The following is a 258,261-nucleotide window of genomic DNA, read 5'->3' as shown; positions in this document are numbered from 1 at the left end:
ATTAGCTCTGGTACTGCTCATACTTGTCCTCCGTTCTTCCGCATTAGCATGTTGGGCACCTTCAGACCTGCAGGGCTCGTCCTCTGCTATCATTCTCATAGATCTCTGGTCACTTTTATCCATAAGGTTTTCCTGGAACTTTAATGGAGTGGGTTGCCATTTCCTTCTCCAGTGGACCATATTTAGTCTGACCTCTCTGCCATGACCTGTCCATCTCGAGTAACTCCACATGGTATAGCTCATAGTGTCACTGAGATACACAAGCCCCCTCACCATGACATAGTAATGGTCCATGAGGAGGTAAAATGGTTAGCCACAGGGAAATCCCGCTTTTGGCGGGTGGAGCAAAGGTGCTCGACAAAGCAGATCCCCCAGTCTATGTTGGGTCTTACCAATGTAGAGGAGTCTGCTTTGGGAGCACCGGATACAGTAGATGACACCAACAAACTGGCCAGTGAAATATTGCCTTATCTGAAAGGACATTTGGAGTCTTGAATGGAGGTGAGAGAAGAGGTGAACAGGCAGGTGTAGCACTTCTTCCACTTGCAGGGAGGGAGATTAGTGGGGAGGGATGAATGGACAAGGGAGTCACAGAGGGAGCGATCACTGCAGAAAGCAGAGAGTGGAGGAAGGTGTATTAATAGAGATGGTCACTTAACACCTTCCCTGAACTCATCGTGAGGATTTCAATGAAGACCAATTAACATAACATTCACCTATGGTTTTCCCCTATACAGTTACTGAAAGAAAATCCAATTCTGATGAAGGGTCCGAAACGTCAACTGTTCACTCTTCTCCATAGATGCTGCCTGGCCTGTTGGGTTCCTCCAGCATTTTGTGTGTGTTGCTGTGGATTTTCAGCATCTGCAGATTTTCTTGTGTTTGTGTCCCATTCTCACTGACTGATTTCGATGGCCTTAATGTGTCAATGGAAATTAAACTGGAAACAGTTCTTTTTTTTATTTTGAAGACTAGTTCTCATCTAATTGTTTAGAGTATTCCATGACTCCTGAAACCCTACCAGTATGATTGGTAAGTTTTCAGATGATAGTGAGGTGTGTCACGTTAGTTGACAGCATAATATTGATCAGCTGGTGAGTTGGGCAGAGCAATGGCAGATGAAGTTTAATCCTGAGAAGTGTGAGATGACGCATTTTTGGAGGCCTCATCACACTTCAAGACCCTTCAACAATCAGGCTTATGAACCAGCATGGATAACTTCAGTCGTCTGAATACTGAACTGATTCCACAACTTATGGACTCACTTACAAGGACTCTACAACACATCTTCTCAGTGCTATTTATTAACTTATTTATATGTTATTATTTTGTTTTTCATTTTACATTTGCATTATTTAAAAAGGGAGCTCCGAGAGCGTTAATCCATTGTACAGGGTCTATCAGCGGCTATAACCAGAGCACCAATCGTGAGTTAAGTAGCAGGGAAGGGTCAGGCATAAAAGGGAGACCCTGCCTAGCGGAGCGGTCATCAAAGGAGCGGTCATCGACAGAGTGATCTGAGGCAGAGTGGTAGGGCTTTGGCTCATTCGGGCTTCGGCGATAATGGGTTGAGGCGAGGTAAGTTACCTGTGAGGAATAGAAACAGGAAGTATGTCTGTGAGGCCGGTGTTCTGTGCTGGGTGTTAGATGTGGGATGTCTGGGAGACTCCCAGCCTTCTGGACAGCCACATCTGCACCAGGTGTGTCGAGCTGCAGCTCCTTAGAGACCAGGTTAGGGAACTGGAGATGCAGCTCAATGACCTTTGTCTGGTCAGGGAAAGTGAGGAGATGATAGAGAGGAGCCAAAGGCAAGTAGTCACACCAGGGCCTCTGGAGACAGATAAGTGGGTAACAGTCAGGAGAAGGAAGGACAAGAGTCAGATACTAGAGAGTACCCCTGTGGCTGTCCCCCTTAACAATAAGTACTCCTGCTTGAGTACTGTTGGGGGGGGGGGGAAACGACCTACTTGGGGGAAGCAACAGTGGCCGTGCCTCTGGCACAGAGTCTGGCCCTGTGGCTCAGAAGGGTAGGGAAAGGAAGAGGATGGCTGTAGTGATAGGGGACTCTATGGTTAGGGGGTCAGACAGGAGATTCTGAGGATGCGGGAAAGAAACTCAGATGGTAGTTTGCCTCCCAGGTGCCAGGGTCCAGGATGCTTCTGATTGTGTCCATGATATCCTGAAGTGGGAAGGTGAACAGCCAGAGGTCGTGGTACATATTGGTAACAACGACGTAGGTAGGAAAAGGGAGGAGGTCCTGAATACAAACTACAAGGAGTTAGGAAGGAAGTTGAGAAGCAGGATCTCAAAGGTAGTAATCTCAGGATTACTGGCTGAGCCACGCGACAGTGAGTATAGGAATAGAGTGAGGTGGAGGATAAATGTGTGGCTGAGGGATTGGAGCAGGGGGCTGGGATTCAGGTTTCTGGATCATTGGGACCAATTTTAGGGCAGGTGTGACCTGTACAAAAAGGACAGGGTGCACTTGAATCTGAGGGGTGCCAATATTCTGGGAGGTCTGCTAAGGCTATTGCGGAAAGTTTAAACTAGAATTGCTGGGGGGTGGGAACCGATCTGAAGAGACGGAGGAACAAGCAGTTGGCTCATATAAAGAGAAAGATTGGAGACAGTGTGTGAGAGAGAATAGGGGCAGGTGATAGAGAAGGAATACACTCAGACTGATGGTTTGAGATGTGTCTATTTTAATGCAAGAAGCATCATGAAAAAAGTGGATGAGCTGAGAGTTTGGATCAGTACTTGGAGCTATGATGTTGTGGCCATTACAGAGACTTGGATGGCTCAGGGGCAGGAATGGCTACTTAGAGTGCCAGGCTTTAGATGTTTCAGAAAGAACAGGGAGGAAGGCAAAAGAGGTGGGGGTGTGGCACTGCTGGTCAGAGATAGTGTCACAGCTGCAGAAAAGGAGGAAGTCATGGAGGGATTGTCAATGGAGTCTCTGTGGGTGGAAGTTAGAAACAGGAAGGGGTCAATAACTGTACTGGGTGTTTTTTATAGACCACCCAATAGTAACAGGGACATCGAGGAGCAGATAGGGAGACAGATTCTGGAAAGGTGTAATAATAACAGGGTTGTCGTGGTGGGAGATTTTAATTTCCTAAATATTGATTGGCATCTCCCTAGAGCAAGGGGTTTAGATGGGGTGGAGTTTGTTAGGTGTGTTCAGGAAGGTTTCCTGACACAATATGTAGATAAGCCTACAAGAGGAGAGGCTGTACTTGATCTGGTATTGGGAAATGAACCTGGTCAGGTGTCAGGTCTCTCAGTGGGAGAGCATTTTGGAGATAGTGATCATAATTCTATCTCCTTTACCATAGCATTGGAGAGAGATAGGAACAGACAAGTTAGGAAAGTGTTTAATTGGAGTAAGGGGAAATATGAAGCTATCAGGCAGGAACTTGGAAGCATAAATTGGGAACAGATTTCTCAGGGAAATGTATGGCAGAAATGTGGCAAATGTTCAGGGGATATTTGCGTGGCATTCCGCATAGGTACACTCCAATGAGATGGGAAGGATGGTAGGGTACAGGAACCATGGTGTACAAAGGCTGTTGAAAATCTTGTCAAGAAGAAAAGAAAAGCTTATGAAAGGTTCAAAAAACTAGGTAATGATAGAGGTCTAGAAGATTATAAGGTGAACAGGAAGGAGTTTAAGAATGAAATTAGGAGAGCCAGAAGGGGCCATGAGAAGGCCTTGGGGAGCAGGATTAAAGAAAACCCCAAGGCATTCTACAAGTACGTGAAGAGCAAGAGGATAAGGTGTAAGACAATAGGACAAATCAAGTGTGACAGTGGAAAAGTCTGTATGGAACTGGAGAAGATAGCAGAGGTACTTAATGAATACTTTGCTTCGGCATTCACTACAGAAAAGGATCTTGGTGATTGTAGGGATGACTTACAGCGGATTGAAAAGCTTGAGCATATAGACATTAAGAAAGAGGATGTGCTGGAGCTTATGGAAAGCATCAAGTTGGATAAGTCACCAGGACCGGACGAGATATACCCCAGGCTACTTGGGAGGCAAGAGAGGAGATTGCTGAGCCTCTGGCAATGATCATTGCATCATCAATGAGGACGGGAGAGGTTCTGGAGGATTGGAGGGTTGCGGATGTTGTTCCCTTATTCAAGAAAGGGAGTAGAAATAGCCCAGGAAATTATAGACCAGTGAGTCTTACTTCAGTGGTTGGTAAGTTGATGGAAAAGATCCTGAGAGGTAGGATCTATGAGCATTTGGAGAGGCATAATATGATTAGGAGTAGTCAGCATGGCTTTGTCAAAGGCAAGTCATGCCTTACGAGCCTGATTGAATTTTTTGAGGATGTGACTAAACACATTGATGATGGTAGAGCAGTAGATGTAGTGTATATGGATTTCAGCAAGGCATTTGATAAGGTACCCCATGCCAGGCTTATTGAGAAAGTAAGGAGGCATGGGATCCAAGGGGACATTGCTTTGTGGATCCAGAACTGGCTTGCCTGCAGAAGGCAAAGTGTGGTTGTAGACGGATCATATTCTGCATGGAGGTCGGTGTGCCTCAGGGATCTGTTCTGGGACCCCTTCTCTTCATGATTTTTATAAATGACCTGGATGAGGAAGTGGAAGGATGGGTTAGTAAATTTGCTGATAACACAAAGGTTGGGGGTGTTGTGGATAGTGTGGAGGGCTGTCAGAAGTTACAACGGGACATCGATAGGATGCAAAACTGGGCTGAGAAGTGGCAGATGGAGTTCAACCCAGATAAGTGTGAGGTGGTTCATTTTGGTAGGTCAAATATGATGGCAGAATATAGTATTAATAGTAAGACTCTTGGCAGTGTGGAGGATCAGAGGGATCTTGGGGTCCGAGTCCACAGGACACTCAAAACTGCTGTGCAGGTTGACTGTGTGGTTAAGAAGGCATATGGTACACTGGCCTTCATCAATCATGGGACTGAGTTTCAGAGCCAAGAGGTAATGTTACAGCTATATAGGACCCTGGTCAGACCCCGCTTGGAGTACTGTGCTCAGTTCTGGTCACCTCACTACAGGAAGGATGTGGAAACTACAGAAAGGGTGCAGAGGAGATTTACAAGGATGTTGGCTGGATTAGGGAGCATGCCTTATGAGAATAGGTTGAGTGAACTTGGCCTTTTCTCCTTGGAACAGCGGAGGATGAGAGGTGACCTGATAGAGGCGTATAAGATGATGAGAGGCATTTATTGTGAGGATAGTCAGAGGCTTTTTCCCAAGGTTGAAATGGCTAGCACGAGAGAGCACAGTTTTAAGGTGCTTGGAAGTAGGTACAGAGGAGATGTCAGGGGTAAGTTTTTTACGCAGAGAGTGGTGAGTGCGTGGAATGGGCTGTTGGTAACAGTGGTGGAGGTGGAGACGATAGAGTCTTTTAAGAGACTTTTGGATCAGTACATGGAGCTCAGAAAAATAGTGAGCTATGGGTAACACACATAAAAGTTGCTGGTGAACGCAGCAGGCCAGGCAGCATCTCTAGGAAGAGGGACAGTCAACGTTTCAGGCCGAGACCCTTCGTCAGGACTAACTGAAGGAAGAGTTAGTAAGAGATTTGAAAATGGGAGGGGGAGGGGGAGATCCGAAATGATAGGAGAAGACGGGGGTGGGGAGGGATGGAGCCAAGAGCTGGACAGGTGATTGGCAAAAGGGATATGAGAGGATCATGGGACAGGAGGCCCAGGGAGAAGGAAAAGGGTAGGGGGGAAAAACCCAGAGGATGGGCAAGGGGTATAGTCAGAGGGACAGAGGGAGTAAAAGGAGAGTGAGAGAGAAAAAGCCGACGGAGGATGAAATAACAAGCAGGTCCATTACAAATGGCTAAGAATGTGTCCCGAAGGTGTGGAAGGGTCTGGGATAGGGACGCCAAGTAGCTCCTCATGGCGGAGAGGGTCACCTTCAGAGCTTGACGGGAGAAGCGGCGAGAGGCAGAGTCAATAAAATGTGAGTACCTGGGATCCTCAGAAGGTCCAAATTGAGAGGCTCGGAAACGAATCCTAAAGCCAACTGGAGCAAGTTGACGACGGAGGCACGTTCCAAGAAAGGGTATATGACTGTGATAGCGAGTCTGAGTCAAAATGTGGTCGAAAAGTTGAAGAGCCGAAGAAATTACAGATGGGGAGCAGTGAGAGATGGTTTCCCTGAACTCCAGTCGAAGAGAAGATTTAAACTTCTTCAGTGTAGGCATCACCGGAAGAGGCTTCACAGTAGTGAATTTAAAAATGCAAACACAAGGAAATCTGCAGATGCTGGAACTTCAAGCAACACACATTAAAGTTGCTGGTGAACGCAGCAGGCTATGGGTAACCCGAGGTAATTTCTAAAATAAGTACATGTTCGGCACAACATTGCGGGCCGACGGGCCTGTATTGTGCTGTAGGTTTTCTATGTTTCTATAATTGGTTGCTTGCCCATCTTTGTCGTGTGTGGTTTTTCATTGACCATGTTGTGTTGTTTTTGTGTTTGCTGTGAATGCCCGCAAGAAGATAAACCTCAGGTTAGTACAGTGTATGGAGGCATATATGTACTTTGATAGTGAAGTTACTTTGAACTTTGAACGCTATGAATGGTGGAACCCCAGGGAGTGCACAAACCCAAACTTCCCCGTAGGTGGCAGCACAGGTTCTCATATGATATGAACCAGATGCTTGCCTTTGTTAACCAGGGCATGGAATATTAAAACAGGGAGGTACTGGAACAACTCTAAAACACATTGGTGAGACCACAGCTGGAGTACTTTGCACAGTTCTAGTTGCAGCACTACAGGAAAGATGTAGTAGAGCTACTAGGACTTGATGAGAGGATGCAAAGGAGATTTACTTGCACAAGAGATTCTGCAGATGCTGGAAATCCAGAGCAATACACACAAAATGCTGGACTCAGCATGCCAGGCAGCATCAATGGAGAGGAATAAACAGTCGATGTTTCAGCCCAAGACCCTTCATCAGGACTCTTTGATTCCAGCATCTGCAACCTCTTGTGTTCCAGATTTATTCAACTGGCTGGGCTTTTCTTCCTTTGGAACCCAGAAGGCTAAGGAAGGACCTGACCAGAATTATGAGGGGCATAGATAGGCAGCTGCTGAAAACTTTTCTCCATAACCAGAGGACAGGGTTTGAGGGGATTCACCAAAGAGTGGTTGGAATTGGGATCGTACTGCCTCAGGGGGTGGTGGAGCCAGAGACTCTCACTACACTTTAGTATCTGGACCACCACTTGAGTCACCAAGGGACAGTAGGCTATGGACCAAATGCTGGTGAATGGGATCGACGTAGATGGACACTTGATGGTCAGCATGGACAGAGTGGGCTGAAGGGCCTGTTCCTTTGCAGAGTGAATCTATGAGGGGTTAAGTAATCAGTCCTAATCAACAAGCTCCAAAACCTAGGCCTCTGTACCTTCTTCTGCAACTGGATCTTTAGCCTCCTCACCAGGAGACCACAGTCAGTGCAGATCGGAAGTAACACCTCCTCCTCTCCTACAATCAACACTGGTGCATCTCAAGGATGTGCACTTAGCCCACTGCTCTACTCTCTCGCTCTACATCCATGATTGTGTGGCTAGGCACAGCTCAAATGACTTCTACAAATTTGCTGACGGCACGACTACTGTTAGCAGAATTTTAGATGGTGACGAGGAGGCGTACAGGAGCAAGATAGATCAGCTGGTTGAGTGGTGTTGAAACAGCTTTGCACTCAACGTCAGTAAGACTGAGGAATTGACTGTGGACTTTGGGAAAGGGAAGTTGAAGGAACAGACCAGTCCTCACCAAGGGATCAGCAGTGAAGACGGTGAGCCGTTTCAAGTCCCTCGATGTCAACATCTCTGAAGATCTATCCTGGGCCCAACATATTGATGCAATTACAAAGAAGGCACAGCAGTGACTATTTTTCTTTAGGAGTTTGAGGAGAATTGGTATGTTACCAAAGACACTCACAAATTTCTACAGATGTACTGTGGAGAGCATTCTAACTGGTTGTATTACTGTCTGGTATGGAGGGGCCACTGCACAGGATTGGAAAAAGCTGCAGAAAGTTGTAAACTCAGCCAGCTCCATCGTAGGCACCATCCTCCCCAGCATCCAGAACACCTTCAAAAGGCAATGCCTCAAAAAGGCAGCATCCATTATTAAGGACCCCCATCACCTGTGCAAGCCCTTTTCTCATTGCTACCTTCAATGAGGTACAGGAGCCTGAAGACACACACTCAATAATTTCTTCAGCTTCTTCCCCTCCACCATCAGATTTCTGAATGGACAATGAATCCATGTACACTATCTCAATATTATTTTTTTTGCTCTCTTTTTGCACTACTTATATTTAATTCATATATATATATATAATTGTAATTTATAGTTTTTATCATAATGTATTGCAACGTACCGCTTCCGCAAAACAGCATATTTCATGACATATGCCAGTGATAGGTAGGGTTTAGAGATTTTAAAACACCAATGGGGAATTGGTATAGGAGATGAGACCAGGGACGGATCAGACATGATGATATTGAACAGTGGGACAGGCTTGGGAGGCCAAGTAGCCCACTCCTTTAAATCAGAAAAGAAAAAAAAAGATTTGCTTTATTTGTCACGTATTCATCGAAACATACAGTAAAATGTGTAGTTTGATTCAAATCAAATCAGTGAGGATTGTGCTGGGCAGCCTGCAAGTGTCACCACACTTCCGATGCCAACAGAGCATGCCCACCACTCTCTAACCCTAACTGTACGTCTTTGGAGTGTGGGAGGAAACCAGAGCACCTGGAGGAAACCCACATTGTGACGGGGAGAATGTACAAACTCCTTACAGGTAATAGTGGGAATTGAACCTTGACCTTATAGTTGACGCTGTAATAGTGTTACAGCATTTGCTACGCTACCATGTCATCCTAGCTCCTATTTTCTTGTGCTCTTACTTTTGAAATGGTGACAGACTGTAAAGTGCTAGTCTTCCTTGCACACCGGACACTGAAGGCTAGCACACAGGTTCAGCAAGCTATCAGAAAGTTGGTCTTTACTGTAAGAGGATTTCAGTACAAGAGTAGAGAAGCTATTTCAAACTCCTGAAATACTGTACCTGCCTGAGAAAGAATATACTTGTGAAGGTTAGCCAGACTCATTCTTGTGAAGGGCTTGTCTGTTCTATGTAGAGAAGCAGAGGAGATTGGGTTGCTAGTCTGTCACGTTTAGACAGATGAGCAGTGATCTTATTGAAATGCACCAAGTTTTTTCTGGGTCTGACAGGGTAGATATGGGGTTGATGCCTCGCGAGGATAGTGTGCCTAAAGCCAAGGATACTTGTCTCAAACTAAGAGGTGGGTCACTCAGGATAGAGATGGGAATATAGTGAATCTGTGGATTACTCTCCCAAGAGGGCTGGGAGACTCATTAGCTGAGTGTGTTCAAGGCAGAAATCAATTGATTTTTAGATGTTAAGTGAATCGAAGGATATGTGGCTACTGCAGGAAATGGTGCTGAGGTAAAACTTCAGCTGTGGTCTTACTGAATGGCAGCTTGCCCTAGGGCCGAGTGGCCTTCCATGTGAAACTGCTTGCTCCTTCTGTCCCTGCGTTATGTCAATGCCATGTTACTTCATAGAACATAGACCGTTCCAGCACAGTACAGGCCCTTCGGTCCACCTTGTAACCTACTCGAAGATCAATCTAACCCTTCCCTCCCAAATAGCTTTCCATTTTTCTATCATCCATGTGTCTATCTAAGAGTCTCTAAATGCCCCTAATGTATCTGTCTCTACCACCACCCCCACAGGCAGCATATGCCATGCTCCCACCACTCTCTGTGTAGAGACCTTACCTCTGATATTCCCCCTATACTTTCTTCCAGTCACCTTAAAGTTATGTCCCCCTGTATTTCTGCCCTGGGTTAAAGACTCTGTCTCTCCCCTCGATCTGTGCTTCTTATCATCTTGTACATCTCTATCAAGTCACCTCTCACCCTCCTTCACCGTAATTCAACACTCTCCAACATTGCTCACTCTGCCTCCGATGCACCAGTTTTCAACTAAATATTTCAGTCAGAATTATTTCTCCTGAAATCAGTCCCTAAAAGATTCTTTACTGAAGGACACCATTTAGTTAAGGGGAGACTTGTTTGCTCCCCAAATTCCATCATTTCATGAGAGGCCAACATATATCTTCTCATCACCATCCCACCTTTTGAACTTCAGCCCAGTTACGGTGACTTTTTCTTCCTCGTTTGCCCCGATTCCTTGCTAATCTCCCCCAGGATGGAAGCCAGTTCTTTACTTGATGCCAAGCAGGTCAAGGTTTCGAGCCCCTCAAACAAACCCCCCCCCACTTAACCTTTGGTACTTCAAGAGCAGTCCCAGCCTCTCCAATCTAAGATCCCTCAGGTCAGGTTCAATACACTCAATGTGACCCCTGTTATAGAACACAGGGACAGACCCGTGGGCCCGCCATGTCTGTGCCCAGTGAGAGAGTGTCCAACCGTTCAGCATTTCCTGAGGAAGCTCACGACGTACTGTTCCTGTGGGGCACTCCCTGTCCCACCAATAGCAGCTGCTGCTCTCTTGCAGTTGGGACATAATCTCTTTCTGCCTCTGTCCCCAACCTTCTCCATCACCTTCCTTCGCTTCTCCAGCTCCTTACTGTCCTTCTTCTTCAGCCCTTTACCTTTTCCACCTATCACTTCCCAGCTTCTCCCTTCCTCCCCTCCCCCACCCACCTTCCCCGTCACTCGGCTTCGCCTATCTTCTCGCTCGCACTCCTTCCCTTCCCCCTACCTTCTTATTCTGGCCTCTCCCCCTTCCTTTCCTGTCCTGAAGAAGGGTCCCAGCCCAAAACGTCGACTGTTTATTCATTTCCACGGATGCCGCCTGAGCTGCTGAGTTCCTCCAGCATTTTGTGTGTGTTACTTTGTTACTGGTCTGGCTGATTCCCATCACCTCTTCATCCATTCCTGACCAGATCCTCGTGCCTGTGTCACTTGGCCCCTTCTGCAGGCTCTCCTACGACCTGCCCCATGTCTTCAGATAGTGCTCTGCTCCGTCAGTCTGGCCTCAAATCTCTGGGGTGGTGCTTGAACCTCTGGACTTGCTATTGCCTAACCATTCTAAACTGGCTCATACCTTCTTGTCATCGGGTGGAAATGTTGACAGGAAATGGAAAACATCACCACATCATCATCAACTGACGCCTACATGTTGCTGAGAATCTGGACAGATGGAGGAATGACTCACCAGTCCAAGTCAGAAGAAGTGTGTGAATTCATCCAATAGTCCTGTGCAACACCGAAAAGAGGAATCACAACAGGGAATGGTACCCCTAGCAACCTCGGAGGGATTATTAAAGGGAGAGAGGGGTGGAGAGCCAGGGAGGTTTCAAGGTATCAGGCCTCAGGTGTTGACCAACAGGCTGGAGTGAGAGGAGTGGATATCCTTCAGGGGAGGGGGGAGCTGACGGTGGGTGTGGGGTGCTTGCAAGCACAGGTGAGAATGCTGAAGTGCCAGGTCCTGGCAGCTCTGCTCGAGAAGCAAGAGGGAGGCCTTTCGTCAGAGCATCTGTGATGGGAGCACTGTCAAACCAAATTGTTGCTGAATCCACAGCTGATGTAGTGAGCACAGGGTTCCTGAGGGAGAAGGGGCAGTTTTGTCACAATCCCTGTGACGGATGGAAAAGGACCAGCAGAAATGGAACACCTCTGGAGTCTGGTTTACTACAAATTAAGACAATATTTATTACTACTACGAATTAATATCATTAAACCGGATAATACAATACAGGTTATAAACTATTATATATTGAGTTGACGTTCAAGTTATTCAGGGAGTTATTCCACAGATGCAGAAGTGTCCACACCTTGTCTGTGGGAGCCTCAAAGTCAAAGTAAATTTATTATCAAAGTATGTATAGGTCATCACATACTACCTTGAGATTCATTTTCTTGTAGGCATTTACAGGAAAATAAAGAACTACAAAAAATTTATGAAAACCTATACATAGACAAAGACTGACAAACAACCAATGTGCAAAGAACACAAATTGTGCAAATGAAAAAAAAATAATAAGGAGAACATCGATCGCAGAGTCTTTGAAAGTGAGTCTGAAGTTTGTGGAATCAGTTCAGAGTTGAGGTGAATGAAGTTATCCTCGCTGGTTCAGGAACATGATAGCTGTAGGATAATAACTGTTCCTGAACCTGGTGGTGTGGGACCTAAGGCTTCTGTACCTCCTTCCTGATGGCAGCAACGAGAAGGGAGCACGGCCTGGATGGTGGGGGGTCCTTGGAGAAGGATGCTGTTTTCTTGTGGCAGTGCTCCTTGTAGATGTGGTCTTTTTTTAATTATTTTTAGTGATACAGCTCGGAGTAGGCCCTTCTGACCCTTCGAGCCACACCATCCCAGCAACCCCTGACAAACCCAATCAACTCTAACCTAATCACGAGACAATTTACAGTGACCAATTAACCTGTGCAGCGTGTCTTTGGACTGTGGGAGGAAACCAGAGGACTGGGAGAAAACCCACGCATTCCACAGGGAGGACACACAGAGACTGCTTACAGAATGGCGTCAGAATTGAACTCCAAACTCCCGAACGCCCCGAGCTGTAATAGCACCACGCTAACCACTACGCTACCATGGCAACCATGGTGGGGAGAGTGATGCCTGTGACAGACTGGGATGTGTCTGCCACTTTTTGTAGACTTCTCCCATTCCTGGGCATTAGTGTTTCCATACCAGACCATGATACAACCAGTCAGGATACTCTCCACTGTGCATCTATAGAAGTTTGTCAAAGTTTTAGATGGCATGTCAAATTTGCACAGACCTCTAAGAAAGTAGAGGCGCTGTCATGCCTTCTTTGTGACAGGGAGTTCAAGTTCAAGTTTATTGTCATTTGTCATTAACGTTCCCCCAGTCGAAGGTGCACCACACAGCACTTATAACTCACACACAACCCACAAAGTAATATTACTGCAAATAAATTAACAGGTAATAAAGTATAGTCCAAAACATTTACATTTAGCATAAGGTGCATTTACAACACAAGTTAAAGTAAACAGTGTAACACTACTGGCATTTCATGCATGGTGAGACCTAGGTGGTGGCAGGGAGTTCAGTAGTCTCATGGCCTGGGGAAGAAGCTGTTTCCCATCCTGGCAGTCCTTGTCCTAATGCTGAAGTACCTCCTGCCTGATGGTAGGGGTCAAAGAGACTGTTTGATGGATGGGAGGGATCCTCAACAACGCTAAGGGCCCTGCTTATGCAGAGCACCTGATAAATACCTCTGATGGCTGGAAGAGAGACCTCGATGATCCTCTTGGCAGTCCTCACAATCCTTGCGATCAGACGCCTTGCAATTCCCATACCAGACGATAATGGAGCTGGTCAGGAAGGCTAGGATCCTGCCAGAATAATCCAGCCATGTTCTACCAACTGGTGACAACCCTGTTCATGGGTTCAATGTCTATTTAGAAATCGGATGGCAGAGTGGAAGAGACTGTTCCTGAATGGCTGAGTGTGTGCCTTCAGGGTTTCTGTACCTCCTACCTGATGGTAACAGTGAGAAGAGGGCTTGTCCTGGGTGATGGGGGTCCTTAATAATGGACGTCACCTTTCTGAGGCACCACTCCTTGGAGATGTCGTAGATACTACAGAGGCTGGTACCCAAGATGGAGCCGACTTTACAACTTTCTGTAGCTTCTTTCGGTCCTGTGCAGCGGCCACCACCTCCCCATACCAGACAGTGATACAGCCTCTCAGGTTATGTCCTGGCCTGAAAGTTAACACACCAACCAACCCAATGCCATTCAGCTCACTGTGAGACTCACTCGGCTGGGACTGCATTCCAGCCAAACAAGACGACGAATAGGGGTGAATAAAACGATAAGAGGCATAGATGAAGTGAACAGCCAGAGATGTTTTCCCAGAGCAGAAATGACTGATACAAGGGGGCATCATTTTAAGGTGAGTGGAGGAAAGTATAGGGGGGATATCAGAGGTAAGTTTTCTACTCAGAGAATGGTGAGTATGTGGAACACCCTGCCAGGGGTGTTGGTAAAGACAAATGGTCCCTCCAAAACAAACGTAATGTCCAGGAGACTGGGGATGGGTGGGAACAGTATGAGGGGAACGGCTGGCATGGGACAACATGTGAGCACCAGTACGCTCACTGAGCCCTTCCAGGTCCTGTCTCTGTACCCGGCATGTTGACAATGTCACCACTGAAGGATTTATCTGAAAGGGTTACTTTGCAAAGTTGCTGAAGGCCATATTTAGTAATTCATTCACAGGACGGGAGACTGCAGAGAAGTGGAAGCATTCAGGGTGACTCATCGTGTACTGTGTCAGGCAACTGAACATTGCCAATAAACAGAGTGTTTTCTGAACAAGCCTCCCTGGGGTACTTATTGCCATAATGCCTTGGCAAGCACATAAGTTAACCCCTCAATACCATGATAGACAGATGCCCGCCCAGACCACATCCTGCAGGGTCTCATCAATAAAACAGAAATGAGTGTTGGTCAACCATGGCTTTGACTGATATGCAACACTAGTGGTGGGCTCAGAAAGTAGCACGATGAGACAGAGGTCGCCTGCGTCAGGAAACCTTCCTGTACCGGCGTCCACAAGATGACAACATAACCTGCTGATTCATATTAAACAATATAGTCATCTCGGATAACGTCTCCAAAGTGTTCATCATATTGTACAAGGAGAAAGAGTTTAATGTAGATCCAGGATTCCCTAGACAGGCCTTCAGTTATATCTCATGATTTTGAAGAAAAATTTCCAAGCCCCAAAACAATAAAATAAAAACCACACTAATATATGCAAACAATTTATTTTACACTATGTTAGAGAGGAAACTAATATATATTAATATAATATAACCTCAGGAGACATTCTATCTACTGATATATTTTATAAACCCACTGATTCTCAGAGTTATCTGGACTATATTGCTTCCCACCCTGCTACTTGTAAAAATGCCAACCCTTCCTCTCAGTTTCTCCGAATCCACCACATCTGCTCTTAGTATGAAGCTTTTCATTCTAGAACTAAGGAGATGTCCTCTTTCAAAGAAAGGAGTTTCCCTTCCTCCACCATCAACAATGCCCTCAACCGCATCGCTTCCCTTTCGTGCATGGTTGCCCTCACCCCATACTCACGCCGCCACACCAGAGATAGGGTCCGCCAGAAAAAGTGGGCTTTCCTGGTAGCCACCCATTTCAATTCCACTTCCCATTCCCATTCCAACATGGCCTCCTCTACTGTCACGATGAGGCCACACTCAGGTTGGACGAGCAACACCTTATATTTCATTTAGGTAGTCTCCAACCTGATGGTATGAACATCGATTTCTCGAACCTCCAGTAATGGCAACTTCCCCCCCAACTTCATCATTCCCATTCCTGTTTCCCTCTCTCACCCTATCTCCTTACCTGCCCATCACCTCCCTCTGGTGCTCCTCCCCCTTCCCCTTCTTCCATGGTTTTGCCTCCTATCAGATTTCCTCTTCTCCAGCCCTTTATCTCTTTCACCTATCAGCTTCCCAGCTCTTTACTTCACCTCTCCCCCTCTCCCGGTTTCACCTGTCACCTACCACCTTTACTCCTTTCTCCCCTCCTCCCACCAAAGTTCAAAGTAATATATATTATCAGAGTACATTTATGTCACCGCATACAATCCTGAGATTCTTTTTCTGCGGGCAAATCTACAGAACAGTAACTGTTAACTGTAAACAAACAGTGCAAATGCAGATATAAATAAATAGCAAAAATAATGAACATGAAATAACAAGATAAAAGAGTCTTTAAATGAGTGCAGTTATCCCCTTTTGTTCAAGAGCCTGATGGTTGAGGGGTAGTAACTGGTGTTGAACCTGGTGGTGTGGGTCCTGAGTCACCTGTACCTTCTACCTAAAGGCAACAGCAAGAAAAGAGCAAGGCCTGGGTGGTGAGGTTCTTTGATAATGGATGCTGCATCGTTTCATGTAGATGTGCTCAATGGTTGGAGGGTTTTACCTGTGATGTACTGGGCTGAATCCATTACCTTTTGTAGGATTTTCCACTCAAAGGTATTGGTGTTCCCATACCAGGCCGTAATGCATCCAGTTAGCACACTTTCCACCACACATCTGTAGATGTTTTCCAAGGTTTTTGATGACATGCCAAACCTCCACAGACTCTCGAGGAAGTAGAGGCGCTGTCGTGCTTACTTCGCAATAATATTTATATGATGGGTCCAGTCCAGGACAGTCCTCTGAGATGGTGACACCCAGGAAATTAAAGCTACAGACCCTCTCCACCTCTGATCCTCTGGTTTCCCTCCCCTGAAGTCCACAATCAGTTCCTTGGTCTTATTGACATTGAGTGAGAAGTTGTTGATATCACACCACTCAGCCAAGTTTTCAATCTCCCTCCTGTATGCTGATTCATCACCACCTTTGATACGGCCCACAACAGTGGTGTCACCAGCAAATTTGTATGGTGTCAGCCACACAGTCATAGGTGTAAAATGAGTAGAGCAGGGGACTAAGCACACATCCTTGTGGTGCTCCTGTGCTGATGGAGATCGTGGAGGAAATGTTTCTGCCAATCCAAGCTGACTGAGGTCTGCAAGTGAGGAAATCAAGGATCCAATTGCACAAGGATGGATTGAGGCCCAGGTCTTGGAGTTTGCTGATTAGTTTTGAGGGGATGACGATGTTAGCTGCTGAGCTGTAATCGATAAAGGGTATCCTGATGTTTGCATCTTTGCTGTCCAGATGTTCCAGATGTTCTTACTCTGACTTCTCATCATTTTCTCCAGTCCTGATGAAGGATCTCAGCCCGAAATGTCAACTGTTTACTCTTCTCCACAAATGCTCCCTGGCCTGCTGAGTTCCTCCAGCTTTTGTGTGTGTGTTACCTCCCATAACATACGTTGAGTAATTTTTGACCTATACCGTAATATCTGTCATTCATGAGTGCCCAGAACTGAGGAGGCAGTTGTAATGCATTGAGCAGAATAGTTTGTTGTGTGGGCCTGCTCTGAAGTGCCACAGCACTGGCTTACCAGGGGTTAACTGGTGGGGGAAGGGAAGTAAAGGTGCCTGCAAGCTAATGAGTAGTACGCGTCCCTGTCTCCCTCTCTGTGCTCATATTACAAGGTTACCACCCTTATGGTTCAGACGAGTTGATTGTCATATGCACCAGGCTGCAATGAAATTCCTTGCTGGTCTGAACCTCACAAAGTAAACAGTTCACATGGTGATAATAAACACAACAGTCAACCAGACTGCTGGGTCAGAGTCACAAACAGGCCGGACGGTTAACAGCAGCAGATTGCCTTCTCCTCAAGGACATCAGTAATCCATATCATTTTGTTTGGGGCATAATTTTAAGGTGATTGGAGGAAAACATAGGGGGGAACGTCAGAGGTGAGTTTTTTACACAGAGACTGGCGGGTGCGTGGAACGCGCTGCCAAGGGTGCAGCTGGTCAGGAAGGCTAGGATCCTGCCAGAATAATCCATCTATGCCGTACCAACTGGTGACAGCCCTGTCCTTTGAGAAGCTGTAGGATGAACAGGAGGGAAGGGTTCGCAGGTGGACGGATTTAAACGCCTTGCTGAAGGAGGCCCTTTGGCTGGGCAGTAGATGCAGGTGGTGAAGGCTGATACATTTGGGGCATTTAAGAAGCTGTTAGGTAGGTACATGGATGATAGAAAAATGGAGGTCAATGTAGAAGGAAGGTTTAGATTGATCTTGGAGTAGGTTAAAAGATCAACATAGCATTGTGGGCCAAAGGGCCATAGTGTTCCATGTTCTATTCTGTGCTTTTTTTTCCAGAGGACTTCAATCATTGCAAGAAGTCATTTGTTGGCGAGGCAGTGCGAGGTTTAAAAGGAGCTTAAGGCCTGTCAGAACTTTTTGGCAGGCTGCAATCATAACGATATCTTAGGCACTCGTAAGCGGAGCAGCCATTGATGGAGTGGGTCAGTGCTAGAGTGGTGAGAGAAGGCGCAGGCTTGAACTTAAGTTTGAAAAGTTAGAGATATAACAAGTGTAGGCAGCAGAATGCGCCTCCTGCCAGTTTCCTTGTTGACTGTATCTGTGGGAAGTGTATCTTCAGCTCCTGACTGACAAGGTCAAGGAACTGGAGCTGGAACTGGATGCCCTCAGGATCATCTGGGAGGCCGAAAGACTCATAGATGAGTCTTTTACTGATGTGGTCACACCCAGAGTGCAGGCTTCAAATAGTAGTTTTGGTGACCAACAGGAGAGGTAAGGGGAGTAAACAGTCAGTGCAGGGTTCCCTGTGGCCGTTCCCCTCAGCAACAAGTAAACCCTTTTGGATACTGCTGAAGGGGAGGGGAATGACCTGTCAGATGCAGCAGGCCAGTAGCACTGTGGCTGGCTCTGAGGCTCAACAGGGATGTATAAAGTTAGACCGAGAGATGGTGATAGGAGATTCAATGGTTAGGGGGATGGACAAGAAGTTCCATGGTCGCGAAAGAGACGCCAGGATGGTGTATTGCTTCTCGGGTGCTGTGGTCAGGATGTCTCAGAATGGCTGCAGAAGATTCTCAAGAGGGAGGGTGAGCACCCAGAGGTCACGGTGCACATGGGCACCAATGATATGGTAGAAAGGGTTAAAAGAGGTTCTGCCCAGTGAGTGTAGGGAAGTAGGGAAGAGGCTGAAGAGCAGGACCTCCAAGGGAGTAACCACGTGCTAATCTGGGCAGGAATAGGATGATAGTACACATGAATGAGTAGCTGAGGAATTGGTGCAGGGGCATTGGGATCTCTTCTGGGGAAGGTATGACCTGTACAAAAAGGACAAGTTACACCTGAACCCGAGGAGAACCAATAGCCTTGCAGGCAGGTCTGCTGGAGCTGTTGGGGAGGGCTTAAAGTAATTTGGCAGGGGGATATGAACTGGAGTGATGAGGCTGAGGTTGGAGCAGGTATTCAAAGTGATGCAGTGTGTAGTAAGACTGTGAGGATGGACAGACAGATGACAGGGCAAAATTGCAGTCAGTGGGATGAGTTGAAGTGTAATATGGGGGCAAAAGGGTGATGAATACAGGACTGAGGGTGTTATATTTCAATGCACACCGTATACAGAATAAGGCAGGTGATGAACAGTAGCCAGGATGTGGGCTACAAATTACAATGGTAGATAGGAAAGGCATGTAAAAAGGGTAATGTTACAATAGTCGGCGGGGGGTGTGATTTCAATATGCCAGTAGATTAGGAAAATCAGATTGGTACTGGATCCCAAGAGCGAGAATCTGTAGAATATCTAACAGATGGCTTTTTAGAGCAGTTGTTTGTTGAGCCCAGTAGGAAAAGGACAATTCTGGGTTGGTTGTTGGGTAATGAACCAGATTTGATATGGGAGCTTAAGGTAAAGGAACCCTTAGAAGACAATGATCATAATATGATAGAATTTGCCCCGCAGTTGGAGAGGGAGAAGATAAAGTCTCCTTCATGGACGTAGGGGTCTTGTCTCACTCTTGTTCTTCCAACGTGGGATGTCCAATGATTAAATGCCAACCGTTTTACTCTCCACTGTGATCCTGACTGTTGTTTACATACCGCCAAAGGCAGATGCCAAGCTAGCACTTGATGTATTGAGTGTCATGATTAACAAACAAGAAACAGCCTATCCTGACACCTTTCACATCCTTGCTGGGGTCTACAATCAGGCTCGCATGAAGAAATCTGGCTAATTATCATCAGCACGTCTCCTGCAGCACCAAAGTACTGGACCACTGTTACACCTCCATCAAGAATACCTACAATTCCATCCCTCGACACCATTTTGGGAAATCTGACCACCTGGCTGTCCTCCTCCTCCCTGCATACGGGCAGAGACTGCAGAGCAAGGCATCAGCGGTAAGGATAACAAAGAGGTAACCACAGGAGTCAGAGGACAGGCTATGGGGTTGCTTTGAGCCTGTGAACTGCAGCATGTTCAAGGACTTGAATGAATGTGCTGTGGTAGCCACAGACTTCATAAAGATACTCTTGAACAAGTGAGTGCCCACAATATCATTCATAGACTTTCCCCGCCAGAAGCCCTGGATAAACCAAGAGATCCACAAATTGCTGAAGGTTTGATCAGTGCATTCAGGTCTGGCAGCCAAGGAAAGTACAAGAGGTCCAGGTACGATCTCTGGAAAGCCATCTCACGTGCAAAGTGCCAATTCCAGCACAAAGTTGGATCACAGAAGGGTGTTCGACAGCTGGGGCAGGGCTTGAATGCTATCCCCTCCTACAAAGTAAAGCCAAGCGGCATAGGTGACAACAAAGTTTTGCTCCCAGATGAACTCGATGCCCAGGAATGGAAAGGCTACAGAAAGTGGTGGATACAGCCCAGTCCATCACAGGCACCATTGAATACATTTACAAGGAGTGAGGGCGCAAGATTGCAGTATCTATCATCCAGGCCATGCTCTCTTCTCACTACTACCACTGGGCAGGAGGTACAGGAGCCTTAGGTCCCACATCACCATGGTCAGGAACTGTTATTACCCCTCAGCCATGAAACTCCTGAACTGGAGTGGAGGACCTCACGCCTGAACCCTGAACTGATTCCACAATCCTTGGATATGATTTTATGACCTACGGACTCACTTTCCAGCATGCTTTCATTATTTATTTTTATTTGAACAGTTTGTCTTCTTTTGCACATTGGCTGTTTATCACTCTATGCATAGTTTTCTAAATAAACTCTATTTACAAAAAACTCTGCAGAGGATGTTGGTGGAGGGCCATGTTTGTGATTGGTAGCCAGTGACTAGTGGTGTGCCACAGGGATTGGTGCTGGGACTCTTGCTGTTTGTTGTATACATGTGAAGATCAGTAAATTTTTAAATAACACCAAAATTGATGATTTTCAGAACAAAGTCGATGAATTGGCAAGATTGGCAGTGATACACTGCGGGAGGCGGAAGTTAATCCTGAAAATGAGAGGTGATGCCTTTTGGCAAGAGTAGGAAGGATGGATTGAACGGTAGGGCTCTAGCGAGTGCTAAGGAACAGAAGGACCTCGGTATACAAGACCAGGGATGGCTGACGGTGGCAGTACGTTGATAGGTGCTGGAGAAGGTATGTGGGTGCTACCTTCATTTGACAGGATATCAAGGTAGGGACATTGTAGAACACTGGTCAGACCACAGCTGGAGTACTGTGTACAGTTCTGGTCTTCACACTATAGGAAGGATGTGACTGCACTGGAGAGGATGCAGAGGAGATTCACCAAGCTGTTGCCTGGGATGGAGTCTTTCAGTTATGAGGAGGGACTGGAGAGGCTGGGTCTGTTCTCCCTGGAGCAGAAGAGGCAGGAAGGGTTCATGTTTTAAGGGGTATACATAGGGTAGATGGTGTCAGGGGTGTCTAAGGCCAGAGAGGGTGAGATGATAAGAGTTTTAGAGGGATTCTGAGGAAGAATTTTTTTTCTCCCAGTTGGGGCGAGGGGGAATTTGAAGTCTGAAACTGTCTGCCTGAGGCATGACATTTAGTAAATATTAAGATGAGCACCTGAATCACCAGGGCAGAGAAAGCTGTGGGTTGAGTGTTGGTAAATAGGGTAAGTGTTGATCAGCATTTGATGGTCAGCATGGATGTGACAGGTCGAAGGGCCTATTTCTGTGCTGTGTGACCCAATGACATACACTTCCATGTTCTTCAGTCCCAGATTTGAATTGGCCTTGACCTGTGGATGAGGGGCCAACTCTGCTGAGTGAGTTCTTCACCCTTTCTTTAAGCTGTGATGGCTCTAGATTTGCCCATAAGAGGAAACATCCTCTCCACACCCACCCTTTGGTTCCCGGGCTAGAAGCCCAACCTGTCTGACCTTTCCTCAGGAGGAAACCTATCTAATCCATGTATCAGTCTCCTGCACTTTATCGGAACTGCTGCCAACATCCTTCCTTAAATAAGTGGATCAGCAGTGTACACAGTATTCTGGCTGTGGGATCGCTAATTTTATTTTGCAATGCAGCGCAGAATAGACCCTTCTGGCCCCTTGAGAATGGCGCCAGAATTGAACTCCTAACTCCAGAATGCCCCGAGCTGTAATAGCATCGCACTAACCGTTAGGCGACTTTGGCCTTTGCCGTGCATAGTTCAAGCACTTTCTTCTTGTGCATTTAATTCCCTTCGGAATAAACACCATTCAGTGAGAAAGCAAAGTCTGCAGATGCTGGAAATCTAAGATGAAAACAGAGAATGCTGGAAGCATTACTGGGAACCAAAATGTCATCTCAGTTTCTCTCTTCATAGATGCTGTCTGACCTACCGAGTACTTTTGGTCATTTCTGTTGTTAGGTGTTTTCCTGTTCACTTGCTACTTGCATTCCAGCTGTTTGCAAATCTATCAGACACCAGGACCCTAGGTCACAGCTCCGCCGTCTCTCACCATTTGTATAACATGCTCTTCTTTCCTGGTTAACGGACAAGCTCACATTTCCCCACATTTGCTGCGTCTTGCTCCATTCAGTTGACCTGTCTATCTCCCTTATAATTTTGTCACCATTACTTCTCTTGTGTCATTAGCAGATTTAGTGACTACATCTTTGATGTCTTTATCCTTCGTACATGGCATCGTCAGGGGTGGCACACTGGTGCAGCAGGCAAAGACCCAGGTTTAATTCCAATCTCTGGATGTGTGGAGTTTGCACATTCTCCCTGTGACCACTTGGGTACCACCCTCCCCTACGTCCCAGTGACGTATGAGTTGGTGGGTTAATTGGCTGATGCAAATAATCCCCAGCGAGTGGATGAGGGTTAGCTTCTGGGGAGAGTTGTTTGGGAATGTGGGGAGAATGAAATGGGATCAGTGTAAATGGGTGGTTGATGGCCAGCATGGACTCAGATGGCTGAAGGGCCTGTTTCTGTGCTGTATCTATTTATGACTTAAAGTCATTGTTATAAACTGTATCCAGGAAAGGCCCAGCATTTATTACATCCTGCAACAGCAAGTTATATCGTGCCAACCAGAAAAATTTGCTTTGTGTTAGCAAACCTTCTATGCTCTCTCAGATGTGAACTCCTTCCTACACCATGAGGATTTATTTCCTGCAATAATCTTTGATATGTCACCTCATCAAATGCATTCTGGAAGTACATCTACAGGGTCCTCTTTATACACAGCACATCTTACTGCTTTAAGGAGCTCCAATAAATTGGTCAGCACACACAAAGATCAAATTGATCTTTCTGTGTGTTGACTAATTTAAGACCAATTGAAGATACTCTAAGATCAATCTAACCCTTCTCTCCCACATAACCCTCCATTTTTCTTTCATCCATGTGATTATCGAAGAGCTTCTTAAATGTCCCTAATGTATGTAAAGTTCAAAGCTCAAAGTAAATTTTATTATCAAAGTACGTATACGTCCCTATATACAACCCCGAGATTAATTTTCTTGTCGGCAGACTCAACAAATCTATAGAATAATAACCATTACAGAATCAATGAAAGACCGCCCAACAAGGGTGTTCAAGCAGAGTGCAGAAGACAACAAACTGTGTAAATACAAAAAGAGAAAATAATAATAATAAATAAATAAGCAATAAATATCAAAAACATGAGATGAAGAGTCCTTGAAAGTGAGTCCATAGGTTGTGGCAAGGATAGGGCAAGTGAAGTTGAGTGAAGTTATCCTCTTTGGTTCAAGAACCTGATGGTTGAGTTGTAATAACGGCTCCTGAACCTGGTGGTGTGAGTCCTGGGGCTCCTGTGCATTCTTCCCGACAGCAGCAGTGAGAAGAGAACATGACCTGGGTGGTGGAATTAAAAGGAGCGTATTGTGCTGCCAGTTTGACTGCTCTCCCTTATAGGCGACTTAGACTTCCTCAGATCCTCAGGTATGCTGCTGGAGGGGAAAGGCCAGGTTGGGTAAGGAAATCCCTCAATTATTGCAATAGTGTACCAGTCTAGGGGCCCACACCATTTTATGGAATGCAATAGAACAGAACTGAAAGCATAAGAGAATGAATGTGAGAATGAAAAGGCATTGAATTGTTTATTCTTGTAAATATTTTTATTATGTTTATTTTGATCATAAAAAAAGATGCTGAGAAATGTTACCTCAAGCAGCATTTTACATCTGGCACTTGAATATGAATCATACAAACACTGGATTCCTAATCTTCTTATGGGGTCAAGCCCAAGTCAAACATGAGTGTAAAGGGCGGTTATCAGTTCGTCAGCTCTGTCCTCTCCACTGTCTGAGGCAGTTTCTCCACTATAGTCATCACTCTGTTTCAACTTCCCACAGTCTCGATATTTTTCTTCATTTTTTCCCCTTCATTGTGTTGAAATCCTGACTCATCACATTGTTCCTTAATTAACTGCATCCTGTCTCCTGAGTCAGGGAGCTTTGGGTTTCAACTCTCACTGGGAGCTTGAGCAGATGCAGAGGGTGCTGCATGAGACTCAACTCCGAAAGCTCTGCCCCAGACCTCGAGTGAACAGAACAGTACAGGCCTTTCTGGCCACGATGCTGTGCCAACCTTTTAATCTCCTCCAAGATCAATCTAACCCTTTCTTCCAACGTTTTTCTATTATCCATGTGACTATTTGAGTTTCTTAAATGCCCCAATGCCTCTACCACCATCCCTGGCAGGGCACTCCATGCACCCACCCCTCTGTGTTTAAAGTACTTATCTCTGATATCCCCCATATATTTTCCTCCAGTCGCCTTAAAATTATGCCTCTACATATCAGCCATTTCCACCCTGGGAAAAGGTCTCTGGCTCTCCACTTGATCTATGCCTCTTATCACCTTGTACACCTCTATCAAGTCACCTCTCATCCTCCGTCGCTCCAAAGAGAAAAGCCTTAACTTGTTCAAACTGTCCTCATAAGACCTGCTCCCCAATTCAGACAGCATCCTGGTAAATCTCCTCTGTACTCTCTCTAAAGCTTTTACACCCTTCGTATAATGAGGCGACCAGAACTGAAAACAATATTGCAAGTGTGGTCTAACTACGATTTTATAGAGCTGCAACACTATCTCATGGTTCTTGAACTCAATCCCTCGATTAATGAAAGCCAACACACCATACATCTTCTTAACCATTTTATCAATCTTGTGGGTCCTTGTGGCGTCAAGATCCTTCTGTTTGGCCACACTGCCAGGAAGCTTTCCATTAAACATGTAGTCTGCCTTCAGATTTGACCATTCAAAGTGAATCATTTCACACTTTTCCAGATTGAATTCCATCTGCCACTTCTCAGCCCAGCTCTGCATCCTGTTTATGTCCCACTGTAACCTACGACAACCTTTCACACTGTCCGCACAAAGGATTTCATGCAACTATTTAAAAGAAGATTAAGGAATTCTCCCTGCCAGCCTCTCAGTGTTTATCACTAACATGGGGTCAATCAGGGTTCAAGTACACAAGAATGCAAGAAAATCAGAGCAGAAATAGATTACTCAGCCCCTGAAATGTGTATCACCAACCAATATGATCAGCCCCAGGCCTCATCTCCTCCTTTGCCCCAGTTCCATATAACCTTCAGTCCTCTGATCTTTCAAACATTGGAAGTCAAAGACAGCATAAAAGCAAAAGAGAAAGCATATAATAGAGCAAAAATAAGTGGGCTGGAAGAGGATTGGAAAGCTTTTAAACACCAACAGAAGGCAACTTATAAAGCCATAAAAACAAAAAAGTGATATGTGAAGGTAATCTACCCAACAGAGGATGCCAAATGTTTTTATCAGATATATAAAGAGTAAAGAGAGGCAAGACTGGATATCAGACCACTGGAAAATGATGCTGGAGAGGTGGTTGTAGGGGACAAAGAAATAGCGGACAAACTATTTTTTCACATCAGTTGTTGTCCACCCGTTTGGGTGTGGTCTTTCATTTATTCTATTGTGTTTCTTGTATTTACTATGGTTGCCCACAAGAAAATAAATCTCAGGGTTGTATATGATGACATAGATGTACTTTGATATTAAATTTACTTTGAATTTTGAATTTAATAAGTATCTTGCATCAGACTTCACTATGGAAGACACCAGCAGTTTACCAGGAATTTGAGAGTGTCAGGGGAAGAAGTTGCTATTACTAGGGAGAAGGTGCTTGGGAAGCTGAAAGGTCTGAAGGTAGATAAATCACCTGGACCAGATCACCTACACCCCAGGTTCTGAAGGAGGTGGCTGAAGAGATTGTGGAGGCATTAGTAATGATCTTTCAATAATCACTAGATTCTGGAATGATTCCTGAGGACTGGAAAATTGCAAATGTCACTTCACCTTTAAGAAGGGAGGGAGGTAGAAGAAAGGAAATTATAGGCCAGTTAGCCTGACTTCAGTGGCTGGCAAGATGTTAGTGTCCGTTATTAAGGATGAGGTTTTGGGCTACTTGGGGGCACATGATAAAATAGGCCAAAGTCAGTATGGATTCTTTAAGGACAAATCTTGCCTGACAAATCCCTTGAAATCTTTGAGGAAATAACAGGCAAGATAGACAAAGGAGAGTCAGTGGATGCTGTGTATTTGGATTTTCAGAAGGCCTTTGACAAGGTGCCGCGCATGAGGCTGCTTAACAAGCTAAGAGCCCATGGTACTACAGGGAAGATATTACCATGGATAGAGCATTGGCTGACAGGCTGGAGGCTAAGGTGGGAATAAAGTGAGCCTCTTCTGGTTGGCTGCTGGTGTCTAGCGGTGTTGTGCAGAGGTCTGTGTTGGGACCGATTCTTTTCATTGGTAATGATTTGGATGATGGAATTGATGGCTTTGTGGCCATGATTGCAGGCGATATGATGAGAGGTGTTGAAGAAGCAGGGAGACTGCAGAAGGATTTATACAGATTAGGAGAATGGGTAAAGAAGTGGCAGATGGAATATAGTGTAGGGAAGTATATGGTCATGCACTTTAGTGGAAGGAATAAAGGCATAAACTATTTTCTATATGGGCAAGACATTTTGCACCTCAGATTTTTGAATTTACTCCCTATTTAGAAAATAGTCTATGCTTTTGCTCCTTCTACCAAATATAGAACATAGTTTTATGTTCCATATTCTGCCTGCATGTAGATAATAGCGTCTGTTTGGCTTCCTCTCCCCAACCCGCATGACCTTACACTTCCACTTGCTATGTCTTCACCCGCTCATCCAAGCTTTGTACATCCTGTTGTGGAAGCCAGACGTTTTCATCACAACTTGCCCTCCCATCTCCTCTCGTGTCATCAGCAAACCTGTATATCTTTCACTCTGCCCCCTCCTCCGAGACATCCATAAATGATAAATTACAGATAGCCAGGAACTGTGATCTGGGACATTCCTTCACTGATGTCATTCCGGCTTGAAAAAGACCCTAACGTTCCAACTCTGCTTACTGTGTGATAACCGGCCTTTAGTTCACGCTGGTACAGGCTCCAGTGCCTCCTATACCATGAGCTCTTACCGTGAGTGCCAGATATGTATGTGGCTCTTTTCATAAAACAAAATCGATTTGGTATGATTAATAACTTTTATTTTATTTTACTTAGAGATACAGCACAGTAACAGGATCTTCCGGACCACGAGCCCCCACTGCCCAATTACACCCATGTGACCAATTGAGCCACTAACTTGTATGTCTTCGGAATGCAGAAGGAAACTGGGCAGGAATGCAGAGGAAACCCACACAGTCAGGGGAAGAGCAGGGGAACAGCAGGAATTGAATCTGCGTCACTAGCACAGTGGTAGCCACCTAACCACCACAATTACATTAAGCTGCTCAAAATGACGAACAATTTCTTCCTTAATTATAGAGTCCAGTACCTTACCAACCACAAATGCTAAGCCTACAGTTTCCTGCTTCACCTTCCTCCCTTCTTGAATACTGGGATCACATCTGCAGTGATCTGATCTACTGGTACCTAACTAGAACTCAGTGAGCAGTAAAATCTCACCCAATGGCTCTGCTGTCCCTGAGGTTGCCTCTCAGGTAGAGGTTATGGGGTCCTGGCGACACTGCTGCATTGCGATCCTTTAGCTTGACCAACACCTTGCCCTTGAGGTATTGCAGGCCACACCTCTGCCTCCTAGAAGCCTCAGAATTCCTACACAACATAATGGAGGGTGATGCGGAAAGTTCCTCAGCAGTCTAGACAGAGCACTGCAGAAATGCCTGATACACCACGAAGAAGACGACGGTCTCTCATTGGTACTTGGCCAAAGATGATATCATCTCATCAGGGGATGTTAGAAGAAAGCACTGACATCACAAACCACTGGATTCTAATAGATCTGAAGAGTCCCCAAACTAATCCCACTGCCCCGTTCTCTCCCCACAGCCCTGCATCAGTCCCCAAACTAATCCCACTGCCCCGTTCTCTCCCCACAGCCCTGCATCAGTCCCCAAACTAATCCCACTGCCCCGTTCTCTCCCCACAGCCCTGCGTCAGTCCCCAAACTAATCCCACTGCCCCACTCTCTCCCCACAGCCCTGCGTCAGTCCCCAAACTAATCCCACTGCCCCATTCTCTCTCCACAGTCCTGCATCAGTCCCCAAACTAATCCCACTGCCCCGTTCTCTCCCCACAGCCCTGCGTCAGTCCCCAAACTAATCCCACTGCCCCACTCTCTCCCCACAGCCCTGCATCAGTCCCCAAACTAATCCCACTGCCCCGTTCTCTCCCCACAGCCCTGCGTCAGTCCCCAAACTAATCCCACTGCCCCACTCTCCCCACAGCCCTGCGTCAGTCCCCAAACTAATCCCACTGCCCCACTCTCTCCCAACAGCCCTGCGTCAGTCCCCAAACTAATCCCACTGCCCCGTTCTCTCCCCACAGCCCTGCATCAGTCCCCAAACTAATCCCACTGCCCCACTCTCTCCCCACAGCCCTGCATCAGTCCCCAAACTAATCCCACTGCCCCGTTCTCTCCCCACAGCCCTGCGTCAGTCCCCAAACTAATCCCACTGCCCCATTCTCTCCCCACAGCCCTGCATCAGTCCCCAAACTAATCCCACTGCCCCGTTCTCTCCCCACAGCCCTGCGTCAGTCCCCAAACTAATCCCACTGCCCCACTCTCTCCCCACAGCCCTGCATCAGTCCCCAAACTAATCCCACTGCCCCGTTCTCTCCCCACAGCCCTGCGTCAGTCCCCAAACTAATCCCACTGCCCCACTCTCTCCCAACAGCCCTGCATCAGTCCCCAAACTAATCCCACTGCCCCGTTCTCTCCCCACAGCCCTGTGTCAGTCCCCAAACTAATCCCACTGTCCCACTCTCTCCCCACAGCCCTGTGTCTATCCCCAAACTAATCCCACTGCCCCGTTCTCTCCCCACGGCCCTGTGTCTATCCCCAAACTAATCCCACTGCCCCATTCTCTCCCCACAGCCCTGTGTCAGTCCCCAAACTAATCCCACTGCCCCACTCTCTCCCCACAGCCCTGTGTCTATCCCCAAACTAATCCCACTGCCCCACTCTCTCCCCACGGTCCTGCGTCAGTCCCCAAACTAATCCCACTGCCCCGTTCTCTCTCCACGGCCCTGTGTCAATCCCCAAACTAATCCCACTGTCCCGCTCTCTCCCAACAGCCCTCTATCAGTCCCCAAACTAATCCCACTGCCCCACTCTCTCCCTACAGTCCTGTGTCAGTCCCCAAACTAATCCCACTGCCCCGTTCTCTCCCCACGGCCCTGCGTCAGTCCCCAAACTAATCCCACTGCCCCGTTCTCTCTCCATGGCCCTGGGTCAGTCCCCAAACTAATCCCACTGTCCCGTTCTCTCTCCATGGCCCTGTGTCAATCCCTAAACTAATCCCACTGTCCCGCTCTCTCCCAACAGCCCTCTATCAGTCCCCAAGCTAATCCCACTGCCGCACTCTCTCCCCATAGCTCCATGTCAGTCCAAACTAATCCCACTGCCCCACTCTCTCCCCACAGTCCTGTGTCAGTCCCCAAACTAATCCCACTGCCCCACTCTCTCCCCACAGCCCTGCGTCAGTCCCCAAACTAAACCCACTGGCTTGCACTCTTCCCACAGCCCTGTGTCAGTCCCCAAACTAATCCCACTGTCCCGCTCTCTTCCCCACAGCCCTGTGTCAGTCCCCAAACTAATCCCACTGCCCCGTTCTCTCCCCACGGCCCTGCGTCAGTCCCCAAACTAATCCCACTGCCCCGTTCTCTCCCCACGGTCCTGCGTCAGTCCCCAAACTAATCCCACTGCCCCGTTCTCTCTCCACGGCCCTGTGTCAATCCCTAAACTAATCCCACTGCCCCGCTCTCTCCCAACAGCCCTCTATCAGTCCCCAAACTAATCCCACTGCCGCACTCTCTCCCCATAGCTCCGTGTCAGTCCAAACTAATCCCACTGCCCCACTCTCTCCCCACAGCCCCGTGTCAGTCCCCAAACTAATCCCACTGCCCCGTTCTCTCCCCACAGCCCTGCATCAGTCCCCAAACTAATCCCACTGCCCCACTCTCTCCCCACAGCCCTGCGTCAGTCCCCAAACTAATCCCACTGTCCCACTCTCTCCCCACAGCCCTGCATCAGTCCCCAAACTAATCCCACTGCCCCGTTCTCTCCCCACGGCCCTGCGTCAGTCCCCAAACTAATCCCACTGCCCCGTTCTCTCTCCATGGCCCTGTGTCAATCCCTAAACTAATCCCACTGCCCCGCTCTCTCCCCACAGCCCTCTATCAGTCCCCAAACTAATCCCACTGCCGCACTCTCTCCCCATAGCTCCGTGTCAGTCCAAACTAATCCCACTGCCCCGCTCTCTCCCCACAGCACCATGTCAGTCCCCAAACTAATCTCACCGTCCTGTGTCAGTCCCCAAACTCATTCCACTGTCCCACACTCTCAGTACAACCTTGTATCAGTCCCAAAACTAATGCCACCGCCCTGCTCTCTCCCCACAGCACTGTCAGTCCCCAAACTAATCCCACTGCCCGGCTCCCCCCACAGTCCCATGTCAGTCCCCAAACTAATCCCTCTGCCCTGTGTCAGTCCCCAAACTACTCCCACGGCCCCGCTCCCTCCCCACAGTCCCATGTCAGTCCCCAATTAATCCCACTGCCCTGCTCTCTCCCACAGCCCTGTGTCAGTCCCCAAACTAAAAAAGGAACCTATTCACTTCCCAAAATCTTGTGTCAGTGCACAGACTAATTTCAACGTCCTATTCTCTCCCCTCAGTCCCCAAATTAATCCGACTACCCCACCCTCTCCCCACAGCCCCACATCGATCCCACTGGTCCCCTCTCTGCAAACAGTACTGTGTTAATCTAAAACCAATCCTACTGCCCCTTCCTCCCAGCCCTGTGTCAGTCCCCAAACAAATCCCAATATCTCGCCCTATCCTCACACCCTGTGTCAGTCCACTATCTAATCCAGTGCCTCGCTCTCTCCCTACTGCCCAGTGTCAGACCTAAACCAATCGCAGTGACCCACTTTTTCTGCAGTCTGTCCCAAACTTATCCCCAGAGCCCTGTGTCAGTCCCTCAACTTATCAAAGTAGCCCACACTCTCCGCACAGCCCCGTGACAGTTCTCAAAAGAATCACATTGCCCCATCCTCTCCCCACTGACCCATGTCAATCTCCATACCAATCCCATTGCCACAATCTCTCCCCACAAGCCCTTACCAATCCCAAACCAAAACCACTGACCCTGTCTCTGTTTGGGCACTGCCCTCCCCAAAGTCCCATGTCAGTTCCCAAACATAACTTATTGACCCGCTCTCTCCCCACAGCCCTGAGTCAGTCCCTAAACTAATCCCACTGCCCTGGTCTCCCCACAGCCCTGTGTCAGTCGCCAAACAAATCCCACTGCCCCGCTCCCTTTCCAAAGTCCTATATCAATTCGAAACCAGTGACATCACAAACCATTAGTTCCCATACGCCTGTATCAATCTTCAATTAATCCTACCACCTGTGTCAGTCCCCAAACTAATCCTAATGTCCCATTCTCTCCCCACTGTCCTGTATCAGTCCCAAACAAATCCCACTGCCCCACTCTCCCCACCTCACCACGTCATTCTTCACACTGAACATATTGCCCCGCTCTCTGCCCACAGTCCCATATAAATCTAAAACCAATCCCACTGTCCTGCCTACCCCACAGCCACGTGCCAGACTACAAACTAATCCTGTGTGAATTCCAAACTAATTCCACTGACCTGTACTCTCCCCACAGACCTGTATCAATCCAAAACCACACACATCACAAACCACTGACATCATTCCCACAGCCCTGTATCAATCTCCAAATAATCTTACTGCCCTGCTCTCTCCCACTGTCCTTTATCAGCCCCCAAACTAATCCCACTGTCCCACTCTCTCTCTACAGTTCTATGTCAGTCCCCAAACTAATCCCACTGGCCCACTCTCTCCCCACAGCCCTGAGTCAGTCCAAAACCTAATCCCACTGCCCGGCTCCCTCCCCACAACCCCGAGTCAGTCCCCAAACTAATCCCACTGCCCGGCTCCCTCCCCACAACCCCGAGTCAGTCCCCAAACTAATCCCACTGCCCGGCTCCCTCCCCACAACCCCGAGTCAGTCCCCAAACTAATCCCACTGTCTCGCTCTCTCCCCACAGCCCTGTGTCAGTCCCCAAACTAATCCCACTGTCCCGCATTTCCCCCACTGCCCTGCATCAATTCCAATTTAATCCCACTGTCCTGCCCTATCCCCACAGCCCTGTGTCAATCCCCACACTAATCCCACTGTCTTGATCTCTCCCCCTAGCCCCACATCAGCCTTTAAACTAACCGCACTACCCTGCTCGTTCCCCGCAACGCTGTATCAGTCTCCAAACCAATGCCACTTCCCCGCCCTGTCCTCTAAATCCATTGTCAGTCCCGAAATTAATCTCACTGCCTCACTCTCTCCCTTCAGCCCAGTAGCAGTCACAAACTAATCCCATTGCCCTGCTCTCTCCCCACAGCCCTGCAACAATCTTCCAAAATGTTTGTGTCTGCTTCTTTAAAATCAATTTTCTGTGGCAAAGCATTCTAACCTTCTTTTCATTCTTTGAGTGTTGCTTTAAATCATAAATCCACATGACCATCTAACTCCCATGGGATCAGCCCTACCATTTCTAAACGCCAAGAGAAATAATTTGTGGAATTGCTTGTTGGGAAGTTCAAAGAACTGAACCTTCCCTTTCCTTCTTTTATCCCAACTGATTCATTTGTGATAGGATTTGCTCTTACTCCACATTAGCAGCTTCCTGTGTTATTTCGTTTCTACAGATTACTTGATCTGTAAATATGTCTGTCCCATTGTTTGATCCTCTGGGTCTCCAGCTCTCTTAAATATAGGTTGGTCTCCATGATAAATCAACAGGAACAATGCTCCTCTAAAGTTCTGCCTCATTTTACCTCCTTTGCCTAGTTGTGTTGCAACAATACATCCTCCATCAATCTCACCCTGAAGATCAAAGTTCAAAGTAAATTTATTACCAAAGTACATAGGGCACTACAGTAGTGTGACACTATTACAGCTTGGGCCGTTCAGGAGTTTGGAGCTAAATTCTGATGCCGTTCTGTAAGGAGTCTCTATAGGTACTCCCTGTGGAATGCGTGGGTTTTTTCAGGGTGCTCTGGTTTCCCCCCACATTCCAAGGATGTGCTGGGCAGGTTAATTGGTCATTGTAGATTGTCCCATGATTAGATGAGGATTAATCAGGAGGTGCTGAGATGGTGTGGCTTAAAGGGCCAGAAGGGCCTACTCCACACCGTAAGTGTGTGTCACAGTCCGGTCCGTGAAGTCCGCATTCCGGTTTACGGTCCGGTCCATCGATCTGTATTCCAGGTTTTCCAGTTTTCCCTTGTCCTGCTGTGTGCCTTAATTGAGGCACATGATGCTGATCTTGGGCTGGCTACATAAACATCGCCTGGGTTCAGCTTCAGTTGCTGGACTGTTCTCTTCCCTTCACCTTCCTCTTCCTCCTCCTCCTGAAGCCTTGGCCTGAAGATGTGCCTGCAACCTCGCCTGTGTCCTTCCCTGTATCGCTGTCAAGTTCTACTGCCGGAGCAAGAACGGAGCCTTGCTGTGCCTAGATAAGGAACTGTCTTTTGTTGTTTGGAACTGTCTCCTTGTGTCTTTGCCTTCACTAGGTAGGTCCAGCCATTTGCCACTACCTTCTGTTGGGAACTGTCTGTGTCCACGCCTTTGCTAGGTAGGTCCGGCCGTTTGCCGCTATCTAGTGTTGAGAACTGTCTCATCACGTTCAGCATTCTGTGTATGAGCCCTGGCCCTACGCCCTGTTCCCAAGGAGGGGTCCCGGCTCTGTGTTCCATGTTCCTGTCTCTCAAGTCCAAGGCTCCGTGTTCCCGTGCTTGAGACCAAGGCTCTGTGTTCTGTGTTCCTGTCGTCTGAGTGAAGTCCCTGAATATGATTTGAACAGAGTCAGGGTAGGCTGTTTCTTGTTTGCTGATGGCGGCACTCAGTGCCATGAGTGCCTGCTTAACATTGGCCTTTGGCGGTATGTAAACTGAAGTTCAGATCGCAGAGAACTCAGTTGGTATGTAGAACAATCAGCACTTAATCATCAGATGTTCCAGGTCGGAGGAACAAGACGTGATAAGACTGCTGCGTCCGAGCACAACAAAGAGTTTATCATGAAACACAGACTTCCCACCTTTTGCTTTTTCCATCGAGAAGCAGCCCTCGGGTCTTACCCAGAGTGAGCCATGTCTCCGTGAAACAGAGAACACAGCAATTCCTCATTTCGCTCCGATACAGCAATCTTGCCCTTAGGTCCTCAGTCTTGTTCTCCAGCAACTGTACATTTGCCAACAAGATGCTGGGCAGAGGAAGTTTCATGCCCTGGTGCCTTAATCAAGGAGGGAGGGGAAGATGGCGGCACGACGCAGCATGCACGGCCGTTCCGAATGATATCAATATGTGTAACTAGGGGACCGTGCACAATCCAGATTTGATGGGGACAGCCGTAAAAGCGCAGAGGAACACCTGGAGCAACTTCTGAAATGCCTGCTTCGCTGCCGCTGCTACTGTGTGATCGAGAATCTCCGGAGACATAGTCCCCAAATCCTCGGCTTTGCATATTGCCTGTTGCCGGGGCTGGGGTCGAAACGCTCGGCAGAGATGGTGCTCGGTGCATCGGTGTCGGGAGGTGGTCGGAGGCTTGGAGTTTTTCGGACGGACTCGGAGTCGGACTGTGGTCGGATGCTTCCGGGATGCTGCATTGGCAAGTTGGCGGCACTGGGGATTTACCGTCTGCGTGAGATGATGGGACTTTGAGAGACTCTGAAACTTTTACTGTGCCATGGTCTGTTCTTACCAAATTACAGTATTGCTTTGCACTGTTGTAACTATATGTTATAATTATGTGGTTTTTGTTAGTTTTTAAGTCGGTTTGTCATGTGTTTTCGTGATATCATTCTGGAAAAACATTTTTATCATTTCTTAATGCATGCATTACTAAATGACAATAAAAGAGGACTGCGTGTCCTCATAATCATAATCATAATCTGGCTTGGAGTCCTCCCCTCCTCCCTCTCTTTTCCCTTTGTCCGCCTAAAGGTGTCGTACCTGCAGGTTTGTGATTACGGCTGTCAATTTCTTCAGAGGATCGTGAAATCACTTGTTCATTAAAATGGTTCAAAAGTACATGAGGTAAAGGGAAATAACAGGGTACAGAATGCAGTGACAGCAGATCAGAAGTATATTTAGATTTGTAAGCACATTGCCGTGTTTCACTAGTGCCATTTAGTCAATCAAGGCTTCAGCGAGTGGGATTCATTGAACTCCACATCTGAAGCAGACCCCAGGTCAGCGTCAAGCAGCAAAGGTCACTTTCAATGTCAGCAGAACGTTAGTTCACTTCAAACAGAGAACAGTACAGCACAGAGATCAAGTGGCCAACTAAACTAATCGCCTCTGCCTACACAATGTCCATATCCTTCCATTTTCCTCCCGTTCATGTGCCTATCGAAACCCTCTTTAAAGTTGCCCAATGTATCTACCTCTGCCACCATCCAAGGCAGCAAAAAAAAATCTTGTCCTCACATCCCCTTCTCTCTTACCCATTCTCACCTGAAGTGCACGACCTCTGGTATTAGACATTCCAATCCTGGGGAAAAGATATTGTCTGTCTACTCTACATATACCTCTCATAATCATATAAACCTCTATCACGTTTCTCCTCAACCTCTGCCACTCCAGAGAAAACAATGCAAGTTTGTCCAACTTCTCATGATAGCTCATGCCCTCTAATCCAAGCAGTGTCCTAGGAAACCTCTTCTGCACCCTCTCCAAGACCTCAATATCCTTCCTGGAATGGGGTGACCAGAACTGCATGCGATACTCCAGATGCGGAGCCTCAGTGATTACCCAGTGCTTTCGGTGTAGCCTCCTTTACATCACTGAGACAGGATGAGAACTCGGGGACCACTTTGCTGAGCACCCTTGCTCTGTCCGCCACAAAAGGTGGGCTTTCCTGGTGGTGACCCATCTTAATTCTACTTCCCATTCCCATTCCAGCATGTTGGACCGTGGCCTCCTCTACTGCCACAATGAGATCACTCTCAGGTTGGAGGAACAAATCTTCGTATTCCATTTGCGTAGCCTCCAACCTGGTGGCCTGTCCACCGTTGACCATTTCAGTGTTCTCTTCCACTGAACCACAATACTCCCCTCATCCCTTTAGCTTCTTTTGTTTCAATTCAAGACCAAACTTTCACATTTTAACTCCATTATCTTCATTTTCAAGGTAAAATTCTGTCACATTTTGGTCATTCTTCCGCCAAGAGGCCCTTTTAACAACAAAATTATTAGTCGATTGCACAAGTCCAAAACTAGCCTTGACTCTGGTTGGGTACTCAGGATATTATTCTAGGAAACCATCTTGTTTGCAGTCCATGAACTCTTCTTCCAGTTTATCACCTCTGCCTGTTGGCTAAAGAATCTCCTTGACCACTGTGTTACCGTCTCATTAGGATGCACAAAATTCTTGTGCAACTTTGACATGGGAGGTGCAGGCATGACGACTTCCCCCTGGCTGGCGTCTCCAGAGCCGGGGGTCATAATCACAGCACAAGAGCTCAGCCAGTTAAGACAGAGGTGAGGAGAAATCCTCTCATCTGGGAGGGCTGCGGAGGTTGAGTTGCCGAGTATGCTCGATGATGCTGGATAATGGTTGCTGTGGCCGGGGAATTGGCAGGGGTGGTGCTGGAGATCGTGTGTGGAAGTAGAGCTGAGGTAAACGATTGGCCCTGATCTCATTGGCTGGTGCAGGGGTGACGAGGTCCAAAGAGACTATTTCTGCTTCTAATCCATAAATTCTCATTTCTGAATACCATTCACTGTTTGAGAGACCACTGGGTCTAGGAGCGACTGTGGAGTACTCATCCTTCCCTCTTGAGGCTGATGGCAGGGATTTCACTACATGTGTACAGCAAGCCTGAGCAGGTGGCAGGAAATGACACAAGGTAAGGGAAGACTCTTTTCTGTACTGACAGATCCACGTGTTGGGACTGTGAGAATGATGAGGCGGCAGCCGCTCATTGAGGCTTCAGCCCGCAAACGCCCTGTTCTTCAATTATCATAATCAAGTCCCCGGCAGGAAGCAGATGGTGATGTGTGTGTTGCATTCTGAGCTGGAAGAGGACGGCTGAAGAAATGAGGGGAGGAAGGCCGGTAGGGAGCAGCTCTCAGCGACAGAGGGGCTTGGGCAAACTAAGGTGGCTTCAAAGGTCCCAACAAGCAAGGGGGCAAAGTCTTCAGATTCACCCAGCTTAGCTGGTGCTTGATTGGCACCGAGAGCCCCGTACCTGAAGGGGAAAGTGAATTAGTCTGGGGTGCTCGGCTTCCTGCATGGACTTTTCCAGCTGCTGAGTTAGAGTGCCAGGCCTGGAGCGGCGCAGGAGCCCCAAGAGTTTGTGTTCAGCGGGAAGCCCATGGACGACCAGGAATACAGCGAGGCACACAGTGGCTGGGTGGGCTCATGGATGAATTCCACCCTCCGAGCAAAACCAGCTGTCTGGTCACAGAAGCGGGGGCATAGAACAAAGAGCAATGACAACAGACCACAGGAGGCCATTCTGCCCCACCTGTTCCTGGAGACAGCATCTCTGAAGATCAAATCTGGGCCCAACATATTGGTGCAATTATGAAGAAGGCACACAAGTGGCTGTACCTCATTAGGAGTTTGAGGAGATTTGGTTTGTTTCCAAAGACTCTAGCAGATTCCTACATTGGCACTATGCAGAGCGTTCGAACTGGTTGCATTACTGTCTGGTGTGGAGAAGATACTGCACAGGATCAGAAAATGCTGTGAAGGGCTGTAAACTCAACCAACTGCATCATGGGCACTAACCTCCCCAGCATTGAGGACACCTTCAAAAGGCGATGTCCCATAAAGGCAGCATCCATTATTAAGGACCCCAACCACCCAGGACATGCCCTCTTCTCATTACTACCATCAGCAAGGAGGTATAGGAACCTGAAGATTCACACTCAACACTTCAGGAACAGTTTCTTCTCCTCTGCCATCAGATTTCTGGATGGACAATAAACCCATGAACACTACCTCTCTATTTTTGCTCCCATTTTATACAATTTATTTTATAAAATTTATTTATTCTAATTTATAGTATATTTTATGTATTGTTGTGTATTGGGGACAAGCTCTCCTCCACAATCACTCTGAGCACCGGTGCCCCACAAGGCTGTGTACTCAGCCCCCTGCTGTACTCACTGTACACCCATGATTGTGTAGCCAAGTTTCCATCATACTCAATATATAAGTTTGCTGATGACACAACAATTGTAGGCCGTATCTCGGGTAATGATGAGTTTGAGTACAGAGAGGAAATTAAGGACCTGGTGGCATGGTGCGAAGACAATAACCTATCCCTCAACGTCAGCAAGACGAAGGAATTGGTTGTTGATTTCAGAAGGAGTAGCGGACCGCACGACCCAATTTACATCAGTGGTGTGCAAGTGGAACAAGTCAAAAGCTTTAAGTTCCTCGGGGTCAATATCACAAATGACCTGACTTGGTCCAACCAAGCAGAATCCACTGCCAAGAAGGCACAACAGCGCCTTTACTTCCTGAGAAAACTAAAGAAATTTGGCCTGTCCCCTAAAACCCTCACTAATTTTTATATATGCATCGTAGAAAGCATTCTTCTAGGGTGCATCACAACCTGGTATGGAAGTTGTCCTGTCCAAGACCGAAAGAAGCTGCAGAAGATCGTGAACACGGCGCAGCACATCACACAAACCAATCTTCCGTCCTTGGGCTCACTTTACACCACACGCTGTCGGAGCAGTGCTGCCAGGATAACCAAGGACACGACCCACCCAGCCTACACACTTTTCGTCCCTTTTCCCTCCGGGAGAAGGCTCAGGAGCTTGAAGACTCATACGTCCAGATTCCGGAACAGCTTCTTTCCAACTGTGATAAGACTGCTGAACGGATCCTGACCCGGATCTGGGCCGTACCCTCCAAATATCCGGACCTGCCTCTCGGCTTTTTTGCACTACCTTACTTTCCATTTTTCTACTGTCTATTTATGATTTACAATTTCAATTTTTAATATTTACTATCGATTTGTAATCCAAGCAGTGGGAAGCGCAGAATCAAATATCGCTGTGATGATTGTACGTTCTAGTATCAATTGTTTGGCGACAATAAAGTATAAAGTAATGCTACAGTGATGCTGTAATTTCCTTTGGGATTGATAAAGTATCTGTCTGCCTGCACCCAGACAATATCCCTCCAAACGTCTCCAACTAATGTACGTACCTATTCAAACTTCTCTCAAATGTTATAATTGAACCTGCATCTATTACTTCCATTAGCAGCTTATTCCACACTCTCACCACCCTTGGAGTGAAGAATTTTCCCCTCAGATTCCCCTTAAATATCTCACCCTTCACCTTAAACCTATGACCTCTAGCTCCAGCCTCACCCAATACGAGGGGAGAAAGCCTGCAAGCATCCACCCTATCCAGATTTCTCACCATTTTGAATACCTCTATAAGACCTCCCCTTATTCTCCTACACTCCAGAGAATGAAGTCCTAACCCATTCAACCTTCCCCGATAACTCAGGTCCTCAAGTCCTAGCAGCACCCTTGTAAATTTTCTCTGTACTCTCAACCTTACTGACAATTTTCTTGTAGGTAGGTGACCAGAACTGCACAAATACTCCAAATTAGGCCTCACCAATGTCTTATACAACTTCAATGTAACATCCCATTGCCTGTATTCAATGCTCTGATTTGTGAAGGTCAATGTGCCAAAAGTTCCCTTTACGAACCTATTTGCCCAATGACACCACTTTGAAGGAATTGTGGGTCTGAATTCCCAGATCCCTCTGTTTTACCACACTCCTCAGTGCCTTAACGCTCACTGTGTAAGACCTACCCTGGTTTGTCCTCCCAAAGTGCAACACCTCGCACTTGTCTGCATTAAATTCTATCTGCCATTTCTCAACCCATTTCCTCAGCTGGTCAAAATCCTGCTGCAAACATAACCACATCTCCCCTGTCACATCCTTCCAGGGCCTTAAATGTTTCAGTAAGATCGACCACCATTCCTCTAAATCCCAAAGAATAAAGATTTAGTTTCTTCTGCAGCTGGTGATCGGACAACCTTCTTTTTCATCCCAGGAATTAGCCAGGTGAGCATCCTTACAACTGCCTCCAATGCAAAATGCTCCTCACTGCCCCTACACCGCTCGTCTTGGTGTCATCCTCAAATTTGCTGAGCCAGTTAACCACATTTTCATTACGTATATTATTAATATTGATGACGTACAACAATGGACCCTGCATTTCCTTCTTAAATGAAGGCTAGACAGTATTCAGGTATAATCTCACCAAAGGTAACAATTCAAAACTCCAAACTTCTTGTAATAAAAACCAAGATGCCTCTTGCCCTCCTCACCCCTGCCTGTGAACTCTTTGCGATTCTTGCATGGGAACTTCAGGTGCAATCTGGACTTGACTTATCTGGAACCTCTCTCCATTTTGATAATCTTCCTTTTGATTCTTTTGATCAAAGTGCACGACACTGCTGATCAATGGCAAATCGTAATGGGGGCTGAAGTGAGGGAGCTGATGCCAGAGTGAAATGGACTGATCGACCGATGCCCTGTGGACACCATGAGAGACAGCACAAAGGCTGTTGCTGGGTAATCCAGTGTGGGGTCTCCAGCTGTCTTGGAGATAATGTTGGGGTAGTGTGTGGTGTTTCACCACAGATTGACAAGGGGCCTGACACTGATCGAGTATCGTGTTGTGTGTGGTACCTCACCAGATGTCGACGAGGTGCCTGACACTGACCAAGTGTCATGTAGTGTCTGGTGTTTCACCAGAGATCAACAAGGGACCTGGCACTGACCAAGTGTGGTGTTGTGTGTGGTGTTTCACCAGGGGTCGACCAAGTCCCTGACACTGACCAAGTATGGGGTAGTATGTGGTGTTTCACCAGAGATCGACAAGGTGCCTGACACTAACCAAGTGTCGTGTAGTCTGGTGTTTCACCAGAAGTTGACAGACTGTCTGACGCTGACTGAGTGTAGTGTGTGGTATCTCACCAGAGGTCGACGAGATGCCTGAAACTGACCGAGTGTGGGGTAGTGTGGAGTACCTCACCAGAGATCGACGAGGTGCCTGACACTGACCGAGTGTTTTGTTGAGTGTGGTGTATCACCAGAGATTGACAAAGGGCCTGACACTGACCGAGTGTGGTGCAGTCTGTGGTGTTTCACCAGTGATCGACGAGGTACCTGACACTGACTCCTGATGACTGACAGTACCCCTGAACCCTCCAAATCTGAGTCAACCACCGAGTAGGGGATCCCTGTGGGACGGGAGCCAGTGCAGACATTGCTCATCTGATCTGCTGGAACCTCTTCCTCCTTGTACGATTTCTTCTGGAACGTCTGGCCACTGTTTCGTGGAGGACCTGCCATAACCCCTGGGGAGTAGGGGCTCTGAGCCTGCTTAGCTCAGTTGCTGGAGGCTCTATTAGCCCATCCCTCTGTCTGATTGCGGGGGCGATATGCCCTCAGTCTGCCACTCCCCCTGTGTCGAGATCACTGCTGTGAAGGTCACGGCAGGATTCAGCACTGGGCCAGTGCAGGTGCAGAGCTCCCAGAGTGTTGGTGGCCGCTGGGGTCTGGGCGAATCGGGCAGTGGGAAACGGAGGGGTGGGCGGTGTGAGGCACCCTCACCACAGAGAGTGGTTGTCGTTATGACCAGGAACCAGCTCTCCCACAAGCACATGGAATGCTCCTCTGCACAACACCAGCATCGTACAGAGAAACTTCCGGAACACCATCCTTTATTTTTCTTGCAATGGGAAGGGGAGTTGTGGGGGCTGGTGGGCTTCAGACGGTGAGGTGAGCTTTGAGAGGAGAGTTGGGTTGGCTGAGCTGAGGTATGTCCTTGTGGCTGCAACTTGGGAGGATAGAGTGTGTGGGGAGACTGCGGACCCGACAGCGTACGGTCTGTGTGTCCGGATGTGGGCTGCGTTCAGCAGGTCGGGTGGGTCGGACATGCTCCCTGTGAGAGGCCGTGGGGCTGTTCTCTCTCCTCCTTTTCCTTCGGCTATGTTGTGCTGCTACCTTTTGGATGAGTGCTCCCTGGCGCAAAACACCAGAGGGTGCGGCCCTCACTGACGCAGAGTGATCACGGCAGTCTTATTTTTAGAAAGGTATATTTTCATTGAACGTGTTTAATCCATGTACAACTTTAGCAAAAATCAAAAAAAAGTTACAGACACAACTACACCCACAGTGAAAAGCAAGGAACGTGTGCAGGACAGAGCAGGGTGCAAGGCATCGTGTTTCACATAGAGCCGGAGAAGTCTGCTGGCATCCAAGGCAGTGAATGCTGTGTGGGGCTCAGCCGAGGAACAGCATGGCTTCCTCTTCAAAACCCCTCAAACTGGCTGCAAAGTCCTCCACCCACATTTTCTCTGACCAACCCACCCTCCCATCCCCTTCAGCAGTGGCACCTTCTGAAACAAAACAGGGACCACACTCCACTCCCAAACAACACCCCCCCACCCTCCCACCAAACCTCTCCAAGGAGTCGGCAAATTCATCTCCGACCGCAGGGTCTTGGGAGACAGAACTGGGTACCAGAGGAGAGGGAGCAGGGCTCTCTCTCTCGCTCGCTCTCTCTCTTTCTCTGGCCGGATGTCTATACGAGCACCATTACTGATTGACAACAGGGCGCCTGTCGAGGGAATCTTCAAACCTTGGCCACGAGAGGAGAGGAGCACCAATGAACGTGCAGAGGGCGGAGCAGTTCCAGAATCCCCCCACCCACGGGCCAGGTGTAGACAAGTCATGCTCCAGTTGCCCTGGCCTGGCCTTTGGCACAGAGCCCTTGAAATCGGGCTTCCCACCCTCCCTCCCACCACCCGTCCCGGAAAAAGATTCACCCTGGTCAATGCTGGTTCTGTAGATCACAGGTAAATATAAAATATATTGCACTCTGAGAACAGCTTGAAAAATTTACATCCAAACCCATCCCAACTCGGCGTCCTCACCGAGGGAGCTTGAAAGAACGTTTAAAATCACAATCAGTGCTTTTGAATAATTTCCTTAAATAACATTTGCAGAAAATGCACAGCAGCTCCTGGGTGCTCCTTTTCCTGAACTGCTCCTTCTTTGACCTGGAGCACAGAGGAGTGCTGCCGTGTCCCCATGGTATGGAGCAGTGCAGCGGGTCCTCTCAGTCGTCTCTCCCACGTCTGGGCCATATCGAACCTTAAGCCTCCGATGCGGCCTGTGGTTTGAGCTGCGCCTTTTCCATTGCTGTCCCGTACGGCAGTTCGGATCGTTTGAAGAAGTTGAGCTGTAACACACAGATGGGCGCGCGGGGTTTAGTGAGCAAAATCGTGAGAGGCACAGTGCGCAGTGACAAAAGGTTCTGCTAACACAAGGGGGCCATAACTTTAAGGAGATTGGAGGAAAGTATAGGGGGATGTGTTTTTTTTCCACACAGGTGTCACAGAGTGGATTTCTTCTGGGGTAGATGATTTGTTTACACTTAAATGACTTTGGCCACCAGACTTTAACTGTTTGACAAAGGACTGTGGATTGAGTCCACCACAACGGGCTTCCTAAAAGGTGTGAATACCAGATACTTCTGGTGCCTGATGCTGTAGTTTTGAAGACAGTATTATCTATACATTATAAATATTAATTGTCTTCTATGTAAGCACGTAATATGCCAAATAAATGTATTGTGGATTGATCTAAAGGACCAACCCAGACATGTTGACGTCGGGAGGAAAGGATGAAGTCAGAAGGTGTGATGTTTTGTATGTAGCTTCAAAAGGAAGCATTGTCTATGCGTTGTCTATAACTTTTAAGTAGCGATTGCCTTTGTGTTTAGCATATAAATATCGAGCCCACATTGGGCTAGCAGACCTTTCTGCGGAAAGCGTCTCCGTCCATATGATACCTGCTGTACCTTGTTGTGTCGAATAAAGAAGCTGCTTTGTATCTACCAGTGACTCTGTCTCTCTGGTAATTTCATCCACGCTACAACATTCTGGGACGTGTTTTTTTTTCACACAGAGATGTGAGAGTGTGAGGATCACCCTGGCTGTGATGGTGGTAGAGGCAGATGCATCACGGGCATTTAAGAAACTCTTAGATAGACACATGATAGAAAAACGGAGGGCTATGTAGGATGGAGGGGTTAGATTTATTTTAGAGTAGGTTGAAATTACTGCACAGCATTATGGCCTGAAGGAGCTGTACTGAGCTGTAGTGCTCTATGCTCTATGCAGCAGTTAGAGAGTCACAGAGAGTGAGGCAGAAAGACTTGGCAACTTTTGCATCTCTCTCAGAATATCCTAAAGTACTTTTGCCGTACACACTGTCAGCCAATGTGACTGGGGGTGGTCAAGACACTGCAACAGAACAGCCTCTAAATCCAACCAGATCCAAGCTTTGTCTGAAAGAAAGAACCACTCTGTCGGCAGTCTTTGGGAAGGTCAGACAGTCCCACCCTCAGTCTGTGATGTGGGACTTAGTCTACTGGCGAGAGGCAGGAGTGAGGGAGGGGCTGAGAGGAGAGTGGAGGGAAAACCAAGATCCAGAGTGAGACGGAGAGAAACACAGTGGTACAGACAGCACACAGAAAGCAGGCCTTTCACAGAGGTTGGGTAAGATTGGAACTAGAGGTGATGGGTTAAGGGTGAAAGGTGAATTATTTAAGAGGAACCTGAGGAGGAACGTCTTCACTCAGAGGGTGGTGAGAACATGGAATGAGCTGATGGCAGAAGTGGTGGATGTGGGTTCAGTTGTAACATTTAAGAGAAAGTTGGATAGGTGCATGGATGACAGGGGTGGGCCAATGGGAATAGGCAGAATAATAGTGTAGCATGAACTAGACAGGCTGAAGGACTTGTTTTTGTTCTATGACTCGGAGTGGACAAGGAAGAGGTACAAGGAAGGGGAGTTAAAGAAAGAATACAGTAGAGGGGATAGTCCTGTGTAACATCGAGCCAACACGCCTTGGGTCTCTCTCTCTTCCCCCACCTAAATCTGGCCTCTACGCTGGAGTCACGATTGAAGGCTGCATTCTTCAGAATAGGGTGAATATTGAATGAGTTTGCAGATAAAATAGGAAACTTACTTTGTATAGGATCAGGATGAGAAGAGCCAACAGGAGCAGGCCTATCAACACAGCCAGGATGATAGTCCAGAGGGGCGCAGAGGACGAGCTCTCAGACTTGGACCACACCACGTAGGTGGACAGCTGGAAAGGAGAGTCAGAGGTATCATCCAAGCTGTACTTCAAGCCAACTACCTCACCTTTGGGCCAGCGTTCACCACTCACACACATCCCCAGAACACCCCCTCTCCCACCAGTGCTCAGAACATCCTCTTGCCTCTGCTCCCAGACTCTCAGTGGTCAGAGTGGAACAGGACGTCACCCAGGCCGGACAGGGTCACTGCGCCCCCACCTGCTTTCGGCCGTGAAACCTTCTCCCAACTTCAGGACCACCCCACTCTTTGCAAGCAATCAATTTTTAATCCCTGGCCTTGTTCCCTCCCTCCATACTGTTCCCACGTATTGTCATTGGAACGTCACAAACTTGGAATGTGGAATGAACTGGGTGGGCATGATGAGCAGGTCTTCATAATGGCAGGGGCACTGCCAGATCATAGGTGGGGCAGGTGGTGGGACTAATACGGGGAGCTTTTGATGGCTCTGGGCCTGTACTCACTGGAGTTTAGAAGAATGGTAGGGGGGGGTCTCATTGAAATCTATCGAATATTGGAAGGCCTAGAGAGAGTGGGTGTGGAGAGGATGGTTCCTATAGTAGGATACTCTAGGACCAGAGGGCACAGCCTCCGAATAGAAGGGCGCCCCTTAGAACAGAGATCAGGAGGAATTTCTTTAGCCAGAGGGCGGTGAATCTGTGGAATTCATTGCCACAGACGGCTATGGAGGCCATGTCATTGGGTATATTGAAAGCGGAAGTTGATAGGTTCTGTATTAGTAAGGACATCAAAGGTTACGGGGAAAAGGCAGGAGAATGGGATTGACAGGGATAATAAATCAGCTATGATGGAATGGTGAAGCAGACTTGACTAATTCTGCTCTTGTCTCAAATGGTCCTATGGCTGAAGGAGTTGGTGGGGGGGAGGGAACAAAGATGGGTGAATTGGAGGACTGGGGAGAGGGTAGAAGGGGGAACAAAAATAGGAGGATGAGACGATCGGAAGGAAAAGATAGGGGAGAGGAAAGGAGAAAAAAATGGGGGTTTTTACCTAAAATTGGAAAATTCTATATTCCTGCTGTCGAGTGTTGCACTACCAAGACAGAGTAACAGGTGATGCTCCTCCAGTCTGCATTGGGCTTCTTCACCTTCCTGTGCTGATGCCCAGCAGCTGCCCTCACTGGCTGCTATCCCCTGGGACAGGCCAGAGGAACCAGTGCCTGCTCCACACGGCTGTGGGGTGGGGGTGGGCAGGGAGCATCACTAGGAGGCCCAGGGCATGCAGACGGACATCTTACCTGTATGGACCCTTTCGGGTAGACAGCAGGGAGAATGCGATAGGGCATGCTGTGCACCTGGAACGACGCGTTGCAGTGGAGAGAATACGGGTGGTTTTCCATCTGAAACACATAACGGGAGAAGTGGCGACTCGAGGTGGCACACACGTGCACGGATATACACACGCCTACAGGCACTTGTACACCACACACAGATAAGACAGACTCAGGCACGGACACAGTCACATGCACACACACCCACAGAGCCAGACAGTTGACGGCGAGCAGATTACCTGGAGGAAGGTGTGTGCCCACACGTGGGAGCGGATCTGTAGCACCACGTTCCCCCCTCTCTCTACCAGGCCAACCTTGCAGCTCAGCGTCAGGCACTCCACCTGCTGGCAGCTCTGCGAAGAGAATAAGGTGCAAGGTGCTGAATGCCGCCCACAGCAACTGCCCCATTAGCGCCCTACACTCTGCGCGTGTTTTTGCTCGTCGCAGTGGGCTACACCTCCCACCCATGGGACAGGAGGGAATGCCCTGTCCCATCCCAGCACAAAGCATGGCTCCATTCCTGTTTTGCCCTCTTGGGAGCCTTCTCTCTCAGCTCATGGGTGCCTGAGGCACACTGGATGCCTAGCCCCCATTTCCTGTGCCCATCAGCCACTGGCATTCCCTCAGCTTGGCACTGGCAGAGGCCTCATCAGTACGAACAGAGGAAGCAAGGGGCCACCCATTCCTTAAATGTCAGCTGCCCTGTGACTCTGAGGACTGACGCCCCAATCAGCAAAAGATCGTCCGAGCAGTCAAATATGAGGGTTTTCAACTGGCACACCAACAATGGTGTGAGTTTGAGAAATGCTGCTGGAAGGGGTGGAGGACACTTAATGTGGTGGTAGTTGTGGGGGGAGTGGTCTTTACAGTGTGGGAGATGTGGGCAGGGAGTAGAGGGAGGGTGTAAGTACCCATTCTGCAGAATGAGGTCCACATTATAGAATGGGACATGGCTTCATAAACGAGTCAAGGCAGCCCAAGGCAGTGGGTGTCATTCGATGGCTCTGGCCCTGAACTCTCTGGAGTTTAGAAGAATGAGGGAGGACCTCATGGAAACCAATTGAATTTGAAAGGTCTAGATACAGTGAATGTGGAGAGGATGTTTCCAGGCCAGGACCAGAAGGCACAGTCTCAGAATACAAGGATGTCCATTTAGAACATAGTCCACTTAGGAGGAATTTCTTTAAGCAGAGGGTGGTGGATCTGTGGAATTCATTGCCACAGGTGACTGCGGAGGCTAAGTCATTGAGTATATTTAAAATGGAGGTTGACAGGTTCTTGATTAGTTGGGGTGGCAAAGGTACAGGGAGAAGGCAGGAGAATGGGGTTGAGAGGGGTAATAAATCAGCCTTGATGCAATGTTAGTATTCATTTCAAGAGGACTGGTATATTAAAGAAAGGATGTAATGCTGAGGCTTTATAAGGCACTGGTCAGACCGTACCTGGAGTATTGTGAGCAGTTTTGGGCCCTTACCCAAGAAAAGATGTACTGGCGTTAGAGAGGGCCCAGAGGTTGTACGGGGTTGAGTGGGATCCGAGATCCGTCACAATGGAATGGTGGAGCAGACTCAATGGGCTGAATGGCCTAATTCTGCTCCTTTGTCTTATGGTTCATGAGAATTATCCCAGGAATGGAAGAGTTAACGTATGAGAAGCATTTGATTGCTCTGGGCCCCGGGAAAGGAGCTGCTCAAATCAATGCCAAAGGAGGGCGGGCCATAGAGGAGAATGGAAGCATTGCAGCTTTTGCTTGGTTTCTCGTCTCTATGGGTGAGCAACGGGAACTTTTCATAGCTCATCAGTGTGTGATGCTTCCTCTGGCAGCCTGGGCAAGGACAGACTCGAGCCCCTCATTGGCAGTTCCAGATGGACTCACACTTGAGAGAATTTGACTGCCTCCATTGGAGGTAAAATTGAAGTTAATGCAAGTTCAACACTTCCTGCGTCACATGCGAGTGCTCGCTTCACAAAGCTGCGATCTCCTCAGAGGCCCCTGCCTCACTCAGCAGCTCTATGGGAAGATCTTTCTCCAGGAGAGGCTCCATTTTGCCTTGACCCGCCACGGGATGACGTGGACTTTCTCCAAACCTTTTATAACCAAACTTGACCATACTCTTCTTCCATTACCGCTGTGCACATAGAGTACCGAGATCTTCTTTCAAAATCTTCTCAAGGGTAAGTTTGCAAGCTTCCTCCTCTCTAGCCACAAAACTGGGCAATAAGACGTTGTATGAAATCTTCAGGACTGAATAGAGCATTTGACTGAGATCTTTCTAGGCCAGTAAATGTACTCAGCTCCTCTTTTAACTGGATGCTCACTAACATTTGTCGCAACATGGTGTGTGTTGGGGGGGAGGGGGAATCATTTCAGGATGCTTGCCTGGACTGCAAACAAAAATTCTCTGTCCATCGTTATTTTGAATCCCAGTCCTCTAACCGCTTTAAGAATTATTCTGCTGAGAAGCTATCTGATCCGTTCCATCCCACAGAAGTGCTAGAGAGAATTTTCCACAGTCCACTTAAGCGTAACCTCTCAACATTTGTAGATGCAGATGTCAAAGAGGGAAACACAAGCAGAGAACATCATAAAGATCACTGTGTCGTAACAAAAGCATCTTGGACTTTGGACAGTGTGGTAACTGGGCCAGCCAGTGGCAAGTGCAGTTTAGTGTCGGTAAATGTAGAAGAGACAGGGAAGCAGACTCACAAAGCCCACTCCCCACAAAGATTTGGAGGCCAGAAGTAGAAAGGGAAAAAGCTGTGGGACAATAATCCAACCTTATAACCCTTGGACACAGGCTTAGCTGTAGTAGAAGATGAGAAACAATGTGTATTCGCAGACGCTGAGATGGATCTACAGAGGAACTCAGAGGCTCATTGGAGTGCCGTGCACAGTCTGCTCGCCTGTGAAGAATAGTGAAGGTGACATCAATTCTAGTCAGCACCAATCTGATGCAGAATAAGGCAAGGAGCCTTACCATTCTCACAAAGTGCACATGATGCAGAATCTTGAATCTGACGGTTGAAGGAATGGTTTCTCTGGAGCGAGAGTGAAGGCACTCTGCGCTCAGAGAAACGTACTGTAAATGCCGGCTGCCCAGTCCTGCCCCAGCCCCACTCTGCTAGGATTGCTGCAACACTAACTTACAGGATGTACTAAGTTTTACTGCCACCATTCCTGGCCTGGTCACAGACAGAGGTGGCCCAGAGACTGGGAATGATGGCATTACTGACTGGTCACAGTCAGCGTTACAGCTGAGCAGTACTGGAGCTGGAGTGGTGGCAGCAGCAGCAGAGTGGGGCCCGCAGGGGCAGAGGGCAGCCGGCATTTACAGTACTCTCTCCAACTCTGGGAGTCACTGGGTTTTGCTTCAGCAAGACCACCAAGATTCCGCCAGATTTCAATTTCTTGGACTATTGCTTGCTTTTGCTGCTGCTTTGTTGCTATTGGTTAGTTTGATGCTGCTGGTTGTCCCCTATTGGCTGGCTTGATGCTGCTGGTTGGCTACTATTGGTTGGTTTGCTGCTGTTGGTTGTTTATAATTGGTTGGTTTGCTACTGCTGGTTGGATACTATTGGTTGGCTTGCTGCTGCTGGTTGGCTTGCTGCTGCTGCTGCTTGGCTACTATTGGCTGGCCTGCTGCTACGGTTTCACTGCCATTGGTTGGAATGCTGCTGCTGGTTGACCGTTATTGGCTGCTGCTGCCGCTGCCGCCTCTGACTTGTTGGCTTCTTTTGGTTAGTTGCTGCTTACTTTTACTCACTGGCCGTCAGCTCCCTGTCCCCCATGCTGCAGTTGGTTGCTCCAGCCCTCTGCTCCAGGGTCTTCCATCTCCTCATCAGATCAGGTACTGTAAGGACTATTAATATTTCTGTTTAGCCAAAAATCATACTGTTTACAGACAACAACAATCTCACAGTTCTTCCCAGTCATGGTCAAAGCGTCGTCCTTCTCTGTTTGCAGACTCAGAGTTATACAGCAGGGAAACAGGCCACATGGCCCACAACATCAATACTGACCAATGGGAACCCGTCTGTACTAACCTCATCTCTCAGCACTTGGCCTGTAGCCGGCTGAGACAAGTGTTCACCTGAACACTGATTAAACGCTCTCTGTGACGCTGTCACCAGTGGTGTATTCCAGAGTCTCACCACTCTCTGACTGGAAAAAAACTCCCCCTCTTAATCTCTGCCCCCTCACCCAAAATCTGTGTCCTCTAGTTTTATTCACCTCTGATACAGGGAACAGTTTACAAGTTCACTCCCCTATTTACCTCAGTTTTGTCTCCTCTTAATCCCCTCTGTCCAGGGAGGAGAGACCCAGCCTCTCCATAGGGCAGTGCCCCACTCTCCAGTCTCTCCACATAACCGAACCACTTCATCCTGTTAATGCAGAGGAGTGAGATTCCTGGGCGGTAGGCAAGAGGTAAACCAGTTCACCTCAGTGTGAAGCAACTTTTTCTGCGGGTTCTCACACCCCCAACTGCCAGAGTGGAATTATGCAAATACAGAGCAGGTTAACAGGACAGCTATCCAGTCCAGCTGGTGGGCCCACACAGAAAAAGGCCCTTTGGCCCATCGTGTCCATGATGGCCATCACAGCAAACCCCATTTGTCAGCATTTGGTCCGTACCCCTCTCTGTCTTGGTGATTCAAGTGCTGGGCAACACACTTCTTCAATGCTGTGAACCTCCACCATCCCCTCAGGCAGTGTGGTCCAGATTTCAACACCCCCCAACTTCCTTCCTCAGATCACCTTTGCCATGAGATAAAGTTTCTCACCATCTGCTCTCTCTATCCCTGACATCCTGTCCTCCTCCGCTACAGGGAAAACAAACCCAGTCCCTTCTCATAACTGAAATCCTCCATCCTGGGAAACATCCTGGAGAATCTCCTCTGCACCCTCTCCAGTGCAGCCACATCTTCCTATAGTGTGGTGACCACAACTACACAGTCCTCCAGCTGTGGTCTGGCCAGTGTTTTGTAAAATTCTATCATGAATACTGAACTCTTAAAATCAGTGCCCTGACTAATAAAGGACAGTAAGCCATGTGCCTTCTTCATCACCCTGTCTACCTGTCCTATTATCTTCAGGAGCTTTTGGGCTTGTACACAAAGATCCCTCTGTTTCTCAATCATTCACAGTGTATGTCCTACATTGTTCGTCCTCCCAAAATGCATCAACCTTGCACATACCAGGACTAAACTCTAAGTGCCATTACTCTGCCCATTTTACTCTGCAGCCTCAGACTAACCTCCTCACTTCAGCTACACGCGTCACTTTACAGGCCATCTGCAAAATTACTAATCACAGCTTCAACATTAACAACCAAGTCATTAACATAAGGGAGCCAGCACCAATTCCTGTGGTACACCACTGACTATCGGCCTCCAATCACACACAGAAAAAAAACAACCGAACAACCTCCACCACCACTATCTGCCTCCGACCATCAACCCGATACTAGATCCAATTTACTACTTGTCTTGGCTGTAACCTTCTGGACCAGTCTTCTCTTTGATTTTCTTCATTCCACATACAAGATCTGTAAATACAGATAAGGCTAACCAGGACAATGCTTGACCCCAGCTTACTGGGGTGGGAAGAAAGCCTGAGGCAGCTAAATGGAAGCAAGGACTGCTGTGAAGTATGGGTGGTGAGCACAGCTCCACAGGTCATGTTTGGGGAACTTCACACTTGCTCGATCAGAATCTTTAAGGAGAAGCTAAACAAATCTCTACTGGAAAGGACATTGAGGGCTTGAGCTCCATTACTGACCCTCAGACAAATGACATTCATGGAAAAAGACTGGGGCAAAGAACAAGCTGCTGGAGGAACGCATGGGGTTGAGCAGAAATCTGTGGAAAGGGAGACACACAATTGACATTTTGGGCTCAGGCCAAGTGTCTCTCCACTAACAGGAACATTTTTATTTTGTGCTCATTGTTCATGGGGGTGTGGATATCAGAGCTGAGAACCTTGCTAGGCTATTTCAGGGAGTTAAGAGCAGGCCACACTACTGAGGTGCTGGGTCACAAACGGGCCTGGCTGGGTTAGGATACCACTGGGTTTTTGGGACAGTCACCGTTGCTCCCTTGAGCTTCGTGGAACCACAATGCAGTCCAGTGTTGGCACAACCTGAAATAACATCTGCGAGTATGCGGAAACAGCCCTGTTCTCAGACTAGAAACACGGAAGCCGCACTTCTTCAGCCACTGCAAGTCAACGGCTCTGTGAGGAAGTCAGGCTGGACATTTGTTCTATGTACAGAGGAAGTTTCAAGGTGAATTTGTGGCAGTTTCCAGAAACAAGGATTTGTTAATCATTCCCAGAGGTCAGAAGTTAACAATGATGTGAAGGAAATGCAGGCAGTAAATGAGGTGGGGGGAGGGGCGACTGTCAGGTGGGACACAACCCAGAGGGGTGCAGGTGCAAAGCACTGTGGGTACTTTGTTTGCAATCTGTAGTGTGGGGGGAGGCACTTTCCTTACTAAGTGACAAGCCGAGGAGAACCTGTTGCTCGTATGCTCAAAATTCCATAAGCAACCAAAGATTTCAAAAGAAATTCTTTAGATCTGTGCAGAGTCAATTTTACAAGTTTTAATTTTTGTGGTTGACAGGGGAAAATCAACTGCCAGCATTAATAAGCTTGCTAGAGGTGATCAGGCACAGGAATTCTAGCTGCCACCCCCTCTCTTTCCCTCCACCCCCCCCCCCACCCAGGGGTCATTGGGCATTGACGGGGAGCAGGTATCCTGGCCGATTTTACCCCCCCCCCACACCCACTCTCTAACCCAGCACTGCTGAGGTCACTGTTGTTACAGTCATGGACAGCTCTCTTGGCGCTGATGAGGTGTGTACAAAGAAATTAGGCCTCAGTACCACAGGGAAGATGCTTCCATAAGCAAGAAAATCAGGCAACCCTGTGAAGACTCTGTGGCATTGGCTGCTCAGCTGGAGAGCGGGTTCAGTCAGGGAAACGACTGCCCTCTCTGGGCAAAGCATGTTGAGATAGCCAAGCCTGCAAGCAGGTAATGTTCCAGCTTTAAAAAACACCGGTCGGACCACAGCTGGAGAACTGTGTGTGGTTCTGGCCACCACACCATAGGAAGATGTGACTGCACTGGAGAGGGTGCAGAGGAGATTCACCCGTGTTGGAGTGTCTCAGTTGTTACACAGGCCGGGTCTGTTCTCCCCTGGACCAGAGGATGTTGATGGGGATTCTGATAGAGGGCTACAAAATTATGTGGGATAGTCAGTGAGAAACTTTATCTCAAAGCAGAGGTGCCTAAAACTAGGGGACATGGGATTGGGGTAAGGGAGCTCAAGGTTCAGAGGGGATCTGAGGGGATGTGGGTTGGAATCTGGAACACACTGCCTAAGAAGGTGGTGGGGGCTGAGACTCTCTCAATGTTTAATAAGTACTTGGACCACACTTGAATCACCAAAGCAAAGGAAGGTCAACAAATGGGAGAGCCACTCTCACACGGCTGACTACAGGGGTAACCTGGAGCCCACACTGTGATCCATTGTCAGTGTCCCGCTCCCCTCCATCCTTCTCCCCAGAGTTTTAAATGCTCTCCCTCCACTTCCATTCCCACCCCACCACTTGTTCATTCGCAGGGTGTGAAACAAGGGCAGAGAGCTACACTGCATCCACCTTCCAATGACTCACCAGGTTCTCCAGCTCCTTCAATTGCTCCGTCACCTCTCGACGCTGAATGGAATGCTGGACCTTCTCAGAGGGCATGCTCAGTGCCAAGGCCGTCTCTGTTGGAGGGTTCTGCAGCTGCACAGCACGGGAGAAGCACATGGGCCATGAGATCAACAAGATTGAAAGAGTACAGAGAAAATTTACAAGCATGTTGGCCTTCCATTTGGCCTTGGATCACCAAGACAACAGCAATCCCTACGTCAGGCTGCTGTTCATTGACTGCAGCTCAGTGTTTAACACCATTATACCCTCAGTACTAACCAACAAGCTCCAAAACCCTGGGCCTCCGTACCTCCCTCTACAACTGGATCCTTGGCAACCCCTCGGGAGACCAGACTCAATCATATTTCATTTGGAGTTTGAGGAGATTTGGTATCTCACCAAAGACACTTGCAAGTATCTACAGATGTACTGTGGAGAGCATTCTAACTGGTTGCATCAGTCTCTGGTGTGGAGGGGCCACTGCACAGGATCAGAAAAGGCTGCAGAGAGTTGTAAACTCAGCCAGCTCCATCATGGGCACTGGCCTCCCCAGCAAGCGCACACTCGGTGTTTCAGGAACAGCTTCTTCCCCTCCGCCATCAGATTTCTTAATGGACAATGAACCCCTGTACACTACCTCACTAACACGAGGAAATCTGCAGATGCTGGAATTTCAAGCAACACACACAAAATGCTGGTGAACACAGCAGGCCAGGAAGCAACTATAGGAAGAGGTACAGTCGACATTTCAGGCCAAGACCCTTTGTCAGGACTAACAACTATCCTGATGAAGGGTCTCAGCCCGAAACGTCGACTGTACCTCTTCCTAGGGATGCTGCCGGGCCTGCTGCGTTCACCAGCAACTTTGATGTGTGTTGCTTACACTACCTCACTAGTTTTTTTGTCTCTTATTGCACTATTTAATTTTAATTTTTATATCTATTTATTATTGTAATATTTAGTTTTTATTATTATGTACTGCATTGTACTGCTGCCACAAAACAACACATTTCATGACATATGTCAGTGAAATTGTGACAGTGAAACCTGAGTTACAGGGAAAGATTAAATAGGCTAGGATTTTATTCCCTGGAGTGTAGGAGAATGAGAGGAGATTTGATAAAGGTGCACAAAATTATGAGGGATACAGATAAGGTAAATAAAAGCAGGCTTCTTCCACTGAGGTTGGGTGAGGCTAGAACGAGGGGTCATTGGTTAAGGGTGAAAGGTGAAATGTTAAGGGGATCTTCTTCACTCAGTGTGGAATGAAATGCCAGCAGAAGTGGCGGATGTGGGTCAATTTTGAATACGTACATGGATGGGAGGGGAATGAAGGGCTTTGGTCTGAGTGCAGGTCAATGGGACAAACATCAAAGAGCAGTGAGCCTCCCTGCCATCAGCCTGGTACAAAATGACCCACTGAACTGAATTTTCAGAGCACAGAGGGAGTAGGCCATAGATCTACCCCCTCTCCAGGACACGCCCTGTTCTCAGGAAGGAGGTACAGGAGCCTGAAGACACACACTCACTGTTTCAGGAAGTTTCTTCCCCTCCACTATCAATGAACCCATGAACACTACCTCAATATTTTGCTCTCTTTTTGAACTATTTATTTATTTTTATACATAATTCTGATTTTAATTGATAGTAATTTTTTGCACTGTGCTGCTTCATTTTATGACGTATGTCAGTGATAATAGACCTGATTCCAGTTCCAATACAAACCGGCAGGTGAACGGGCACCAGGTACTTCCCTCCCACACCCACACACATGGACAGTTCCCCAACTCCAGGGCAGGCCACCGGCCTCCAGGCCTCATCCATCGGGCTTCGACTATCAAGTTTCCGATTGATCTTCGGTATCAACCCCCAGACTAGCTGATGACAGCACCCCGAGCTCTAAGACCAGCCTTTGTGCCAGCTCATGCCTCCTGCTCACATGGATTTCTGATCCTGGGAACCACCAACCTGGGGAAGCCCGACATCCACCGATGCCCTTCGTCGCTTCGAGTACGGAGTGGAGGAGCAATGCCCAGATGACAGGCCTTTGAGCACAGAGCAGAGGCTAAACTGTGGATGTCTTTTGTCACCTGTCCATGTCGTTGGACTTTGAACAGAGAGCAGAGAACTGACAACTAACTCCTCTACATCCCTGTCCCTAAACCCTAATCTGACTTCTGTTCTGGCACAGAGCAGATGGTCTTACCGTCAGCTTGAGGGGGTTCAGCGGGCTGCTGGCTGTACAGTTCAGGGGGGCTCCCGTGGATTTGTAGTCAACGATGTAGAGCAGACGGTCATCCTGGAACTTCACTGGGCAGCTGACATATAAGAGAGTGTGGCTGATGGAGCTGGGACCATTGTTGGAAAGCTAAAAAAACACAGGTGCAGAGTTGGAATTAGAGGCAAACAGACTGACAGTACAGCAGAATGAAGGACAGGGACCACTGAAACGGTGACATGCAGTCCAGACTAGACACAGAATGAATCTCCCTCCACACCGTCCCATCACACACTCCCAGGGTCAGACACAGAATGAATCTCCCTCCACACTGTCCCATCACACAGTCCCAGGGTCAGACACAGAGTGAATCTCCCTCCACACCGACCCATCACACACTCCCAGGGTCAGACACAGAGTGAATCTCCCTCCACACCGTCCTATTACCCACTCCCAGGGTCAGACACAGAGTGAATCTCCCTCCACACCGTCCCATCACCCACTCACAGGGTCAGACACAGAGTGAATCTCCCTCCACACCGTCCCATCACCCACTCCCAGGGTCAGACACAGAGTGAATCTCCCTCCACACAGACCCATCACACACTCCCAGGGTCAGACACAGAGTGAAGCTCCCTCCACACCGTCCCATCACCCACTCCCAGGGTCAGACACAGAGTGAATCTCCCTCCACACCGTCCCATCACACACTCCCGGGGTCAGACACAGAGTGAATCTCCCTCCACACCGTCCCATCACACACTCCCAGGGTCAGACACAGAGTGAATCTCCCTCCACACTGTCCCATCACACACTCCCAGGGTCAGACACAGAGTGAAGCTCCCTCCACACCGTCCCATCACCCACTCCCAGGGTCAGACACAGAGTGAATCTCCCTCCACAGCATCCCATCACACACTCCCAGGGTCAGAAACAGAGTGAATCTCCTCCACACCATCCCATCACACACTCCCAGGATCAGACACAGAGTGAATCTCCCTCCACACTGTCCCATCACACACTCCCAGGGTCAGACACAGAGTGAAGCTCCCTCCACACCGTCCCATCACCCACTACCAGGGTCAGACACAGAGTGAATCTCCCTCTACAATGTCCCATCACACACTCCCGGGGTCAGACACAGAGAGCAGCTGTGCTGACTGAGCTGGGAGAAATCGAGGCAAAACTACTGGATAAGGTTCGTGGAATACTTTGGAGGTGGCTCTAAAAGTCTCTTGGACAACTGAGTGAGTGACGGCGCTGGTGTGGAAACTCGGTGTGGAGTTTTACTGCCGGTTTGGGCTGGGTTTGTTGGCGGCTGCTAACTGCGTAGCTCCCAGCTGCGGCCGCTGGCAACTCGCCAGGAAGCCTTTTCGCTCCAAAACCGGAAGCAAACGCCGTCGTTCCCCCCCATTGACATCGGGGCAACGTTCCTCCTCCATTGTTTTCCTGATTTTCATCCGGTGTCGGAGCCGGAGCATCTGAAAGGACGTTTCGACCTCTCCCGGCCTGGGTTTCTGCAAGTCCAACGGAGCCTTTCCTGGCGCCGAACCAGCGAGAACTGTCGACTGCAAACTTTCCCGGCCAGTTATTCGACTCGTTCCAGGACTTCTAACCGGCACCACTGTAAAATTCGCAGACTGGAAACAGCGCCAGCATGCCGGACCGGTCTCCAGGGAGTCGCGGGCCTTCGGGGAGTTACGCAAGGGCGGCTGCCTCCCCGGCCTCGGACAACGCCCTTTTTCGGTCGGTGAAGGTGGAACGCGGGGTGAAATGTATTTTGCCCCCGGGAATGACACTAGAAAAGTGTGCGGAGGCCATGGAGGACCTGGTGGGGAAAGACAGCATTTTGGCCACCGAAAAGGAGTTCGGAAAGGCGGTGTTCTATCTGGCGAATGAAGAGCTAGTGCACCGGGCCCTAAGCAGGGGAGTCACGGTAGACAACATCTTTTTACCTATGGAGCTGGTGACGGCCCCCACGCAACGTATCGTGCTTGGGCATGTTAAGCCTTTCATTCCGAATGAGGACCTGCTTCCCCCACTGGCCTGTTTAGGGCAAGTAAGGTCGGAGATCACTGCCATCCGACACAAATTTAAGAGGCGCACCCTCCGCACCGTAATCTCTTTCTGGCGTCAGGTATTCATGCAGCTGGAAAGGGAGGACGATGTTGAGGGCCGGTTTACTGTCCGGCACGAGGGAGTGGATTATCCGGTGTACTGGAGCTCCGAGCGCCCGCGGTGCCATGCGTGCAGGGAGGTGGGGCACTTTCGGAGGGACTGTCCTACCACCCGGAACCCGAGGGAGCCCTTTTCGGGCACCAGTGCCCCAGCTACCTCTGCCCCTGATCCTACTCCTGCGCGTGCGTCTGCGCCTGCATCTGACCCTGCCCCCGCCCCTCACCCTGCTCCTACCCCTGTCCCTACTCCTATGGTTGGGTCGGTCCCTGCTCCTCTCCCTGTGGTTCAGGTGGGGGACGGGGTGGAGTCTGTGCGGAGTAAGAAGGCAAAGGGGAAATCCAAACACAGTAAGAAGCGGGCCTCTGAGGCCGCAGGGCTCACGCCCATTTCACCTGAACTGGAGCGTGGGGCTCGGGGAGGTGCGCAAGCAGACGGGGTGATGGAAACAGAAAGCGCCGCCCCATCGATGAAGCCTGCACCTGTGTGCTCCTCCGGGGTGAAGAGGAGAAGGGAACGTTCCCGCAAGAGGGCAGGGGATGTAGATGCGGGGGAGTCCCAGGAAGGGGTGGGAATCCGGGTAGGGGTTGGTTCTAAACCTGAGTCCCCAGATGTAGCCACCAGTCCTGGGGTAGCTGGTGTGGTTGTGCAGAAAGCTTGTGATAGCCCTGTTTGCACAAATGAGGCAGCCCTGGAGGCCTCCACCTAGGACCTACAAGTCAGCGCCTCTCTGGAGGCCAGTGTACCGAATAATGTAAGAGGAGACGAGACAAAGCTCTCTCATTCTCAGCACCAGGCTGCTTGTGAATCCCTTGGACCAAAGGTGCCAGGTTCCCCTCTATGCCTGCCTCCTGGGGAGGGCGATTTTCTGTGCACGTCGACCCCAGCAATTAATGACTTGCAGGGAGTCCCTGGGGATTGCCCCTCCACTGTCACAAATGTGGATGAGGCTGATGCGACGGTGGAGCGGGCAGGTAAGAGCGAGGTGCCCGCTGCACGGTATGGGTCACAAGCGCAGCCATCTATTGGAACATGCGGGGAGGCCGATGGGGATTCTGTCTGCAGTGACGGGTTGGAGGGGGACTCTTTCGATAGTGAAATAATGGACATCCTCACCCCTCCTGAGAAGTCCCCATTGATACCTGTAGAGGAAATTAAGCATTTCATTCTCACCTCTGAGGGTGCCAAGCACCGGCCTCAACTAGCCTCGCTACGCTGGCCCAGCATGCCGCGGCTGGTGAGGTCCCTGCGAGTCATCCTTGGACGAAAGGGAAAGGGAAAGAGGAATGCGGTGGCGGGAAACGACAGACGGCAACTAAAATCTTTCCTAGATGACCTAGTAAGGGACATTAGAGGGAGAAGCAGCCTCGCTCCTACGGGGGATGGTGGGTCACAGGGTGTCGCTGGTACAGCTCGAGCCCGGAAGGCAAAAAGTAACCTTGCTTTCTTTCGGGACAGTGTGGTGGAGGGCGCCTCCGCTCTCACCGAAATGGGCACAGCTGCTGAGACCTAGTGTGCTCCCGCCATGAAGCTTACCATAGCTAGTCTCAACGTAAACGGCAGCAGGGGTCCTCTTCGCAGGCATAACAATCTCTCAGTCCTCAGGGATGGGCGGTATACGGTGAGTTTCCTGCAGGAAACCCATACCATCCCTGGGGACGAGTCTGCTTGGCTCCTGGAGTGGCGGGGCGGGGTCTACATGAGCCACCTCAGCTCCATTTCTAGCGGGGTGGCGATCCTGCTGGCCCCGACCTTCCAGCCAGTAATTGAAAGAGTCCAGGACGTTGTGCCCGGCCGTCTGCTCCACCTGGTTGTGCGCCTGGATGGCGTACCATTGCATTTTATCAATGTGTATGCTCCCAAGCGCGGTGTGATGCAGACGCGCCTATTCTGCCAGCTGTCCACCCTGCTGAGCTCCATCAATCCTGGGGATTGCGTCATCCTCGGGGGAGATTTCAATTGTACCCTCGAGGCGGAGGACCGTTCGGGCCTCCAACGCGACCCAGCATCGGCAAAAAAGTTAAAGGAGCTAGTCGGCTCCTTTGACTTGGTGGACAGCTGGCGGAATCTTCACCCCAACTCTAGTGCTTTCTCAAGAAGGTCTAGAGAGGGAGGTTCCAGGATAGACCGCATTTACATCTCTCGGGCCTACGTCTCCCGCGTGTCAGCGTCCTCCATGCAGCCGGTGTCGTGCTCGGATCATCACCTTGTGTGGATGGAATTTATTCCACTACACCCTCGGGTGGGATCCGGGTATTGGCATTTTAACAACCGGCTGCTGGAGGACAGCCGATTCCGGGATTCGTTCTGGGTCTCCTGGAAGGAGAGGTGGAGAGAGTTCTGCTCCCTACGGCTGTGGTGGGATGTGGGTAAAGCCCACATCCGGTTTTTATGTCGGGAGTACACTAGGGGGTCGACAAAGAGGTGGGGCTCTGAGGTTGAGCGGCTTGAGAGAGCGTTGCTTGACCTGGAGTCCCGCCTCGGTCCGACCTCTGGAGACCAGCAGCTGTGGCAGGAATACCAGGAGAAGAAGGACGCACTAAGGAACCTGCAGCTTCAGCAGTCCCGAGGTGCGTACGTGAGGTCACGGATCCAAATGCTGCAGGATTTGGACTGTGGCTCACCCTTCTTCTACTCGTTGGAGAGGTGGCGGGGAGTTCAAAAGCAGCTAGTGGAGCTGCTGGCTGCTGATGGCTCCTCCATCATGGACCCTGATGGAATTAACAACGAAGCCTGTTCATTCTATCGGTCCTTATTCTCGCCTGATCTGTCAAATGCGGAGGCGTGTAGTGAGGTCTGGAAGGATTTGCCTAAGGTCAGTCCAGAGGACGCAGTGCGTCTGGCCGCTCCCCTTGTCCTAGGGGAGAGCCTAGCCACGGGAGAAATGCCCCTCTCATGGCGAAGACCTGTTGTGGTCCTACTGCCCAAGAAGGGAGACCTCCGCCTGCTAAAGAACTGGCGGCCGGTCTCCCTCTTGTGCGCGGACTACAAGATCTTCGTCCGGGCAATGGCCAACCGTCTGGGTTCGGTAATTGGACAGGTGGTCCATCCTGACCAATCTTACACAGTCCCGGGGCGCTCCATCCAGGACAATGTCCACTTAGTACGGGACCTGATCCACCTACTCCAGGAGACTGGGACCCCGGCAACGTTTCTTTCTCTTGACCAGGAGAAGGCGTTTGACCGGGTGGACCACAGTTTCCTGGTGGGCACCCTGCAGGCTTTTGGGCTCGGACCACACTTTGTGGCCCGAGCTCGGCTCCTGTACTCTGCCGCAGACTGCCTAGTTAAGATTAACGGATCATTGACAGGACCTATTCCCTTCCGAAGAGGAGTGCGTCAGGGGTGCCCCATGTCCGGTCAACTGTATGCAATCTGTGTCGAGCCATTCCTCGGCCTTCTTCGGAGAAGGCTGACAGGTCTGGTTCTGCGCGAACCGGACATGGAGGTCGTCCTCTCGGCCTACGCCGATGATGTACTCCTCATGATGACAGACCCCTGTGACCTGCGGAGGATGCGCAAGTGCCAAGGTGTTTTCTCGGCGGCATCCTCCGCGAGGATCAACTGGGCGAAATGTTCCGGACTCTTAGTAGGCCAGTGGCAGGTGGACTCCCTGTCGGAGGAGATGAGAGCTTTTGAGTGGAGCACCAGACGTCTTCTCTATCTGGGAGTCTACCTGAATCCTTCTGGGGAGACCTGGCTGGCGAACTGGCAGGACCTGGAGACAAAGGTCATGGCCCGGCTAGGGCGCTGGTCAGGCCTTCTCAGGGTGCTTTCCTATCGAGGCAGGGTGGTGGTTATAAACCAGCTGGTGGCCTCCATGTTGTGGTACCGGATGGTCACCTTGGCCCCCCTGCCCCTTTTGTCGCGAGAATGCAGAGGAAGCTAGTGGACTTCTTCTGGGGAAACAGGAAGCACTGGGTCTCTGCAGCGGTTCTGAGTCTCCCAGAAGGAGAGGGCGGACAGTCGCTGGTGTGTGTACGCACGCGACTGGCGGCTCTCCGCCTCAGGGCTCTGCAGAGATTCCTGTACGCCGAGCACCCTCCCAGGTGGCACGTGTTGGCGACTTTCTTCCTCCGGAGGGGCTGCTGTCTTGCCGAAGATATGCAGCTACCACCGGCGGGCATCAGCCGTGCTGCTTTGCGGAGTCTGCCCGGCTTCTATCAGGACCTACTGAGAGTCTGGAACATGGTTGCCTCAGGCCGGGAATCCCCTCCTCTGGCAGAGGGCGGGGTCCTGGCCGACCCTTGCCCTGTCTCAACGGATGTCAGTGCGGCTCAGGTGTGTGGATCGACTCAAGCTGAGCTGCTCGTTGGGCCCAGGCCCCGCAGCCTTGTCCGAGAGACGAATCCACACAACTTGAGCCGTCTTTCATCGACACCCACAATCCCATTCAGGGATGCAGGCAGGAGGTACCTTTATGGGCTGCTGCTCCACACCCTCCACTTCCTAGCATTTGTCCACCGTCCCGACACGCCATGGCGGTCGGTCTTTCCACCTGGAGGTGAGGGGGGTCCCCAATGGAAGTCCCTCTACAAGGGAGTCCTTCCCATGCGCCTTGGGGAACTCGGCTGGAGGGTGCTGCATAAAGCGGTGCCCTGCAATAAGTTCTTTAGTTTGTACACGGATCTCCCAGCCGCGTGTCACTTCTGCAGGCTGGAGGAGACTGTGTACCATATGTACGTGGAGTGTGTGAGGCTGCAGTCCCTTTTTGCGTATTTGCGTGGGCTGCTTCTCGCCTTCTGGTTGCATTTCAGTCCCACCCTATTCATATATGGTCATCCAGTAAGGAGGGGGGCACAGAGGGATGAGGATGTCCTTGTCAACTTGCTCCTGGGGCTGGCGAAAATAGCCATCCGTGGCTCCTGGAAAAGGGTGGCAGGAGGTTCTTCCCGGGCGGACTGCCTGGCTATGTTTACGGAGTATGTTCGTGCCCGGGTGAACATTGAAAAGGAATACGCACAGTCCACGGCGACCGTAGAGATGTTCCGGGACCGTTGGGCTCCGCGGGGTGTAAATGCCATCATTGATGAGGATGGCAATACACTGGTTTAACATGTATTGTCTGTTTGTAGTGTAGTAAATATGTTAGTCACTGGTTTTGTAAATATTGTATAGCACCGACATTTGTAATAAAGAATTTTGTATTAAATAAAATAAAAAAAGGGTCAGACACAGAGTGAATCTCCCTCCACACTGTCCCATCACACACTCCCGGGGTCAGACACAGAATGAATCTCCCTCCACACCGTCCCATCACACACTCCCAGGGTCAGACACAGAGTGAATCTCCCTCCACACTGTCCCATCACCCACCCCCAGGGTCAGACACAGAGTGAATCTCCCTCCACACTGTCCCATCACACACTCCTGGGGTCAGACACAGAGAGGAGCTGTGCTGACTGAGCTGGGAGAAATCGAGGCAAAACTACTGGATAAAGTTCGTGGAATACTTTGGAGGTGGCTCTAAAAGTCTCTTGGACAACTGAGTGAGTGACGGCGCTGGTGTGGAAACTCGGTGTGGAGTTTTACTGCCGGTTTCGGCTGGGTTTGTTGGCGGCTGCTAACTGCGTAGCTCCCAGCTGCGGCCGCTGGCAACTCGCCAGGAAGCCGGTTCGCTCCAAAACCGGAGGCAAACGCCATCGTTCCCCCCCACTGACATCGGGGCAACGTTCCTCCTCCATTGTTTTCCTGATTTTCGTCCGGTGTTGGTGCCGGAGCATCTGGAAGGACGTTTCGGCCTCTCCCGGCCTGGGTCTCTGCAAGTCCGACGGAGCCTTTCCTGGCGTCGAGCCAGCGAGGAACTGTCGACTGCAAACTTTCCCGGCCAGTTATTCGACTCGTTCCAGGACTTCTAACCGGCACCGCTGTAGGATTCTCGGACTGGAAAGAGCGCCAGCAAGCCGGACCGGTCTCCAGGGATTCGCGGGCCTTCGGGGAGTTACGCAAGGGCGGCTGCCTCCCCGGCCTCAGACAGGTATTCAGGCAGCTGGAAAGGGAGGACGATGTTGAGGGCCGGTTTACTGTCTGGCACGAGGGAGTGGATTATCCGGTGTACTGGAGCTCCGAGCGCCCGCAGTGCCATGCGTGCAGGGGGGTGGGGCACTTTCGGAGGGACTGTCCTGCCGCCCGGAACCCGAGGGACCCCATTTCGGGCACCAGTGCCCCAGCTACCTCTGCCCCTGATCCTACTCCTGCACGTGCATCTGCGCCTGCATCTGACCCTGCCCCCGCCCGTGATCCTGCCCCAGCCCCTCACCCTGCCCCTACCCCTACCCCTACGGTTGGGTCGGTCCCTGCTCCTCTCCCTGTGGTTCAGGTGGGGGACGGGGTGGAGTCTGTGCGGAGTAAGAAGGCAAAGGGGAAATCCAAACACAGTAAGAAGCGGGCCTTTGAGGCTGCAGAGCTCACGCCCATTTCGCCTGAAGTGGAGCGTGGGGCTCAGGGAGGTGGGCAAGCAGACGGGGTGATGGAAACAGAAAGCGCCGCCCCATCGGTGAAGCCTGCACCTGTGTGCTCCTCCGGTGTGAAGAGGAGAAGGGAACGTTCCTGCAAGCGGGCAGGGGATGTAGATGCAGGGGAGTCCCAGGAAGGGGTGGGAATCCGGGTAGGGGTTGGTTCTAAACCTGAGTCCCCAGGTGTAGCCACCAGTCCTGGGGTAGATGGTGTGGTTGTGCAAAAAGCTTGTGATAGCCCTGTTTGCACAAATGAGGCAGCCCTGGAGGCCTCCACCTAGGACCTACAAGTCAGCGCCTCTCTGGAGGCCAGTGTACCGAATAATGTAAGAGGAGACGAGACAAAGCTCTCTCATTCTCAGCACCAGGCTGCTTGTGAATCCCTTGGACCAAAGGTGCCGGGTTCCCCTCTATGCCTGCCCCCTGGGGAGGGCGTTTTTCTGTGCACGTCGACCCCAGCAATTAATGACTTGCAGGGAGTCCCTGGGGATTGTCCCTCCACTGTCGCAAATGTGGATGAGGCTGATGCGACGGTGGAGCGAGCAGGTAAGAGCGAGGTGCCCGCTGCGCGGTTTGGGTCACAAGCGCAGCCATCTATTGGAACATGCAGGGAGGCCGATGGGGATTCTGTCTGCAGTGACGGGTTGGAGGGGGACTCTTTCAATAGTGAAATAATGGACATCCTCACCCCTCCTGAGAAGTCCCCATTGATACCTGTAGAGGAAATTAAGCATTTTATTCTCACCTCTGAGGGTGCCAAGCACCGGCCTCAACTAGCCTCGCTACGCTGGCCCAGCATGCCGAGGCTGGTGAGGTCCCTGCGAGTCATCCTCGGACGAAAGGGAAAGGGAAAGAGGAATGCGGTGGCGGGAAACGACAGACGGCAATTAAAATCTTTCCTAGATGACCTAGTAAGGGACATTAGAGGGAGAAGCAGCCTCGCTCCTACGGGGGATGGTGGGTCACAGGGTGTCGCTGGTACCGCTCGAGCCCATAAGGCAAAAAGTAACCTTGCTTTCTTTCCGGACAGTGTGGTGGAGGGCGCCTCCGCTCTCACCGAAATGGGCACAGCTGCTGAGACCTAGTGTGCTCCCGCCATGAAACTTACCATAGCTAGTCTCAATGTAAACGGCAGCAGGGGTCCTCTTCGCAGGCATAACAATCTCTCAGCCCTCAGGGATGGGCGGTATACGGTGAGTTTCCTGCAGGAAACCCATACCATCCCTGGGGACGAGTCTGCTTGGCTCCTGGAGTGGCGGGGCGGGGTCTACATGAGCCACCTCAGCTCCATTTCTAGCGGGATGGCGATCCTGTTGGCCCCGACCTTCCAGCCAGTAATTGAAAGAGTCCAGGACGTTGTGCCCGGCCGTCTGCTCCACCTGGTTGTGCGCCTGGATGGCGTACCATTGCATTTTATCAATGTGTATGCTCCCAGGCGCGGTGTGATGCAGACGCGCCTATTCTGCCAGCTGTCCACCCTGCTGAGCTCCATCGATCCTGGGGATTGCGTCATCCTCAGGGGAGATTTCAATCGTACCCTCGAGGCGGAGGACCGTTCGGGCCTCCAACGCGACCCAGCATCAGCAAAAAAGTTAAAGGAGCTAGTTGGCTCCTTTGACTTGGTGGACAGCTGGCGGAATCTTCACCCCAACTCTAGCGCCTTCTCGAGAAGGTCTAGAGAGGGGGTTTCCAGGATAGACCGCATTTACATCTCTCGGGCCTACGTCTCCCGCGTGTCGGCGTCCTCCATGCGGCCGGTGTCGTGCTCGGATCATCACCTTGTGTGGATGGAATTTATTCCACTACACCCTCGGGTGGGATCCGGGTATTGGCATTTTAACAACCGGCTGCTGGAGGACAGCCGATTCCGGGATTCGTTCCGAGCTTTCTGGGTCTCCTGGAAGGAGAGGCGGAGAGAGTTCTGCTCCCTACGGCTATGGTGGGATGTGGGCAAAGCCCACATCCGGTTTTTATGTCGGGAGTACACTAGAGGGTCGACAAAGAGGCGGAGCTCTGAGGTTGAGCGGCTTGAGAGAGCGTTGCTTGACCTGGAGTCCCGCCTCGGTCCGACCGCTGGAGACCAGCAGCTGTGGCAAGAATACCAGGAGAAGAAGGACGCACTAAGGAACCTGCAGCTTCAGCAGTCCCGAGGTACGTACGTGAGGTCACGGATCCAAATGCTGCAGGATTTGGACCGTGGCTCACCCTTCTTCTACTCGTTGGAAAGGTGGCGGGGAGTTCAAAAGCAGCTAGTGGAGCTGCTGGCTGCCGATGGCTCCTCCATCACGGACCCTGATGGAATTAACAACGAGGTCCGTTCATTCTATCGGTCCTTATTCTCGCCTGATCCGTCAAATGTGGAGGCGTGTAGTGAGGTCTGGAAGGATTTGCCTAAGGTCAGCCCAGAGGACGCAGTGCGTCTGGATGCCCCCCTGACTCGGGAGGAGCTGTCCACTGCCCTTTGGCAACTCTGGAGGGGCAAGTCCCCTGGTTTGGATGGACTGAGTGTTGAGTTTTATCAGGCTTTTTGGGATGTCCTGGGGGATGATTACAGCCTTGTCCTAGGGGAGAGCCTAGCCACTGGAGAAATGCCCTTCTCATGGCGAAGAGCTGTTGTGGTCCTACTGCCCAAGAAGGGAGACCTCCGCCTGCTAAAGAACTGGCGGCCGGTCTCCCTCTTGTGCGCGGACTACAAGATCTTCGCCCGGGCAATGGCCAACCGTCTGGGTTCGGTAATTGGACAGGTGGTCCATCCTGACCAATCTTACACAGTCCCGGGCCGCTCCATCCAGGACAATGTCCACCTAGTACGGGACCCGATCCACCTACTCCAGGAGACTGGGACCCCGGCAGCGTTTCTTTCTCTTGACCAGGAGAAGGCTTTTGACCGGGTGGACCACAGTTTCCTGGTGGGCACCCTGCAGGCTTTTGGGCTCGGACCACACTTTGTGGCCCGAGTTCGGCTCCTGTACTCTGCCGCAGAGTGCCTAGTTAAGATTAACGGATCATTGACAGGACCTATCCACTTCCGAAGAGGAGTGCGTCAAGGGTGCCCCATGTCTGGTCAACTGTATGCGATCTGTGTCGAGCCATTCCTCGGCCTTCTTCGGCGAAGGCTGACAGGTCTGGTTCTGCGCGAACCGGACATGGGGGTCGTCCTCTCGGCCTACGCCGATGACGTACTCCTCATGATGACAGACCCCTGTGACCTGCGGAGGATGCGCGAGTGCCAAGGTGTTTTCTCGGCGGCATCCTCCGCCAGGATCAACTGGGCGAAATGTTCCGGACTCTTAGTAGGCCAGTGGCAGGTGGACTCCCTGCCGGAGGAGATGAGAGCTTTTGAATGGAGCACCAGACGTCTTCTCTATCTGGGAGTCTACCTGAGTCCTTCTGGGGAGACCTGGCTGGCGAACTGGCAGGACCTGGAGACAAAGGTCATGGCCCGGCTAGGGCGCTGGTCAGGCCTTCTCAGGGTGCTTTCCTATCGAGGCAGGGTGGTGGTTATAAACCAGCTGGTGGCCTCCATGTTGTGGTACCGGATGGTCACCTTGGCCCCCCCCTGCCCCTTTTGTCGCAAGAATGCAGAGGAAGCTAGTGGACTTCTTCTGGGGAAACAGGAAGCACTGGGTCTCTGCAGCGGTTCTGAGTCTCCCAGAAGGAGAGGGCGGACAGTCGCTGGTGTGTGTACGCACACGACTGGCGGCTCTCCGCCTCAGGACGCTGCAGAGATTCCTGTACACCGAGCACCCTCCCAGGTGGCACGTGTTGGCGACTTCCTTCCTCCGGAGGGGCTGCTGTCTTGCCGAAGATATGCAGCTACCACCGGCGGGTGTTAGCCGTGCTGCTTTGCAGAGGCTGCCCGGCTTCTATCAGGACCTACTGAGAGTCTGGAACATGGTTGCCTCAGGCCGGGAATCCCCTCCTCTGGCAGAGGGCGGGGTCCTGGCCGACCCTCACCCTGCCTCAACGGATGTCAGTGCGGCTCAGGTGTGTGGAACGACTTGGGCTGAGCTGCTCGTCGGGCCCAGGCCCCGCAGCCTTGCCCGAGAGACGAATCCACACAACTTGAGCCGTCTTTCATCAACACCCACAATCCCATTCAGGGATGCAGGCAGGAGGTACCTTTATGGGCTGCTGCTCCACACCCTCCACTTCCTAGCATTTGTCCACCGTCCCGACACGCCATGGCGGTCGGTCTTTCCACCTGGAGGTGAGGGGGGTCCCCAATGGAAGTCCCTCTACAAGGGAGTCCTTCCCATGCGCCTTGGGGATCTCGGCTAGAGGGTGCTGCATAAAGCGGTGCCCTGCAATAAGTTCTTTAGTTTGTACACGGATCTCCCAGCCGCGTGTCACTTCTGCGGGCTGGAGGAGACCGTGTACCATATGTACGTGGAGTGTGTGAGGCTGCAGCCCCTTTTCGCGTATTTGCGTGGGCTGCTTCTCGCCTTCTGGTTGCACTTCAGTGCCACCCTATTCATATATGGTCATCCAGTAAGGAGGGGGGCACAGAGGCATGAGGATGTCCTTGTCAACTTGCTCCTGGGGCTGGCGAAAATTGCCATCCGTGGCTCCTGGAAAAGGGTGGCAGGAGGTTCTCCCCGGGCGGACTGCCTGGCTATGTTTAGGGGGTACGTTCGAGCCCGGGTGAACATTGAAAAGGAATACGCACAGTCCACGGCGACCGTAGAGATGTTCCCGGACCGTTGGGCTCCGCGGGGTGTAAATGCCATCATTGATGAGGATGGCAATATATTGGTTTAACATGTATTGTCTGTTTGTAGTGTAGTAAATGTGTTAGTCACTGGTTTTGTAAATATTGTATAGCACCGACATTTGTAATAAAGAATTTTGTAAAAAAAAAGGGTCAGACAGAGTGAATCTCCCTCCACATCGTCCCATCACACACTCCCAGGGTCAGACACAGACTGAATCTCCCTCCACACTGTCCCATCACACACTCCCAGGGTCAGACACAGAGTGAATCTTCCTCCACACTGTCCCATCACACACTCCCAGGGTCAGACACAGAGTGAATCTTCCTCCACACTGTCCCATCACACACTCCCAGGGTCAGACACAGAGTGAATCTCCCTCCACACCATCCCATCACTTACTCCCAGGGTCAGACACAGAGTGAATCTTCCTCCACACTGTCCCATCACACACTCCCAGGGTCAGACACAGAGTGAATCTCCCTCCTCACCATCACATCACACACTCCCAGGGTCAGACACAGAGTGAATCTCCCTCCACACTGTCCCGTCTCTCAGTTCCAGGGTCACTGCCTAATACACATTGCCCCTTAAAAACAGGGTTGGTAGTGAAAAGTTTGTTGCTGAAGAGAGCTCTGCCTGTGGTGTTCTGTACACTGGATGTGTAGGTGTAGCCTGCTCACAACACCCCTATTGTTTGCGCGAGACAGCTGTTTTCTCAGCCAGCAAAGGCTGTTCTTCAGGTGAACACAATATATGGGGATTTAATCTAAGGAGTTGATGGGAAGCTTCTGAGTTTTGGGTATCAAAATAGCCACAGAGCTGTGTATTACAGAGCAGCTTCCAGATTAATGAGGCCTGTGTACACACCAGACTGGGGTAATGCATACAACGTGGTCCAAACTGCACGTTCAGTACACCTAATCCCGAATGTCTGTCTGAGCGGAGTTTGCACGTTCTCCAGTGACGGTATATGTTTCCCAAGGGTGCTCTGGTTTTTTCGCCTTCCCAATTACATGGGCTAATTGGCCGCTGTAAATTGTCCCCTAGTGACTGGGCAAGGGTGAAATCTGGGGAGGGGGTGCGGTGGAGGTGGGAGAAGAGCTGGGGGAATGAAACACTGGATTAATACAGGATGGTATTACTGTAGGATGAGTGTGATCACTGTTCGATGGTCAGCAGGGATCCAGTGAGTGGGCCAAGGGGCCTGTTTCCATCTCTCTCTCTCTCTCTCTCTCTCACACATACACACACACAAACCTCAAAGATGTGTTTGACTTGCGGCCCAACATCCTCTTCATTGATTGGCTTCTTTTTGGGCTTCCAGTTTTCAATGGGGAAGTTAATCTTTTCCTCAATGGAGACCCTGGCCACGAGAGAAAAGTGGGGCAGTTAAGGACAAGAGACAATAGACAATAGGTGCAGGAGTAGGCCATTCAGCCCTTTGAGCCAGCACCACCATTCACTGTGATCATGGCTGATCATCCACAATCAGTATCCAGTTCCTGCCTTATCCCCATAACCTTTGATTCCGCTATCTTTAAGAGCTCTATCCATCTCTTTCTTGAAAGCATCCAGAGACTTGGCCTCCACAGCCTTCTGGGGCAGAGCATTCCATACATCCACCACTCCCTGGGTGAAAAAGTTTTTCCTCAACTCCGTTCTAAATGGCCTACCCCTTATTCTTAAACTGTGGCCTCTGGTTCTGGACTCACCTATCAGCGGGAACATGTTTCCTGCCTGCAGCGTGTCTAATCCCTTAATAATCTTATATGTTTCAATAAGATCCCCTCTCAGCCTTCTAAGTTCCAGAGTATACAAGCCCAGTCGCTCCAATCTTTCAACATATGACAGTCCCAGCATCCGAAGGAGGTGTCAGTGGTGTGGTTGCACAGGCAATGTCCTAGCCCTCAGCCAATGACACCTGGCAATCAAGCCAAGCGATCAGCTGGTGCCTAACAGCGCAGAAAGCTGCACGCTATCCTGCACCCAGCCCCTCCTGATTGCATCCAGTGGCACAGCGTGGCCCAACTTCTCCACAGCCAGACCTGCCTTGGCATCGGATGCTCCTTCACTGCACTAAGGAACAGCTCAGCCTGGGTGAACATTCTGCACGCCACGTGCAGAACCCACCCTTCCTCGGGCTCACCAAAAAGCCGGGCTTTGCAAAGATTCAGGCTGAAGAGGTGAAGCTTACCCTCTGATGTTGACTTGAGCCAATACCTCCACGTCCAGCCTGTAGGCAACAACTTCACTTCTTGAATTGTTCAAGTTCTTACTGAAAATAGAATGAAACAAAATCAGAGGGACAGCCTGAATGATTGCAGGGTGTGGGGGGGGGTGTTGTCTGGTGATATGAGCCATACGGTCAGGGGAAAGGTTGGATGTGCCTCAGTGAACCCACTGCTCTGGTATTGCCATGGCAATCATTTGCTGAACTCATTGACTTGTTGGACCAGCTCACCATGTGGTCCTGGTTCGGCTGGGTCCCCCATTCCCTCTCCCAGAGACCCTCGATAAAGCTGGCAAGTCTCCATGACAACTGACCCTGACATTGGCCCACAGCCAATCAGATTTAATATTGAAAGGACACTCACAACTGTGCGGCCAGACACTGCTTTAACTCCATCTACAAGTTTGCAGATGATCCCACTGCAGTGGGCCGCATCCCAAATATGATGATTCAGAGCACAGGAGGGAGGATAGAGAGTCTACCGACATGTTGTCATGACAACAACCTCTCCCCCAATGTCAGCGAAACAAATGAGCTGGTCATTGACTTAAGAAAAATGCTTCTGTCTACATTTACGGTGTTAAGGACAAGAGGGTTGAGAACTTCAAGTTCCTAAGTGTGAACATCACCCTTGTCCAACCTGTCCTGGTCCAACCACACAGACAAAATGGCCAAGAAAGCTTACCAACACTTCTACTTCCTCAGAAGGCTGAAGCAATTTGGCGTGTCCCTGTCGACTCTTACCGATTTTTATCAACACACCATAAAAAGCACTTAATCCAGGTGCATAATGGCTTGTATAGCAACTGCTCTGCCTATGACGGCAGAAAACCGCAGAGAGTTGTGGACACAGCTCAGCCCATCACAGAAACCAGTATCCACCCCATGGACTCTGTCTACACTTCTCACTGTCTCAGTAAAGCAGGCAATATCATCAAAGACCCACCCACACCGGACATTCTCTCTTCTCCCCTCTCCCATTGGGCAGAAGATACAAAAGCCTAAAGGCACATACCACTAGATCAAGGACAGTTTCTACCCTACCATTATCAGACTCTTGTACAATAAGAAGGGACAGCTCACCTCATTGACACTTTGTCTATCTGCACTGCACTTTATTCTGCATCAAGTCTGTGCTGACCATCAACCACCCATCTGTCCCAATCCCATTTTATTCTCCCCAGATTCTACCCCACACTTCTGCACCAGGGATAATTTACAGTGGCCAACTAACCCACCGATCCGCACAGTTTTGGGATGTGTGAGGAAACTGCAGCACCCCCATTCACAGGGTGAACGTGCATTCTCCACACAGACAGTGCCCAAGGCCACCGTGGAACTGGGGTCTCAAGAGCTGTGTTGCCATACAAGGCCCAGGCATTTCCTCCTGAACTAACTACACCATAGGGCTGGAGAAGGTGAGAATAGGCAGGAGGTCCATGCAAGTTTCCTTGGTGGCTTCACCATTAACATCGGGCGGTCTCCCCCTTCAACGTGACCCTGGGCATACCTGCGGATCTGGAGCTCAAACTCGATGAACTTCTTGTCATCGCGCAGCTGGTGAACGGTGAAGCGGAGGCCCCCTGAGAGCTGAGGGAGAGATACGTTTAGACCAGCGACAGTACCCCCTCCTCTCCCTGCGATCCATCCTCAACAGGAGTGCTGACACATCACAGTGACCCACATCCCTCTCCCAGAGGGGAAGGAAGGAATGGCTTAACATTCAACTTTAACCTCCCAAACTCAGTCCTACTCTTGGATTTGGGGAAGAGCCAGCTTTTCCAGCTCTCTGAGCAGTGGGATTGCTCTGTAATGAGGTAAATGGCTGTCAGCAGCCTGTGGCCTGTATGGATTCCAGACAAGTCTGGCAGAGTCCCACCTTTCCACCTCATCCGTACCATCCCAAGCCCTTTCCCATGAAATCGTTAGTCCAACCCCATGAGCAGAAACTCTGCTTGCTGCCCCCTCTACCTCTGTCCCACCATTCCTGTTCACCTCCTCACATCCAGTACACACCGCATCCCCTCACCCACTCCCACCTCCCTGCCCCCTCTCTCCACTCCCAATGCACATTCGTGGACAAATCCCTCAGCCTCTCACCCCATCCGCCTCACCCAGCCATTGCGCCACACTTACATTGGTCCCAGGCTTCATGGGGTTTCCCAGGATACACACCACAGTCTGGTTGTCACAGGTACAGCTCAGCATGGCCAGACCCTGCAGGCGGACAGGCAGAAGGTTAGGTGATGCCAGGCTGGAAGCCCAGGTATAGACTGAATTATTCTCGGGTTGTAGCAACAGCATCATGGTGTCTGGGAGGAGAGTAGGCAAGATCACCAGGCCCTGACAGACGCATAGGACTGAACAAGGAGAGTAAGAGATGGATGTGTGAAAATAAAATGAAGAGCAGATCACACAATCCCAGGGTCAGACACAGAGTGAAGCTCCCTCCACACCATCGCATCACACACTCCCAGGGTCAGACACAGAGTGAATCTCCATCCACACCATCCCATCACACACTCCCAGGGTCAGACACAGAGTGAATCTCCATCCACACCATCCCATCACACATTCCCGGGGTCAGACAGAGTGAATCTCACTCCACACTGCCCATCACACACTCCCAGGGTCAGACACAGAGTGAATCTACCTCCACACCGTCCCATCACACACTCCCAGGGTCAGACACAGAGCGAATCTCCCTCCACACTGTCCCATCACACACTCCCAGGGTCAGACACAGAGTGAATCTCCCTCAACACTATACCATCACACACTCCCAGGGTCAGACACAGACTGAATCTCCCTCCACACTGTCCCATCACACACTCCTGGGGTCAGACACAGAGTGAAGCTCCCTCCACACTGTCCCATCACACACTCCTGGGGTCAGACACAGAGTGAATCTCCCTCCACACTGTCCCATCACACACTCCCAGTGTCAGACACAGAGTGAATCTCCCTCCACACTGTCCCATCACACACTCCCAGGGTCAGACACAGAGTGAATCTCCCTCCACACCATGCCATCACACACTCCCAGGGTCAGACACAGAGTGAATCTACCTCCACACCATGCCATCACACACTCCCAGGGTCAGACACAGAGTGAAGCTCCATACTTACTTCGTCCCGTACTATTCCACTGAAGTGTGCTTCAGGAGGCAGGAATACGTACAGCTCGGCCTCATACGCCCCTCCTTCACCCTGATTCCTCGCCTCAAAATTCAGTGTCAGTGGATTTTCATCACCAAGATAGACAGTTTTACGATCCCTGCAAGGAAGCATAGCATTACGTTGAGCCGGGTGGGACAAACCATCACAGCACTTTGCCTGCAGACACCTGGAACTCACGGCCAGACATTACACCAGAAGGCTGCTTGTAAAATGAGGTCACTGTTGTAACGTAAGCAAACCCAACAGTCAATTGGGTCCACAAGGAGCAGGAGCAGTGGAAACCGCTTTATGATTTCTGTGGGATTACAAGAAGGGCATGCTGCCCTTATTTGTATCGTACAACCTTTACCATCCCCCGGCTCAGTAATTATACCTGCAGGCCCCTCCAGGGTAGAGAGTTCCAGAGGCTCAATACTCTCTCAAGAAGTTTCAACATACCTCACATTTAAACGACTGCCCTAATCATGTCCTCTCATTCGAAGCCCAATGGAACTATCTCCCGGATGACACAAAGGTTGGGAGTGTTGTGGATCGTCTGGAGGGTTGTCAGAGGTTACAGCGGGACATCGATAGGATGCAGAACTGGGCTGAGAAGTGGCAGATGGAGTTCAACCCAGATAAGTGTGAAGTGGTTCATTTTGGTAGGTCAAATTTGAAGACAGGATATAATATTAATGGTAAGACTCTTGGCAGTGTGAAGGATCAGCGAGATCTTGGGGTCTGTATTGATTAGACATTCAAAGCAGCTGCGCAGGTTGACAGAGTTGTTAAGAAAGCGTATGGTGTGTTGGCATTCATTAACCTTTGGACTGAGTTCAAGAGCCAAGAGGTAATGTTACAGCTATACAAGACCTTGGTCAGACACCACTTGGAGTACTGTGCTCAGTTCTGGTCACCTCACTACGGGAAGGATGTGGATACTATAGAGAGAGTGCAGAGGAGATTTACAAGGATGTTGCCTGGATAGGTTGAGTGAACTTGGCCTTTTAAGACCCTCTTAGGTAGGTACACGGTGCTTAGTGAAATAGAGGGCTATGTGGTAGGGTAATTCTAGGCAGATTCTGGAGTAGGCTACACGGTCGGCACAACATTGTGGGCTGAAGGGCCTGTAATGTGCTGTAGATTTCTAAGTTCTATGTCCAGGTCACCTCAGCATCTTACACGTTTCAATAAGGTCACCCCTCATTCTGCCAAACCCCAAAGAATACAGATCTAATTCCTTTAGTCACTCATGAGAGGGCAACTCAATCACCACTCTGTAGGAAGGGTGTGACTGCACTGGAGAGGGTGCAGACGAGATTCACCAGGATGTTGCCCGGGATGGAGTGTTTCTGTTATGAGGAGGGACTGGAGTGGCTGGGCCTGTTCCTCCTGAAGCCTGACAGAGGAGTACAAAATTATGAGGGGGTACTTAGGGCAGACAGTGAGAAACCTGTTGCCAGTGACTACCATTGGGGAGCCTAAAGATCCACACCCAATGATTTAAGAACAACTTCTTCCCCTCCACCATCTAAGTTTTGAACCGTTCACAAACCCACGGTTCATTATTCCTCGTTTGCATGATTTACTTTATTACTTTCATATGTCTCAGACTGTACTGCTGCCACAAATTCAGTGGTAATAACCCTGATACTAATGCAGTGTGATAAAGACAAATAGGCATAGGTTTAAGGTGAGAGCAGGAGGTTCTGTGGGAATCTCGGGGGGGGGTGGGTAGGGATCAGCAAAGCACTGCCTGCAGGAGGAGGGGGGTTGTGGTGGTAGGGACTCTCACGTTTAAGAGGCATCTAGGTGAGCAGACCCACACAGTCCGGGAGTGTGCTGGCGTAGCCTGCAAGTGTCACCACACTTCCAGTATCAAGAGTTCCTTAACCCTAACCCCTACGTCTTTGGAATGTGGGAGGAAACTGGGGCACCCGGAGAAAACCCACATGATGACGGGGAGAATGTACAAACTCTTTAGAGGAGACAGCAGTAGGAATAGAACCCCAATCAGTGATCACTGGTGCTGTACAGCGATTGTGTTATCCACTACGCTACCAGGTACATTCTATGCTGTATTACTCTATAAAGCCTTGTAAAATTCCTATTCCACTGATCTACAACTAGCCCATGTCACATTGTATGCTCTGGTCTTTGATTTAATATTTCTCTTGGCTTCCTTTATTAATCATGGATGGTTCCTCTTTCCCCTGTGGTCTGATCAATCTCTGCTCAGTGTTATGAAGCAGCTGTTTAAATACCTGCCGTTGTTTCTCCACTGACCTACCAACCCCGTCGACTGCAGACACCGGCGTGGGGGCACTGCTTCAGAACCCTAGGTATCCACCCTCAAACACCGTCCTGAGCTCTACCATGCTGGGATCACTGTCTCATTTTTCAGAAAGGTTCACTGTGCTTGCCAACTTTTCATTCCTCTGGCCATGTCTGCACAGAACGCATTCGCCTTGTAAAAGATTTGCTTACCCCTGTACGGAGAGGTGCAGGTCTGGAACACAGATGTTGTCCTCCCCACAGTCGAGCTGAATCTGGGCCTGATTAAAATCCACAAAAGAAAGGCATTATTTGGTGTGTTGAAGGAGTGAAAACTCTGCCCAGTTCCTGCTCCATTTGGGACAGGTTTCAGATAAAGCAGAGGCTCCCCATCCACTGGGCTGGGCACTGTCCAGGACACCATCGGACAGGGGATGAGCCAGAACAGGATGCTGGGAGAATGCTGGAAACACTCAGCAGGTCAGGTAGTGCTTGTGGAGATAGAGGGAGACAGAGAGAGATTTATAAATAGGGAGAGAGGGAGAGGAGAGGGAGATAGAGATGCAGAAGGTTCAGAAGGAATTGGGTAGAAGAGGACTGCAGTCGTGATAGAGGATTCAATAGTTAGGGGAACAGACAGGTGATTCTGTGGACGTGAAAGAGACTCTCAGAAGGTATGTTGCCTCCCAGGTGCCAGGGTCAGGAATGTCTCAGATTGGTTCCACAGCATTCTAAAGGGGGAGAGTGAGTAGCCAGAATTCATGGTAACATATTAGAACCAATGACTTAAGTCAGAAAAAGGATGAGGTTCTGAAGAAATAATGTAGGGAGCTAGGTAGAAATCTGAAAAGCAGGACCTCAAAAGGTAGTGATCTCTGGATCGCTGCCTGTGCTACGCAACAGTGACGGTAAGAATAGGATGATTTGGCAGATGAATGTGTGGCTGAGGAATTGGTGTAGGGGAAAGGGTTTCAGATTTCTAGATCACTGGGATTTCTTCTGGGGAAGGTATGACCTAGTTTGGCAGGGGGATGGTAGCCAGAGCGATGGGTCAGAGGATGGGGTTGTTGGTGGACAGGTAGATGTAGTGTGTAGAGAGACTGAGGAAGGAGAGGCAGTTGACAGAGTAAAATTGCAGTCAGTAGGATGGGTTGAAGTGTGTCTATTTAATGCAAGAAGTATCTGGAACAAGGGAACAAGGGATCTGGTACACGGAACTATGACATTGTGGCCATTATGGAGACGTGGCTGTCGCAAGGGCAGGAATAGCTGCTCGATGTTCCGGGGTTTAGAATGTTTCAAAAAATGCAGGGAGGGATGTGAAAGAGGTGGGGCATTGTTAATCAGGAATAGTATCATAGCTGTAGAAAGGGAGGATGTCATGAAGGGATTGTCCACTGGGTCAGTGTGAGTGGAAGTCAGAAACAGGAAGGGGGCTATCACTCTGTTGGGAGTATTCTATAGACCCTTCCCCCCCAATAGCAAGAGACCCTGAGGAACAGATCAGGGGGCAGATTTTGGGAAGGTGCAAAAAGAAGCACTTGCGTGGGGTTCTAGATAGGTCTGGCCCATTAAGACAGGGAAAGGATGGTAGGGTGAAGAAACCATGAGAGATGGAACATCTAGTCAAGAGGAAGAAAGAAGCTTACTTAAGGTTTAGGAAGAAAGGATCAGGCAGGACTCTAGAGAGTTACATGGCATTCAGGAAAGAGCAGAAGAATAGACAGAAGAGCTAGAAGGGGATGAGAAGTCCTTGGCAAGTAGGATTAAGGAAAAACCCAAGGTGTTCTATCTCCACCATGAACTGTTCCAAGCCTGGCTGCAAAAGGCAGATGGTTGGGCATGGGACTAGCAACCTCATCCTGTAAAAACCCAGTGTTACAGAAACACCAGCAGAAGTTCGAAAGACCTCATCCCTGAGAGAGGAAAGATACACCAAGAGAAAGGGCTATACCTGGAGACGCGTGAAAGTCCGGCCTAGGACAGAGGACTCTGGCGAGCTATTGTCAGCAGCCTCTGCCCCAGCAGGGGTGATGGGGCTTAACTTCACCCTAACCAAGTTGTCCTACACATATGTGAAGAACTGAGGGATGACTAGAGTAAGGGTAGGACTGATCAGGGATAGAAGAACAAACGTGCCTGGAGTCAGAGGAGGTAACTAATGAACACTTTGCTTCAGGTTTCAGCAGTGAGAGGGATTTTCACGTTTGTGAGGACAGTGTAAGACAGGCTGATATGCTGGAACATGTCAACATTAAGAGAAAGGATGTGCTGGAACTCTTGAGAAAAACGAGAATCCCCGAGGCCAGACAGGATATACCCCAGGAGACTACAGGAAGTGAGGGAAGAGATTGCTGCACATTGGGCAATGACCTTTGCATCCTCACTGACCACAGGAGTAGTGCCTGATGACTGGAAGATGGCAAATGTTATTCCTTTGTTCAAGAAAAGGAGCAGGGATAATCCTGGGAAGTATGGACCAGTGAGTGTTACTTCAGTGGTGGGCAAACTAATGGAGATGATTCTTAGAGTACGAGCATTTGGAGAAGTACAGTCTGATTAAGGAGAGTCAGCACGGCTTTGTGAGGGGCAGGTCATGTCTCATGAGCCTGACTGAATTCTTTGAGGGTGTGACAAAGCACATTGATGAAGGTAGAGCAGTGGATGTGGTGTATATGGATTTTAGTCAGATGTTTGATGAGGTCCCCCATGGTTCATTCAGAAAATCAGGAGGCTTGGGATCCAGGGAAACTTAGCTGTGTGGATTCAGAATTGGCTCTCCCACAGAAGGCAGAGGGTGGTTGTAGATGGAGTGTATTCTGCCTGGAGGATCGTGACCAGTGGTGTTCTGCAGGGATCTGTTCTGGGATCTTGGCCCTTTCTGATTTTAATAAATGACTTGGATGAGGAAGTAGAAGGGTGGAGTAGTAAGTCTGCAAATGGTGTTGTGGATAGTGTAGATTATAATGGGACATTTTCAGAATGCAGAGCTGGGCTGAGAAAAGGTAGATGGAGTTCAACCCAGAAAACTATTAAGTTATTCACTTTGGAAGGTTGAATTTGAAGGCAGAATACAGGATTAATGACAGGATTCTTAGCAGTGTGGAGAAACAGAGGGATCTTGGCATCCACATCCGTAGATCCCTCAAAGATGCCATACAAATTGATAGGGTGTGTTGGCCTTCATTAGACCGATCGAGGTCCAGAGCTGCTATGTAATGTAGACCATAAGACAAAGGAGCAGAAGTCGGCCATTTAGCCCATCGAGTCTGCTCCGCCATTTTATCATGAGCTGATCCATTCTCCCATTTAGTCCCACTCCCCCACCTTCTCACCATAACCTTTGATGCCCTGGCTACTCAGATACCTATCAATCTCTGCCTTAAATACACCCAATGACTTGGCCTCCACTGCTGCCCATGGCAACAAATTCCATAGATTCACCACCCTCTGACTAAAAAAATTTCTTCGCATTTCTGTACTGAATGGGCGCTCTTCAATCCTGAAGTCATGTCCTCTCGTACTAGACTCCCCTATCATGGGAAACAACTTTGCCACATCCACTCTGTCCATGCCTTTCAACATTCGAAATGTTTCTATGAGGTCTCCCCTCATTCTTCTGAACTCCAAGGAATACAGTCCAAGAGCGGACAAACGTTCCTCATATGTTAACCCTCTCATTCCCGGAATCATTCTAGTGAATCTTCTCTGTACCCTCTCCAACGTCAGCACATCCTTTCTTAAATAAGGAGACCAAAACTGCCCACAGTACTCCAAGTGAGGTCTGACCAGCGCCTTATAGAGCCTCAACATCACATCCCTGCTCCTATACTCTATTCCTCTAGAAATGAATGCCAACATTGCATTCGCCTTCTTCACTACTGACTCAACCCGGAGGTTAACTTTAAGGGTATCCTGTACGAGGACTCCCAAGTCCCGTTGCATCTCAGAACTTTGAATTCTCTCCCTATTTAAATAATAGTCTGCCCGTTTATTTTTTCTGCCAAAGTGCATAACCATACACTTTCCAACATTGTACTTCATTTGCCACTTCTCTGCCCATTCTTCCAACCTATCCAAGTCTCTCTGCAGACTCTTCGTTTCCTCAGCACTACCGGCCCCTCCACCTATCTTCATATCGTCAGCAAACTTAGCCACAAAGCCATCTATTCCATAATCCAGATCATTGATGTACAATGTAAAAAGAAGCCGCCCCAACACTGATCCCTGTGGAACATCACTGGTAACCGGCAGCCAACCAGAATAGGATCCCTTTATTCCCACTCTCTGTTTCCTGCCAATCAGCCAACGCTCTATCCACGTATGTAACTTTCCCGTAATTCCATGGGTTCTTGTCTTGTTAAGTAGCCTCATGTGTGGCACTTTGTCAAAGGCCTTCTGAAAATCCAAATATACAACATCCACTGCATCTCCCTTGTCTTGCCTACTGGTAATTTCCTCAAAAAATTGTAATAGGTTTGTCAGGCAGGATTTTCCTTTAAGGAAACCATGCTGAGTTCTGCCTATCTTGTCATATGCCTCCAGGTACTCTGTAACCTCATCCTTGACAATCGACTCCAACAACTTCCCAACCACCGATGTCAAGCTAACAGGTCTATAATTTCCTTCTTGCTTTCTTGCCCCCTTCTTAAATAGCGGAGTGACATTTGCAATCTTCCAGTCCTCCGGAACTCTGCCAGAATCTATTGGCTTTTGAAAGATCATCGCTAATGCCTCCGCAATCTCCACAGCTACTTCCTTCAGAACACGCGGGTGCATTCCATCTGGTCCAGGAGATTTATCTACCTTTAGACTATTCAGCTTCCTGAGTACCTTCTCTGTCGTAATTGTGACTGCGCACACTTCTCTTCCCTACCACCCTTGAGTGTCCAGTATACTGCTGATGTCTTCCTCAGTGAAGACTGATGCAAAATACTCGTTCAGTTCCTCTGCCATCTCCTTATCTCCCATTACAATTTCTCCAGCATCATTTTCTATCGGTCCTATATCTACTCTCACCTGTCTTTTACTCTTTATATACTTGAAAAAGCTTTTAGTATCCTCTTTGATATTATTTGCTAGCTTCCTTTCATAGTTAATCTTTTCCCTCTTAATGACCTCCTTGGTTTCCTTTTGTAAGGTTTTAAAAACCTCCCAATCCTCTATCTTCCCATTAATTTTTGCTTCCTTGTATGCCCTCTCCTTTGCTTTAACTTTGGCTTTGACTTCTCTTGTCAACCACGGTTGCATCCTTTTTCCACTTGAAAATTTATTCTTTCTTGGAATATACCTGTCTTGCACCTTCCTCACTTCTCGCATAAACTCCAGCCACTGCTGCTCTGCCGTCCTTCCCGCCAGTGTCCTTTTCCAGTCAACTTTGGCCAGTTCCTCTCTCATGCCACTGTAATTTCCTTTACTCCACTGAAATACCGACACATCAGATTTCGGCTTCTCTTTTTCAAATGTCACAGTGAACTCAATCATGTTATGATCACTGCCTCCGAAGGGTTCCTTCACCTCAATCTCTCTAATCACCTCCGGTTCATTACACAATACCCAATCCAGTACAACCGATCCCCTAGTGGGCTCAACAACAAGCTGTTCTAAAAAGCCATCTCGCAGACATTCTACAAATTCTCTCTCTTGAGATCCAGTGCCGACCTGATTTTCCCAATCCACTTGCGTGTTTAAAATCCCCCACAATTATCATAACACTGCCCTTCTGACAAGCCTTTTCTATTTCCAGCTGTAATTTGTAGTCCACATCCTTGCAGCTGTTTGGAGGCCTATAAATAACTGCCATCAGGGTCCTTTTACCCCTGCTATTTCTTAGCTCAACCCATAAAGATTCTGCACCTTCTGATCCTATATCACCTCTTTCTAATGATTTAATATCATTTCTTACCAATAAAGCCACGCCTCCCCCTCTGCCTACCTTCCTATCCTTCCGATACACCGTGTATCCTTGGACGTTCAGCTCCTAGAGATATGCATCCTTTAGCCAGGTCTCAGTGATGGCCACAATATCATACCTGCTGTAATGTAGTTACAGTTCTCTCAGCTTTGGGGGCTTTTTCACACCTGGAGTTAAGAGGGTCCAGGACAGGTTCTCTGAGATAGTGACACCCAGGAACTTAAAGTCCTCTTCCCCTTTTTACACCTTGCCCTGCTGTGTGTGACCTTAGTTCTTTCTCATTATAGGAAGAATGTGGAAGCTTTAGAGACGGTGCAGAGGAAATTCAACAGGATGCTTCCTGGATTGGAGAAAATGTCTTATGAGGATAGATTGAGCAAGTTCAGGCTCTTTGGAGCGAAGGAGGATGAGAGGTGACTTTATAGAGTACAAGATGATAAGAGACATAGATTGAGTTGATAGCCAGAGACTCTTTCCCCTAGAGTCGAAGTGACTAATACAAGGGGGCATAATTTTAAGGTGATTGGAGGAAAGTATAGGGGGTATGTCAGAGGTGAGATTTTTTAAAACACAGAGAGTGGTAGGTGCATGGAATGCTCTGTGAGAGGTGGTGGTAGAGGCAGATACATTAGGGACATTTTAGAGGGAAGATGATAGATATGGAGGATAGAATACTGAAGGGCTATGTCAGAATCAGAATCAGAATCAGGTTTATTATCACCAGCATGTGACGAGAAATTTGTTAACTTAGCAGCAACGGTAGTTCAAAAAATAATAATAAATAATAAATAACAAGTAAATCAATTACATCTATTGAATAGATTATTAAAAATGTGCAAAAACAGAAATACTGTATATTTAAAAAAAAGTGAGGTAGTGTCCAAAGCTTCAATGTCCATTTAGGAATCGGATGGCAGAGGGGAAGAAGCTGTTCCTGAATTGCTGAGGGAAGGGTTAGATTGATCTTTGAGTAGGTTAATAGGTCGGCACAACATCGTGGGCAGAGGGATCTGTACTGTGCTGTAGTGTTCTATGTTCACCCTTGTGACTTGTTGCTTTAATAATACTCATAACAGATGGTGCCAAGATGACAGAGGATGGCTGAACCTCACTTTAAACTCAGCATAATCCCATTCACCCAAACTTCATTGAGAGGGAAGGACATACCTTTTGTACCAGGTAGTCACTTGTCGAGTAGCTGAGGATTGGCTGCAGCCCGTGGTCATCAGTGGGGTTCCTGGGATCCAGACTGAAGTTCAGTCCTATGTGTATCAGTGAGAGTTTATCTCGAAATTTATGTTCTTCCTGCCAATGAACAACAGCTTATAAATTTCACTGGTGAGAAATTCAAGTTCATCTTCAACTTCAAAGCTGGAAATAGTCATGAACTCTTAGCCATTCAGCAAGGAAACAGGCCCTTCGGCCCACTGAGTCCATGCTGACCATCAACCACCCATTTACACTGACCCCACTTTATTCTCCCCACGTTCCTGTCAAATCCCTCCCCGATTCTACCCCTCACCCACACGCCATTATAGCAGCCAATCAACCCTCCAACCCACAGGCCATTGGCATGTGGGAGGAAACTGGAGCACCTGGGGAAAGCCGACATGGCTACAGGGAAAACGTGCAAACTCCATATGGGCAGCACCAGAGGCCGGGCTCGAACCCAGGTCTCTGCAACGGCGAGGACTCCCCACCGCTCTGAAATCAGAATGCGGTCACCAAAGTGATGCAGAATCCTGGTGAAATTTATCTATCAGACCCAATGTGAGCAGGTCCTGAGCTTGTAACAAGTTGCCCAGGGATCCAGTCAGATCAGTGCTGAGGGGTGTGGGCACCAGAGGGAGTGCCTGCTTCTGCAGCATTGACAGAGGCCACTCAAATCACCACACCACAAGCAGATGACCAAAAGGTTTTGAATCAAAATAAAGAAACTCTTAAGAATTTCAGACCAAGTAAGGGCTACTGCCAGGGTATCATGGACGCAGAGTTGGAATTAGAACAGACCATCATTCGGATTAACAGGAATAGACCAGCAAGGCTCCCGTGCCTGTTGCTGTTGCAGGAACCACGACCATGAGTGAGTGTGGAGCAGAAACCAGCACTTACAAGGAGATAGACCTTCAGGTCTCGGCAGATCTCTGCCTGCCCATTGATGATGGTGATGTTGTCCTGATACCAAGGCTCCTGGGAATGGAGAAACAGCACTCGCTTTATGGCACCCTTCTGCTTCAGTTTGTCCAATTGCAACTCCACCTTAAAACCTGCAGAATGAAAACCAACAATCAGAGATGGTGTTCGAGTGAAAGGAGGGAAGTGAAGAAAGGGGGTAGAGGGGGGGTTGGAGGAGGGGGGAAGACGGGGTGGAGGAGGAAGGAGGGGTAGGAGGGGTAGGAGGAGTGGGAGCAGAGGGGGAAGGAGGGAGAGGGTGAGAGAAGGAGTGAAAAGAGGGGAGACTGGAGGGAGAGTGGTGGGGGAGAGGGGGACAGAGTGGGGGGAGAGAGTGCAGGGTAGGGACAGAGGAATGCATAAGGTATGGTAAAGAATGCAGGTAACTGGGTAGGCCGGATGTGAGAGTACAGGGAGTGCAGGGCAGGGTGAGAAGCTGTTGTGGAGACAGGGAAGGATGAGGTGAGAAGTGGGGAAGATATAAGATATTGGAGAAGAATTTGTGGACTGTGTCAGAGATTGCTTCTCGGGTCAGAATGTTACAGAACCTACCCAGTGACAGACTATTTTAGATTTTGGTTATTTATAATGAGGATGGGCTAATATGAGATCTTGCGGTTAAATATTCCCAAGGAAGGAATGATCACAACCTGATAGAATACCAGATAAAGTTTGAAGATCAACACCACAGGACCAAACCCAGAGTGTCTCCAACTTAAATAAAGACAATTGTAATGTCATGAAGGTGGAACTGTTTAAGGTGGACTGAAAAAATAAGCTCAGAGACGGGTTAGTGAATGAACAGTGGCGGATATTCACACAGCTGCTCCATAACACTCAGCAGGAATTTATCCGAATTAGACAGAGGGATTCCACGACAGAGAGGCACCATCTGTGGTTAACATTAGACTTGGCCTCCTTTGTTAAATTGAAAAGCAGGCATATAGAGTGGCAAGGACTGGTGGGAAACCAGAGGATGGGAACACTTTAAGATCCAGCAGCAAATGACTAGAAATTCATAAGGGAGAAAATTCATTTTCAGAGAAAAATCACATGTAACATCAAAATAAAGAGTAAGATTGTCTGTGGACACACAAATAAGAAGAAGACAGCTAAGGTAGGTGAGGGAACTCTGGAAAATGAGACTGGTAAATTAATAACAGGAACGAAAGAAATGGGAGATATGTTAAATCAATATTTGCGCTGGCCTTCACTGTGCAGGACACTGCAAATATCCACAAGATAACAGATGAGCTCATTTCAAATAACAGGGAGGAACCTGTAGAAATCCCAACACAAGAGATGAAGTATTGGAGAAACTCGAGGGATAAAGGCAGACAAGTCGCCAGGACCTAATGGACTGCACCCGAAGATTTAAAGGAAGTGACGACTGCAGAGATAGTGAAGCCATTGGTTAAAAACTGTTGGGGCCAGACAGGGTGGTTTGAGTCTCTCAGAAACTGCTGATCTCCTGGCATTTTCACGCACAACCGTCTCTAGAGTTTACAGAGAATGGTGCGAAAAACAAAAAATATCCAGCAAGTGTCAGTTCTGCGCCTTGATAATGAGAGAGGTCAGAGGAGAATGGCTAGACTGGTTCAGGCTGACAGGAAGGTGACAGTAACTCAAATAGGCATGTATTACAGCAGTGGCGTGCAGAAAAGCATCTCTGAATGCATAACCCGTCAAGCCTTGAAGTTAATGGGCTACACTGGGTTCCGCTCCTGTACCTAATAAAGTGGCCACTGAAAGCTATAAAATACACAATACACGTATTTATTTCTCATTGTAATTTATAGCAATTTTATAGCACTGTACTTCTGCTGCAAAAAAACAGATTTCACAACATATCAGCAATAATAAGTCTGATTCTTATTTGGATTCTCTTGCTTAAAGAAAACTGAAGGCTGTGAACTACAAGCCAGTTAATTTAACATCTATTGTTGGCAAGAGGCTAGAGGCAACAAGGAGAAAGAAATAACTAATCACTTAGAAAAGCTGAGTTTAATCAAGCCTGTCAATATGGTATAAGTAAATTTGTTTGACTTGTTCGAGGGTGTGACAAGGAGAGCTGATAGAGGGCTACCTGTAGATGTAGCGTACCTAGGTTTCCAAAAGGCATTTGACATGGAGACACATAAAAGACTGGTGCATTACTTAAGAGCCCAAGATGTTGGGGCATGTTAAAATGGACTGAAAACTGACCTCACATGGAAAGTGGAGAGTTGGAATAAATGGGTTCTCTTTAGAATGGACGGGAGGGACGTAACTAATGGAGCTCCTCAGGAATCAGTTCTTTGCCTAAGGCAATTTACATTAATGACCCGGTGGAGGGAACAAAATGTAGTGTATCCAAATTCGTCAATGATAGAAAAATAGATTGAAGGGCATGTTTTAATGAGAACATTGTGATTCTGACAGAGTGAGAGGGCAAATGACTGACAAATGGAGTTTAACAAGAGGTCACGCATTTCAGTGAGGGGAAACAAAGGGCAGATTATTATCCAAATGTAGAGAGACTGCAAGTACGTGACGTGCAGAGGGGTCTTGGTGTCCTAGTGCACGAGTCAGAAGAAGTTAGCAGGCAAGTCCAACAAGAAAGTGGCTTGTTGGCCTTTGTTGGTGAGGCTACACTTAGAATACTCCACGCTGTTTTGCTGCCCTCATCTAAAAAAGAACATGGGAGCATTGGAGGCAGTCCAAAGGAGCTTCACCAGGATCATTCCTGGGATGAGAAGGTTGTCCTAGGAAAGGACTGGCAATATGGGACTATATTCCCTGGAGTTTAGAAGAATGACCTTATTCAAACTTATAAAACCCTCAGGGGACTTGACAGGGTAGACATTGAGATGTTTCTAGCAGTGGGAGAGCCATGAATAAGGGGACGTCATTACAAAATAAGTGAAAACTGAGGTTTGCAGAATTTTCTTCTGTCGGGGGGGGGGGGTGCATCTCTGGAATTGTCTACCCCTGCCTCTCCCTGCTCCTATTTTCTTGTGTTCCTGTGTGGTATTGGAATTGGTTTATTATTGTCACCTGTACTGAGATAACAGTGGAAAGCTTGTCTTTTACACTGTTCATACAGATCAGATCATTACACAGTGTATTGAGGTAGAACAAGGTAAAACAACAACAGAATGAGAATAAAGTGTCACAGTTACAGAGAAAGTACAATGCAGATAAATGACCAAGTGCAAAATCATAGCAAGATAGACTGTGAGGCCAAGAGTCTATCTTATTGTACTAGGGGACCATCCAATAGTCTGATCACAGTGGGGTAGAATCTGTCCCTGAGCCTGGTGGTGTGTGCTTTCAGGCTTTTGTATCTCCTGCCTGATGGGAGAGGGGAGAAAAGAGAATGTCTGGGGTGGTGACACAGCTGATTGCTCTCTGCTCCAGTCTGCAGCTGGATCTACTTTGGTCAATGTGTGAACTTGGTGACCCAGTGATCACTTCCTTCCTCAGTACTAATGCCACCTACCCTCCGAGAATCGCTGCCCTCTTGCCCTACCACGTCCCCCTTATCGAGGGCCAACTCACCGTGCACCGGATCTGATGCTTCCAACCTTTATGGGCTCAGCAAAGGTCCCACTGAGTTGGGAAATGTGACCCTCACACACCGCCCTGACCCAGTGGGCAAAGAAGGGAATCGTTACCATGATACTCACACAGGCTGGACCGTCCCACCAGCTTGCTCTGGAGGTACAGTCGTACAGATAGCTGGACAAGTGATTGGCCATGTTGTGAGACAGGTTTTACTGGGTGTATATTCAGTGTTCAAAGAGGAAGGACTCTTTCAAGAGTCCAAGAGCATCTCATCCAAGAGCAGCCCCACACCGACAATGCCCACAGCTGGATCTGAACCCTCTGCCTTCCCTCAGTTCACCACCCTGCGTTTGACTTAGCCATTCACCCCTCTCTGTCGGCCTGTCCTGTTTAGGTACATCATTGTGACACAGCCGTCACACTCACCGATCGAGTCCGGCACATGTTTCCCAGACGCACTCAGGCAGAAGCTGACGTTGATGCTGTGTGAGAGAAGAGAGTGGTGATATTATACACAAGCACTTCTGGCGACCCATCCCAGAGCAGCACTGGCAGGCAGGCCCTCAACAGCCCCCAACTTACTCACTCCAGAATTGCTTCTCACTGCATTTGTCAGCTGTGCACTGACCTGTACGTGTGCAGCAGTGTGAGAGTTAAAGGGACTGAGTACCCTGATATATCCTCAACCTCGGTCAGTGCTGGCTTTAAGTCATGGCTCCCTCTCCAGCCTGCAGAGTAATGTTATCCTAGGGCCCTAGGGAGCAAGCTCCAGCCTCCTGGCCAGGCTGGGAGGAGGAGGTTGGCTGAGAAGAGGACAGGACCTGCTAGCACTCTCCTGCCTGACAGGACATGGAGCTGAAGCAGGAGGCCATCCAGCTGCCTGCAGGCAGTGGCAGCCCAGCCGAGTTGGAGACAGGACAGCTGATGAGAATTACTCCATGTGTCCCAGAGGGAGGCTGAAATGTCCAGCGGCAGAACTGGGAGGCTGTGGTTTTAGGATCCGTGAACAGGAGGGAGGGAGCTGACAGTTCCCACACCCCACTGCTGGCTGAGAAAAGAGCAGACAGCCTGATAGTCAGCAGAGCTGGAGGGGGGGAGGGATGTAGTACGAAGGGAGTTGTGTGCTCCCAGAAGCCAGGGTACTCTCCCTACCCCAGCCCTGCCCACCTAATGCTGCAGCCAAGAGCAGGCCCGAAGTGTGCTCCCCCCAACCGGGAAAAGCGGCTTGCAGACCAAAGCACTGCAACTCCTTGTCAGGCCTGCAGCAGCCAAGGTCCCTGCCTCTGGAATTCACTTGTTCAGCCACTCAGGAAGATGATCAACCTCGTGACCTGCTCAGAAACTCATTATATTACCTTGTTCTGGCAGCCTCGGGACACCGTTTGTTACAGGCATGGGAAACGCCAATTGCAGTAGAGCATTCTGGGAGGTGGAATGGTTACAGCACCACAGACCATTCAGCCCATTCTGCTCACAGTGGCTCTCCAGCAGAGCAACTCATAAGTTTCACCCCACTCCCCCATGCAAACCTTTCCTAACCATCCAACTCTCCACTTCCCTCCAGAAGGTCACAGTGGAATCTGCCCCCAGCTGCATCCCCGAGGAGCACATTCCAGGTCCCAACTACACGCCATGTACAAACCTCTGACCTCATGTCAGTCTTCATTCTCTGACCACAACACCCCCACCAGTGAGAACAGTTTCCCACTCCACATCCCACCATGGTATCTAAGACATCTTCAAGGACTGGTATCTCAAAGGCAGCATCCATTATTAAGAACCCCTACCACCCAGGGCATGCCCTATTCTCACTGTTACCATCAGGAAGGATACAGAAGCCTGAAGGCACACACTCAGTGATTCAGGAACAGCTTCTTCCCCTCTGCCATTAAATGGACATTAAACCCGTGAACATTACCTCACTACTTTTTAATTTCTGTTATTTTGCTCTACTTATTTTAATTTAACTATTTAATAGACAGAACATATACTTTAACTCAGTTTTTCTTCTCTACATTTATCATGTATTTCATTGTACTGCTGCCATAAAGTTAACAAATTTCACGACATATGCTGGTGATATTAAATCTGATTACACTGCCATTAAGTCTCTGCTCCCAACAGAAAACAGTCTTGGCTGCCCAGTATATCCTTGTAACAATAGTCTCTCATTCCAAGAACCTTTCTACTACCCTTCCTACATTGTGGTGACGACAGTTGATCATAATACTCTGTTCAGTAAAGGTTCAGCATGATTTCCTTGCTTTGTGCTCTGTGTCCCATTGATAAAGCCCAGAATTGTCCCTGCTTTAGTAATCACTTTCTCAACTCACCCTGCCACTTGTGCACCCATAGCCCAGGTCCCTCTGCTCCTGCACCACTTTTGAAACGGTTTGTCATATATTGCCTCTTCTCAATTTCGAAACCAAAATGAATTACCTCCCATTTCTCCAGATTGAACTGCATCTGCCCATTCCACCGGCATGTTTCTATCTTTCTGCAATTCATCAAAATTCACCTAGCAATACCTTCGAAAGGGGATAAAGCTCCAGCCCCATATGCAATATATCCCAGGTTATGAAAATGGATGGGGGTGTAGTCAGCAGGGCCCCTGACAAGGTCACACAGGGAAGGCTGGTAAGATCCTGTGGGATCTGAGGGAGAGCAACAAATTGGTTCCCAGATTGGCTCAGTGACAGAAAGCAGAGGGGAGTGCTTGGTGGGTGTTTTGTGACTGAGAACATGTTACCAGTGGGGTCCACAGGGATCAGTACTCGATCCCTTGCTTTTTGAGGTATACAGTCTGTTCATGATTTCGGGAGAATAGTAGGGCAGAACTGCTGCTTCGTAGCTCCAGGGACTGGGTTCATCCCAACCTCCAGCACCGTTTATGTGGAGTTTGCACATTCACCCTGCAAATGCATGGGACCAGTGTAAATGGGTGGTTGATGGTTAGCATGGACTCGATGGGCTGAAGGGCCTGTTTCCCTGCTGGGTGATTGTACAACTCTACTACAGAAGGGTGTGATTGAACTGGAGAAGGTGTGTCAGCTCTAGGGGGTGACTGGATTGTTCTCCTTGGGAGGGGTGCGGCTGAGGAAAGACAGAATTGAGGTATGTAGAATGACAAGGAGCCAGGATACAGGGAGCGGGCTGCAGGGGGTCCTAATAGAAGCATAGTGATTGGTGGGAGAATGAGAGCTGAGGCAAGAAGAACATTTCTCACTGTCTGGAGGGGTGTTGGAGGCAAGGCGTCCCATCCCCCACCCAGGGGTGCTGTCACTTCTGTAAGAGAAGGGGACACTGTGGGCCGACCAGTCTCCTTCTGCATCATTGACCACGTACGTGTCTGTTATTCCAGGAAATCCCGAACAGAGGATCTGCCTCCAGTGACGTTTCCCTCTACCACAACCAGATGTCACCTCTGCTTCCATGAGTCCATGCTTTTCAAAGGGGCAGCACTCAGAATGTACTCTGAGGCCTGTGATCTCCTGTTACTTTGGTTACGGACTCAAGCATACATTGGATGTTTCAACCATGATGGTCAAGATCACGTTCACTAGCCTCAGGACCATTCTAAGCTGCTGCTGATCCCTGCCACATCTCTCGCTTTGTGGCATCTCCAAACTCCAAGGAGAAGAGCAAAAGGATCCTACCTGATAATACACAGTTCGAAGACGCTGTCGCAGAGTTAGAACAAGAATAGCATGTGGGCAAATGGGATGAGTGTGGATGGGCAAGGAAAGGTCAGTATGCCCACAGTGGGCCGAAGGGCCTTTTGCATGCTGTACCATTCGATGGCCATTCAGCTCTACAGGGGATATACCACTGAGACTGGCTGAAAACCACACGTACCATGTGACATCAGTGTTGTTCACTGTGCAGGCCTTCTCCTCTGGGTTGAAGACAGAAGGCGACACTTTCAGCGTGGCACTTGCACGCACAATAGGCCTGGCCCTGGACCAAGAGACAAGAGCATTAGTTCCTGAAATGGTTGCTATGGCAACGAGGAGCAAGCTTGACAATCCTGAAACATCAAGGGTTTGCTGACATGATGGGAATTGACAGGAACTCATCACAACACATTTGCTTACATATACCAGTAGGATGTTTAGCAAACCCACTCCCTAGGGACAAGAAACCTTCCCCACATAAATGAGGAAGTCCTATTCCCTGGCACCTGACAGGCCAAAAGCAGCAAGGCCCCAAATCCTGAAGACATTTGGACCAGAGACCCAAGGAGTTGTTCAGAAAAGAGACGCGTTGAGATCAAGGCCACACCAGCAGCAATTTCCATCCCAATGCAAGGTCCCTGTGTCAAGCAGAGACCTGGAGAGATTTATGGTCTGTAAGGCTATGACTCATTCCCAAGCTAGGCTGGGAGTTTGAGAGGCGGGACATGGCAGTGCAGTGGGTGAGGGGTCTGACGGCCGAGAGCAAAGACAGTCCAAGGTTCCCTGATGTTGCTGCCACTCTCCTCAGAGGGAATGGAAGGAGATCTCCTCCACCTGCCACACACACACCTCACCCAGACTCGTCACAAACCGCAGTTGTAAGCCAGGACCTGATTCAGTGCTGACCTGCACAGTTGCCTGGCAGAGCAGTGGGTGTGAAGCCCACTTTGGTTTCTGCCTCCCTCCTTCATCAATGGCCCACCGAGCAGGGGGCCACAAACACTGACAGCACAGCCAAGTTTCTAATTAAAGGCGGACCAAGAGTTGGTGTTGGACGGCAGGAGCGAGGAACATCTCTGACAGGAGCTGGACTGGTTCTGTTCACCAAGCTGGGGAAAGAGAAAGGGGGCCACGTTGCGGGGCGGAGGAGCTTGCCTGTCAGTCAGGCACTTCCATCTTCTCTAGACGAGCAAGAGAAAACTCGTGTCAGGAAGCCAGACCGTGCAAGGGGTCACACCTGGAGCTGATATCGACACTATGCAGCAATCTAAAGCAAATATACTGAGCAGGCCATCTGCACCTTCTTACCTGTACACCACAGCCCGATCAACACCAAACGCCCCGACAATTACATCTGAAAAACAGAAATGTAACTGAACAGAACAGAACTACGAAGGGTTTACACTTCACTACAGGCAGTCTGGGGATGAACCAGGATACAGGTGGATACACAGGAGCATGAATTGTAACCTTAATGGAAACACGGCTCAAAGATGGCCAGGTGGTGACAGCTCAGTTCCTGTTTCCAGGCGAGAAGGGGAAGGACACGATGGTGCTGCTAGTTTCACCCTGACCGTCGTGCAAACTCTGAACAGAGAGCACCGTTCTCCCTGTGACCATGTGGGCTTCCTCCAGGTGCTCTGGTTACCTCCCACCTCCCAAAGGCGTGCAGGCTGATTGTCAGTATGGACTCGATGGGCTGAAGGGCCTGTTTCTGTGCTAGGTGACCCAGAATACCGGAAGCACAAATATAATGCTTCAACCGTGACGCCTATTCTGCTGCTCCCCCGTAAAGTGGGTGGGAGGAGGAGAGCTTACAATCCAAAGAAATACTGAAGTGGATACATACAGGTTTCATGAGAAGGGGGAGAGAGGAGTCTTGGTTTCAAGAATAACATGAACAAGTGGGAAGGATGATCATGCTACTTTTCCCCATTATAACTGTCCAAAACCAATGGCCTAGACTTTAATGTGCAAGGAAGAATATTTACCCCCCCCCCCGCCCACCGAGGAGTATGATTGGATTGAGGCACACACTGTCTGAGATGGTGTGGAGGCAGAGCCTCACTGTACATTTAAAATCCATCGAGACAAACACTTGAACCACCAAGGCAGAGAAGGGAGTGCCAAGTGCTGGGTATTGGGACTGGTGTAGGTGGGTAGCTAACAGTCAGCATGAAGATGACAGGCTGAATGGCCTGTTTCTGTACTGTGGGTGTACACTAATTGCTAGAAGTAACTCCACAGATTAAAATGGCCATAATAAGATTTACCTCTAGTACATGACAAACGAGAAGTAACGATGTTAAACCCTGATGCTTGGTTAGAACAGACACTGCACTGCGCACAACTCATCTCCGCTCTACAAAAGTCAAATCGAGACACTGGAGAAGGTGCAGAAACATTGACATGGCTGGGAGCTGAACAGGGAAGGGAAGAGTGAGGAGCTAGGGGCCCTTTTCTCTGGGAACATGAACAGTGAAGGCATGACTGGAGTTTTTACTGGCTGGGCCCAGCAGTGGTATTCCTGTATCAGGACGGTGAAACACTAGGACATGAACATCGTTACCTCAGAATTCAGGTGAAATTCTTTAGCTAGTGAGCGACGAGTCTGTGGTACTCAGCCCCATGGAGAGTGGCTCAGGTAAATGACATGGGGGCGCGAGGAGGAAGTCGGCAGAGAGGGATGGGAGGATGTGTCCTGAAAGGAAAGCAGCTGATCTCGGGCCCAATGGGCCCTATCTGTGTGATAGACGGAGCGTAGCTCCACGTTACCCCTGGGATGAGGGCTGGACTCACCCAGGAAACGGACTGCTCTTGCAAATGTCGCAGCAGCTCTGCCTTCTTTGTCACTTGCACTACCTGGATACAGAGCAGGCCACACAGTCCCACGGGCTGGTCCTGTAGCTCACTCCCTCACCCACTGATTCCCACTTGCGCTGAAACGTTTGAGGCTTAAAGTTCGATTGAACTCAGTCTGTAGTTGTTCCCTTAATGCACAAAAGGCAAATTTCCTCCATCACGGTCGGAAAAAAAATTGGCCTCCGCCGTTCTACGGGGAACGGATTCCCAGCACTCGGTGTGGGGCAGGGCTTGTTGACATCAATCCTCAATGGCCCTCTTGTAACATGCTCCACCTCCACCAACTGAGGAAACAGCTTTCCTCTCTCGCCCTCATCACTGCACGACACAGTGAATGAAAACGCAATGCTGGACGTGCTCATTGCCCGCACTTGGACCGTGTATCTGCATGCGAGAGGAAGGATGGGCACACAGAGGAGCAGCTGCAATACTGGCTCATTAAGAAGACCTGTTTCGACTGTCTCTCGGGTGAATTACACTAACTGAAGGAGCAGTTGGTGCCCCACCTCCCATCCCCACACTACAGTTCTGTGTAATACCTGGGTACCCGTTCATGTCCAAGTCTGTTGCTCCACGGATGGCAAAGCCGAAGCTTGCCGGCATCTTGGCGGTGGCTGCCCACTGTCCCGTCAGGATCTGGGAAGGGGTGCTGTTGAGGCCGTCGGGTCGCCCGTTGTAGATGTAGACCAGACCCTGGTCCCCAGCGTAAGGGGCTCCAACTGCCACATCTGTAGGCAGAAGGGCAGGCAGAATCAGTCTGAAGTCCCATCTAAACACACACAAAACTCAGCAGGTCAGGTAACATCTACAGAGAGGAATAAAGAGTCGACGTTTCGAGCCGAGACCCTTCTTCAACATTGGAAAGGAAGGAGGAAGAAGCCAGAATAAGGAGGTGGGGGAGCGGAAGGAGTACTAGCTGGAGGGTGATAGGTGGACAAGGTAAAGGGCTGAAGAAGGAATCTGATAGGAGAGGAGAATGGACCGTGGGAGAAAGGGAAGGAGGAGGGGAACCAGAGGGAGATGATGAGCAGGTGAGAAGAGAAGGGGTAAAGGGGAACTCAGAATTGGGAATGGAAAAAGAGAGGAGGAGGAGGGTGAGATTACCTGAAGCTGAAGAAATCAATGTTCATGCCATCACAGATACAACATAGGAGCAGGTCCTTCAGCCCACCATGACTATGCCAAATCAAACTAAACCACTTTTGCCTACACACGTTTGTCTAAGAGCGTCTCAAACGCCTCCATCATATTTGCCTCCACCACCACCCCCGGCAGCACATTCTAGGCATCCAACACTGTATAAAAACATGCCCACCCATCTCCTTTGAACTTCCCCCCCACCACCTTAAATGTACGCCCTCTAGATTAGACATTTCTACCTTTGACAGTCTGAATGGCAATCCTACGTATACCTCTTGTAGTTTTATAAACCTCGATCAGATCTCCCCTCAGTCTCTGAAGCTCCAGAGAAAACAACCCAAGTTCGTCCAAACTCTCCTTGTAGCTCGTGCTCTCTAATCCAAGCAGCATCTTGGTGAACCTCTTCTGCATTCTCACCAAAGCCTTGACGCCCTTCCTGTAATGGGGCAACCAGTACTACGCACAATACCTTAAGTTCAGCCTCTCAGAAGTTTTATATCTGTAACCTGACTACCTTACTCTTGAACCCAATGTGAACACCTTCCTCGCGACTATCAACCTATGGGGCCATTTTCAAGGAACTTTGCACTTGGACCCCAAGATCCCTCTGTTCTGTTGACAGTCCCATCATTTACATTTCATCTCTCTCTGTTTTGTGTAGGCATTTACTCCGCCCTTTGCTTTAAAAGGTGCTGCCCATTGCAAATTAAATGCCAACCATCCTCCCCCTCAATGGGTTAAATCCACCTTTCCAAAACCATGAGACCATAAGATAGAGAAGCAGAAGCAGGCCATTTGGTCCATCGAGACTACTCCACCATTCAATCATGGGCTGATCCAATTCTTCTAGTCATCCCCACTCCCCTGCCCTTCACCCCATACCCTTTGATACCCTGGCTAATCAAGAACCTATCTATCTCTGCCTTAAATGCACCCAGTGACTTGGCCTCCACAGCCGCTCATGGCAACAAATTCCACAGATTTACCACCCTCTGACTAAAGTAATTTCTCCGCATCTCTGTTCTAAATGGATGCCCTTTAATCCTGAAGTCGTGCCCTCTTGTCCTAGACTCCCCTACCATGGGAAATAACTTTGCCATACCTAATCTCCACTGCCATCCAGGGCCTGCAGAGGCGCAATTCCAGAGCTGCTCCACTCCAATGTCCTCCTTTCAGAGAGATCGTGGCGACCAGATCTCAGCCAATCAATTCAGCAAATGATTTATTTATTCACCCCCCCCCCCCCCCGCTGGAGCTGTGAATAATTATCCTTTAAACCAATCAAGGTAGCCTCAGAGGTTATGGAACTGAGACCTAGAAATGCTCTCACTGCAAGGAGAAGCAAACTCTGCATACCATTGAATCCATCTTGATCCAGGTCCCCTAACACTGCCACAGAGGTCCCGTATCGTCCATAGGTGTCCTTGCCCGTCAGGTTCTGAGTGATGTTAAATTCCAGCAGGCCAGTCTGTAGATAGACGTAGACTCGTCCAACCTCCTGCAGCCTTCCCCCAGAGTCTCGCTCCATAAACATCGGTGCGCCCACAAGAACATCGTCCAGCCTGTAAAATCAGCACTGTGTTTAGATGCTATGCAACAAACTGAGTGCAGGGCGAAGCTCCAGAGAGCCTGGGGGGTCAGCGTCAGTGGGATAAAACCGGCCAGCTGCCCACTTGGCCCATGCCTCAGAGACAGATGACCACTGGTGCTGGGAGCCCCTGACCTCCCACCCTGCAAGAAACCACAATCTGAGATGACAGGGACTGGCCCCAGGCAAGCTCTGAATTCCAGTTCCAGCGCCCCAGGCCCACTGAATCCCTGCCAGAACATCTTGAAACAGTGAAGTAAACCATTCGGAAGAGCCTCATGGAAGGGGAAACACAGCTTTGTTGTTTTTTTTTTGCTTCCACTGCAACAGTTTGCAGCTTCTAAGGAGCAGGCAGTGACAAGACAGCCAAGACTGGGGTCTTCCAGCCTGCCAACCAAAGGCTGGCCCATCTTCCCCAGTGCACTGCAGACAAAGGCCTCAGTCTGGCTCAGCACCCACCACAGCCCCCGAGGCAGAAGCGGAAATTGCCTCCACCCTGAACTCGCTCCCCAATGAAGTCACCGATAAAATCACAGCCAGCTGCATTCCCACCAGCTTGGCTGCCTACACAGCAAGATCTCAAACTGAGGCACTTTCTGACTGCTCACTGGGACACTTTGCCCTGTGTCAGGGTTGGGGCTCTGGGAAAACAGGGAGAGGGTCAAATGGGTGAGAGGTTTGGTTTTACAGGCCCCTGTATGATATTTAACTAGGAGAGAGGAGGTGGGAGATGGAGGCCTCTGAACAATGAAATGAGGGGTCTGCGTGTTGGCCCGGAAACATTACTCCAACACACGGGAGTTCAGCTTTAATTGAAAAGGGCTGTGAGCATCTTCCTGCCTGGTTTCTCCTTGAACGATTCTGCAGAACACGATGACACATGCACAAGCAATTAAAAGAGGAAATCACATTTGGCATATTTTAACAATCACTTCCTACAAAATGCTGATTGTAGGAGCTGACTGGCTCCTCCTCACTGGCTGGGACAACTCACCCATCACTGTTGATGTCAGTCACTGCCACAGTGTATCCAAAGTATGAGGCCATCTGGAAGAAATTAAGGAGAGACCTCTCAGTGTTTCATTGAATTACAGTGTGAGAGTGAGGGGGGAAGGAGTGAGAGAGTTGGCGGGGGAAGAGAGTGAGGTGGAGGAAAGAGAGTGGAGGGGGAAGAGAGTGCAGTGGGGGAAAAGAGTGGGGGGGAGAGTGGGAGGGAGAGAGTGGGGGGGAAAGAGTGGGGGGGAAGAGTGGGGGGGAGAGAGTGAGGGGGGAGAGAGTGAGGGGGGAGAGAGTGAGGGGGGAGAGAGTGAGGGGGGAGAGAGTGGGGGGGAGAGAGTAGGGGGGAGAGTGGGGGGGAGAGTGGGGGGGAGAGAGTGAGAGGGAGCTGGGAAGAGTGAGAGAGGGAGCGGGGACAGAGTGAGAGGGAGGGGGGACAGAGTGAGAGGGAGGGGGAGAGGAGAGAGGGAGGGGGAGAGAGTGAGAGGGAGGGGGAGAGAGTGAGAGGGAGGGGCAGAGACTGGGGGGGAGAGAGTTGGGGGGGAGTGGGGGGAGAGAGTGGGGGGGAGAGAGTGAGAGGGAGTTGGGAAGAGAGAGAGGGGGCGGGGACAGAGTGAGAGAGAGGGCGAGAGAGTGAGAGGGAGGGGGAGAGAGTGAGAGGGAGGGGGGACAGAGTGAGAGGGAGGGGGGACAGAGTGAGAGGGAGGGGGAGAGGAGAGAGGGAGGGGGAGAGAGTGAGAGGGAGGGGGAGAGAGTGAGAGGGAGGGGCAGAGACTGGGGGGGAGAGAGTTGGGGGGGAGTGGGGGGAGAGAGTGAGAGGGAGTTGGGAAGAGAGAGAGGAGGCGGGGACAGAGTGAGAGAGAGGGCGAGAGAGTGAGAGGGAGGGGGAGAGAGTGAGAGGGAGGGGGGACAGAGTGAGAGGGAGGGGGGACAGAGTGAGAGGGAGGGGGAGAGGAGAGAGGGAGGGGGAGAGAGTGAGAGGGAGCGGGGACAGAGTGAGAGGGAGGGGGAGAGAGTGAAGAATGAGCCTGTGTGTGGAAGCATTGCTCTTTTTTTCCAGGAGGTTCCCTCCTCTTGACAATTTCTAGGTGGAGCGATGCCTGGGTAATTTCCAAAGGCTCTCGGTCACAGACCAGCTGGTTCACACTGTGAATGAGGGTGGTGGTGCTCAGCAAGCGCAAGGCAGAGGAGGGGCAGGCAACTCCTGGGGCTTCTGGCCCGCTCACATGAGTGGGGTTTCTCAAGCAAGTGCGACATCGGTGGGTGGAAGCCCACGGAGGTGCAGTGTCCTTGGTTCCAATTCCCAACAGGAACTCACTCCTTTTGGGCTAGCTTGCACCCACAGCTCTGAAATCACTCTGGCTGGGCGAAAGCCTAAACAACAAGGGCTGGGTTGATCACAGACTGGTCAGGCTCCCTCAACCAGAGGGAATAACCTGGGGCTCTTAACTTCACTCACCCTATCACTGAACTGTTCCCACAAACTACAGACTCACTTTTAATAACTCTTCATCTCACATGTTCTTGATTATTGCTTATTTACTTCTTATTATTATGCTTCTTTTTTCTTTTTGTGCTTGCACAGTTTGTTGTCTTTTGCACATTGGTTGGTTTTTCTTGTGTAGGGTTTCACTGATTCTATCATGTTTCTTTGTATCTACTGTGTATGCCCACAAGAAAGTGAATCTCAGAGACCTACCTCGACAATAAATATACTTTGAACTTTGACCTTTGAATCTGATCACCCCATTAGCACACACTAGGGCCACTAGGCCATGGGAGCAAATAAACTGGCCCCCGGCCCAGATAATCCAAAGGCCCCCTGCCCAGGATCAGGCCACTGAGTGTTAAGCACAGATCAAAGCCAGTGACTTTAGACACACTGGGCTCTTGCTAGCTTGGTCCCTTAGCCAATAGTCTGTTGGGAAGTGTTGGGAAGTGTTGGGAAGCCCCTGAACAACTCAGGACTTGTGTCTCCGGAATGGTGGCAGAAAGAAACACAGCCGAGAAACAGAGAAACTTACCTGGTCACCGGATAAGTTGAATAAAGCTTTCATATTTGTCCCATTTAAAATGGTGACCTGTTGGAGAGATCAGAGCAGAGGTGAATCGAACATGTAACCTCGGGTGGAATAGAAATAAACAGGGCAAGGGTCCCATTCCAGGACGGGCTCCGGTGCAGTAAGTAAGACACTCTCAGCTGCACAGAGGGGTAACAGTGGCTCCGTCCCAGCCCCTCCTCAAGGGATGTTCTAAGCAGGCCTTCTGAGCTGTCAGATGTCTCCAGACCTTCCACCAAGGTGGATGTGCCTTTCAATTTTCATTCAGTACAGTTTGAGCCAAAAGGCTGTAAAGGGCTATCAGGGCAAGGTGGAGAGTCTGGGAAAACAGGGACGGAGCAAACAGTCATCAGACCAAACCACGTCCCACCTCCTTCTGCTCATCACATCATGAGGAGAGTCACTGACGCGCCAAAGTGCTTCAATCTGGTTCATGTTTCCAGCCAATGCAACTGAGGGAAATGTCCAGGCTCTTTTAAAGGGGAGGGGAATTAGACTCAGGCAAGGAAAGCAGCTCAGCGGCTGTGGCAATGGAGTCACACCTACAAAATGCAACTCAGGCTGACAGGCCTAGGAACTGTTGGAGGCCAAATTACGAAGGGCTATGGAAATGACCGTCAGTGCTGTGGATGCAGCTACAGCCCCTCCAGCATGGGGCCCTGGGGTCATCATCGCACAGAAACCCACAGGAGTGTGTTCCTCCCTCGGTGCGAGAGAGGCTGCTGTGTCCATGAGGGCCGATTTGACGGGCTAGCAGGCTCCCCATAATGAGGTTTACGCGAGGGCAGACTTCTAACCCAAGTGTCTGACTGCAATTGTCATATGCTTACATATCCAACGGAATGCGTCCCGCGTGGTACCCCGGTGACATAATCTGCCAACGAGAATAGACACACTGTCAATCTAGTTCCACTTCCTGGTCCTGCTCAAGTCTTCTCATCCCCTCCTCCTCCTCCTACCTGCTCACCCTCTCTCTCCAACCCCTCCCCTTCGCAGCACCCCCATCCCCTCACTCCCCTACCCACCGCTGCCCCTTCCCCTCTTCCCCATGACCACCTCACCGCCCCCTCCTTCCCACCCTTTCCCACACCGTTTTGCAAACAGTTTTCTCTGTGCAGAGTCACCAGAGAGACTGCAACATAGCCATAGAGAGATACAGCACAGAAACAGGCCCTTCGGCCCATCGAGTCTGTGCCGACCATCAACCACCCATTTACACCGATCTCATTTCATTCTCTCCACATTCCTGTCAACTCCCCCCCGATTCTAACTCTCACCCAATAACAGGGGATAATCTATAGTGACAATTAACCCACCGATCCCATGTCTTTGGGATGTAGAGAGAAACCCACAGCCACGGGGAGAACATGCAGATTCCACACAGAGAGCAACAGAGGTCAGGATAGAACCCGGATCTCTGAGGCTGTGAGGCAGGGGCTCTGCCCCTGGTAGTTTAAGGAAAAAGCCCTTTGACACCTTCCTGGGGTAAAGTAGGAATAGGCAGTGAATGCCAATGATTTTTCTCAGCTGCATATCCTGACAAGTTGCCTCAGTCACTCTACAATGCCCGACATATTACTGGCAAGCAGGAGAAACTCCATGAAGCAAGCTGGAACACTCTCGTGAATGCAGTGCACGCAGATCTTACCCTCAGTGGAATCTCCAGTAAACTCTCCAACAGCCACAGAGTAACCTTTGAAAGAGAAAGAACACAGCTTAGCACGACAGAAGAGGGAAGGAAGTGGGGAGAACTGAGTTCCAGTTTGCAAGTCTCCTTGCTGAGGCCTCAATGAGTCCAACGAAGTGAGTGCAGGCCACCACCGGCAGACACGCTCCTTCCCCATCAGCCGCTCAGGAGTGGGGACCGATCACTCATCGCGCAGGTGCGCAGTCACTCTGGGAACCGTCACGTGAACTTCGAGAGAAGCGCGAAGGTGTGGGGAGAGCCACGGTGTGTGAAGACCGAGCACCGCCTCCTGAAGCAGCCGCTGACCGCGAGGACCCTGGCCAGTGTCCAGCCAGGGGTGGCCCCATTTGGCCTGGAACCCAAAGCTGAGGCCCATCCAGCTTTTCCCAGATCTACTGTGCATAGAAAGTAGAACAATACAGCACAGTAGGGGACTTTCAGCCCACCTGCTGAAAGTCATGTGCTGACCTGCTAACCTACTCCAAGGTCAACCTAACCCTTCCCTCCTACATAACCCACTTTTCTATAATCCATGTGCCTATCTAAGAGTTTCTTAAATACCCCTAATCTATCTGCCTCTGCCACCATCCCTGGCAGAGCATACTACACACCCACCACTCTCTGTGTAAAAAACTGACCTCTGACATCCACCCCGAATACTCCCCTCCAATTAAATTTGACCATCACTGTTGAGGTCAGCATTCATTGCCTACCGCGCTTTGAACCGCTACAATCCCAGAGAACGGGCACTCATAGAATCACAATCTCAAGCAGAAGTTGTGAAATGTCTGATGGCAGCAGTACAGTGCAGGGATAACAAATTACTAGAAGTTACAATTTTAAAAAAAGAGCAAAAGATGAATAGTGTGGTTGTGTTCGCGGACCGTTCAGAAATCTGTTGGCAGAGGGGGAGAAGCTGTTGTCTACCGTGCAGGCGATCCCATAGCACTATTTTACAGGGTTTCTTTCAGCCTGGCCTCTCGCACACTTGTGACAAATAAAGCTAATCCTTAATCTTTATCTTTAGTGATTTCTCCGACCTGCCACACAGCTGGGCAACAGGTACCATTGGAGCCAGGACAGCAGAAGCTGTCCCTTTGAGCAGTCGGCTGTTAGGGTAAACACGACACATGCCGGAGCGGAGGGCAGGTCCCACTCACCAAGGTAACTGTCATCAAAGGAGGTCGGGGACGTAGCAGTTCGCATCTCCCCAGCCGTGAACTGAATATAGTTGAGGTCAGCACTGGGCTGAACCACGTCCTTGATGTAGGCAGAGACCAGCTGGCCTGAAAAACCAACACAGAAACCAATCAGAGCAGGGCCAAGAGAAAAGCTGGATCCCAAAGCCCTCCCCCGTCCACTGACCCTCAGGGATGGGATGTCTCACCATCTCCCCCTCCCAACCCCCAGCAGGGAGAGTTTCCGTGGAGAATCTGACAAGAGGATGCCTGGGTCAAGGGGGATGGGTGGGGGTGGTTCAGGAGGGGCACCGGTACTGTGGGCTACAGTGGTCAGGGGTGAGCGAGGCAGAGATTCCAGAGGCGTCAGCAGGAAGGGGAGAGGGCGGAGGCTGCGGGGAGTCAGATGTGGGGCAGTAGGGTTTGGCTGTCCTGAATGAACAGGGGTTCTCTGGGAGAGCTGAATGAGCCACTCCTGCTCCCATGGAGACGCTTCCTTGGCAGGTAGGCAGAAAAGACTCGGTATTGACAGTTGCTCTGGCCAGAACTTGTGAAATACTGTGGTAACATAGGTCAGGGTGAGGGTTTCTGCAGAGCTGAGCCTGGGTGGAGTCAGGAGGGTAGTGAAACAAGCAATCGCGGTGTTGAAATGGGCACAAGATGGAGTTTGTGAACAGTCCGGTTGGTAAAGGCTACAGATAGGGAACTGAGGATTGTGAGAAGGTTTTATCCCAGGTACACAGTGAGCTGCAGAGCACACCGAGAGAGGACAAGGAAACTGGGTGGAGATGCACGGCATTGGAGTGATGTGAAATCACTCAAAGCAATGGAGATATCCCAGAAAATGAAGTTTTGAATGTGAGGGAACATGAGAGACAGTGAGAATGAGAGAGAGAGAGAGAGAGAGACAGAGGGGGAGCTAGAGACAAAGAGAGAAAGAGAACAAGAGAGAAAGAATGAGAGAGAGACAAAGAGGGATAGAGAGACAGAGCGAGAAAGTGACTTAGAGAGAGAGACACACAGAGAAAGAAAGAGAGAGACAGAATGCAGAGAGAGTGGGAGAGCGGGAGAGAGGATAACCAGCTGTGGTGTTGGGTCCTGGATACAGAGCCTATCCATGCCCAGCTCCACTACATCCACACTCCTGCCTTACCTTGCCAGTAGAAACTGCCTGGCCCACCGAGCACCACCCGGCCACTCTGTAAGGACACAGAGAGTTGGCATTAGTGAACAGGCTCATACCCTGATACAACAGAGCCACCAGCTGTCCCCCCACTACGAGTGCAGACACCAACCATGGGTTTCATGGGTTCTGATGAAGCTGATGTGGGGGCTGCAAACTCTCCCACAGATGGGCAGACAGGGTGGGGTGGACCCTGATGTGGTTCACCTCTCCTTCCATCAGATTTGGCAGAGACAGTGTTGCTGGGATCTCCAGTGCCCTGAGATACCTGATGTAGACAGTCCAGGTCCTCAGAAGCTAACAGAAGGGTAGAAGCACTTTCCCCAGTCGACCACAGGCCATGCTGGTACGTTGAAGACAAACTACAGTGAAGCATCAGACTCTGCCGGCCCTGGAGACCTCTACAGAGTGCGCGGGAACCCATGAAGATCCAATTCTTGAGAAGCACAGAGCCCACAAACATACTGAGAGCGGTGGGGTCCAGTGTCCCAGTGCCTCAAGCTTAAAAAAGTCTGTGAAGAATGGCATTAAGTCGTGCCCTCTGCCCTGAAGGTGAACCATCTGGTCCCATTGCCGTGGCAAATCATCACCATGGCAACTGGGGCTCCCTGGTGGAGTTTGGTCACAGAAGCGACACCTCACTGAATCTCAGTAAGGAATGCAAGGTGGCACTCCTGGTGGCAGGCAGTGCCACTTTGATATCCATACACAGTCCAGGATGGCTGTTTGCAGAATCCCAAGGCTCTTACCTCTGTTAAGTCGGCACTGAAACCAGCCTGGCAGAATCCCTGGCCTGAAACCGAATGCCAATCTGTGGAAGTAGAGGCAGTCCAATTACATCAGTCACAAAGCTAATGCCTGAACCTCAGAAGTATCACTATGCCTGGAGCGCTGGGAGGTCGATGTGAAAGGAGAATACGCTAATGAGAGGATGCTTGCACAACAGCTTCATGTTTTGAGCTTTGGTGAAGCATCAACCACACAGGATGGGATGGGATGGGGTGGAAGATGAGTCATTACTCAGCCTATCCCGTACATTAACAGAACTTATCAGGGAGGGTAGGATATCCTGTGCCCTCGCTCCAACACACTTGCCCCGAGGTGGGTCTGAGACTTAGAGCCAGTGTGTACCAGGCCCAACTACACCATCGAATGTTGCTTTCTACCAAAGATGGGTCAGGGGGACCAAAAATTGGCCCCAGTGCCCTGGGATGCAGGCAAAGAGAGGAATCAAACCCCATCATGGGACATTAGAAGTGTCACCACCGACTGAGGGCAGTCAAGGGTTAAGGGGCATCCAGGACACTGGAGAGGGAACTGAAGGACCGCTGTGTCGGATCATTTACACAAGGCAGCACCTACTTGTTCGACATGGTGCGTACTCCACTACGTAGCTGAAGTTGCCCGTGGAGAGGTAGCAGGTCCCCACCAATTCGTGGTCCTGTTGATATTCTTTCCATGTGTAACGAGGGGCACAGGCCTGAGAAAAAGAGAAAGAGAACAATCAGACTTATGCTTCCTCGCAGAGAAAGGGTTCCTGGAAATCCCACCAAGTCCAGGGGGCGGTGCAGTGACAAGATGGGCTGAGGGCTGAACTTTACCCACCCAGTTCGTTCACCAGAGGCACATCACAAAGCCTCCAGCCTCCCCACACAGCACCGGCAAATACTGGCTCTTTTAAAACTTGACAAATCACAACGCTCAAAAATAAAGTGAACGCAAACTGCCCCTCTCTGATACGTCTCCACAGATGGGGAGACTTTGAACATCGGATTTGGACCCAGCCTCTATTACAATGAGGGGGGAGGGTGGTGGTGAGGATCCAGAGTATCAGGCAAATTAGAGGCTGGAAAGTGATGCAGAAGTCAGCGACAGCAACTTAAATAATACATCAAACATAATAGCACAGTACAGGCTCTTTGGCCCACAATGTTGCGTCGACTTTTTAACTTATTCTAAGATCAATTCCTCCTACCGAGCCCTCCATTTTTCTATCATCCATTTGCTGGTCTACAATACTGTGCAAAAGGCTTAGGCACCTATACGTAGCTAGGATGCTTGAGGTATTTGCCCAGTACTGTAGCAATTTTATGTATTGCACTGCTGCTGCTGCAAAAAACAACAAATTTCATGACTTATGTGAGTGATGATAAACCTGATTGTGATCTCGGTCTCTATTGTGAACTGAGAGTGAGAAGGGGGCAGGGAGAGGGGAATCATGGTTAGGAAAAGGGGAAGGGAGAGGGGAGGGAGCAGGAAGCACAGAGAGACATTCTGTAATTATCAGAAAACCAATTGTTTGGAATCAAAAGACCTTGCCTGGTGTCTCAGGGCTGGGTGTTCCGGCACCCACTCCACACCCCCCCCCCCCCACCTGTCCCACGGCACTCCACTCTTGCCATTCCCAACATCCTTTGCTCCCACCAGATTTACAGACTTGCTCTCTGCTCCACATTGACAAATACAGTACTGTGCAAAAGTCTTACGCACCCTAGCTTTATATATCTGCCTAAGAGCTTTGCTTTGCACTGAAAGTAGCTTAGATGCCCCTAACATATCAGAATCAGGTTTAATAGCTGCTTTTACCAGCACCCTCCACTCTGCACAAACAAAACTTACTTCTGACATTCCCCCATATACTCTCCTCCAATGCCCCCCATAGACAAGTGAGGCAGGAGTCTGTGTATTTCAACTATATTTATTTCAATGCAAGATGTCTGATAGAAAAGGTAAATGAACTCAGGGCATGAACAGCTACATAGGACTAGGTATTATAGCCATTACAGACGCATGGCGAAAGGAGTGATCGGACTGGTAGTTTAATGTTCCAGAGTACAGGTGCTATGGGTGGGACAGAGGTGGGATGAAGAGAGGAGGAGGAGGAGTTGATTAAGGGGAATATCATGGCATTAGTCAGAGATTAAATGAAGGGGAATGATTAAGGGGCATGTCACGGATGTAGTCAGAAATGACTACTGAAGGATCATCCAGAGAAACAAGAAGGGGATGATCACATTGTAGGCATTGTACCATAGGATCCCTATTAGACAACATGAATAAACGTGTAGGGAGGCTGTGCAAAGTTGTAAGAATAATTGGGTTGTCATAATAGGGAATTTTAACTTTCCTAATACAGAGTGGGGCTCCATAATGCTAAGGGCTGAGACTGGGAAGAATTTGTTCACTGTGGTCAGGAAGGTTTCCTCAGGAAATCTATAGATGGCCCTGGATGCACAAGAGATCTTGCAAATGCTGGCATTCTGGAACAATGCACACAAAATGCTGGAGGAATTCAGCAGTTCGCATTCACACGCAAAGGATTTCCTCACTGGCAAAGACGATTCAGGACCCCGAATGGCGATGAGGGAGGTGGTGTAGGGGCAGGTGTAGCACTCAGCATGGTTGCAGGGATAACTGCTGTGTTCCTCCAGCATTCTGTTTATGCTGCTTTCAGAGGGCCCGACTATGGAGAGGGCAAAGCTCGACCTGCTCTTGGGTAAAACGTCAGGGCAAGGGACTGGGGTGTCAGTGGGGGAGGAGCACTTTCAGGCCACTGACCGTTGTTCTATTAGATTTAACTTAGTTAAGGGAAGGGGCAGACCTGGTCCACAAGTTAAAGTTTTAAATTGCAGCAAGGTAAACTTGCAGAAGTTGACCGGAGAAGGTTGTTAGTGGGCAGGTTGGCGATACGCAGAAGTGAACAACACACATTTTTTGCTACTAGCGCACAAAGGAATTTAAAGTGCACACAAAAGGTTGTCACCCTTTACCTCGTTGGCATGTTAAGTACATTTCACGATCATGCACAATCACATTTCCTTTTCCGGTTTCTGATGCGGACAGTGTTGACAACGTGGAGTTTGCGCTGATTTGTCTGCAGATTTGAAAACTGGCTTGTTTGTACTGTTTTTATTGAAGAAATTATTGATTCACTATGTCGAATTCCAAAGAAGCAGTGGGCGTGAAGCGCAAAAGAACTGTTAGTTCATTGAAAGTGGAATGGCTTAATAAAACAGTAGAAACTGCTGCACCGGAAGCTCACAAGGTCAGGAACATGCAGCTACGAGAAATATTTATGTACAACTAGACAACGGGGTGACCTGTTGGGGCACCCTTTCAAAGAAGGGTGGTGCAGTCTGATGTGACCAGAATGAACATTAAATTTTCCTGAATGCTATTGCTATCTCTTTGATTTGGAAATTAAAGAAGAAAAACTCAGCTTATTAAAGAAGAAAATTGCGTAGCAAGACAAATATGTGACCAGACTGAACATTAAATATCCATGAAGTAAATTTGAAGGAATCGGGCTTGCTGGGTCGGGTCTGGAATTAAATGTCGGATGTAATGATGGATTTGGCCTTGAATAATCACAGAAGGATTCCATCGATTCCTAGTTGGAATGATTTCTTTGGCACCAAAGGATGTCATTTGGAAGAGGCAATTGTATTGTCTGATATTTTTCCTGAACTCGTTTGCAATATGTTCATTATTGCTGTACAAATAGAGTTCATTAGGTAGAGGCTGCAAATTGCCTATCCTGACCTTTCCCTTCATACAGCAGAAATGTGCGGTTTCTCCAGTGAATAGGAAGGCACGACAGTGAGGGCATACTCTGGTCATCGAACCAACATCAGCAGAAATGTGATGGCATGCGGGTCATGCATTTTGCCTTGCTCTTTCTCTGTCGAGGTATTGTCGTTGAAAGTGGCCATTGTTGTCTTCAGCAAGTCTTACAATAATTACTCCTTACCGCATATTCTCGAGTTAATCTTTCATTTTCTCCTCTGTCTCTTCCTCTCTCCTCCTTCTCTGCCTGTTTTTGTCATTCTGAAGACGTGCAGCCCTTTCATCCTTCATCTCTTCATCTCTTCTACCATTTGTTCTTTCTCTCTGATCCTGGAGTCGTGCGGCCCTGGCCTGATCGGATTCTTGTTCTCTCCTCCGCCTGTGCCTATTGTTGTCATTTTGGAGACGTGCATGCCTCTCCTCCTCTGTCTCATCTTCTCTCATCTTTTTTGTCCTGATTCTTTGATCCTGGAGTCGTGCGGCCCTGGCCTCATCCATTTGTTGTTCTCTCCCTCTCTTTGCCACTTCCCAACGACATTTGGCGTCATCTCTTGACCATAATGTCCCCCCGTTCTCTTTCCATAATTAGGCTATCCATATATTTTTACCCTAATGCTTGATAGAAGATAGGAAGCAGTACACCAAAGCCTCCAAGCTGCTGAGGCTGGCCGTGCTCATGCGTTGGGCTGTGGCGTCCCGATTTCCATGATGGCCAATCGGGTCTCGGGTGAAAAGCAGCCTGTTGATTTTTGGCGAATGAGCAATTTTATATGACTATATAACCCTGAACCTTGCCTGCATTCTGTAAGTTAGCACATTTTAATTCGATTGAGCCAAAAAAAAGTGCCGCTGTAATGTACCATTTGCGCTAATTGGAGGTCACAAACAGACAAACAAAGCATGAGAGTTTTAGTAGTATATAGATACAGAAACTGGTGTTACCTGTGTGTATTGTTGTGATGCAAAAGTTGCTGGAGAATTTGCAAGTAGGAAGAAGTGTAGTGATATTTGGAAGCTTGACTTTTTAAAGCGTCATTAAACAAACAAATCACCTATGGACTGTGTGTAAAGGCTCCAGTGAGAAAATCCTTCATTACCCGCTACAGGCCTGCTATGTAATGAATATACCTCTATATAAAATTCAGTGCACACATGTTGTTGTCACTGGGCAAAAGATTCCACAGCACAAGATTTTTGCACACACTGGTCATTACAAATTAGAGGGAATATTGATCGAGATCCATATGTTCCTGTTAGAGTGAAGGCCAAGGTTGGCAGGAGTAGGGATCCCTGGGTGACAAAGGACGTTGAGGTACTAGTCAGGAAAAAGTAGGAGGTATGGGTCAGGTACAGGCAGCTGAGATCAAGTGAATCCCAGAGAGAGTATAGGGGATGCTGGAGTGTACTCAAGAATGGAATCAGGAGGGAAAAAGGAAATATGAAATGCTTTGGAAGGAGAATCCAGCCAGACATTATAAATATAGTAAGAGAAAAGGGAAAGTGTACATGTTTTCCTGAAAGTGGAGTCACAGGTAGACAGGGTGGTGAAGCTGGCTCTTGGTATGTTGGCCTTCATCAGTCAGGACACCGACTATAAAATTTTGGAGATTTACCAGGAACCTGACAAACAATTTTTCTTTAAAAATTGCAGAATGTAGTCAGTATATGGAACAAGCTGCCAGAGAAAGAGGTTGAAGCAGGTACAATAACAACATTTAAAAGATTGTTTGTCCGACAGGTAGATGGTGATGAAAAGGTACATGGATTGGAAAGGTTTAGAAGGATATGGGTCAAACGCGGGCAAGTGATGCCAGCTTGGATAGGGCACCTTGGTTATCACGGATGAGTTGGGCCAAAGGGCCTGTGTCGGTGCTGTGTGAAAGGAGAGATGACAGACTGAAGGAAGGAAAGATGATATAGCAGAGCTCAGTCCAGGCAGCTGGGGGCCTGGCTGCCGCTGGAGGAATGATTGAAGCAGGATGTCGGAGAGGCAAGCGTTACACGAGCTGGGACATGAATTCACGCTCTCAGGGTATGGGAGGTAAACAGAATCAATGAACACCAACACCGCGGGGAAGCTGCAGAAACCAATGGCATTTGAACATGTGAAAGCCCGGTAGATAGGTATATCAGCACTTCATCAACAAAGTAGACGTCAGTCACAAAATCACAGCGCAGGAAGGAGCCTGCTCACAACATATCCTCAAAGGCGGGGTCTCTGGAATCCAGTCCTCACAGAGAGTCAATGATTAGTCCATAACACATTGGAGCAGAATTAGGCCATTTTCTCATTGAGTCTGCTCTGCCATTCTATATGGCTGATTTATTTTTCCTCTCCACCCAATTCTGCCTTCTCTCCATAACCTTTGACACCCTTACTAATCAAGACCCATCAACCTCTGCTTTAAATATACCCAATGACTTATCCTCCACAGCTGTCTCCGGCAATGAATTCCACAGATTCACCACCCTCTGGCTAAAGAAATTCCTCCTCTTCCCGGTTCCGAAGGGATAGCCTTCTATTCTGAGCGCTATGGTCCTGGAATCTCCCACTAATGGACGCATTCTCTCCACGTTTCACAAGACATGCTCGTTTTCATGAGTCAGCCCATAGTATTTGTTGGACTTTAACAAAACGCTGATTAGGCTGAACATGAAACACTCTATACAGTTCTGTCACCACACATTATGGGAAAGATGTGGCTGCAAAGGAAAGGGTGTAGAGTCACTACAGAAGGAGATTGATGGACTTTTGGACAGGAAAGGTATCAAGGAAGATGAGGATCAGACAAGAACAGGGTTCATGGATGGCATTATGGAAGGTGGCCTGAGTGACCCGACTGAGTGCGTCCACTGTTTCACCAGGAACACAGCTTGAGCAGGCTCAAGGGCCCCAGTGGCCCAGTGCTCTGTATCTGGAAAGGCCAAGGGCCTCCAGAAACTGGCTTCATTACCACCACCTCGTTATGGGGACCTGACATGGCCTGTTGGGGAAAATTCACATACAGATCTGTGCAGGCAGATGAAACTGAGAGAAATTAGAACAGGTAGGAAAGATTGCACAGTGCAGGCAGCTCTCACTTCATGAAAAAAGCACAAACACACACACCCTCAAACAGGGAAAACAATCACCCAGAATAATGGAGGCTCCTGCTGCTGCCTCCTAATGGAAGGCAGATGATGATTCCAACAGCAATTTACTACAGTGCACAATATGAAGACAATTTATACAGAAGCACATCAGCAATGCAAACAGATGGAGTGAGCCATAATTAGCATGATTCACGTGATGCTACATCCCTTCAATTAGTCTGTTGAAATGGTCAACAAACTCAATCACAAACTGGTGTCAAAAAGATTGCAATGGGATCCATTCCCACCGGTACCGTACCCCGGTATTATGCAGTGACGGACCCGTCCCCACCGGTACCGTACCCCGGTGTTACGCAGTGACAGACCCGTCCCCACCGGTACCGTATCCCGGTATTATGCAGTGACAGACCCGTCCCCACCGGTACCGTACCCCGGTGTTACGCAGTGACAGACCCGTCCCCACCGGTACCATGCCCCGGTGTTATACAGTGACAGATCCGTCCCCACCGGTACCGTGCTCCGGTGTTGCACAGTAATAGACCAGTCCCCACCGGTACTGTACCCTTGTGTTTTTAAATAACAAATGTCCCTACTTGTACTGTACCATGGTGCTATACAGAGACAGATCCATCTCCACCGTTACTGTTACAGACATCCCACCTCTCCCGGATCTTCCCGCATATTGATAGTGGCTCCCTGACGCCCGGAAATTATATACAATATCCCGGAAATAGATTTTTTTTGAAAGGGAGAGCGAGCATCCTGATTGGTCTCCCTTCGTGCTAAGAGTGGTCCCCAACCACCAGGCCATGAGGAAACAATATGATTTGGCGATATGAAATGATATGAGTCATTTGCACCTTTCCTCATTCCCTGTCACCCACTGTTGAACTTGAACACACGTGAGGTCATTACGCACGCGTCATCTATGTCAGCGCGGAAAGGAGATCAACTCCTCGAGCTTGTAAATGACGGCGGGCTGAAAAGTATGTTTGACATAACATCTCTGCCGGCATTCTGGATCAAAGTCAAGGCTGAATATCCTGAGATAGATGCGAAAGCACTGAAAACATTGCTTCCATTTCCAACATCATATCGCTGCGAAGCGAAGTTTTCTGCAATGAATACAACGAAAACTAAATTGCGGAATAGACTGGACATAAGGAACCCCCTTCGAGTATCGCTGTCTCCCCTCACCCCTCGATAGGACCGTCTTGTTGCAGGAAAACAAGCCCAGGGCTCCCACTGATTCAGCGATATTGGTGTGTTGCAATGATTTTATATGTTCATATGGGGAAAATATGTGCTGTGTGTTTAATATCCAAACGTTACTTAAAATGTTATGGTGCTATTGATTTATCACCTATATTCCGGTCGTGATTAACACCCCCCCCGTCCCCTGGGTCGGCCAGTCCGCAAGAATATTGTCAATATTAAGCCGGTCTGCGGTGCAAAAAATGTTGGGGACCCCTGCTAAGTAGACCTATCAGTTTTCTCTGTGGGCGAGCTTTACAGTCGACCTCAAAAATAATGACAGTGTTGCTCACTGCACTGTTTGCAACAGTGACTTTTCTATTGCCCATGGTGGGTTAAAATGTAAAAGACATGTTGAGGTGAGTTCAACAGGTGTCATTACAGCATAGCTAACGTTATTTAAACTAGCTGGCTAGCTGCTAAGAAGCTACTCTATTGATGTCCTACATGATGAGGCCAAACTCCCTGTAGACTTGCTTAAAGTTGTAATAGAATAAACATGATAATATAAGTACATATTTTAATGTCACATTTGCTGCATATACCCAACTTGGTTTACAGATTAGACAAGATCACTAAACAAAGTATTACATACACCCTTGGGGGTGGGGGGGGGTGCGATATGGTGTTGGGAGGGGGGGGGGGGCGGTGCTACCTCCCTGAAATGGTGGTGATACCTCCCTGAAATGAGTTTTTGCAGGGTGGGATGTCTGCTGTTATACAGAAATAAGACCATGTCTACTGGTACCATAGATACCCAGATTCACCACCTTCTGGCCAAAGAAACTCCTGATCTCTGTTCTGAAGGGAATTCCTTCTATTCTGAGGCTGTATCCTCTGGTCCTATTCTCCCTCACTCTCAGAAACATCCTCTCCAAGTCTACTCTATCTAGGCCAATCAATATTCAGAAGGTTTTAATGAGATCCTCCCTCATTCTTCTGGAGTCCTGTGAGTACAGGCCCAGAACCGTCAAACCCAGAACCATCAAACACTCCTCATACGTTAACCTTTTCATTTCCAGGATCATTCTCGTGAACATCCTCTGGACCCTCTCAAATGCCAGCACATCGGTCTTAGAATAAGGGCTGAAAACTGCCCCATTCCCATATTCCAAGTCTGAGTGCATGTACGTCTGCACACACATCCAGGTGCAGACATGTCAATTCCAGATAAATTGAGCACACCAAGTCCCAATGCTCCGATCCACGGGAATGCCAATGTGGCTGCATGGCACAGGAAGGCTGGACAACTCACCAGGACAGTGTGATTGCGTGATCGGATCGTTGCTCCCAACCACTGGCTGGACTTCAGTTCCAGTTCTTCAGACTCGTTGTACGGACGATTACCTGGAGCAAAACACAGCCACCATTTAGAATAAAACAGGAGCAAGTGTACCGCAACTTTCCTTGGAAGGCAATGAAACAGTTGGCATTGATTCATGCCAATGCATATCAGTGATTTCCTTCAGCAAATAATATTTTGAATACAGTACATTGGTCACTGTTAACAACGTTATATCAATGGAAGGAACAGGAGGCCCTGTGACTGAGTGCCCAAATCTCTCCCCAGCTGGGGATTTCCTCACCTCCAGAGGTCAGTGCTGGGGCCACTGGATTTGACATATATTCATGACCTAGACTCGGGTGTGCAGGGTAAAATGTCCAAACCTGCTGACGACCCATGGTTGGAAGTGCGATGGTCTGTAAGGAGGGGAGTGACTGTCTGTTCCAGGACAGTGTGAGGCTGGCAGAATGGGCAAACAGGAGGCAGATGGAATTTAACACAGAGAAGTGAGAAGTGAAACACTTTGGCAGAATGAACAAGGAGAGACACAGTGGGCCCACTGGCACAGTGCTGAAGGGTGTGGGAACAGAGAGACCCGGGTGTACATGAACGTCAGTGTTTGGGAGTGGCCGGGCATGGTGGGAGAGCAGTTGGTGAAGTGTTTGTGATCCTGGGATTCGGAGAGAGAGGCACAGAGAACAGACACAAGGAGGTGGTGTGGAACCTGGACAAACACTGGCTCGGACACAACTGGAGGACTGCATCCATTTCTGGTCACCACACTTTAGGGGCAGAAACAATCTACTAGAATGGCTCTGGGGATGAGGGGTCCCATCTGTAGGGTTAGACTGGAGAAGCTGGGCTTGTTTCCCCTGGAGTAAAGGAGGTTGAGGGGAGACATCTTCACCCAGAGAGCGGTGATGATCTGGGACTCAGTGTCTGTAGGAATGGAGTTTTGTACTGAAGATACAGGGGGTGGTTGTGAAGAAAATCTCTTCACTCAGAGAGCGGTGATGATCTGGGACTCAGTGTCTGTGGGAGGTGGAGACAGGATTAATCAGGGCCTTCAGTAGGGAACTGGATCGTCACCGGAGGGAGTTATTTGTACGGGGTGGGGAGCAAGCAGGGGAAATGGGGTGGGTGGGAGAGTCCACAGGGAGCCAGCAGAGACTCAATTGGATGAATGGCCTCCTGATGTGCTGAAGCTATTTTATCATTCATGCTTGGACCTTTTGTGGATGAAGAATGCAGACTGAGTGCTATCAAGACCATGGTATCATTGTAGCACATGACTGCTAAAGAGCTAAAGGATAACCAGAATGCTATTGCCCTTTTTTTAATTTAATTTTTGAGTGGTTCAGTTGGATTTTTCAGATCAAAGATCTTTCTATATATTCATGAATACATGAACATTATACTTTGATTGAAAAATCCAGTCCAGACTTGACATCACAAATGTATGACTACACAGGAATGCAAAGGAATGACGTAGTGGAAGTGATCTGTTCTCCTGGAGGGATGCCATGCCTCTGGAAAGGTGACGTACCTTCCAGGGAGTGCTTGTAAATCATCAAGGGTTGGAAACTCTGGTCAAAGTGTGAAGCATGTCATTTCCACCAAACCTGAAGGCAGGGAAGGTGTCTCACCAGGGATTGGTTTTGGTCCTCTGGCAAATGGGTCAGCAACGGCCAAAGCAGAAACATGCAAGAAGCCAGCCTGACTGAAAAGAACAGCAGCCCATTATCTGTGAGGGGCGAGGAAAGGTGCCAAGGGATTTGGGTTAGGCTGGAGAGAAACTTCATGCAGTAATTCCCTCAGGCCAGTGACAGAAGTCACTGGGCCCACAGTCAGTTCCCATCCAATCAGTCCAGAATAGGTCCCATTCAACATTAGCATTGCAACATAAGCCAAAATTCAACATGCCATTTTCCTCTTTCATTTGGACAACAGTTATTTAAGCCAGAAATAACAACCAGAAATTTGTTTGAGGAAGCAACTCGACTCAGATATGCATTTTGGTTGATAAATTTTGTAATGAAGGGAACTCACTCCTCCCCAGTCACTGCTGGGACCATCTGCAAATTTGTAAACCACCAGAAGCTCGGAGAAAGTAAATAAGACATTTCTGGTGGTTGTTGAGCAAAAGGCTTTTAAAAATCTCACAACTATGATAGCAAGTAATTTGGTCAGTGGTTAAGCATGGCGCAGTGCTGTGCTGTCAAGAGTTCATATAACTATACACTATGCCATTGAAATTGTTAGAATTGAATCCTTTGCAACACAAGGTCCAGAGTAGAATGACCATTTTCAAGTATTTCTAAGGCTTAGTAATAACCATAGCTGAAGGAGTCAAAATAAATTGGCCCAAGATATTATAGTAGAGATACAGTCGGCCCTCCTTATCCGCAGGTTTTGCATGCGCGGATTCAACCAACCGCGGATCGGGAAAACCCGGAAGTTCTCTCTCCTGCACTCGTTATTCGAGGATGTACAGACTTTTTTTTCTTGTCATTATTCCCTAAACAATACAGTATTACAACTAATTAGATAGCATTTACATTGTATTAGGTATTATAAGTAACCTAGAGATGATTTAAAGTACACAGGAGGATGTGCGTAGGTTACTGCAGATCGGGATCGAAAAAAAAGGAAGTTCCCTCTCCAGCACTTGTTGTTTGAGCATTCTTTCTTGTCATTATTCCCTAAACAATACAGTATAACAACTATTTACATAGCATTTACATTGTATTAGGTATTATAAGTAATCTAGAGATGATTTAAAGTACAGGCAGTCTTAAAGTCGGACTTGTACGTAAGTCGGAACAAGTACATCCGGTACGTATTATTTAGCGTCAGTTAGTCAAACGTTGGTCTTAGTATATAATATATATTTTACCTTTCTATGCATATAAAACACTAAAGAAATGTATGTATTTCAATAATTAAACCACTGTGTTGCTGAGTAGTAATTGTAGCTTTCATCGGGGCAGGGGCTTTCACATGCTCCATTATTCTCACTTTGTCCTTTAAAATTGTTCCGATCGTTGACCGACTATAGCCTAACGCTCTTCCAATGACTGATGGCGTTTCACCTCTTTCCGATTGCTTTATTATTTCCACTTTATTTTCAGTTGTAATTGTTTTCTGTCAACGGAACAGAAACACTGTGGATTCAGCAGCAGCCGCGGGTGGCGGGTCCGGAGCTCCCCCGGGTCGTGAGGTCCACCCTCTCTGAGACAGGTTAAATAAGGGACTTGAGCATCTGCGTTTTTCGGTATCCGCGGGGGGGGGGGGTCCCGGAACCAATTCCCCCGCGGATAAGGAAGGCCGACTGTATTATCCAAGTTAAATGGAGCAGTGCAAGGTGTAGGAATTAGATTGCATAAAAATACAAGGATTAAAATATATCCAGCACTGGTCAGTGCAAGCTGGGTCTCACACTCTTCGCAACTGATGCTAACTTTAGGTTTTTCCAATGAGTTTGGGATTTTTAATCAGGACTCTCACCACCAGGTGCAAGAACAGTTATTATCCCTCAACCATCAGGCTCACAAACAGAAGGGAATAACTATACTCACTTGCCCCATCATTGAATTGTTCCTACAACCAATGATCTCACTTTAAGGACTCTTTATCTCATTATCTCGTTATTTATTGCTATTTATTTATGTTTACATTTGCACAGCTTGTTTTCTTCTGCACGCTGGTTGATCTTTCATTGATCCTGTTTTACAGATTTGCAGAGTATGCTCACAGGAAAATAATCCCAGAGTTGTATATGGTGACATATATGTACTTTGATAATAAAATTTGCTTTGGACCTTGTACTTTGAACTTTGAAATCCCCAAAGTAATCCAGGTGGATGCTCCACTGAGGGGACGATGCATCTACAGAATCTGCCTAGCTCTAGCTTGGTGTTAAACATCCCTTGGCACTCATCTGAAGAGCTGTGGGGCTCAACAGTGATATTTAACCTGCAAGCAACACCCCCAGAACAGATTAGCTGGGTCAGAATCACACTGCTCTTTGTAGGAACATTCTGCACACAACTTGGCTGCTACAACAGTGCCCACATTTCACAATGCTTCAATGCCTTTAGAATATCTGCGGGATTCCTGATGTCAGCTAGTTTATGAAAGCAAACCTGTTCTCTATACAAAATGTATATTCCCGCTTTCTGAAACTGTCCTATAAACACGGAGTTCAAACTGAGACTCTGACCAAGTTCCTGTCTATTTATGATAATCATGGGATGTTTGGTTTGAATTCTCTGAAAACCACTAGGGTTTCTGTCTCCATTGATATTTACTCCAAAAGTAAATGTCTCCGATTTTCCTAAGAAACACACTGTTCATAGAACACCAGCTACTCCCGACTGACCTCAGTGATTGGAAGTTCTCACGAGCAAATCATTAGCCAGCCATCACTAACAACCTGCAGCCACTTTGATATTGCTGTGATCACTGGCACACAAGACCATTAGTTCGTAAGACATAGGAGCAGAATTAGGCCATTCAGCCCATTGAGTCTGCTCCTCCATTCAATCGTGGCTGATTTATTTTCCCCTCAACCCCATTTTCCTGCCTTTTCCCTATAACCTTTGACACCCTTACTAATCAAGAACCTATCAACCTCCGCTTTAAATATACTCAATGACTTGGTTTCCGCAGTGATCTGCGGCAGTGAATTCTACAGCTTCACCACCTCTGCCAAAAGAAATTCCTCCTCATCTCTGTTCTAAAGGGATGCCCTTGTATTGTGAGGCTGTGCCCTCTAGTCTTAGACTCCTCCACTATTGGAAACACCCTCCCCATATCCACTCCATCTAGGCCTTTCATATAAAATGCTTGTTTTCATGGCTCAGGGCACATATTTGTTGCACTTTTACAAAAGACTGATTCGGCTACAAAAGGAGTACTGTGTAATATCCTGTCACCACACCACAGTAATGCAATGCAGAGGGTGAGGAGATTCACCAGGCGTTGCATGGGACGGAGTGCTTCAGTTATGGGAAGAGACTGGAGAGTCTGGGTCTGTTCTCCCTGCAATGGAGGACATGAAGAGGGAATGTGATAAACATTTATAGAATTATAAATGGCACCGACATTCCAATGGTGAGCCCACTGCTCAACCACAGCTTGAGAATGTGGACTCACTTTCCGCCCGAATCCAAGGCCACACTCACTCAGTGTGGAACTGGATGGGTCAGCAATGCAGGAGGGTCTTTCCTCAGTATGGTATATACCACCTTAATCAGAACCAAAGCACCAGGTCAGCTTCCAACCAGAGACTCCCGCTCGTAGAATAAGTCAGCGTGGAAACTGGTCAATGCTGACCAAGACCCCCTCTAAGCTAGCCCCATTTTCCTGCATTCCTGAGGCTTAATGGCCGAAGACTTTAGAAACATAGAAACATAGAAAACCTACAACACAATACAGGCCCTTCGGCCCACAAAGCTGTGCCGAACATTTATATACTTAAGAAATTACCTAGGGCTACCCATAGCCTCTATTTTTCTAATCTCCATGTACCTATCCAGGAGTCTCTTAAAAGGCCTCACCATATCCGCCTCCACCACCGTCACCGGCAGCCCATTCCACACACTCACCACTCTCTGTGTAAAAAATCTTACCCCTGACATCTCCTCTGTACCTACTTCCAAGCACCTTAGAACTATGCCCTCTCGTGCTAGCCATTTCAGCCTTGGGAAAAAGCCTCTGACTATCCACACAATCAATGCCTCTCATCATCTTATACACCTCTATGAGGTCACCTCTCATCCTCTGTCGCTCCAAGGAGAAAAGGCCGAGTTCACTCAACCTATTCTCATAAGACATGCTCCCCATTCCACGCAACATCCTTGTAAATCTCCTCTGTACTCTCTCTATAGTATCCACACCCTTCCTGTAGTGAGGTGACCAGAACTGAGCACAGTATTCCAAGCAGGGTCTGATCAGGGTCCGAAATAGCTGTAACATTACCTCTTGGCTCTTAAACGGTTAATGAAGGCCAATGCACCATATGCATTCTTAACCACAGAATCAACCTGTGCAGCAGCCTTGAGTGTCCTATGGACTCAGACCCCAAGATCCTTCTGATCCTCCACACTGCCAAGCGTCTTACCATCGGTCTGAGCGTATCTCTTCTCTATCACCTACCTATCCTCCCTCTCGCACAGTCTCCAAACTTTCTCTATGTGTGAGCCAACTGCCCCTTCCTCTGTCTCTTCAGTTCGGTTCCCACGCCCCAGAAATTCTAACTTAAACTCTCCCCAATAGCCTTAGCAAACCTCTCTGCCAGGATATTGGTCCCCCCCTTGGCTTCAAGTGCAACCCGTCCTTTTTGTACAGGTCACGCCTGCCCCAAAAGAGGTCCCAATGATCCAGAAATCTGAAACCCTGCCCCCGTTCCAATCTCTCAGCTACGCATTTATCCTCCACCTCACTCTGTTCCTATACTCATTTTCGCATGGCACAGGCAGTAATCTCGAGATTACTACCTTTGAGGTCCTGCTTCTCAACTTGCTTCCCAACTCCCTGTAGCAGCCATTCTGATAGGATAGTTGGGAAGCATCTTTTCCAAGGACACTGCACGATTGCAATGGCCAGATCCAGCAAGGAATTGGGTGTCCGACATCACTTATGGAGTCACATATATATACCTGCATTCCAAAGCTCCCCACAACCCGTGATCCGATTCTCCCAAATCCCAACCCCACCCACCTGAACACTCTGTTTAAGGTTAGGGGTCGGGGGGGGGGGTGTTGAATTGGTAGGTCTCAATCCTGTCCAACATCACTTCACCAAAGGGAATAATTTAAAAATATATCTGCTGGAGGAACTCAGTCCTGATGCAGGGTTTCAACCAAGAATGTTGATTATTCCCTTCTCTCCACAGAAGCTGCTCAACCTGCCGAGTTCCTCCAGCAGCTTGCTTGCTGGACCTGTTCCCAGTATTCTGGTGTCTGCAGTACAATCATAAAAAGTCTACATTGAAACTGGAACCGCCACAGAAAAAGGAGTGGGGTGGGTGCAGATATCTTTACCACAATATTTCTTAGCACAAGAAAATAGGAGCAGGGAGGTGGACATTCAGCCCCTCAAGCCTGCCCCACCATTCAGTATGACCATGGTGGATCAACAGTGGCATCAAGTCCTTTTCATGACCCTCAGTTCCTTGATCTTTAAAATATTTCCCAATCTCCACCTTAATTTTATCCAATAACCCGGCCTCCAGTGCCCACAAAATTCCAGAGATTCACCACCCTCTGACTGAAGAAACTTCTCCATACCTCAAGTGTGAAATGGCCGCCCACCCCTTATCTTGCACAATACTCCAGGTGCAGCCTCACCAACACCCTGTCCAACTGGAACCTCTTCACAAGAGCACGAACAGCAGTCCAAAACTCCTGCACGGCCCCATACAGAACCTGCGACAAGTGGAATTACATTTCTCATACATCGGCCCATTTTCTCTCTGTGACAGTATATCCACCCAACAGGAACACTGCGGTCAACCTTCTCAAACCATGGGGCAAAACTGGAGGGGATGAAACAGGGAAACTGGAGTCGTTAGAGGTAGGAATAGGGAGAAGGATCAATAGACTGCGACCAGAGTAAGGAATGGATTTGGTCTTTGAGAACATTCCCCAGCTGTGGGACTGACTCTGCTTAGTAGAATAGAACATAGGACATCATAGCACAGTACAGGCCCTTCAGTCCAAGAGCCCTGCTGACCATTTAACCTACTCCAAGATCAATGTAATATCTAAAAGATCAATCTATCTATCACCTTGACTGAACAGAGGAGCACTTTTAGTAATAGACTAAGACAACTGTGCGGCTCTAAAGAGAACTATATGAGGTCATTCTTACCCTCGGCCATTAGGCTCTATAATGAGTCAACCTATAGCCAGGGAAATGATCACCCCCTCCTGTTAGCCTGTTATTAACCTCTGTTTACTGAAGCTCTGTTTAGGCCTCGTTTAACTCTGTTTACCACACCCTACTATTGCACACTTCGGCCCATTTATACTATCATCACTGCTTGTCTGGACAGTGTCAATGTACACCCATTACTGTATAATATTATGGAAATTCTTGCACTACCATCTTACTAGTGTGAACTTGGAAATCTTGTAATCTTTGACTTGTCAGTCTTGTACATCTTATTCTCAGGGTAACTTTTTTTATTCTTTCTACTTCTAATATTTGTATGTCTGTGCACTTGTAATGCTACAGTGACACTGTAATTTCCTCTGGGATCAATAAAGTTTCTATCTATCTATCTAAGGAACAGGGTCCCTTACTATAGAATTACTGGCCTGGAAGCGTGAAGTGGGAGTAATTCCTGGCAATAATAACCACAGGAGATTCCACAGATGCTGGAAATCTTAAACAACACTCACAAAATGCTGGAGGAACTCAGCAGGTCAGGCAGCATCTGTGGAAGGGAATAGACAGTTGACGTTTCTGGCTGAGATGTTTCATCAGAAAAGTAATAACGGTGTTCGCTGTGAGTGCACGATTACTGGGCCTTCAAGCTCTGGGCTGACAAAGGCAGTTTTGGTTCTAGATTCTGAATCGGATATTCACTCAGAGACCGACTGTCATAGTCCAAGCAGATTCACCCACGCTCAGATGAGGGAGCTGCCCCATCGCGCGGGGCTGTTTAATCGATGTCAGACAGAGGTGGGCAGAAAGTTGACCCAACGTTCACTGCTCAACCAGAAACCCAAAGGCCAGATTTACAGCGCAATGTTTGCAGTCGTTATAAACAAGATGGAGCATTCTGACCTCAGGGGGCACAAATGTTCAGCTTTCTTTTCGCTTTTTTTTTGCATTAATTCCCAATGTTTGGAGCGCTAACACGGTTTACTTTCTCTCTGCCAGCTGTTTTCCAGCGTCATTCCTCTATGCACGTGACACTTGGGCCAGAACCTGGCACCGTCTGATTGAGGCAGCCGAGGCTGGCCAGTGAGCTGTGACATTCACCGCCCTCCTCTACCTCCACCTCCACCTTCAGTCTTCATCCATCAGCAGCCCCATTGATCTTCCTCTGGGGCCTGGTGAAATCCAAACCAAACGTCTGCTTACCAGATTCAATGCCTTGCACTGTCAACAGAACCTCCATTCTTTCCTGGGAAAGGGGAATGTTATTCTTTTCGGTTATCTGTGTTGAATCATCCCTCCCCTCCACACGGCCACTGCTCTTGCTTTGTCCCCCATCCTCACCCCCTCCCATCCCCTCTCACACATGGTGAGGGTGCAGAACACACGATCCGACACCACTCGGCTGCTTTTGAAGCAAAGGTCAGGTGTCAGTGACTACGTGGAGGAACGCACTCAGTGTTTTCATTCAGAGAAGGAAACAAACAGAATAAGAACAATTAAAGCACAGAATAGACAGCAGCCAAGCCAGGATCCTTGCTTTCCTGTCTACCCAACGGCTGACAGGGAGGTGGATGACATCACCTCCTCTCCCCAGTCCAACCGACAATGTGCGTCGGAAACAGGATCAAAGATCAGCAGAAGGCCCAGAGTCAAAATAAGCACCAACTTCCCTCTGCACAACCCCCTTCTGGTACCATGACGGTGCTTGAGAGGCAACTGCAGGCAAGCTCCCACCCTCACGTTCCCTGTGCAATAAACAAGTGGTCACCGCCTTCGTGAGGTATCTTTGAAATCACACAGTTGCTCTCATGGGAGGCCAAGAAAGCTGACGGCCATGAGGATGGCACGTTGCCACAGGATCGTCCACCCCTCAGCCGGGCTGATAAATCACGAGTAAGACGTCCACGTTTCACGGTTTGATATCGCTGCCGCACCCGGTGGCCTGCCTGTGTAAGGGTACTCATGGTTCTGGAGGCATCTTTTGGGCATATTCCAAAAAAAAGGTCCTTCATTCTGGAACATTCTATGAATCATGGCATTAAAGTGTTGTACAGTGCAGTGGAATATTTTACCTTTCACGGCATACAATGCCTACAAAAATAAGTAATGTAAAAAAATTCACTACACAATCCAAGTTTACCCTCAGGATGATCAACAGGCCCAGGCTCAGGGCTCACCTCCTTCACAAGTAAAGCAATCATCAAATTCCAACATACTTATTCCAAATGTATTTAATCCAAGATGGAGAGTTAATCCAAGCCAGGCCAGATTGAAAGGGTCAAAGTGTCGGAAAGGTCAGGGTGTCGGGGCCCGAGGTGAGGGACGGGCCATTGAAGATCGCTGCTGCACGACGTTTACTCGGCTCTGCGCTGAACTATAGGACTCTCTGCGGACTTCAGTTCAGAAACACTATTTACTGCTGTTACTGTTTGCATGATGTGTTTTTTTCCCGTTACACATTGGGTGATCAATGGTCTTTTTACGGGTTATTTTATTTTATTTTCTTGTGGACATGATTTGTTTTTTTTTATTCTCTGTACATTGGGTCCTAGACTTTCTTTCATATATATGGGTTCTTTTGGGTTTCTGTGCTTCCTGGCTGCCTGTAAGGAGACAAATCTCTAGGTTGTATAATGTGTACATACTTTGATAATAAGTGTACTTTCAACTTTAAACAAGATGGTGCTGAGCTATGACCTTCATTACGTCAGATCTCAGATTCAATTATATTTTAATTTTTTTTTAGGTTCTCAAGGATGGTTTTGGAGACAGAGAAGGGAGTTAGGGGTCAGGTTAGGATTTAGGGACAGAGAGGTGGTGGAATTAGAGTTCAGGCTGGAATCAAAGTCTCTGCTCCATGTTTGAAGGCCAGTAAAATGGACATGGGACACCCGTGGTTGGACGTCAAATTTGCAGAAAGTGGATGACAGCCCCCCCCCGCAGGTCAGCAGGTCATCGGTGGGTTCCAGAGTCAGAGTTGCAATGACCACTCCCCCCCCCCCCGGTTTGCCAATCTGTGAGACCAGAGTTCAATGTTCAGGGTCCTGTCATCGCGAGTCTGAGGGTCAATGCCAAGGATCGAAGACCAAGGGTCGAATCGGAAGTCCAAAAGTTGAGGCCCGTTGGCCAGAACAAGGTCTGCAAATCTCTGCAAATCTGCTGGGGAAGTCAAAGCCCAACGTCTGCAAGTCCGAGTCCGCTGAAGGGTCTGTTCTGCGGTTAAATGACTGCGTATGTGAGTAGGAGAGAAGAAAGGCACTCGTTTTGCTGTTGTTGTTTTGTTGCTTGCTGTGTTCTGTGTTGCTCTGCTGAGCATTGTGGGTATGTTCTGTTGGTACCAGAGTGTGTTGAAACACTTGCGGGCTGCCCCCCAGCACACACTCAGGTCTGTTGGTTGTTCACACAAATGATGCAGTTCACTGTATGCTTTGATGTACACGTGATATAAAAAAAACCTTCACCTTGAATCTTGAATCACATCCGGCACAAAGGCACAAGATCCCACAGCACCACTGGGTGCCAGTGTCAGTCCTTGCCATCCCAGCTCAGAGTTAAACCCATGCCACTTATATCCTACAGCTCTGTCAAGACACCTCCTCCGTTGGAATCAGACACACTGCACCTCGGAGAGCACAAAGCCGGTGTCTACCGGCTCGGCCACACATTGAGGACAGAAAGTATTAAGCCTGAGAGCAGATGTGTCCAGGGACCTGTGAGGGCCTGTCCTTGGCCCCTCCTGTCTCTCACCTACACTTGGTGACTCATCAAAAAGCACAATGCTAGTTTCCACATCAACCCCCACTCACATCGTCTCGCCTGACATCCAGGATGGATGAGCTGATATTTCCTGCTGTGACCACCCTCATGAACTCTGTCTGCTGCCCTGTCACCACTTTGACCGTCTGTTGGTAACTGCCTGAGGTGGAAACACACCCTTTTACTGCCAGATTCCATCTGTGATCTTTCCCCCACGTATCCACACCTAGGATTGCCTGATCCACTCCCCCCCTCCCCCGGTACTGGGACCCAACCCACCCAGTCTCAGCTCTTTAGCTGCAGAAACCTCCCCACCCTGTCTCTGGTACTGCAAGATCTGACAGCTCCCGGAGGTTCTCCCACTATGACCCTTCATGTGTGCTTTCATCCCAGGGTGCTGCTTCCACAGACATGACCCATCCCAGTCTTCCAGCCTCACCCCCCCCCCCATACACACACACACACACACACACACACACACACACACACACACACAAAACCCATATGCCCGTCCACCCCGGCCAATCCTGTCTGCACCTTTCTCATCCCTTAGCTCTCCCTCAGCCCGAGCTTCAGTTCAACAGGCTAAACATCTGCTTGTGGCTTGGTGTTGAAATATGTCTGATGAAATTTCTGTTTCTGTCATGTAGAAGTGAGGGCTCCTGATTTGGGTATGCTGCGTGGAAGATGGCCAAGAGGTACCAGTGGGCAGTGCAGTGAAGCTACGTGCACAATCCATTCCCTGGGACCACCAAATGCAGCCTTCCACTGGAATCTGCCGGAGAATGAAAATTTGGCTGACTGGTGTAATAACAACAACTTCTCACTCAATGTCCATAAGACCAAGGAACTGACTGTAGACTTTAGGAGAGGGAAACCAGAGGTCCATGAGCCAGTAATCAAAGGATCAGAGGTGGAGAGGGTCAGTAACTTTAAATTCCTGGGTGTCACTATCTCAGAGGAACTGTCCTGGACCCATCATAGAAATATAATTATGAAGAAAGCACAACAGTGCCTCTGCTTCCTCAGGAGTCTGCAGAGATTCGGCATGTCATCAAAAACCTTGGCAAATGTCTATAGATGTGAGGTGGGAAGTGTGCTGACTGGCTGCATTATGGCCTGGTATGGGAACACCAATGCCTTTGAGTGGAAAATCCTACAAAAGGTAGTGGATTCAGCTCAGTACATCACAGGTAAAGCTCTCCCAACCATTGGGCACAGCTACTTGAAATGACGCTATAGGAAAGCAGTGTCCACCATCAAAGATCCTCACTACCCAGGCCTTGCTCTTTTCTCACTGCTGCCATCAGGAAGGAGGTACAGGAGCCTCAGGACACACACACCAGGTTCAAGAGCAGTTACTACCCCTCAACCATCAGGCTGTTGAACAAAAGGGCTGCACTCATTTAAAGACTCTTTTATCTTGTTATTTCATGCTCATTATTTATTGCTGTTTATTTATATCTGCGTTTGCACTCTTTGTTTACAGTTTACAGTTCCTGATGTTTACAGTTTAGTTTCTGTTCTATACATTTCCTAAGTAGCCCGCAGAATAAGAATCTCAGGATTGTATGTAGTGCCATGTATGTGCTCTGATAACAAATTTGACTTTGAACTTTGAATCCACTGGGTTATCCACACAGGGACCACAATGGCGCCAGGCGTGGAGTAACAGGGAATGGTGAAGTGTCTGGGTGGAGAGGGGCAGGTGTAGTCGGAGCTGGGAAGGAGCAGAAAGGCTCCTAGGTGAGGTGGCAGGGTGGGCTGGGGGAGGATTTGAGAGTCGCAAAGAATGACTATTGCACTTCCCGGCCAACAGGAGAACTGGAGAACTTCCCCTGACCAGCTCTCCCCATATCACCAGCGAGAGGGTAGGACAACCCAAACATAAAGGAGGGGACATGTGCTTGGACATGAGGATGTGGACAAGGTAGGAGAAAGACAGTGAGAGCAGTGGGGAGCAGCTAATTTGCTAGAGCATTTTGAATCGCAAAGCCAAACAGCACAGAAACAGCCCCTTCAGCCCAGCACACCAATGTTGACTGTGTTGCCCATGTTTGGCCCACAGGCCCCTAAACTTCTCCAATGCATGTACTTATCGAGATGGTTTTTAAATGTTGCTAGTGTGCCCACCTCAACCACTGGCAGCTCGGTCCAAATATGCACCATTCTTTGTGTGAAGCAGCTGCCCTCGTGTACCTTTTAAATCTCCCACCTCTGATCTTCAACCTGTGCTCTCTTGCTCCCCGGGAGAAAGGCTGTGTGTTTCCACCTTATCTGTGCACCTTGTGATCTTATATACCTCTATCAGTTCTCTCTGCAATCTCCTATGTTCCAGGAAAGATGTAAAGTCCTGGTCTACACAGCCAGTCCTTGTAACTCAGACCCCCAAGTCGAGGCAACATCCTGGTAAGTCTTTTCCACAATCTTTTTAGTTGAGTGACACCTTTCCTATGACAGGGTGACTCAAACTGTACACAATACTCCAAGTGTGGCCTCACTTGTAACTGACTTGCCTAACTGCAACACAACTCCTCGTGTACTCAGTGCCCTGACGGATGAAGTCCAGCAAGTCACACACCTTCTGCAGCACTCTGTCTGCCTGGGATGCTGCTTTCAGTGAATGATGCACTTGTATTCCAAGACCCCTCTGTACCATGACACTGCCATTCACTGTATAATCCCTACCCTGGTTTGCTCTCCCAACACCATACAACACCACCTATTTGTTTATAAACACAGTATTACAAAGATCCCAGCACTGAACCCTGTGGACCATCACTAGACAGAGACCTCCAGTCCGAGAAACCACCGTCATCCATCATCCTCTGCTTCCATCCACTGAGACAATTATGAACCCAATCTGATATCTGTCCTTGGATCCCATGTGATCTAACCTTCCAGACTAGTCTGCCATAAGGGACCTTGTCAGAGGCCTTGCTAAAGCCCATATAGGCAACATCCAAGTCCTACCCTCATCTACTCTCTTGATTACCACCCCAGAAAATTCTAAGAGGTTTATCAGACACAACTTCCCATGCACAAAGCCGTGCTGACTTGTCCAGAATCAGACCTGGACTCTCTAAATATTGGTAGATCCCGTCCCTCAGAATCCCCTCCAACAATGTATCCACCACTGATGTCAGACTCATGGCCTGCCGTTTCTTGGCTTGTTTTTGATACCCTTTTTAAACCATGGTACCACATTAGCCACTCTCCAATCCTCTGGAACTTCACCTGTAGCCAGAGGTAAAGCAAAAATCTGTGCAGGGCCTCCATAATTTCTCCTTAGCTTCCCACGAGGTTGGAGAGTGCACCAGGTCAGGCCCTGGGGATTTACCAATCTTAATACACTTCAAAGCCTCCAATACCTCCCAACCCTGCTAATTTTTATGTGGTCCAAGACATCACCACTCCTTTCTCCCATTTCTTTAACTTCCATTGTTTTTTCCACAGTGAAAACTGAAGAGAAAAATTCATTAAAAATCTCAGCCATTTCAGACATTCCACCTCTCCCAGAAGTTCCAGGAGTCTCCCACATAAGTGGCTCCCTGATGCCCACAAATTATATACCAATATCCCGGAAATCAATTTTTTTGAGAACGAGTGAGAGAGAGCACGAGAGCGAGAGAAAGAGCGTGAGAGAGCCTGAGAGAGCACGCTAGAGAGAGTGAGCTCGAGCGTGACCACGAGAGAGAGAGCAAGCGCGAGAGAGAGAGTGTGAGAGACGGTGAGAGAAAGCGAGAGAGCATGATAGAGAGAGCGAGTGTGAGAGCGGCCACCAGACAGAGCGTGAGAGAGGCGAGAGAGCGCGCTAGAGAGAGCGACCACGAGAGAGAGAGAGAGAGAGAGAGAGAGAGAGAGAGAGCGCGCAAGAGAGAGAGCACACCATGGGAGAATGTTCCAAAAAAAGAAAATATAAAACATACGTCACCCCAGACTACCCTAAAGTGTAGCCCTGCCTAATAGGGGTCAAAAATAATGACAGTGTTGCTCGCTGCACTGTTTGCAACAGTGACTTTTCTATTGCCCATGGTGGGTTAAGACTGTAAAAGACATGTTGAGGTGAGTTTAACAGGTGTCATTCGTTCATTAGCATAGCTAACGTTATTTAAACTAGCTGGCTAGCTGCTAAGGAGCTACTCTATTGCAGACATCCCACCTCTCCCAGAAGTTCTGGGAGTCTCCCGCAAACTGATGGTGCTACCTCCCTGAAGTGAGTTTTTGCAGGGTGGGATGTCTGCCAATTCCTTTGGTTCCACACACAGACAGCCATGCTGATCTTTGAGTGGGCCTATTCTCTCCCTGGTCACCCTTTTATTCTTAACGTACCAATAGAATGCTTGAGATTTTGATACTCCCAGAGCCTGATTGGATATACCCCAGATTACTGAGAGAGGCAAGAGATGAGATTGCTGGGGCCTTGACCATTGTCTTCATGTCCTCTCCAGCCACAGGCGAAATCCTAGAGGAATAGCGAGTACTAATGTTGTTTCATTGTTCAAGAAGGGAACCACAGAAAATCCTGGAAACTATAGACCGGTGAGTCTCACGTCACTGGTAGAGAAGCCATAGGGAGAAAATTTGTGAGCATTTGGAAAACCACGGCCTAATTAGGGACACACAGCATGACTTTTGTGCAGGGCAAGTCATATCTTATCAACTCAAGGATTTTCAAGAAGGTGCCAAACATGGTTGAAGGAAGAGTTGTGGATGTTGCCTAGATGGACTTTAGTAAGGTGTTTGACAAGGTCCTGGATGACAGCTCATCCAGGAGATTAAGGTGCATGGGATATACAGTAACTTAGCCATTTCATTTCAGAATTGGTTTGCCCATAGAAGACAAATGATAGTGGTTGATGGGACTTATTCTGGCTGGAGGTCTGAGGCTAGTTATGCTCCACTGGGACCACTGTTCCTATATGACCTGAATGAAAATGTAAATGGAAGGGCTCATAAATTTGCAGACAAATCAAAGATGGATGGTGTTGTCGACAGTGCAGAAGATTGCCAAAGGGTACAGCGCAATATAGATCAGTTGTAGATATAGGCAGAGAAACGTCAGGTGGAGATTAATCTGGGCAAATGCGAAATGTTACATTTTGGGGAGGGGTCAAATGTAAAGGGACAGTACACTATTACTGGCAGGACCCATTAACAGCACTGATGTACAGAGCAATCTCGGGTTTAAGTTCATATTCTCTGAAAGTGGCTTCTGAGGTTGATATAGTAAAGAAGGCATATAAGACAATAAGATATAGGAACAGAATTATCGAGTCTGCTCCGCTGTTCCATCATGGCTGATTTATTATCTCTCTCAACCCCATTCTTCTACCTTCTCCCTATAACCTTTGACACCCTTACTAATAAAGAACGTATCAACCTTCACTTTAAATATACCCAATGATTTGTCCTCCACAGCCGTCTGTGCCAATGAATTCCACAGATTCACTATCTGATGGTTAAAGAAATTTCTCCTCATCTCTGTTCTAAATGGATTTCCTTGTGTTCTGAGGCTGTGTCCTCTGGTCCGAGACTCCCCCACTGTTGGAAACACCCTCTCCACATCCACTCCATCTAGGCCTTTCATATAAAATGCTTGTTTTCATGGCTCAGGGCACATATTTGTTGCACTTTTACAAAAGGCCGGTTCGGCTGCAAATGGAGTATTGTGTATGGTTCTGTCACCACACCACAAGAATGCAATGGAGAGGGTGAGGAGATTCACCAGGCATTGCATGGGACAGAGTGCTTCAATTATGGGTCTGTTCTCCCTGCAGTGGAGGAAGTCAAGAGGGGATATTATAGAAATTTATAAAATTACAAGAGGTACAGACAGGGTAGATGGTCAGAATTTATTCCATAACGTGGGATATCAAAATCAAGTGGATCTAGATTTAAAGTGAGGGATGGTGGATTTCTAAATGGGACCCAAAGGGGTCAAGTTTCTACACAAAGAGTGGGCAATACCCGGAATGGGCTGACAGAGGAGGTGGTGGAATCGGATCGTTTAAGCGGCAATGAGATGGCCACTTAAATGGACAAAGTGCCGCAGGATACCATCCCAATGCAGGAAAATGGGAGGGCATGAACGTGAACGTCGTGATTCTGTGCTGTGCCACTCCAGGACACGACTCATTAAAGAAGCTTGCTTCATTTCAGCCACTCCAACCAGTGGAAGTCTGTCTGGGCTGCCTGAAAACCCACCATTGGGATTTTGAGTGTCGGGATGGGGGTGGGGGTCTAGTGTAGAATGACCATTTACAAGTATTTCTAAGGCTTAGTAATAACCAGAACTGAATGAGTCAAAAATAAATTGGCCCAAGATATTAGAGTAGAGATATTATCCAAGTTAAATGGAGCAGTGCAAGGTGTAGGACGTGATTGCCTAAAAATACAAGGGTTAAAATCTATCCAGCACCGGTCAGTGCAAGCTGGCTCTCGTGCTCTGTTCACATCGGTACCCAGCTCTGCATCGGAACCATTCCCCGGCCTGCCTGTTCCCCGGATGCCCATTAAAGCCGGCACTCGCTGGCTGAAGGCAGCAGCCGCCATTGCAAGCCTCGCCCCAGTGTGGTGATGGCAGATGGCAGGTGCCCGGGGCAGTGAGCTGGACCAGGCACTGACTGCAGTACTGGTCACCCAAAGGGTCATTAATACGCCCTGTACTTGTATCCAGTGTAAACTTGGAGCAGTGTCACAACCTCACTGGTGAGGGCAGGACACGTCGTCTGCAATTCCCATCATCCCAGCACTGGATTTCAGGATCCTGGCCAGAACACGCTCCTAATCAACGGATGCTTCCAGCCCACACAACCAGCGGAGCTGAAGTCTCCTGCAGCGAGGGCGGGAAGAAACCAGAGGCGCTGGCGATGGGCTGTGCCGAGGGGCCTGTAAACACAGCTGCACATGGAGCCAGAGCAGCTCTTCCCTCAGCTCAGCACAACAGGCCACAGTTGCCGCTAGAACATCGAACAAGGACCAGAACTGCGGTGTGCTGTGAAAGAAAAGCCCTGTCCATAACACACACCACTGCATTCAGACAACGTGAATACCTAGAACCCTCAGGGCACCTTTCCCTGGGGTGTCAGTGAACCTCAAAGCCCATTTCCTGAAGGCCGGCCCATGAGGAAACCCTGGGTGGCCACCCAGCTTCCACTACCTCTTGGGTTTCCTCATGGGCCGGCCCTCGGGAAATGGGCATTGAGGTTCACTGACACCTGGGGTCCATGATCCTTTGTGGCTTTTGTCAGTGGACACTTTAGCAGGGACCTCCTGTGTCTAATAAAGTGGCCACTGAGTGTATTTCTGTATGTTCCCGGTCTTCTGCTGCTGTAGCCCATCCACTTCAAGGTTCAATGTGCTGTGTGTTCAGAGATGCTCTTTTGCACACCCCTGTTGTAACGTCTGGTTATTTGAGTTACTGTCACCTTCCTGTCAGCTTGAACCAGTCTGGCCATTCTCCTCTGACCTCTCTCAGTAACAAGGCACAGAACTGCCAGTCACTGGATGTTTTTTTTATTTTTCACACCATTCTCTGAAACTCTCGGTACTGTTGTGCATGAAAATCCCAGGAGATCAGCAGTTTCTGAGATACCTCAAACCACCCCGTCTGGCACCAACAGTCATTCCATGGTCAAAGTAACTCGGATTATATTTTTTCCCCGTTCTGATGTTTGGTCAGAACAACAACTGAACCTCTTGACCATGTCTGCATGCTTTTATGCACTGAGTTGCTGCCACATGATTGGCTGATTAGATATTTGCACTAACGAGCAGGTGTACAGGCATACCTAATAAAGTGGCCACTGAGTGTAGAGCAGCAAGATGCTGTAGGTATCTGTTGGGTCGGGTGAGGTCTACACAGACCCTGCAGAGAATGGGGACGCCAAAGTTCAAGCTGTATTTACAAGGTCCTTCAGATGCCAAGAGCGAACTTACCTCGCTTTCCGCCATTTCATCCTTCACACGAGGGCACAGACAACAGTCATATCCCACCCCTGAAACAGGGCTGCTAGACTGACGCAAGAGGCTGGACCTTCAGCTCCAGTGAACCCAACCCAGCCTCTCCCACAGCCAAACTCTTCCACTTCACACCCAGCACAGCAAAAAAAATAGCATCAGGGCAGCCAAGTGCCTGCGAGGAAGGAGGCTCGTGTCACCTCTGTGGCTAGGCCAAGCTTTGCTGTCAACTCTGGCGTTTTCTGAACACTCGAATGACAACTCTTTGCTACTTCATCCCAGACATGAACATTTTCTCTTCAATGTGATTCTTAGAGCTACAGTTAAACTCCTCATACATAACAAAAATCATTTGGTCGAGCAATGGGAGGCAAAGCTTTTCTTGCTGCACAACTACTGTGTGAAAGTGTCTTGGCTCCCATCCACATATTTTCCTGAGTTAGCACAAAGACCCACTACAAGAGAATTCCCATTTGGTTTTCATATCACTCTACCACATGTTGCAATAATTTATTTTTTCAGAGGCAAAAAGAACCTGCCTGCAGGGAATTAAAACATGCAGTGGTTTGTCAGCAAAGCGTGTAGACCAAACACAAGCTCTGAGCCTGTTTCTTATGTTTTTTTTTTAAAAAAGTGAACATAGCAATTCACTTCTTCACCACAGCTCATCTCCTAGCAACAGGACCAGCCCCTGAACCCCTCACCCAACCAACTGGAGCTTGGATTCTGTCACATACTAAGAAGTCATTTAATACAGTTTGCCACCAGCACTATGTTCTGCTGGCAGGGAAAAAACAGTCATAGTTTTAATTAAAATTTACTGGGTCGAGCTTCAGTGAAAGAAAAGCAGAACCAGATGCTGGGCACCTGAAATAAATCAGAACACTCAGCGGGCCAGGCTGCGTCTGCGGAGGGAGAAACTGAGCTAAGGATTCTGGTCAGAGACCTCCCAGCAGTCTTTCTGAGTCTTTCAGGGATGACTGGCCACTCTCAGAGGCTACAGCCACAGAAGCAAAGAAAACATTGTGAAAGGGGGGGGGGGGCGCGGGTGGGAGGTGGTGTGGAACCTCAGCCATAAGAAGTTCTGAAACAGAAATCAAGCATGCCTCTGTCGGGGAGGGGAATCTGCCATACATCAGTGGGGAGAGAAACAGAGCTCGTTTCGGAGATTCAAGACGCCTCCTCAGACCTGAAACATTACATAACTTTAAGCACGAGATTCTGCACGTGCTGGAAATCCAGAGTAACACAAAATAAAAACTGGAGGAACTCAGCAGGTTCGGGCAGCATGTATGGAATTGAGTAAACAGTCGACGTTTTGGCCCGAGACCCTTCTTCGGGACTGGAAAGGAAGGGGAAAGACACCAGAATAAAAAGGTGGGGGGAGAGGAAGGAAGACAGCCAGAAAGTGATGGGTGAAGCCAGGTGGGTGGGAAAGGTAAAGGGCTGGAGAGAAAGGAATCTGATTGGAGAGGAGCGTGCACCATAGGAGAAATGGAAAAGGAGGGGCACCAGGGAGAGGTGATGGGCAGATGAGGAGAAGAGGTAAGAGGCCAGAGTGGGGAATAGAAGAGGGAAGCAGGAGGGACAAAAAATTACTGGAAGGAGAAATCAATGTTCATGCCATCAGCTTGCAGGCTACTTCAACGGAATAAGAGGTGATGGTCTTCCAACCAGAGAGTGGCCTCATCGTCGGAATGGAAATGGGGATGGGAATTAAAATGGTTGGCCACCGGGAAATTCTGCTTCTGCCGGCTGGAGCAGAGGTGCTCGACAAAGCGATCCCCCAACTTACATTGGGTCTCACCAATGGAGAGGAGGCCGCATCAGGAGCACCGGATACAATAGACGAGTCCACAGATTCACAGGTGAGGTGCTGCCTGAAGAACTGTTTGGGGCCCTGAATGGAGGTGAGGGAGGAGGTGAACGGGCAGGGGTAGCATTTCTGTCGCTTTCAGGGGTTAAGTGCCAGGAGGGAGAGTAGTGGGGAGGGACAAATGGGCAGGGGAATCATCGAGGGAGCGATCTTCCTGGAAAACAGATCATGGGGGAGGGGAGCGGGGTAAGGATGTGTATGGTAATATGATTGTGTTGAAGTTGCGGAGGCTCATGGGGCATAGGTGAGGACATGCGGAACTCTATCACTGTCAAGGCGGCAGGAAGATGTGGTGACTGCGGATGTGTGGGAAATGGAGGAGGTGCAGGTGAGGGCAGCAGAAATCCCATTCTTTGAAGAAGGAGAAGCCAGTCCTCTTTCCCCTCCCCTCACCTTTTTATTCTGGCATTCCCCCCCCCCCCCCCCCCCACCAAACCTACTTCCTTTCAGGTGTGTGTATTGTCTGTTTTTATTTCAGCTTTCAGTTCCTCCAGGGTTTTACTTTCCAGCATACTATCCCCACTTGGTCTGACCTACGTGTAACTCCAGTCCCATATCCTTGAGTTGAACCTTAGATAAGACCATAAGACAGGAGCAGAATTTGCAGGATTAATCCCTCTCAACCCCATTCTCCTGCTTTCTCTCTGTAACCTTTGACTCCCTTACTAATCAAGAACCTATCAACCTCTGCTTTAAATACACTCAGTGACTAGGCCTTCACAGCCGTCTGTGGCAATTAATTCCACAGATTCACCACCCTCAAAGAAATTCCTCCCTGTCTCTGTTCTAAAGGTATGTCTTTCTATTCTGAGTCTGTGCTCTCTGGTCTTAGACTCCCCCACTATTGGAAACATCTTCTCCACCTCCACTCAATATTTGGAGGTCAGGCAGCATCCTTGGGAAGGAATAAGAAGTTGAAGTTTTGGGCTGAGACCCTTCATCGGGATGCTGATAGGAGAGAAGAGTGGACCATTCAAGAAAGGGAAGGAGGAGGGACACCAGAAGGAGGTGATAGAAGGGTAAGGAGAAGAGATGAGAGGGGATTCAGAATGAAGAATGGAAGGGGGGGGGAGAAATTACCAGAAGTTACAGAAATCGATGTTCACGCCATCTGGTTGGGGGCTTCTCAGTCAGAATATGAGGTGTTGCTCCTCCAACCTGAGAGTGAGCTCATCTTGGCAGTGGAGGCCACGGACCGACATGTTGGAATGGGAATGGGATTGGAATTAAAATGGTTCACCACCAGGAAGTCCTGCTTGTTGCGGATGGAGCAAAGGTGCTCGACAAAGTGGTCACCCAATCGACATCGGGTCACACAGATACGGAGGAGGCGGCATCTGGATCACCAGATACAGTAGATGACCCCAACAGATTTGCAGGTGAAACGCTGCCTCACCTGGAAGTTTGGGGCCCTGCGTGGAGGTGAGGGAGGAGCTGAATGGGCAGGTGTGGCACTTCTGCTTGCAGGGTGGGAGATTCGTGGGGAAGAACAAATGGACAAGGGAATCATGGAGGAGCAAACGCTGCCCTGCAGAAAGCAGACAATTGGGGGGAGGGGGAGGTAAAAATTTGTTTAGTGGTCAGATCCTGTTGGGAATGCCGGAACTTGCGGAGAATGATGTGCTGGATACGGAAGCTCATGGGATGATAGGTAAGGACAAGGTGAACTTTACCCCTGTTAAGGCGATGAGGGTGGATGTCTGGGAAATGGAGAAGTGGGTGAGGAAAGGAATTCCTGTTCTTTGAAGAAGGAGGACATCTCTAATGTTCTGAAATAGAAAGCCTTATCCTGAGAACAGATGCAGTGGAGACTGAGGAACTGAGAAAAGGAAATGACATTTTTACAAGTGACAGGGTGGGAATAGTTGCAATGGCTATGAGTCAGTCTGTTTATGACAGATTTCAGTATACAGTCTGTCTCCAGGGATGGAAATAGAGAAAGGAGAAAGGAGACAGAGGTGTCAGAAAGTGAATTTGAAGACAGAGTGGAAGTGATAGGTTTCAATGAGATTCCCCTACCCCTCATTCTTCTAAACTCCAGCAAGTAAAGGCCCAGAGCCATCAATCACTCTTCATACGTTAATTGTTCTTGTGAACCTCCTCTGGACCGTCTCCAATGCCAACCCAAAACTGCTCACAATACTCCAAATGCAGTCTGACGAGTGCCTTATAAAACCTCAGCATTACATCCTTGCTTTTATATCCTAGTCCTCTCGAAATGAATGCTAACATTGCATTTGCCTGCCTTAACACCAACTAACTTGCAAGTTAACATTTAGGGAATCCTGTACTAGTTTACCCAAGTCCCTTTGTACCTCCAATTTCTGAATTTTCTCTCTGTTTATAAAATAGTCAATACCTTTATTCTTTCTACCAAAGATTCTCCTGATCTAAGTCCTTCTGCAGACCCCCTGCTTCATCAACACCACCTGCCTGTCTACTGATCTTTGTATCATCTGCAAACTTGGCCACAAAGTTATTAATTTTGTACAAACCCATCAATTCCGCAACCAATGGAGTAGTCATTGCCAACCACAAAGGATAAGCATTGGAGCCCGGATACCCACCAGAAAATGATAGTCAACAGAATCTTGGAATCAATGAATCAATGCCCCAGCGTTCAGGAATTTCAGCAGACACTTCCTGCCACTTGTAGTCTCCAAACCAACCATTATTTTCCCCATTTTTTTTTAAGAGCAAGAGACAGAACAAAAGGGCTTAGGTACACAGTACTGAGTTCAACAAACTCTACCTGTTAGATCAAAAGGAATCTGCTGGCAGTCTGTGTCGTTCAGGCCCCAGGAACACGAGTAGACTGCCCCACTTTCCGTTATGTTCGGCTGGCTGGTATTGGCTTTGGGAGCTCCAATCAGAACAACTGGCCTGAAACACAAACATGGAGAACGTTAGGAACTAGGCTGCTGAGGACAGCCCTGTGGTTGGTGTTGGCTAAAGATTTGGCTCCAGTTGACCAAATGAGGAGTAAATGAACAGCACGCCTGTCAGAGAAACTCAAAGCTCAGACTCAGCACAACGCTCCCAGAATGGTTCACAACAGAGCATCTCCAGAGCTCGAGTCCAATGGAGCACTTCCATCACCGTGACAACAAACAAGACACAGAACACAAGGAAATAGCAAGGATAAGCCACTCGGCCCCTCAAGCCTACCCCACCACTCAACATGATGATGACTGGCCTGCCCCAGGCCTCATCTCATCTCCTGTGCCAGTTCCCCACCACTACCGATCTTTCCAAGGTGTCTCTTCTTCCTCTTTAAATGCTCCCAGAGATCTAGTCTGCATACCGTTCCAGGTTAGAATGTTCCAGGGATTCACCACCCTCTACAAGATGCTCCTACGTGCCTCAGTTTTAAGTGATCGCCCTCACAAAGAGTGCAGTCTTCAGCAGTAGCACAACAGCTCCACATCTCCCCTGTCATGCTCCCTTAGGGTCTTACATGTCTCAACAAGATTACCCCTCATTTTTCTAATCCTCAAATAACATAGATTTAATTTCTTCAGCTGTTGTTGGCTAGACAACCATCTCATCTCAGGAATTAGCCAGGCAAATTCCTTTTGGACAGGCTCCAATGCCAGTACATCCTTTCTTAAATGAGGAGACTACAAGTGTGCACAGTACTCCAAGTGTGGTCCCGCCAATGCTCTGTACTTAGAGTCATAGAGGTATGCAACGTGGACGCGTCAGGTCCTTCAGTCCAACTGACCCATGTCAACCAAGGTGCCTTCCTGAGCTAGTGCTATTCCCTTTCCTATCCATGTACCCATTCAAATGTCTTTTTTAATAGTGCAATGGTACCCACCTTTGTCACTTCCTCTGGTATCTCCTTCCATATACCCAGCACTCTCTGTGTGAAATGCTTGACCCTTGAGTTCCCTTTAAATCTTTCCCCTCTCACCTTAAACCATGTCCTCTAGTTTTAGACTCCCTACTCTGGTTAGAAGGCTGTGACCATTGGCTCATGATTTTATAAACTTCCACAATGCCACCTCTCAGTCTCCTTCACTCCAGGCAAAACAATCTCATTCTGTCCAGCCTCTCCTTATAACTCAAGTCCTCCAGTCCCTGTGAAACTTCTCTGTACCCTTTCTAATTTAATGACATGCTTCCAATAGCTGGGTGACCAGAAATGCACACAATACTCCAAGTGGGATCTCACCAATACACATCAGAGATCCTGCAATTTGTGACTCATGCATAAGGATATCTAGGTCCATATCATTTGCATTCTCTTCATTTAAATAATAAATTGCCTTTGGATTCCTCTTGCCAACGTGCATGATCTTACACTTCCCACAGAAAACTCCGCTACCGAGTTTCCACCCAATCACCCAATCGACCTCTATCCTGTTCTGGAGTCCAAATATCCCCAACACAACATCCTTTCCACTTTTCTGTTGTGCCATCAGAAAACTTAGATACATGCTGCTCACTTTTCTCTAATACAAGTCAGAGAATATTGTGAGCCAAGAACTGATCCCTGAGGTCTTCCACTGGTTACATCCTTCTAGCCTGTAAAAGTCTGAAACATTACAAGGGGCAGAGCACGTTCAGTGAAGGAAAGAAATGCAGAAGGTATTAATTGTTCTAGAAAATGCTGGAAACACTCAGTAGGTCAGACAACGCCTGTTAGGGAGAGGAAAATAGGTAACGTTTCAAGTCTTTAACCCTCTGTTGGAATTGAAACATTAAATCTGTTTTTCCTTCTGCCTGATCTACTGAGACTTTTCTGCATTCTGTTCTTATTTCAGATTACCAGCAATTGCAGTTTTTTGCTTTTTATCAGCCCATGCATGAGCCTGCCCCAGATGAAAATCTGTCTAATTTACTGCAGGTAGTTAACAAAGGATCAACAAAGGATTAACTTTATCTGCCATATACATTTAACATGTATTAGGAATTTGCTGTGGTGTATTGCTGTGACGAGCACCCAAAAGTGACAACATTCAACAATTATACAGATTAAAGAATTATGTAATGTAAAGATTGAAGTACGGATATGGAATAAATGTGCATAGATACATAAATACCAGCATGTAGTTACAATTAAACAGCATTATAAACAGTAGTTTGCAGTGGAGTGACTGAGGTAATGGGGGGGTGGGAGGCTAACTACAATGGATAATCAGATTAACTGCCTGGGGGAAGAAACTTCTAAAATGGCATGAAGTTTATGTTTTAATAGCCCTATTGCACTTTCCAGAGGACAGCTTTCGGAAAAGGCAGTATGCTGGGTGGGTAGAGTGCACAATGCAAGATAGCTAGATTGAAAACCCGAGTTGAGCTGTTTGCTGCCTTGCTGAGAAGATGGCAGCTGCCCGTGTTTGCCAATGTGAAGGTATCTAGACATATAACACACACTTCTCCACTGAAGAGCAAGCCTCCTGAACCCATCGTGGGCAAGATACAACAGCCGGCCAAGCCTCGAACACATTCCTCAAAGCAGAATGTGCTGCAAGTGGATGAACCAAATGTGAGCAACCTGGCCCAGCCTTTTAGGAGTGGAGATCCCATGAAGCAAAATGTCTGTCCTGCACAGTAATTGAAGTATTAAGACTACAAGGCAAAGAAAGACATGACATGGCAAATCAGCAATGCTCAGTCCTCTCTCTGGGCTACCACGCTGAACCAATTCCCAATGAAATAAGGTCAGTCTCCAGGCTTCCTGCAATTGGACGGTCCCCAAGAATCAAGACCATAAGACCATAAGACAAAGGAGCAGAAGTCGGCCATTCGGCCCATCGAGTCTGCTCCGCCATTTTATCATGAGCTGATCCATTCTCCCATTTAGTCCCACTCCCCCGCCTTCTCACCATAACCTTTGATGCCCTGGCTACTCAGATACCTATTAATCTCTGCCTTAAATACTCCCAATGACTTGGCCTCCACTGCTGCCCGTGGCAACAAATTCCATAGATTCACCACCCTCTGACTAAAAAATTTCTTCGCATTTCTGTTCTGAAAGGGCGCCCTTCAATCCTGAAGTCATGCCCTCTTGTACTAGACTCCCCATCATGGGAAACAACTTTGCCACATCCACTCTGTCCATTCCTTTCAACATTCGAAATGTTTCTATGAGGTCTCCCCTCATTCTTCTAAACTCCAAGGAATACAGTCCAAGAGCGGACAAACGTTCCTCATATGTTAACAAACATTTCTCATATGCTAATATTTCCTGAGATAAGAGGCTTGTTAGGACTTACAGTCATTTCGTTGCCCAAATGCTCTCGGCAAGACAGAGGAGTATGGTCAGACAGGCCAGTGCTCAGAAACCATGGCCCTCACAGTCCTTACTTTCTGTCTGCATGCACGGACCTTTGATGCAACCAGACATTGGAGGGAGTTTGATGGACCCCAGTTGAGGACCTTCAACCGCCGCCTCACCATGCAGCAATCTAAACTGTCAACATGCTCCTTCCACACCAGCAAGAAAATGGAATGAGGAAGAAGGTCAGCTTCAGTACAGCTAGCAGGCAGAATTGTCCTCACCTCAGGAACGACAATGGCCTTACTTGTGCTTTCAGCCACGTGCAAGGCGTCAGTGTGCTCAAACAAATCTCCGCCAGGGAAGTAAGTGTCCTGGATCAGAAATTGACTGCAAAGGACTCAAAATCCACAAACTTGCTGAATTAGCCTGCAGAATTATTATTTTTCTTGTAGTTTAAATTTCCTAATTTTTGCCCATATTTTTATATAAGCACATACAGTATATATCTCTAGTCAGATATGAGCACACCACAACTACCTTTTCATCTGTTCCTTGGTTTCTCTTGACACTTCTTCTTTGCTTCTGTAACACTTAATAACATGGCCGTAAGCAGCAAGTCTTGACTTCCAAAGAACCTTCGAACTGCAAAAGCACCAGGTTCCGACGAGGTTGAAGGTAGTAGCATGGACACTGAGGTTGGCACTGGGACCATGGTAACATTGCTGCTGCACCCCACTCCAATCTCCTGTCACTGCGGTCTCCCATTGTTGAGATCATCCATGTAACCTTCTCTGTCTTCACGTTAAATGTCACAAACAGGGAGGAGGGAGACCTTGGTGATCTTGGTAGTTTTAACTATCCTCTATAAAGTTTTGCAGTCCTATGCCTTGCATCTTCTATACTACACAATGCTGCAGTAAAACAGGACACTCTCCACGGTGCTCCTGTAGAAAGTTGAGAGAATGGGGGCAGAGAGCTTTGCATGCCTCAATGTCCTCACAAAGAGTAGACTAGTGAGGAGGTGTATTGGGTTCATAATTCCAGTCAAGATGGGGCCAAGCTGCAACATCTGTCGAGATCAAGGCTCAGCCAGTTGTTTTGGGGACAACATGGGGAGATAGGAGTCAGGGTAGTTTAGGGACAAGATTGAGAGGGAGTTAAAGTTCAGGGTCGGTAATTGAAGAGTCAGAGGCCAGAGCTGGTATTCAGAGTCCAAGTTGGAGTGCTCTGCAGTTGAAGATCAGCTTCAGAATCCCAGAGGGTGGGTGGGTCAGCAGGGCAGAAATTAACGATCCAGGTTGGTGATTCCAGAGTCAGAGGTTTGTACAGATGGGAGTCATGAGGGCTGGTGACCACCCACATGCACCCCCCCCCCCCAGGGCTGGAAGTCCAAGCGAGTCCCAAAGTCGAGACCAAAGGTTAAACCTGTGGTCGATGGGTCCTGAGCTCGAAGCCTGAAGTCAAAGTCCTGTGATCAGCGAGTCCTGGGGCCCTGAGGTTGGTGAAGTCCAGAGGACAAAACTAAAGGTCAAATTCAGTGATTGGCGAGTCCGCAAGTAGAAGCCCGAAGGTCGAAGCCCTTGGATCGGAAAGTCGAGAGGTCAGTGGCCCGATGTCTGCGAGTCTGAGAGTCCAAGGCCAAGGACTGGAGGTGCCTGTTTCGGTGTCTAAGTGGGAGGGAGTGTAAGAAAGGGGCTTGTTTTGCTGTTGTTGTTTTGTTTTGTTGCTGCTTGCATTGTCCTGCTGAGCATTGGGGGTATGATGGTGCAGGAATGTGTGGTGACACTTGCAGGCTGCCCTCGACACATCCTTAGGGGTGTTGATTCTTAACGCAAATGATGCTTTTCACTGCATGTTTTGATGTACAATGGACCAAAATCCATGAAGTTTTCTAACTGCGGCAAACTACCAATGCCTACTATGATCCCCCCCCATCATTCTGGACAGCAGTTCCGTTGAGAAAGCCCTGCATGCTTCCCCCCGCCCAACTATATCAAAGTCATCCAGCACAGATAACAATTCGACCCATCCATCACATTTTATCCCCCCTTGTTCCCATCAACTCTCCCAGGCGTCTACCACTCACCCACACACAAGGAGGCAATTTGCAATGGCCCTATCAATCCACCCCTTGGAAACCTGAGCACCTGGGAGAAACCCCACATGATCAAAGCACTCGAGGTCAGCATTGAACCCAGGTCTCTAGAGCTGCAAGGCAGAGGCTCAACCCAGCCTACTGTGCCACACAGATCGTCTCCCGATAATTATCATACTGAAGTGCTCAGTCAGGGCATCCTTTATGTGGATCCCGGGGCCTGCTTCCTCCACGTTACTCGTTCCCTGCCACACTCCGCCCTGCACTGAGTTCCCTCAGGCAGGAAGACCCTAACCATCCAGAACATGTCCTTTTCCCGTTGCTAATATCAGGGAGGAGGTACAGGAGCCTGAAGACACACACGCAATGTTTTAGAAACAGCTTCTTCCCCTCTGCCTGATTTCTGAACGGTCCATGAACCTATGAACAGTACTTTGCTATTTTGCTTTCCTTTGACCTGCTTATTTAAATTTTTTGTTATAATTTATAGTACACTTGATGTGCTGCACTGTAGCACTGCCGGAAAACAACATATGTTAATGATAATAAACCTGATTCTGATTCTGATCCAAACTCTGGGACTGAAGAGGAAGGTGGGTGGGTGTTTATTGGCCTGGCACCAGTCGCAGGATAAGCTCCAGGCTTGTGGAGCTGACGGCTGGAGATCCGTGCGGACCCAGTGGACTCACTTCCACGCCGGCAACCCAGCACGAGCAGCACACACCGACGAGCACTGACGTCAGAAGACTTTTGGACAGGAGGACTGAAGCAGACCCGGTGACCACACGCAGGATGTGAGGTGGAGGGGTTCAGAAAGGAAAGCTCGGAGAGCCAGGGTTTCCTTCGGGAATGCCCGGCAGCTAACCTCACTGCACAACCGCAACCCCCCCCCCCCCACCCCGAGGCCAAGCCGGGCTGTCCGTGGAACTGCCTGCAGACAGATCAGCACCTGGAAGCCTTTGGGCAGAACGTTGTCAGGGCTGGCAGGACCCAAAGCAGATTGTCTGCAGAATGATCATATCACAAGCACAGGCATAACAGGACTCAATTAAAGTTGAATTAGCAGCAACTAAGGCTGCTGGCACAGACCATGGGTTCTGTGGTTGTTCAATGTCTGTGTCTGGCACTGTGCTGGAGAAACCTTTGATCTGGAGTGTTCCTCCTCCACCTTCAGCCACAGACTCTCCCCGTCCGTGCCCCCACTTGCTGCCCTGTTACTGTCAGTGTCACCATTAACCCTTTCACATGGGTCCTGTCCCACAGCAGCAGCCATGCACCCCATGCCCCGTCACCGCTCCTGCCCGGCCAGGACTGCGGAAGTTCAGTCCGTGTTTGGGACGCGGAGCCGGAGCAGACGTAAACATCCACAGTAATTGAGGCAGAACCACAGATAGCCCACTCTCCCGAGTGCCGTGATTAGGGCTGCAGTTTCCTGAACTTCCAGGGGAACGAAATCGGCCCTAATTTCCTGCCCCAAACCGCTCGGCATGGCTGTGGGAGTCTCCTGGGCCGTCGCTGGGTCTCTGGAGTTGGATAAACATCACAAACCACACCCTGCCCCTCGGGCTGTTGGCTGCCACGCATTTGCTGTGTGGGACCCCCTCACAGCAGCACCACCGGTCATCCCAGGAGATTCCCAGGGGAACCAGGAGACCAAGCCGCAGGGGTAGTCTGAGGGTGTCTGTCAGTCAGATGGGCAGGGAACACCAGCCAGGTCTGCACAGTGTCTGTCTCTTGCCAAGGGAATGGAGTTTAAAAGTAGTAAGGTTTTGACACAACGTAACGGGACGGGTGAGACCATACCTGGAATGTACATCTGGTTGCCTTGGACGAGGATGTCGTGGGGAGTGGGGAGTGGGGAGTGGGGAATGAGGGAGGCCGAGACTGGGTCGGCCACGAAGCAGGCTCGAGTGGCCACTTGTTGAGAGAGTGAGTCATTGCATATTGTGAGAGAGTGAGTCATTGTATATCAAACCATCCCAGATGATAAGGCTTCAAAGAGAGAGAAGATCCCCCCAGGCAAAACAGGGCTCTAATGAGAAGGTTGCCAGCAGCAGACATGGTTTGAATGGTTGCATCCTAGACCACAGATAATGATCACCATCGTCTACTGAATTATTACTGAAGCTGCCACCGAGCTGCTTGCCTGTTAAACTAATAATGGCCTCACGAAGATTTTTGTTTGGCTCCCGTGCTCAGGGAGGAGGCTGGGGCTGGAAGTGGACGGGGAACAAGCAGCCCAGAGCAAAGTGGCAGTAACTAGAGACGAAAGCTTGAAGTGGACCGACTGGTGCTGAGATCAGGCAGTAATTCAGAGCACCGCCCACTGGTGTTTGGAACTGGGGAAATGGGTAGCCTTTGAGCAGACAGGAAGTTGCCGTGATCTGAAAACCAATTCAATCATCTGTTGGCCGAGATAGAAACGCTGGCCTAGGAGACACATGGGGTCTTTCAAGTCCTTCCAACAATGTAGCTTGACAGGCCCCAGCGATCTGTGACGTCAAACCCACAAGCACGTGACCAAACGGCATAACGCTCGCAGTTTGCTACCAGCCTCGCAGTCCTTGATTCATGCTGACGGGAAGGCTGAGGGACGTATCGGTAGAAGTGAATGGTTTGGCGTTAGGGTCAGAGGCCAAGAGTCGGGGGCACAGCTGACAACAGAAGGAATTAACTTGCCAACAGATTCTGGCACATGCACGTGTCTAGTAAAACCACATCACACGTGCGGCACATAATGTGTCAGTGATCACTGGTGCATGTCAGAAAATGGATGTGCACCATTTAAGCCTGCACTGTCCTGTCTGCATTCAGACAGTGGGACAATCCACTGCCCCAGCAGCTTCGTTATCACCCACTCTCCTTGGCAGTGTGGAGGATCAGAGAGATTTTGGGGTCCGAGTCCATAGGACACTCAAAGCTGCTGTGCAGGTTGACTGTATTGTTACGAAGGCATTGGGTGTGTTGGCCTTCATCAATCGTGGGATTGAGTTTAGGAGCCCAGAGGTAATGTTGCAGCTATATAGGACCCTGGTCAGACCCCGCTTGGAGTACTGTGCTCAGTTCTGGTCACCTCACTACAGGAAGGATGTGGACACTATAGAGAGGGTGCAGAGGAGATTTACAAGGATGTTGCCTGGATTGGAGGGTGTACCCTATGAGAATAGGTTGAGTGTACTTGGCCTTTTCTCTTTGGAATGATGGAGGATGAGAGGTGACCTGATAGAGGTGTATAAGACCATGAGGGGCATTGATCGTGTGGATAGCCAGAGGCTTTTTCCCAGGGCTGAAATGGCTAACACGAAGGAGCATAGTTTTTTAATGTGCTTAGAAGTAGGTACCAAGGGGATGTCAGAGGTAAGTTTTTCACACAGAGAATGATGAGTGCACGAAATGCACTGTCAGTGACAGTGGTGGAGGCGGATAAAATAGGGTCTTTTAAGAGCCTCTCAGATAGGTACATGGAGCTTAGAAAAATAGAGGGCAATGCGGTAGGGAAATTCTAGGTAGCTTCTAGAGTAGGTTACATGGTTGGCACAACATTGTGGGCCGAAGGGCCTGTAACGTGCTGTAGATTTCTATGTTCTAACTCAGCTGTATGGCACCTACCCTTACCCTTCAGTGCTCAGAAACAAGGGCATGAGGTGAACACACGATGTGGGACTGTAATACGGCTGTCATGGTGGAACAGCCTGTGGGTAATGCTTGGATATCCTGGCAGAGCCTGACTAGGGAGTGAGAGTGAGGGGTGGGTGAGAGTAAAGGGGCGTGGAGGGGGTTAGCGAGGTGGGGGTGAGAGCAGGAGGAGGAGGCAAGAGTCAGAGTGATGGGAGGACGCTCCTCCGCCAGGTACACCTCCGGCACTGCCACCTTGAACAACACACACAAAACGCTGGAGGAACTCAGCACCTATGGAGGGCAACGAACAGTCGACGCTTTGGGCTGAGAAGGGTGTGCAGAATCTCCGGCCCATCCTTGCTCCCGCACACTGCGAACGCAAGCTGACTAGCGCCGAGCCACTGGCCATCTCGGGCTATCCATAAGCACAGTTCACCCACTTTGTGTGTACAGCACTGTCAAGGGCAGACAAGGCCTCCATCGGGAGGAACGTGGCAGGATTCCTGGAGTGCAGCGGGATCCAAATCCACAGCTTTCCCACTAACCAAAAGTTGTCTACGTCCTTCCAATTTCATCTCTGTTCACCTCTCTCCCCACCCCTCCCATTGCCTACCTCTGCATCATCCCATCCCCTAGTGCTGTAGCAGTGCCTTTAGTGCCTGGGACCCTGACTCAGGCATATCCTCTGCTCTGTGCTTCACTGAGCAAATATTTGATCAACTGCCCTCATAAATCCTAGTCTGGCTCAGGCCAAATGTATCATTTGATCCTGTGAAGCACTTGAATTTTTTGACGTTGAAGGTGCTAAGTAAATGCAAAATGTAGAAAGCTCGGCATTGCAGAGTGAAGCCCAATCCCTCAGATGACCTTTTCCCTCTGCGACACAGTTTTATTTGGGGATGTTCTAACCACAGGATGTCAGAAGGTGATTGTAACAGTCGGTAGCAAGTCGTTGCCAACATCCCGACGGCTCATTAATTCTTTGATCGCTGTTTGCTTGGACAGGTTTGACTATTTGTGACAAGGTCTTCAAAACAAACTCCCATACCACAAGACATCAAAGCCGAGGAGAGCAAGTAATTTAAACTGTTCCCATACTTCACTGCCATACTGTGCAGAAGGAGCCAAGCCAAGCCATGGACAATGAGAACCCTCAGCTTTATGACAGGCACGTGGGCTAAACAAGGGCTTCAAGAAACTTTTGCAATAATTAGAGCGACAATTCAGTTAAATCTCTTTCAATTGACCTTCAATGACATTCTGAAAGATTCCAGAATTTACTGTGTTTATATTACCATCATTTTGGCTTCTGTTCAGATTTGATGGGGGGGGGGGCTTTAGCCAACAGCCCCTCCCCCAGCTCCTCTGCATCCCATCCAACTTCCTGCCTTGGCTCTGCAGTAACCAAAATTTAAACCTCTCCGACCTTCCACCCTCAACCCACATTTGAGCGCCATTAAAGCTAGGGCTTTACTCTTTGGAGAGAAGGAGGATGAGAGGAGACATAATAGAGGTGTACAAGATAATAAGAGGAATAGATAGAGTCGATAGCCAGCACCTCTTCCCCAGGGCACCACTGCTCAATACAAGAGGACATGGCTTTAAGGTAAGGGGTGGGAAGTTCAAGGGGGATATTAGAGGAAGGTTTTTTATTCAGAGAGTGGTTGGTGCGTGGAATGTACTGCCTGAGTCAGTGGTGGAGGCAGATACACTAGTGAAGTTTAAGAGACTACTAGACAGGTATATGAAGGAATTTAAGGTGGGGGGTTATATGGGAGGCAGGGTTTGAGGGTCGGCACAACATTGTGGGCCAAAGGGCCTGTACTATGCTGTACTATTCTATGTTCTATTACACATTCAGCCACTGTACACACTGGGAGATGGTCACGTATCGGTCCTGCACAAACTCTACCTTCACCCACATCAGGGTGCCCCACCACCCCCCACCCAACCCTTCACTCCATCACACTACCCGACCTCCACACCTGGCAAGAGAAGAAAGGGAGGGTCAGCTCACAAACAATTGCTTCACTATCACCCCCCCCCCAGGAAAAAGGGTAGTTGAGTTGTCTCACTGAGTCGAGGGCAGCCAGCTCTGAGACAAGGCAGTCCACAGGGCAGCTGCCACACACATGGGAGTTCAACCTCAGCCAGAAAGCATACTCGCCACACCGAGTGTGAGGGGCTGGCAGCGTCCGACCACGGGATCCTCAACCACAAAGCTCAATGACACAACACAATGAGGTAACATAAGCATGTGCCAAGACAAACAGGCAACGAGCAAGGCAAAGCCAAACTGAATGTCAGACAAGCTGTAGTTTAGAACAGGCTTGAAGGAGAGGCACACAGCTCTCAAATACCCTTTGGAATCCCCAAGCCAAGCGGGCCAAGAGACAAAGAACATGATGTGTCCCACCGGTACTGTACCCCGGTGTTACACAGTGACGGACCCGTCCCCACCGGTACCGTACCCCGGTGTCCCACAGTGACGGACCCGTCCCCACCGGTACCGTACCCTGGTGTTATACAGTGACAGACCCGTCCCCACCGGTACTGTACCCCGGTGTTATACAGTGACAGACCCGTCCCCACCGGTACCGTACCCCGGTGTTATACAGCGACAGAACCGTCCCCACCGGTACCGTACCCCGGTGTTATACAGTGACAGACCCGTCCCCACCGGTACCGTACCCCAGTGTTATACAATGACAGACCCGTCCCCACCGGTACCGTACCCCGGTGTCATACAGTGACAGACCCGTCTCCACCGGTACCATGCCCCGGTGTTACACAGTGACGGACCCGTCCCCACCGGTACCGTACCCCGGTGTTACACAGTGACAGACCCGGTACCGTACCCCGGTGTTGTACAGTGACTGACCCGTCCCCACCGGTACCGTACCCCGGTGTTATACAGTGACAGACCCGTCCCCACCGGTACCGTACCCTGGTGTTATACAGTGACAGACCCGTCCCCACCGGTACCGTACCCCGGTGTTACACAGTGACGGACCGGGTACCGTACCCCGGTGTTGTACAGTGACTGACCCGTCTCCACCGGTACCGTACCCCAGTGTTATACAGTGACAGACCCGTCCCCACCGGTACTGTACCTCGGTGTCTCACAGTGACAGACCCGTCCCCACCGGTACCGTACCCTGGTGTGATAGTGACAGACCCGTCCTCACCGGTACCGTACCCCGGTGTTGTACAGTGACAGACCCGTCCCCACCGGTACCGTACCCTGGTGTTGTACAGTGACTGACCCGTCTCCACCGGTACCGTACCCCGGTGTTATACAGTGACAGACCCGTCCCCACCGGTACCGTACCCCGGTGTTATACAGTGACAGACCCGTCCCCACCGGTACCGTACCCCGGTGTTCTACAGTGACAGACCCGTCCCCACCGGTACCGTACCCCGGTGTCACACAGTGACAGACCCGTCCCCACCGGTACCGTGCCCCGGTGTCACACAGTGACAGACCCGTCCCCACCGGTACCGTGCCCCGGTGTCACACAGTGACAGACCCGTCCCCACCGGTACCGTACCCCGGTGTCACACAGTGACAGACCCGTCCCCACCGGTACCGTACCCCGGTGTCACACAGTGACAGACCCGTCCCCACCGGTACCGTACCCCGGTGTCACACAGTGACAGACCCGTCCCCACCGGTACCGTACCCCGGTGTTCTACAGTGACAGACCCGTCCCCACCGGTACCGTACCCCGGTGTTCTACAGTGACAGTCCCGTCCCCACCGGTACCGTACCCCAGTGTTATACAGTGACAGACCCATCCCCACTGGTACCGTACCCCAGTGTTATACAGTGACAGACCCATCCCCACCGGTACCGTACCCCGGTGTTACACAGCGACAGAACCGTCCCCACCGGTACCGTACCCCGGTGTTGTACAGTGATAGACCCGTCCCCACCGGTACTGTACCCCAGTGTTATACAGTGACAGACCCGTCCCCACCGGTACCATACCCCGGTGTGATAGTGACAGACCCGTCCCCACCGGTACCGTACCCCGGTGTTATACAGTGACAGACCCGTCCCCACCGGTACCGTACCCCAGTGTTACACAGTGACAGACCCGTCCCCACTGGTACCGTACCCCGGTGTGATAGTGACAGACCCGTCAGTACTGTGTCCCGAAGAATGGAGGAATGCTTCATTAAGCATCACACATCAAAGTTGCTGGTGAACGCAGCAGGCCAGGCAGCATCTCTAGGAAGAGGTACAGTCGACGTTTCAGGCCGAGACCCTTCGTCAGGACTAACTGAAGGAAGAGTGAGTAAGAGATTTGAAAGTGGGAGGGGGAAGAGGAGATCCAAAATGATAGGAGAAGACAGGAGGGGGAGGGATGGAGCCAAGAGCTGGACAGGTGATTGGCAAAAGGGATACGAGAGGATCATGGGACAGGAGGCCTAGGGAGAAAGACAAGGGGGAGGGGAACCCAGAGGATGGGCAAGAGGTATATTCAGAGGGACAGAGGGAGAAAAAGGAGAGTGAGAGAAAGAATGTGTATATAAAAATAAGTAACAGATGGGGTACGAGGGGAGGCGGGCCATTAGCGGAAGTTAGAGAAGTCAATGTTCATGCCATCAGATTGGAGGCTACCCAGACGGAATATAAGGTGTTGTTCCTCCAACCTGAGTGTGGCTTCATCTTTACAGTAGAGGAGGCCGTGGATAGACATGTCAGAATGGGAATGGGATGTGGAATTAAAATGTGTGGCCACTGGGAGATCCTGCTTTCTCTGGCGGACAGAGCGTAGATGTTCAGCAAAGCCGTCTCCCAGTCTGCGTCGGGTCTCGCCAATATATAAAAGGCCACATCGGGAGCACCGGACGCAGTATATCACACCAGCCGACTCACAGGTGAAGTGTCGCCTCACCTGGAAGGACTGTTTGGGGCCCTGAATGGTGGTAAGGGAGGAAGTGTAAGGGCATGTGTAGCACTTGTTCCGCTTACACGGTTAAGTGCCAGGAGGGAGATCAGTGGGGAGGGATGGGGGGGACGAATGGACAAGGGAGTTGTGTAGGGAGCGATCCCTGCGGAATGCAGAGAGAGGGAGGGGGAGGGAAAGATGTGCTTAGTGGTGGGATCCCGTTGGAAGTGGCGGAAGTTATGGAGAATAATATGTTGGACCCGGAGGCTGGTGGGGTGGTAGGTGAGGACCAGGGGAACCCTATTCCTAGTGTGGTGGCGGGAGGATGGAGTGAGAGCAGATGTACGTGAAATGGGGGAGATGCGTTTAAGAGCAGAGTTGATAGTGGAGGAAGGGAAGCCCCTTTCTTTAAAAAAGGAAGACATCTCCCTCGTCCTAGAATGAAAAGCCTCACCCTGAGAGCAGATGCGGCGGAGACGGAGGAATTGCGAGAAGGGGATGGCGTTTTTGCAAGAGACAGGGTGAGAAGAGGAATAGTCCAGATAGCTGTGAGAGTCAGTAGGCTTATAGTAGACATCAGTGGATAAGCTGTCTCCAGAGACAGAGACAGAAAGATCTAGAAAGGGGAGGGAGGTGTCGGAAATGGACCAGGTAAACTTGAGGGCAGGGTGAAAGTTGGAGGCAAAGTTAATGAAGTCAACGAGTTCTGCATGCGTGCAGGAAGCAGTGCCAATGCAGTCGTCGATGTAGCGAAGGAAAAGTGGGGGACAGATACCAGAATAGGCACGGAACATAGATTGTTCCACAAACCCAACAAAAAGGCAGGCATAGCTAGGACCCATACGGGTGCCCATAGCTACACCTTTAGTTTGGAGGAAGTGGGAGGAGCCGAAGGAGAAATAATTAAGAGTAAGGACTAATTCCGCTAGACGGAGCAGGGTGGTGGTAGAGGGGAACTGATTAGGTCTGGAATCCAAAAAGAAGCGTAGAGCTTTGAGACCTTCCTGATGGGGGATGGAAGTATATAAGGACTGGACATCCATGGTGAAAATAAAGCAGTGGGGGCCAAGGAACTTAAAATCATTGAAAAGTTTAAGAGCGTGAGAAGTGTCACGAACATAGGTAGGAAGGGATTGAACAAGGGGTGATAAAACTGTGTCGAGGTATGCAGAAACGAGTTCGGTGGGGCAGGAGCAAGCTGAGACAATAGGTCGGCCAGGACAGGCAGGTTTGTGGATCTTGGGTAGGAGGTAGAAACGGGAAGTGCTGGGTGTGGGAACTATAAGGTTGGTAGCAGTGGATGGGAGATCCCCTGAGCGGATAAAGTCAGTGATGGTGTGGGAGACAATGGCCTGGTGCTCCTTAGTGGGGTCACGATCGAGGGGTAAATATGAGGAGGTATCCGCGAGTTGTCGCTGTGCCTCGGCAAGGTAGAGGTCAGTACGCCAGACTACAACAGCACCCCCCTTATCGGCGGGTTTAATAATAAGGTTAGGATTAGTGCGGAGGGAGTGGAGAGCAGAGCGTTCGGAAGGAGTGAGGTTGGAATGGGGACAAGGTGCGGTGAAGTCGAGACGGTTGATGTCCCGTCGGCAATTAGCGATAAAGAGATCCAGAGCAGGCAGAAGACCAGAGCGGGGTGTCCACGAAGAAGAGGAGGGTTGAAGACGGGAGAAGGGGTCATCGGTGGGGGTGGAAGAGTCCTTGCCGAAGAAGTAGGCTCAGAGACGGAGACTGTGCACCACTAAAGGCAGGATTTGCCAGTGGCCACCCATTTCAATTCAACCTCCTATTCCATTTCGACATGTCGGTCCATGGCCTCCTCAAGCCATGATGAGACCACACTCTCAGGCTGGAGGAGCAACACCTCATATTCCGTCTGGGTAGCCTCCAACCTGATGGCATGAAGATCGATTTCTCGAACTTCCAGTAATTTCTCCCTTCCGCCTTATTTCTTTTTCATTATCCATTCTTGTTCCCCTCTCACCCCTTCTGTTCTCCTCATCAGCTATCACTTCCATCTAGTATCCTTCCACCTTCCCATTCTCCCATGGTCCACTCCCCTCTCCTTATCAGCTTCAGACCTTTACGTCTTCCACCCATCACCTCCCAGCTTCTTACTCCATCCCCCTCACCTGTTCTCATCTATCACTTGCCAGCTTGAACTCCTTTCCCTCTGCCACCTTATTTGGCTTCTTCCACCTTCTTTTGCAGACCTGATGAAGGGGCTTGGCCCAAAACGTCGACTGTTTATTTTCACCCATGAATGCTACCCGAATTACTTAGATCTTTCAGCATTTTGTGCATGTTGTGTGTTTTCAGTTGTTCTTTATAATTCTACTGTTCCAAGCTGTTCGTTGCCATTAAACAACGCCAATTTGTGTATGAATGGGTTAGCTCTCTGGTTTGCAGTGTGTTTGGATATCTCTGACAAGGCTGAACTAACAAGCGTTGCCTTTCCCATTGTCGTAATTCACAGCAACTATGGAAGATCAGATTTAGCCTGTCCAAAATTAATTCACTTATTTTCATAAATTACAACATTGTGCCCTGGAATTTCCATTCCTGACTGTGAAATTCTAACCAGAGGATATTCTTCAATGGGAATACCAGTGCCGATTGACCAGGTGAGCAACGAAACCCTTCTGCCTTGCAGAGAGGCTGTTTCAGATGTTGGACACTGATGCCTTCTCACCTTGGTTGCAGTTTTGGTATCAGCCACTAAGTGGCGGTGTCACCAGCGGCTGGGCCCGGCTTGCAGGTGAGCGCCAGCACCTTCAGAACCTGGGGACCAGCGCCGTAGCAGCCCCCCTGCCAGAGTCACTGACGTGACCTCATCAGCAATATAGAGCTGTCGATTTTGTCCAGCATTTCTTCCAATCAAAATCATATCAATGATGCAGATTTTTTTAATAATATGTCATGTAGATTAATTTATTGATACTTTAAAATTGTTTTTATATTTCCATTCATTTTCTGGATGTGTGTGTCTTTGTCAAGGCCAGCACTTACTGCTCCTTGAGAAGGTGGGGGATGAGCGGCCTTCTTGTACCGCACAGTCCTTCTGTGTGAAGGTGCTCCCGCTGTGACGGCGAAGGAGTGGAGAAATATTTACAAGTCAGGATGGGGTGCGAGTTGGAAGGGACCTGCAGGTGGTAGTCTTCCTCTGCACCTGCTGCCCTTATCCTTTTGGGTGGGAGAGGTGGTGGATTTCGGAGGTGCTCACAGTGCAATATCTGCAATGCATTTAGTAAGTACAGTCAAATAGCACAGAAACCCCATTTGCCCCAAATGGTCCATGCCAACAAAGATGCCCATCCAAGATAGTCCTATTTGCCCAAGTTTCACCCATAACCTTCTAATCCAATCCATGAATCGGTCCAATGTCTTTGAAATGTGGTTATTTTTCCTCTCTGTGTTAAAATGTTGTCCTTCAAGTTCCTGTTAAACCTTTGCCTTGTCACTTTAAAATTATGCCTTCTAGCTCTTAGTTTGCTGACCCCTGGGAAAAAGACTGTGTGCATTCAACCTCACTATGCCCCTCTTGATTATATACATCGTTTCTCAATCTCCTACACTCCATGGAATAAAGTCGGTCTAAAACTCAGACCCTGGAGTCCTGAGAACATCCTTGTAAACCTTTTTGGCACTCTTCTCAGTTTAATAACCTCTTTCCTACAGCAAAGGGACTAAAATTGAACATAATACTCCAAGTGTTGCCTCAGCAGTATCTAGTGCAACTGCACATAATCACCTAACTAAGAAACCAAATGTCCCGGCTGATGAAGGTCAGCATGCCAAAAGCCTCCTTCACCACCTCATAGCCCAGAAATTTGTCAACCTTCAAGACATCCAGCTTCTCCTCTGCTATAATGTGGACTATCCCCAAGACCTCCCCATTAACCATCTCAAGTTCCAAAGTTTTTATATCTTTCTCCACTGTAAAAATAGAGGAGAGAAATAGTCATTGAGGACCTCACCCTTCCACATAAAAATGTTCACTTTGGTCATTCAGTAGCCCTCTTCTCTCACTAGTTGCCCTTTTTCCCTCAAAATACTTGTAAATTCACAATGGATTTCTCTTCATCTTCTTTACCAAAGCTATCTCACGTATCCCTTTTACACTTCTGATTTTTTTTCCTGAGTACACTCCTGCATGCCATATACTCTTCCAGGGATTCATAAAACATTACAGGCTGTACAGGTCCTTCACCCCATGATATTGTGCTGACCTTTTAACCTACTCGAAGATCAGTCTAACATTTCCCTGAAAATAGCCTTCCATTCTTTTTATCTTCCATGTTTCTATCTGAGAATCCCTAATGTACCTGCCTCTAGAACCACCCCTGCAGTGCATTCCACGTACCTGCCACTCTGTGTAAAAAAACTTACCTCTGACATTCCCCCCCCACCCCCATACTTCCCTCCATTCACTTTAACATTACGCCCCCTCGTATTAGCCATTTGCACCCTGGGAGAAATCTTGCAATCCACTCGATCTATGCCTCTTATCATCTTGTACACCCCTACCAAGTTGTCTCTCATCCTCCTTCACTTCAAAGAGAAACACCTTAGCTCGCTCAACCTATCCCCATAAGACATGCTCTAATCCAGGCACTATCTTGGTAAATCTCCTCTGCACCCTTTTTAAAGCTTCCACATCCTTCTTACAGTGAGGTGACCAGAACTGAACACAATACTCCAAGTGTGGTCTACCCAGGGCTTTAGAGCTGCAACATTACCTCACGGCTCTTGAACTCAATCCCCAACTAATGAAGACCAACGCACCATATGCCTTCTTAACAACCCTATCAACTTGCAGAGAAACTTTGAACGTGGACCTCAATATCTCTTTGCCCCTCCACACGGCCAAGAATTTTGCCATTAACACTGTATTTTGCCTTCAAATTTCAACCTTTCAAAAGTAAATCACTTCATACTTTTCCAGGTTGTACTCATCTACCACTTCTCAGCCCAGCTCTGCATCCTGTCTATGTCCCAGTATAACCTACAACAACCCTCCACACTATCCACACCACCAATTACCTTGGTGTCATTGCAAACTTACTAACCCACTCTTCCACTTCCTCATCCAGGTCATTTATAAAAATCACAAAGAGCAGGGCTCCCAGAACAGATCCCTGTGGAACACCAATGGTCACCAAGCTCCAGGCAGAATACACTCCATCTACAATCATCCTCTGCCTTCTGTGGGCAAGCCATTTCTGAATCCACACAGCTAGGTTTCCCTGGATCCTATGTCTTCTGACTTTCTGAGTGAGCTTACCATGGGGAACATCGTCAAACTAAAATCCAAATAGAACACATCCACTGCTCTACCTTCATCAATGTGCTTTATCCCATCATCAAAGAGTTCAATCAGGCTCATGAGGCAAGATCTGCCCCTCACAAAGCCCTGCTGAATATCTCTAATCAGACTATACGTCTCCAAATGCTTATAAATCCAGTCTCTAAGGATTTCTCCAATAATTTCCCCATCTCTGATGTAAGACTACCTGGTCTATACACTCAGTGGCTAATGAGTGTATGTTCATGGTCTTCTGCTGCAGTAGTCTATTCATTTGAAAGTTCACGTGTTATGCGCTCAGAGATGCTCTTCTGCACACCACTATTGTAACATGGGGTTATTTCAGTTACTGGTGCCCTCCCGTCGGCTTGAACCAGTCTGGCCATTAACAAGGTATTTTCACCCACAGATCTGCCGCTCACTGGATGTGTTTCTGTTTTTCACACCATTCTCTGTGAACTCTAGAGACTGCTGTGCATGAAATTTTCAGGAGATTAAGATTCACTCAAATCTCCCCATCTGTCACCAACTGTAAAAGTCACTTAGATCACATTTCTTCCCCATTCTGATGTTTGGTCTGAACAACAGCTGAACCTCTTGACCATGTCTGCATGCTTTTATGCATTGAATTACTGCCACATAATTGGCTGACTAGATATTTGTATTAATGAGCAGGTGCACAAGTGTACCTAATAAAGTGGCCGCTAAGTGTAATTTCTAGAGTTATCCCGACTCTTTCTTGAGCAAAGGAATAACATTTGCCACCCTCCAATCCTATGGTACTATTCCTGTGGCCAGTGGATATGCAAAGGTCACCAAAGGTGCAGCAATCACTTCCCTCACTCCCCAGGGTAACCTGGAGAGATTTATCTAACTTGATTATTCGCTCGATCTCAGATGCCTGGACCTGACCTATGGCTCCTCCTTTTTCCTGGCCAGAACCTCAATGTCCCTCATCATGGAAGGATTCCTGCTCCTGATAGCCTTGCCCTTCACTCAAACAGGAACATGCAGATCTTAAACTCTCGATATCACACTTTCAAAAGCCTTGCCAGGTGTCCCTCTCTCTGCAAACAACCTACTCCCATCAACATTTACAAGTTCCTGTCTAATACCATCAAAACTTGCCTTGTCCCAGTTTAGAATGTTAAATTATGGACTAGATCCACCCCTTTCCATGACTATCTCCTAGCATTTTATGTTCCTCAAACCCCTGTTCCATTACCTATTAGAGGGGGTTGAAGGGACAATCACAGAATGATCATCCCCAGCTTACTTCTGGATAATCTTCTCAGTCATCACTGATAATTGCTGCTATGTTCTCCTTAATCATAATGCAAATTCCCCTCCTGCCTTCACTCTGCCTCGATCCCACCTGAAGCACCTGTACCCCAGTACATTACCAATCCTGTCTCTCCATTAGCCGTGTTTCCACCACCATCAGTTTTCTGAACTTTCCAGGTAATTTTTGTAATTCACAGTCATTTTAACTATGCACTGCAGTCACTAAACAACATTCACACCAGCTAGTAAGTCTTTGATAACAAATCGGACCAAAACTCAGTCCCATGTACTAATCTGAGATCATCTGCCCAATGTGTTAGAACTCTTGAATTGAAATAAGTAAAATTGAATCCCATAGCATTGGCACACTCCCTGCCCTGCCCCTGTCTGTTTGACAAGTGGGCACCGCAGTCCGTGTGTGCCAGTGGTGCAGGGAGCTTCATACATTGAGCATGGGGTGCAAATCAAAATGCTTCATGGTTAGTTTATGAGACATTATCTCAGTCTCATCCCAGATTAAATGCCCCAGAACAGACATCAAGAGCACTGCAAATTTGCATAGCGGACTGATTGGAGATTAACACAGCTAACGACAAGTGAGATTGTTATCGCAGACTTCAAACAAATTCCTCGAGCCAAAGGTGCAAAAACAGCGCGCAACTATGAAATTTTGCAAACATATTCACAAGTAATTATTTTTTTATAAAGTCAAATGCAGAAAAAAACAGATGAAACATACACACTTCAGAAGACAATAAGACCACAGGATATAGGAGCAGAAGTAGGCCATTCAACCATGAGCTGATCCAATTCTTCCAGTCATCCCCACTCCCCTACCTTCTCTCCATACCCTTCGATGGCCTGGCTGATCAACAACCTATCAATCTCTGCCAGAACATATCCATCTCTGCAGACAACCATGAGAAAAGACTTCAGCTTTTTTTAAAAAGGGAAAGGACGAGAAGAAAGACATTTTCACAGGCAATACACATCATTGAAAAAGACATCATCCCCAATGCTTTACTACGGTATTGTACAGTGACAGACCCATCCCCACCGGTACCGTACCCCGGTGTTGTACAGTGACGGACCCGTCCCCACCGGTACCGTACCCCGGTGTTGTACAGTGACGGACCCGTCCCCACCGGTACCGTACCTCGGTGTCACACAGTGACGGACCCGTCCCCACCGGTACCGTACCTCGGTGTCACACAGTGACGGACCCGTCCCCACCGGTACCGTACCCCGGTGTCACACAGTGACGGACCCGTCCCCACCGGTACCGTACCCCGGTGTCACACAGTGACGGACCCGTCCCCACCGGTACCGTACCCCGGTGTCACACAGTGACGGACCCGTCCCCACCGGTACCGTACCCCGGTGTCACACAGTGACGGACCCGTCCCCACCGGTACCGTACCCCGGTGTCACACAGTGACAGACCCGTCCCCACCGGTACTGTACCTCAGGCACTCGGGCTCATTCTGGCATCCCAATCAGAGGCAGGAGCAGGCCACAATGATGAGGTTTCTCAGAGGTCGGTGACGCTTGTTTGAAATTACAGGAGGGATAACCGGGGCGACCATTGTTGGGAGTGGGCCAGTGATGAGAACAGGAGAGTCAGGCTTTGGCTCAAAGGAGGCTTCAGTTCGGAAGAGGCCTTGGCTCTAGGTAACCTTCTGTTAAAGTTTCCTGTTTTTCTCTCTGTCTTTCTGTACCTAGCGTAGTCTATGGCTGCTGTTCTTCGTGCCGGATGCTGGAGTCCTGGGAGACCCAGAGTCTGCCAGGGAACTATGTCTGTATGAAGTGCATCCGGCTGCAGCTCCTTGAAGACCGTATTAGGGAGCTGGAGCAGCAGCTGGATGACCTTCTGCTTGTGCAGGAGAGTGAGGAGATAATCGATCAGAGTTACAGGGAAGCAGTCAGTCCAAAGTTGCAGGAGTTGGGCAGCTGGATGACGGTCAGGAGAAATGGAAATATGAATAGGCAGTCAGCGCCGAGCACCTCTGTGACCATTTCCCTCAATAATAAGTGTACAGTTTTGATACTGTTGTGGGGATACCGGGCACCTGTGACTGAGCATGGGTCCGTGGTGCAATGGGAAAGAGAGAGAAAAGGGAAGCAGTAGTGACAGGGGACTCAACAGTCAGAGGAACAGATAGGAGATTTTGTGGATGTGAACGGGACACCCGAATGTTGCCTCCCAGGTGCCAGAGAGAGGGACATCTTGAATCGTGTCCACAACATTTTGGAGAGAGGAGAGCAGCCAGATGTCTTGGTACATTTTGGTACCAATGACATAGGAAGGATGGCTATCTCCAGTTTGCTTCCAGTTCCCTGTGTTGGAGAGGGCAGGAACAGGGAGATAATGGATCTGAATGTGTGGCTGAGGAACTGGTGCAGGAAGCAAGGATTTACATTCTTGGACCATTGGGGTATGTTTCGGGGTAAGGATGAATTGTACAAAAGGGACGGGTTGCACCTTATTAAGCGGGTACCGGCATTCTGGCAGGCAGGTTTGCCTCTGCAACACGGGTGTGTTTAAACTAAGTAGTGGGGGGGGAGGGGACGAACTGGAAACATAAGGATGGAGATAAAGGGAAAGTTAAGAAAGACAGCAGCATCAACAGAGCAGAAAGCTCAAGAAGGGATCGTACAGTATGGCCAAGTGATATAGGAATTGACATGGGAGGTGAGGGGAGTAATGAATTAAAAGTATTATATATGAATGCACGGAGTATAAGAAATAAAGTGGATGGCTTGAGGCACAGTTGGAAATTGGTAAGTATGATGTTGTGGGAATAACAGAGACATGGCTTCAAGTGGACAGGGCCTGGCAAATGAATATTCAACGGTATACGTCCTATCGAAAGGACAGACTGATGGGCAGAGGGGGTGGGGTGGCTCTGTTGATGAAGAATGATATTCAGTCCCTTGCGAGGGGGGGGGGACATAGAATCAGGACACGTAGAGTCAGTATGGATAGAACTGTGCAATTCTAAGGGTAGAAGGACCCTAATGGGAGTTATCTACAGGCCCCCAAACAGTAGTCTGGATGTAGGGTGTAAGTTGAATCAAGAGTTAAAATTGGCATGTCGCAAAGGTAATGCTACAGTTGTTATGGGGGATTTCAGCATGCAGGTAGACTGGAGGAATCAGGTTGGTGCTGGACCCCAAGAAAGGGAGTTTGTGGAGTCCCTCCGAGATGGATTCTTAGAACAGCTTGTACTGGAACCTACCAGAGAGAAGGCAATTCTAGATTAAGTGTTGTGCAATGAACCGGATTTGATCAGGGACCTAGAGGTAAAGGAGCCATTAGGAGGTAGTGACCATAATATGAATAAGTTTTAATCTACAATTTGAGAGGGAGAAGGGAAACTCGGAAGTGTCAGTATTACAGTTGAACAAAGGGAACTATGATGCTATGAGGGAGGAGCTAGCCAAAGTTCAATGGAACAATACCCTAGCAGGGATGACAGTGGAACAGCAATGGCAAGTGTTTCCGGGAATAATGCGGAAGGTGCAGGATCAGTTCATTCCAAAGAGGGAGAAAGATCCTAAGGCAGGGGTCCCCAACCTTTTTTGCAATGCGGACCGGTTTCATATTGACAATATTCTTGCGGACCGGCCGACCAGGGGCGGGGTGGGGGGGGCGGGGTAGGTTTGCCAATGGACGAGAGTACCAGTCAAATACATTGTTTACTCCGAGAGACTACAATGACCATGAAGCCTTGCGCGGGCACCAGTGCGCATGCGTGATTTGCGTATGCATGTACTTGCCGATTTTTTCTACAAATCATTTTTGGCGATTCTGTTCAAGGGGGGTGTTAATTATGACCGGAATATCGGTGATAAGTGGCTAATACACTCAATTTCGTTTCTAAAAGGGTTTATCTAACGAATTTAATATTAAACACACCGCATATTTTCCTCGCATGAATATAGTGAGAAGTCAATTACTAGGGGAGGACAGGGGAGCTTGAAGTAAGTGTTGAACGAACTCCCAGTAGAAGTGGTAGAGGCAGGTTCGATATTATCATTTAAAGAAAAATTGGATCGGTATATGGACAGGAAAGGAGCGGACAGTTATAGGCTGAGTGCAGGTCGGTGGAACTAGGTGAGAGTAGCATTTGACACGGACTAGAAGGGCCGCGATGGCCTGTTTCCGTGCTGTAATTGTTATATAAGTAAGTCAATAGCATCATAACATTTGGATATTAAACACACAGCACATATTTTCCCCGTATGAACATATAAAATCATTGCAACACACCAATACTGTTGAATCACTGGGAGCCCTGGGCTTGTTTCTCTGCAACAAGACGGTCCCATCGAGGGGTGATGGGAGACAGCGATACTCGAAGGGGGTTCCTTATGTCCAGTCTATTCCGCAATTTAGTTTTCGTTGCATTCATTGCAGAGATATGTTGGAAATGGAAGCACCATTTTCAGTGCTTCCGTGTCTATCTCAGGATATTTAGCCTTGACTTTGATCCAGAATGCCGGCAGAGATGTTATGTCAAATGTACTTTTCAGCCCACCATCATTTGCAAGCTCGAGGAGTTGATCTCCTTCCCACGCTGACATGGATGACGCGTGCGTAATGACCTCGTGTGTGTTCAAGCTCAACAGTGGGCGTGACAGGGAATGAGGAAAGGTGCAGCTGACTCATATCACCAAATCATATCGTTTCCTCGCAGCCCGGTAGCACATGCTTTGCGGCCCAGTGGTTGGAGACCGCTGTCCTAAGTGGAGTAAGGGGAGGTTGTGGCTGACAAGGGAAGTAATGGACAGTATAAAAATAAAAGAGAAGAAGTATAACATAGCAAAGACGAGTGGGAAGCCAGAGGATTGGAAAACTTTTAAAGAGCAACAGAAGGTAACTAAAAAGGCAATACGTGGAGAAAAGAATGAGGTACGAAGGTAAACTAGTCAGGAATATAAAGGAGGATAGTAAAAGCTTCTTTAGGTATGTGAAAAGGAAAAAAATAGTTAAGACCAAAATTGGGCCCTTGAAGACAGAAACAGGTGAATTTATTATGGGGAACAAGGAAATGGCAGATGAGTTGAACAGGTACTTTGGATCTGTCTTCACTAGGGAAGACACAAACAATCTCTCAGATATAATAGTGGCCAAAGGACCTAGAGTAATGGATGAACTGAAGGAAACTTATATTAGGCAGGAAATGGTGTTGGATAGACTGTTGGGTCTGAAGGCTGATAAGTCCCCGGGACCTGATGGTCTGCATCCCAGGGTACTTAAGGAGGTGGCTTTAGAAATTGTGGACGCATTGGTAATCATTTTCCAATGTTCTATAGATTCAGGATCAGTTCCTGTGGATTGGAGGGTGGCTAATGTTGTCCCTCTCTTCAAGAAGGGAGGAAGAGAGAAAACATGGAATTATAGACCAGTTAGCCTGACATCGGTGGTGGGAAAGATGCTGGAGTCAATTATAAAAGATGAAATTACGACACATCTGGATAGCAGAAACAGGATCGGTCCGAGTCAGCATGGATTTACGAAGGGGAAATCGTGCTTGACTAATCTTCTGGAATTTTTTGAGGATGTAACTATGAAAATGGACAAGGGAGAGCCAGTGGATGTAGTGTACCTGGACTTTCAGAAAGCCTTTGATAAAGTCCCACATAGGAGATTAGTGGGCAAAATTAGGGCACATGGTATTGGGGGCAGAGTACTGACATGGATTAAAAATTGGCTGGCTGACAGAAAACAAAGATGGGTCCCTTTCGGAATGGCAGGCGGTAACCAGTGGGGTACCACAGGGTTCAGTGCTGGGACCACAGCTGTTTACAATATATATTAATGACTTAGATGAGGGAATTAAAAGTAACATTAGCAAATTTGCCAATGACAAAGCTGGATGGCAGTGTGAAATGTGAGGAGGATGTTATGAGAATGCAGGGTGACTTGGACAGGCTGGATGAGTAGGCAGATGCATGGCAGATGCAGTATAATGTGGATAAATGTGAGGTTATCCACTTTGGTGGTAAGAACAGGAAGGCAGATTATTATCTAAATGGAGTCAAGTTAGGAAAAGGGGAAGTACAACGAGATCTAGGTGTTCTTGTACATCAGTCACTGAAAACAAGCATGCAAGTACAGCAGGCAGTGAAGAAAGCTAATGGCATGCTGGCCTTCATAACAAGGGGAATTGAGTATAAGAGCAAAGAGGTCCTTCTGCAGCTGTACAGGGCCCTGGTGAAACCACACCTGCAGTGCTGTGTGCAGTTTTGGTCTCCAAATTTGAGGAAGGACATTCTTGCTATTGAGGGAGTGCAGCGTAGGTTCACAAGGTTAATTCCCGGGATGGCAGGACAGTCATATGTCAAAAGACTGGAGCGACTGGGCTTGTATACTCTGGAATTTAGAAGGCTGAGAGGGAATCTTATTGAAACATATAAGATTATTAAGGGATTGGACATGCTGGAGGCAGGAAGCATGTTCCCGCTGATGGGTGAGTCCAGAACCAGAGGCCACAGTTTAAAAATAAGGGGTAGGCCATTTAGAACGGAGTTGAGGAAAAACTTTTTCACCCAGAGAGTGGTGGATGTATGGAATGCTCTGCCCCAGAAGGCAGTGGAGGCCAAGCCTCTGGATGCTTTCAAGAAAGAGATGGATAGAGCTCTTAAAGATAGCGGAATCAAAGGTTATGGGGATAAGGCAGGAACTGGATACTGATTGTGGATGATCAGCCATGATCACAGTGAATGGTAGTGCTGGCTCGAAGGGCTGAATGGCCTACTCCTGCACCTATTGTCTATTGTCTAAAAGCAGAGGTCCTGGAAAGAGAACTTAGAGGGCTAGGTAGAAAGCTGAGAAGCAGGACGTCCAGGGTAGTCATTTCTGGATTGCTGCCTGTGTTATGCGCCAGTGAGGGTAGAAAGAGGATGATTTGGCAGATAAATGTGTGGCTGAGAAGCTGGTGCAGGGGGCAGGCTTCAGGTTCTTGGATCATTGGGATCTCTTCTAGGGGAGGGATGACCAGTACAAAAGTGACGGGTTGCACCTGAACCAAATGGGGACCAAAATTCTCGTGGGCAGGTTTGTTTGAGCTGTTGGGGAGGGTTTAAACTAATTTGGCAGGGGAATGGGAACCGGAGTGAAGGGACTCAGGATAGGAAGGATGGTTTTGGAAAAAAAAGCAAAAATAGCATGCAGTCAGACTGTCAGAAAGGGCAGGCAGATGATAGGACTAAATTGCAGCCAGCATGGTGAATCAGTGTATTAGGGATGCAGAATCAAAAAGGGTAGTAAATATGGTACTCAAAGTGTTATATCTCAATGTACGGAGTACAAGAAATAAGGTGGATGATCCTGTTGCACTATTACAGATTGTCAGGTCTGATGTTGTGGCCATCACTGAATCGTGGTTGAAGGATGGTTGTGGTTGGGAGCTGAATGTCCAAGGTTACACGTTATATCGGTGGAATAGGAAGGTAGGCAGAGGGGATGGCATGTCTCTGCTGTTAAAGAATGGCATCAAATCAGTAGAAAGAAGTGACATAGGATCAGAAGATGTTGAATCCTCGTGGGTTGAGTTAAGAACCTGCAAGGGTAACAGGCCTCCAGACAGTAGCTGGGATGTGGACCACAGATTAGAATGGGAAATAGGTGTGTCAGAAGCCTTTTGACAGAATATACTATTAATGGTAAGACTCTTGGCAGTGTGGAGGATCAAAGGGATCTTGGGGTCTGTGTCCACAGGACACTCAAAGCTGCTGTGCAGGTTCACAGTGTTGTTAAGAAGGCGTATGGTGTGTTGGCATTCATCAACCGTGGGACTGAGTTTAGGAGCCATGAGGTAACGTTGCAGCTATATAGGACCCTGGTCAGACCCCACTTGGAGTACTGTGCTCAGTTCTGGTCGCCTCACGACAGAAAGGGTGCAGGGGAGACTTCCAAGGATGCTGCCTGGATTGGGAAGTGTGCCTTATGAGAATAGGTTGAGTGAACTCGGCTTTTTCTCCTTGGCGTAACGAAGGATGAGAGGTGACCTGATAGAGGAGTATAAGATGATGACAGGCATTGATTGTGTGGATAGTCAGAGGCTTTTTTCCCAGGAGGGGGCACAGTTTTAAGGTGTTTAGAAGTAGGTACAAGGGGAATGTCAGGGGTATGTTTTTCACACAGAGAGTGGTGGGTGCATGGAATGCACTGCTGGCGATGGTGGTGGAGGCATCTTTTAAAAGACTCTTAGATATGTGCATTGAGCTTAGAAAAATAGAGGGCTATGTGGTAGGGAAACTAGGCAGTTTCTAGAGCAGGATACATTGTGGGCCGAAGGGCCTGTAATGTGCTGTAGATTTCTGTGTTCTACATTTTAAAAGGTCAATGTTATGATAGTCATGGGAGATTTCAACATGCAGGTCGACTGGGAAAATCAGGTTGGAAATGGATCTCAAAAGAGTGAGTTTGTTGAATGCCTAAGAGATAGCTTTTTAGAGCAGTTTGTTGTTGAGCCTCTGGATTGGGTGTTATGTAATGAACCGGAGGTGATCAGGGAACTTAAGGTAAAACAACCCTTAGGATGTAGTGATCGTAATTTGATTGGGTTCAACTTGAAATTTGATAAGGAGAAAGTAAAGTAGCAGTTTTTCAGCAGAGGAAAGGAAATTACAGCGGTATGAGAGAGGAATTGGCCAAAGTAAATTGGAAGGAGATGCCGGCAGGGATGACAACAGAGCAGCAATGGCGTGAGTTTCTGGGAAAAATGAGGAAGGTGCAGGATAGGTGTATTCCAAAAATGAAGTAGTACTCAAAATTGCAAAATAATATGCCCATGGCTGACAAGGGAAGTCAAAGCTAATGTAAAAGGAAAAAATTGTGTGAAGACAGAGGACTGAGAAGCTTTTAAAACCCTACAGAGAGCAACTGAAATAATCATTAGGAGAGATAAGATGAAATATGAAAGCAAGCTAGCAAACAATATCAAAGTGGATAGTGAAATCTGTTTCAAATATGTAAAAAATAAAGGAGATGAGAGTGGATATAGCACCGCTAGAAAATGAGGCCAGAGAAATAATAATGGGGTACAGGGAGATGGCAGATGAATTAAATGAATATTTTGCATCAGTCTTCACTGTGGAAGACACTAGCAGTGTGCCAGATGTTGAAGGGTGTGAAGGAAGAGAAGTGAGTGCAGTTACTACTACAAGGGAGAAGGTGCTCAAAAAGCTGAAAGACCTAAAGGTACATAAGTCACCCAGACCAAATGAACTGCACCCTAGGGTTCTGAAAGAGGTAGTGGTAGAGATTATGGTGGCACTAGTAATGATCTTTCAAAAATCATTGGACTCTGGCATGGTGCCAGAGAACTGGAAAATTGCAAATGTCACTCCACTCTTGTTTGGCACACCAAGGGCTCAGCCTAAGAGTTCGGCTTGGCTTTGGAGACCTAGGATCTCAGGGTTCTGGAGACAAGCGGACTGAAGGTCGGTGTCACGGCAGGAGTTCCATATGTCGTCGGGGGAGTTGGAATATCTACGGCTGTGTGCCCAGAGACTCGGGTTCTTTGGGCACAGAGCTCGAAAAAAGCGATGCAACAGACTTCTAACATTGTAGTTATATCTCCAATGTTGTTTGTTATATCTCCCCGCTCGCTGTGAAAATGGAGACATCTCTTTCTCCCTTATTAGGGAGAGAGAGCCTGTGGTATGTCGAATGCCGGGTGAACAAGTAGCTTTTGGGGTAACTGCAAGTCTGCATCTTTACTGTTGCTTTGCTCACACTTGAGTGCTCAGTGGGGTGCCAAAACTTCTTTTTGCTGGTGGGGGGAGGGGGGATTGTTGCTCCCTGCTGCTTACGCACTGGAGGGGGGAGCTGGGGGGACGGGACTTTGAGGTTCTAACATTTAACTGTCATTCATTCTTTGGGGCACTCCTCTGTTTTCATGAATGGTTGCGAAAAAAAAGCATTTCAGGATGTATATTGTGTACATTTCTCTGAGATTAAATGTACCTTTGAAGAAAGGAGGAATGCAGCAGAAAGGAAATTATAGAGCAGTTAGCCTGACCTCAGTGGTTGGGAAGATGTCGGAGTCAATTGTTAAGGATGAGGTTATGGAGTATCTGGTGACACAGAACAAGATAGTACAAAGTCAGCATGGTTTCCTTAAGGGAAAATCTTGTCTGACGAACCTGTTGGAATTCTTTGAGGAGATTACAAGCAGGATAGATAAAGAGGATGTAGTGGAACCACTTCTTTTTATGCTGTATATCAATGATTTAGATGATGGGATAGATGGCTTTGTCACCAAGTTTGCAGATGATATGAAGATTGATGACGGGGCATGTAGTGTTGAGGAAACAGGAAGGCTGCAAACTTGACAGATCAGGAGAATGGACAAGAAAGTGGCAAATGAAATACACTGTTGGAAAATGCATGGTCATGCACTTTAGTAGTAGAAATAAATGTGCAAACTATTTTCCAATCTGGGAGAAAATCCAAAAATCTGAGATGCAGAGGGACTTAGTAGTCCCTGTGCAGAACACCCTAAAGGTTAACTTGCAGGTAGAGTTGGTGGTGAGGAAGGCAAATGCAATGTTAGCATTCATTTCAAGAGATCTAGAATACAAGAGCAGGGATGTGATGCTGAGGCTTTATAAGTCACTGGTGAGGCCTCACCCTGAGTATTGTGAACAGTTTTGGACTCCTCATCTTAGAAAAGATGTGCTGGCATTGGAGAGGGTTCAGAGGAGGTTCACAAGGATGATTCTGGGAATGAAAGGATTATCATATCAGGAACGTTTGACGGTTCTTGGTCCGTACTCACTGGAATTTAGAAGGATGAGGAGGGGTAGCTCATTGAAAACTTTCGATTGTTGAAACAGAGATGTGGAGAAACTTCTTTTGCCAGAAGATGGTGAATTTGTGGAATTTGTTACCAGAGGCAGCTGAGGAGGCCAGGTCATTGGATGTATTTAAGGCAGAGATTGATAGGTTCTTGATTAGACATGACATCAAAGGGTATGGGGAGAAGGCCAGGGAGTGGGGCAGAGGGGAAAGAAAGGAGAAGTCATGATTAAATGGTGAAGCACACTCAATGGGCCATTGACCAAATTCTGCTCCTCTGTGTTATGATCTTATACAGTGACAGACCCCTCCCTACTGGTACTGTACCAGTGTGATACAGTGACAGACCAGTCCCCAACAGTGCTGTACCCTGGGGTGTTACACAGTGACGGACCCGTCCCCACCAGTACCGTGCCCCGGTGTTGTACAGTGACAGACCCATCCCCACCAGTACTCTACCCCAGTGTTACAGACTAATACACCGGTCCCCACCAGTACCATAAAATATAGGAGCAGAAGCAGGCCATTCGGTCCATCGAGTCCACTCCGCCATTCAATCATGGGCTGATCCAATTCTTCCAGTCATCCCCACTCCCCTGCCTTCACCCCATACCCTTTGATGCCCTGGCTAATCAAGATCCTATCTATCTCTGCCTTAAATGCACCCAATGACTTGGCCTCCACAGCCGCTCATGGCAACAAATTCCACAGGTTTACCACCCTCTGACTAAAGGAATTTCTCCGTCTCTGTTCTAAATGGACATCCTTCAATCCTGAAGTCGTGCCCTCTTGTCCTACACTCGCCTACCATGGGAAATAACTTTGCCATACCTAATCTGTTCAAGTCTTTTAATATTCGGAATGTTTCTATGAGATCCTGCCCCCCAGTCTCCTGAACTCCAGGGAAAACAGCCCAAGAGCTTCCAGACGTTCCTCATACAGTAACCCTTTCATTCCTGGAATCATTCTCGTGAATCTTCTCTGAACCCTCTCCAATGTCAGTATATCCTTTCGAAAATAAGGAGCCCAAAACTGCACACAATACTCCAAGTGTGGTCTCATGAGTGCCTTACAGAGCCTCAACATCACATCCCTGCTCTTACATTCTATACCTCTAGAAATGAATGGCAACATTGCATTTGCCTTCTTCACCACTGATTCAACCTGGAGGTTAACCTTTAGGGTATCCTGCACAAAGACTCCCACGTCCCTTTGCATCTCTGCATTTTGAATTCTCTCCCCATCTAAATAATAGTCTGCCTGTTTATTTCTTCCACCAAAATACATGACCATACACTTTCCAACATTGTATTTCATTTGCCACTTCTTTGCCCACTCCCCTAAGCTATCTAAGTCTTTCTATTTCCTCAACACTACCCGCTCCTCCACTTGTCTTTAATTCATCTGCAAATTTAGCCACAAATCCATTAATCAATTAGTCCAAATCACTGACATACATCGTAAAAAGCAGTGATCCCAACAGCAACCCCTGTGGAACTCCACTGGTAGCTGGCAGCCAGCCAGAATAGGAACCCTTTATTTCCCCTCTATTTTCTGACGACCAGCCAATGCTAGACCCGTCCCCACCGGTACTGTACCCCAGTGTTATACAGTGACAGACTCGTCCCCACTGGTACCGTACCCTGGTGTTACACAGTGACAGACCTGTCCCCACCAGAACCGCCCAGTGTTACACAGTGACAGACCCGTCCCCACCGGTACCGTGCCCCGGTGTCATACAGTGACAGACCCATCCCCACCAGTACCATACCCCAGTGTTATACAGTGACGGACCCGTCCCCACCAGTACCGTGCCCCGGTGTTACACAGTGACAGACCCGTCCCCACCGGTACCGTACCCCAGTGTTACACAGTGATAGACCCGTCCCCACTGGTACCGTACCCCGGTGTTACACAGTGACAGACCCGTCTCCACCGGTACCGTACCCTGGTGTCGCACAGCAACGGACCCGTCCCCACCGGTACTGTACCCCGGTGTTATACAGTGACAGGCCAGTCCCTCCCGGTACTGTACCCCGGTGTTACACAGTGACAGACCCGTCCCCACCGGTACCGTACCCCGGTGTGATAGTGACAGACCCGTCCCCACCGGTACCGTACCCCGGCATTACACAGTGACAGACCCATCCCCACCGGTACCGTACCCCGGTGTTACACAGTGACAGACCCGTCCCCACCGGTACCACACCCCGGTGTTACACAGCAACGGACCCGTCCCCACCGGTACCATACCCCGGTGTTACACAGTGACAGACCCGTCCCCACCGGTACTGTACCCCGGTGTTATACAGTGACAGACCAGTCCCTCCCGATACTGTACCCCGGTGTTACACAGTGACAGACCCGTCCCCACCGGTACCGTACCCCGGTGTTACACAGCAACGGACCCGTCCCCACCGGTACCGTACCCCGGTGTTACACAGTGACAGGCCAGTCCCTCCCGGTACTGTACCCCGGTGTTACACAGTGACAGACCCGTCCCCACCGGTACCGTACCCCGGTGTGATAGTGACAGACCCGTCCCCACCGGTACCGTACCCCGGCGTTACACAGTGACAGACCCATCCCCACCGGTACCGTACCCCGGTGTTACACAGTGACAGACCCGTCCCCACCGGTACCGTACCCCGGTGTGATAGTGACAGACCCGTCCCCACCGGTACCGTACCCCGGTGTTACACAGTGACAGACCCGTCCCCACCGGTACCATACCCCGGTGTTACACAGCAACGGACCCGTCCCCCCGGTACTGTACCCCGGTGTTATACAGTGACAGACCGGTCCCCACCGGTACCGTACCCCGGTGTTACACAGTGACAGACCCGTCCCCACCGGTACCGTACCCCGGTGTTACACAGTGACAGACCCGTCCCCACCGGTACCGTACCCCGGTGTTACACAGTGACAGACCCGTCCCCACCGGTACCGTACCCCGGTGTTACACAGCGACGGACCCGTCCCCACTGGTACGGTGTCCCGGTGTTACACAGTGACAGACCCGTCCCCACCGGTACCGTACCCCGGTGTTACACAGCAATGGACCCGTCCCCCCGGTACCGTACCCCGGTGTTACACAGTGACAGACCCGTCCCCACCGGTACCGTACCCCGGTGTTACACAGCGACGGACCCGTCCCCACCGGTAACGTACCCCGGTGTTACACAGTGACGGACCCGTCCCCACCGGTACCGTACCCCAGTGTTACACAGTGACGGACCCGTCCCCACCGGTACCGTACCCCGGTGTTACACAGCGACGGACCCGTCCCCACTGGTACGGTGTCCCGGTGTTACACAGTGACAGACCCGTCCCCACCGGTACCGTACCCCGGTGTTACACAGCAATGGACCCGTCCCCCCGGTACCGTACCCCGGTGTTACACAGTGACAGACCCGTCCCCACCGGTACCGTACCCCGGTGTTACACAGCGACGGACCCGTCCCCACCGGTAACGTACCCCGGTGTTACACAGTGACGGACCCGGTCCCACCGGTACCGTACCCCGGTGTTACACAGTGACGGACCCGTCCCCACCGGTACCGTACCCCGGTGTTACACAGCAATGGACCCGTCCCCCCGGTACCGTACCCCAGTGTTATACGGTGACAGACCCGTCCCCACCGGTACTGTACCCCGGTGTTACACAGTGACAGACCCGTCCCCACCGGTACCGTACCCTGGTGTTACACAGTGACAGACCAGTCCCCCCTGGTACTGTACCCCAGTGCTATACAGTGACAGACCCATCCCCACCAGTACTGTACCCCGGTGTCATACACTGACAGACCAGTTCCCCCCCCCCCACCGGTACTGTACCCCAGTGCTGTACAGTGACAGACCCGTCCCCGTCCCCACCGGTACCGTACCCCGGTGTTGTACAGTGACAGACCGGTCCCCACCGGTACCACACTCCGGTATTGTACAATGACAGACCCGTCCCCACCGGTACTGTACCCCAGTGATATAGACTGATACACCGGTCCCCACCGGTACCATCAGATATAGGAGCAGAAGCAGGCCATTCAGTCCATCGAGTCTACTCCGCCATTCAATCATGTGCTGATCCAATTCTTCCAGTCATCCCCACTCCCCTGCCTTCTCCCCATACCCTTTGATGCCCTGGCTAATCAAGATCCTATCTATCTCTGCCTTAAATGCACCCAATGACTTGGCCTCCACAGCCGCTCATGGCAACAAATTCCACAGATTTACCACCCTCTGAATAAAGGAATTTCTCCGCATCTCTGTTCTAAATGGACATCCTTCAATCCTGAAGTTGTGCCCTCTTGTCCTACACTCGCCTACCATGGGAAATAACTTTGCCATACCTAATCTGTTCAGGCCTTTTAATATTCGGAATGTTTCTATGAGATCCTGCCCCCCAGTCTCCTGAACTCCAGGGAATACAGCCCAAGAACTTCCAGACGTTCCTCATACAGTAACCCTTTCATTCCTGGGATCATTCTCGTGAATCTTCTCTGAACCCTCTCCAATGTCAGTATATCCTTTCTAAAATAAGGAGCTCAAAACTGCACACAATACTCCAAGTGTGGTCTCATGAGTGCCTTATAGAGCCTCGACATCACATCCCGGCTCTTATATTCTATACCTCTAGAAATGAATGCCAACATTGCATTTGCCTTCTTCACCACTGACTCAGTCTGCAGGTTAACCTTTAGGGAATCCTGCACAAGGACTCCCAAGTCCCTTTGCATCTCTACATTTTGAATTCTCTTCCCATCTAAATAATAATGTGCCCATTTATTTCTTACGCCAAAATACATGACCATACACTTTCCAACATTGTATTTCATTTGCCACTTCTTTGCCCATCCCCCTAAACTATCTAAGTCTCCCTATTTCCTCAACACTACCCGCTCCTCCACTTGTCTTTAATTCATCTGCAAATTTAGCCACAAATCCATTAATCAATTAGTCCAAATCACTGACATACATCGTAAAAAGCAGTGATCCCAACAGCGACCCCTGTGGAACTCCACTGGTAGCTGGCAGCCAGCCAGAATAGGAACCCTTTATTCCTCCTCTATTTTCTGACAACCAGCCAATGCTAGACCCGTCCCCACCGGTACCGTACCCCAGTGTTATACAGTGACAGACTCGTCCCCACCGGTACTGTACCCTAGTGTTACACAGTGACAGACCCGTCCCCACCGGTACCGTACCCCAGTGTTACACAGTGACGGACCAGTCCCCACCGGTACCGTACCCCGGTGTTACACAGTGACAGACCCGTCCCCACCGGTACCGTACCCCAGTGTTACACAGTGACAGACCCGTCCCCACCGGTACCGTACCCCGGTGTTATACAGTGACAGACCCGTCCCCACCGGTACCGTACCCCGGTGTTACACAGTGACAGACCCGTCCCCACCGGTACCGTACCCTGGTGTTACACAGTGACAGACCGGTCCCCACCGGTAACGTACCCCGGTGTTGTACAGTGACAGACCCGTCCCCACCGGTACCGTACCCCAGTGTTATACAGTGACGGACCCGTCCCCTCCAGTACCGTACCCCGGTGTTCTCATTACCTATGCTGTTTTTGCTGTGTTGGTATGGCACTGCTCCCTTGAGTACCCCAGTGCATTGTCAGAGATGTGGCAGGCACGTTGGTGCTGCTTATAGCCAATAATGCTGATGCCCACTGGCATCTCACCATTCCCGGTCTGCTGGCTGTCCATGTTACATTACTCTCTGCCTTGCAATGGCAAGTTTGTGGTGCTGCAGGAAGCGGATATGGGGCAGCGACAGCAGCTGCTGGGAATGGTTTGTGGCGACACTTGTGAACTGGAAGCTGCAGTGCTGTCCTGCTGAGCTGTGGGCAAATCTCATCCTTTTCCTCCGCTCCTAGTTTGCATGGCTTGGATGGGCCATGTACAGGCCCAGAATAGGTCCAATTCTTCAACAGCGTGCTGATCAAATGCGTCCCGGTACATCATTACATGCCCAGCCTCTGCTCCCTGGCCAAGACTGACCCCAGGGTCCTGAGTGTGTTTTGTGACAGAAGCAGTGGTTCAAAGCGACTCCAATACCCACAGGCTGCTGACTCAGCACTTGCTCCCCGAAAGGCAATTTGAGAGGGAGGAACACAGCGCCAAAGGCAGACTGTTCTGAAGGAAAGCACCCCCTGGTCTCTCTGGCAGACAGCGTGTGGAGTGAGTGGAAATCCTGCAGCGTTACGTCAGACCAGCCACACACATGTTTGACAGGCCCTGGGGATCGAGTGTAAGCACTGAGGAAATCACACAACATCTGGAGTACTTGGCTGCAGCTGAACACTAGTGTTTGCATTACTTCTGCTGAAGTCATGTCACCACTTGGCACTCAGTCCAACGTCCTCCCCTCTCTCATGCAGTCTTTGCAAGTTTAACATGTTCTGAAGCTGTGTCTATGGCGAGGGTGAGGTTGGGCTCAATGGCATACCAACGCGAGTCTCTGCTAATCATGCCAGCCTCTGGGTAGGCACTGCCATCTAACTGGACATTGACACTGGCTGCATTATTAACTCTCTGGCTCCAACTGCCCATCCCTTCCCCACTGTCCAATGAGAGGTTAATGAAAGACCCTCCTCCCGGGATCTGCAGTCGGTGCAGAAACAGGCGAGTACGAGAGCCATTACAAGCAATTGGGAAAATGAGCATCATTTAGCACATGAGAGGATATCCCGGGGGATTTGACTGATGACTTGCTCGGGCACTGAGGCTAGCAAGGAGAGCCCCAGCAGGGCAGCACCATGGGGAACCGACTGCCTGTTGCTTATTGGTTCAGGGAAGGCGGGAGAAGGAAATTGCCCGAGGAAAATCAGTTGCATTTCCCGGAGGGTGTCCCGTACTGGAGCTTTTCTTGCAGGGCACTGCCTGATGGTTCAGTGTGACGGGCCCTGGAGGGGGGTGTGTGAGTGGGGGCGGGGACGTGGCTGGGATCAGGGTGTGTGGGTGGGAAGGAGGGGTGTCGCGGATGTGGGTGTAGCACATAGGTGGGGGGCAGAGACCTAGTTCTACTCGGGACAGGCCTAGGGTGGAGGGTCTCACACCTCCTGTGCTGGGGTGTTGGTTGTGTCGTACGGGTGGGGGCGGGGAGGAGGGGAGGCGAATGGTTTTCTGTCCCGGAGAGAAAGTTGGGACAGGTAATGCAAAATGCAAATCGTGTGTAAACAAGAACGGGGAGATGGGAACCCGCCTACGATAGGGGTCACACACCGAGCTTCCGCCCCGGGACAGCAACGGCGCGGCTCCTGGGGTCCCGGGTTTAGTCCCCTCCCCATTCCCCAGCTAAACCCACCACAGACGGCGCTCCTAATCCACCATCTCCGGGTGCCCAGTCACACCCCCGCCACATACACCGTTACAACGACTAATAGCAGAATCCTCCGAATCCTACCGGCATAAGGAAATGGGACAGCTCGCTCTCCCCTCCGTCCCTCTCCTCCTTCCCCCTCTCCTCCTTCCCCCTCTCCTCCTTCCCCCTCGCCTCCTTCCCCCTCGCCTTTGGAAGATTCCCCTACCTTCACCCTTGTTCAGAGTTTACAAAACGTCCCCTTTCCATTTAAAACGTCCCAGAAACTTTTCACTAGTTTGCTCAAAACTACCCGCAAGTTGCCGAGAGCCACTCACGTTTCAGGGTGGGGGCTGAAGAACTCCACGGAGAAGCCGAAGTAGCTGTGCCGGGGTCCGCGAAACACGGTGGGGTTGAGGGAGTCCAGATTGAAGGCGAGGGCTGCGGGCACCAACACACTGATCAGGCAGGGCAGGGGCACTGCGACCGCGGGCGCGCGTCTCATGGCTGCTGCCGCTCTCCGCGCCCCGGCGCTCAGACTGCAGCTCCTGATTGATGGGCGAGCCCAGGGACAGCCAGCGAAACCCCAGCCCCTCCAAACTCAGCTGAGAGAGGGTGTTCCCACAACATGAGGTCATCTGTGAGAGGAGGGGTCTGACGCAAACATTGCAACACGCTGACTTCTGAGATGCTGACATCCAGCGCAACTCCCCCAAGTTGTGACAAGGGAAGGCAACGGGCTGACAGACTGATCCACGGGACAATCAGAGGTGAGCCAGCCGCTCTCCAATTATGGCTGCTGCTCCACCGATCACGAAGTGCCGAGCTCAAACACGGAGCAGCCCCACATCGTCCGCGTCCAAGGGTCATTAGAAATACTGCAAAGAGGCAGGCTAGTCCACCAGAGAGGCATCATCATAAAAACCATCCGATCCTTCTTCCCACGGACACACCCCTCTATCACACACTGACACAACCCACACCCCCTCACTGTGACACACTGACACACCCACACACCTCACCATCACACATTGACACACCCCACACCCCTCACTATCACACATTGACAAACCCCACACCCCCTCACTGTCACACATTGACACACCCCACACCCCCTCACTGTGACACACTGACACACCCCACACACCTCATTATCACACATTGACACACCCCACACCCCACACCCCTCACATTGACACACCGACACACCCCACACACCTCACTATCACACATTGACACACCCCCTCACTGTCACACACTGACGCACCCCACACACCCTCACTGTGACACATTGACACACCCCACACCCCCTCACTATCACACATTGACACACCCCACACCCCCTCACTGTCACACATTGACACACCCCACACCCCCTGACTGTCACACACAGACACACCCCACACCCCCTCACTGTGACACACTGACACACCCCACACACCTCATTATCACACATTGACACACCCCACACCCCTCACTGTGACACACCGACACACCCCACACACCTCACTGTCACACATTGACACACCCCACACACCTCACTATCACACATTGACACACCCCACACCCCCTCACTGTCACACACTGACACACCCCACACCCCCTCACTGTGACACATTGACACACCCCACACCCCTCACTAACACACATTGACACACCCCACACACCTCACTTTCACATATTGACACACCCCACAAACCCTCACTGTCACACATTGACACACCCCACACCCCCTAACTGTCACACACTGACACACCCCACACCCCCTCACTGTCACACATTGACACACCCCACACCCCCTGACTGTCACACACAGACACACCCCACACCCCCTCACTGTGACACACTGACACACCCCACACACCTCACTGTCACACGCTGACACACCCCACACACCTCACTATTACACACTGACACACCCCACACCCCTCCCTGTCACACAGTGACACACCCCACCCCCTCATAGTGACACACTGACACACCCTACAGTATAACACACTGAGACACCCCACACCCCTCACTGTGACACAGTGACACACCCCACACCCCTCACTAACACACATTGACACACCCCACACACCTCATTATCACACATTGACACACCCCACACCCCTCACTGTGACACACCGACACACCCCACACACCTCACTGTCACACATTGACACACCCCACACACCTCACTATCACACACTGACACACCCCACACCCCCTCACTGTCACACACTGACGCACCCCACACACCCTCACTGTGTCACATTGACACACCCCACACCCCTCACTATCACACATTGACACACCCCACACACCTCACTGTCACACACTGACACACCCCACACACCTCACCATCACACATTGACACACCCCACACACCTCACTATCACACATTGACACACCCACACACCTCACTGTCACACACTGACACACCGCACACCCCCTCACTGTCACATACTGTCACACCCCACACCCCCTCAATGTCACACACTGACACACCCCACACCCCCTAACTGTCACACACTGACACACCCCACACCCCCTCACTGTGACACACTGACACACCCCACACCCCCTCACTATCACACATTGACACACCCCACACCCCCTCACTGTCACACACTGACACACCCCACACGCCCTCACTGTGACACACCGAGACAACCCACACCCCCTCACTCTGACACATTGACACACCCCACAACACTCACTGTGACACACTGACACACCCCACACCCCCTCACTCTCACACATTGACACACCTCACACCCCCTCACTGTGACACATTGACACACCCCACACACCTCACTGTGACACACCGACACACCCCACACACCTCACTACCACACATTGACACACCCCACACCCCCTCACTGTCACACACTGACACACCCCACACCCACTCACTATCACACATTGACACACCCCACACCCCCTCACTGTGACACACCGAGACAACCCACACCCCCTCACTGTCACACACTGACACACCCCACACCCCTCACTGTGACACACCGAGACAACCCACACCCCCTCACTCTGACACATTGACACACCCCACAACCCTCACTGTGACACACTGACACAGCCCACACCCCCTCACTCTGACACATAGACACACCCCACACACCCTCACTGTGACACACCGACACACCCCACACACCTCACTACCACACATTGACAGACCCCACACCCCCTCACTGTCACACACTAACACACCCCACACCCCCTCACTGTCACACACTGACACACCCCACACCCCTCACTATCACACACTGACACACCCCACATACCTCACTATCACACATTGACACACCTCACACCGCCTCACTGTGACACACTGATACAACCCACACACCCTCACTCTGACACACCGACCCAACCCACACCCCCTCACTCTGACACATTGACACACCCCACAACCCTCACTGTGACACACCGACACACCCAACACATCTCACTATCACACATTGACACACCCCACACCCCCTCACTATCACCCACTGACACACCCCACAACCCCTCACTGTCACAAACTGACACACCCCGCAGCCCCTCACTCTCACACACTGACACACCCCACACCCCTCACTATCACACACTGACACACGCCACACACCTCACTATCATACATTGACACAACCACACCCCCTCACTCTGACACATTGACACACCCCACACTCCTCACTGTGACACACCCCACACCCCCTAACTGTCACACACTGACACACCCCACACCCCCTCACTGTCACACATTGACACACCCCACACCCCCTCACTGTCACACATTGACACACCCCACACCCCCTGACTGTCACACACAGACACACCCCACACCCCCTCACTGTGACACACTGACACACCTCACACACCTCATTATCACACATTGACACACCCCACACCGTGACACACCGACATACCCCACACACCTCACTGTCACACATTGACACACCCCACACACCTCACTATCACACATTGACACACCCCACACCCCCTCACTGTCACACACTGACGCACCCCACACACCCTCACTGTCACACACTGACACACCCCACACGCCCTCACTGTCACACCCCACACGCCCTCACTGTCACACACCGAGACAACCCACACCGCCTCACTCTGACACATTGACACACCCCACAACCCTCACTGTGACACACTGACACACCTCACTATCACACATTGACACACCCCACACCCCCTCACTGTGACACACTGACACAACCCACACCCCCTCACTCTGACACATTGACACACCTCACACCCCCTCACTGTGACACACCGACACACCCCACACACCTCACTACCACACATTGACAGACCCCACACCCCCTCACTGTCGCACACTGACACAACCCACACCCCCTCACTGTCACACACTGACACACCCCACACCCCTCACTATCACACACTGACACACCCCACACACCTCACCATCACACATTGACACACCTCACACCCCCTCACTGTCACACACTGACACACCCCACACCCCCTCACTGTCACACATTGACACACCCCACACACCCTCACTGTGACACATTGTCACACCCCACACCCCTCACTATCACACACTGACACACCACACACACCTCACTATCACACATTGATACACCCCACACCCCCTCACTGTCACACACTGACACACCCCACACACCCTCACTATCACACACTGATACACCCCACACCCCTCACCATCATACACTGACACACCCCACACCCCTCACTGTCACACACTGACCCACCCCACACCCCCTCACTGTCACACACTGACACACCCCACACCTCTCACTATCACACACTGACACACCCCACACCCCCTCACTGTCACACACTGACACACCCCACACCCCCTGACTGTCACACACTGACACATCCCACACACCTCACCATCACACATTGACACACCCCACACACCTCACTATCACACATTGACACACCCCACACCCCCTCACTGTGACACATTGACACACTCCACACCCCTCACTATCACACACTGACACACCCCACACCCCTCAATGTGACACATTGACACACCCCACACCCCTTACTATCACACACTGACACACCCCTCACCCCCTCACTGTGACACACTGACACACCCCACACACCTCACCATCACACATTGACACACCCCACACCCCCCACTATCACACACTGACACACCCCACACCCCTCACTATCACACATTGACACACCTCACACCGCCTCACTGTGACACACTGATACAACCCACACACCCTCACTCTGACACACCGACCCAACCCACACCCCCTCACTCTGACACATTGACACACCCCACAACCCTCACTGCGACACACCGAGACAACCCACACCCCCTCACTCTGACACATTGACACACCCCACACACCCTCACTATCACACATTGACACACCCCACACCCCCTCACTGTGACACATTGACACACCCCACACCCCTCACTATCACACACTGACACAGCCCTCACCCCCTCACTGTGACACACTGACACACCCCACACACCTCACCATCACACATTGACACACCCCACACCCCCTCACTATCACACACTGACACACCCCACATCCCCTCACTGTCACACACTGACACACCCCACACGACTCACTATCACACACTGACACACCCCACACCCCTCACTATCACACATTGACACACCCCACACCCCCTCACTGTCACACACTGACACACCCCACACCCCCTCACTGTGACACATTGACACAACCAACACCCCTCACTATCACACACTGACACAACCCACACCCCCACACTGTCACACACTGACAAACCCCACACCCCCTCACTGTCACACACTGACACACCACACAGCCCTCACTGTGACACATCGACACACCCCACACCCCTTACTATCACACTCTGACACACCCCACATCCCCTCACTGTCACACACTGACACACCCCACACCCCTCACTATCACACACTGACACACCCCACACCGCCTCACTGTCACACACTGACACACCCCACACCCCCTCACTGTGACACACTGACACACCCCACACCCCCTCACTGTCACAAATTGACACACCCCACACACCTCATTATCACACATTGACACACACCACACCCCTCACTGTGACACATTGACACACCCCACACCCCCTCACTGTCACACATTGACACAACCCACAGCCCCTCACTATCACACACTGACACACCCCACACACCTCACTATCACACACTGACACACCACACACCCCTCACTATCACACATTGACACACCCCACACAATTCACTATCACACATTGACACACCCCACACCTCCTCACTATCACACATTGATACAACCCACACCCCGTCACTGTCACACACTGACACACAGCACACCCCCTCACTGTCACACACTGACACACCCCACACCCCCTCAATGTCACACACTGACACACCCCACACCCGCTCACTATCACACATTGACACACCCCACACCCCCTCACTGTCACACACTGACACACCCCACACGCCCTCACTGTGACACACCGAGACAACCCACACCCCCTCACTCTGACACATCGACACACCCCACAACCCTCACTATCACACATTGACACACCCCACACCACCTCACTATCACACACTGACACACCCCACATCCCCTCACTGTCACACACTGACACACCCCACACCACTCAGAATCACACACTGACACACCCCACACCCCTCACTATCACACATTGACACACCCCACACCCCCTCACTGACACACCCCACACCCCCTCACTGTGACACATTGACACAGCCCACACCCCTCACTATCACACACTGACACAACCCACACCCCCACACTGTCACACACTGACAAACCCCACACCACCTCACTGTCACACACTGACACACCACACAGCCCTCACTGTGACACAATGACACACCCCACACCCCTTACTATCACACTCTGACACACCCCACATCCCCTCACTGTCACACACTGACACACCCCACACCCCCTCAATGTCACACACTGACACACCCCACACCCCCTCACTGTGACACACTGACACACCCCACACGCCCTCACTGTGACACACCGAGACAACCCACACCCCCTCACTCTGACACATTGACACACCCCACAACCCTCACTGTGACACACTGACACACCTCACTATCACACATTGACACACCCCACACCCCCTCATTTTGACACACTGACACAACCCACACCTCCTCACTCTGGCACATTGACACACCCCACACCCCTCACTGTGACACACCGACATACCCCACACACCTCACTACCACACATTGACAGACCCCACACCCCCTCACTGTCGCACACTGACACACCCCACACCCCCTCACTGTCACACACTGACACACCCCACACCCCTCACTGTCACACACTGACACACCCCACACTGCCTCACTATCACACATTGACACACCCCACACCCCCTCACTGTCACACACTGACACACCCCACACCCCCTCACTGTGACACACTGACACACCCACACCTCCTCACTGTCACACACTGACACACCCCACACCCCCTCACTGTGACACACCGAGACAATCCACACCCCCTCACTCTGACACATTGACACACCCCACACACCCTCACTATCACACATTGACACACCCCACACCCCCTCACTGTGACACACTGACACACCCCACACACCTCACCATCACACATTGACACACCCCAAACCCCCTCACTATCACACACTGACACACCCCACATCCCCTCACTGTCACACACTGACACACCCCACACTACTCACTATAACACACTGACACACCCCACACCCCTCACTGTGACACAGTGACACTCCCTACAGTGTAACACACTCAGACACCCCACACCCCCTCCCTGTGACAGAGTGACACATCCCACACCCTCACTATGACACAGTGACACACCCCACAATGTAACACACTGACACACCCCACCCCCTCACAGTGACACACCCTACAATGTAACACACTGACACACCCCACACCCCCTCACTGTGACACACTGATACACTCTACAGTGTAACACACTGACACACCCCACACCCCTCACTGTGACACAGTGACACACCCCACACCCCCTCACTCTGACACACTGACACACCCCACACACCTCACTGTCACACACTGACACACCCCACACCCCTCACTATTACACACTGACACACCCCACACCCCTCCCTGTCACACAGTGACACACCCCACCCCCTCATAGTGACACACTGACACACCCTACAGTATAACACACTGAGACACCCCACACCCCTCACTGTGACACAGTGACACAGCCTACAGTGTAACACACTGAGACACCCCACACCCCTCACTGTGACACTGTGACACACCCTACAGTGTAACACACTGACACACCCCACACCCCCTCACTGTCACACACTGACACACCACACACACCTCACTATCACACATTGACACACCCCACACCCCCTCACTATAACACACTGACACACCCCACACACCTCACCATCACACATTGACACACCCCACACACCCTCACTATCACACATTGACACACCCCACAGCCCTCACTGTGACACATTGACACACCCCACACCCCTTACTATCACACTCTGACACACCCCACATCCCCTCACTATCACACACTGACACACCCCACACCCCCTCACTATCACACACTGACACACCCCACACCCCTCACTGTGACACATTGACACACCCCACACCCCCTCACTTTCACACATTGAAACAACCCACAGCCCCTCACTATCACACACTGACACACCCCACACACCTCACTATCACACACTGGCACACCACACACCCCTCACTATCACACATTGACACACCCCACACAACTCATTATCACACATTGACACACCCCACACCTCCTCACTATCACACATTGACACAACCCACACCCCGTCACTGTCACACACTGACACACTGCACACCCCCTCACTGTCACACACTGACACACCCCACACCCCCTCAATGTCACACACTGACACACCCCACACCCCCTCACTGTGACACACTGACACACCCCACACCCCGTCACTGTCACACACTGACACACTGCACACCCCCTCACTGTCACACACTGACACACCCCACACCCCCTCAATGTCACACACTGACACACCCCACACCCCCTCACTGTGACACACTGACACACCCCACACCCGCTCACTATCACACATTGACACACCCCACACCCCCTCACTGTCACACACTGACACACCCCACACGCCCTCACTGTGACACACCGAGACAACCCACACCCCCTCACTCTGACACATTGACACACCCGACAACCCTCACTGTGTCACACTAACACACCACACAGCCCCTCACTTTGACACATTGACACACCTCACACCCCCTCACTGACACACCGACACACCCCACACACCTCACTACCACACATTGACACACCCCACACCCCCTCACTGTCACACACTGACACACCCCACACCCCCTCACTATCACACATTGACAAACCCCACACGCCCTCACTGTGACACACCGAGGCAACCCACACTCCCTCACTCTGACACATTGACACACCCCACAACCCTCACTGTGACACACTGACACACCTCACTATCACACATTGACACACCCCTCACCCCCTCACTCTGACACACTGACACAACCCACACCCCCTCACTCTGACACATTGACACACCCCACACCCCTCACTGTGACACACTGACACACCCCACACACCTCACTACCACACATTGACAGACCCCACACCCCCTCACTGTGACACACTGACACACCCCACACCCATTCACTATCACACATTGACACACCCCACACCCCCTCACTGTCACACACTGACACACCCCACACGCCCTCACTGTGACACACCGAGACAACCCACACCCCCTCACTCTGACACATTGACACACCCCACAACCCTCACTGTGACACAGTGACACATCCCACAGTGTAACACACTGATACACCCACCCCCTCAGTGTGACACACTGACACATCCCACAGTGTAACACACTGACACGCCCCACCCCCTCAGTGTGACACACTGACACATCTCACACTCCTCACTACCACACATTGACACACCCCACACCCCCTCACTGTCACACACTGACACACCCCACACCCCCTCAGTGTCACACACTGACACACCCCACACACCTCACCATCACACATTGACACACCCCACACCCCCTCACTATCACACACTGACACACCCCACACACCTCACCATCACACATTGACACACCCCACACACGCTCACTATCACACACTGACACACCACACTCACCTCACTATCACACATTGACACACTCCACAACTCCTCACTATCACACAATGACACACCCCACACACCCTCACTATCACACATTGACACACCCCACACCCCCTCACTGTGACACATTGACACACCCCACACACCTCACCATCACACACTGACACAACCCACACCCCCTCACTGTGACACAGTGACACATCCCACAGTGTAACACACTGACACACCCCACCCCCTCACTGTGACACAGTGACAGATCCCACAGTGTAACACACTGAGACACCCCACACCCCCTCACTGTGACACAGTGACACACCCTACAGTGTAACACAGTGAGACACCCCACACCCCCTCACTGTGACACAGTGACACATCCCTACAGTGTAACACACTGAGACATCCCACACCCCTCACTGTGACACAGTGACACACCCTACAGTGTAACACACTGAGACATCCCACACCCCCTCACAGTGACACAGTGACACACCCTACAGTGTAACACAGTGATACACCCCTCACCCCCTCACAGTGACACGGTGACACACCCCACAGTGTAACACACTGAGACATCCCACACCCCCTCACTGTGACACAGTGACACATCCCACAGTGTAACACACTGAGACACCCCACACCCCCTCACTGTGACACAGTGACACTCCCTACAGTGTAACACAGTGATACTCCCCTCACCCCTCACTGTGACACACTGACACACCCCACACACCTCACCATCACACACTGACACACCCCACACCCCCTCACTGTGACACAGTGACACATCCCACAGTGTAACACACTGAGACACCCCACACCCCTCACTGTGACACACCCCACACCCCTGACTGTGACACAGTGACACACCCTACAGTGTAACACAGTGATACACTCCTCACCCCTCCCTGTGACACGGTGACACATCCCACAGTGTAACACACTGAGACACCCCACACCCCCTCACTGTGACACAGTGACACACCCTACAGTGTAACACACTGAGACACCCCACACCCTCACTGTGACACAGTGACACACCCTACAGTGTAACACAGTGATACACCCCTCACCCCTCACTGTGACACAGTGACACACCCTACAGTGTAACACACTGAGACACCCCACACCCCTCACTGTGACACAGTGACACACCCCACAGTGTAACACACTGAGACACCCCACACCCTCACTGTGACACAGTGACACACCCTACAGTGTAACACAGTGATACACCCCACACCCCTCACTGTGACACAGTGACACATCCCACAGTGTAACACACTGACACACCCCACACCCCTCACTGTGACACAGTGACAGACCCTACAGTGTAACACAGTGATACACCCCTCACCCCTCACTGTGACACTGTGACACACCCTACAGTGTAATACACTGAGACACCCCACACCCCTCACTGTGACACAGTGACACACCCTACAGTGTAACACACTGAGACACCCCACACCCCCTCCCTGTGACACACCCCACACCCCTCACTGTGACACAGTCACACACCCTACAGTGTAACAGACTGACACACCCCTCACCCCTCACTGTGACAGAGTGACACACCCTACAGTGTAACACACTGACACACCCCACCCCCTCACAGTGACACACTGACACACCCTACAGTGTAACACACTGACACACCCCACACCCCCTCACTGTGACACAGTGACACTCCCTACAGTGTAACACACTGACACACCCCACACCCCTCACTGTGACACAGTGACACACCCCACACACCTCACCATCACACACTGACACACCCCACACACCCTCACTGTGACACAGTGACACATCCCACAGTGTAACACAGTGATACACCCCACACCCCTCACTGTGACACAGTGACACACCCTACAGTGTAACACACTGAGACACCCCACACCCCCTCACTGTGACACAGTGACACACCCTACAGTGTAACACAGTGAGACACCCCTCACCCCTCACTGTGACACAGTGACACATCCCACACACCTCACCATCACACACTGATACACCCCACACCCCTCACTGTGACACAGTGACACTCCCTACAGTGTAACACACTGATACACCCCATTCCCTCACTGTGACACAGTGACACATCCCACAGTGTAACACACTGATACACCCCACACCCCTCACTGTGACACAGTGACACACCCTACAGTGTAACACACTGACACACCCCACACCCCTCACTGTGACACACTGACACACCCTACAGTGTAACACACTGACACACCCCACCCCCTCACAGTGACACGGTGACACATCCCACAGTGTAACACACTGAGACACCCCACCCCCTCAGTGTGACACGTTGACACATCCCACAGTGTAACACACTGAGACACCCCACACCCCCTCCCTGTGACACACCCCACACCCCTCACTGTGACACAGTGACACACCCTACAGTGTAACACAGTGATACTCCCCTCACCCCTCACTGTGACACACTGACACACCCTACACACCTCACCATCACACACTGACACAACCCACACCCCCTCACTGTGACACAGTGACACATCCCACAGTGTAACACACTGATACACCCCACACCCCCTCACTGTGACACAGTGACACACCCTACAGTGTAACACACTGACACACCCCACCCCCTCACTGTGACACAGTGACACATCCCACAGTGTAACACACTGACACACCCCACACCCCTCACTGTGACACAGTGACACACCCTACAGTGTAACACACTGACACACCCCACCCCCTCACTGTGACACAGTGACACATCCCACAGTGTAACACACTGACACACCCCACCCCCTCACTGTGACACAGTGACACATCCCACACACCTCACCATCACACACTGATACACCCCACACCCCTCACTGTGACACAGTGACACTCCCTACAGTGTAACACACTGATACATCCCACCCCCTCACTGTGACACAGTGACACATCCCACAGTGTAACACACTGATACACCCCACCCCCTCACTGTGACACAGTGACACACCCTACAGTGTAACACACTGAGACACCCCACACCCTCACTGTGACACAGTGACACACCCTACAGTGTAACACACTGATACACCCCACACCCCCTCCCTGTGACACAGTGACACACCCTACAGTGTAACACACTGACACACCCCACCCCCTCACTGTGACACAGTGACACATCCCACAGTGTAACACACTGACACACCCCACACCCCTCACTGTGACACAGTGACACACCCTACAGTGTAACACACTGACACACCCCACCCCCTCACTGTGACACAGTGACACATCCCACACACCTCACCATCACACACTGATACACCCCACACCCCTCACTGTGACACAGTGACACTCCCTACAGTGTAACACACTGATACACCCCACCCCCTCACTGTGACACAGTGACACATCCCACAGTGTAACACACTGATACACCCCACCCCCTCACTGTGACACAGTGACACACCCTACAGTGTAACACACTGATACACCCCACCCCCTCACTGTGACACAGTGACACACCCTACAGTGTAACACACTGATACACCCCACACCCCCTCCCTGTGACACAGTGACACACCCTACAGTGTAACACACTGACACACCCCACCCCCTCACAGTGACACGGTGACACACCCTACAGTGTAACACACTGACACACCCCACACCCCCTCACTGTGACACAGTGACACACCCTACAGTGTAACACAGTGATACACCCCAACCCCTCAGTGTGTCACGTTGACACATCCCACAGTGTAACACACTGAGACACCCCACACCCTCCCTGTGACACAGTGACACATCCCACAATGTAACACAGTGATACACCCCACACCCCTCACTGTGACAGAGTGACACATCCCACACCCTCACTATGACACAGTGACACTCCCTACAGTGTAACACACTGAGACACCCCACACCCCTCACTGTGACAGAGTGACACATCCCACACCCCCTCACTATGACACAGTGACACACCCCACAGTGTAACACACTGACACACCCCACCCCCTCAGTGTGACACAGTGACACACCCCACATCCCCTCACTGTGACACAGTGACACACCCCTCACCCCCTCCCTGTGACACAGTGACACACCCCACAGTGTAACACACTGACACACCCCACATCCCCTCACTGTGACACAGTGACACACCACTGCCCTTGGAGTCTTGACCCTCCCGCAGCTCCCTGTGCAGCTGAATCACCCCTCATTTCAATGACCTAGGCTCTGACTGACTGGGCTCCGATGATACATTGACCCCACTGTTTTCCAATGAGCTTAAACAGTTTTGGAGTTAGATGAACTCCAAGGTTTCCATGCGAACCTGCCTCCCTCCTGTTCTCTGAATACATTTCCTTAAATTGTTGTGTGGCGAACTCTTAAAGACATGCCAGATACATCAGTCTCGGCCTCACTAATGCACTGTTGTGGCTCCCATAGGCACTCATGCTGAAACAAAAGACACCTCCCAATGAAGGGCAATCTGTGTCTCCACATTCCTACGTGTGGAAGCTATTCAACACATGGGACTGAATTCACCGCCCAACTCTTAAGTTAGAAAGGGCATTTCAGGGACGTTAAAGGGTGCATCACTGCAGGGGGACACATAAGTGGTAATAGTGCTGAGGTTTCCAAAAATTGTTGACTGAATATATTAACCAAATTACTAGAGGAATGTAAAAGGGTTTGCACGTTTGGTGGATTTTCCATCGACAAGGAGTTCTGCCACAAGAAACTATACCCATCATCAAGGAGCCCCACCACACAGGCCATGCCCATTTCTCTCTACTTCCATCAGGCAGGAGGTACAGGAGCCTTAGGTCACACACCACCAGGTTCAGGAACAGTTATTACTCTATAACTACCAGACTCCTGCCCAGCGTGGATAACTTCACTCAGCACAACTCTGAACTGATTCTACAACCTACAGACCATAAGATATAGGAGCAGAAATAAGCCATTTGGCCCATCAGCTCTGCTCCACCATTTCATTATGGCTGATACAAGCTCCCCTTAGCCCTGATTTCCTGTCTTCTCCCCATATCCCTTCATGACTTGACTAATTAAGAATCTATCAACCTCTGCCTGTGGCAATGAATTCCATAGATCCACCACGCTCTAGCTAAAGGAATTCTTCCTCATCTTCATTCTAAGTAGACGTCCCTCTATTCTGAGGCTGTGCCCTCTGGCCTTAGACTCCCCTACTATAGGAATCATCCTCTCCACATCCACTCTATCAAGCCCTTTCACCATTCAATAGATTTCAATGAGATCCCCCTTCATTCTTCTGAATTCGAGTGAATACAGGCCCAGAGCCATCAAATGCTCTTAACATGACAAGCCATTCAATCCTGGAATCATTTTTGTGAACCTCCTTTGAACCCTCTCCAGTTTCAGCACATCCTTTCTAAGATAAGGGGCCCAAAACTGCTCACAATACTCCAAGTGAGGCCTTACCAGTGCTTTATAAAGTTTGAACATTACGTCCTTGCTTTTATATTCTAGTCCTCTTGAAATGAATGCTAACATTACATTTGCCTTCCTCACCACAGACTCGACCTGCAAATTAACCATTAGGGAATCCTGTATGTGGATTCCCAAATCCCTTTCCACCTCAGATTTTTGAATTTTCTCTCCATTGGAAAATAGTCAGCCCTTTCATTTTTTCTACCAAGCTGCATGACCATACACTTCCTGACACTGTATTCCATCTGCCACCTCTTTGCCCATTCTCCTAATCTGTCTAAGTCCTTCTGTGGCCTCCCTGCTTCCTCAAAACTACCTGCACCTCCACCTCTCTAAATATCATCTGCAAACTTTGCCACAAAGCCATCAATTCCATCATCCAAATCATTGACATACAACGTAAAAAGAATCGGTCCCAACACAGACCCCTGTGGAACACCACTAGTCACCTGCAGCCAACGTGAAAAGGCTCCCTTTATTCCCAATTTTTGCCTCCTTCCAATCAGCCAACGTTCTATTCATGCTAGTATCTTTCCTGTAATACCATGGGCTTGTAGCTTGTTAAGCAGCTTCATGTGTAGCACCTTGTCAAGGGCCTTCTGAAAATCCAAGTACATAACATCTACTGAATCTCCTTTGTCTATCCTGCTTATTATTTCTTCAAAGAATTCCAACAGATTTGTCAGGCAAGATTTTCCCTTAAAGAAACCATTCTGACTTTGGCCCATTTTATCATGTGCCTCTAAGTACCCCAAAATCACATCCTTAACAATAGATTCCAACATATTCCCAAGCACTGAGGTCAGACTAACTGGCCTATAATTTCCTTTCTTCTGCCTCTCTCCCTTCTTGAAGAGTGGAGTGACATTTGCAATTTTCCAGTCTTCCAGACCAATTCCAGAATCTAGTGATTCTTGAAAAATCATTACTAATGCCCCCACTATCTCTTCAGCCACCTCTTTCAGAACCCTGGGGTGTAGATCAGTTGGTCCAGCTGACTTATCTGTCTTCAGACCTTTCAATTTCCCAGAACCTTCTCCCTAGTAGTGGCAACTTCACTCACTTCTGTCCCTGACACTCTTGAACTTCTGGCATACTGCCCATGTCTTCCACAATGAAGACTGATGCAAAATACGTATTCAGTTTGTCCACCATTTTCTTGTCCCCCATTACTACCTCTCCAACATAATTTTCCAGCAGTCCGATATCTACTCTCCCCTCTCTTTTACACTTTATATATCTAAGAAATTTTTGGTATCCTCTATAATGTTAGCTAGCTTACCTTCATCTTCCATCTTTTCCTTCTTCATGACCTTTTTAGTTGCACCTTGGTTTTTAAGTTTCCCAGTTTTCTAACCTCCCACTAATTTTTGCTCTATTATATGCCCTCTCTTTGGCTCTTATGTTGGCTTTGACTTCTCTTGTCAGCCACGGTTGCATCATCCTGCCTTTAGAATACTACTTCTTCTTTAGGATGAATCTATCCTGTTCCCTCCAAATTCCTCCCAGAAACTCCTGACATTGCTGTTCTGCTGTCATCCCTGATAATGTTTCCTTCCAATCAATTCTGGCCAGCTCCTCTCTCACGTCTCTGTAATTCCCTTTGCTCCACTGTAATACTGATAAATCTGACTTTAGCTTCTCCTTCTTAAATTGCAAAGTGAATTATACTATTATCACTGCCTCCTGAGGGTTCCTTTACCTTAAGCTCTCTAATCAATTCCAGTTCATTGCACAACACCCAATCCAGAATAGCTGATCCCCTAGTGGGCTCAACCACAAGCAGCTCTAAAAAGCTATCTTGTAGGCATTCTAGAAATTCCCCCTCTTGGGATCCAGCATCAACCTGATTTTCTAAATCTACCTGCACGTTAAAATTCCCCATGACTATTGTAACATTGCCCTTTTGACATGAATTTTCTATCTCCCATTGTAATTTGCAGACAACATCTTTGCTACTGTTTCAAGGCCTGTATATAACTCCCATCAGGGTTTCTTTACACTTCCAGTTTCTTAGTTCTACCCACAAGGATTCTATACCTTCCAATCCTACGTCACCTCTTTCTAATGATTTGATTTTGTTTATTTACCAACAGAGCCACCCCACCCTCTCTGCCTACCTGCCTGTCCTTTCGATACAATGTGTATTCTTGGATGTTAAACTCCCAGCTATAATCTTCTTTTAGCTATGACTCAGTGATGCCCACAACGTCATACCTGCCAATCTCTAACTGTGCTACAAGTTCATCTACCTTATTCCATATACTGTGTGCATTCAAATATAACACCTTCAGTCCTGTACTCATCACCCTCTTCACTGTCCCCCTCTTAACTTGCAACTCTTCCTATTGACTCCAATTTTTCCTCTATCATCAGCCTCTCCTTGCTCGCATTCTCACTACCCACTACCTGTTTGTAAACCGGCTACCCCATCATCAGCCCTATCACTCAGGTTCCCAATCCCTGTCAAATTAGTTTAAACCCTCCCAAATAGCCCTAGCCATCCTGCCCTCAAGAATGTTGGTCCCTCTCAGGTTCAGGTGTAACCCATCCCTTTTGTACAGGCCATACCTTCCCCAGAAGAGATCCCAAAGATCCAGAAATCTGAACCACTTCCCTCTGCACCAGTTCCTCAGCCACAAATTCATCTGCCAAATCATACAATTTTTACCCTCACTGGTGCATGGCACAGGCAGCAATCCAGAGATCACTACCCTGGAGGTCCTGCTTTCCAGCTTTCTACCTAGCTCCCTATATTCTCTCTTCAGAATCTCCTAACTTTTCCTACCCAAGTCATTGGTGCCAATATGTACCAAGACGTCTGGCCACTCACCCTCTCCATTTAGAATGCCATGGACCTGATCCAAGACATCCCTGACCTGGCTCCTAGGAGGCAACACACCATCGGGCGCCTCTATCACATCCACAGAATCTCATCTCTATTCCTCTAACTAGAATGCCCTACCATCACTGCAGTCCTCTTCACCTCTCTTCTCTTCTGAGCCACAGCACCAGACTCAGTGCCAGGGACCCGGTCACTGTGGCTCCTTGCTGGTGGGTCATCCCCCTCAATAGTATCTAAAGTGGTATACTTATTATCCAGAGGAATGGCCGCCCTGGGGTACCCTGTACTGGCTGCTCATTTCCCTTCCTCCTCCTGCCAATCACCCAGTTACCTGCTTCCTGCAACCTAGGGGAGACTACCTCCCTGCAGCTCCTATCTGTCACCTTCTCAGTCTCCTGTGTGAGCCAAGGCCCACCCAGCCTCAGCTCCAGCTCCTTAACGTTTTCTGTGGAGCTCAGCTCGGTGCTCCCAGTGTAGATATGGTTATCCGGGAGGCTGGAAGTCTCCTAGAGCTCCCCCCTCTCACACACAGAACAAAACACAACCCCTGGAGCCATTCTCACTGCACTAACTGTGCCCTAACAGACCAGGAATGAAGAATAAAGAAGAAACTTACCAGATACTTACAGGGCCCAAGCCCGATCTTGCCAAAGCTACTCCAACAATGGCCACTCTGTTTGCCCCTGCCTATTTTTAATCGCCCCTTCATATGAATCCCATTCAGTGATTAGGCACAGTCCAACTCCGAAAACTGCCGCGAAGCACTACTTTTCTCAATCTTCAGCCGCGGACCTAAGTGAAATCATCGCTTCTTCTCCTGCTACCGTTCACTGATTGGGCGCCGTCCAGCACGTACTGATGCACTTTCAAGGACGCTATAATTTATGCGCTTGGTATTATTTTCATTTGCAGTTTGTCTACTTTTGCACATTGGTTGGCTGTCAGTCTTTGTTTATGAATGGTTTTGCATAAAATTCTGGTTGTATACCCTGTAAATGCCTGCAAGAAAATGGATCTCACGGTAGTATATAATAACATATTTGTACTTTGATAATAAATTTACTTTGAAATATTTTCTCGTCTTCTTTGTAGTTTATTGTAAATAAAATACATTTCTGAAGTTTAAAAAAAAGCTGCCTGCAAGGATTTAATTGTAAAAGTTGCCAATGTTTACTGTTAACTTAGGATAAACTTTAATAATTTTTTTTTGCATTCACACTCTCTCACCAAAGCCGGCACAGAAAAACTGCTGCACTCAGAGACCCATCTCCAGAAACCACAGTGTTGTTCCCCTGCCTCATTTTATGCATGATAGTTCATTTCCTTTTCTGTGAAGTTTCTTGTGTCTCCTGTGAAGAGAGACACAAAATGTTTGTTTAATTTCTCCACCATTTCCTTCTGTACTGATGTAGTTTCTCCAGGCTCAGTATGTGAGGAGCCACACTAACTTGATTTGGTCTTTCCCTTTTCAGCCATCTACAGATACTCTGATAGTTTGTTTCTATGTTACTTGAATAATCTCACCCCATTTAAAGAATAAATTGCTTTACCATTCTTTGATCTCTTCTTTGGTCGAATGACAGCTGTAACCTCTCTTGTTAGTCACAGCAGCACCATCTTTCTGCTTGTATTTTTGGCCCAAGAGGAAATACAAACTAAGAAACATAGAAAACCTACAGCACAATACAGGCCCTTCAGCCCACAATGCTGTGCTGAACACATACTTATTTAGGAATTACCTAGGGTTACCCATAGCCCTCTATTTTTCGGAGCTCCATGTACCTATCCAGGAGTCTCTTAAAGGACCCTATCGCATCCACCTCCACTACTGTTGCCGGCAGCCCATTCCACGCACTCACCACTCTCTGCGTAAAAAAACTTACCCCTGACATCCCCTCTGTACCTGCCTCCAAGCACCTTAAAACTATGCCCTCTCGTAATCGCCATTTCAGCCCTGGGAAAAAAGCCTCTGACTATCCACAGATTCACCACTCTCTGGCTATAGAAATTCCTCCTCAGCTCTGTTCTAAATAGACACCCCCCTAGTCTGAGGTTGTGTCTTCTGATCCTAGACTTCCTGACAATAGGAAACATCCACTCTATCCAGGCCTTTCAATGCTCAATCAGTTTCAATGAAATCCCCCCTCATTCTTCCAAACTCCAGCGAGTACAGGCCCAGAGCCATCAAACGCTTCTCATACGTTAACCCTTTCATTCCCGGAATAATTCTCGTAAACCCCCTCTGGACCCTCTCCAATGCCAGCACATCCTTTCTTAGATAAGGGGCTCAAAACTCCTCACAATGGAGACAACCTGGAAATGGAGTCACTGCTTAATAAGAGATCAACAATTTAAGATAGAAATTAGGCAAGTTTCCATGAGTCTTTAAAATTGTCTTCCTCAAAGGAATGTGGAATTATTTTGAATATTTTATGGTGAGGGGAGACAGGTGCGTAAGGATGGGACGTTGCTGGGACGTTGATGGGAATCCAGAATTGTGTTGTAGTCAGATCAGCTCTAGCCTTGTCAAATAGCGGAGCTGACTCGAGCATCTTCAGATTGAGCAAAATCACTTCCATCCTTGAAATGAAATTTGGTCAAAGTATCATCGGTTATCAAAAGGAATCTTAACCATCAGATCATCAGGTGACCTCTTTTCCATTGCAAACCATTTCTAAACCATCCCCTCTTCTACATCCTGTATTTCTACAAGCCCATTTCCTGTGTGCTCTATCCATTCACTCTCCACACAGTTACTGCTCATTTGGTTTCCCTCCCGGCTCTGACTGTAGATTAACGTCCCCTGTGATCATTACATTATGCCCCCAGAACTTACACCCTCCCTACACTGCGGTGTCTTGTGTTCTCTCTCTCAGCTCCACCCAAATCCCTTCTACCTCCTGAGTTTCTGAGCCCAGACCTTCCTGTCCCCCACCCTGTAATACCAGGGCCAGCCTGACCCTTCCATTCTGTCGTCTACTTCAAAAGGTAAATGTCTGGGACATTCCATCCCCAGCCTTGGTCACTTTGAACCATGTCTCTGTAACGTCTATTGGGTCAACCCCATCTACTCCCACCTGTGGCACTAGTTCACAATGTACCCCGTTACAGTGTTGTCTAGATTCAGTGAATACCCATAATTCACCAGCACCCACAGTCGCCCTGTCCTTCAACGTTCTAAACTCCCCATCACTACCACTCCCCCTCCCCAGAATCAGAATCAAAATCCACTTTATATGCCATGAAATTTGTTGTTTTGTGGTAGCAGTACAATGCAGGACAAAAAAAAATCACTATATATTGCAATTAAAAATAAATAGTGGAAAAGAGGAATAATGAGGTAGTGTTCAAGTGTTCGTGGACCACTCAGAAACCTGATGGCAGACGAAAAGAAGCTGTTTCTAAAATGTTGAGTGTGGGTCTTCAGGCTCCTATATATCCTCCCTGATGGTAGTAATGAAAAGAGTGTATGTCCCGGATGGTGAGGTCCTTAGTAATGGATGCCACCTTTCTGAGGCACCACCTCTTGCAGATGTCCTCGATGTTGGGGAGGGTTGTCCCTGTGATGGATCTGGCTGAGTTTACAACCATCTGCAGTGTCTTGTGATCCTCGGCATTGGAGCCTCCACACCAGGTGGTGATGCAACCAGTCTAAATACTCTCCACGGTACACCTGGTGAAATTTGTTTGAGTCTTTGGTAACACACCAAATCTCCTCAAACTGCTGGGGTACAGTCTTCACAATTGCATCAATGTGTTGGGCCCAGGAAAGATCCTTTGAGATGCTGATGCCCAGGAGCTTGAAACTGCTCACCCTTTCCACTGCTGATCCCTCGATGAGGACTGCTGAGTGTTCTCCAACTTCTCCTTCCTGAAGTCCACAATTAGTTCTTCAGGCTTGCTGGCGTTGAGTGCAAGGTTCTTGTTGTGAGACACTCAACCAGTTGATCTACTCACTCCAATATGCCTCCTTATCACCATCTGATATTCCACCAACAACAGTGATGTAATCAGCAAATTTGTGGATGGTGTTTGCAGTCATCAGTGTAGGGATGTTGAGCAGTGAACTAAGCACTATCTTGCCTGTGCTGATTGTCAGCAAGGAGAGATGATATCACCTATCCACACTGACTGTAGTCTCCTGATGTTGTGGAAGTCAAGGACCCAATTGCCGTGGGAGGTACAGAGGCCCACTACCTCCTTCCCACTCTCCAGTTCCCATTCCCCACTTGTCACTTGTCTCACCACTGCCCATTCTTTACTCCCCTCTCCCCCTTCTTCACTCTCTACTCCGCACTCCCCACTCCTCTCTCGCCACTTCCTTCTCCCAACTTCCCACACCTCAGTTCCCACTCCCCACACCCTTCTCCCAGTTCCTCACTCCCCACTCACCTCGCCCCATTCCCTTCTCCCGACTTACACACAGAAACTGACAAGCAAATAATGCCGAAAAGAAGACAAACTGTAAATAAAAAATAAATAAATAATACTGAGAACATGTTGTAAAATCCTTGAAAGTGAGTCTATAGGTTCACTCTCCACTCTCCATTCCCCTGTCCTCACTCCCCTCTCCCCACTCCTCACTCTCCAACCCCCAATCCCCAATGGGGGGGGGGGGGGTGGTTGTGTTTGGGGATAGTGCTCACTTGTTGATAGTATCCCACTTCTCCACACAGATTGTAGAAACCTGTGCACATTGGACAAGTGCAAGGGCTGAGCTGCTGCAATGCCTCTTTCTGAATCCCTCACCTCCCTCACGAGGTGACACTGCCTCCTGGAGCAAAGTATCCAGGTCATTTTCCCACTCCCGAAAGCAGTGAAGTGGACAAAGCTCAGAATCTAGCTCATCAACTCAAGAACTGATTATCAAGAACAGTTGGGTCAGCAAATTGTGGACAGGACACAAAGAATCTATGGATATGCAGCGGGTCAGTGAGAGGACGGGGCTTGGCAGATGGAGAAATACAAGAAATATCAGCTTATCCATTAGGAAGGAAGATGGGTTAAGGAAATTATTATTTAAATGGATTGAGATTGCAAAACACCGTACAACAAAGGGATCTAATGGTCCCAGAGCATGAAACAGAAGAGGAGGGCTTCCAGGTACAGCCAGTACTTGGGAAGACTGATGGAACATTGACCTTCTTTTCCAGTCCAGGGTAATAAAGCTTAGAAGTAGGGATATTCTCATGTAACATTGTGGGGGGGGGGGGGAGGTGGTGGTGGAGGAAAAGAGGAGGGTGTTGAGACCGTACCTAGAGTACGGTTCTGGGCTCCATGTTTCAAATGAAGGAGACTATGCAGGCAGAGTTCACTGGGTTTTTGCCTGGGGTGAGGGGTCAGTATTAGAAGGGCTGAGCAGCTTTCGTCCATACTCAGCAGAGTTTTGGAGAAGAAACATAGAACAATACAATACTCTCATGGGGAGAGGGGAGAGAGAAGCGGGGAGAGGGGAATGGGGAGTGGAGAGTGAACCTATTTACTCACGTAGCCCTAGTTTCGGCCGACAGCATTAGTCTAAGGGAAGACAGTCTTTGGCCCCGCCAAACTTGTGAAATCACATGTGTGTGGGTGCTGTGTGATGAGTTCCCCTGTTACAAATCGGTACCACAAAATATCTGACAGTACCCTATATGCAATTAAACGATTGAGCTTTATAATTCTTAATTTGACTATAGAGTTAGTGAAGAAAATTAAAAGAAAAAGGGACTATTTTAATGAAACAGTCTTATGTGCATGTTGGAGCTCATGGTTTTCCGTCCATTAGTTCCCCATCGATTTCCCCCAGACATCGTCGGCTCCCAGACCTTCACTCCAAGTCCACTCCATCCTGCAGTCTACGACCTCTCCGTTCCGGCATCTTTTCTCTCCATCTTCCGCCCAACAAAAAATTCATGAATACCTCGCTCTCAGGCGCCCAAGAAAGTAAAACACTCCCCTATTGGGCGGCACACATTCCAAAGCCCCCGTTATCTCTAGTTATAACCCAAACACTGCAGCTACAGAGATACAAAGAAGCCATTACATTAGCAGTGAACCCTTCCCCAGGGCGTTACACTCACTTTCACTCACTTTTTTTATTTTGTGTGTAGTGTTTAAGTGATTGTATTGTATTTTTATTCTACTGTGAATGCCTGCAAGAAAATGAATCTCACAGTAGGAGATGGTGACATATACATACTTCGACAGCACGGTACAAGCCCTTCAGCCCATGATGTTGTGCTAATCTTATAACCTACTCTAAGATCAATCTATTGTTTCCCTCCTACATAACCTTCAATTTTTTTCTATTTTGCCTACCTAAGAGTTTCTTAAATGCCCCTAATGTACCTGCCTCTAACACCATCTCTGGCAGGGTGTTCCACACACTTACCACTCTCTGTGTAAAAAAACTTTCCTCTGACATCCTCCCTAAACTTTCCTTCAATCACCTTAAAATTAAGGCCTTTCGTATTAGCCATTTCCACCCTGGGAAAAAGTCTCTCAATCTATGCCTCTTATCATCTTGTACACCTCTACTGAGTCATTTCTCATCCTCCTTCACCGCAATGAGAAGAAGTCTTTTTGAAGCAAGGCTGTGAGGGGATGGACAGGTGGATACTGAGAGGATGTTTCTCCCAGAATTCGAATCAGGCATCACATATTATCACTGTTGTATACAACATTAACTTTGTTGTTTTTCAGCAACAGAACAATGCAAAGACATAAGAATTACTGTAAATTATGAAGTAAATAGTGCAAAAAAACAGAATAATGAGGTGGTGTTCGTGGACCATTTGGATATCTGACGGCGAAGGGAAAGAAACTGTTCCTGAATCATTGAGGTTGGGTCTTCACACATACTCAACAATTCACGTGGAATTGCTTTTTCACTCCCGCGATGGCCTTCCGCAGGTTGTACCTGGACTTCTTGTACGGTTCTGAACTGCTAGTCTTGAATGCCAGATCCAGTCCTCAGCAGACAGCGAATCTCCTGGTTCACCTCAAGCTTTTGGTTTGGTTATGTTCTTGAAGGCACACAGAGGCCTTGATGAAGTCAGTGACGGCCATGGCATATTCATTCAGATTCGAAGATGAATTCCTGAATGTGCTCCGGTCCAGCGATTCAAAGCAGTCCTGTAGGTGCTCCTTCACCTCCCTGAACATACACCGGCAAGGGTATTTAGAGCCAGGGCTGATAGTTTCTGAATGAGGGCTTGTCTGTTTCAGACAGCGAGGGGAAGGAACCTTTTCCCTTAGGTGGTGAATCTCTGGAGTTCTCTACCCCAGAAAGTGTGGAGGTAGGGTCACTGATTGTATTCAGGTTTGGGGGTTGACACTTGAATGAGGAAGGGGAAGACTGTGGGAAGAGAGGGTGAGTGACGCTGAGGTTGGGACCGGATCAGCTACATCCCTGGGGCAGACTCAATGGGCTGAGGGGCTGAGTGGTCTCCTCCTGCTCCTGTTCTTTGAGCTCTTGTGTACTAACTCTGAGCCTTTGAGCTGTTTTGGGATGGTTTCTGTCAGTGCTTAAATACTGCAGTAGCAACACATGCCCTGCCTTATCAGTATGTCTGAATTAACAAAGTAATTGAGTTAAATCTACGTCCTTATTCATTTGGTTCTCTGAATAGAGAGCTGTACTGTTCGCCTTCCCTCACCAAAGACCACACTCCACAAACATGACGTTCAGTGGGCACTGCCCGCTGGGCTAAAAGACACAGTGCTTTCACTGGGGCCCACTCCTCCTGCCTGTATCCGACTGTGTGTGGACACTTTGTTCCGAAACAGCTCTGCCCTCCACTCAACTCATGACTTCCTATAGTGGGGAAAATCCCCCCTCCCACCACTAAGGATCATCAGCCTTCTTTCACTGTGAACCATCAATCGCTGAAAAGCACTCTCGAACTATAATACTGCTCTAAAGCTGCCTTGCTGATGGAGGAGAACAAGGTAAGCTGCCAGGATACTTTCTATAACATGCCTGTAGAGAATCCTTATGAACAAGCCAAATCCTCCCAGACACCTAATAAAGCGAACCCATAGATGTACTTTCATGATCACAGCATCAGAGTGCAGGGACCGGGTGAGGTTGTTGGTGAGATGTACGCCAAGGAACCTGAAGCTGTCGACCATCTCTACAGCAGCTCCAGTGATGAGGACAGAAATGTGTTCACCAACCATCCCCACCCCTACTTTATTCTGTTAATAACCAACTCTTTTGTCTTGCTGATGTTCAGGGCTGCATGTTGGGGGTTGCCAGGAAAAAGGACTCACAAGCCCATTGTGAGACATTTACACATTGGATGGTTTTCCACAGGCAGCAAGCAGAGCGTGGTGGGAAAGGCTTACTTTCCAGACTGAGAGATGTGGACAGCAGTGTCCCCAGGGGTCAGTGCTGGGACCAGTGGATTTTATATATATTCATGACCTAGACTCGGGTGTGCAGGGTAAAATGTCCAAACCTGCTGACGACCCATGGTTGGAAGTGCGATGGTCTGTAAGGAGGGGGAGTGACTGTCCGTTCCAGGACAGCGTGAGGCTGGCAGAATGGGCAAGCAGGAGGCAGATGGAATTTAACGCAGAGAAGTGAGAAGTGAAACACTTTGGCAGAACGAACAAGGAGAGACACAGTGGGCCCAATGGCACAGTGCTGAAGGGTGTGGGAACAGAGAGACCCGGGTGTACATGAACGTCAGTGTTTGGGAGTGGCCGGGCATGGTGGGAGAGCGGTTGGTGAAGTGTTTGTGATCCTGGGATTCGGAGAGATAGGCACAGAGAACAGACACAGGGAGGTGGCGTAGAACCTGGACAAACACTTGAGAGGGACGTCAGAGTCTGGAAGTGGCTGGGCATGTTTCAAATTCAAGTTTATTGTTGCAGGTCTCCATATCCAATATGGTGGCAATTGCACTTGCCCAAATGACTTGAATCTCAAGTGGACCGATCATATGAATACCATGGCTACCAGAGTGGGTCAGAGGGTGGGGATCCCGTGGTGAGTGACTCCCCTTCTGACACCCCAAGGTCTTTCCACCATCTACAAGGCACAAGTCAGGAGTGTGGTGGAACACTCTCCATTTACCTGAGAACGTTGCCAATATCCAGTACAAAGTAGCCTACATAATCAGCGCCCCATCTTAACATACTTAATTTAATTATTTAATATATAATATAAAATTATATAAATATATATTTCTTATTGCCATTTAGAGTTTTTTATATATTGTATTGTACTGCTGCCACAAAACAATAAATTTCACAGCATACACCAGTGATAATAAACCTGATTGTGATTCCATCCACCACCCTAACGTTCCCGCCCTCAAACCAAGGAGCAACAAACACAAAATGCTGGAGGAACTCAGCAGGTCAAGCAGCATCTATGGAGGAGAATAGACAGTCAACGTTTAGACCGAGACCCTCCAGTAGGACTGTACCTCCAATGCTGGTGCGCAGTGGCTACACTGTACACCATCTGAGAAATACACCACATCTACTCTGATAACACCCAGCTCTCGTGGGAGATGTGGATCAGAGATTACTAGGAGAGCAGAGAGGATAATAGGAGATACAACAAGATTAATACACCAGGGAATAGAAGGCTTGACTAGCAAATGATATGTGGCTTTGCAGTGGAGAGCGAGATATGCCTGAGAAATGACACAGCAAACGCAAGATGTTGGGAGATAAACAACAGCAGGTCATGTAGGATTCAAGATTCAAGATTCAAAAAACTTTATTATCATTCTAACCGTACATCAGCTCTGCAGGGCAGAATGAGACAGCGTTTCTCAGGGGCAGTGCAATCATAACATAACAAATGCAACACTAAATAATAAACATAACAATAAATAGTAAAACACAACAGCCACATGTCAGTCAAATCAGTTATAAGTGTCCAGTGCAAGTTAAAAGTGTCCAAAGCAGAGTCAGGTGGAGCGGCTATTTAGCAGTCTGACTGCCTGTGGGAGGAAGCTGTTTAGTGGCCTTGTGGTTTTAGTTTTGATGCTCCTGTAACGTTTGCCTGATGGCAGAAGAACAAACAGTTCATGGAGAGGGTGTGAGGGGTCTTTAATGATGTACCGTGTCTTCTGGAGGCATTGACTCTGAAAGAGGTCTTGGACAGAAGGTAGGGAGACCCCAATAACCTTCTCTGCTCCCCTAACCACCCTCTGCAAAGCTTTTTTGTCGACAGCACTGCAGCTGGAGTACCAGGTGTGATGGGAGGTACAACCAAAATGGGATAAAAAGAAGGTATGAGCTGACTGGGTGCAGGCTAATAGGAGGTAAGGCTTCAGCAGGGATTAAGAGAAGGGGCAAGTGCAGAGTAATGGAAGACAATGCAGACATGACTTAAAACTTAACTCTTTCTGCAATAAAAGGTCCTTAACCTGAATTGTTAACTGTTCGTCTCTGCACAGATACAGCCTGACCTGCAGAGAGTTTCCAGCATTTGCTAAGAAGGAGGGGAATGGGACAAAGACTGATGGAAACGGATGTCCTACTGGAGTGGGTTATAGGGTAACGGAGAGATAGGGGGACTAGGACCAAGGGGAATGGGACATCCGATTGGAGTGGGTTACAGGGTAATGGAGAGATGGGGGGACTAGGACCAAGGGAATGAGAGGTACAACATGTACCACATTCCTATTTCTTCTTGAACAGAGGAAATGAAATTTGACAATGAGAGTTGGTGTCAATGAATCAATTATTTGGACAACAGAATGAAATGGAACATTTCTCTGCTTGTCAATGACAGAAAACTGGGTGGATTCTGGGTTGTGGGAAAGATACAAGGCCCAAAGTAAACATCATTGTGTGGAGTCACAGGATATGGGTGAGATCCTCAGTGAATATTCCTTCTCTGTTTTTACCGTGGAGAAAGACATGAAGACTTAGGCCCTTAAGAAAGTTAAGTTAGGAAAGTTAAGAAAGTTTGGGATAGTCCTCACTATATCAGAGGAGGTGTTGAATGTCTTAAAACATATTAAGATAAATAAATCTCCACCAGTAAAAAAAAACATAGAACATAGAAACATAGAAAACCTACAGCACAATACAGGCCCTTCAGCCCACAAAGTTGTGCCAAACATGTCCCTACCTTAGAAGTTACTAGGCTACCCATAGCCCTCTATTTTTCTGAACTCCATGTACCTATCCAAAAGTCTCTTAAAAGACCCTATCGTATCCACCTCCATCACCGTTGCCGGCAGCCCATTCCACACACTCACCACTCTCTGAGTAAAAACCTTACCCCTGACATCACCTCTGTACCTACTCCCCAGCACCTTAAACCTGTGTCCCCTTGTGGCAACCACTTCAGCCCTGGGAAAAAGCCTCTGACTATCCACACGATCAATGCCTCTCATCATCTTATACATCTCTGTCAGGTCACCTCTCATCCTCCGTCACTCCAAGGAGAAAAGGCTGAGTTCACTCAATCTATTCTCATAAGGCATACTCCCCAATCCAGACAACATCCTTGTAAATCTCCTCTGCACCCTTTCTACAGTTTCCACATCCTTCCTGTAGTGAGGCAACCAGAAATGAGCACAGTACTACAAGTGGGGTCTGACCAGGGTCCGATATAGCTGCAACATTAGTCGGGTAGTGGTCTCATTCTGGGATCTGAGGCAAAAAAAGCAGAGGGTGAAGTCGGTAAGAGCAACAGTGATGGGGACTCGATAGTAAGGGGCACAGATGGACATTTCCATGGCTGTAATCGAGACTACAGGGTGGTGTGTTGCCTCCCTGGTGCCATAGTCAAGGATGCCTGCAGGAGGTACAGGACATTCTGAGAGGGGAGGGTGAACAGCTAAAGGTCACGGTACCAATGACATAGGCAGGAGCAGGGAAGAGGTCCTGCAAACAGTTTTTAGGGAGCTAGGTAGAAAGTTAAAGCAGGACTTCCAGGGGCTAAGGGCTGTTGATTGGGCTCAGCTGGTGTCAGACAAACCCATGTCTGACATGCGGGAGTTGTTTAAAGACCAACTGATCAGAGCTTAGGATCGGCAAGTTCCAGTAAGGAGTAAGGGCAAGGATGGTGAGATAAGAGAACCTTGGATGACCTGAGGGGTCCTAAATTTAGTCAGGAAGGGAAAAGAAGCATATGTAGGGTTGAGGAAGCTAAAATCAGATGGGGTTCCTGTGGAATATAAAGATAGCAGAGAAGTGCCAAGCAAATGACTAGGAAGATCAAAAGGGGCCATGAAATATCATTAGTGATCAGCATCAAAGAGAATCTCTAAGCATTTTATATATATTAATAAAAAGAGGATAACTAGGGAAAGGGTGGGTCCACTCAGGGATAAAGGAGGGAATTTTTTTGAGTCAGAGCAAGTGGTGCGAGATACTAAATGACTACTTTGTGTCAGTATTTACTGAGGAAAAGGATTTGAAGGATAGTGAAGACAGATTGGGGCGTGCTGATGTGTTGTGACATTTTAAGATTAAGGAGAAGGTAAAACTGGGTCTTCTACAAAACATTAAGGTTCAAAGTTCAAAGTAAATTTATTATCACCAGATACTACCCTGAGATTCATTTGCTTATGCACATTCAGAGAAACACAACAGGATCAATGAAAAACTGCACACAACAAAGACGGACAAACAACCCATGTGCAAAAGACAACAAATTATGCAAATACAAACAAACAAACAAACAAATAAATAAATATTGAGAACATGAGTTGTAGATTCCATAAATTGTGGAATCAATTCAGTATTGGGGTGAGTGAAGTTATCCATGCTGGCTGGAGGGCCTGCTGGTTGAGGGTAATACCTGTTCCTGAACCTGGTGGTGTAGGAGCTGAGGCTCCTGTACCTCCTTCATGATGGCAGGAGCAAGAAGAGAGCATGACCTGGTGACCTGGGTGGTGGGGGTCCCTGACGATGGATGCTGCTTTCCTGTGACAGCACTCTGTGTAGGTGTGCTCAATGGTGGGGGAGGGCTTTATCTGTGATGGATCTGGGCTGTATCCACTACTCTTTTCACGTATGTCGCTCGGGTTCACTTTGCAGGAGGTGACAGCATTCAAGCCCTGTCACAGCTGTCCAGCATCCTTCAGTGATTCGAGTTTGGTCTAGAATTGCCACTTGTGAGGTGAGGTGGCTTTCCGGAGGTTGTAGCTGGATCTCTTGTACTCAGCATATTTTGGATCTCTTGGTTCATCCGGGGCTTCTGCTTGGGGAAGACTCTGAATGATTTTGTAGAGACACACTTGTCTACGACTGTTTCTATAAACTGCACGATAACCATGCTGTATCCATTCATATCCTGTTATGAGTCCTTGAGCACGGCCCAGTCCACCGACTCAAAGCAATTCCGTAGCCACTCCTCTGCCTTCAACGACCACCTCCTTGTTGTCCTTACCTCTGGTCTCTGCCTGTATGCAGGTAGAAGGAGGACAGCCAAATGATCAGATTTTCTGAAATGTGACCCAGGGATGGAACCGTAGACATTCCTAATGGTAGTGTAACAATGGTTTAGTGTGTTAGGACCCCTGGCGTTGCAGGTGATATGTCAATGATAATTGGGCAGAGATTTCTTCAAGTAAGTCTGATTGAAAGGCATTAGGGCAAGCTGTTTCCTGTTTGCTGACTGCGGCACTCAATACATAGAGTGCTTGCTTAACATCTGGATAAGTCCCCAGGGTCAGATGGCATATGTCCCAGAATATTGAAAGAAGCAAGTGAGGAGATTGCCGGGACTTTGACAAAGATCTTTGTGTCCTCACAAGAAACAGACAAGATTCTGTTCTTTGTTTAAGAAAGGAAATGGGGATAATCCAGTTAATTGCAGGCCTGTGAGCCTCATGTCAGTAGTAGAGAAGCTATTGGAGAGGATACTGAGAGATAGGATTTATTCAAAATAGGAAAGGCATGGCCTGTTAAAAGTAAGTCAGCATGGCTTTGTATGGGGCAGGTTATGCCTTACAAACTTGATCGAGTTTATTGAGGGGGTGACAAAGGAGCTTGATGAGGGTAAGGCAGTGGATGTTATCTACACGGACTTTAGTAAGGCACTTGATAAGGTCCCTCACTGTAGGTTGATTCAGAAGATACATGGGATCCAGGGTGAATTTCAAGTTTGGATTCAGAACTGGCTTGCCCATAGAAAACGGAGAGTAGAGAGCAGAAAAGTTGACTGTTTACTCTTTTCCATAGATGCTGCCAGGCCTGCAGCATTTTGCGTGTGGTGTTTTAGATTTCCAGCGTCTGCAGATTTACTCGTGCTTGAGAGTTATGAGGATCTTGCTGGGACTCGAGGGACTGAGTTATAGAGAGAGGTCGAATAGGTTGAGACATTTTTCACTGGAGTGTAGGAAAATGAGTGATCTTATAGAGGTGTATAAGAAGGAGGGGATGGAAAGGGAAGAGGATGACGGAAGGGGAGGGGAAGGACGAGAAAGATCTAGGACAAGAGAGGGTGGGAAAAGATAGCGAAGTGAGTGGGGGAGGATGAGGCAGGTGGGGCAGGACATTGGGTGGGGGAGGGGAGGGGAGGATGGGGGAGGGGGAGTCACAGATCAGGGGGAGGGGACGACCATCAACCAGGTGGCAGGAAACGGCAGCTGGCAACTTGAGGTGTGATACCATGGCTGTCCTCCCCCACCCACCCCCACTGCTCCCCTATTTGCCCCTTCAGCCTGACTCCCCCCCAACACCCCTCCCTCCTACCTCTCTGTCTCCCACTCCCTCTGTCCCACAACTCACCCCCTATTTGTCGCCCAGCCGAGCCCACTCGCACCCCAACTCCCTCCCTCTCCCTGCCTCCTCTCCCACCCCCTTTCTTAGCACCCACATCTGTCTCCCCACTCAGCACCCCTCTCACATAGCCCTTGCCACCTACTCTTCCTCCTGTCTCCCGCTCTCTCCCTCTCACACAAGCATCCTTGCCCCCCTGCACACCTTTTACCCCATCACCCCTGCAGCACATCTCACCTCCAGCCCTAGCCTCCCAGCTCCCACTCTCCACACACCAAATTTGCTACGATTGTTCAAAGTTCAAAGTAAAATTATTACGGATGCTGCTTTCTTGCAGCAGTGCTCCCTGTAGATGTGCTCAGTGGTGGAAAGGTTTTTTTCCTGTCAGGCACTGGGCAGTATCCACCACTTTTTGCAGGCGTTTCCGTTCTTGGGAATTGGTGTTTCCATACCAGGACGTGATGCAACTAGTCAGCATACTCTTCACTGTGCATCTAGAGAAGTTTGTCAAAGTTTTGGATATCATGCCAAATCTTCGCAAACTTCTAAGAAAGTAGAGGTGCTCCCGTGCTCTCTTTGTAATGAACCTTACGTGCTGGGCCCAGGACAGATCCTCTGAAATGATAATGCAGAGGAATTTAAAGTTACTGGCCCTCTCCACCTCTGATCCCCTAATGAGGACTGGCTCATGGACCTCCGATGATTTGACTGCTCCTGGGTAATGAGACCCTCCACAGTAAAATGACCTCGAGCAGGGGCTGTGGTTAGGACAACTCGGACGCAGAGGGCAACACTACCTCCAGGCAACTGGGCATTGCCTGTGAGGCTCTTGTATCTCCCAACCGTGTAGAAGGAGGCAATTCAGCCCGTCAAGTGTATGACAGTTCTTGAAATATTCCCATCACTCCCATAACCCCGCTCATTTCCCTGGGATCTGTTGTAGAGCCATGGAGCAGTGAAGCAAAGAAACAGGCCCTTTGGCCCATCTAGACTGTGCTAGCCTGGTTTTAGGCCTAGTCTCATCTGCCTGCACCCGGACTATGGTCCCCTATATCTATTTCCCTGTTCCCTCACCTACAAGTTGGTGACAGTTAACCCACTGATCCACACATCACTGGGACGTGGGAGGAAACTGGAGCATCCAGGGAAAAATCCACACAGTCTGAGCTTGGGTACTCTGCTTCAGGTGCTGTGCTATCATAGCTGAGGGGGCAGGGACTGTAGGCTGGGAGGAGGAAGTGCTCTGCAGTTAAGGATTACTATGGCATTCCTTGTCAGCAGAATCTGGAGTTAGCTCAACTGGCCCAGAGTGTGTCCCCTGCCAGCACTCGCTGCCAAAGCTCCTTGGCTATTTCCAGGAGGCAGAGGAGGCTTTAGCAGGTATGCCACACTTAACATCAGAACAGCACGAAGCTCCCTCTCCAGCCCCAGCTGGAGCCACAGAAGTTGGTTTAGCCTTGGACTTTAGAAAAACTTGGGCAGCCAGCTTGCGTGAGGAGCCCGCCTACATTCAGAGATCCACCATAAGTTCATAAGACATAGGAGCAGAATTAGGCCATTTTGGCCCATCAGTTCTGCTCTGCCATTGGAACATGGCTGATCTATCACTCCAGTCAACTCCATTCTCCTACCTTCTCCCTGTGACCTTTGATGCCCTGATAACTCAGCACTGAAAAACCTCCACTTTAAACATATCCAATGACGTGGTCTCCACAGCCATCTGTGGCAATGAATTCCACAGATTCACCACCTTCTGTCTAAAGAAATTCCTCCTCATCTCTGTTCTAAAGGGACGTCCTTGTATTCTGAGGCTATACCCTCTGGATCTCGACTCACCTACTATGGGAAATTTCCTCGCCATGTCCACTCTCTGTAGGCCTTTCATTGAGGTGGTACCAGCTGCCGAGTGCCAGTTCCACCAAAATCGATGCATCATGCTGGGAGCAGTGTGGAGCCAGAAAATGGCAAGTAGGTGCTCACTGCCTGGGTGAATGAAACCAAAAACCTTCAGGTACCAGGCCTGACTACCCAGGATAGATTGGAGACCCTGTTTGGGTCACAGGGAACAATCTAGAGTCCATCACCAGTGAGGCAGTGGACATCCTTGAGACATCCCAACAGAATCTCTTCCTGGAGAAAAGCGCAGGAAACCCACACCAGGGGGTGGGGGTGGGGGTAACTCTGTGAATCACGTCAGCTCTACCTTGCTGGACCCATCGTTCCAACCAGAGATCTTGACGGCTCTAACAACTTCTGCCAGAGTATGGCTAATTTTGAGCTTTGTTCTGGATCTCCTGGGGGTGGAAACAGGACGGCAGCCCCGTCTGGAGGCTATGGTGGGATGTGAGCAAAAAGGAGCAGGAGCACTCAAAGGGCTCGACAGTGAAGGGAGAGTTGAAGATCGCTCGAGTGGAGGGACAATGCTGGAGCCTGTGATTGACCGAACCATCCCCTGATGTCGGAGGAGCTGACCCGCCTCAGTGGGGCCGGACAAGTGGGTCCTGGAAGAAAGCCTGGTGACTGGGTGATGCCTGTCCATGGCTCAGGGCAGTAATCGTCCTGCTGCCTAAAGTTCAAAGTAAATTTATTATCAAAGTACATATATATCACCACATACAACCTTGAGACTCATTTTCTTGCAGGCAGTTACATTGAAACAAACAAATACAACAGAATTTTTGAAAAACTACACACAAACGTGCAGAAGAAGACAAACTGTGCAAATAATAAAACAGTAAATAAATGATACTGAGAACATGAGTTGTCGAGTCCTTGAAAGTGAGTCTGTAGGTTGTGGAATCAGTTCAGCCTGGAGTGAGTGAACTTATCCACACTGGTTCAGGAGGCTGATGGTTGAAGGGTAATAACTGTTTCTGAACCTGCTGGTGTGAGACCTGGGGGCCCTATGCCTCCTTTCCGATCACAGCAGCAAGAAGAGAGCATGACCTGGATGGTGGGGTCCTAGGAGGGGAAATCTCTCCTTTTGGGATATTGGAGCCGATCCTCCCCCCTCAGCATGGTTTACAAGATCTTTGCCCAGGCCATGGTGACCAATCAGTCTCCATATTGACCCATGTGATCCACCCTGACCAGCCCCGCATGTTCCTGGGCTGGACCAGCCGTGGGTTCCAAGACCTGGTCCACCATTTGGAATCCATATGCAACTTCTGTCCATGACTGTGGGGCATCTTGTGAAGGTTAACAGGTCCTTGATGGTGCTCCTTCATCTTGGGAGAGGAGTACGTCAGAAACACTCCATGTTCAGAGGTGGTAGTTGGTGTTTTTGTCTCTGTACAGACTGGGTGTAGAGGGGGTCTTGGCTTACACTGACAATCTGCTCCTCATAGAGCCCTCTGACCTGCAGAGCACGTGCAAGTGAGAGTGAGTTTTCTCAGCCCTGGGGAAGAGGCGCTGGCTATCCACTCTATCTATTCCTCTTAATATCTTGTACATCTCTATCATGTCTCCTCTCATCCTCCTTCCCTCCAAAGAGTAAAGCCCTAGCTCCCTTAATCTCTGATCATAATGCATACTTTCTAAACCAGGCAGCATCCTGGTAAATCTCCTCTGTACCCTTTCCAATGCTTCCACATCCTTCCTATAGTGAAGTGACCAGAACTGGACACAATACTCCAAGTGTGGCCTAACCAGAGTTTTATAGAGCTGCATCATTACATCGCGACTCTTAAACTCTATCCCTCGACTTATGAAAGCTAACAGCCTATAAGCTTTCTTAACTACCCTATCCACCTGTGAGGCAACTTTCAGCGATCTGTGGACATGTACCCCGAGATCCCTCTGCTTCTCCACACTACCAAGTATCCTGCCATTTACTTTGTTCTCTGCCTTGGAGTTTGTCCTTCCAAAGTGCACCACCTCACACTTCTCCAGGTTGAACTCCATCTGCCACTTCTCAGCCCACTTCTGCATCCTATCAATGTCCTGACTAGGCTGACTCCTGCTCAGCCGGAATTGCTTATCAGACCCAGACCCCAAAAACTTCTTGTGGGCCTGGTCCTGCACAACATAGGCTTCTCCAAGGGCCATCGCCTTATCACAGTGAAGATGCTTGCAAGTTCCTGAAATCCCAGGAGTGATTCCGTCTGCAGTTTAGCCATCTGGTGCTTTGCTCCTGGTAGGGTCACTCATGGCAGTGAGGTCAAGGGGGAGGTTTCAGGCACAGGGCGATCCAACCAAGGCCTCAACGGAGGATTCTGAATCGGCCTCTACAGCCACCTGAGGACTCCACCAATAGACAACCCATTAGGAGAACATCAGACTCAACTTGGGTGATCACATCACAAGTGTGTGTGTGTGAGTTTGTTTGTTGATGAGTGAGTGTGTGCCGATGTGGTACAGGTTTTAGATTGTTGGGATTGGGTGTGGGAAGTTGTTCACTGCTCATGAATCCCCTCTTCCACAGGCGCCTGTGTTTATCTCGCTGTCAGTGTGAAATGAATGGTCTGCCGGAGAAGGCAGGGCCTGGCAAACTCTGACACCATTTAAGGGCAAGGCCATTGCATGAAGCCACAGGACTGAAGCGGTCTGTTGTTTCCTGAAAAAATATTTTGCTTTCTGATCTGGGTTGGGATGTTGAGCCAGAGTGAAGCAGGGAACGCTCCCGCAGGAACTGATTGAGCTGTTAGCGGCTGAGATTTGGGAGTGAAAGAATTATCTCCTGCACAGAACCTTATGACTGGAGTCTCTCCAAGTTTCCAACTCTTTCCAAGGAATTCCTCTGCAGTGGAAGGCCTGACTTGTCTACGGTGGGACTGCGAGGAGCGGGAGTGGCTGGGGCCTGCTATGGTCTGCAGATCTTTCCCCCCGCAGCAGCCCTGACGGACACTGATAGCGGCTGGCTCAGCATTTTCTGCTTTCTAATTATTGCAGACCACCCCTGCCCTCTTTGCAAGTCAAGCTGATGGGGACTAACAGGCATCCCCTGTGTTGAGCATTTGCCCAATGAATCTGTTCACCCTGGCCCAGGGAGACATCAGCCAGTCCCTGAGTCTGCAACACAAACACAAAATTCTGGAGAAACTCAGCAGGTTGCCATTTCGGGCCGAGACCCTTCATTAGGACTGGAAAGGAAGGGGGCAGAAGCCATAATAAGAGGGTGGGGAGAGGGTAGGAGTACAGGTGAAAGGTGAGACCCGGTGAGGGGGAAGGTAGGTCGGTGGGAGAGGGGGATGAAGTGAGAAACTGGGAGGTGATAGGTGGTAAAGGTAAAGGGCCGGGTAGAAAGAATCTGCTAGGAGAGGAGAGTGGACCATGGGAGAAAGGGAAGGAGGAGGGACACCAGGGGGAGGTGATAAGTTAAGTCAAGTCAAGTCAAGTCACTTTTTATTGTCATTTCGACCATAACTGCTGGTACAGTACATAGTAAAAACGAGACAACGTTTTCCAGGACCACAGTGCTACATGAAACAAAACAAAAACTATACTGAACTACGTAAGAAAAAACACAAAAACTACACTAGACTGCGGACCTATCCAGGACTGCATAAGGTGCACAAAACAGTGCAGGTAGGTGGGTGAGGAGAAGAGAAGGGGTAAGAGAGGAGCCAGAATGGGGAACGGAAGAAGAGTGAAAGGGGGATAGGGAAGAAGTTACCAGCAGCTGGAGAAATAAATGTTCAATACATCAGGTTGGAGACTACCCAGATGAAATATGACGTGTTGCTCCTCCAAGCTGACAGTGGCCTCATCATGGCCATGGACAACACGTCGGTATGGGAGTGGTCATAACTTTGTTCAGAAAGCAGTCCTCATTTGCTGCTATGGAGTTGAAAGTGGAACTCCTTAAGTGAGACAACAGAGAAATAGGCCCTTCGGCACAGCATGTCTATGTTTCTATGTCCGTCTCCAGCCTGGGCTCGGCGTGCCTGTTTCCCAGCACTTTCCTGTCTTGCAATTTAAGCACTTGTCCAGGTAGTTAAAGTTAAAAGTTGTGGGAGTCTCTACCTCCTCCACCCCCTCAGGCAGTGTGTTCCACTGGTGTTCCCCGTGGAGGTTCACGCACTGTTATTAACCAACACCTTTGCACTCCCACAACAGAGGTGAGGAATGTGACGGCTTAGGCCCTGAACTGAAAGCCAATGTCACAATGGTGTGTCAGACTTCTACCGTGCTGCTTTGTTCTGCAGCAGATATTTCAGAGGGAGCTGAGCTGCCTTCATTCCCCCTGCTCCTTGCTGCGTTTCACCGGCCATCACTTCCTGCAAACTGACGAAAATCCAGCCGGCAGATCCGCCTCTCAGACCGGTGATGGCTTTCTAATCATCACGTGGGGCTTGAAGAGGGTATACTTAAGCACGTTCAGTCCACAGGCAGGATATTGTCGGGGTTAACCCTGACACACAGACACAGACATTCTCTCACACACACACACACACACACACACACACACACACACACAGGAAGTTGAATCTATGGAAATGAACTAGCAGTCGACATTTTAGGCTGAGACTCTTCATCACTTGGCCCAAAACGTTGACTGTTTACTCTTTTCTATAGATGCTGCCTGGCCTGCTGAGTTCCTCTGGCATTTTTTGTGTGTTAGATAAATAGGTAGATATACTTTATTGATCCTGAGGGAAATTGGGTTTCCTTACAGCCACACCAACCAAGAATAGAGCGTAAATATAGCAATACAAAAACCACAAACAATCAAACAACAAAATGCAAACTATGCCGGATGGAAAATAAGTCCAGGACCAGTCTATTGGCTCAGGGTGTCTGACCCTCCACGGGAGGAGCTGCAAGTTCGATGGCCACAGGCAGGAACGACCTCTCGTGCCGCCCAGTGTTGTATCTCGGTGGAATGTGGCTGAAGTCCAACAGTAAAAAGTTCAATATCCGGGCTATAAACACGTTCCTCGATCGTAATATGCCCCGGATTGCACCATCCGTTGTTAACCAGAACAGCAAGCACCCAACTCCTTTACGCTTACCGCTCTCAGTGCACTTCCGGTCAGCCCGAGCGGTCTGGAAGCCCTCCATGGAGAAGTTTTGATTGGATATGTCCTCGTACAGCCCCGTTCCAGTGAAGCACATAACACTGCACTCCCTGCGTGTGTGGGCGTGTGTGTATGTTACACATACACACACACACCCACACCCACACAGTCAAATAGATACACACACAGACATTGGCGCACACACATTATTATTTCTGTTTTTGCACTATTTTTAATTTAACTATATAATATACATATATATATATTTACTGTAATTCATTTATTTATTTTCTCTATATTTATCATGTATTGCATTGTACTGCTGCTGCTAAGTTAACAAATTTCACAACATGCCAGTGATAAAAAGAAGATGCAGAAGGTTGTAAAATCACTCAGCTCCATCTTGGGTACTAGCCTCTCCAGCATCCAGGACACCTTCAAGGAGTGGTGGCTCAGAAAGACAATGTCCATTATTAAGGACCCCCACCACCCAGGAGTGTTTGATGGCTCTGGGTCAGGACTCACTGGAATTCAGAAGGATGAGGGGGATCTCATTGAAACCTTTCAAATGTTGAAAGGCCTAGACAGAGTAGATGTGGAAAGGATGTTTCCCATGTTGGGGGAGTCTAGGACAAGAGGGCACAGCCTCAGGATAGAGGGGTGTCCTTTCAAAACAGAAATGCAGAGAAATTTCATTAGCTAAAGGATGGTGAATTAGCGGAATTTGTTGCCGCATGCAGCTGTGGAGGCCAGGCCAGGTGTATTCAAGGCAGAGATTGATAGGTTCTTGTTTGGACATGGCATCAAAGGTTACAGGGAGAAGGCTGGGAACTGGGCCTGGTTAAAAAAAAAAGGATCAGCCATGATTGAATGGCAGAGCAGACCCGATGGGCCAAATGGCCTAATTCTGCTCCTATGTCTTATGGGCTTATGGACATGCTCTCTTCTCATTGTTACCATAAGGCACACACTCAGTGATTCAGGAACAGCTTCTTCCCCTCTGCCATACGATTGAACCCATGAACACTACCTCACTACTTTTTTATTTGTTTTTGCTCTATTTTTAATTTAACTATTTAATATACATATATATATACTTACAGTAATTGATTTACTTATTTTTTCTATATTTATCATGTATTACATTGTACTGCTACTGCAAAGTTAACAAATTTCACGACATATGCCGGTGATATTAAACCTGATCTGATTCTGAGATCCACAATCCTGTGTAATCCTGTACACGTTCACACTTGCATCACATTGAAGTCATTCACGTTGCTTCGGCACACTGCACATTGCACGATGCGCACCTGCACATCTTACAGCAATGCAGCCGCATCCTAAACTCATACTATGTGTAGCTCATCGTCCCACAGCTCACTGCCACACAATAATTTACATATAACAAAATTTACATATTACTGTTTAACTATTTATGGTTTTATTACTATTTAATTATTTATGGTGCAACTGTAACAAAAACCAATTTCCCCCGGGATCAATAAAGTATGACTATGACTATGACTAATCATACAAAGTTATTGCGATTACATTGTTGTAATTATCATATATAAGTATGAATCCAGTTAATACATGGATGTTAAACCTCCCAATCTTACAGGATACAAATATTATATATAGACAAATACAAAAATCTGATGCACAAAAGGATTTAGGAGTCCTTGTGTAGGATTCCCTAATGGTTAATTTGCAGGTTGAGTTGGTGGTGAGGAAGGCAAATGCAATGTTAGCATTCATCTCCAGAGGACTAGAATATAAAAGCAAGGATGTAATGTTGAGGCTTTATAAAGCACTGGTGAGGCCTCACTTGGAGTATTGTGAGCAATTTTGGGCCCCTCATCTTAGAAAGGATAAGACCATAAGACCATAAGATATAGGAGCAGAAGTAGGCCATTTGGCCCATCGAGTCTGCTCCGTCATTCAATCACGGGCTGATCAATTTCTTCCTGTCATCCCCACTTCCCTGCCCTCTCCCCAAACCTTTTGATGCCCTGGCCAATCAAGAACCTATCTATCTCTGCCTTAAATGCACCCAAAGACTTGGCCTCCACAGCTGCTTGTGGCAACAAATTCCACAGATTTACCACCCTCTGACTAAAGTAATTTCTCCGCATCTCTATTCTAAATGGACGTCCTTCAATCCTGAAGTCGTGCCCTCTTGTCCTAGACTCCCCTACCATGGGAAATAACTTATTTAATCTGTTCTGGTCTTTTAACATTCGAAATGTTTTAATGAGATTCCCCCCTCATTCTCCTGAACTCCAGGGAATACAGCCCAAGAGCTGCCAGATGTTCCTCATACAGTAACCCTTTCATTCCTGGATATGATGACACTAGAGAGAGTTCAAAGCAGGTACACGAAAATTATTCCAGAATTGAACGACTTGTCATATGAAGAGTGCTTGATGGCTCTGGGCCTGTATTCACTAGAATTCAGAAGAAAAAGGGTTGACCTCATTGAAGCCTATCGAATGGTGATAGAGTGGATGTGGAGAGGGTGCTTCCTTTGGTGGGAGAGTCTAAGACCAGAGGTCATGGCCTCAAAATAGAGGGATGTCCTTTTAGAATGGAGATGAGGAGGAATTTCTTCAGCCAGAAAGGAGTGAATCTGTGGAATTCATTGCCACAGGCAGCTGTGGAGGCCAAGACATTATGTATATTTAAGGCAGAGGTTGATAGATTCTTGATTGGTCAGGTCATGAAGAGATACGGGGAGAAGGCAGGAGACTGGGGCTGAGAGGAAAATTGGATCAGCCATGGTGAAATGGTGGAGCAGACTCGATGGGCCAAATGGCCTAATTCTGCTCCTATATCTTACAGCTTTATTTCTATTTATTTATTTATTATTCTCTTTGTACTTGCACGGTTTACCTTTTTTGGTGTTTCTCAATCTTTATGTGTGGTTTTTCATTGTTTCTAGTGTATTTCTCTGTTCTACTGTGAATGCCTGCAAAAAATGAATCTCAGACTAGTATATGGTGACATATACATACTTTGAGCTTTGAACTAAAGTCCCTTTCAGGTGTTGTTAATGTCAAGCCTACACTCCACGTTGCTATGCAAGTGATTGGAAATGACAAGGAATCAGTGCTAATCACCTCCACCGTCCTACACTTTAGCACTGGACCAGGAACGAAGAGGCGGAGAGCATTGCACCCAGTTTCTCTGGAACTGAATGAGATCAGTCAGACTGCCTCCCACAATTTCACACCTGCAGAAGCATCACAGGAGGAGTGGGACAGTCCCCACTGTGCACACTGGGTCCTGGGCCCTCTGCTCACTACCTTTCCTGAATATCTGAACTTGCTCTGGTTTCCTCTCTGAGTTGAAGCTTTCACTCACTCTGTACCAGTGACCACGTTTACCATTTTCAATGTCCAAACTACATTTATTATCAAAATAATGCGTACTATATACAACCTTCAGATTTGTCTCCTTGCAGGCAGCCACAAAGCAAAGAAACCCAATAGAACCCATTAAAAAAGACCGTCAAACACCCAATGTGCAAAAACAGAACAAATCAATATTTCAATAGTTCCACTTAATATCAGAGAATGTATACAATATACAACCTGACATTCTTGTTCTTCACAGGCAGCCACGAAAGCAGAAGAGTGACCCAAAGAATGAGTGACAGTAAAAGCGCTAGAACCCCAAAGCCCCCTTCTGCCTCCTTTCACACACAAGCAGCAGCAAAACAACGACACCTCCTCACCCCCACTTACTTCAGCAAAAACTGCATCGGCACCCGCCACCCACAGAGCCAGCGATAGCAAAGCCCCCAGGAAGGACCATGGTACAACAAAAACTGATCGTTCATCTAATTTACTTTCAAGGACTCTTCGTCTCATGTTTTCCATATTTATTGCTTATTTATTTACTATTATTATTTCATCTTTTTGTATTTGTTGTCTTCTGTACTCTGAATGCCCTAGTTGGATGGTTTTTCATTGAGTTTGTTATGGTTATTATTCTATAGATTCATTGTGTATGTCCACGAGAAAATGAATCTCAGGGTTGTATATAGTGACATATATGTACTTGGATAGTAAATTTACTTTGAACTTTGTCTTCTTGTCAGAGAGTTGTGAAATGGAATTAGTGCCAATGGGTACCCACTGGTCAGTGTGGATGTGAGGGGCTGAATGGCTTGTTTCCCTGCTGGATTATTCTATGACTAACTCTGATTCAACAATGTTTAATATAATTTCCGGCACACAAGTATAATCCAGAACAAAATAATTGTTGCTCCGGATCCAATGCAACACAAAAATAAACACAATAAGATAAAGTAAAGAACACAATAATAAAAAAACACAATAAATACAAATACATACATAGATTGATGCTGGGCACAGGAGTATCTGTACATAAGGTGGTTCTGACAGGAAATATAAAGTAGTGGTGGGTGTGGGGGTGGAGGGGTGGGTTAGTGGGTGCAGGTGGTTAGTCCTGAGGCTCACGTATCTTCTTCCTGATGGCAGCAGTGAAAAGAAAGTTTGTCCTGGGTGGTGGGGGGGGTCCCTGATGTTGAATGCTGGCTTCCTGCAACAGCGTTTCATGTAGATGTGCTTAATGGTGGGGAGGGCTTTACCCACAATGTACTGGGCCGTATACACCACTTTTTGTAGGTTTTCCATCCAAGGGCATTGATGTTTCCATATGAGGCTGTGATGCAACCAGTCAATATCCTCTCCAGTACACATCTATAGAAGTTTGCCAAAGTTTTAGATGTCATGCTGAATCTCTACAAACTCCTAAGGAAGTAGAGGTGCTGCCATGATTGATTCATAATCACATTTGTGCTGAACCCAGGACAGGACACTGAGGAATTTGAAGTTGTTAACCATATCCACCTCTGAACCTCCGATGAGGACTGGCTCGTGGACCTCTGGTCTCCTTCTCAAGTCTATAATCAGCTCCTTGGTTAGGCCATTTGGCCCATCAAGTCTGCTCCTCCATTCCATTATGACTGATTTATTATCCCTCTCAACCCCATTCTCTTGCCTTCTCCCCGTAACCTTTGACACCCAGACCAATCAAACACCTATCAACCTTCACTTTGAATATACCCAATGACTTTGCCTCCACAGCCATCTGTGGCAATTCATTCCACTGATTCACCACCCTCTGGCTAAATAAATTCCTCATTTCTTTTATAAATGGACGTCACTCTATTCTGAGGCTGAGTCCTCTGGTCATAGACTCCCCTACCATAGGAAACATCCTCTCCACATCCACTCTATGGAGGCCTTTCAACATTTGATTTGTTTCATTTAGATCCCCATTCATTCTTCTAAACTCCAGTGAATACAGGACCAGAGCCATCAAACGCAAATCATGTGTTAACCCTATCATTCCTGGAATCATTCTCGTGGACCCTTCTCCAGTTTCAGCACATCCTTTCTTAGATAAGGGGCCCAAAACTGCTCTCAATACTCCAAGTGCCCTCTGTACCCAGGTGAGACAATCAAACGCTGTCCATGACTCCGCCGCCACTGCCCTCTCCAGCAGTGTGTTCCAGAGACGTGAAGATTTTTACTCCTCATGTATGTGAAGGATGTAAGAAATAAAGTCAATTCAATTCAATTCAGAGTCACCACTCCCTGGGTGAAGAACTATTCTTGTATTTACTGCCTCGACTATTGCAAGCCAGTATCCTTTCTTAATCACATTATCTACCTGCTCCGTCACCTTCAAAGATCTTTGGACTTGCACACCAATGTCCCTCTGTTCCTCAGCATTCCCAAGGACCTTGCACTCCGAGGTGTATGTCCTAGCATCGTTAGTCCTCTCTAAATGCATCACCTCACATTTATCAGGATTAAACTTCACCTGCCACAATCTCAGATGGTGACAAGGAGGTGTACAAGAGTGAGACAGCTCGGCCATCTTAGTGGTGTCCCAACAACCTTACACTCAATGTCAGCAAGACCAAGGAATTTTGTAGGTGGTGTACACTGTAGCCACTGTGAACCAGTGGTGGAGAGAGGGAGCATTTTGTGGCTGATAGAAAGGGCTGCTTTGTCGAGGTGGGACAGAGCAGTGTGCTTTGAGAAATGAATTTCTTTGCAGTTTTGTGTGGAGGCACCACAAAATTTGCCTTACGTGGATCTAACTGAGGTACAAGAGCAAAGTGGAGCTATGCAGACCAATTTGTGGACAGTTAGCCTACAAACCACATGGGAAACGTGGCCAAAGCCAGAGAGATTTTCTCAAGGCTGAAATGGCTAATATCAGAGGGCATGATTTTAAGGCGACTGGAGAAAAGTATAAGGGGAGGGATGTCAGAGGTAACTTTTTTACACAGTGAGTGGTGGGTGCGTGGAGTGCACTGCCAGGGGTGGTGATCGAGGCAGATACAATAGAGGTATGTAAGAAACTCTTAGATAGGCACATGGATGGTAGAAAATGGACAATTATGTAGAAGGAAAATGCTAAATTGATCTTAGAGCAGGTTAAAAGGTTGGCATAACATTGTGGGCTGAATGGCCTGTACTGTGCTGGAAAGTTCTATGTTCTATGATGCACACAGAGTAGTGCTCCTGAGGGAGAGAGCTGCCAGAGAAGGTGCCAAAAAACATGTTGGGTTGGGCAGCTTGTCTCGGCATTATATATTCCCTGTTGAAGAGCATGAACTTGGAAATAAATACTTTAGAGAGGCATAAATATTCTTCTGGAGAGTACTTCTGACATGTTTGGTTCACAGTCAAAGTGGAATGGGGGAGGGAGCGGGGGAGGTCAGGGCTTTCAGCGCAGACTTCAGAGTACTGCTTGTCGTTTGTCGTTTACCTGGACGTGAAGCTGCTCCGCGATGGTGTCCACGAGGGTTTGTCCTCCCCGTCCTCAGCAAACATGTTTCGCATTTCCACTGCACTTTAGTGAAGGTCGCGTTGTAGTCCTGGAAAAATCTTTGGCAGACAGTGATCCTTCCATTAGCAGAAGCACCCCACGCCTAGCAACACAGTGTTTATGTCACTTCAGTTTCCAGCAACATATCCATGTTGGACTTTTTTATTGTTCTTGATAAAATGGAAAGTAAGTTTATCACTTGGAAAGCATTCTCACGTTACCTCGTGTTTTATTTCACCCCTGCTGCGTGCTGCAGACCGGGGAAGTAATCCCAGACAAATGGCTTTGGTCAATGTCCTTAATCGCCTTGGCGAAGGTAGTGACTGTCTAGTTGTTGGGCAGCTTCAGACACAGGTGTAGTGTTGTAGTGCTGCAGCGCAGGTCAGGAATAATTACTGTCAATGTCTGCCTGTTAGTCCTGACCCCCCTTACGCAGGTCACACAGACGTCTTCTCAAACCACTTCCAGCAGCTCCATTGACACTGCAACCCTACAAATTTTCCTCTTATTTTTATTCATTTCGGAGGCGCAGTCAGGGTAGTCTGGGTAGTATCTGCAGTGCACGTTTGTAGACAGGGCTCACTGTGTACCAGTGGTGGGAGGAGGGGGTGTTTTGGGGGGATGTGTGGATGGGGTACCAATTGAACGGGCTGCTTTACCCTAGATGGTGGTGATCTTCTTGAAAGTTGTTGGAGCTGAACTCACCCGGGTTTGTGGAGGGTGTCCCACCACACTCCTGACTTGTGCCTTGCAGATGGGGGAAAGGCCTTGGAGTTACCGGAGGTTAGTCATTCACCAGCCCCTGACCAGCTCTTGTAGCCACCATACTGAATGCATCGGGTCTGGTTGCGGCACTTTAACACCCATCTGCTGGAGGATGGCTGATTCCAGGGTTCAGTCCATTGATTTCAGACCACCTGGGGAAGGGAGCAGCAAGCAACGCCCTGCAAAAGGCTGTGGTGAGGTATGGGCAAGGCTCACCGCCATCTCTTCTATCAGGAGAAGGCAAAGGGTTGACCAAAGGACAGGGGTCTGAGGTCGAGCGGCTTGAGAGGGAGGAGACCCGTCTGAACAGAGCCATCGACCAGCAATGCTGCGGCAGGGGTATACCAAGAGAAGGAGGACACATTGAGGGAGATGCTGTTCGAGTGTCTAGCTCGAGGGCCCAACCTATCACATTCTCTGCACATTGGACTGGGCACTGGAAGGAGGATAAACTGCCCCAAACTCTGGGTCAACAATTCCACTACAGTGGCCTTGAGTGGTACTGCTACCCCTCCCCTACAGGCAGTGGACAGCGGGAGGGGGTGACAGGAGCTGACGAGGAGGGAGGGCTCCATCCAAGTGACAGGAAGGCACAGACGAAGACAATATATCGCAAGGCTTATCCCCTTGACAACCATTCCAGACTAGAGCCTGCCCACAGGCCTGACCCTAGGGAGCCCTCCTGCTCAGAGGCTGAGCCAAGTGGTGGGGACGGAGTGGTTAAGGCAGAGACTTCCTCCATGATGGAGGTTTCCTAGCCTCCTCAGCCCTCGGGGAGGCACGCTTCCTCTGAAGTGCAGAATGGGTTGCCTGATGGAGGGGATTCATCTACTTAGGGGTTGGGCACAGTCCTGGCCTTCTCCCCTTGTCATGACCATATGTCTCAAGGTTGGGGTCAGTCCATCCAAGGGGAAAAGGGGAATCCCCCCGGATCCCTGACCTCTGCTCTCTCTCGTGGGCAGTTCCTGTGTTTGTGGACCCTCCTGGAGCTGTTTCGGGGGGAGAGGGGGGCAGAGGGTCCAGGATGGGGAGGGATCTCGGCCTGTGAAGGTCAGGTCATCCATCCTGACCTCATGGATGTTGGGAGCTGCCCACCCCAGAAACAACAAAGTCCGTACATCGTTCCCCAGCCCGGTGGGACTGTGACGGGGAGACCAGCCCCTCAGAATACCACTCTGGCTGGATGCCCCAAGCAGAGGATGTTGGGGACACTCTAATGCCTATGGTGGAGGGAGTTCCTTGTCCTGGTGCCATGGATGGGCCTCGATTCCTCAGAGGAGCCTGGGGAGTAAAGGGTTACTTATATATTGACAATGTTCACATTGTTTTCTGCTCAGTATTTACAAATATTCACTGAATTAAATCCGGACAATCGGCATCCAGGACACACTCGAGTCCCTGTACATCCCTCCCCGACCAGTCCTGGAACAGTTCCAGAGAGCGCACGGACACCACGTGCTCCTCTCCAGGGACTCATGGACACGGACATAACCCTGCAATGGGGCAGTCAGTTGGCTCGGGGAGAACCCTCTGGTCTGCTGCCTGGGCCTGTGAGTGACCATCCTGGCCAGGCCCAGGGGCAACGAGAAGGAAGTTCCCCCAAGCAAAACACCCCCTCAACCCAGATCTCCAAGTTCACGAGCACAGGGCTGAAATGAACCCAGACTATAAGGAGCAGCCCCTTCAGGTACTCCCACACTCCGTACATACATGGAACATGGACTCCTCCTGGCTGTCAGAACAATTTAAAAACCTGTTCGATGGTAGCACTCCGTGCAGCGCTCTCCACCACCGGTCCCCGATGTAGAAGCGGGAGGACTCCTGTATGGAGAGATTGCACTTGCGACCCCTCGCTCCCGGATAGTTGAATGGGTGGCCATGGTGTGTCTGGATGCAGACGAGGGTGAGGAAGTGTACAGTGCTGGCCAACAAAGTCATTCACTGGGTCCAGGCAGCAGGGAGTCAGGGGTCATGCCAAGCCGACTGCCTGCCTCTCTCTCTGGGGCTACATCTGTGCTCGTATGTCCAGTGGAGAAGGAGCACACAGCGTCATAGAGCACGACAGCACAGAAACAGACCCTGCAGTCAATGGCGAACCGTTATTCTGCCTGGTCCCATCTATCCACACATGAACCTTGACCCTCCGTAGCCCTCTCATCCATGTATTTATCCAAATTTCTCTTAATTGTTGAAATCGAACCCGCATCCATCACTTCCACTCTTAGCTCATTCCACACTCTAAGTGAAGAAGTTCTCCTTAAATATTTCACCTTTCACCTTTAACCCATGACCTCTAGTTCTAGCCTCACCCAACTTCAGTGGCAAAAGCCTGTTTGCATTTACCCCATCTATGCCCCTCATAATTTTGTATACCTCTATCACATCTTCCCTCATTCTCTGATGCTCCAGGGAACAAAGGCCTAATCGTTCCAATCTTACCCTATACACTTTATTAAGTACCTCCTGTACCTAATCAAGTGGCCACCAAGTCACAACCTTCTGCCTCTGTAGCCCATCCACTTCAAGGTACGACCAGTTGTGTGTCCAGAGATGCTCTTCTGCACACCACTGTTGTAACGTGTGGTTATTTGAGTTCCTGTCACCTTCCCGTCAGCTTGAACCAGTCCAGCCATTCTCCTCTGACCTCTCTCAGTAACAAGGCGTTTTCACCCACAGAACTGCCATTCACTGGATATTTTTCTTTTGTTTTTGGCACCCATCTCTGTAAACTCTAGAGACTGTTGTGTGTGAAAATTCCAGGAGATCAGCAGTTTCTGCGATACTCAAACCACCTCGACTGGCACCAACAATCATTCCACAGTCAAAGTCACTTCGATCACATTTCTTCCCCACTCTGATGTTTAGTCTGAACAACAACTGAACCTCTTGACCATGTCTGCATGCTCTTATACACTGAGTTGCAGTCACATCAGGATGCTCTGCATTGACTGCAGCTCTGCATTCAATACCATCATCCCCTCAAAACTAATCAATAAGCTTCAAGACCTTGGCTTCAACACCTCCTTGTGCAATTGGATCCTGGATTTCCTCACTCGCAGACCCCAGTCAGCTTGGATTGGCAACAACATCTCCTCCACGATCTCCATCAGCACAGATGCACCACAAGGCTGTGTTTAGCTTCCTGCTCTACTCACTTTACACTTATGACTGTGTGACTAACCACAGCTCCAACACCATATTCAAGTTTGCTGATGTCACCACTGTCGTCGGCTGAATCGAAGGTGGTGATGAATCAGCATATAGGAGGGAGATTGAAACTCTGGCTGAGTGGTGCCACAACAACAACCTCTCGCTCAATGTCAGCAAAACCGAGGAGCTGTTTATTGACTTCAGGAGGAGGAAACCAGAGGTCCATGAGCCAGTCCTCATTAGGGGATCAGAGGTGGGGAGTGTCAGCAGTTTTAAATTTCTCAGTGTTATCATTTCAGTGGACCTGTCCAGGGCCCAGCGTGTAGGTGACATTACGAAGAAGCTCCTCTACTTCCTTAGGAGTTTGTGAAAATTTGGCATGACATTTAAAACTCTGACAAACTTCTATAGATGTGTAGTGGAGAGGATATTGACTGGCTGCATCACAGCCTGGTATGGGAACACCAATGACCTTGAATGGAAAATCTTACAAAAAGTAATGGATACAGCCCAGTCTATCACGGGTAAAGCCCTCCCCACCATTGAGCACAAAGTGCTGTCGCAGGAAAGCAGCATCAATCATCAGGAACCCCTCCACCCAGGTCTCTTCTTGCTGCTGCCATCAGGATGAAGGTAGAGGAGCCTCAGGATTCACACCACCAGGTTCAGGAACAGTTATTACCCCTCAACCACCAAGTCCTTGAGCCATCTTCATTTGCTCCTTCATTGAAGTGTTCCCACAGCCAATGCACTCACTTTCAAGGACTCTTCATCTCACATTCTCAATATTTATTGCTTATTTATTCATTATTATTATTTATTTCTGTTTGTATTTGCATAGTTTGTTGTCTTCTGCACTCTAGTTGAACATTCCAGTTGGGTGGTCTTTCATTGATTCTGTTATGGTTGTTATTCTATTGATTTATGCCCACAAGATATTCCTCCAGCAGTTTGTGCGTGTTGCTTAGATTTCCAGCATCGGCAGATATTCTCTTTTGTGAGTGACTGGGTGTCTCAGGGATATTAGTACTCTTCCATCAGGCCTGATGGCACTCTGTCACACTTACCCTGTGGTGGTTTGGGAGATGGTCTGTTATATCAGGCTCAGGGCTGCCTGGATCAGCCCTGCATTCATCTGTATCCCGGTCTCCCAATGAGAAAGCTCGGAGCCGAGCTCTTCCTCACTGTCTGCTCAACATAAAAGGCAGCACACCCAGCTAGCTCACACCCTTATCTTCAGCAAGCAGAGCCGATGCTATTTACACCCAGGTGCTGACTGACTGCTGATTGCCTTCTGATCTTAAACAGTGATTTATTGACAAAATTCTTTGTTGATGAGCACACTTCAAACTCCAGGAGATCAAATGAATCTTCACTGCTTTCCCTGTTTGTGGGGAATGGACAGCGTGCGCAGGGATCTGTAACTCTCTCACTTTATGCTGTCAGCACATGAAACTAGGCTGTCTCTTCTGTGTAATACTGCATCCTCTTAATATCTTTTCCTCATAAAAAAAACAGCGGCGCAGTCTCACAGCTCCAGAGACCGGGGTTAAATCACAACCTCCGACACTGTCTGTGTGAGTTTGCATGTTTCCCTGTGACCGCGTGGGTTTCCCACCAATGCTCTGGTCTCTTCCCACATCCCAAAGACATGTGGGGTTAGCTGCTGTAAATTGTCCCAAGGGGTAGAATCTGGGGGGAGTTGTTGGGAATATGGGGAGAGTAGAAAATAGAATGGAGGAACGGGAGTACCCTGAGCTAGCATAGTCTCAACAGGCTGAATGCCTTCCAACAGGTCCTGAGTTATAGGGAAAGTTGAATAAGTTAGCACTTTATTCCCTGGAGTGTAGGAGCATTTACTTTGAATTTACTTTGAACTTTGAATGAGAGGAAATTTGATAAGTGTGTACAAAAATGTTGAGGGTAATAATGAGGGTAAAAATTATGGGGTAAATGCAAGCAGGCGCTTCCCACTGAGTTTGGGTGAGACTGGAACTAGAGGTCATGGGTTAAGGGTGAAAGGTGAAAAGTTTAAGGGGAAAGGACCTGAGGGGGAATTTCTTCACTCAGAGGGTGGTGAGAGTGTGGAACGAGCTGCTAGTGTAAGTGATGGATGCGGGTTTGATTTCAATATTTATAAGAAATTTGGATATGGGCTAGGTAGAATAATAGTTTGGCCTGGACTACTAGATGGGCCGAAGTACTTGTTTCTGTGCTCGTATTTTTCTATGACTATGACATCATAAAGACATATGAGAGGTTAACTACCACCATCTTCAACTTGCGCCATCTTCAATGGGATCCTACCACTAAACATATCTATTCCTCCCCTCCCTGAATCTCCACTTTCCACAGGGATTGCTTTCTACATCACTCCTTTGTCCATTCATCCCTCCCCATTTTCTCCCTCCTGGCACTTATCCATGCAAGCGGGACAAGTGCTACACCTGCCCCCACATCTGCTCCCCTCACCACCATTCAGGGTCCCGAACAATCCTCCCAGCTGACATGAGACTTCACCTGTGAGGGCCGTCTACTATATCCAATGTTCCCGGTGCAGCCTCCTCTACATTGGTGAGACCCAATGTAGATTGGGAGAATGTTTCGTTGATCACCTTTACTCCACGCAGGTTTTCCTGTGGCCACCCATTTTAATTCTACTTCCCTTTCAGACATGTTGGTCCATGGCCTCCTCTACTGCCACAATGAGTCCATGCTTAGACTGGAGGAGCAACAACTCATATTCTGTCTTGGTAGCCTCCAACCTGATGGCATGGACATCGATCCCTCTAACTTACGGTAATTTATCCCCTGTCCCCCTTCTCTCTTTTTCCATTCCCCACTCTGGCTCCGCTTCCACCCCTTCTCTCCTCACTTGCAACCATTTATGGGAACCCTTGTGTTTATGAGGGTTTGGGTTGTTGCAAAGAGGGATGATTCCAAGGATGGGTTACTATTCCCTTGAATGCATTGCAATAGTCAGTGTTAATATTGAGGTGTTCAGCTCGCTGCTCTGTGAGGTTTACCTGTGTCTGTGCTGAACTGAGGCTGTGGCCTTCAACTAAGCTGCTACAGACCGGTTGCAATGACGACTGGCATCGTGGCTGTGAACTCATTTTCACCAACTTCAGTTCTCAATGTAATTTGTATACTTTTTATTGTTTGCATGATTTTGCAAAGACGAGCGGGTCTTTGGGGTTCCTAGGCTTTGTGGCCCTGTGGACAGGCCGATTCTAAGCCAGTGCCGCCAACTGAAGCATCGCGGGAGAAGACGGAACATAAGGGGCAGCGGATCAGCTGTCAGAGGTTCTGTACTTGGATCACGTTCTCTCTCTCTCTCGTTGGTGGGGGAGAGTTTGTTGCCAATTCTCGAGTCAGAGAATGTGGGAAAAAGGCAACATGGCAGACTTTAACACCGTAAGTCAGTGAGTTGTTTGTCTTTGTTGGTGTGAAAGGCGGACAACTCTCTGTCCCTTTATTAGGGAGAGAGAGAGCCTGTGGTATGTCGAATTGTCAGGGTGAACGATTAGTTTTTGTTGTACTGCAGATCATGGTCCTTCTTGGGGGCTTTGCTATCGCTGGCTCTGTGGGTGGCGGGTGCCGATGCAGTTTTTGCTGAAGTAAGTGGGGGTGAGGAGGTGTCGTTGTTTTGCTGCTGCTTGTGTGTGAAAGGAGGCAGAAGGGGGCTTTGGGGTTCTAGCGCTTTTACTGTCACTCATTCTTTGGGTCACTCTTCTGCTTTCGTGGCTGCCTGTGAAGAACAAGAATGTCAGGTTGTATATTGTATACATTCTCTGATATTAAGTGGAACTATTGAAATATTGATTTGTTCTGTTTTTGCACATTGGGTGTTTGACGGTCTTTTTTAATGGGTTCTATTGGGTTTCTTTGCTTTGTGGCTGCCTGCAAGGAGACAAATCTGAAGGTTGTATATAGTACGCATTATTTTGATAATAAATGTAGTTTGGACATGGAAAATGGTAAACGTGGTCACTGGTACAGAGTGAGTGAAAGCTTCAACTCAGAGAGGAAACCAGAGCAAGTTCAGATATTCAGGAAAGGTAGTGAGCAGAGGGCCCAGGACCCAGTGTGCACAGTGGGGACTGTCCCACTCCTCCTGTGATGCTTCTGCAGGTGTGAAATTGTGGGAGGCAGTCTGACTGATCTCATTCAGTTCCAGAGAAACTGGGTGCAATGCTCTCCGCCTCTTCGTTCCTGGTCCAGTGCTAAAGTGTAGGACGGTGGAGGTGATTAGCACTGATTCCTTGTCATTTCCAATCACTTGCATAGCAACGTGGAGTGTAGGCTTGACATTAACAACACCTGAAAGGGACTTTAGTTCAAAGCTCAAAGTATGTATATGTCACCATATACTAGTCTGAGATTCATTTTTTGCAGGCATTCACAGTAGAACAGAGAAATACACTAGAAACAGTGAAAAACCACACACAAAGATTGAGAAACACCAAAAAAGGTAAACCGTGCAAGTACAAAGAGAATAATAAATAAATAAATAGAAATAAAGCTGTAAGATATAGGAGCAGAATTAGGCCATTTGGCCCATCGAGTCTGCTCCACCATTTCACCACGGCTGATCCAATTTTCCTCTCAGCCCCAGTCTCCTGCCTTCTCCCCGTATCTCTTCACGACCTGACCAATCAAGAATCTATCAACCTCTGCCTTAAATATACATACAGACTTGGCTTCCACAGCTGTGTCCTCTGTTCTTAGACACTCCCACCATAGGAAACATCCTCTCCACATCCACTCTATCAAGGCCTTTCACCATTCAAAAGATTTTAATGAGATCACCCCTCATTCTTCTGAATTCTAGTGAGTACAGGCCCAGAGCCATCAAACGCTCTATATATAGATAGATAAATAAATACTGTAGAACTGAGAACGTGAGTTGTGGAGTCCTTGAAAGTGAATCTGTAGGTTGTGGAATCAGTTCAGTGTTGCGTTGAGTGAAGATATCCACGCTGGTTCAGGAGCCTGATGGATGAAGGGTAATAACTGTTCCTGAAACTGGTGGTGTGAGATCTAAGGCTCTTGCATCTCCTGCCAGATGGCTGTAATGAGAAGTGAGCCTGGATAGATGCTGCTTTCTTGTGTTCCGGCTCCTTGTAACTGTGCTCAGTGGTGGGGATGGACTGGCCTGCACCCACCACTTTCTGTAGACTTTTCCATTCCTGGGCATCGGGGTTTCCATGCCAGGCTTCTCTGGAGAAAACAACCCATTTAGTGTTGCATTCTGATTTGGGCCACCCTGAAATTATGAAAATGAAACATACACAATCCCCCTTCCTTTCCAGTCCTGATGAAGGGTGTGGGCTGTTTATTGATTCACCTTAATGCCACCTGACCCACCGAGTTCCTCCAGCATTTTGTGTGCGTCATTCTGGATTTCCGGCACATGCAGGGTCTCCTGCGTTCATGAAAATTAAAGTTACTTTCTCATTCATTGTCGCATGCGGTGATGACGCCGTTGTGTGTTGTAGAGTTACAGAGGGCCGGAGACACACTGGGCTTAATGTGGGCAGGCTGTAAAACTTGTTCTGTGGCTGGGTGTCATTACTGTATAATAACGAGCGTAGAAGCAGGAGGTCACTACAGATCAGTGCAGTTTGCAATTGCCTTTGAAAAGTGAATGTATTTCAACATTGTACCAGCTCTCCTGCAAATTCCACCTTTCCATGTGCAAGCCTAACTTAGCAGTTCCTCCTTCACATCACTGATGAAATTCTGCTGAGAGTCCGACTGGTCTTACTTGATCCCTCAATTGTAGGTTAGAAGCTGCATATAGTTGTAACTTATCATAGAAATAACACTGCACAGCACAAGGAGTAAAGTGCACTTGCCCTTATTAGTCGATGCATTGAGTTCAGGAGCAAGGAAGCTATGTTACAGCTTCATGAAACTCAGCTTATTTATTTTATTTTTCATCATAACTTATAGTAATTTTTATGCCTTGCACTGTACTGCTGCCAGAAAAACAACAAATTTCATGACACAAGAGATTCTGCAGATTCCAGAAATCCAAAGCAACACACACAAAATGCTGAAGGAACTCAGCAGGTCAGGCAGCATCCATAGTAATGAACAAGCAGTCGACTTGTCAGGCCACGACCCTTCTTCAGGACTGAAATTTCATGAATTTATTATGTATGTAATAACCCAACCAGTTCCACTCCACCACCACTCTCCTCCGCCCAACGCAACTTGTCTTCGCTCTCAATAGTTTCTCTTTTGGATCCTCCCACTTTCTTCAAACACGAGTACTCACATGCGTCCCAGCTACGCCTGCCTCTTTGTTGGCTACGTGGAACAGTCTATGTTCCAAGCCTACACTGGTGACCACCCTGCACTTTTCCTGCGATATATTGACGACTGCATTGGTTCTGCTTCCTGCACCCGTGCTGAACTCGTCAACTTCATCCACTTTGCCTCCAACTTCCACCCGGCCCTCAAATCCACCTGGTCCATTTCCGACACTTACCTTCCCTTTCTTGATCTCAATGTTGCTGTCTCTGGAGACAGCTTATCAACTGATGTCTATTATAAACCAACGGTCTCTCATAGCTACCTGGTCTATACCTCGTCCCACCCTGCTACTTGTAAAAATGCCATCCCCTTCTATCAATTCCTCTGTCTCCACCACATCTGCTCTCAGCATGAGGCTTTTCATTCTAGAACAAAGGAGGTGTCCTCCTTCTTCAAAGAAAGGGGCTTCCCTTCCTCCACCATTAATGCCCTCAACCGCATCTCTTCCATTTCACACACGTCTGCTCTTACCCCATTCTCCCGCCACCTCAACAGGGATAGTGTTCCTCTTGTCCTCAACTACCACCCCTGCAGCCTCTGTGACCAACACATAATCCTCTGTTACTCCCGCGATCTCCAACAGGATCCCACCACCAAGCACATCTTTCCCTCCCCTGCCCACTTTCTTCCCGCAGGGATCACTCCCTACACGACTCCATTGTCCATTCATCCCCCCCTATTGATCTCCCTCCTGGTGCTTGTCCTTGCAAGTGGAACAAAAGCTACACCTCCTCCCTCACTACCATTCAGGGCCCCAAACAGTCCTTCCAGGTGATACCTCACCTGTGAGTCTGATGGGGTCATCTACTGTACCCGGTGCTCCCAGTGTGCCCTCCTGTATATCCATGAGACCCGACATAGATTGGGAGACCGCTTCACTGAGCACCTATGCTCCGTCTGCCAGAAGAAGCAGGATCCCAGAGGTCACCCATTTTAATTCTACTTCCCATTCCCATTCTGACATGTCAGTCCATGGCCTCCTCTACTGTCGTGATGAGGCCACACTCAGGGTGGAGGAGCAACACCTTATATTCTGACTGGATAGCCTCCAACCTGATGGCATGAACATCGATTTCTCAAACTTCCAGTAATGACCCCCCCCCCCACCTCTCCATCACCATTTCCCATCCCCTTTTCTCTCTCTCACCTTATCTCCTTTCTTGCCCATCACCTCCCTCTGGTGCTCCTCCCCTTTTCGTTCTTCCACGGCCGTTCTCCAGCCCTGTATCTCTTTCACCAATCAAGTTCCCAACTCTTTACTTCACCCCTCTCCCCCTCCCAGTTTCACTTGTCACCTTGCGTTTCTTCCTCCCCTCCCTGCACCTTCTAACTCTGACTCCTCATCTTTTACTCTCCAAACCTATTGAAGGGTCTCGGCCTGAAACGGTGACCGTATTCTTTTCCACAGATGCTGCCTGACCTGCTGAGTTCCTCCAGCATTTTGTGTGTGTGTAGCTTGGATTCCAGCATCTGCAGATTTTCTCTTGTAATACCTGATTCTGATTGTATGCAGTAGTGGTTGCCCAATTTTAGGAAGGGTGTGGAGATTTTGGAGAGGGTGCGGAGGAGGTTCACCAGGATGCTACCTGGTTTGGAGGCACGAGCTATGAGGAGAGGTTGGATAAACTGAGGCTGTTTTCTCCAGAGCGGTGGGGGCTGAGGGGAGACCTGAGAGAGGTTTATAAAATTATGTGAGACACAGATAGAGTAGACAGACAGTATCTTTTCTCAGCGTTGAAATATCTAATGCTAGAGGACATGTATTTAAGGTGAGAGAGTACAAAGGAGATGTGCGGGGCAAGATTTTTATACAGAGAGTGGTGCAGCCCTGGGATGGTGGTGGAGGCAGAAAGCATAGGAGTGTTTAAGAGACTCGTAGATAGGCACAGAGAAGGAAAGGATGTGGTCAATGTGTGGGGAAGAGAGACTAGATTAACTAGAAGTCATTGGTTTAATTAGTTTGGCACAACATTGTGGGGCGAAGGGCCTGTCCTATACTGTACCGTTGTGTGTTCTGGGCCACAGGGCCTTCGGCTCACTGCATTTGTGCTGAGCACCACGCCGAACTAAACTGAGTCTTTCCTGCCTGGACATAGTCATGGAGTGTGATAGCCCAACACCCAGTGCCAGCAGCTCCCAGTATCCCAGACTAACTTCTTTCTGTCCTCCGCAGCAGTCATCTAGATCCTTGTCTCAATGTGGAAGTGCTGACTTAATCCCAGAGTCATTTAATCCCTCGAACACAGAGCCTCCCAGCTAATATCACAGTCCAGCTTCGTGTCTCGTCTCCAAAGTCTGTAAAGGCAGAAAGTCACAAATTGCAAACTGAGGCCACTGCTCTTCTCTTGTAAATGTTGATATGAGTATAACTGTGTGCTTTTCAACGATGGAAAGCTTCACAGCCAAACGTGGTATGACAAGTGTACACTTGTAATGGAATCAGGTTGAATCAGAATCTAGTTGATTATCACCGGCATGTGACGTGAGATGTGTTAACTTAGTAGCAGCAGTTCAATGCAATACATAATACAGAGAGAAAAAAGTAAATAAATGAATCACAGTAAGTATATATGCGTATATTAAATAGATAGATTAAAAATAGTGCAAAACAGAAATAATAAAAGTGAGATAGTATTCAAGGGTTCAATGTGCATTTAGGAATCGGATGGCGGAGGGGAAGAAGCTGTTCCGGAATCGCTGAGTGTGTGCCTTCAGGCTTCTGTACCCTTCCTGGTGGTAACAATGAGAATAGGGCATGCCCTGGGTGACGGGGGTCCTTAATAATGGATGTCACCTTCTGAGGCACTGCTCCTTGAAGATGTTTTGGATACCATGGAGCTGACTAATTTTACAACTTTCTGCAGCTTCTTTCAGTCCTGTACAGTAGCTCCTCCATACCAGACAGTGATGCAGCCTGTCAGAATGCTCTCCGTGGTATATCTATAGAAGTTTTTGAGTGTATTTGTTGACATGCCAAATCTCTTCAAACTCCTAATGAAGTATAGTCGCTGTCTTGCCTTCTTTATAACTGCATCGATATGTTGGGACCAGGTTAGGTCCTCAGAGTTCTTGACACCCAGGAACTTGAAGCTGCTCACTCTCTCCACTTCTGATCCCTCTATGAGGATTGGTATGTGCTCCTTCCTGAAGTCCACAATCAGCTCCTTCGTCTTACTGATGTTGAGTGCCAGGTTGTTGCTGCAACACCACTCCACTAACTGTAGATGAGGCTGAGTACAGGGCTATGGTAGGAAACTTTGTCACATGGTGTGAGCAGAATTATCTGCAGCTTAATGTGAAAAAGACTAAGGAGCTGGTGGTAGACCTGAGAAGAGCTAAGGTACCAGTGACCTCTGTCTTCATCCAGGGGGTCAGTGTGGACATGGTGGAGGATTACAAATACCTGGGGATACGAATTGACAATAAACTGGACTGGTCTAAGAACACTGAGGCTGTCTACAAGAAGGGTCAGAGCCATCTCTATTTCCTGAGGAGACTGAGGTCCTTTAACATCTGCCGGACGATGCTGAGGATGTTCTACGAGTCTGTGGTGGCCAGTGCTATTATGTTTGCTGTTGTGTGCTGGGGTAGCAGGTTGAGGGTAGCAGACACCAACAGAATCAACAAACTCATTCGTAAGGCCAGTGATGTTGTGGGGATGGAACTGGACTCTCTGACGGTGGAGTCTGAAAAGAGGATGCTGTCCAAGTTGCATGCCATCTTGGTCAATGTCTCCCATCCACTACATAATGTACTGGGTGGGCACAGGAGTACATTCAGCCAGAGACTCATTCCACCGAGATGCAGCACAGAGCGTCATAGGAAGTCATTCCTGCCTGTGGCCATCAAACTTTACAACTCCTCCCTTGGAGGGCCAGACACCCTGAGCCAATAGACTGCTCCTGGACTTATTTCATAATTTACTGGCACAATTTACATATTACTATTTAACTATTTATGGTTCTATTACTATTTATTATTTATGGTGCAACTGTAACGAAAACCAATTTCCCTCGGGATCAATAAAGTATGACTATGACTATGACTACGACTATTATCTATAATACATTGTAATGAAGGAATACACTTTATATAAATACAAGTGTATGTATTTGTATGTACTCTTGGAGTGAGTGCACTCATGCCCAAAGTTCAAAGTAAATTTATTAAAACAGTATATGGTGACATATACTACCTTGAGATTCATTTTCTTGCAGACATTCATAGTAGAACAAAGAAATACAGTAGAATCAATGAAAAACTACACACAAAGATTGACAAGCAAAGCAATGTGCAAAAGAAGACAACTTGCAAATAAAAATAATTATTAAATAAGAAATAGATGAATAAATAAATAACACTAAGAACGTGAGTTGTCGAGTCCTTGAAAGCGAGTCCACGAGTTGTGGAATCAGTTCAGTGTTGAGGTGACTGAGGTTATTCACACTGGATCAGGAGCCTGATGGTTGAAGGGTAATGACGAAACTTGGCATGTCCCCGTTGACCCGCACCAATATTTATAAAAAAGCAACTATCTCAATGCACCACAGCTTGTTCTGGTATCTGCTCTGTCCGTAACCGCAAGAAACTGCAGAGAGTTGTGAACACAGCTCAGCACATCACAGAAACCAGCCTCCCATCCATGGACTCTGTCTACACTTCTCACTGCTCAGTGAAGCAGCCAGAATAACCAAAGACCCCACCCACACCAGACATTCTCTCTTCTTCCCGCAGAAGATTCAAAAGCCCGAAAGCATGAACCATCAGGCTCAAAGATAGCTTCTACACCAGTGTTGTAAAATTCTTGAGCAAACCTCTTGTATAACAAAGATGAACTTTTGATTTCTCAATCTACCTCATCATAGCCTTGCCCCTTTTTATGTCTGCACTGCACTTTTCCTGTAACTGTGACACTTCATTCCACATCCTGTTATTGCCTTACCTTGTTCTAACTCAATGTGGTGAAATGACCTGTATGGGTGGTATTCAAAACAAAGTTTTCACTGTATCTCAGTACGTGGGACAATAATAAACCAACTTATCTATATCACTTATATATCCTGCCCTAGTGTACACGGACCACATCTCTTTTTTTATAACAAAATAAGTTTATTTTAAGTTCTACAATACTTCAATAGGTGCTATATAAATAACAATAATGAACACCAACTGAATTAAAATATTCCCACCCTCATCTATCCCCTGCAGTGGCCAATGGTCTTGAAACACCTCGATAGTACCCGTGAATACCGCATGTTCTTTCTCCAGGCACAGACATACCCCCAGACTGTTAGGCAGTCCGCCAAGGTGGAACCCTCCGCTGCCCGCCTCCAGGGCCCATGGATAGCTATCTTGGTCCAGGAGCAAGTTTACCAGGGCATCCACCTCCCTCCTTGCCCCCTTCTATATTGGATGACCAGATATGAAGAGGGTGGGGCTAAAATGCAACCAGAAGGCGAGGAGCGGCCCTTCAGGAATGCAAACAGGGACTGCAGCCTCGCACACTCCGTGTACATGTGGTACACGGTCCCGTCCAGCCCACAGAAGCGACAAGGAGGCTGGGAGATCTGTGTGCAAGCTTATAAATTTACTGCAAGGCACTGCAGCCTCGACTCGAGGGACAAAGGAAGGGCCCCTGAATAAGAGTGACCTCCAAAAGGGAACCCCCTCTGGTCACAACCCAATGTACGCTGACCACATGGGGTACATTTCACGCTCCAGTGTACTCTGACCACACGCTGGTATATTTCAATTGTTTTTACTTTTGAATGAGTGAACTGTAGGACTTGCACTTTACTCCATATTGTATATCCTGCTCAGTTCCCTTTGCAGCTGGCAGGGTCTTGTCTCACTGGAGCTGGTGAGGATGTTTGGAGCTGTTGTAAAGTCAAGGCCCACCAGGGGTTCTGCAATCGATAGATAATCAGCCGGCGACTTACAGGAAGTCCTGTCCCCGGAGCAGATCTCCGGCTTTCGCAGATGTAACTGTGATAAGATGTTTACAGGCAGGGAGTTCTGAGTGGAAGGGGCTGAGAGGTATCACAATGATTAACACAAAATCTCTGGAAGGAGCTCAGAGGCGGCCAGCGTTTGAAGTCGGGTCCAAATGGCTGTGCCAGTGGAGAAGGGCTGAGCAGTTTGGCCCAAAGTTAAACCCTGTTTCTCAGCCTCAGTTTAGTCCTCAGTGCAAGTCTGTCGGCTAAGAGGACTGGCACACTCAAACAGCTGGATAAGTAGCGTGCAGCCCAACCGAGAGCACATTGTAACAGCTTCACCCAAAGGAATCCTGTGGGTATATATAAATACACAACAGACTGCTTGACGGTGGGGTGAAACTGGACAACATGTCCGTTCCATCACTACGATCGTCTGTTTCTTCCACTGTGAATGCCTGCAAGAAACCAATAATAAATTTACGTTGACCTTTGAACTTTGTATCAGCACCTGACCCCACTCAGTCTCAGCTCTTCAGCTGCGGAAACCCTCACCCCTGCCTCTGTTACCATGGGATCAACACATAGAAAAAGATGGAGGAACTCAGTGGGTCAGGCAGCATCTATGGAGGGAAATTGCGGATCAATTTGATTCACTATATACATTTACATGTACTAGGAATTTGCTGTGACGTCTTAGTCAAGGCATGACATGCATGACGGCTGCTCTTCGCAGAGTCAGAGTGGTGATCTTGAGGCTTTAGCTCTCCGAAGCTTCCGCGAAGAGAGGCTTCAGTCAGAGAAAGCAAAGGAAAGAAAAGCTCAAGTTTTTTCCTTCTCTTCTTTATATCTGCTCAGGTGGGACAGTAGGGATGACAGGCAGGATAGTGGAATGCTCCTCTTGCGGGATGTAGGAAGGCAGGGAGACCTCCAGTGTCCCTGATGACTACAACTGTGAGAAGCTGCAGCTTCTAACAATCCACTTTAAGGAGTTGGAGCTGGAACTGGATGAAGGAGGGTGAGAAGGAGGTTCACGAAAATGATTCCAGGATTGAATGGCTTGTCATATCAAGAGCGTTTGATGGCTCTGGACCTGAATTCACTGGAATTCAGAAGAATGAGGGTGACCTCATTGAAACCTATCGAATGGTGAACGGCCTTGATAGACTGGATGTGGAGAGGATGTTTCCTGTAGTGGGAAAGTCCAAGACCAGAGGACGTAGCCTCAGAATAGAGGGGCATCCTTTTAGAATGGAGATGAGGAGGAATTTCTTTAGCCAGAGAGTAGTGAATCTGTGGAATTTTTTTTGCCACAGGCAGCTGTGGAGGCCAAGTCTTTATGCATATTTAAAGCAGAGGTCGATAGATTCTTGATTGGTCAGGGTACGAAGGGAAACAGGGAAAAGGCAGGAGACTGGGGCTGAGAGGAAAAAATAGATCAGCCGTGATGAAATAGTGGAGCAGACTCAATGGCCAAATGGCCTAATTCTGTTCCTCTATGTTACTGTCCTATGGTCAAAAATACAACAACATTCAATAATTCTAAAGAATAAAGAATTATATAAAAATAGTTAGAGGTTAAAGTATAGATATGGAATAAAATGTGCATAAATACATGAATAGCAGTGTGTATTTACAATGTAAACTGTGGGTTAAAGTGTTTACAGTGATGGAGATGAGGGGTAACTAGAATAGTTGATCAGATTAACTGCCCAGAGAAAGAAACTTTTAAGATGTTGGGAAGGTTTTGGTGTAATAGCCCTATGACACTTTCCAGAAGGGAGTTTTTGGAAAAGGCAGTCTGCAATGATTTTTCTGCCCGCTTTTTTGTCCAAATGAACAGGCGATACAGATTTCTAGTGTCTGCAGTCTCTCTTGTGTCTTGTGTCTTTGCTGTCGCTAAATGTGATAATACTTAGTGGGTCTCCTGGTACAAACCTCCATCAACGTGTCTGTCCACGAGTGGGGCAGCCACTGTTTGCTGACACGTTTCATTCACCATTTCACTGACCGACACTACCTCCTCACCTCAAAATGATCCCCGGTCACTTCAGATCACTGCAGCCCCACTACCTCTGCAGCCTCCTCCAGCCCTCCATGATATCCACATTCCTCCGACTCTGCTGTCCTTGTATATCTACATTGTGAATCAGCTGAAACCGTACCTTCAGCTCCGAAATCCCCCTAAAATGCAAGATGGTTAATATCTGTTTGAATCTATCTTCATTCTCCTGGGTGATATGTTATTGGCTCCACTGCTGGGATGGGCTTTGGGATGTTTATGCAGCTTTTGAAGTTCTGCCCCAATTGATATTGTTCCCTCTGTGTCTCTGGTGGACAGACCCTGACACTGACATGGAGTCAGACAGGACACACAGGAGAGGAGGTGCAAGGTCAGTTATGTCCAGCCTGTGCCCGTGGCTCACCTTCCATAGACTGGGAGGGCACTGACAGGAGGAACATTGTTTGGGTGGTTCATCCCATAGGAGGCAGACACTCAGGATCGGAGAGAGAAGCTGGGGAATAATTTCTTCTCTTGGGCTGTACAAATGGTTAGAACCCTCTACTAAGAGAGCTGTAGAGGATTGGCTGTATATAATGTACAAGACCAAGACGAACTGCTGTTTGGGAATGTAGGGGATTGGAAAACCCATGACTAGGCATGTACAGCCATGATCTTACTGGAAAATACCGTGCTTTTGCAATCTTTCTCTAAGGTTCACGGAGAAGGTGACTTATAGGCACACACAAGATGCTGGAGGAACTCAGCAAGTCAGCCAGCATCTGTGGAGAGGAATAAACTGTCGACATTTCAGGCTGATTCACTTCATTGAGGTCCCGGTCTGAAACCTTGAGTCCTGATGGAGGGTCCCAGCCAGAAGCTCTGATTGTTTATTCCCTTCCATAGATGCTGCCTGGCCAGCTGAGTTCCTCCAGCATTTTGTGTTGCATATGTAGAATCTCTTGTGTTTATGACTTTGAGGCAAGTCGGATTCCTCTTTGGCAATTTCACCTTTTCAACCCAACGATTCCTCTCCCAGCAGGGTCAGAGTTGAGATCAGTCGCTCATGATAACCAAGACTCACCCTCAGTAATGCGAGAGATAAGCAGCCAGCTATCTCCAGCAGGCGCTCCTGCTCCTGCCTGTTGGAAAGTTCGATCTGTTCGGATCTCTCTGCTCAGCGAGCACCGGGTCAACTGAAGCTCCAGCACCTCCCTGTTATGTCCAGCCACACCGTGGGGTGATAATGCTGCTAATGCAGAGGGAGCCCCTCATGCATGTTGAACTTTAGTGCCCTCAGTAACACAGAGTGAAGAAGTGGCTGCAGTCAGTACACAGCAGTTCCTCTCTGGACTGTTCCATATCTTTCACACCTACATCTCTGCCCCTACTATATAAGGCAAATTAGCTACACATTTTGGCTGCTGCTCACAACTTCAGTTTCCTTCTCTTTCAGACCTTCTTAGGTATTTATCTCTCAGTCCCTTTACCTGTACAGATGATGCCAACCATCCATTCCTCCCCTCAGCTACCACTCCTCTCCCACCCGCCACTGTCCCTGCTCTGATTGTGATTGTGATCTGACTGATTGTGGACTTCAGGGAGGGGAAGTCAGAACACTCACCAGTCGTCACTGAGGGATCAGCAGAAGAAAGGGTGAGCAACTTCAAGCTCCTGGGTGCCTACGTCTCTGAAGATCTATCCTGGGGCCAACATATCGATGCAATCACAAAGGAGGCACGCCAGCGGCCAAACGTCATTAGGAGTTTGAGGACACTTGGCATGTCACTGAAGACACTGGCAAATTTCTACAGATGTACCATGGAGAGCATTCTGACTGGTTCCATCATTGTCTGGACTGGAGGGGCCACTGAACAGGTTTGGAAAAGGGTATAAAGGGTTGTAAACTCAGCCAGCTCCATTGTGAGCACTGGCCCCCATCATTGAAAAGGCAAGTTCAAAAGGCAATGCCAGCATCCATCATTAAGGACCTTCACCATCCAGACACACCTTCTTCTCATTACTACCAACGGGGAGGAGGTATAGGAGCCTGAAGATACACATTCATCATTTTAGGAACGGCTATTCCCCCTCCGCACCTGAACAGACAATGAACCTATGAACACTACCTCAGTACTTTCTTTGCTATCTTTTTACACCACTGTCTAATTTTCTTACAGATTTCTTCTTATAATCAATAGTATATTCTATGCCTTGCTCTGTACTGCTGCCGCAAAACAACAAACTTCACGATCTATGTCAGTGATAATAAACTTGGTTCTAATTTTGATTTGCTCACCGGATCAAGCACCACTTGCAACTTCCTTACAAACAGCAACTCTGTCTGCAGCCCCCACCCACCCAGAGTTTCCTGCAAGGGCCTGCCTGGGTCAGTGACAGCTGGGGTGGGCGGAATCTGTCCAGCTATATTCCCAAGGGGTGAGCAGCCAGGCCTTGGCCTGTCTCCACAACTTTGGTTGAAGGACTGGTGACCTTAAGTGGGAGGTTCAAAGTACAAAGTCAATTTATTATCAAAGTACATGCAGTATATGTCACCATAGACAGCCCTGAGATTTGTTTTCTTGTAGGCATTCACAGTAAATACAAGAAACACAATAGAATCAATGAAAGATCAGACCCAACAAGATGGACAATAACCATTGCACAAAAGACAACAAATTGTGTAAATACAAAAAGGAGAAATAATAATAGTAAATAAGCAATAAATGTCAAGAACTTGGGATGAAGAGTCCTTGACGGTGAGTTGATAGGTTGAGGGAACAGTTCAATGATAGGGTGAGTGAAGTTATCCCCTCTGGTTCAGGAGCCTGATAGTTAAGGGTAATAACTGTTCCTGAACTTGGTGGTGAGGGTCTTGAGGCTTCTGTACCTTCTTCCTGATGGCAGCAGTGAGAAGAGAGCATGTCCTGGGTGGTGGGAATCCCTGATGATGGATGCTGCTTTCCTGTGACAATGCTCAGTGTAGATGGGCTCAACGGTGGGGAGGTCTTTACCCGTGATGGACTGGGCTGTATCCACTGCTTTTTATAAATTTTTCCATTCGAGACATTGATGTTTCCATGCCAGGCTGTGATCCAACCAGTCAATATACTCTCCACTGCACAGCAATAAAAGTTTGACAACGTTTTAGAAGACAAGCCGAATCTTTGCAAATTTCTAAAAAAGTAGAGGTGCTGCTGTGCTTTCCTCGTAATGGCACTTAAACGATGGACCCAGGACAGGTCCTCTGAAATGATAAATCTGAGGAATTTAAAGTTACTAACCCTCTCTGCCTCTGATCCCCTAATGAGGACTAGCTCGTGGACCTCCAGTTTCATCCTCGTGTCGTCTATAATCAGCTCCTTGGTCTTGCTGACCTTGTGTGAGAGGTTGTTGTTGTGGCACCACTCAGCCAGAGTTTCAGTCTCCCTCCCTCCTCTGCTGATTCATCACCACCATTGATTCGGCCCACAACAGTGGTGTTGTCAGGAAACTTCAATATGGCACTGGAGCTGTGCTTAGCCACACAGTCATAAGTGTAAAGCACCTGTGCTGATGGAGATCATGGAGGCGACGTTGTTGCTAATCCAAACTGACTGGGGGCTGCAAGTGAGGAAATCGAGGATCCAATTGCATAAGGAGGTATTGAGGTCAAGGCCTTGAAGCTTATTGTTTAGTTCTGAGGGGATGATAGTATTGAATGCAGAACTGTAGTCAATGAAGAGCATCCTCATGTATTCATCGTTGCTGTCTAAATGTTCCAGGGTTGAGTGAAGAGCTAATGAGATGGCATACTGTTGTGACGGTAGGCAAATTGGAGCGGATCCAAGTCGCTCCCCAGGCTGGAGTTGCTATGTTTCATCACCAACCTCTCAAAGCACTTTATTACAGTGGATGTAAGTGCTACCGGACAATAGTCATCGAGGCAGGTTACCACACTCTTCTTGGGCAACAGTACAATTGAAGCCTGCTTGAAGCTAGTCAGTAACTTCAGACTCTCAAAGTGGGAAGTTAAAGATATCGGTGAACACTCCAAGACAGTTGATTAGCTCAGGTCTTTGGTACCCCGTCTGGACCAGACACTTTCTGTGGGTTCACCCTCCTGAAGGGTGCTCTCACGTTGGCCTCAGAAACTGAAATCCCAGGGTTACCAGGGGCTGTGGGAGTTTGTGAAGATTCCTCCGTGTTGGCCAGAGCGAACATAAAAGGCATTGAGCTTGTCAGAGAGCGAAGCGTGCACATATGTCACTCGGTTTAACTTTGTAGGAGGTGACAGCATTTAAGCCCTGTCACAGCTGCCGAGCATCCTTCATTGCTGAAGAGAACAGACAGATCCATTCATGGGTTCAGGAGCATAAATGGTGGGAGATTGGATTCTCTCCTTCCAAAAATAAACTCTATTCATAATAAAATAAGCATACAGAAAGAAAAATGTGGTGCAAAATCTCCACGTTCTTTGTGTTCACACATATTTTATTCTATCATTACCACTCACATAGCTCCCCGGGGTGGTGCACCCTTTCAATGTTCGAAGAGCCTCCCCACCCGACGGCCCCATTAGGGGAAGGAGTCTATACTGTGGTCCCTTCCCTACCTGGTACTTGTGGTGGTTCCACTGAGCTTCAGTGCATCCCTCAGCATGCCCTCCTGTGCCCTGGGGTGTGCTAGATGGCAATATTCCCTTATGGACCTCTCAATGTGCTGGGAGACCAATGAGTTTTGGAGATTTCCAGGACCAAGGGGCACCACAGGAGTTCAAGTGTGTTCCTCATGGTGAAGACCATGTTGTAAATTGATACTGTAAATAGAGTGTATGGTGACGATCTTTACTGTACAAACTGTAAATGTGTGATCCCATAATCACTGAATCAGAATCAGGTTTATTATTATTATTGGAATATGTTATGAAATTTGTTGTTTTGTGACAACAGTACAATGCAATACATACAAAATATACTATAAATTACAATAAGAAATATATATTAAAAAAAAGTAGTCCAGAAAGAGAGCAGGAATAGTGAGATAGTGTTCATGAGTTGGTTCATTGTTCAGAAATCTGTACGCATAGGGGAAGAAACTTCCTAAAACATAAAGTGTGTGTTTCAGGCTCCTATGCCTCCTCAAAAGAGAGCATGTCCTGGGTGATGGGGGTCCTTAATGATGGTTCTCTTTTGGAAAAGGGAAAGAAAACAAGTTTTAGGCAGACCTTCTTCGAGGTGACGAATTCCAGCAGCGCTTGATGTCTTTCTCGGTGTGTGCGTCCCTGGGAACTGCCTGTCAATTAGAGACTCCTCTGCTATGTAGCTGCTGGGAATGAACCAGGACACGAACCCTTGCATCCATCTCCACATGCTATTAGCAAATCCACAGGCCTTCTCTTCGCACCACAGCCAGTCCAAGGGTAGCATACATTGGGGATGATATGTTGCCTCTACAGGACGGATATGACTGAGAATGCCCTCTCACCATCAGCCAAGAGAGCTCTTGATGCTTAGTCCACCCAGTATCCATAGTGTCCCTGTCCCGTTGTACATTCTGTGCTGACCACTGCCTGATGGACTTGTGGTCAAAGATATTTGCTTGGAGAAACTTGTCCACAAAGAACAGATAGTGCAGCGACATCCAGATGACTGGGGCTTTACATGGCAACGGGGCCAGGCTGCAGTGACACTTGGTGCCCACGTACTTTAGTTCCATATACTGCCTCACGCAGGCATGAGCGATGGTGGTCATCATTGGGTGCACTTTTGTCCCCATTCTCTGGGGACTCGTGCATTGCGACCCACTGGACTTGCTCCATTATGGACCTCCAGAAGAAATGGAAGACGTCCTGGGTTATCACTGAGGCAGCAGAGTGGGGAAGAGGCCACACCTGCACAAAATACTGCAACCTTGAGAGCACATCGCACCTGATGACCAAATTCTTCCCAGTTATTGACACGGTCACAAATTTTCTTTTGCCTTCCTAATCTGTTCCAGCCAATTCCTATTACATGCCTCAGATCCTCAGCATCTTCAGGTAGTCATGACAGTAGGCGATGGTATCCCCGAGCAACATGATGATGTCAAAGGTTTTCTGCCAAGTGCGGCACAGGTTTGGTCTGGGTGGATCACCCGTCCCAGAGCATCCTGCTCTGGTCAGCGATGGTCTTGGACCAGGATCTTACAATCCACATTCAACAGTGAGATGGGTCTACAATTCCTGATGTTCTCCCTCTTCACTCCTACTCATAGATGAGGGTGATGATGCCCTTCCCCATGGAGTCTGACATGCTGCCAGGTAGTATTAGTATTCGATTAGAGTCCAATAGTATTTGATATTTCCACTCTGAGAAAAAGACTTTGACTACCTACCCTATCTATGTCTCTCATAATGTTGTATACAGTGGATTCTAGTCAATTGCGACACATAGGGACCAGTACATTTTGGCCCAATTAAGTGGCTGCCTAATTAGCCAAAGATTCCTGGAAATAGTTAAAAAGGTATAAAAAGACAATCTACTGTTTAACTGAGTAACAAATGATGTATTTAAATGAAATACAGAACAAATTAGAACCCCACCAATACTACTACAGTACTGTAAAACCATATTGGTTCCTAATAGTTATTGCCAGAGGAATTCTTTCAGTGTACACTGCCATGTTCTCTTAATTGGCTGAAAAATGAACAAAATCACAGACCCCGAGTACAGATAATGGACTACCTTCATACAATGCCATCAATGATTGCATCGTCCAAAATCTTCATTTTCATTGTAACATTCAAGATGATTGTCAATACTTTCAAATTCTTCATAGTGCCTAACTTGTTGAAGTAGTGAAGTCGTTTCATTTTTAAAGTACCTCTTCTTAGAGATGCTGCCTGGCCTGCTGCGTTCACCAGCAACTTTTATGTGTGTTGCTTGAAATTCCAGCATCTGCAGATTTCCTCGTGTTTTCGTTTCATTTTTACTGCCAGCCATTTCTAGCATTTTAAAGCCTGAATGCTTAAAACCGCAGTAAACAAAATAGTTTTGAATTGTCTTACTGCTTATTTCTCACTATTAGTGACAAAAATCACTGCTTTTTGAACACAAACACATACAAATGACGCTAGTTAAAAACTGTTTGCTTTAAGCACAGTGTAGTGTCTAATGGCCACAAAACCGCATGGAACTGATGCTAATTAGAAACTGTTCAGCAAAAGTCTCTTGTCCCAATTAGGCGGCAGAGCGTCCCAAATAAACAAAGGGAATCCCGGTTATTTTGTTGATTAGTTTTTGTTCTTTAAGATTTGTTCCAAATAGTCATAGTCATAGTCAAATAAGATGCTACCTGATTAACTGATGGACCAATTAACCGGAATTCACTGCACTTCTCACCCCTCTAAAGCTCCAGAGAAAACAATTCGAGTTTGTTTCACCTCTCCTCATATCTAGTACTCTGTAATCCTCTCAAAAGCTGCCACACCCTTCCTGTAATGGAGAAACCAGAAATGCAACCACAACTGTAAGTGGGGCCTGACCAAAGTTTTATACAGCTGCAACATGACTCCTATTTTTATGCTCAATGCTCCAACCATGAAGGCAAACATACTGAATGCCCTCTCTACCATCCACTCTACTGCATTGCCACCTTCAGGGAGCTATGGATCTGTACTCCAATATCCCTCTGTACATCATTGCTCCCAAGGGTCTTGCCATTTACTGTCTACCTTTCTCTTCTGTTTGAGCTCCCAAATTCAAACACCTCACATTTGTCCAGATTAAACTCCATCTGCCATATCTCTCCCCACATTCCCAACTGATCTATATCCAGCTGAATCCTTTAACAACCTTCCTCTCTATCCATAACTCCATCAGTTATTGTGTCATCTGCAATCTTACTAATCAGCTCACCTACTTTTGAGTCCAAATCACTTAGATGTATTACCGACAACAGAGTCCTGGCACTACTCTCAGCAGAACACCACTGGTCTCAGACCTCCTGAATAACACCTCTTCACCACTAATCTCTGCCTTCTATGGCGATTTTGAATCCACTTTTCCAAATCCCCATGAATCCTCAAGTGCGTTAATCTTCTGGACTAGACAAGCATGAGGGACATTGTAGCACTTGCATTTACTGTGAGGAAGTGCTTTGAGAGGTTGGTCATGAACTTCTGCCTGAGGAGTGAATTGGATCCGCTCCAGTTTGCCAACATCACAACAGGTCCACAGCATTTCACTGGCTCTTCACGCAACCTTGGAACATCTGGACAGTGAAGACGCATATGTCAGGATGCTCCTCATTGACTACAGCTCGGTATTCAACACTATCATCCCCTCAAAACACATCACTAAGTTCCAAGACCTGGGCCTCAATACTTCTTTGTGCAATTGGATCCTCGATTTGGCAACAACATCTCCTCCACGATCTCCATCAGCACAGGTGCACCACAAGGCTGTGTGCTTAGCCCCCTGATCTACTCGCTTTACACTTATGACTGCGAGGCTAAGCACAGCTCCAATGCCATATTTAATTTTGTTGACAACACCACTATTGTTCGCAGAATCAAAGATGGTGACAAATCAGCATATAGGAGAGAGATTGAAACTCTAGCTGAGTGGTGCCGTAACAACAACCTCTCACCCAATGTCAGCAAGATGAAGGAGCTGATTATTGACTTCAGGAGGAGGAAACCGGAGGTCCATGAGCCAGTCCTCACTGGGGGATCAGAGGTGGAGAGGGTCAGCAACTTTAAGTTCCTCTGTGTTATCATTTCAGAGGATCTGTCCTGGGTTAGCTGCCGTGGGAAGAGCTGCACCTTCCCGATGCTGACTCTTTGAGCACAGAGCTTGGAAAAATCGATGCAACAGACTTTAAACATCGCAAATCAGCGAGTTGTTTGTTATGTCACCCCTCCCGTTGTGAAATGGAGACTTTTTCCCTTATTAGGGAGACAAAGAGCCTATGGTATGTCAAATTACCAGGTGAACAAGTAGTCTTTGGAGTACTGCAAGTCTGTGCCTTTACTGATGCTTTGCTGCGGGCTTGAGTGCTCAATGGATGGTGCTGATGCTTTTTTGATGGTGGGGGTGGAGGGTTCGTTGCCTTGCTGTTGCTTGTGCATGGGTGGGGGGAGCTGGGGGGGGCTTTGGGGTTCTAACATTTTAACTGTCACTCATTCTTTGGGGCACTCCTCTGTTTTTGTGGATGGTTGTGAAGAAAAAGAATTTCAGGATGTATATTGTATACATTTCTCTGACATGAAGTGTACCTATTGAAACCTAAACAATATCCACTGCCCCACCCTTATCAATCATCTTCATAACCTCCTCAAAACCCTTGAGGTTGTATAGAAAGCCAAACTAAGTCCATGCTTTTCTAAATGTGAATAGATCCTACACCTAAGAATGTTCTTCAATAATATCCCTACCTCTGATTGTAAGGCTCCTCAGCCTATATTGTCCTTGTTTGTCTCTATTGCCTTTCTTAAGCAAAGGTACAGCATTGTCCATTCTGCAGACCTCTGAGACCTTGCCTGTGGCTAAAGAGTACACCAAGTTCACTGACAAAGATGGTTGAAGATCGTCACAGACTCAGAGGACCAAATCACCTGCTTCCGCACTGGATGATTCCATAACTGAATCCAAGTAGGGCACAGTGTGTGAGTGTGTGAGTGTGTGGAATGGCAGGGTAGAGGCTCGTGGGAATTTGCACCAAAGCCTGGTCTCCAGACACCTTGAGCTCCCTAATATCAGGCTGAGTCTTCACCATGGCCAACCCATTTGCCAGCTGGCATTTAGTTCAAAGGACCTCCTCCTGGGCATCTCCCGCTCCTCTGAGCTGGGGTCTCCAATCACCTTGGAGCCCCTGACATCGGACTGAGACATCACCATGTCCAGCCCGTGTGCCAGCTGGCGTTCAGTTCAAAGGACCTACACCTGGGCTTCTTCCGTTCCTGTGAGCCGAGGACTTCCTCAGCCCCGGAAGAGAGACTGCCTGAGAAGGACAAGGAAAGGATTAATCAGCAAGGCCATTAGCGAGAACTTAAAATGAAAATGAATTGGCAAGTCGCTTTTGCCAAAGTCTGCACTCTGGAATTTCCTGTGGGAAGTTATGCTGAAGTACATGCCCATTGTCACGTTCATTTTGTCGACTGTAATGTGCACTGTGACTTCCTGCCAATCTCGGCAGCAGGCAGTGGAAGGTTAACATCAGCATAAACAAGCAAAAGCCAGCGTAAACACTGGCAGGCCAGCCATTGCACAGAATCTGCACCTTGTGGTTGTGACTTAAGGATGAATGTAACAAACTTTTAAGCTATCAACCTTCATGTGCTTCAGGAACAGTAGACTTCTCTCTCCATTTTTGATGTGGCTGAAAATGTCAGAGGGAGAAGAACTTAAATTAAAACTGCTTCAAAAAACGCAAAGGAAACATTGCAGGCTTTGATTTAGTTTCCCACTTTGTTTCAACATCTGGGTATAATTTCCATCTCTTTTAGACCAGTGTAATTGCAGGAAATTTTGTGTGTAAATCCCTACTAACTTCTTAGAGGTTTGTGCAGATTCAGTATCTAATGTAAAACTTTGACAAACTTCTATACATGCATAGTGGAAAGTACCCTGACTGGTTGCATCACAGCTTGGTATGGAAACACAAACACAAGAGATTCTGTAGTCGCTGGAAATCCAGAGCAACATGCACAAACTGGTGGAGGAACTCAGCAGGTCAGGAAAGTTCGATGGAAATGAACAAACTGCCGAGGTTTTGTTCAGGACTGGAAGGGAAGGGGGAAGACGCCACATGCCCAGGAATGGAAAAGCCGACAAAAAGTGGTGGATGCAGCCTAGACAATCACAGGAAAAGTCCTCCCCACCATTGAGCACATCTATAAGGAGTGCTGCCAGAAGAAAGCCTTAGGTCCCACATCACCAGGTTCAGGAACAGTTACTACCCTTCAAACATCAGGCTCCTGAAACAGCGTGAACATCTTCATTCACCTCAACTTTGAACTGATTCTACCACCTTCAAGTACTCTGCATCTCATGTTCTCAATATTTATAGTTTATTTATTATTATGTTTTTTTTCTTTTCTGTATTTGCACTATTTGTTGTTTCTTGCAAATTGGCTGTTTTTCATTCTTTGTTTGTGTGTAGTTTTTCATCGATTCTGTTCTATTTCTCTGTTCTACTGTGAATACCTGCAAGAAAATGAATCTCAGGGTAGTACAGTGGAATCTGGTTAATTGGAACACATCAGGATCAGTACACTATGACCCAATTAAGCAGCTGCCCCAATTAGCCACAGTTTCATGGAAATAGTTAAAAAGGTGTAAAAAAAAAGACAAGCTACCATTTAACTGAGTAACAAATGATGTATTAAGATGAAATACAGAACAAATCAGAACACTACCAATACTACTACAGCACTATAAAACTGTGTATTAGTTCCCTATAGTTATCGACGGAGGAATTCACCTGATGTACACTGTCATGAATGGGTGTCCAGGGAGGGGAGGCACCTCTGGTGAAGGGGCTTGTTGTGTCCATTCTGAGACAGCTCATTCACCTTTGGGCCCCACCGGAAACTCAGCTCTCACCTGTGGCTCCAGGTAGCCATTTGCATGCGACAGTGGCCACACCCTGGTACACCGCTTCAACAACGGGCTAAACCAGGTGAGGGTAGCCGGCAGCCTGATACCCCGGTGAGGTAGGGACGTGCCTGCTCTAGCATGTGAAGCCAGCTCCAGTGGACCGTGGAGATCGAAGGCACGACAAGACACAGATGAAGTCATGGTCATCCACTGTAACCAAGGAAGACCCAGTTTGTGACGACTACTCATAACACTGGACCCAGACTTCCGAGACTAGAATCAACAAACGATACAAGACTGAAACGAGAACAGAGTACTAAACCAGACACTAGATGAGAATCCAAAACTGAGCTGACGATTGAGTACTGAACCTCAGTTCAGGTGCTCTTTAAATATAAAATCCTGGTGCCAAAACATGGACGCTGATTAACGGGGCGGCCTGAATCTCTAAAGGGACATGCCAGCTATCCATATTCTGGAGACTTAGAGCGTCTAAACCCCGGAAGCTGGCACGGATGAGTGCGTGTTGTAACGGGACCCCCCCCACCCCCCCATAGCCGACTCCTGATGGCCCCGGCTGCTCGGAGAGACAATGATGGTAGTTATGGGTGAGAGTTGGATCTAAGGTATCCCTTTCAGAAACCCAGCCCCGTTCCTCACGTCCGAATCCTTCTCAGTCCACAAGGAACTGCCGAACATCCTGAACAGTTCATGAATCCAAAATTCTTCTCACTGCGAAGTCCTGTTCCCCATCAACAAACCTGGGCAGGGGTGAGACTGATGGTGGCAGAGCTAAAGAGCTGGTGTTCATAGGTATTAATTTGGAAGTGTGGAAAATGGGATTGATCTTGAGGGTCTTGGGGAGCCGCAAGGTGTAGGCCGTCAAGTTGACTTTCCTGAGAATCTTGGAGGTTCCAATGAACTTGGGCGCCAATTTCCTGGACTCCATCCGATGAGGTAAAACCTGAGTTGACAGCCAGACCTGTTGCCCAGGCGGCAAAACTGGTCCCAGTCTTCCCTTATGATTAGCCTTCATTTCAGCCTTCCAGGTAGAAGCTTGCCCTAGCCCATTTCTCCTTGCGGAGTTGGACAAGGTCTTCGGCAACAGGAACCCCAAACTCAGCCTCCTGCACAAATTGGTATTCTAAAGGGGACATCCCATGTACCGAGTACTGTAAAGTGTTGTGGGTAACCTCTGCCCACATCAAATGGTTGCACCACTCGTCCAGTCTGTCAGAGACCTGGTATAGAACATAGAACATAGAATAGTACAGCACAGTGCAGGCCCTTCGGCCCACAATGTTGTGCTGACTCTCAAACCCTGCCTCCCATATAACCCCCCAACTTAAATTCCTCCATATACCTGTCTAGTAGTCTCTTAAACTTCACTAGTGTATCTGCCTCCACCACTGACTCAGGCAGTGCATTCCACGCACCAACCACTCTCTGAATAAAAAACCTTCCTCTAATATCCCCCTTGAACTTCCCACCCCTTACCTTAAAGCCATGTCCTCTTGTATTGAGCAGTGGTGCCCTGGGGAAGAGGCACTGGCTATCCACTCTATCTATTCCTCTTATTATCTTGTACACCTCTATTATGTCTCCTCTCATCCTCCTTCTCTCCAAAGAGTAAAGCCCAAGCTCCCTTAATCTCTGATCATAATCGCATGTCCAGGTACTCATAGTGCCCTGTCAGTGTGTTTAATGTCATCTTCCACTCATCGCCCTCCTTTAAGCGAACCAGATTGCATGCACTCCACAAGTCCAGCTTCGAGAATACTCTTGCTCCTTGGAGAATCTCAAAGGCTGTGTTCATGAGTGGAAGAGGGTAACAATTCTTGACCATTATGTGATTATGTGGTGCGGTAGAAGAGTCAAGGCCTTTCCCTTGCTGAAAACCTCTTCCAAATCCTTGTAGATGGAAGGGATTACTACCAGCTTGGGTGCTGCAATTGCCCTTGAACCTTCCCCTGAGGAAGACTCCTGGGCTCCGTAGGTAGTGGGAGTGATTTGGCAGAACCCTGAGTCTCCTCCATAAGAGTCTTTAGTGAAAACAGAGGCTAAATCACAGTCCAAATTGTTGTCCGTCTCCTCAGACATTGGCAGCTATGGGCAACAAGTGACCTTGTGCTCTTGAGACTAGGCTTCAAGGTTCCATTTTAGAGCTTCCCCCTGAGATTAGACAGGACCTGGGCAACTGGAGCCCTTTGGCTTAGCTGCTAGGGTTCCAGACTGCCTGGACACCCCCTTGGTTTGCTCCTGAACTTGAGATCTAGTTCCAGCACACCCCTGACTGGACTG

The 258,261-nt window shown here is 48.7% G+C and overlaps 1 protein-coding gene across 2 annotated transcripts; it reads right to left on the bottom strand.

Annotated features, from left to right (window-relative positions):
* Positions 1-42,620: 42,620 nt before the first annotated feature.
* LOC140191747 (integrin alpha-5-like) lies at positions 42,621-180,000 on the bottom strand. Of its 2 annotated transcripts, XM_072249450.1 has the most exons (30): positions 179,507-179,962; positions 140,362-140,492; positions 116,093-116,184; positions 107,287-107,404; positions 106,674-106,735; positions 105,895-105,940; positions 104,724-104,849; positions 103,525-103,569; positions 102,707-102,750; positions 101,841-101,897; positions 99,815-99,867; positions 98,589-98,794; positions 96,632-96,820; positions 94,539-94,584; positions 93,412-93,513; positions 89,983-90,038; positions 85,951-86,105; positions 85,006-85,143; positions 78,138-78,205; positions 75,621-75,768; positions 74,628-74,708; positions 74,002-74,081; positions 72,456-72,536; positions 71,519-71,624; positions 56,905-57,066; positions 54,678-54,791; positions 47,241-47,354; positions 46,969-47,070; positions 45,580-45,702; positions 42,621-43,785 (listed from the first exon to the last, which is right to left on the bottom strand). In XM_072249450.1, the coding sequence occupies exons 1-30, from the start codon at positions 179,671-179,673 to the stop codon at positions 43,699-43,701; spliced, it is 3,099 nt and encodes a 1,032-aa protein (XP_072105551.1). In that variant the 5' UTR covers positions 179,674-179,962; the 3' UTR covers positions 42,621-43,698. The 2 variants fall into 2 exon arrangements, 1 of the variants encoding a protein (XP_072105551.1); XR_011883905.1 differs by lacking the exons at positions 42,621-43,785; positions 45,580-45,702; positions 46,969-47,070 and adding an exon at positions 50,756-50,861 and having other exon boundaries at positions 47,265-47,354; positions 179,507-180,000.
* Positions 180,001-258,261: the final 78,261 nt, after the last annotated feature.

This window comes from Mobula birostris, chromosome X, assembly GCF_030028105.1.
Source record: "Mobula birostris isolate sMobBir1 chromosome X, sMobBir1.hap1, whole genome shotgun sequence".
Lineage (NCBI taxonomy): Eukaryota > Metazoa > Chordata > Chondrichthyes > Myliobatiformes > Myliobatidae > Mobula > Mobula birostris.
This window is presented reverse-complemented; position numbering and strand designations above follow the sequence as displayed.

Excerpts from the sequence above, each read along its gene's own strand:
- LOC140191747 (XM_072249450.1), bottom strand. The coding sequence starts at position 179,673 with ATGAGACGCGCGCCCGCGGTCGCAGTGCCCCTGCCCTGCCTGATCAGT. Across the intron at positions 107,405-116,092 it reads CACGCAATCACACTGTCCTG|GCCTGTGCCCCTCGTTACAC; the intron begins GTGAGTTGTCCA and ends TCTTTTTCTCAG. Across the intron at positions 45,703-46,968 it reads ACCCGAAAGGGTCCATACAG|CTGTCCACCTACGTGGTGTG; the intron begins GTAAGATGTCCG and ends TCTCCTTTCCAG.